Source organism: Muscardinus avellanarius, assembly GCF_963383645.1.
Source record: "Muscardinus avellanarius genome assembly, chromosome: 20".
NCBI lineage: Eukaryota > Metazoa > Chordata > Mammalia > Rodentia > Gliridae > Muscardinus > Muscardinus avellanarius.
The window spans coordinates 4,583,713-4,819,016 of record NC_137806.1 but is presented as its reverse complement, the minus strand read 5'-3'; the positions used below and the strand labels follow the sequence as shown (position 1 = coordinate 4,819,016).

At 42.5% G+C, this 235,304-nt stretch overlaps 1 protein-coding gene and 1 pseudogene across 2 annotated transcripts; both read left to right on the top strand.

The window, feature by feature from the left end:
* The first annotated feature begins 39,234 nt into the window (after window positions 1–39,234).
* LOC308277730 (ragulator complex protein LAMTOR3-like) lies at window positions 39,235–40,153 on the top strand (annotated as a pseudogene). Its single transcript has 3 exons — window positions 39,235–39,250; window positions 39,386–39,547; window positions 39,646–40,153. The product of its transcript is annotated as a ragulator complex protein LAMTOR3-like (transcript).
* A 72,182-nt stretch (window positions 40,154–112,335) lies between these two features.
* On the top strand, window positions 112,336–234,919 carry DNAJC1 (DnaJ heat shock protein family (Hsp40) member C1; the record flags this gene model as incomplete). The annotated part of the gene is made up of 12 exons (XM_080717083.1): window positions 112,336–112,911; window positions 168,899–169,000; window positions 169,476–169,522; window positions 177,276–177,441; window positions 178,206–178,303; window positions 179,244–179,337; window positions 194,209–194,299; window positions 199,543–199,706; window positions 209,728–209,847; window positions 224,031–224,079; window positions 228,302–228,723; window positions 234,851–234,919. 12 exons carry the CDS (start codon window positions 112,336–112,338, stop codon window positions 234,917–234,919), a joined length of 1,998 nt encoding a protein of 665 aa, XP_080573209.1.
* Between the last annotated feature and the right edge of the window lie 385 nt (window positions 234,920–235,304).

Below are 235,304 nucleotides of genomic sequence, written 5' to 3'. Positions count from 1 at the left end.
CTCTGCTTTGGCAAATCCAGCTGCCGTGTTATGAAGGAGCTCCGGAAGTCACAGGGAGAGGCTGACCTCTGAGAGAGAAAGGAGGCCCTAGCCAACAGCCTCAGCTGAGCTCCCCAAGGGAGGCCACTGGACCTGTCGGGGGATCCCAGAGCTCCCAAGAACAGCCCAGCCAACTGTGGAATCACAGGCAGTCATTAATTACTCTTCGAGATGGTCCATTTCATTGCAAAAGAGAACATGTTATAGAATATTTGTTATAAAAGGGTATTAAATCTCACAGTGTTGAAAACTACTGCCACAGACAGTAAACACTTCATAATTGAAAAGATTCAGCAAGCCAGGCTACACGCCTGCAATCCCAGCGCTTGGGAGGCCGAGTCAGGGGAATCACAGGTTTGAAAGCCAGATTCAGCAACCTAGTGAGACTCTATTTTCAAATAAAATAGGACGAGGGTATAGCTCAGAGGAAGAATGTTCCTGGATTTAATCCCCTGTACTGGGGGGGAAATTTTTAACAAGTTGCAGGTTTTCAATTACTCTGTTCTAATGCAATCACATCATTTGGATTCAAAACTATTCAATTCCTAGATTTAAAAATGCATCAATTTCCGCATTTTTCTTATTTCCTCCCATTTTGTTTAAGTAAGAAACTATGTTCTACTGGAAGAGAAAAACATGGCTAGAATTGGCTAGCCGGTGTTCTCCCCCGTGGCCCAAAGCTGGTGCGGTCCCTTGACCTCTCACCAATGGTTAGTGTGCACTGACTCTCAGATGCCGTTCTGGCTTAGGAAGTACAAATGCAACCAAAAGCATTACAAATTCACAATGAAGGCTTTTTGGGTGGTGGTTTTGTCATTATATGCATTTTGGCTGTGGAGGTATTTTGACATTTAAACAACAGTTCTCAGGCCGGAGATGTTGGAGAACCAGTGGCAGAGGCCCCTAAGTCTTGCTGCTGCTGCTGCTGCTGCTGCTGGCAGTTGCTACTATTTCTTCAAATGAGCCACTGTCATCTGTTCTCTGGACCTTGAATCCTTTGACTTTTTCCTGTAAACTCAACAATGAATTAGGAAAATACATTCCAAAGTTTAGATATTTCAGTGGCCTTCATAGGACAATGTATCCCTTAATTAACAATCATAAGGAAATTACTTTCTATAGCCATTTTTTATGAGGCACAGACTTGTATAAAGCCCAGTGGGTTGGTAGACACAGTAAAGGATATGGAAGGCATATTCCTTAAATGAGTAATTAGGAATTTGTGTTGATTTATGGCATTTGATTAGATGTGTACACAGATAAAGCTGATTCTGAAAGTCCCACCAGTAAACGATGTTTATTGAATGTGAGTCTGTACTATTTTAGAGTTGTAAAGGGACTTTCCTGACTGCCATCTCTCTTACGAGAGCGTCTTGAGGATCTAGTAAGATACGGTTCTCCTCACTTACAGACCAGGACACCGAGGGCATAAAAAAGGTGAGATTATTTGTCCAGGTCCCAAAGTGCGTCACGGAGCCAGGCAAGGCGCTCAGCTCTTTCAATCCTTATCTAATACTTATGGGATAAAGTGATCTTTAAGATTAAAAATGATATGATAAAACATCTGTTCTTGTCCAGTATTGACACTGTGACACTGGATTTTCCAGCCCTGTTGGAGATTAGTTTGATGTCATTAGCCAAGGAGGACTTCCTGGAGTATACATGTAATGTGTGTATCTACACACACACACACACACACACACACACACACACACGCACACAGTCAGCCCTCCACATTTAAGAATTCTAGGTAGATAGGCCTACTACAGTTGCATCTATCCTGATCATATACAGGCTTCTTTTGTTATAGTTCCCTAACTCATACAAGAACAATAAATATTTCCACAGAATTTACATTGTATTAGGCATTAAAAGTAATCTAGAAATGACTTCTGAGTATGTGGGAAGATATATGTAGATTGTATGTAAATATATATATTTCCCGTAAGGAGCTTGAGCCCCTGAGGATTTGGGTATCCGAGGCGGATGTTGGAGCCAGGTCCCGGCAGAGAGCGGGGAAGACGATGTAACGCAGCCTGAACAAAGCCAAGGTGCGCGTCGCTGTTTTGAAGACTTGTATGTTGACGCGACCTTATGTACAATTCTTTGATACGGACAACTGACACTTTCTTAATCTAATGAGGAAAGTGAAAAGCATTTTTAGAGACCTATTAATACTAGTTTAATTACTCTCTAACACACAGCCTAAGCAAACTGCATATGCTCACCGTGTCATTGCATTTGCAAGACTAGTCCCTCTTAGGTGGCCATCACCAACGCACCTGGGTGGGTCCTAGAGCCGCCACTGCTGACCTTCAGCTAAGCACTTGCTGCATTTTAAATAATTTACTTTTTCCTCCACAACTTAAACATAGATAACCAGAGGTATAACAATGTAAGCAAAAGACTGAGGTTTAAACAAATTGTATTGCAGTTGGGTATAGTGGTGCATGCCTGTGATCCCATACTCAGGAGGCTGAGATTGGAGGGTCGCAGGTTAGAGGACAGCCTCGGCAATTTAGTGAACACATCAGCAATTTAGTGAGACCTTGTTTTAAAAAATTAAAATAGAGCTGGGGGTGTAGCTCAGAGGCAGAATGCCGCTGGGCCCAGGCATGTTGAGGCTCTCTGGTGCAAGAAACACCAGAGGACTGTTTTGAATTAGTTTGCATTAACCTTGAAGAGACTCTAGACATCACCCATCTGTGGGTGTTTTACATTTTTACAATGTCGGTGACCGCTAGAAATTCATCAGCTTTTTAATTTTGTTAAGTAGGAATGATTCAAAGAAGTAGGAGAAGGGAGGGGAGATGAGGAAGAAAAGAAAAGCTGCTGGCCATCGCCCTCCCTGTTTCATAAAGACACAGGCATGATTTTAGAATGAAGGACCATCGTTTAAACTGAAAATTGCCTTAAAGAACAGTTCACGACTTGGTCCTTATTTTCTTGCTATTATGCTGTGGACCGGTAGAAATTTAATGACAGAAGGGGACAGGTTCACAGCCTGCATTTGGAACCACAGATCTAGGACAATCTGTTCATTTATAGAGAAGCAAATTAAAGTTCCTCTTGAAATAAAATTAAACATACTTTAAGAAGTATATTTGCGGTTCACGGACAGCCTCAGTTAGTTAGTGAGATACTTTGCAACTCAGAGACCCTGTTTCAAAAAATAAAAAAAGACTAAATAATAGGGCTGGGGGTGTAGCTCGAAGGTAGCATGCCCCTGAGTTCCATTTCCAGTACTGAAAAAAAAAAAGTATATTAAAGCCAGATGTGGTAGAGTGCTTGTAATCCCAGTACTAAGGAGGCTGATACAAGAGGATCAGAGGTTCGAGGCCAGCCTCACAACTTAGTAAGAACCTGTTCCAAAATAATTTTTAAAAAGGGCTGCGGGTGTGGTTCGGAGGTAGAATGCCCCTGTGTTCAACCCCCTAGTAATCTGCTCCCCCAAAAAGAAAGAAGCATATTAAGGTTGATTTTTAAAAATGAGGACTTTCCTCTTCTTCTCTTAAGAACACATTACTTCAATTCTCTGCTTGCGTTGCCAGAGCAGCTCAGATCATATTCCTGGAGAGATCCAGGAGTCATTTCTGGGACTCACTAGAGTTCCCTCCTGGTCACCTCTAAAACAGTGTTCTTTCCAGGAAACAAAAGCTTTTTTTTTTTCTTTATAATTATGCTGGACTACTCCATAAAAATTTCCCTATCCCAAACCTCAGTGTTTCAGCTGCTAATTCCATTAATCAGAAAAGTCAGGCCAGCTATTAACCCCAGCTCAGCAGGAATGGAAATGGAACTGGAGACACTTTTTTATTTTATGATTTGTTCACAAGACACAAGAATTTTCATGAGATCCGCACCTGTAAATCAAGAGCTGTTATTCTTGTCATAGCTGAATACATAGGATTTGGTTTTCTTAATGTCTTTACCCGGGCATTTTTGAGATTTGAAAGTATAGGAAAATAATGATGAGTTATCTCTTTAAATTGGACATTATAACCAATCTATCTTCTCTGTGGCCCCTTTACATTTTATTTTTTGCCCCCAGAAAGTTTCCAAAATATATCTTTAGAAGTTCCAGATTACATTCATTTCAGGTTAGAAGTTCTCATTATACTAATAGAGAAAAGCAAAAAGCACTTTATAATGATGCCAGTCACTCACATTCTAGCGTGAATATGTTTTCAGGTTTGTGCCCCACCCCCAGACCTAATTTTCTGGGAAGAACAGGAAGATAAGGCTCACAGAGAAGGGTGCTATTAATGGGGACCAGAACAGAATAGGGAGGTTAGCCGGGCGTGGTGGCGCATGCTTGTAATCCCCGCTCTTGAGAGGCTGAGACAGGAGGATGGCACAGGTTTGAAGCCAGCCTCAGCTACTTAGTGAGGTTCTCGGCAACTTAGTGAGAGCCTGTTTCCAAATACATTATAAAATAGGGCTGGGAGTATAGCCCAGAGATAGAAGGCCCCTGAGTTCCAACCCCAGTGCCACACACACCAAAAAAAAAAAGAGGATAAAGTGCTGAACATGAGACATGAGACCCATTGATTTTACAGTTTTGCTTAGGTCTGAGTGTCATTCCCACTTTATAAAGTTTTGTTTCAATTAGCTAATCAGACTTATCTCCAGACAAATTTAAGCAGACAAAAGAGAAATGGGTGTGATTATGTTAAAAAAAACAACAACAACAACAACAGAAAATCAAGCTTAACAAATAATCACCAAGACTTCTAGTTAACATGGTGGATTAAGCCCTTTATAAAGCACTCTAAAACAATATTAAAGGGTTAAAAAGAGACAACCCACAGAACAAAGAGAACGTGGGAGGAAACAACAAGAAACAAAAGATGGAGATTGGGAAAGCCAAGGAGTGGGGTGACGTGTGAATGGGGTCATGGTGTGAATGAGGCTGCAAGCCAGGGCTGGGGGCAGAGCCAGCCCAAAGCCCGTCGCCCCTCTGCAGCCTCCACGAAGACACAGAACACTGAGAAGCAGAGCCCGTGAGGAGGGCGTGTGCCAAGTGGGAGACATGCCGGCTCACCTGACAGCAGAGCAGAGCGGCTGCTTCTCCTGACTGAAGGCTTGTTCTAGAGAGGGAGTGGGTGACTGAGACGGAGCAGAAGGAAACCGAGAAAAGAAGCATACCTGGGGCAAAGTTATCATAGAAACTTGGAGGGCTTAGCTCTGCAGATCTGAAGTCATAATAACGAATCATAGAAAGTCATAGAATAAATAGAAATAAATCATAGAATAAATAGAAATAAAACATTTTGCTGTAATAATATCGAGAGAGAAAATGGTTTGTTTCCTGGGTGGAGTGGGTAAGGAAGAAATATCAATGTTGCAGAAGGAGCGAGACTGGGGGGTGTAGCTCAGCAGTAGAGATTTGTCTAGCGTGTGCAAGTCCCTGGGGTCAGCCCAGCACCGCAGGAAAGAAAAGTCAAAAGATTATATAAGAATAGAAAAAAAAATGTAAGACATAGTAGATTGAAGGAATTATTTTGAGTTAAGGTAATTTCAACAAGAAAACACAACCAAAGAGATTAGGAGTGGGACTTCCATGGATTGAAATCCCAGACCAGAAAAATGGACTCCTCATGTAATCCCTGCACTTGGGAGGCTGAGACAGGAGGATCGCACAGGTCTGAAGCCAGCCTCAGCTACTTAGTGAGGCTCTCGGCAACTTAGTGAGACCCTGTTTCCAAATAAAATATAAAATAGGTCTTGGAGTACAGCCCGGAGGTAGAAAGCCTCTGGGTTCCATCCCCAGTACCACCAAAACAATAAATAAATAGAAATAAAACATAAAAAAATAATAAAATGGACTCCTTATGAAGTTTTAGCTATAAATGAAAGTGTGTGTGTGTGTGTGTGTGTGTGTGTGTGTGTGTGTGTGTGTGTGTGTGTGTGTGTGTGATAGGCAGGCAGGCAGATGCAGTGTTTTGCTTTACTGCCTGGTGGGTCCTGAACTCATGGCGCAGGTGAAGCTTCTGCCTCAGGCTCCAGGCAGCTGGGCCCACAGGTGTGCACCACCACCGGGCTAAGATGGACAGCCCAGCATGACCACATCTTTAGAAAAGCCCACCTTGTTCGCGCTGGATGTGGTGGCGCACGCTTGTAATCCCTGCGTTTGGGAGGCAGAGACAGGAGGATCGTGCAGGTTCGAAGCCAGCCTCTCTAGCTTAAGAGACCCTGTTTCCAAATAAAATATAAAAAATAGGTGTCTGGGAGTGTAGCCCAGAGGTAGAAGGGTTTCCAGGAACCCCAGTACTGCACCAGGAGGAGGAGGAGGAGGAGGAGGGGAGGAGGAGGAGGAGGAGGAGGAGGAGGAGGAGGAGGAGGAGGAGGAGGAGGAAGAGGAGGAGGAGGAGGAACTAAAAATACTTGAGAATGAATTTTCTTTAGAGATTTGGGGCTTTGTTGCTTTTCTTTTGTCCTTTCTTGATTTTATTGGTTTCTTTTGATTTTTTGTTTTGTTTTGTTTTGTTTTGTTTTGTTTTACAACCTGCTTGGTTCTGTTTCCTTTGTGATAATAAGATTCAAATTAGTAACTTTAGTGTCTTTCTAGAATTTGTTCTTTTTTTTTTTCCAGTGCTAGGAATTGAACTCAGGGCTACTCTACTTCTGAGTTACACCCCCAAGTTTCTAGTTTTTATTTTGAAACACGGCCTTGTTGTGTTGCCAGTCTGACCTCAACCTTGCAATCTTCCTGCCTCAGCCTCCCAAGTAGCTGAGATTACAAGTGTATATATACCACGGAGCCCAGCAATTTTGTGTTTCCTAAAAAAAAAAAAAAAAAGACACAAAAGTTTAGAAAATCTGAAGTTTATTCATTTTTATACTTTCACTGGTGCATGTTAGTTATATGCACCATCACAGTAAAGTGAGAGTAAAGAGTCCCCGCCCCACCCGGGCCCTCCCCGGCCCCAGACACTTTATGGAGGTTGGTGCTGATGAGCTCACACGTGGACATGCATTGGCGGAACCATCTCCTGCAACAAGTCTCCTCCTCCCCCTTCTCCTCCTTCCACTGCTTTATGGGAATTTTCCCTTATTTATCTAAAGTCTTTTCCAATTCCTCTCTAGCTTCCTATATGAGAGAAAAACATACCACCCTTCGCTTTCGGAGACTGGCTAATCTCATTTAACATCGTATTTTCTAGTTCCATGTATTTTCCTGCAAGTGACATAATTTTGTTGTTCTTTATGGCCGAGTAAACGTCCATGTGTGAATATACCACACTGTCCTTATCCACGTCGGGTCACATTTATTTATTCTTGAACCTGGCAGCTGAAGACGTTTAGAGAACAGTCATGGTTATGATACAGGTTTTATTCCTGGCTATTCTTTTCTTTTACTCTTGGATAAATTCACTGATGTTTTCCATGGAAAACAGGTTTTAAAGAGGGAACCCAAGAAACAAACAAGACAGATGCAAACACCACAGAGCCTGCTGGGAGCTGGGTACATGGTGAGGCCACCGAGCAGACGAGGCTGTGTGGCAGATAGGCTCCTCCACGAGGGCTGACCCCACAGGGGATGCTTCTCAGGCCCGTAGGAAGAGGAGCGTAAGGAGACACCCGTCACCCCAGTACTTGGGAGGCTGAGACAGGAGAATTGCAGGATGCTGGCCAGTCTCAGCAACTTAGTGAGATCCTGTTTCCAAAAAAAATGGGGCTAGGGGGTAGATCAGAGATAGAATGCCCCTAGGTTTAATTTCTGGCAAAAGAGAAAGAGAGAGAGAGAAAGATAAAGAGAGAGAGAGAGAGAGAGGGAGAGAAAACTGACTGTATTGGTATTTATATTGTCCCTAGGATAACAGTGACTTTTATATTCAATTTGTGAAACTCAAGTTTGAATTTTTATCAAACTGTATTTTTATGCTGTAGCTATATTAGGAAGAGAAAAAATGGTTTGTTTTGTGAGTGGGTTGTGTAGGCAAAAAAAAAAATATAAGCATATCAATTGATAAGCTGAAAAAAAATATTCTCAAATTCCTTTCCCCAAATGCACATTGCCATCAGGGAAAGGAGGGCCGGGCCCCGGAACACGAGCGTGTCAGTGACCCTCGTGGGGGAGCATCGCAACATGTATTTAATTTCTTTCTCAATGAATTAAACAAATTAGGTCATTCGTTGAAAAAGAAGATAATTATGTCCCATAACTATCCTTTGGCAATCTGAACCAGAGTTGGTTTACTACTCATGGTCATTAAAGTAAATATTTACTTGAGTACACATGATCATTTAGGTAAACAGTGCTATACAGTGTGTATGTTCATACACTTCTGCGTGATGAGGGACTTGGTAGTGTTTACACAGAAAACACATTTCCGTTCAGTTCATTTATTCGTTCATTCTGGTCCTGGGATCGAACCCAAGGCCTGGAGCCTGCTGGGAAGTGCTCCGTCACTCAGCCATATTGGTAGCCCTCTCTGTGCTCGTGTGTGTGTGTGTGTGTGTGTGTGTGTGTGTGTGTGTGTGTGTGTGTGTTGGGGAGGGTTCTGGGGATGGGACCCAGGGGCATCTACCTCTGAGCCACACCCCCAACACTATTTTACTTTTTATTTTGAAGCAAGGTCTCACTAAGCTGCAGAGGGCCTCACTAGGCTGCTGAGGCTGGCTGTGAACCTGCACTCCTGTCTCAGCCTCCCAGGTATTGGGATTACAAGTGAACACTACCATGCTCGGCTTCCTTTCCAACTTTTTTATTTTTATTTGTTTATTTATTTATTTATTTATTTATTTATTGCTGTACTGGGGATAGAACCCAGGGGCATTCTACCTCTGAGCTACACCCCCAGCACGATTTTTTATTCTTTATTTTGAAACAGGGTCTCACTGAGTTGCAAAGGGCCTCACTAGGTAGTAGCTGAGGCTGTCTGCGAACCATAATCCTCCTGTCTCAGCCTCCCAAATGCTGGGATTACAAGTGTGTGCCACCATGCTCAGCTTTTTTTCAACTTTTTTGTTATATAAAATATTATTTGAATTGAAATACCCTAGTTACTTTTTTTTTTTTTTTTGGTACTAGGGATGGAACCTAGGGGCATTTCTACCTCCATGCTACATCTCCAGTCCTATTTTTTAGTCTTTTTTTTTTTTGAAACAGGGTCTCACTGAGTTGTGAAGGGCCTCAATAAGTAGCTGAGGCTGTCTGCAAACTGCGATCCTCTGATCTCCGCCTCCCGAATGCTGGGATGACAAGTGTGCGCCACCACACCCGGCCCGAGTTACCATTATTAATCACTTTGAATAGTTCAGAGAGACAGAGCACAAGCTTCAGAACCAGCACAAGATGTTGAAAGTATCAGGTGGATAATTTAAAATACAGTTGTAATTAGTATGCAAAGGACTTTTTATTTTTTTTTTGGTGGTGGTACTGGGGTTCCTGGAAGCCCTTCTACCTCCGGGCTACACTCCCAGACCTATTTTTACATTTTTTTTTTATTTTGGAAACAGGGTCTCCTAAGCCAGCGCCCGCGGCTGGCTTCGAACCTGCGCGATCCTCCTGTCTCTGCCTCCCAAGCGCGTGGATTACAAGTGTGCGCCACCACGCCCGGCTTGCAAAGGACTTTAATAGATAAAATAGCCAGTATGCAAAAGCAGATGAACAACGTAAGCAGCAGAAATCCTGGGAAAGACCCAAAGAGAAATGCTAGCGATAAGAACAGCGCCGAAAAGCAAGGGAACAAAGGACGACAGCAGAGAGCTCAGGAGCTCAGGGCAGCTGCGGGAAGTCACGGGAAGCCAGGAGGAGAGAGGAAGAGGAGGACACGGAACTGTTAAAACAGCAGGTGAGAGCCTCCCCAGAGTGATGTCAGGCGCCAGACCGCAGACCCAGGACTCAGCTGCAAATGCACATTGTGAACTTTAGTGCCACGGCTACAAAAGTAAGAGAGAAAGAGTATAACTGGCAAACTAAGAAAAGAGAGAAGATGCAGTTGTATAAAATACTCAGTCAAAACCATGAAAGCTAAAAAAAATAAAATAGGAACAAAACCCAAAGTTAACAGCAACAACAAAAACAATAATGAGCATGGCAGGTATTAATGCCACAGCATCAATTATCATCTTGAATGATGGTCAAAAACAATAATTAGCGATTATCTGAGTGGATTAAAAAAAGATCAAATATTGTCTGTAAGCAACCTGCTTACAGTAGGAGGACAGACAGATGCACCATGCTAACATGACTCCGAAGAAAGCACCGTAGCTATTTTGATTTTAGACAGAGCAGACATCAGAGCAGGGGGTTATTAGGGATAAAGAGGGACATAACATGATGATAAAGGGGTCGATTATCCACGAAGACATAACAGTCCTTAATGTGGATGCACCTAGCAACAGATCAGCAAAGTACCTGAGCCAGCTGCAGAGAAGCAGACGAGCCCGGCGGCAGCCTGGGAGGCTTTAACGCCGCGTCACAGCAGACAGGTCCAGCGGGCAGAAAATCAGAAGGACCACGGTGGGCCCCAACACCATCCATCACCTGGGCGTAATTGCCATCTACAGCCAGCAACCTCACACGTTCTAATCAAGGCCACACAGAACACTGCCCAAAGAGACCACGTTCCAGGCCATAAGATCTACTTTAATCAATTTTTTTTTTTTTTTTTTTTTGGTGGTACTGGGGTTCCTGGAAGCCCTTCTACCTCCGGGCTACACTCCCAGACCTATTTTATATATTTTTTTAAAATTTGGAAACAGAGTCTCTTAAGCCAGCGAGGCTGGCTCCAAACCAGCGCGATCCTCCTGTCTCTGCCTCCCAAGCGCGGGGATTACAAGCGTGCACCACCACGCCCGGCTACTTTAATTAATTTTTAAAATAATGAAATTTGGTATACATGTATACCAACTGAGAATTTTTTTGGTAGTTTATTCCAGGTTTTTGTTTTTAACAAGGAAGAAAACATTATTTCTGTTATAGTTAGGCAACACATCTTCATTAACTCCTGTAGCTCCGTATTCTTTCTGGGGAATCCTTGGGATTTTGTAAGAGAAAGAATAGGAAATCCCGCCTCTCCTGTTCCAACACTTTGTTCATCAGATTCCTAGAACGATCACGGTGTCTTGCCTCCCTTTGCTCACTGGGACGGGTCTTCGCCCCTCTCAGAGAGGAGACACTTCTCTATGTGATTGGATGTGCTATTAATTTCTTAATTTTCAGTGACTCGAAGCCTGTGCTTGGAACGTTTGCTCACATGCCTGTGGCACTGGGAAAGGTCTGCTGCAACGTAGCCCAATTCATTTTCCACACACAGGTTTAATTACAATATTTTTGTTTAATTAGTTGTTCATAGCATCGGGAGACCTCTCAACTTGCCGTGTATGAAGCAGGGAAAAGATCAGGCCGTATCCTCCTGGAGGAAGCCAGGCGGGGTCCCGTAAGGAATGCATCCGCGTAGCCTGGGCAGAGGTTCCAAAGGGCTTCTAGCCCAGTGCTGGGGTGTGTAAAGAGTACTTAGAACTTAAAACTTGGTGTGCTTCTGGCATGGTTGACTTAATTGATATATTATACATGTACTAGAAAAATTGTAGGGTTGCAGAATTTTTATGAACAGATTTTAAAGTGCATGGAATTACATTTGGGGAAGGGTACTGGGAATTGAATTTAGGATTATTCTACCTCTGGGGTACACCCTAGCTCTTTTTATTTTTTATTTAGAAACAGTCTTGCTAAATTGCTGAGGGCCTCACAAATTTACTGAGACTGGCTTAAAACCTGTGATCTAAGCTCAGCCTCCCAAGTACCGAGATTCCAGGAGTGTGCCACTGCGCCTGGCTGAAAATACTTTTTTTTTAAACAACAGCAAAGGTGTTTCTTTTTTGCAAGGTGGAGTAATCACAGATGCTTCTCTACTTGCCATAGTGTCATGTTCCAATAACCCATGATGAGTTCAAATCATTATAAATAAAGGTACAGTTATTACTGCACCTAACCTACTGAACATCGCAGCTCACCGGCACAGCGAACCAGTGTCAGTGCCCGCTCTGGTCATCCCAGGGCTGACCGGGAGCTGGAGCTGGTGCGCGGCCCAGCGTGGACAGGGCGTTCTAAGCATGTGATACCCAGGAAAGATCCAAATTCAAAAACCGAATTGTGGTTTCAATGAAATGCATTCTGCTTTTACACCGTCATAAAGTGGACAAATCATAAGTTGAACCATCATAAGTCAGAATCATTTCTAATGGTTTTTTAATTATATATATATATATATTTTTTTTTTTTCGGTTCTGGGGATTGAACCCAGAGGCATTCTAACCTCTGAGCTACACCCCCAGTCCTATTTTTTTTTAATTCTTTATTTTGAAATAGGATCTCTTTAAGCTTCGGAGGACCTCACTAAACAGCTGAGGCTGGCTGCGAACCTGTGATACTCCTGTCTCAGCCTCCCAAGTACTGGGCTTACAAACATGCACCCCCACACTCAGCTTAATTTCCTGTATTTTTTTTTGTGGTCCTATATTTTTTAAATAATTAAATATCAGACACTCTTAAAAAGAGGCAATATAATCTGGGTGCAATGGCGCACATCTGTAATCCTAGTGCTTGGGAGACTGAAACAGGAGTATCACAGGTTTAAGGCTAAAGGCTAGCTTCAAGAACTTAGGGAGGCCTTCAATAACTGAGCAAGACTCTATTTCAAAATAAAATAAAGATGAAGCATAGCTCAGAGGTAAAATGCCCTTGAGTTCAATCTGCAGTCTCTCTCTCTCTCTCTCTCTCTCTCTCTCTCTCTCTCACATACCCTGTGAGATATATTCAAAGGTACAAAAATTTTCAAACGAAAGTCTAATACAAGTCATATTTTTATTTACCATGGAATTTTAGTCATACTAACTGAAAACTTATTTATGATAGCACAGACCCCATGAAACCCTCAGAAACTTAAACCTATCATACATATAAAATATTCCAAGATCAAAGTTCAGCTCATTCAAACTTGAGCAATTAAAATGTATTGCTAACTTCTTGAGTTAGTAGCTAGAAATGGTATGCTATTACTGGCTTCAATTTGTTCTGAAATGAAAGAAAATAGCTCTTAGAAAATTGCAAGGAAATTGAGGGTAGCTCTCAAGCCTGTCTGCGCTTTTCAACAGGGAGGTTTTCTCTTGCTGGACGGCTCTTGAACATCAAAGGTCAGAATGCATCCTGGTCACCTGGTCAGAGAGCGCAGCCCCAGGCCTTCCTGCAGATGGATCCTGTGGCCCTGCGAGGGAGCCTACCATGGGAATTTCAAACAGGTTCCCAGGTGATGTTGCCTGAGAGCATGCTTCGGGACCGCTGCTCTGCAGAACTCATAAGCACATTTCCTTCTACTCCGGCCAAGAGTGACTTCATCGCTGGCTTGCTTAGCTGGAAATCTCCCTGGTTCTATACATTATCTGCAAGAGCAGTTCTACCTACTGTGAGCCTTCAGCTCAAGGAATTCAGTGTTAACAGCCTCATCATTTTCCGTGACCCTGTTTTGATTCTCGAGCGGTGATGAGCTAGCCCTGCTCACCAGCACTGTCATACGCTAGTGCCTGTAACTGTGGAGAAAACGGGGTTAGGAACCCGAGTAATGGCAAGTGGATGGCTCTTCAGTTCATCCGAGCGTTGGGCCCTGTTTTCATGCTTGCGGATGGCAATGTTTGCTTTTCAAAGTGTTTGTTTACATGTATGCACGGTGTCGGTATCTGGCCTGTAAAACTTACTTTGGCCACCTAACACAGAAACACTTACGGGATTCACCATGAGTAACCAATAAATTAATGTAGGTGAAAGGATTAGTTAATTAGCTCTAATCTTGGCAGTAAAGATAATTAGCATTTAATGGGAATGAATAGTTTTATAAGACATGGAAATATATTTCCTTGAGGCAGTTTATAACCATAGTATTGCAAATTGCCATTTGAAATTAATGAGTGACATTCTCGCATATCGTTAGCTGATCTGTAATGTTTCATGATGTACCTCTAGGTCCAGTAGGGCGTAGACAAGGGTCACGCCATTTTGTAAATTAATACAGTTAACCAGACTTGAAATTTGGTTTTACCGTAAATTTCTGCTTCTGGCTAACTTTGGCTTCAGTTTAGATACTCATTTTTCAGAGAAGGCTTCTCTGTTCCCCTTCATCTCGAATATCTAAGCATCTCATGTTGGAGGGAGTGTACTAGGGACTGAACCCAGGACATTCTAACTCTGAGCTACATTCCAGGACCTTTAATTTTTTTTTTTTTTATTTGAAACAGGGTCTCACTAGGTTGCTGAGCGTCTCATTAGGCTGTTGATGCTGATTTTGAACCCGTGATCCTCCTATCTCAGCCTCCCAAGTATTAGGATTACGGGTATGCACCACCGTGCCCAGTTCCAGCTACCGTTCTTCTGAACAGAATGATAAAGGTTAAAAATAAATCCTAATGTCCCCGTCGTTATGTCATTGGATCAAGAGAATCTCTGAAGGCAACAGTTCCTTCTGGGAGTTTTCCTTGGTGCTCTATGTTTTAGCAGAGTTATTTCATGATGATTTTTTATATATAATAACTTTTACAAAATACCTTAGTCTCCATCCATAATGAGACGGCAAGCATTGCCTATCGTCCTCGTTTGAAAACATCACCACTTTACATAGGGCACGGGGGCATTAGGAACTGGAGCCATGGATATCCTAGTGACTGTAACCCCACACTCGCCTTCAGTAGCCCTGGATTTCCATCAGGGTGGGGTGCTGGGACTGAACCCAGGGTCTTGCACATGCCAAGCTTACCCTCTGGCACCCAGCTCCAGCCCCAGCCCTGGAGGAGCTGTCTTCTTGTCAAGCTCCCCTTCACCCCCTTTACCCTCAGGTGCCGGCTTCAGCATCACGCCCAAACTCCTTAGGGCAGGTGAAGACCTCAGCCAGCATTTTCAGCCTTAAAACACTGGGTCTCAGTGAGTCCTGCCTTGGTCACCCTAGGCACACGCTCTCCCTGCCCACCAGCCGCTTTTCCCCAAGCATGAGCTGTCGATTTTCTGTGGGGTTATCTCTCTCTCCCTTACTTCTATGCCCCAAAACCTTCAAGGACCTGTTTCGTCCCTTGCAGAGACTTCCTAAGCACCCCAACTCGAAGAGCACTGGAGTCAGGGTCGCAGGACTTGACCTCTCCCCTGTCTTATGTGTATTTATGTCAGTTAGTTACATCTATATCCACTTTCCATTACTTTGAAGAAGTAGTCTTTGGAAGTGTGATTTCTGTTTTATTTTATTTTCTTCCAAAATGCTGTGTGTTTTGAGATGCTGCAATCCCCCCAAAATTAACTGAAATATATACTGCCATATTGTATTGGAACACTCCTTGTTTCAATATATATCTGTTTGTTTTCTTTCATATTCTAATTTTTTTCGGTACTAGAGATGGAACCCAGAGGCATTCTACCTCTGAGTTGTACCCCCAGCCCTATTTTTATTCTTTATTTTGAAACAGGGTCTCACTGAGTTGCAGAGGGCCTCACTAAGTAGCTGAGGCTGTTCCTGAACCGCGATCCTCCTGTCTCAGTCTCTCAAATGCTGGGATTACAAGTGTGTACCACCACACCCGACATTCTAATTATTAAAACTTGGCTATGCCGGATATGGTGGCGCATGCTTGTAATCCCATTACTTGGGAGACTGAGACAGGAGGATCGCAGAGGTTCGAAGCCTGCCTAAACTACTTAGTGAGGCTCTCAGCAACTTAGTGAGACCTTGTTTCCAAATAAAATACAAAATAGGTCTGGGAGTGTAGCCCAAAGTTAGAAAGCCTCTGGGTTCCATCCCCAGCACCACACACACACACAAAAATGGCTATATTTAGGATTATGAATATAGGCAAATATCTATATTTGTTTTCTCTAGTCAAAAAGAGATTACTTTGTGATTTATATTAGATATGAATAAATTATCTTAGGAATTAAATACTAAAGTAGATATAAATGTTTACTTGTAGGGTAGTACTCTAGGGTGATGCATATTCCCCATTTTATATAAAATGTGTATAAATTAGAAGTAAAAAGGGATTTCTTTTTTTTCTTTCTTTTTTTTTTTGGTGGTACTAGGGGCAAGACGCATAGCAACCTAGGGAGACCCTGTTTCAAAAATAAAAGATAAAAAATGGCTGGGGGTGTGGCTCCTCACTGTGATGTATGATTACAACGCACCAATAAAATATACAAAATGTTCTTTTATATTGATTAATGGTCAAACTTCCAGCCTCAACTTCTGGGTCCTCCACAAAAGAACCCCTATGACGTGTGTGTGTGTGTGTGTGTGTGTGTGTGTGTGTGTGTGTGTGTGTGTTTTACTGGGGATTGAACCAGGAGCATTCTACCTCTGAGCCACACCCCCAGCACTATTTTATTTTTATTTTGAAACAGGGGATCTCGCTAGGTTGATGAGAGTTTCACTACTTGCTGAGGCTGTCCTCGAACCTGGGATCCTCCTGTCTCAGCCTCCCAAATACTGGGATTACAGGGACTCACCATCACGCCCGGCTCTAAGTAGATTCTTTATTTGAGAGGACTAGAGCAGAAGTAGATAGATAGCATCCCTAAGGGGACACCTAGAATTTATTATGATGAGATCATCCAGAGAAGAGAGAAGAATGATAAAAAGAGAAGAATCTGCTGATTATAGTGAGAATTGTGAAGAGCACTAGGTCAAAGCCAATACCTAGTAGATGTCCAGTAAATACTGATTAATAAATTAACCCAGTACTGATGAGCTCAGTTGATAAGCATGATTTGTCTTGAGCCCATGCCCCGACCCCATTCGGATGAGGCTATTTGATTGGAGGTGACTTGGCTTTGTTTGCTTTATTATTATTTGGGTGAGGGGAGGACTGCGGATTGGACCCTGGGGTGTTCTATCTTCAAACCACACCCCATCCCTATTTTTAATTTTGAAACAGGTTCTCACTCAATTGCTGAGACTATAGTGTTGAACTTGCAATCCTCTGTCTCAGGCTTCCAATACTGGATAACAGGCATGTGCCACCCTCAGCTTGCTTGCTTAAAACAGAACAAAACAAAACAACAACAAAAAACTCCATTCAAGCATCATAAAGATCCTCAACTCTTGATTCTAAAAACCACTGCCATTGGGCATGGTGACACATGCCTATGATTCCAGTAATTGGGAGGCTGAGACAGAAGGATCATAGGTTGAGGCCAGTTTCCGCAATTTGGTGAGATTGTTTCAAAATTAAAAAAAAATGGCTAGAGGTGTAGTAGAGAGATAGAATGCCCCTGGGTTTTATCCCCAGTACCACAAAAATAAAAAACAAACAACAACAACAACAACAAAAAATCCTTCTCGGAGTTCTTTGCTCTGATAAACAGTAAAGGGCCTGTAGGCAAAAAGGATAAATGTCCTGAGCATTATCTTATTATTATTCTAGTTATGGAGTTTGCCTTAGTCTGTTTTCTGCTGCTATAATGGAATACCACAGACTAGGTGGCTTATAAAGAGGAAAGGTATTTCTACGGTTCTGGAGCCTAGAAAGTTCGAGATCAGGGTGTGAGCCCCTGGTGAGTGCCCTCTTGCTGTGCCACAGCACGGGCGGGCATTGATGGTGAGGGGCGCAGTGTGCCAACTCAGGTCTCCCCTCATCCCACAAAGCCACCAGTCCCATCATGAGGGTCCCACGTATGACCCCTTCTAACCCTGAAGAGGCTCCACCTCCCAAATGCCCCAACTCCAAATCCCACCAGAGTTGGCTCCAGGGACGACGTGTGCAACATGTGCACACGGGCAAGACACGCTGCAAGCAGTAGCAGAGCGCACGCAGATGTTCACGTTTCTGCCAAACCGAAGTGCCGAGTGCCTTCAAACAGCTTCTCATCGTGTAAGTCTCCAGACTTGTGTGTTTCTTCTTTTTACTTTCCTCTATTGGCACCCTGAAATGTTCTTTTTTATACATATTTTAAAAGTTGTATCCTCTCACTTTACAGTATTTGGCATCAGAAGTCCTCTACAATAGCTATAAATATTTATGTCGCTCAACGTGGTGTATTTTCCTAAGGAGAAATTTCACCGTTACCCACTGAGGTTAATGAATCTTGGTTTTATCCTGGGTACCATCTCATTAAATGAATCGTGATTTTTTGAAAAATAAAGATCTAGATTACATTATACCTTAAAGAGAACCTTTGAAATTCCAAATAAAAATTTAAAAACCACATATTGCCTTGACCCTCTATTTCTTAAACAAAAGCGCCCATTATTTCAAATGGAAGCATTTATAACTTTTTTTTTTTTTTGGTGGTGCTGGGGTTCCTGGAAGCCCTTCTACCTTAGGGCTATGCTCCCAGACCTATTTTATATTTTTATTTGGAAACAGGGTCTCTTAAAGCCAGCGCGCGCAGCTGGCTTCGAACCTGTGCAATCCTCCTGTCTCCGCCTCCCAAGCACGGGCAGTACAAGCGTGCGCCACCACGGCAGGCCATTTATAACTTTTTAACAGCTTTACTGATATATAAGTGACATACAATAAACTCTACATAATGTAATTATAAAGATAGTCACCCAAGGTCCTATCACCATAACGTAGCAATCACTTCCAAAAGCTTCTTCCTGCTTCCAATTTGTTCTTTCTACCCTTCCTCCACAGTCAGGAAACCACAGATCTGTTTCGTATTACTATACATTAGTTCCCTGCCCCTTCCTCTCTCTCTTTGCTCTCTTCCCCCTCTCTCCCTCTCTCTCTCTTTCTCTCCTTCCCATTGCTCCCCCCCTTCCACCATGATGATCTGCTCTCCCGCGGTCCAGGGCAGTGGAGTGAGCCAACCATGGACTGAACCTCAGACACGTGACACAAAACAACTCTTTCCTCCTTTAATTTCTGCATGTCGGATGTTTTGGTCACAGTAACCAAAACGGTTTGTCACAGTGACGAAAAAGTTGATCAACACACTTATTATGAGGCCTTCATAGCTGTCAAGCTCTTAGTCTAGAAAAATGCACCCTGGATATTTGCATGTATTTTGTCATTTCATTGCCCAGTCTCTCTTCCAATATAACCTCAGGGAAATTCCCTCTGACCACAGTGTCTAAAATTGCACCCCACCTCCCTGCGTTCCCCCCTCACCTCTATCTTATTTCCTGGCTTTTTGTTTTTATGGCATTTATCATAGTCTGAAATTATATGACTTATTTGATTCTTGATTCATTTATTCTATCTCTCCCGGTAGAACATAAGTTCAACGGGAAAAGAGACAGTCTTACTCACAGCCAGAGCTTAGTAAATATATGATGAATATTTATTTGTAACATTTGTTAAATGTCACCTTGCTCTTCAAAATAGCACATTGTTTTTTACTCATATAAATTTATTTTTTATGCGGGGAGACTTGAGAGGCGGTTCTCATACTCTGTGGACCTTTCCTAAGCATTTTCCCTTCCCTGAAGTCACTTTTAATTTAATCAAAACGCTCCTTGTTCTTTACTGTGTTTGGAGTTGAAAATAGTGTTATCTCAATCAGTCGGGCTATCTCCACTATAATTTTGTATGTTTCAATAAAAACCTTACTAACACTTTTTACGTTGGCATCTCAGATTTTTAGAGTTCCACAAAACTTCCTCTTCACGGGCAATCCTTCAAGCAGCGTTGCCACTCATTTCTGAATACTTATGCTAACTACATTTTGGTGCAGTATGGATTTTCTATCATAATCATTCATTAAAATAAGTTTTAAAACTGAATGAAAAGGAGATGTAATTAAGGGCAGCACTATGCAAAATTGCTTTAGTTTGAAAGAGATTTTGTTTTTCAAATGAGTACCTTGTCACAAACAGTCATTTGAAAAGCTGTAATTTGAGTGAAGAGGCTTTTTAGTATACTGTAAAAGGAGCTCGCTTTTGGTCAACAAATTCTGGTGGCTAGTGTGCAATCTGATATTCTCTAGGAAAATGTGCAAAAATTTATACCTGCTTTATCCTGCTAGTATATTAAATTGTAGACGAGAACACACACACGTACACACACTCACGCGTGCACACATACACTTTCCCCCTGTAATTCTACACTGTATAGAAATAAAAAGTTAAAGACAGAGACTTTACTAATCAGTACAGCCTTAGAAAAGAATCCTATAGAAAGGGGGACATGGTACAATCCCAGTACTGAGACGGGAGAGCATAGGTTTGAGGTCAGCCTCAGCAATATAGTAAGACTCTAGGCAACCTAGCAAGACCCCGTTTCAAAACATAAATAAATAAATAAATAAATAAATAAATAAATAAGTAAATAAAAGGGCGGGGAGTGTAGCTTGGAGATAAAATGCCTCTGGGCTCAATACCAATACCACCTAAAACAAAACAAAACAAACAAACAAACAAACATACATTCCCATGTGTGTCCAGAAACCTGAGAATATCCGCAGAACTGAAAGTGCATGAATTGGACATCACATGGGTCTGTCCTCAGATGAGTGTTTCCCTTTTGGACTTAATGGAGAAGCATGTGCTACGTGAGACTAGAGACCCTGAGGACGGATCGATCATTCACAGCCTTGGACCGGGGTATCGAAGGTCTGAGATGAATACGGAAGTTGTTACTATAACACAGGGAAGAAAAGACCTACATTATTCATGCGAAGCGTGGGAAACATTAAGGTCAGGATATTACACTCTCGGGTCCTTAACTTCACGGTGACTGCTGGGATCCACATCGTTCACATAAATAATTCACTGAACTGATTTTCGGCCTCCTAAGAGAGATAATGTTACCAAAATAAATCATGTTAACAACTTATCCGAGATGTTTAACCTCATTCCCAGTTGCAACTAGGTGTTTTTTTTTTTATGTTTTGTTTTTGCCTAAGCAACTTGATCACATTAAATACTTAAAAAATATATGAAAAATTGCCCAAAATTCTGGCTCAAACTTTCTATTTGTGTAGTTTACCATATCGAGGCCAGAAGGTGGCCACGTGCTGTATTTAATACTGATTTGGTTAACGCGGTTTTGGAAAAGCCTGAGCATTGACAGATATTATTGTTTTTCTTTCTGCAGTGATGCAAATCCACACATTTCTCCCCGGATTCCAGTTTCCTGAATTAACTGCTTATGGGGTTCAAATGCCCAGTTTGTTCAAATTTCTTTGTGTTATTTTTGTCCCTGAAATACGTGGATAGAGAGAGTAGGAGTTCTTTGGCTTTCGAACGGAAAGACTCTCGCTGAGCCAGTAAGATTCCAGTCCAGCACGGAGCAGATCACCAACCAAGCACCTAACACACATCCTTCCCGTCCTGTGCTGACCCAGTTCCAGAAGAAACAGACCATTTCAAGTCCTCCAGTATAAGTGCCTTTTTAAGGCAGTTTCCTCTTCTGAACAATGTAACATTATCATTTCTTCTAGGATGGTACAAAACAGTGTTGTAGACACTTAAAAGAGAAGCTTTATGTTATTTACGGCTGAGGCCTTATGTCTTTAAGAACTAATTCTCCCTCTGAGTCTCAGATAAGAAAGACCGGTGAATCTCAATATGAGGTAGACGGATAAATATTAAAGATATAAACAGGTAGTAAGTTGAAATTGTCAAATGAAATTGTGAGAGATTTTCCCACTGGGAGATCCTTGGTCAAATTTGTGATAGATTCATGGAAGTGTGCTGGTTAACACCTTTATTTTAAAATTGGTATTATTTATCATCATTATTTTCTGGTTATAAAGACAATGTGTTTTGGAGAAAATTGGGAAAAAACTTAAAAATGTGAAAAAGAATAAATATCACCCTTAATATACAGAGGAAAAGACCCCTGCAGTCTGTTTTCTACAAATACACATGTTTAATTCGGTTAAGCTCAATTCTGCCATTGATTCGCTCTTTCTGCCTTTGCCTTTTTCTTTTGAGATGACTTTTCTCTTCTACTGTCTCCCAGATCATATGAAAAGTACTCAAGTCTTTCCCAATTTCTTTTGATTTTTCCCTGTTTTAAATATTTAATTCAACCAATTCCATTTTTTTTTTGCGATGGGTATCAAATTGTTCCAACCCTATTTATCAGTAAATTTGAAATTTTTCTTTTATGCTATAATACTTACACATGCATGCGTGCGCGCACACACACACACACACACACACACACACACACACACAGTCTGTTCCAGATACTCACTCTTTTTGTTTGTTTGTTTGTTTGTTTGTTTGTCTGTTTGGTTAGTTTGTTGTTTTTTATGGTACTAGAGATGGATCCCAGGGGCATTCTACCTCTGCGCTATACTCCCGGCCCTATTTTATTTTTTATTTTGAAACAGGGTCTCACTAAGTTGCTGAGGCTGTCCTTGACCCTGTGAGTCTTCTGTCTCAGCCTTCCAAGTACTAGGATTACAGGCCTGCACCACCTTGCCCAGCCAGACACTTTTTTTTAACACATTGAAAAATTCTCTACTATCATACTGTTTGCTTTTCGATAACTGATTATACTTAGCCATAATGATTCCAGCTATTTACTTTTCCAGTTAACTTTAGAATCAGCCAAATAGAAAATTCCAGGGGAAATTGACTGTGATTATATATTAAATTTATATGTTAATATGGAGAACCCTGGCATCCTCACAATTTTAAATTTTTTTCTGATGCAGAAACTTGGCTTATTTGGTCACACATAGTATTCTAGTATTTCTTATATTGTTCAAAGAGTCTTATAGTTTTTCTCACATAGGTTTTACACACTTATTGTTAAGCTTATCCTCAGGGTATTTTAAAACCTTTAAAAAATTTTAACTGATAGATGAAAACATAAAAGTCGTGGATCTTAACGGGACCCAAGGTAATGTTTCAATTCATGTGTGCATCGTGGGGTAGTTATCATGTTTTGAGAGACCTCTATACTGTCCATAGCAGTTCTGCCGACTTACATTCCCTGGTTATGTGCGACCTGCCTTTTTCTTCATGTCCTTGCCAGCACGTGTTGTTTTTTATGTATTTACTTTTTAGATTTTGAAACAGGGTCTCACTAAGTTGCTGAGGTTGTCCTCAAATCACGATCCTCCTGTCTCAGCCTCTAAAATGCTGTGATTACAGATCTGCGCCCCATCCCCGGCCACTTGATATTTTTAAAAATCTTTTTCTTACTTGACATTCTTACTGGATTGAGGCGATTTCTTGATGTGGTTTGGATTTGCATTTCCCTGATGGTTGGTGATGTTGAGCATTTTTTCATGTACCTGTTGGCCATCCGTATGACTTCATTTGAGAAATAGATCTGTTGCCCCTTTTAAAATCAGGTTATTTGGTTTTTTACTAAGAGTTTGGAGTTACTTCTATATTCTGGAGATCAACCCCTTGCCAGATGCGTTGTTCATAAATATTTCCTCCTATTTCGTAGGTTCTTTCCCCTCCATGGTGCAGAAGCTTCTTAACTTTATATAATCCCATTTGTCTACATTTGGGTTTGTTTCTTGTACTTTGGGATCTTGCCCCAAAAATTCTTGCCCGTTTCAATGTCCTAAAGCATTCTACCTGTGTTTTCTTCTAGTCGTTTTATAGTTTCCAGTCTTACATATAAGCCTTTCATCCATTTTGAGTTGATTTTTGTTACTGGTGAGAGAGAGAGGAATCTAGTTTCATTCTTTTGCATGTGGCTAGCCAATCTCCCTGGCACCATTTATTGAAAATAATGTAAAAATATCAGGCCACTCTTTCCTGGCCTGTAAGGATTCTGCGAAGAAGTCTGCTCTCGGGTGAAATGAAACCTGTATGTATGGTTTCTTTTCTCTTGCACCCTTGAGAATCTTATTTTTATCTTTCTTTTTTTTTTTTTCTTTTATCTTGGAGTAGACACTGAGTTAAATTTGACTGGTGACCTTTGACCTTCTTATATCTGAGTATTTGCGTCCCTCTTTAGGTTTAGGATGTTTGCTGTTATTATACCTTTGAATAAGCCTTTTACCCCTTTGACATTCTCAAGTCCTTCTTGAACACCAATAACCTGAAAATTTGCCCTTTTAAAACTGTTCCAAAGTTCCCATAAACTCCGCATTTCTCTTCCTTCTTCTTCTCCTCCAACTATGTATTTTCACACAGCCTGGCTTTGAGCTCACTGACTGCTCATTCTGCTCCATCTATCCTGCGATCGCTGCCTCCTATCACGTTTTTTATTCTGCCAAGTGTAATTTTCAGCCCAAGAATTGATGCTTGGTTTTAATTGCTTCCATCTCTTGGTCATAGAGTATTAAAACGTTTCTTTGTGTTTTCTTTAAGCTTTCTGGATTTCCTTAAAACAGCTGTTTTAGATTTTCTGAGAATTCTTCCACGCTGATTACTCTCTGGTCGGTTCCTGGCACCTTACTAGGTGAAGGCTCATTTCTAGAAGATTCTTGGTGCTCGTTGTATACAGCTTTGCCTGGGCACTAGGCTCTTATTGCAGTCTTCCCGGGCTGGCTCTGTTTGTGTCTATCTCTCCAGAAATTCTAAGCAGGCTACTTATTTATTTTCTCAGAGCCTGTAGTCACTTTCACCATTCCGACACCGGATGGCGCCTAGGTTAGACTTCCTGGGCATCAGCGATTGGCGTGGGGTCTCTGTGTCAGTCTTAAAGGGCAATCCAAGCCCAGGTTTGTCACGACTGTTCTAGTGTTCAGAAAGAACCAGGAAAGTACTAGAAAAAACCCATCTGCCCTACACGCTTCTCCGTACCTCCAATTGTTGGCTTGTGCTCGGACCCTACAGGATTCTCCTCAACTCTGGGAAGAGTCACTACGAAGGACCCTAGGTTTGTATGTCACACGTGTGGCCGTCGGTGCTGCCAAGCGGTCACACCCTGAGTCCACAGCCATGAAGATCAGCCCAAGAGTGGGTGACACCCCCGCCCGCATGCCGCGGTCTGCCCAGTGCTGAAGTGGACCGCTGCCCAGAGCGCCGTGGGCAGCCACAGGTGCTGTGAGACCCAGTGGACTGGGGCCACACGTCTTCCTTGGTGCTGGGAGTGCTCCAGAGGCTCCGTCTGTAGGCAGCTTCAGGATGAGGACCGTCGGGACATGCAGTGTTAGGTGGGCTTCACCAGCCCAGTCTTGTGCTTACTACTCTGCCCACCCCCACAAATGGGTCCTGCACCAGGCTGTGCTGTCCAAGATTGGGGTAATGTTGGTGAAGGCAGACCCTTGGCCACCTAGGCTAAGCCTGGTCACCCCTGAGTCTCAGAGACACAGCCACAGTGACCTACACAGTTTTGAGAGAAGAGAGGCTGTGCCCCAGGTCCACTCCAGGGCTAGAATCGATACAGCGGACGCCTAGATCTGTCCTACCGGTGTACTGTCCCCCACGGGATGCCAGCCAGGCTCGAGGCTGTGTCTGTGAGCTCAGGCCTGCATAGCAGCCCTCAGTGTCTATCAGATGCTGAGTCTCGCGTGGAGGGCCTTGTGCTAGCCGCCATGCCCTGCCCCCAGCAGCCCCACTCGAGAGTAGAGCTCATGGTTGGCGTCAGCTGTCTGGCCTAACAGAGTTTTAGCGACTCATTCCATAGGTCTTGGCCAGGCAGTAGGGGGCATGGGGCCCTGCCCAGCACTGGGGTTTGTTGTTGTTGTTGTTTTTGTGGTACTGGGATGGAATCCAGGGACATTCTACCTCCCAGCCACACCTCCAGCCCTATTTTTTATTCTTTATTTTGAAACAAAATCTCATTGAGTTGCAAAGTAGCTAAGTAGCTGAGGCTGTCCACAAACCCAGATCCTCCTGTCTCAGCCTCCCAAATTCTGGGATTACAAGTGTGCGCCACCACGCAGGCTCAGCACTGTTTTTATAGCAGCACTGGTACTGGGTTTCACGTCTAAGAGGAGGAGGGCATGGGGCTCCTCCCAAAACTGGCTTTTACAGCAACGCTGGCGCTGGGTCTCACGTCTAGGCCTGGGCTCTATTCCCCATCTCCAAGAGGAAGTGTCTCTCTCCACGCCGGGCTCTTGGAGGTGACTAGGCGACTCTTTCCTGCAGCCTTCGATATCTTTTTATTTTGTTCTGCTAAAGGCAAGCTCTCTGGCTTCTCACCTGGTTTCCTTAGCATCTGTGAAGGTGCTGGCGCTGAGATAAACACAGCTTGGTGTGTCTGAGGACCGTTGCTGGAGGATCTTAGCACCTGCGATGGCTAAGATTCTACTGATCTCTTTGGGTATTTCTGATAGTCCTTTTTACTATTGCTTTGGAAGGCTCTATTTCTAATTACATAATCACTGGTTATCTGGGGGTTTTGTGCATTCTTCTAATGTTTCGCTGAACTTTCATGTTTAGTTCAAATTACTTTTCAGTGGATGGCTTTAGATTTTCTAGGCTGGTCTTGGTCTATCCCTGCACTCGCCCCTCTGTTCTGTCGATCCATCTGTCCTTTGATCAGTACCGTCCTAGCTTGACAACTGAAGTTGTGTACGGGTCTTCAAGTCAGATATTTTCAGTCCTCTAACTTTGTTCTTTTCCATTGTGTTGGCCATTCTGGGTCTTTTGCCTCTTCCTATAAACTTTACAATCAGTTTTTGTCAATGTCTACAAAATAAGTTGCTGGGATTTTTATTGAGATTGCATTGAATCTATAGGTCAAGTTAGAAAAAACTGACTTTTTTTTTTGTACTGAGGACTGAACCCAGGGATTTTCTACCTCTGAGCTCCACCTCCAGCCCTATTTTATTTTTTTATTTTGAGACAGGCATTCATTAAGCCACTGAGAATGCGCCTCACTAAGTTGCTGAGGCTGTCTGCAGCCTATGTGTCTTAGCTTCCCAGGTACTGGGATTCCAAGCGTATGTTACCATGCTCGGCTAGCACTGACATCGTGACAATATTGGGGGTTTTTATCCATGAAAACCACTTACTTTTATCTCCTCTGATTTCTCTCATCAAAGTTTTGTAGCTCTCACAGATAGACCTTGTGTATATTATGTTAGATTTATACCAAAATATTTTTCTTTTATGTTGCTAATGTAAGTTTAGCAATAATACATCAACAAGCTAAAGAAGAAAAACCAATTAATCATACTGATAGAGTCAGAAAAAACATTTTATAAAAACCCAACACCCACTCATATCAAATTATATCATGGTAACCTTTGTGAAAAAAGAAAACTCTCAGTGAACTATGACTGGAGAAGAACGTCCTCAACTTGAGAAATAATATCTATAAAGAAATACAGCTAATGTAATACCCAATGGCGAGAAACTAAAAGCTTTTGTTGTTTGTTTGTTTACTGATACTGCAGATTGAACCCAGGCATTCCACCTCTGAGCTACACCCCCAGCCCAATTTTGTTTTTATTTTAAAAAAGGGTATCACTAGGTTGTGGAGAGTTTCACTAAGTCACTGAGGCTGACCTCAAATCTGCTATCCTCCTATTTTGGCCTCCCAAGTACTGGGATTACAGGCAAGCGCCACCACACCTGGCTGACTAAAAGCTTTTTTCACTTAGATCAAGTAAATGGTAAGTCTATTCCCCTTTGACATTTCTTTCCAGAAAATTATATTGGAAGATCTACCTAATAAGACAAGAAAAAGAAATAAAAGTTTTATATATTAAAAAAAAATTGCTGTCTTTGGTAAGAATGATAGGATTGTGTATGTAGAAAACCACAAAGATTCTAAAACAAAAGTGTCTTAGAATGATTATATTGGACGGGAGGACACAAGTCATAAGCAACTGGAATTTGAATTAAAAAGACAATACTATCTGAATTAAATTAATTATTGAATTAAAAAGACAATAATGATAAACGTGGTTCGTGGATAAATTCTACCAAATATTTATGGAAAAAAATGTACCAGTCTCTATGACCTCTTCCATATTATAAAGGAAAAAGATAATGATAATAGTATTATTGAATAAAGTATTTTTTTTTTGGTGGAACCCAGGAACTTTTCTACCTCCAGGCTATACTCCCAGGCCTATTTTATATTTTTTATTTGGAAACAGGGTCTCACTAAGTTGCTGAGAGCCTCACTAAGTAGCTGAGGCTGGCTTCGAACCTGTGCCATCCTCCTGTCTCAGCCTCCCAAGCGCTGAGATTACAAGTGTGTGCCACCACGCCCAGCTGAATGAAGTATTCTATAGATATCAATTAGATTTAGTGAATCGATGATTCATTTCAACTCTGTTCCTCTAGTTTTCTGCCTGCTGGATTTATCTAATAGAGGGTGCTGATGTCCCTAGCCATGATGGTGAAGTCATCTATTTCTCTTTGTAGTTTGGGCCTCAGATATTTTAATGCTGTTTGTGAGATGTGTGCATGTTAAAGATGATGTGTGTGTGTGTGTGTGTGTGTGTGTGTGTGTGTGTGTGTGTCACTGGGGATAGAACCCAGAGGCATTCTACCTTCGAGCTACAACCCCAACCCTATATTTTTTATTTTGAAACAGGGTCTCACTAAGTCGCAAAGGGCCTCACTAAGTAGCTGAGGCTGTCCAGAACCGAGACCCTCTTGTCTCAGCCTCCCAAGTACTGCGATTACAGGTGTGCGGCACCACACCTGGCTTGATTTTCCTTTTGTTCAGGTTATTTTTGTTGTTGCTGTTATGAATTCAGAAATGCTGGCTTCTGAGCTTCTTAAATGTTGCATTATAAACCCCGAGTCCCTCCCTTTTATCTTTCCATGATTTTATTTCAACGGTGTTGTCTGATCCATATTTTAGAGAACTTGGGGTGGCCTGCAGAACCGATTGTGAGCGTGTTACTGAAATGGAAATTAGAAATTAAAGCCATGAAAATGAGGACACGGATGCTGTTCATGCCGGCCTTACAGTCAGCATGCCACCAGACCATGAGATTGTTTTGAGAGTGAAGTCAAAAGAGAGAAATGGTAGGTTACATAGTTCTCTTTATCTTGCTATGTAAACAGACCAGATTTCAAGATGACAACAATCTCCTGCTTCTCAGTTCTTAAAGAGACTTACCAGGTAGAATAATAATATTAAGACAATGATAATAAGAAAATAATACTAAGAGAAGTCTTGAGTGACGGCCACATATCCACAGTGTTGTCCTCAACAGTCTCTACACTGAAGCTCGTTTTATAGTGATGTCCAGTAAAAAGTCAACATTCATGTTTAGCTTGGTGAGACAATGTGGGGTACTAGAGATTGAATTCAAAGCTATTTTACCTATTTACCTCCAAGCTACACTCCCAGCCCTTTATTTATATTTATTTATTTATTTATTTATTTATTTATTTATTTGTTTGGTTTTGGCTAGGTTGCTGCAAGTCTTGCTACATTGCTGAGGCTGGCCTTGAACTTGTGATCTTCTTGTCTCAGCCTCCCAAGTGCCGAGTTAAAGGCATGCGCCACCACACCTGATCAGTGAAGACAATTCTGAGAGGACCTTTGTTCATATTCTCTAGGTTTATCTTCAAGTGAAAGTTTTACAGCCCTAAGACGTGTCTGGCGTGGGATTTGCCTTCATTACCTATCAGCTTTGCTCAGTCAGGCTGTAGGAGCTTTTGGGTGTTACAGAGGGTCCCATAAATGACACCCCTTTCTACCAACCACATTCATAATTGACTGAAAAATAAAACGCCCCGGCCAGCAGACTGAGGACACGAATCTCCCCTTCCCTACGCATGAGGCTGATTTTGGTCGTGTGGACCGGTGGGCGCCCGCGACGGAATCTCAGGGTGTGCCATGTGCAGGCAGCCTTGGGCAGGGAGCGCCCCACAAAGGGCCCAGGAGGCTGGGGGCAGGACTTCTTCCATGCCCATGCCCATGCCCAGATTCTCCTTCCCAGTTCCCCAGTCAGATTAGCTCCTGACGGCAGCGAAACGCCAGAATGCAGTCGCGAGTACTGCTTCAAGGTTCTGCTTTGCAGCAATGGCTGCTTCTTCAAGACATAATCTCACAAAATGTGTGGCTGTCATTTCTGCTTCTCTGTCAGGAAAGTGGCAAGGCTTAAGCCATTGTTTACGTAGACGAGGGAGCCCTGGCTTACTCTGAATGGGAACAGGGACACCTTCAGGCAAAACCGAAATCCTCCTCCAGGCCCAGCCTTGCGCTTGAACAAGACAACCCTCGTGGTGTCCACACCACGGCCTCTCAACAATGGGACCCGGGCCTGGAAAACACAGCTCTGCCCACGGTCAGGACTGTGGCAAACGGTCGGTCATTCCTGGGGAAAGCCCGGTTCGAAGCCTACAGTTCTTTTCTTTTTTTCTTTTTCTTTCTTTTTTTTTTAGGTACTGGGGATGGAACCCACCGATATTGTACCTCCGAGCTACACCTCCAGCCCTATATTTTAGTCTTTTTAGTTTTATTTATTTATTTTTTTGGTGGTACGGGGGTTCCTGGAAGCCCTTCTACCTCCGGGCTACACTCCCAGACTATTTTTATTTGGAAACAGGGTCTCCTAAGCCAGCGCACGCGGCTGGCTTTGAACCTGCGCGATCCTCCTGTCTCCGCCTCCCAAGCGCAGGGATTACAAGCGTGCGCCACCACGCCCGGCTGTCTTTTTAGTTTTAAAACAGGGTCTCACTGAGTTGAAGTGCCTCGCTAAGACGGACTGATTCTCAGTCTCCGCCTCCTACGCCTGGCAAAGCCTAAACTCTTGGTATGAACACTTGGTTTAATTCACTCAAAAATGTCCCCCGAAGGTAAAGAACACAGTGTCTTCCTGAGTGGAGAGGAATAAAGAGTTCTGAAATAAAACTCATATTTGGAATAGTTGAAGATTTTGTGGGGGAAATACATTACATTTTAAAGGGAAAGATGAGAAATTGAGATAGAGGCTATATAAGGCGTTCTTTTTGATGTGCTGCCAAATTATTAACCAATCTGTGTCTTACTACACAACTCGGTAATTTAATGGGTTAGACTAATTAACCACAGGCAGTCAAGGGTTACTGGCATGGTTTTACCACAAACAAGGGTTGGAAACGCAGCACAGGTAGTGGTCTTTGCCCCAGCAGGGAGGGTCCCTGCTCCTGGGCGGGTGGCCTTCGGGGTTCCAGCAGGAGCCCGTGGGAACAACTAATACGCTGGGCAGCGGTGAGCGCTTCCTTTCTCCCAGCCAAGGTATTTCGTTAGATTCGATTCATACACCTAATCCACACATCTCCAGTTGTTCGACTTACACTTTTATTGGTGCATTACTGTCTCGCGCATAACATAGTTCGCAGCGATGGTGACGTATATGCACACACTTGCCGGGCTTCCCTGGCTGAAGGTTCTTGGTAGGCACACTTTTTAAGAGTGAGGAAGTTTCCTTTTCTTGTATTTGCTGGGAGATTTTAAAAATCATATAAGCATATGGAAGATGAATGAAATCAGTCTTACCCTGACAGATATTGATATATTACAAAATTAGATAATAAAAAGTGAGATGAACCAGGCACGGGAGGCACACGCCTGTATCTGTGCATTTGGGAGGCTGAGGCCAAAGGATTGCATAGTTGAGGTTCTCAGAAACTTAGTGAGATTCTGTTTCAAAATAAAAAATAATAAGGGGGGAGGTGTAGTTAGGCGGTAGAATGCCCCTGAATAAAACCCCCAGGACTTAAAAAAAAGTGAGATGGCGGCATTAGGACAGACTGTAGATTACTAATCTAAAACTGAATGCAAGCGGGGTTGGGGATGCACGCTTATAATCCTAATACTTGGGAGGCTGACACAGGAGGGTCGCAGGTTCGTGGACAACCTCAGCAACTTGAGAGGCCCTCCGTAACTTAGTGAGACCCTGATTCAAAATAGAGAATAAAAAATAGGGCTGGGGGTGTAGCTCAGAGGTAGAAGGGTGTAATTAATAGCCAGAACAGTATTGATGGGAGATTAGAAATACTTCCATTGCCAGGCGTGGTGGCACACACTTGTAATCCCCGCTCTTGGGAGGCTGAGACAGGAGGCTCACACAGGTTCAAAGCCAGCCTCAGCTACTGAGTGAGGCTCTCAGCAGCTTAGTGAGACCTTGTTTCCAAATAAAATATAAAATAGGTCTGGGAGTGTAGCCTGGAGGTAGAAAAGCCCCTGGATTCCACCCCCAGTACCACCAAAAAAAAAAAAGAAAGAAAGAAAGAAAGAAAGAAAGAAAGAAAGAAAGAAAGAAAGAAAGAAAGAAAAGAAAAACACTTCCATTGACATTGTATGTATATGTGGGACACCAATGCCAATCTCAATATCTGGAATGGGAGGAGGGATGGGGAGGGAGCCAGGGAAGCCCGGCAAGTGTGTGCATATACGTCACCATCGCTGCGAACTATGTTATGCGCGAGACAGTAATGCACCAATAAAAGTGTAAGTCGAACAACTGGAGATGTGTGGATTAGGTGTATGAATCGAATCTAACGAAATACCTTGGCTGGGAGAAAGGAAGCGCTCACCGCTGCCCAGCGTATTAGTTGTTCCCACGGGCTCCTGCTGGAACCCCGAAGGCCACCCGCCCAGGAGCAGGGACCCTCCCTGCTGGGGCAAAGACCACTACCTGTGCTGCGTTTCCAACCCTTGTTTGTGGTAAAACCATGCCAGGTGCCCTTGATGACTGCCTGTGGTTAATTAGCCTAACAGATTGGTTAATAATCTGGCAGCACAGAAGTTCAAAGTGTGCCCTTTAAAGTCAGGAACAAGACAACAGGCATCACTGCCGCTGCTCCACGTTCTTCCACCCAGTACGACGAGTAATAGAAATGAAAGATGAAAATTCGCAAAGGAAACAAGCCCGGCTTAACTCAGGTGGCAGGACTGAAAGCACAGGCACTGGGAGGAAATCCACACAGGGACTATTAGAAGGCTGTGGGGTTCACCCTCCTCCCTGGACACACACCACCGAGGTGCTTAGGAATGATAACTATTTTATGCTTTTATTAATGCATTATAGTCTCACGTCCTAATGTGAGTATGCTGATAATGACATGCGTGCACATAGTACTTGCCCCCCGCCTCCCCCTCCCTCCCAGTACCAAGTACCCAGAATGCCATTGGTATATTCACATGTACACACGTAGTCGGTGGTAGTATTTCCATTAATGAACCCCGGTCTTCCCTCTCCCCTACCAGAAAGGATACGTATTTTGCTGTTGTTGTTGTTGTTGTTGTTGTTGTTGTTGTTGTTTTGTGGGTCTGGGGATGGAACCCAGGGGCATTTGACCTCCGAGCTACACCCCCTGCCCTAGTTTTTTTATTCTTTATTTTGAAACTGGGTCTAAGTTGCGGAGGGCCTCACTAAGTAGCTGACTCTGTCTGCGAACCGCAATCCTCCGGTCTCAGCCTCCTGAATGCTGGGATTACAAGTGTGGGCTACCACGTCCAGCTCAGAAAGAATAGGTTTTAAAAGCTTCTCCTAGGACTTGGAAGGACCGGGTAAGTAACACCTCCCCCCCCACACCCAGGCTTGAAACAACGGAAAGGTGGACAAATGAGACAGAAATAGGGACAGAGACAACTTATGGAGCCATCCTAGGTGTCCAGCACCCGATGAATGATATGTGTGTATGCGCACAGTGGAGCTGACTCGGCCCTAAAGAACATAATTATGCCATTTGCAGGAAAAGAGACAGAACTAGAAAACACGGTACTGAGACCGCCAGTCCCAGAAACCCAAGGGTCCTATGTTTTCTCCCCTGAAAGCAAAAGGGACTGAGTCAAATGAGGGGGAGCAGAACAGTGGAGGGACTGACAGAGGGAGGCCGGAGGGGACAGGACGGGGCCAAGGATCAGCTTAGGGTTCCGTCCATACACGAAGGTTCCGCCCAATCTCACCACCAGGCACGGGTCGGCAGAGGGGCGCCGGCGTGTGGGTGTGGAGGGGACGCCAAGCGCGGTGCCTGTGTCTTCCCCTCACTTTGGAAATCACCACAATGTGTCGCTACACAGCACCAATAAAAGTGCAAAACAAACAGCAGAGACCTAGGGGAAGCCAGGGGTTTGGGTGGGGATAGTGATGAAACCAACAGGATGAGACCAATTCCTGGGCGGGAGATGTCTAGCCTGGGGGAGGAGGCGGGAACAGCAAGTCATCTACCCAGGGAGGACAGCAGAGGCGGAGAGGGAGCCCAGGGCCTGCTGTGGGAGAGGGGATCCTCACACATCTTCGAGGAAAGTAGTCATGTTTTTATAGGAACAGGCTCTTCTGGGGGTTGTGAGAAGGGCCCATAAGGGGCAGGAGGGAGAGCGGGGAGCCCAGGTGAGGAAGCAGCTGATAGGTGTGGATGATGGGTGTGGAAACTTGTCAATCAAACCTTGAACAATGATTTGCAATTGCAACTCATTGAAATTGACAAGAGTATGAGAAACTTCAGTTGTTAAAAATTGGATATAAGTCAAGCGTGGTGGCGCACGCTTGTAATCCCCGCGCTTGGGAGGCTGAGACAGGAGGATCGCGCAGGTTCGAAGCCAGCCTCGGCTATTTAGTGAGGCTCTCAGCAACTTAGTGAGACCCTGTTTCCAAAAAATATATATAAAATAGGTCTGGGAGTGTAGCCCGGAGGTAGAAGGCCCCTGGGTTTCATCCCCAGTCCCACAAAAATAAATAAATACACAAATGGCACACTTCAATGTAAGCAGGATTATATAAACTGGCTCTTACCTCTAGTTTTTATTTATTTATTGCAGCACTGGGGATGATACCCAGGGGCATTCTACCTCCTAGCCACACCCCCAGCCCTATTTTTTATTCTTTATTTTAAAAACGGGGTTTCAAGCCGGGCGTGGTGGCGCATGCTTGTAATCCCCGCGCTTGGGAGGCTGAGACGGGAGGATCGCGCAGGTTCGAAGCCAGCCTCGGCTATTTAGTGAGGCTTTCAGCAACTTAGTGAGACCCTGTTTCCAAATAAAATATAAAATAGGGCTGGGAGTATAGCCCAGAGGTAGAAAGTCTCTTGGTTCCACCCCCAGTACCACACACACAGACACACACATACACACACACACACACACACACACACACACACAAACAGGGTTTCACTGAGTTGCAGAGGGCCTCACTAAGTAGCTGAGGCTGTCCTTGAACCACGATCCTCCTGTCTCAGCCTCCCAAATGCTGGGATTACAAGCGTGCCATCACACCTGGTTCTATTGTTTTCACTTTTAATCATTCCAAATATTTGTGTATTTATTGATTGCAGTGCCAGAGATCAAATCCAGGGCCCGGGCAAGTGCTCCCCACTGAGCCACATCCCCAGCCCTCAGGTGCAATATTCATATGCATGGAGTCCAGGAGTCGAGGGGCCACTTCACAGCGGCGGCTTGCAGCAGTGGTGACTGAGGGGCAGGACTGGTGGGCAGAAGACGGCTGGAGAGGAAGATGAGCCAGGCGAGGCCGTGAGCTAGTTAGGTGGATGCGGTCGCCAGCTCTCAGAAAACACTCCTGGGCTCTTGCAGAAGTCCTTTTCAAGAGGATTTCCGCAGGGGAACACTGTTACCTTGATACATTTCCCACTTGAAGAATTATTATTTTGAAAATAAAGGTCATGTTTAGAAGAGCCTGAGCGTGGACACCAAACAAAGCAGGTGCTTGTTCCACTCTGCGGACAGCCCAGGGTGCAGCTCTCGCGGGCTGACTCGCGTCCAAGCGCAGCACTGCGCTCGCAGGGAGCCGCAGGCACATGCGCGGTGCCAATCCTCCCCTCTCTGGTGGGTGGCGAGGGCTGCTGGTCCCTGACCCCTCTGTTCTCAGCTGTTGAGAACGATCCATTTTTAAGTAAAATGAGTAAGATATAGCTTTGGAAAGTCCTCGTTATAATTAAAATGGAGAGAAAAGGTAGCAGCTTGCAGAGTTGAAACAGAAAACCAGAGAAGGATAGTGCACACCTGTGATCCCAGCGCTTGGGAGGCTGAGATAGGAGGCTCACAGATTAAAGATCAGACTCAGCTATGTAGCCACATTCTCAGCAACCTAGTGAGATCCTTATTTCAAAACAAAACAAAAAACAATTTAAAGGATTGTGGGTATGGCTCAGAGATAGAAGGTCTCTGGATTCTAAAAAAAATTAAAAACAGCGATCATACATATATATATAATTTCAGCTGTAGTGGCACGTGCCTGTAATCTCACTACTTGGGAGGCTGAGACATGAGGATTGTAGGTTCAATCACAGCCTCAGCAATTTAGATTCTCAGCAACCTAGAGAGACCCTGTTTCAAAATAAAATAGATCTGGCTGTGTAGCTTGAAGGTAGAAGGCCCCTGGGTTCAGTCCCTAGTACCACAAAAAATAAAAGTAAAGAATAAATATATCACGGATAGTATATATGTATATACACTATATAAGTGCACACATATGTGCATGTGTCTGTATACTTTATAAGACAGTACATTTGTAAACTACTACATCTATATTGGAAAGAGAGTCAGGAAATGGAATCGACAATATTCACATTTTATTTAATCTGCTAGCAGCACTACTTGCTAAGTATTGCCTCTGTGTGACCCAGTCCACAGAGAGCGCACAAAGCGAGACAGTGTCTACACAACAGCACTGAGGTAAAGAGGACTAAGCGTAGCTCACGCAGATTAGAATGGGAGAGGAAAGTGGAGATCTAGACAGGAGCAGGTTTGACGCTGCGCACGGCAAATCGTTTACGATATCTGGCATTCCGCTCCCGTGGCAGGATCGAGCCTAGGGCGCTGGCTGTAGAGGGCTTCTTCCTTTTTGTTTTGGTTTTCAGTGAAAGTGCACATCTGGCAACTCCCCATCAGTGTGGAAGCAGCCCAGGCCTGCCTCCACGGGCGGCCGCTGCTCTGTATTCAAGAGTCACGGGCTCCTCCTTTAGGGCAGAACCTCAGCCCCCAGCGCTCCAGGTGGGCAGCGTCCTCTCCTCGCAGCCACTGCACCAGGGTGGAGATGTGGCCTGCAGGGGGAAGATCGTTTGATGCTGGCACGACAGTTAGTGTGTTGAACTCCCGAGCGCCAGAGAAGCCAGAGAAGAGTTAACTTTTGGGAAGAGATAGTGTCACAGTATTTTAGAGGAAAAATTATGTCTCTCTATATAAATATATGGTATATATTTTATAGTAAAATATATGGTGTATATTTTATAGTAAGATATATAGTACAGTATATATATATATTAATGCACATGTATGTGTATATATACACATATATAGTATATATACTCTCTATATACCCACATATATATACACACATACATACATACATACATACATACATATTGGCCTTCACAAAAACCATGTCTTCAAAAAGAGGAAATATGGCTGAGCATAGTGGTGCACACCTATAATCCCAGTCCTTGGGAAGCTGAAACAGGAGGATCACAGGTTCACAGCCAGCCTCAGCAACTTAGCAAGACTCTGTTTCCAAATAAAAAATAAAATAAGGCTGAGGGTATAGCCTGGAAGTAGAAGGCCCCTAAGTTCCATCCCCAGTAACACACACACACACACACACACACACACACACACACACACACAAAGAGGAAATATGCTTTTCTGGAGCCCGGCAGTTGGGAGATAAAACTAGACTAATTCATTTTAGCCACTTAGGCCTGAGGTTCCTCAACAGATGTGATAACGGAACATAAATACTGGTATCCAGCTGTCAGCCTCTTGGCCTTCCTCGCTGAGGTCAGGAGAACTTGGCCGTTCGTGCTGAGAGCTGGCTAAGGGGCAGGCAGGAAATTCAAAAGAGAATATATTTATTAGATTTTTTTTCTTCAAGTTTGAGTCTTTAAAAGAAAAACAACCCAGAGGAAACGCAGGGCTTCCTCCTGCTGGGCCTGACCTCCGCGGCACCTCTCACTGCTGTGGCAGTGTCCAGGGACCTAAGCAGCGGGCTCCCGCCGACCTCTAGGGGCTGGAGCCCTCAGATTCAGCTGCGAAGCACCAAGGGGGGCTGAGAGCTGCAGGCCCCCACTGGCCTCCCCTGTCCCCTACTTTTGCCCCCTCCCATCTGCAGCCCTTTTACACCAGTGAGGCTTCCAAAGCACCAGTCCCACCACAGTAGCCCAGTTACAGCTCTCTGGTGCCACCTAATAGAGACTAGACACCGGCTGGCCTCAGAATGCACACTCATGTGGCTCAGAATGACATTTTCATCAGTGATGGACCACACAGAGGATGGCGCGGGCTGTTATCTGCACCATGGCATCAGGGCAGCTGTAGGACCTCGCTGAAAAATCCCTTGTCACGTTACAGCCTTACAACATCATAGTATGACGTTAATCACGTGTATGTGCTGATGCTGGCATAACAATGCTGTGTGTGTGTGTGTGTGTGTGTGTGTGTGTGTGTGTGTGTGTGTGTACGTGCGCACGAGCATACACATGCTTTTGGGGACTGAACCCAGGGGCATTCTACCCCTACACTTCACCCCCAGCGCTATTTTATTTTTTATTTTGAAACAGGGTCTCAATAAGTTGCAGAGGGCCTTGCTAACTTGCTAAGGCTGACTGCGAACCTGTGACCTCCTGTCTCAGCTTCCCAAGTACCAGAAAGACAGGTGTGCACCACCACACCCGGCTGAACAGTGCTGCTACCCTACAAAGTATAGTGTGTATAAATATGTACATTACGTGATACCTGATGATCATGAGAACTAACTCTATTACTGATTTATGTGTTTACTATACTTTTTACTATTATAGAGTTTGTATTTGTTTGTACACACACACACACACACACACACACACACACACACACACACACACATATATATATTTTGGTGCGGTACCAGAGATGGAACCCAGGGACATTGTACTTCTGAGCTACACCCCAACCCTATTTTTTAGTTTTTTTATTTTATTTATTTTTTTGTGTGGTACTGGGAGTGGAACCCAGGGGCTTTCTACCTCCGGGCTACACCCCAGCCCTGTTTTATACTTTATTTGGAAACAGGGTCTCACTAAGTTGCTGAGAGCCTCACTAAGTAGCTGAGGCTGGCTTAGAACCTGTGCGATCCTCCTGTCTCAGCCTCCCAGGTGCTGGGATTACAAGTATGCGCCACCACGCCTGGCTAGTCCTTTTATTTTTAAAACAGGGTCTCACTGAATAGCAAAGGGCCTCGCTAAGTAGCTGAGGCTGTCTGCAAACCGCGATCCTCCAATCTCCACCTCCCGAATGCTGGGATGACAAGTGTGCTCCACCACGCCCAGCTTCATACTTATATTTTTTTAAGTTTACGTTAGTAGAGCATACCGCCTTACGCTGGCAGCGGCATCTCATGTTTATCGCATCTCTTGGTGGTACCAAGAGTGATTGTACACTGAGCCACTGGCCCGCACCACCTGGCTCGCGTAGTACATATACCCTAATATGTTGACTCAACATGACAGTCGACTCATGACGCGTTTCTCAGGTGTGTCCCCACCATTAGGAAATACGTGACTCTAAAAATAAAGAAAATGCTGAGCCTGGACAAGTGCTGTCACTGAATCCCAGGAGGAGCAAAGCCCACGGCTTCTCTAGAGTCAGGGCAGGGACTTCTCCCCAGGGAGGAGACATTCTCACAGACCTGAAGGGAAGGTCCGCAAGGAGGAGACTGCGCAGAAGCAGCCGGAGCTGAAGAAGCTCTTTGCAGAAGATGGAGCCAGGGGAAGGGGCTGGGCCCAGAGGCCTTGCTTGCAGGAGAGACCCTGCAGAGACTTGGCGTCTGGTGAGGACTGTAGATTGTATTCCATCAGTGATGGGAGGGATAAAAGCAGGAGAATTACATAATTTGGGGGTTCGGTTTTTAAGGATCATGAATTCTAGGGAGAGAGCGAGTAGCAGCCGCAGCTCCAAGGGCCGCGTCGACAGCGGGCACCTGGAAGGCTGGGGATGTGTGTTGGAGTGGAGCTAAAAGGGCGGTCCAGAAACCCAGGCGTGGAGACGCATCCTGTGGGAGAAAGGTTTTCCTCGTGGCGGAGGACCTAAAGCGATTCCTGTATAAGAAGTTACTAAGTGTCCATGCTGTTGTTGTGCCAGATAGAGATGGGGTACCTGTTATTAAAGTCGCCAGTGATAATGCTCCAGGGCTTGCTTGGAGACCTGGCTTCTTGTCTACTTTTGCCCTTGCAACAGACCAAGGGAGCAAACTTGGGCTTTCAAAGCACAAAAGCATCATCTGTTACTAGAACACCTACCAGGTGGTTCGGTTCAATCGTTTACCTTTGGTGGTGAGTCTCATAGCTAGCAGCGGTGCTAATGCTGGACTGTCAGCCTGGAAAAGGAACTTGCTCCATCATTTGAAGAATTGATCAAAGTTGTGGGAGTTTCTTAATCTGACAGTGGCTTCATGGTGTACCTTGTCTTCATTATGACAATTATCAACCCAGCAATCTTGAGACCACAATGATACTTTTATCCATGTACTCAAGAAAGGGCCAGCCGGGCGTGGTGGCGCACACTTGTAATGCCCGCGCTTGGGAGGCGGAGACAGGAGGATCGCGCTGGTTCGGAGCCAGCCTTGCTGGCTTAAGAGACCCTGTTTCCACACAAAAAAGTTTAAAAATAGGTCTGGGAGTGTAGCCTGTGGGAGTGTATCCCGGATGTAAAAGGGCTTCCAGGAACCCCAGTACCACCAAAAAACAAAAGGGCCACTTTTTCACCTTATCCTAAAGAAAGTGTCTATAATTTACAGATGGGTTGTTATATTTACTTATATAAGGACTTTTTAAAATTTGGTGAGATCTTGCAATACCACAGAAATGGTTCTGCGTCTTAGCTCCCGTGGAGTTATTACTCCCAGTACCAGACATGAACGAGACTCTATTCAGTGGATCCGAATCAAAAAGGTACATTGGTCCACTTACACCATTAAGTATTCCCTGTTGTACAGTAGTCCCAGGCCTGAAAGAATGCAGCAGACCCTTTTTATTATGAATAATAATGACATATATTTCTTTAGATTATGTTTTATTTATTTGCATTAAGTGTGAGGAAGACAAATGGCTTAGTAAAAGAAATAAAATCAGTACAATCACTAAAAAAAAAAAAAAAAACGAAATGGAGCCAGGCATGGTGGTGCATGCTTGTATTCCCAGTGCTTGGGAAGCTGAGACAAAAGGATCGCAGGTTCAAAGCCAGCCTCGGCAACTTAGGGAGGCCCTCCGCAACTTAGTGAGACCCTGTTTCCAAATAAGAAATAAACGAGCTGAGGGTTTATCTCACAGGTAAAAATGCCTCTGGGTTCAATTCCCGGTGCCAAAAAAATAAATTAATTAATAAAATAAAGTAAAAATGAAGTGGAAGCCAGGCATGGTGAAACGCGCCTGTAATCCCAGTACTAAGGAGGCTGACACAGGAGGATCGCGGGTTTGAGGCCAGCCTCAGCAGCTTAGTGAGACCCTCCACAAATTAGTGAGGCCCTAAAACATAAAAATAAACTATGGCTAGGAATGTGGCTCAGAGGTGGAATGTCCTTGAGTTCAATCCCCAGTACCAAAATAAATACATGATGAATAAATAAAAGTGAAGTGGAAAAGTTCTGAGTAACTATTATAAAATATTACTATAATTTGGAGTATTACAAAAATATTTCTATAATTTCAAATCATAAAGAAAATGACAGAGGCCGGGCGTGGTGGCACACACTTGTAATCCCAGCGCTTGGGAGGCTGAGACAGGAGGATCGCACAGGTTCGAAGCCAGCCTCAGCTACTTAGTGAGGCTCTCAACAACTTAGTGAGACCCTGTTTCCAAATAAAGTATAAAATAAGTCTGAGAGCATATCCCGGAGGTAGAAAAGCTCCTGGATTCCACCCCCAGTACCAAAAGAGAGAGAGAGAGGGAGAGAGAGAGAGAGAGAAAGACATATTTGCATAATTTTTAAAATATGCTATAAAGAGTATAAGAACTACACCCCTGGCATATTTTTAGCCTTTTTTATGTTTGAAACAGGGTTTCACTAAGTTGTGATGGCCTCACTAAGTAGCGGAGGTTATGCACGAACCGTGATCCTCCAGTCTCAGCCTCCCCAGTACTGGGATTACAAGCGTGCACCACCACGCCCGGCCACAGTGTCATTTATATTATCTGCAGGTTGAATACTATATACCCCAAGTAATGTCCATTATCAGTATAACATGTGCTATGTTAATTTGCATTAGTATGGGACTAACTAAATGCTTATGGCTCATGAAATTAACAGAGACCTATAGAGCCATTAAACATGGCATCAGCCAGGCGTGGTGGCGCACCTGTAACCCCAGTACCTGGGAAGCTGAGGCAGGAGGGTCACAGTGTCCAGAATTGCCTCAGCAATTTAACGAGGCCCTGAGCAACTTAGCGGGACCTTGTTTCAAAATAAAATAAAAATAATTAATGGGTCTGGGGTTGTAGTGAAGAGGCAGAAGGCCTAAATTTAAAAATTCAAGCCCCAGTGTCTGTCTGTCTGTCTCTCTCTGTCTCTCTCTCTGTCTCTCTCTCTGTCTCTCTCTCTGTCTCTCTCTCTGTCTCTCTCTCACACACACACACACACACACACACACACACACACACACACTAAAAATGTCTATGAAAGCAGGGCGTGGTGGCGCACGCTTGTAATCCCCGCGCTTGGGAGGCTGAGACAGGAGGATCGCACAGGTTCAAAGCCAGCCTCAGCTACTTTGTGAGGCTCTCAGCAACTTAGTGAGACCCTGTTTCCACATAAAATATAAAAAATAGGGCCGGGCGTGGTGGCGCACGCTTGTAATCCCCGCGCTTGGGAGGCGGAGACAGGAGGATCGCGCAGATTCAAAGTCAGCCTCGCTGGCTTAAGAGACCCTGTTTCCAAAATAAAAAAAAAAAAAGGTCTGGGAGTGTAGCCCGGAGGTAGAAGGGTTTCCAGGAACCCCAGTACCACCACCAAAAAGTAAAACTTTAAAAAATTAAAAAAGAATATACATATATATATATATATATATATATATATATATATATATATATATATAGGTCGGGGACTATAGCCTGGAGGTAGAAAAGCCCCTGGCTTCCACCCCCAGTACCACACAAAGAAAGTTGTCTATGTCTATCAATAAACAATGTTAAATGAAAAAGAATATCACAAAAAGAATGCATAGAATGTTCCATTTGTTATAAAAATTATATATAAATATGTACAGAGAGGTTTTTATGTGTAGAAGATGTTAAGAATACTTTTGGGTAATAAAGTTTGGGGTAATTTACACTTTCTTTTTCATCTTCCTATAACTGCTCTGCAGTGTTTTTACAACAGCAGTTAATCGTTTTACAGTCTAAAAAGATGTTTGTGTTTGGAAAATAAATTCCAACTCTGTATCAGCCAGTGTCTTGGCAGAAAACAGATGGCACACTCCAACTGAGTATTTGCAGAGTTTAATAAAGGGACCACTACACATGGGTAAGCAAGGTTTAGAGAAATCACAACAGATAATGTAATAATCCAGGGCTAGAAAGAGGAGGGCAGCGTTATCACCCGAGGCCTCAAGTGGTGAGCAGAGGCAAGTTTATCAGCACCTTGAGACAGACAGCGCCTGGCAGAGCAAGACAGCGTCACTGTCCAGCCTCTCCCCGCTCCCAGCGAGTCGCACTGGCCGTCACCTCTGGCCCTCACGCAGGACAGCCTCAGGGATCTCTGGCGGGGAGGGAAGGGCAGACCTGTCCTCCCCTCTTCTTCCTGCTATGCAAGCCTAAGGATGAGGGACCACCTAACAACGAGGGCAAGCAGATAAACTTCAGAACCACTCTTCCTGATCCCGACAGATCCAAGTGGCAAGAGAATCAAGAAGCCTAAATTCCAGGGTGGGGCAGGCTTCTCCCAGGAAAGTTCACACCGACTGGTTCACCTGTGGTCAAGTGCAAGGGACAGGGGCAAAGAGGAAGCACTTAACCATCAGGGCAGAGGAAATCGGTAAAAGCTGAGGCCAGATGTAAGCCGGCGTGGCAGTCCGGAATAGCCAGAGGCCCAAGATAAAGAGGAAACTCACAGCTGATCGCAGACCCTTTTCTGACATATGAGAGAGTGAAGGGTCAGGGCAGGACACAGGAGGGAAAGCTTTGCCTGGACTCTTCTCTTACATAGGACAAAGGCATCAAGTTGCTGGGGGAGCGCACGGAGGCTGTCCTGGGCCCAAGATCCGACAGCACTGCCGTCGGACATCTGTCCTTTTGGGGGTGTAGCTCAGGGGCAGAGCACATGCCTCGCACGTCAAAGGCCCCACATTTCATCACCAGCACCCTACACACACACACACACACACACACACACACACACACACACAGAAGCACCAAGAGAAACAGAGAGCTCATAGCCCTTGGAGGATAAGAAATCCCCACCAAGACCGGCCACAGATATGAAGCAGTACTGTCACGAGGACATGGTAGACGCCCCAACCCAAGGCGCAGGAATGCTAAGAGGCAGACTGGGCCAGAGCAACAGAGATCATCCCCTGCCCCGCCCGCGCTGGGCACTGAGTAAACAAGCACTAACAATCTCCGGGGGAAGGAAGGACTGAGCACAGACAGTCACTCCCGCCCCTCTGGACACAGTATAACAGGAATAACCCAGCGCTGCCCTCTGTACCCCAGCCCACCTTGAAGACAGGTGATCTTAGAGGAATTTGGGGCTGGTGGGACACCAACGTTAGCCGTGGAAACACCAAGACCCATCTTAACTTCTCACCGCATGGCCGCAAGCCCTCACACCAACAGCCCGACAGAAGAAGCGTGCTCACGTCCAGCCTGGCATACGATTCACCAGACCAGTGTCAGCTTTCATTAAAAAATTACAAGTCACAGCCAGGCGTGGTGGCGCATACCTGTAACCCCAGGACTTGGGAAGGTAGGACAGGAGAATCCCACGTGAAAGGCTAGCCTCAGCGGCGCAGCGAGACCTCAGCAACCTAGGGAGAGCCTGTTTCAAAATAAAAAACACAGCCGGGCGTGGTGGCGCACGCTTGTAATCCCCGCACTTGGGAGGTGGAGACAGGAGGATCGCACAGGTTCGAAGCCAGCCTCTCTGGCTTAAGAGACCCTGTTTCCAAATAAAATATAAAAATAGGTCTGGGAGTGTAGCCCGGAGGTAGAAGGGTTCCATCCCCAGTACCACAAAAAATTAAAAATTAAAAATTAAAAAAATTAAAAACATAAATGGCTGGAGGAAGAATTCCCTGGGTTTGACCCCCAGTACCACACACACACAAAATCACAAGTCACATAAAAAAGAAAAGCAACCATTATCAAAAGATAAAACAACCTGACATTCAAAGGCAATACAGATGTTGAAAAAAAAATCAGAGATTTAAAAATAATTGTTAAAGGACCAAGTGGAAAGAGTGGACAAGATGCGTGAGCAGATGGAGAATTTCAGCTGAGACCTAAATGATAAAAGAGACAAAAGAAAATGTTAGAAATAAAGATGTAAGCTGTGAGCTCGGAGATGAAGAATTCCTTTGATGGAATTTTATTCCTCTGACAGAGCTGAGCAAAGCATCGGTTGGCTTGAAGACAGGACAACAGAAATTACCCGAACTGAAACACAAAGGGTAACAAAGAGTGCGAACTCAGAGCCGAGTGCTCAAGTCTTATGCACCCGCCAGTGAGCGCGCATGCGCGTAGTGGAGTTCCGGAAGAAGATGAGACAGAGATGCAAGAAATATTTAGAGAGACAATGCCCGAGGATTTGTACAAAAGGACGAAAGACGTCAAGTTACTCATTCAGAATCTCAGAGCTCATGCACATCATAACCAAGCTCAATAAAAGGGAAAGAGAAAATCTGGAGGGCAACCAGGATGCGGGAACATGAGAAACAAAGACAGCAGTTGAAGAAGACTTTATGTCAGAAATCACGCAAACCAGAAGGCAACAGACTGACATCTGCAAGATATTAACAGGAAAAAAAACACTATTATTCCATAGACCTGTACTGTAAAAATAGTTTAAAAATCAAAGCAAAATTTAATAATCCAGAAAACTAAGATAAATCATTGCTAGCAGACCTGTGCTATAAAACATGTTAAGGAAAATTGGATCAAAATTGAAAATACCAGCCGGGCGTGGTGGCGCACGCTTGTAATCCTAGCATTTGGGAGGCAGAGACAGGAGGATCATGGTTTGCGGACAGCCTCAGCTACGTAGGGAGGGCCTTTGCAACTCAGTGAGACCCTGTTTCAAAATAAAAAATAAAAAATAGGGCTGGAGGTATAGCTCAAAGGTAGAATCCCCCATCCCCAGTACTGGGAAAAAAAAAAAAAGCTGGAAATACCAGCAAGGTGTAGTGGTGCACACCTGTTATCCCAGTACAACAGAGGCTAAGACAGAATGATCACAGGTTCACAACCAGCCTCAGCAACTTAGTGAGACCCTCGGCAATTTAGCAATACCTGTTTCTAAATAAAAAAATAAAAATAAAAAGGGCTGCAGGTATAGCTTAGAGGTAGATTAAACCCTGGGTTTAGTCCCTCAACCTAAAAACCAAAAAAGTTGGAAATACCAATAAACAACTTCCAATATGAAAGTGACTAAATAAAATATGTATTTTATAAAATAAAATATTATGCATGCCAATATTGTTTATATATAAATATATGTTACCTATTTGCATTGACATACAAATATATATCAATAAAGTCTTGATAGATCAGTAACTCTCATCTCTGGGTGGAGAGGATTATGATTGATCTATTTTTCTCCTGTAGACTTTTCTGCTTTTATTGGATTGCTTGCAATAACCATGTATGATGTTTATATATTAAGCAAAACAAACCCCCCAAGAGCTTTTTTTTTTGGTGGTACTGGGGTTCCTGGAAGCCCTTCTACCTCCGGGCTACACTCCCAGACCTATTTTATATTTTTTTATTTGGAAACAGGGTCTCTTAAGCCAGCGAGGCTGGCTCCGAGCCAGCAAGATCCTCCTGTCTCCGCCTCCCAAGCTCGGGGATTACAATCGTGCGCCACCACACCGGGCCCAAGAGCTATTTTTAAAGCTCATTTCAAACATTCGAATCTATCATTACTTTCCAACAGCCTACCAAGAGGATGCTCTGCGCTGGCTCTGCTCCAGCGGCTGAGTCTGGGCTCTGTCCTGGGGAGGCCCCTCCTCTGGGGGCTCGGCGCCTGGCTTGGCTGGGTCTTGGTCGGGTTTTCCCTCTCCCTGTGCTGCCCGGTGGCTCGGGCTGCCTGTTTTGTGATCGCCTAGGCTTACCTCCGCAGACTAAAGCTTCCAAAAGGAGAGCTCCAACCTTTACTCCGGACCACTGTCGTGCCAAGCCACCCCAAGGAAACACGTGAGGACTGGTTGTGCTCTGCGCTGATTGGCTGGTTGCGTTAGGCCAAAGGCTCTCCCACTCTTACAGCTGGAGTCAGTCCCACCCAAACCAGCGAGTGGGGATGTCAGTGTCTGCCCCGGGGATGGGGCACCTGGGAAGCGGGACCCGATGGAGGGAGAATTTCCACTACGTCGCGTAGAGACTTAGGATTGTTACCACATATATGCAACTCCCATTTTTAATTTTTTTATTTTTATGTGGATCATACTGAAAATGGCACACATCCAGACTGCACTTGGTACCCTTCCCCACCTCCCCTTCTCCCCTCCCCAGGTTGATCACGCTACAGTCACACTTATACACATATCTGAATGTAGCTCCTCCATTAATCACCCTCAGCCTTCTTCGTCTCCCATCCTTCCATTCTAGCTTTGCTGAGGTTTCCCCTCCATTACCTGGAGTCCCTCTGGTATTCCTAACACTCCCTAATTTAAGCACATTAGAGAAAACATAAGTCCCTTCTCTTTCTGTGCTCGGCTGATCTCACTTTACATAATGTTCTCCAGGTCTTTCCATCTCATTGCCAATGACATGATTTTGTTCTTCTTTATACCTGAGTAGAATTCCATTGTGTGTATTTTTTATAATTTTGTAATCCATTCATTTGTTGATGGAGATCTAGGTTGGTTCCATATTTTGTCTATTATGAATTGTGCTGCTGTGAACATGGGTATGCATATGTTACTGGAGTTCTCTGATTTAAACCCTTTTGGACAAATACCCAGGAGTGGTATGGCCGGATCATATGGCGGATCCATTCCCAGTTTTCTAAGGAATCTCCACGCTGACCTCCATAGCGGCTGAACTAGTTTGCACTCCCACCCACAGTGTAGAAGAGTTCCTCTTTCCCCACATCCTCGCCAGCATTTGTTGTTATTGGATATGCAACTCCCACTTAAAAACTTAAGCTAAACGTTTAAAAAACCAACTCCGTCTGGAACTTATTTTGATATAAAAGTAAGAATGACACCCAGATTTCATTTTTCCCCCAATTTGGCCAAACAACATTTATTAGAGAATATCTTCCCCCCCCCCATTCACATGGTTCCTTTATTATATCCTAAGATCCCAAGTGAATGTAAATAGATTTTTGAACTTATATTCTGTTCCACATTCTTTCTGTTCATATACCAGTTAGTGAAGCCTTAAACACTGTAATTTTTAAGTATGTTTTAGTTGGGCACAGTGGTGCATGCCTATAATCCTAATGCTTGGGAGGCTGAGACAGGAGATCAAAGGTATGAGGCCAACTTCAGCAGCTTAGTGAGACCCTGTTTCAAAACAAAATTTTTAAAAAGTTTTTTTAAAGATCTGGAGGAGCCAGGTGTGGTGGAGCACACTTGTAATCCTAGTCCTTGGGAGGCTGAGACAGGAGCATCACAGGTTCGAGGCCAGCCTCAGCTACTTAATGAGTCTCTCTACAACTTAGTAAGACCCTGTTTCAAAATAAAGAATAAAAAATAGAGCTGGGGTGTAGCTCGTAGGTAGAATGCCCCTGGGTTCAATCTCCAGTACAGAAAAAAAAAAATCTGGAGGTATAGCTTGGAGGTAAAATGCCCCCAGTACCAATAAATAAATAATAGATAGATGGTTCTAATTTCTGGTTGGGCAACCCTTCTTCATTGCCCTTTATTTCTATAACTCTGTTGGCCACCAGCCATGTTTATGCCTCCAGACAAACTTTAGAATTATTTACCAGGTTCTCCAAAAAGATATAGTAGGATTAGAATTGAATATATAGATATTTTTAGAAAATAGTAACATCTTTACAATATTAACTCATCCTATCCATTGATTAAGTGTAGAATTGTACCTCTGGATCACAGGAAAATTGGTTCCAGGACCCTTAATAGATACCCAAATCTATAAATTTTCAAGGCCTGTATGTAAAATGGTACAGTATCTACAGATAGCTCATGCATATCTCCCATAGATTCTAAATTGTTTCTGGATTACTTATAATACCTATGAAGTAGTTATTCTATTATATTGTTTAGGTAATAATGACAAGAGAGAGGTCTGTACATGTTCAGTACAAGTGTCATTTTCTTCAAATATTTTCAATAAGTAGTTAGTGGAATTCACAGACATGAAACACACAGATCTGACGAGAACTGTATTATTTATTCAAGTCTACTTTTAAGACCTTTTCCAGTGGTAGTTTAAAGTTTTCGTTGTTTCTTATTAAGTTTATACTTAGACTTGGTTTCTTGTGCTTATGTTGCTATTATGAATAAAATAGTTTCATTATTTCTAACTTTTTTTTTTGTGGGTCTGGGGATGGAACCCAGGGCATTGGACCTCCAGGCTACTCCCCCAGCCCTATTTTTTATTCTTTATTTTGAAACAGGGTCTCACTAAGTTGCGAAGGGCCTCACTAAGTAGCTGAGGCTGTCCGCGAAACTTGATCCTCCGGTCTCAGCCTCCCAAGTACTGGGATTACAAGTGTGCGCCACCACGCCTGGCCTCCGTGTCATTTCTTTTTGCCTCTCCCTGGTTGCTAACGACGTTGGCCATTCCTTCATATATTTTTTGGCCAGGTATATTTCTTTTAGAAATCTCTGTTTAATTCACTTGCCTATTTATTGACAGTTATTTGTTGTTTTAGTGGTACACTTTTTATTTATTTATACATTCTGGATATTAATCCTCTATCAGAAAAGTAGCTGGCAAAGATTTTCTCCCATTTTTGGGGCTCTCTCTTTACTCTCGTTTCCTTTGCTGTGCAGAAGGATTTTAATTTAATGCCATCCCACTATTGCTTCTTGGCGCTATTTCCTGAGCTGTAGGAATTCTACTGAGTACGCTTCTGCCTGTGCCAATATATTGGAGTCTTGACCCGACATTTTATTTTAGCAGTTGTGGTTTCTGATCTAATTCCTAGGTCTTTGGTCCATTTTCAGTTGCGAGGTGAGAAATAGGGATCTTGTTTTATTCTAACTAGTTTTCTTGATCTATTAAAAAGGTATGCGAACACCTGTAATCACAGACTGAGACAGGAGGATCACAAGTTTGAGGACAGCCTCAGCAACTTGGTAAAACCAGCGTCGGCAACTTAAATAAGTCCTGCTTCAAATTAACAGTAAAACGGAGCTGGAGAGGGTAGCTCAGAGGTAGGATGCCTCTGGATTCTAACTTCTAGTGCCAAAAATAGATACGTATACATATTATTAGGTACCACTTCACGCCAATTAGGAAGGCTTGTATAAGAATAAAAACAAAACAAAACAAAAGGATTGGCAAGGATATGAAGAAATGGAAACGCTTGTTCATCCCGGTGTAAATGTGAAATGGTTTTGCTGCTACTGGAAGCCCTACGGTGGCTCCTCAAAAATTAAATATACAATCACCAGCATTCCACCTGTAAGTAAATGCCCAAAGGGTTGGAAGCAGGACTTAAACAAAGGCTTGAATATCAATGCCTAGCATCTTTATTTAAAATAATAGCGCTGTTATATAACTTTATTATGTAATATTATAAACATTATTTATAATAGCAACATTATTATGACAACATTACTAATATCCATACTACCGCTGAATTGTACACTTGACATGATTAATAGCAACATGGTGTGTGTGTGTGTGTGTGTGTGTGTGTGTGTGTGTGTGTGTGTGTGTTTCTGGAAACTCAGGGGCATTCTACCTACAAGCTACACACCCAGTCCTTTTTATTTTTTGTTTTTTGAAACAGAATCTTGCTACATTTTGAGAGTCTTGCTGTATTCTGAGGCTGGCCTCGAATCTGCGATTCTCCTGTCTCAGCTTCACAAGTACTGGGATTACAGGTATGTACCATCATATCCAGATTAATAGCAACATTATTATAACAACATTATTAATGTACCTAATGCCACTGAATTTTTACATGAGGCATAATATGTCCATGAGGAAGTCAAAGTCAACTTAAGGGTCATAAGCAAAGAAAAAAATTGACCTAAAAACAGTCATTTGAAAAGGTTTACAGCCACGAGTACATGAAGGAAGCAAGTTGGATTTATCCTGAAGGTGATGAGAAACACTAGTAGTTTCTGAACAAGTATCAAAGTAAAATAAAAATAATGATAATTTTAATTTTATTTTTTAATATTTAATTGCCTTTGTCAAAGTGTTATCTATTTTTGTTGTTGTTGTTTTGTTTTGTTTTGGATTTTTTTTTTCAGTCCTGGAGATGGAACCCAGGGGCATTCGACCTCCGAGCTACACCCTCTGCCCTATCTTTTATTCTTTATTTTGAAACCGGGTCTCACTGAGTTGCAGAGGGCCTCACTAAATAGCTGAGGCTGTCTATGAACCGTCATCCTACTGTCTCAGCCTCCCAAATGCTGAGATTATAAACATGCGCCACTACACATGGCTGGCTTTTAGATTTTTGAAAAACTGTTCATGTCTGTGAATAATATGTTTATATGTAGCCGGGCGTGGTGGCGCACGCTTGTCATCCCAGCATTCGGGAGGCTGAGACAGGAGGATGGCAGTTCACGAACAGCCTCAGCTACTTAGTGAGGGCCTCTGCAACTCACTGAGACCCATTTTCCAAATAAAGAATAAAAAATAGGGCAGGGGGTGTAGGTCGGAGGTCGAATGCCTCTGGGTTCCATTCCCAGACCCACACACAAAAAATGGCATATATATGTATATGTTTATATGTTCCTTTTTGACATTTTCAGTTTTCAGCATCTTCTCTGTTGGAGGAAGACTCGGCTTCTCTGTACCACCGTGTATTCCCTGCCCACCAAGCGCTGTCAGTGCCCATGTGGGTCTTAGCACCTTCCCATCAGACCTCTTGAGCATTATTCATTTAGAATCCTTTTAGCTATCTTCCAGGCTAGAATCAGAATTAAAATTTCTTTTTTTTTTCTTTTATTGTACTGGGGATAGAATACAGGGGTTTTCTACCTCTAAGCTACACCCCCAGCCCGGTTTACTTTTTATTTTGAAACAGGGTTTCACTGCTTAGTGAGGCCCTCCACGACTCAGTGAGACCCTGTTTCCAAATAAAGAATAAAAAATAGGGCTGGGGGTGTAGCTCGAAGGTAGAATGCCCCTGGGTTACATCCCCAGTACTGGGGGAAAAAAAAAAAAAAAACAGGGTCTCACTAAGTTGCAGAGGGCCTCACTAAGTAGCCCAGGCTAGCCTCGAACCTGTGCGATCCTCCTGTCTCAGCCTCCCAAGCGTGGGGATTACAAGCGTGCGCCATCACGCCCGGCTTTTATTGTGCTAATTTTACTTATCTTTCTTGTCTATTTGTTACATTTACTAGGTTCTGACCTTATAAAAACTCTAAACGATCCTCTTTGCTCCCCTGTTGAGTGGGTCTGGATGCCCCCAAAGGCAGCAATGTTTAGAGGTGAAAAGATTGAACTCCGAGGGCAAGGACCTCATCTGTGGGCTAAGCCACTTATGAATGAGTCGTTGTAATGGACTTGCTGGGGCGTGGTGAAAACAGTAAGTAGGTGGGACCCACTGGAGAAAGTCACTCATGGCACCATAGCTTTCAGCACTGCATCTGTCCTCGTTCTTTCCTCCTCTCTCTCTCTCTCTCTCTCTCTCTCTCTCTCTCTCTCTCTCTCTCTCTCTCTCTCTCTCACCTCTCTCCTCCTCTCTCCTGCTGTCCTCTCTCTATCATCTCTCTCCTCCTCTCTCTATCCCTCTCCCTCTCCATCTCTCTCCTCTCTCCTTCTCTCTCCTCTCTCCCCTCTCTTCTCTCTCTCCTCTCTCCCTCCCCTCTCCTCTCCTCCTCCTCTCTCTCTCCCTCTCTCCTCTCTCCTTTCTCTCTCTCCTCTCTCTCCCTCCCCCCTTCTCTCCCTCCCTCTCTCTCTCCTTCCCAGCCATATGAGCTGAGCAGCTTTCTCCATCAAGCCCTTTGGCCAAGAGGTTCTGCTTCACTCGGGGCCCAGAGCCATGGCGTTGACCAGTCATGGACTGAGACCCTGAAGCCACGGCCCAAGCAAGCTTTCCCTCCTCTAGGTTGTGCTATCAGGTATTGTGGTCACATTGCAAGAAGCTGAGCGACACATCCCTTCTGGACCCTTCTATCCATTTCCTGAAGCCTGGACTAATCCTCGTACCGCTGCTGCCTGGCGCTCATTCTCGGATTTCCCCTCATTTCTCTCCAGAGTTGTGTTCGCTGTTATGGAAGTTATGTGTTGTCAAACTTGGTTTGATCAAATTTGTTTACTTTTTTATTTCTGGAACATATCTCAAACATAACCTTGGGAGAAGAAGCCATTTGGAGGGCTCGTAAGTGCTTTGCAGTGCTTTTTATTCTCTCTTGATAATTTATTTAGATGGTTACAAAGGTCCAGATTGAAACTATATTCTCCTTCAGAACTTTGAAGACATTTGTCCATTTTTTCTAAATTGATGAGCAGAAGAGGCCCGTTTGATGTTTTATTTGGGATGAGATCTTCTAGGGTTTTTCCCTGCTCCAGAAATTTTAGTATCTTCTTTTTATCACTGATGCTCTGAAACTTTTTAATTAAGTGTCTCAGTAGGAGTCTTTTTCCTTTTTCCATTCCTTATGCTAGGATCTTTTTAATCTTTCTATGACCTTCTTCTCTGGGAAATTTATGTTTGTTAAGCCTCCTCTTTCATCTCCTCTATTACATCCTCCTGGAATTCTTGTTAGTTTGATGCTAGCCTCTTGGATGTACTCCTGCCTGATATTTCCCCCCTTTGTTCTTTGTTCAGCATTTGGAAAGCGGTTTATACATTTCCCTTACTATTATTACTACTTTGGGCAATTATATTTTCAGTTTCCAATAGCTCTTTATTCTGTGAAGATTATTTTTCCAAAGCAACTTCCTCCTCCTCCTCCTCCTCCTCCTCCTCCTCCTCCTCCTCCTCCTCCTCCGGATGGAACCCAGGGGCACATTCTACCTCTGAGCTATACCCCCAGCCCTATATTTTATTCTTTATTTTTTAAACAGAGTCTCACTGAGTTGCAAGGGGCCTCACTAAGTAGCTGTGGCTGGCCAGGAACCACAATCCTCCTGTCTCAGCCTCCCAAATGCCAGGATTACAAGCGTGCGTGACCTCGCTCAGCTGTATTCTTCTTTTAAAGATGAAATATTTTCCCAACTATTTCTAAAAATATTATTAGAGGCATTGTGTTTTGTTACTGTTAGTTTTGCTCTTTTCCTGGAATTATTTCTGTAATATGAGAAATATATAAACAAATGCACATAGAATAATGTGAGAGGGGTACTGGCACACAAATAACCATGTAGAATATGTGTATATGTGAGTGGGGGATAACTAGGGATTGAACCCAGAGACATTCTGCTTCTGAGCTATACCCCAGGCCTATTTGTATTTATTTTTTATTTTGAAAGAGGGTCTCACTCATTTGCTGAGGCTGGCCTTGAACCTGTGATCCTCCTGTCCCAGCCTCCCAAGTACTGGGATTACAGGCCTGTGTCACCATGCCCATGGGAGGGTCTTTATGTCTCTCCTCTGTTGGTTGTACATTTTCCTTTGTCTTAGGGCTCTATTTGATCTTTTTGAAATTTTAGTAATAACAGGAAAAGCAGAAGTCTCCAGAGGGAGAGAACATCTACTTAAGGGCTCGGTCAACTGATTAGATTTGGAAATGACAATAAAATTTGAAGAAACGATTCAGATGTGGCGTGCAGCTTTGGAAGAAAGGTAGACAGACACAAGGAGACTCCTGGGGGGGAACTCTTGTATCCGAGCAGGTGACCACGGTGGTCTAATTTTACATATTTTCAACGGTAGCAGGAAGGAAAGGGTAGATACAAAATCCTTCCAAGTGAAAAATTAAAAGTATTTCATCTTGCCGGGTGTGGTGGGCACGCTTGTAATCCCCGCGCTTGGGAGGCGGAGATAGGAGGATCGCGCAGGTTCAAAGCCAGCCGCGCTGGCTTTTTAAGAGACCCTGTTTCCAAATAAAAAGTATAAAATAGGTCTGGGAGTGTCGCCCGGCAGTAGAAGGGCTTCCAGGAACCCCAGTACCACCAAAAAAAAAAAAAAAAAAAGTATTTCATCTTAATTTTATGTGACAGGTAAGACAGGCAGGACATCCTTTAAGGTTCAAGCCTGAGAAACTAAGAAAAAAATGATGCTAATCAGAGCAGTAACAAAACGAAACAAAAATTGGAAAGGTGGGAGGGTTACTGACCTGGGGACAGAGAGGAGCTTGGTTTGGAACAGGTTAGGTGTCTGATGGTATCAGTGTATGCAAATGCCACCGGGCTCCCAGGAGGTGGAAATGTGCAGCTGAGCCTAGAGACGGTCGCACAGCTGGACACGACCACAGAGAAACGAGCCCGGGCTGAGCCGACTCGTCCACGCTTCCAGCCCGAAGGAGAAGGGGAAGCCAGGCACAGAAGAGCAAAGAAACATTCAAAAAAACTGAAAGGGAGCCTGACACGGTGGCCATGCCTGTAATCCCAGCGCTGGGAGGCTAAGACACGAGGATTACAGGTTCGCAGCCAGCATCAGCAACTTAGCGAGACCTTGCTTCAAAATAAAAAATAGGGCTGAAGGTGGAGATGTAGCTCAGAGGTGAAATGCCTCTGGATTCAATCCCTAGCAACACACACACACACACAAGCACACACACACACACTCGTGCACATGTGCACACACACATTTTCATATTTTGGTGTAAGGATAAATAACCAAGATGAATACTTCAGAAGCCATGAATACTGAATACTGAGGACTGAGGGGTCCTGACATGAGGCTAAAATAAGCGGAAGAGCAGAACAGACGGATTTTTAAAAATCATGTGGTTCATGCCTTCATTTTTTTTTTTTTTTTTTTGTGATACTGGCTTCGAACTTGTGCGATCTCCTCTCTCAGCCTCCTAAGCACGGGGATTACAAGCGTGCACCACCACGCCTGGCTCATGCCTTCATTTTATAAAGAAGGCCATTGGGTCTCAAAAGAAAAAGCCAATTGATTTTTTAAAGTTAATTAAATCGCCTAGATGATGCAAATACTGAAGGGCCTTGGTGGGACGGGATCCTGCCTCCTGCCCGTGCCTTACCCGCTGAACCACACCAGCAGCCTGTGACGTGTGGCATCATGCAGAGCCCACCTCAGCAAAATCTTAAAGGCAGGGGCCATGTGAGCAGATTATTAAACTGTGGTCTATACACACATTGGGTTTCTGTGTGTGTGTGGTACTGGGGATGGACCCCAGGGACATTCTCCCTTCAAGCTACACCCCAGCCCCATTTTTTATTCTTTATTTGGAAACAGGGTCTCACTGAGTTGCTGAGAGCCTCAGTAAGTAGCTGAGGCTGGCTTCGGACCTACGTAATTCTCCTGTCTCAGTCTCCCAAGTACTGAGATAACAAGTGTGTGCCACCATGCCCGGCTCTCCACACAATGGAATTTTACTGCCTCTAAAGAAGAACAAAATTGTGTCCTTTGCAGGAAAATAGACGGAGCTAGAGAAAATCAGGCTAAGAAAGAGTAGCCAGTCCTAGAAAGCTAACAGTTGAATGTTCTCTGTCATGTGGGAGTTAGAAGTTCGTAACAAAAAGGGCTTCAGATAAAGGAGGAAAGATGGCTGACCCTCAATACCTACCTTCTAACCATTCTTACCTTCCTTTTTTTTTTTTTTTTTTTCAGTACTGGGGATGGAACCCAGGGGCATTCTACCTCCGAGCGACACCCCCAGCCTTATTTTTTATTCTTTATTTTGAAACAGAGTCTCCCTGAGTTGCAAAGGGCCTCACTAAGCAACTGAGGCTGTCCACGAACCACGATCCTCCTGCCTCAGTCTCCCAAATGCTGGGATTATAAGCGTGCGCCACCACGCCCAGTTCCATTCTTACCTTCTAAATTATTGACAGAACCATGCATTTCTTTAAGAAGCAATGTGTCCAAGTAAAATATTCATCTTCCTAAATTCCTTGGCAGCTAGAAATGTGTGTGTGTCCCAGTTCTAGCAGGTGACATAGAAGAGGTGGCTGGGGGTGGGGTGAGGGGCTTCTGAGAAAGCTTCTAGACCAAACAGATCCAGCCGCCACTCGACTTGGAACCTTTCCATCTTTCTTTCCTGTTCTTCCTGTCTGGTATGCAAAAAAGATGCTTATGGCTGAGGTGTGAGCAGCTAGTGGCCTTTGACCACAAAGGCGAAAGCCCCACATATAGATGGTACAGTCAAAGGATTGAAAGACCCTGGGAAGTCAGGCATGGTCGCGGACACCTTCATCCCAGTACTTGGGAGGCTGAGCCCCGGGGATCGCAGGCTCAAAGTCGGCCTACGACAACCATTTAGCCAGATTCTTGGCAACCTAGTGAGACCCTGCTTCCAAATGAAAAAGTAAAATAGAGTTGGGGGTGTATCTTGGAGGCAAAATGTCCCTGGGTTCAACTCCCAGTACCACAAAAAAAAAAAAAAAAAAAAAAGCCCAGCGTGGTGACGCACGCATATAATCCCAGCATTCAGGAGGCAGACAGCCTCAGCTACTTATTGAGGCCCTTTGCAACTCAGTAAGACCCTGTTTCAAAATAAAGAATAAAGAATAGGGCTGGGGGTGTAGCTCGGAGGTAGAATGCCCCTGGGTTCCAGCCCTTGTAAGTACCCAGCCCTGGAATAGCTTTTTCTGCACTCCTTATTTATAAAACAAACTCTTGAAGTTAATATTGTATCAGGTTTTGTGTTACTTCCAGTCGAAACTAATACTAACACACTTAGTGGAATATTAAATGCATCATAAAATATTATCACACTTTTAATTTTCAATTCCTGGCTCCCCTTCTTTGGAAAAATGTTCTGATGTAGCATAGAAAAACATGACAAATAATATAGGACCATTCAAACAGGGCATCAGAATCAGCACTAAATAAGAAAAGAAAAAGAGAGTTATTCTGAAAAAAAAAAAAGCTAGGTGAAAGGAATTCAGATGTTAAATCTAAAATTGATCTCGGTGTGTCTGGAACTAAATTCCTGTTATCTAATAGTAGTTTATCAATTTCTGCCTAACACGTAGTTCTAAGAAAAAATGTGCCATGTGAATCTAATAAAAGGATATTAAAAAAACTATGCCCTGAAAAGAAGTTTAAAAACCATACAGCAACTTTATCATATATTATCCACTACCAAGCCCCAATAAAAGACAAATTTCAAAATAATAAACTACAATCCGATCTAACCCCTTCCAAAATATATCATCTCCAATAACTGCTGGCTGACTTCTTTTGTTGTTGCTGGGCTTTGACAACACAGTTGAGAGACCGTGTGAACTGTAAGACTGAGGGACAGGCATCACAGCCTGTGTGTCCCCCTCAGGAAGCCAGCTCAGAAGAGGGGCTCAGCCTGGACACCCGGCCTAAAGCTCCCCGCTCACCGGCCGCCTCATGCCCTTGGATGCGGCCAAGGATGCTCTGAGACTCTAGTACTGAGCCAGCTACCACATCACTATCCAGATGTGGTGGGCGCATCAAATCCAGGGTGGCAGTCGCTAGAATTGCCACAGCCATCTCAGTGTTTTATGTGGGGGGGAAAAAAAAACAACAACAGGCAAAATGCTTTTAAAAAAACTATGTGTTAGGAGAAGTTTGCATGTACATGCTGGTTGGTTTGCTATTGGTTCATTTGATGTTGCTGCTGCCGCTGCTTAGTCCTGAGGATTGAACCCCGGGGTGTCCTACCTCGGAGGCACACCCCCAACCCATCTTACCTTTACTTGAAACAGGGTCTTGCCAAGTTGCTGAGACTTGCCTCGCGTGAACCTGCAATCCTCCTCTCTCGGTCTCCCAGGCCTAGATTACAGGTGTGCACCACCATGGCTGGCTGGTGAGCTTTGTTCTCGGTTACAAACAGACATAGCTAATCATGTTTCTTTTGTTCCTTTGGTTTCCAAGAAACTTGAAGCAAACCTGCGTCATCACAACTCTATGTCCATCATTTCCATTTACTACTCACTTTTTTTTTTTTTTTTTTTTTTTTTTTGCAGATCTGGGGATGGACCCCAGGGGCATTCTACCTCAGAGCTACACCTCCTGCCCTATTTTTTATTCTTTATTTTGAAACAGGGTCTCACTAAGTTGCGGAGGGTCTAAGTAGCTGAGGTTGTCCACTTACAGCAATCCTCCGGCTCTGCCTCCCAAATGCTGGAATTACCACACCCGACCTTACCTTTCACTTCTGAACTCAATTTTACTTGTAATTTAAGTAACTTATACAGTTTATGTTAGAAATAAAATTATATTATTAAAATGATTTACATTATAAATAAAATAATTTATATTAGAAATTATAAATTATTCACATGACACATTTTTCTTAGAACTACATGCTAAGCAGAAATTGGCAAGCTGGTATTAGGTAATAAGAGTTTAATTCCAGAAACACCAATATTTATAATCACATAACGGTCTTATCTCTCCCTCTGTCTATATTTTCCCTGGATATGAATCTTAAAAATTTACATTTCATTAGACATATGGGTTTCAAATCATTGGTAGCATATAATTAAATATAAAAAGTCAAAATAATTAGTCCAAGTGTGTGGTCTTCTGGTAATCTGGTAATTAATTACCAGGTAGAACTAGAGAAACAACATATCTTAACATGTGCTTCTCAGATAGCGATAGAGCTGTAAGATTACAGGGCCGGGCGTGGTGGCACACGCTTGTAATCCCCAGCTTGGGAAGCTGAGACAGGAAGATCACACAGGTTCAAAGCCAGCCTCAGCTACTAAGTGAGGCACTCAGCAACTTTGTGAGACCCGAACTTTTGGCTGGATGTAGACAGCACATACCTTAGACCACTGCTGTTTGTAAAGGCTGAGTAAGAGAAGGATAATAAATCCTGAAGGCACCAACAGTGTCACAAAATCCCACGTGCCTTTCGTACTGATCGACTCCCCTCTGAGTCAGCTTTATTATTATCTCCTTTTACAGATTTGCAAACTGGGCTCAGGGAGGCCCTCTGGCCATCTGGAAAGAAAGGTGAGTGACTAGTGAGCAGGGAGGGAGAAGGTGAGGTCGATTCCTGTGAGATCAGGAAAGCCAGCAGGCTTCTCGAGAAGCATGCTCAAGTCGCTCCGATGCCCGCTGATCCTTGGTTGGAAACTCCGACCTCTGCACCGAAGAGCCCACCTAGGCCTGGAAAATCTTTACATACAAGTGCTATCAGTTATTTTTATCAAGGCCTGTGGGATGTTTGGCTTTGAGCAGGGCTAGTGTCAGATCAGTCCTGGTGAGTTAATTCCTAAACTCACCCGCAAAACCACTGTAAGAGCCGGGCGTGATGGCGCACGCTTGTAATCCCAGCATTCGGGAGGCTGAGACTGGAGGATCTGGGTTGTTGAACAGTCTCATCTATTTAGTGAGGCCCTTCGCAACTCAGTGAGACCCTGTTTCAAAATAAAGAATAAAAAATAATAAGGCTGGGGTGCAGCTCAGAGGTAGGATGTCCTGGGGTTCCACCCTCAGTACCAAAAAAAAAAAAATCACTGTAAACCAGAAGATCCGAGGGCACACACACGCTGTGAGACACGATATCATCAACCCTCCACTCCCCACCAGATACGTATACACTATGTCCACAAAGGGAAAAAAAAGTGAATAGTAAATGGAAATGATGGACATAAAAATAGAATTGTGATGACGCAGGTTTGCTTCAAGTTTCTTGGAAACCAAAGGAACAAAAGAAACATGATTAGCTATGTCTGTTTGTAACCGAGAACAAAGCTCACCAGCCAGCCATGGTGGCGCACACCTGTAATCTAGACTTGGGAGACCGAGAGAGGAGGATTGCAGGTTCACGCGAGGCAAGTCTCAGCAACTTGGCAAGACCCTGTTTCAAGTAAAGGTAAGATGGGTTGGGGGTGTGCCTCCGAGGTAGGACACCCCGGGGTTCAATCCTCAGGACTAAGCAGCGGCAGCAGCAACATCAAATGAACCAACAGCAAACCAACCAGCACGTACATGCAAACTTCTCCTAACACATAACTATTTTTTTTTTTTTTTGGTGGTACTGGGGTTCCTGGAAGCCCTTCTACCTCCGGGCTACACTCCCAGACCTATTTTTACATTTTTATTTGGAAACAGGGTCTCCTAAGCCAGCACGCATGGCTGGCTTTGAACCTGCGCCATCCTCCTGTCTCTGCCTCCAAGCGCGGGGATTACAAGCGTGTGCCACCACGCCTGGCCATAACTATTTTTTAAAGCATTTTGCCTGTTGTCCCCCCCCCCCACATGAAACACTGAGATGGCTGTGGCAATTCTAGCGACTGCCACCCTGGATTTGATGCGCCCACCACATCTGGACAGTGATGTGGTAGCTGGCTCAGTACTAGAGTCTCAGAGCACCCTTGGCCGCATCCAAGGGCATGAGGCGGCCGGTGAGCGGGGAGCGTTAGGCCGGGTGTCCAGGCTGAGCCCCTCTTCTGAGCTGGCTTCCTGAGGGGGACACACAGGCTGTGATGCCTGTCCCTCAGTCTTACAGTTCACACAGTCTCTCAACTGTGTTGTCAAAGCCCAGCAACAACAAAAGAAGTCAGCCAGCAGTTATTGGAGATGATATATTTTGGAAGTGAGACCCTAAATAAATATAAATATATGTTCCAAATAAATATATGTTCCAAAATAAAGAATAGGGTTGCTCAGAGGCACCTTTATTAGGAAAAAGTCACAGAGTCTCTGATCTGTGCAGTGCTGGCGTTTGGTTTCTGTCTCTGCACATACACACTGGCCTGGTTCACTACAGGAGCAGTGTGGAAAAGCAAGGTTTGTGCATTCCTGTGCAGAGGGGCTGGAGGCCCCCTCCCAGCGCCTTGCCCCCCCCCCCCCACCGGTCTCTAGTTCATAGACGCTAGCCGGGACAGGATGTGGGCCCTATCCTGGTCTTTCCCCCGAGGATATCATTGAGTGAATCTCCCTTTTGTCATTGCACGACAGGTGAATCTTTTTACTTTCCAATAAGAAGATAAAACCCACGGGCAACTAAGCTGGTTGAACAGGAAATAGCGCCATTTCCCCACCTCATTCGTGGCCAAGTTCTGTATGTTAACGGTGCCCAGTGTACTAACGAATATGTAACCCCAGAGCACTGGATCGGTAGCTGTGGCGAATCCTGCTCCCTAGAGCTGAGAGGGGCGGGCAGAGTCGGACCTCTTCCTTCGCGCCCTGGCTCCCAATCCTGCATCAGGATTGTTTTGGTGGTACTGGGGATGGAACCCTTCTACCTTCGGGCTACACTCCCAGACCTATTTTTACATTTTTTTTAAATTTGGAAACAGGGTCTCCTAAGCCAGCGCGCATGGCTGGCTTGGAACCTGCGCGATCCTCCTGTCTCCGCCTCCCGAGCGCAGGGATTACAAGCGCGTGTATGAAGAATAAAAAAATAGGACTGGGGGTGTAGTGCACACCTGTAATCTCAGTAATCGGGAGGCTGAGACAGGAGGATTTCAGGTTTAAAGCCAGCCTCGGTGATTTCACGAGGCTCTTAGCACCTTAGTGAGAACCTGTTTCCCAATTTAAAAAAAATTAAAAATATGACTGGGGTTGTAGCTCCAAAGTAGAATGCCCCTGGGGATCTTTAACACTACAGGAAGGAAGGAGGGAGGGAGGGAGGGAGGGAGGGAAGGCAGGCAGGCAGGCCAAAGAAAAAGTCACGTGATCTTTACACTGAAACTTCAAAATTTGCTGAAATAAAGGAAAGATCATGTTTTTAAATTGACTGATATTGTATCTGTCAGCTTTCTTGCAGCTATAATCTAAAGATTGACCACTTAGAGCAAGATTTATTTTCTTAAGGTTTCGGGTTCAGTCCACATGAGGCCAGAGACCTGGCTCTCAGGCCCAGGGGCAGGAAGATGAGATGGAAAGCCCTGGGCGGGGCTCACATCTCAGGGGGGAGGGGCCATAGAGCATCCCCCAAGCCACGCCCCCAGGCCGCCTCCTCCAGATGCACCCAACGGCCTGCAGGGCACAAGGGGTCCATCCACTTCTGGGATTACAGGCCTTATGATGCCACTTTATCGACCCTGAATATTCATAAATGCGCTCTTTAGGGAATATTTTATATCTAGCTATAACAGGTATCATGTGACAGATTAAGATATCAATTCTGCTAAAACGGGTCAGTAAATTCTATTCAGCTTCAACCACCGTTCCAGCCAAGGTGATTCTAAAATTTATATGGAAATGCAAAAGACCTAAATAGCTAAGGAAATCTTGAACTCGGCGGGAAATTTTTAAATTCTCAGATGTCAAGCGATATAAATAGAGTGGGATTAGGAGATGGTGGTAATTGAATAAACCAGCCATGATGGCACGTGCTTGTAATCCTCGTACTTGGGAGGCTGAGAGAGGAGGATTGCAGGTTCAAGGACAGCCTCAGTAACCTACCAGGATTCTGTTTCAAAAGACTAAAAATAAAATAAAATGGGGTTGTAGTGTAGCTCACAGAATACCCCTGAGTTCCATCTCCAGGAACATACATGCATGCTTGTGCACACGCGCATGCACGCACACCCTTGAAGAGATACATGGAGTGTCACTGAGAAACTGAAATCCCCACGACAGGAATATGGTTATCTGGTTACTGATTTATGGCAAATGGCATAACTCACTGGGAAACTCACTTAGTAAATGATGCTGAGCCAAGTGGATATCCATTTGGAGGGGAAAATAAGAGACCTGGATCTCACTAACGTGTGAGGAGGGCAGGAGCGAGGACAGGTCTGAGGTACGGAGGGTAATGCACCAAGGGATGTGTTCACGTACTCACGTATCACTTTAAACCTCACTATGATGTATGCACTAGTAAATGTATAAAAGGTTAATGTTCCCCCCCAAAAAAATGAAAAGTCTAGACCAATTTTTAAAGAAAATTATCTCGAATTTTCAAAAGAATGGTGGTAGTCGTTTTGTCTACAGTACTAGGGGTTGAATCTAAGACCACTTTGTCACTGAGCTACACCCCCAGCCCTTTTTGTTTGATTTTGAGACAGGGTCCAGCTAAGCTGCCCAAGCTGGCCTGGAACTTGTAACCATCCTTCCTCAGCCTTCTGAGCTGCTGCGGTCACACGCATGCACCACGACACCTGGCAGTAATGGTAAATTAGATGGTCCCCTAGAACCTAAGAAGTTGATCATTTATTTAAACTTTAAATTTAAAGTTTTGGATTAAGGTTAGCGTAATTTGATTTAATTAAGTGACTTCTTCCTTATTACGAAGCGGAGAGAACTTTGTTTTGTTAAAGAAAACATTCGGGAGGCCGAGACCAGAGGATCGCGGTTCGAGGACAGCCTCAGCTGCTTAGCAAGGCCCTTCGCAACTCAGCGAGACCCTGTTTCAAAAATAAAAAGACTAAAAAATAGGACTGGGGATGTAGCTCAGAGGTACAATGTCCCTGGATTCCATCCCCGGCACCAAAACACACACACACACACACACACACACACACACACATCTTGGTGTTAGGGGTCTAGCTCAGTGGTAGAGCACTTGCCTAGCATGTGTGAGGCCCTGGGTTCAATCCCAGCACTACAAAATATAAAAAATTCTCTATAACTAAAATGTTTTTCTATCACATACATTTTTAGAAAATTAGACTGAAAACAACATATACTTTAATGGGAGACTGAAAATCAAATCATTTTCAAATTTGTTAGCATTACTGCTCCTATTTTATGTACCCATGATGGGTTGTTTGTTTGTTTGTTTGTTTGTTGTGGTACTAGAGACTGAACCCAGGGGCATTCTACCTCTGAGCTCTAGACCCAGCCCTATTTTTTTATTTTTATATTTGTTTTGGGTTTTTTATTCTGTTTTGTTTTGTTTGTGGTACTGGGGATGGAACCCAGGGGCCTTCTACCTCCGGGCTACACTCCCAGACCTATTTTATATATTTTTTAAATTTGGAAACAGGGTCTCTCTAAGTTGCTGAGAGCCTTACTAAGTAGCTGAGGCTGGCTTTGAACCTGCACGATCCTCCTGTCTCAGCCTCCCAAGCGTGGGGATTACAATCGTGCGCCACCACGCCCGGCTTTTATTTTTATATTTGAAGCAGGATCTCACTAAATTACTAAGGCCCTCCCCAAGTTGCTGAGGCTTTCCTCAAACCTTCAGTCCTCCTGTCTCAGCCTCCCAAGTACTGGGAGTACAGGTGTGCACTATCTCACCTACCTATCAGTTATCCTCTTAAATCATTGGCCGTCCAAGCTTGTCAATTATTACTGACAGATGGATTCTCCTACTCACACATTTGCCATTAATTGGTATGAATTAAATACCCTTTATTAATATAATAAAAATCAAAATACAGAAAAAAGGTAATGGAAATAAAAAGATTGCGGAGACTAAAGAAAATTTATTTTTTAAAAAACAAACAAGAAGCCTCGTTACTGATCAAAACCAAATTGGAGCTGCCCTCTGAAGGTTTTGGCTCCTTCTAAGTAAAAACAGTGTATTTTGCTTTTATACAGAAATCCAGAGAAGACTGTTATAAAAACTGAAAATAGTAAGCCCGGAGAAGGGCCCAGATGTTTGTTTAGCTTGTCTGGCCTCCCCGGAGCCGGCTCAGATTTCAGCTGGAGAGCACAGAGCGTTCTTGGCCACTGGCCACTGCTGGCCTCACGCGAGACGAGACCGGATCAGGGTTTAGCCTGACAAACATTGTGTTAACTTATAATTTATTTAGACATTAATTGAACCAGGATGATTAAACCTCTTAGAATTAACAGAGTCTAGGATGCATAACTCAACAACTCTGTGGTTTTCTCATCCGTAATTAACTCTTTGTCTTGGAGTTTAAAAATCTGGCCTGTTAAATTTTCACCTTCTACGTTAACTTATTGATGAACTTAGGAAATTTTGGGTAAAAATTATTCAAAAGCCAACATACATGTTCTCTCACGTGGTGACTTTAAACTACAAACCCTGTCCTAGATTAAAAATAACACTTTAATCTCTAAAGGGCATTTGAAATATACATAATCCTGACTTTGCCACAAAAACTCTTTTTTTAGCAAAAGAATGTATTTAGGATTCAATTTATTTAAAAAAGTAATTTTTTTCAGTACTGGGAGTTAAAGCCAGGGGCATTCTACCTCTGAGCTACACCCCCAGCCCTATTTTTTATTCTTTATTTTGAAATAGGGCCTCACTAAGTAGCTGAGGCTGGCCGTGAACTTGGGATCCTCCTGTCTCAGCCTCCCAAGTACTGGGATTACAAGTGTGCACCACCATGCCCAGCCCCTCCCCCCAAAAAACTAATTTTTAAGCAAAAGAATTTGTTTAGGATTCGATTTATTAAAAACAGTAATGGTGGCGCACACTTGTAATCCCAGCATTTGGGAGGATGAAACAGGAGGATAGCATTTTGTGGACAGCCTCAGCTACTTAGTGAGACACTTTGTAACTCAGTGAGACACTGTTTTAAAAGAAAAAATAAATAAAAATAGGGCTGGGGGTGTAGCTAGGAGGTAGAATGCCCCTGAGTTCCATCCCCAGTTATTTAAAAAAAAAAAACAGTAATTTTCTTTCATCATGATTCTTTAACTAATAATATACTTCAATTAATTACACATATTTAACAGCTATGCCTGTTGGGGAATTTGGGGGATAAAAAAAAACACAGCTCAACAGACCAGAACAGGCTTTATATGGGGTAAAGCCTGGGAGGGGGCACTGACCAGGAAAGAGAGTCTAGGAAAGTCAGCCCCTTCCTAATGGCAGAAGGGATTTTATGGGCTGGGTGGTTACAGCAGTATCACGTATGCCGCTGGTAGGTGAGCTAGTGATCAAGTTATCTCGGGGCAGGGTAGTGGTCAGCTGGTGTTTCCTTTTCATTTGCGCCTTTCTTGGGTCCCTTTGTTATCTGTCTCTGGCCAGACTTCACAGTGCCCACAGTCTAGAGGTTTTATAACACTTACATTGGGAAGTGGGGCAGCAAATTCTTTCGAGCTGCTCCCAGGATGTATCGGCCTCTCTGGTCTATAAGAGAAGAAGCTTGCTGCCAGAACAGTTAGTGATTTTTCATATTTGACGTAATCGGGTTGATTACGGATGGCCCCAAGAGCAGGATGAGGAGGAAACCAAGAAGTTAGAAAGGGCAGGACCCATGGATTTGGGGGGCACAAAGCCTGGAGGGGGGGCATGTTGTTTATAACTGACCTTAAACAGGTTTTTGTCTGTGGGGTTTCGGATAGAACTCAGGTCCTCCAGGAAAGTACAGGAATAGGAATTTCCACTTTTGTAATATCTGATGGCCCTGGACTTTACTTGAAGCATAGAGGACATTTTCTCCTCTGATGACGCTCCTTTTTTGCAGATTATGTACTGGTGGCTGCCGGTGTCTGGGACCTTTGTAATCTCGCGGTTTGGGGAGTCAGGTGACTCACCAGAATTGCAGGAGCTTTTCTCAAGGTCCTTTCCTAGGTCTTATTTGACCTTGGAGGGATAGGGTCAACATATTGGTTGATTCTCCGTAATCCTTTTTTTTTTTAAAGATATTTTTATGAAAGTTTTTTGTTTGTTTGTTTTAATTTTTTATTTTATATCTTGAACTTAATTGCACATATATATGATGTAAAATACTTTTCTGAGCTTTTAAACATAGCTGTAACTAACGCATTTAAGAAATTAAACTAAATGTTATATTAGTCCTAACGCTAACTGTAATCCTAATTCTAAACGTATGTGAGACTCTTACAATACACTGAAATTGAACATAATTGCAGATATATATGATATGTAAAACAGTTTTCCGAGCTTTTAAACATAGCTGTAACTAACACATTTAAGAAATTAAACTAAATGTTATTTTAGTCCTAACGCTAATTGTAATCCTAATTCTGAACCTGTGTGAAACTCTTACAATACACTGAAATTGAACACAATTGCACATCTATATGACATGTAAAACACTTTTCCGCTCCGTAGTCCTTTTAACTCTTGGCCATTCTCTGGGTCTTGTTAAGCACCCAAAAGGTCAGTTTCATCAATCCTTTTAAGCTCTCTTGCAGGCGATGGCTGTTATCTCAAAACACGGTGTGGGTGTTACACTTTTGTTAAACACTAACAAACTCCAGTTACGTGGTTTTCTAGGAAAAACATAAAACAGTTATCAGGACTAAAACAAATCCCATTTGTATCCTTGCATAAAAAAGATGGTCATAATGCAACAAGAAAATGTGGAAGGCTATCACTATTCTGTTTTGTTTAGATGCCATTAGAAGGTCCCCAGCTGGAGGGGTCAGGAGCCCTAAAGCCTGACTCTTTTATGCTATGTAAATACAGACAGCATGGATTATGCCGTCTTGCTGGGTTGACTACAGAACAGCAAATCAGTACTGAAGAACAGTGCTAGGATTAAGCTTAAGCTTTTCTGAGTCTAATTGGAGGGCCTGACTAAAGACGTGGGAGCTATCATGGAAACTTTGAGGTACAACTGTCCAGGCAAGTTGCTGGGCGTATCCGAGGTCGAGATCCATCCAGGTAAAGGCAAATAATTGTTGTGAGGACAGGTGTGAATGAAAGGTTGGGCAGATAGAAGGCAGGAAATAATAGGCCTCTGAGGACTAGGTGGGCTTAATGGCAACTGAGGCACACTGATAGAGTAAGAAGGATCTCTCCGTGAGATTCCTATCAGTGTGGGGTGGATGGCTATTTTGGGAGATTTTATGTTCCATATTTCGGGGGGGGGTGTTGTTTGTTTGTTTGTTTTTTGTGGTACTGGGGATGGAACCCAGGAGCATTTGACCTCCAAGCTATACCCCTAGCCCTATCTTTTTATTTTTTATTTTGAAATAGAGTCTCACTGAGTTGCAAAGGGCCTCATTAAGTAGCAGAGGCTGTCCGGGAACCACGACCCGCCTGCCTCAGCCTCCCAAATGCTGGGATTATAATCGTGCACCACCGGAATATCTCTCTCTCTCTCTCTCTCTCTCTCTCTCTCTCTCTCTCTCTCTCTCTCTCTCTCTCCTCCCTCCCTCCCTCTCTCCTCTCTCCTCTCTCTTTCTCTCTCTCTTCCCCCCCTCTCTTTGGTGGTACTGGGGTTCCTGGAAACCCTTCTACCTCCAGGCAACACTCCCAGACACCTACTTTTTATATTTTTATTGGGAAACAGGGTCTCTTAAGCCAGCCTTGCTGGCTACAAACCTGCGCAATCCTCCTGTCTCTGCCTCCCAAGCGCAGGGATTACAAGCATGCGCCACCATGCCCAGCGCCCGGACATCTCTTAAGGGCAAAATAGCACAGGAGCCTGTGAAGGATGGAGAGAAGGAGGGAGGGGCGGTGGTAGCTGGGGATATGGGGCGATAGGGAGAAGAAAGGGGCAGGGGCGGCTCAGGAGTGCAGACATAGGGGTGCAGGTGGTTGGCCCCGTAACAGCCGAGATGGAGCGGGGAAAGTTAGTCCACGGGGAGCGAACCTAGCAGCTGAGCTGTGGAGCCGCCTCAGCCTGGCCCAGGAAGGCAGTGGGCAGCAGGTCAGGCTGACAGCATCCACCTTAGGGGAATATGGATGCTCATGTGGAGAGCGCAGGGTGGGAGAGGATTCCCCTCCCCTTTTGAAGTTTTGCATCAAGGAAAAGGACTCAGCAGAGAAAGTGATTTTCACAGAGTGAAAACAGAGTGGAGAGAAGAGAAAGCTTGAATATAAAGCTTGAAGATCAAGACCTTCCTTCGGTCATTAGGCCTTCCTGGGCAATGTCTAAGCCTTTAGGATTTGATGGTCAAATGTGAACCATGGAGCGGTAAGCCAAAGTGCCCACAGGCGTGAGTCCAGACAGCCCATCCACTGCATGGTGGCGGGGACAAAACAGAGCCAAGCCTTCAGAACCTCTGTTTTGGTGGAGGGGGGTCCCAGAGCTGAGGATGGTGCAGGAACCTGGCAGGAGTCCTCGGAGCCAAGGGTGGGGCAGGAACCCAGAAGGCTTTTGCTACCTACAAGAGGCAGATGGAGTCAAGACTTACCCAAAATGAATCTGGTTGGAGTTGGCCATTTGGATTCAGAACCAGCAAAACGACCTTATAGTCTTGGGCTCTGTGGAAGAAGGAAAGGGGGAGGGGGAGGGGAAATGGCGCTGGTCCACTGAAATCTCCCAGGCTAGAGAGACCCGACCACCAACTCCCTCCCAGATTTCCACACCATAATATCGGGACTTTGGGGGTAAAGGAAGCTTGGCTGGACAGACCAGAACAGGCTATATTTGGGGTAAAGCCTTGGTGGGGAGGGGGGCTAGCTGGGAAAGAGAGTTCTTGAATGTCAGGAGCCCCCTCCCTTACAGACAGGGGTTTTATGGGGCAAGGAGCGGGAGTGGGTACAGGAGTGATGTGTGCTGCTGGTTGGTGAGCTAGTGACCAGGTCATCGCAGGGCGGGGTGGTGGCCAGGGGCCTTCCTCTTTCCTCCATGCCTTTCATGGGCTCCTTTGTTCTTGGCTTCCTCCAGCAAGACGTCACGGCCAAAGCTCACAATCAGGCCTCACAGTGTTGGCAACCGCATATTCTATAGCCTTAAGTACAACACAATTCTGTATAATGGTGACAGTTTGTGCTTGTGCTCTAGGGTGTAATGAAAGTTAAAGACTTGGCTGGGCCTGGTGGTGCACGGAAGTAATCCCAGCACTTGAGAGGCTGAGATAGGAGGATCACAGTCTTTTTTTTTTTTTTTTTTTTTTTTTTTGGTGGTACGGGCTACACTCCCAGACCTATTTTATATTCTTATTTGGAAACAGGGTCTCTTAAGCCAGCAAGGCTGGCTCCGAACCAGCGATCCTCCTGTCTCTACCTCCCAAATGCGGGGATTACAAGCATGCGCCACCACGCCTGGCTTTTTTTCTTTTTTTCTTTTTTTCTTTTTCTTTTTTTTTTTTTTTTGAGGATGACAGTCTTGAGACCAGCCCTGTAACTTAGACTCTCAACAACTTGGACTCTTGTCTCAAAATGAGAAAAAAAATAGGGCTGGGGGTATAGCTTAGTAGTAGAATGCTCAATCCCTAGTACCACACACACACACACACACACACACACACATACACACACACACCACAATCACAGTAAAAAAGCTAAAGGCTTAAAAATAAAATTAAACTGAGCGTGGTGGCGCACAGCTGTAATTCCTGGAACTCGAGAGACTGATGCAGGATAACCACAGGTTCGAGGCCGGCCTAAACAACTTACAAGATGCTGTTTCAAAATAAAAAGGGTTGGAGATGTAGCACAGTGGTGGAGGACTACCGACTACAATCCCTAGTACCGCAAAGATAAATAAATAAATAAATAAATAAATAAATAAAGGGATTTTGAGCTCAAATTTCTGACTCCTTTTGCTTCTGATCTCAAGGCCACTCGGACAATTGTGCCCTAGAGCTGAAGCCCAGAGCCGTGTCACGTACCTCTGAACTTGAGTTCCGGAGCAGAAGTCACGGGTTCAGAACAGCATTGTTCGCAAGGTCGGTGCTCAAAAGCTGCTCTTGGAAAAGGCTTCGTGGCGAGCCAGGGCGCCGACACTAGACCACATGGTGCCAGGTGAGGAGCCTCAGTTCCCCACCAATGGAGGGAATTTGAGGCTATGGAAATGAACTCAGCACGTAGGAGGAGCCGCGACTGGACAGGCACATCTGCTCATGTATCCAAAGCAGCTGAACTTCAGAAAAGAACTCACCTGAAGGAACAACTGGTCCTTGATAACACTGGAGCGGTGCTGATGGATGCCCGGGGCGCAGAGAAGTCTTCTAAAGGGGTGGAACTTACCTGTGCGTTTTAAAATTCAACAGATAAATTGAAAAATAAAAGTATCACTGCAGAACTCTCTGTTGGGGTTTTAGTACATTGGATGGAGGATATATCCCACTACACAGAGTAGATTCCTAAGATTCGTAAGCCATGGAGAAGAGTTGTTACACATTTTAGGGATCCTAGGAGGGGACAAGTGAAGAAAGACTTGGACCTTTGCATTGATAGAGCTCACAGAGTTATAAGCAGGACAATAAAAAAGGATGCATGGTCCCATTATGGTTAAATTCCTGTATAGCAAAGATGAAGTGTCACGAGCTTCAGTCACGAAGGACTTGTCATAGTTGAGCGTGCTGGTGCACACTTGTTATCTCAGTACTTGGGAGGCCGAGACAGGAGGATCTCAGGTTCATCAACTTAATAAGAGCCTCAACAACGTAGTGAGACCATGTCTCAAAAAAAAAAATTTAAAGGGGAGGGGGTTGGAGCATAACTCTGTGGTAGAATGCTCCTGGGTTCAATCCCCAGTACCAAGAAGGAAGGAAGGGTGGTTCCTTGACAAGGGAAGAGAATCAAACAAGCACAAGTCTTGCCATCTACACCACCAAAAGTTAGAAAATCATAAACCCCCGTTTAGAGGGTAGTGCAGGGTCTAACAATTCACTGACCCCCCAAGCATTGGTGAGAGGAAAAGCACTTGGGCAGCCAGTGTACTCAGGAAGGCACAGGATTATGCCCTCTCTCGGGGGGGCACCCAAAGAGCAGCCAACAGTTGAAATCAAAGAACTACTCAAGTTGGACATGCCTGTGATCCCAGCTTCTGGGGAGCCTGAGGTGGGATCACAAGTTTGAGGCCAACCTCGGCCACCTAGCGTGTCCCTGTCTCAAGATTAAAAAATCACAAGGGCTGGAGGTGCGGCTCCATGGTCGAGAGCTTGCCTAGAACGTGCAAGGCCCTGGGTTCCACCCTGAGTCCTGCCACACACACAAAAACATCTCAAGAGCAACTTGGGAGGCTGAGACAGGAGGGTCGCAGGTTCAAAACCAGCCTCAGCAATCTAGAAAGACTCTCATCAACCTAGCAAGGCCCTGATTCAAAGCAAAAGAAACCAAAAAATAATTGTAATGATAAAAAGGGCTGCGGGCATAGCTCAGAGGTAGAATGTCTCTGGGTTCAATCCTCAGTATCACAAAAATAAATAAATAAAGCGTATAAAGACAAGGTTGGCCTGGACTTGTTAACACGCCTGGTCAAATCTCAGTGGACGAGGCTAGCGTGTCTGAGAGGTGCGGCGGAGCTGTCCTGCAAGGGTGTCTCACAAGCGCTTCTAGTGTGAACCCACCTTGTATTCCCGTGGCCCACTCCCCAATCTCTTCGTCCCCCTTCCCTCAGCCAGAGTTTCTCTTGTGAAAGTCATGAGCAAGGCCAGGAGGGACTTCAACTTTCCCCCTCCTCCCTTTCCTCCTCCCCCTCCTTTTCCCCTTCCTCCTTCCCCTCCTCTTTCCAGTGCTGGAGATGAACCCAGAGGCATTCTACTTCCACGCTACACCCCTAACCCTCTTTTTTGTTTTGTTTTGAAAGTGGTGGCACACGCTTGTGATCCCAGTACTTGGGAGGCTGAGACAGAAGGATCTCAGGTTCATGGCTTGTCTCAGCTACTTAATGAGGCCCTCTGCAACTTAGTGAGACCCTGTTTCAAAGTAAAGAATAAAAAAAAAAAAAATAGGTCTGGGGTGTAGCTCAGAGGTAGAATGGCCCTGGATTCAATCCCTAGTACCACCAAAAAAAAAAAAAAAAAAGTTATATAATGTATGTTCCCATTTACACAACTTCCTTGAAAAGACAGAATCATAGTAACAAGAAACATAAGTGATTGCCAGAGGTTTGGGGTTAGAGCAGAGATGCAAAAGAAAAGTTTTTTAGCAGATGGGAGATTTCTGCCACCCAAACGTAGTGGTGTTATGTGAATCTGACCATACAGTTATAACCCCCAATCAGCTGGATGTGGTGGCGCGCGCTTGTAATCCCCGCGCTTGGGAGGCTGAGACAGGAGGATCATGCAGGTTCCAAGCCAGCCTCAGCTACTTAGTGAGGCTCTCAGCAACTTAGTGAGACCCTGTTTCCAAATAAATGTAAAACAATAGGTCTGGGAGTATAGCCCAGAGGTAGAAAGCCTCTGGGTTCCACCCCCAGTACCACTAATAATAATAATAATAATAATCCCCAATCAGTCTTTCCACATGTTAATTTTTAAGATAAAATAAGTAAAAATTAAATATAAAAATAAATGAATTTGTGTAATCATTTTAGGACTAGTATAAAAATATTAATGACCCCAAGTCATACTGGCATTAAGTGAGCGATTCATGTGTTTCCCACAAGAGAATTCACACAGTCATTTCATGAGAACTCTATAGAAGGACCATTTTAATGCCAGGTGACAAACTGGTTTCTCCTTCAATGTTGCTCTTCCTTTATTGATTTTCTTTCCTTTTAATAACCTGACATTGTTCGCATGCTACCATTTTATACTTTCCCTGATTGATGAAAAAGTGTCCATCCGTCTTTCCATTCACCCCTTCCGGTCCTTCTCCTCAGATCCTGTTTTACGCCTCCCAGCTTGAAGTCACTTAAATACGTGCTTACAGGGCTTCCTAACATCTGTCTTCTGGATTATTTATGAAGATGCTAAACAAAGCTGCATCTGACCTTCAACCTTACCAGGTCCACTAATCTAAACCCGGAGCATTCCTGTGCACGCCGCTTCCTTTTAGACCCCGCTGTTTACAGTCCTAGCTAAGACCTGCCTCAGGGTATCAATAACCAAAAGGGCTTCGTTCCCATTTCCCTAATGCATACGCCACCAAATGCTATGGAAGGTCCCGCCGTTTTGCACCTTTTGTCCGTTCACGTGATAATTGTATGAAAAATTTGCTCTTACATCCTCTTAGTGACAAGGAGGTGGGTGGCCCCGAGTCCATTAGAAGCAGTTTGTTCTTGGGAGTCAAATAGTAAGTCAGGGAGTAAACAGAAGTGAATAATCAAGACAGATTCCACGCAGAGAAGCGGTTCTTCAGCTTGGAGTAGCAACATGGGAAGGAAGGAGAGAAAGAAAGAAGGAGGGGGGGGAAAGAGAAATAGAGGAGGGGGGGAGAGAAAGAGACAAGAGCAGAGCAGAGCGTTTTCAGTTTGGAAATGGCTCCCGGGCACAATCAGAGTTGAGCACAAAAGCTCCGATGAAAACTCAGAATAAGTTCTGTGATGGATAATACAGTGTGGCATCTGGATACAGAGACAGAGAAACAACAGGAAAGCAGAATCAGAGCTGCACTGTAAAAAGAAATGTGGAATGTTAAGGCTTTCAACAAGATTCGTGCAACGATATAGAAAAATCACGAGACGGAAAAGGCTTTTGGCCAGCCACAATGTCGTGCACCTTTAAACCAAGTACTTGGGAGGCTGAGGCAGGGGGACCACAAGTTTGAGGCCAGCCTTGGCAACTTGGTGAGGGAGGCCCTCAGTAGTTTAGCAAGACCCTGCCTCCAAATAAAAAATAAAATAGGGCCAGGGGTGTAGCTGGAAGGTACAATGCCCCTGAATTCAATCCCTAGTACCATAAGAAAGAAAGAAAGAAAGAAAGAAAGAAAGAAAGAAAGAAAGAAAGAGAGAGAGAAAGAAAGAGAAAGAAAAGAAAGAGCAAGCAAGTATTGGATTCCTTTGACCCAGACAAATTAAATGGAATCCTAAATAAAACAAAAGACCTAAAAAATGTACAGCTCAAGCTGGGCATCGTGGCTCACGCTTGTAATCCCAGTACTTGGGAAGTTGAGACAGGAGGATCACAGGTTCTCGAACAGCCTCTGCTACTTAGTGAGGCCCTCTGCAACTTAATGAGACCCTGTTTTAAGATAAAGAATAAAAAATAGGGCTGGTGGTGTAGCTCAGAGGTAGAATGCCCCTGGGTTTAATTCCCAGTACCGCAAAAAAAAAAAAAAAAAAAAAAAAGTAAAGTTCCAAAAGTAAGAAAATGCTTTCACAGCAAAATTTTAAAAGAAGTCTAATCTATAGGATGGTTAGAAGTCTAGAACACAGGCGAACACTGAATATTACCAAAGGTATCTTCAATGGGAAAAAAAACTGCAGTAGCACAGGCCCAGGTTTCTGGATGTGTAACAGCAGCGGCTTAGTTCGTGGGAGGAGACGGGCGAGCGTGCAGGTGTGCCGTGAATGGAGGGTCGCACCGCTCGGATAGGACGTTCCTCTGCCTAAAACCTTCAACCCTGGCTTCCAGGCCCTTTCCCAAGGGGGCTCACTCGGCTAGTATCCCATCATCTGTTACTAAGAACCGCCTTACTCACTGAAGTAAGGCGTTCCATTACAAGCAGGAATTACAGGAGAGAGAACGTTACAAAATATAATTCCCAGCACATAACTGGAGCTTCAGAAATGCTACTAATGTCCTTGACTTTTTTTTTTTGTGGTACTGGGGATGGAACCCAGGGGCATTCTACCTCCAAGCTACACCCCCAGCCCTATTTTTTTATTCTTCACTTTGAAACCGGGTCTCACTGAGTTGCAGAGGGCCTCACTAAGTAGCTGAGGCTGTCCGCGAACCGTGATCCTCCTGTCTCAGCCTCCCGAGTGCTGGGATTCCAAGTGTGCGCCACCGCGCCCGGCTGGGTCCTTGCTTTTTGTCTCCTTTTCAGAAGCCCTTTTATTCTGTACACATCAGGCTAAGGACAAGGTGTGCCCATAACTGTGTTCTGTATATTTTCATATCCACTCTCTTGCCTGTGTGTGTGAGTGCGTGTGTGTGTGTGTGTATGTGTGTCTGTCTGTCTGTCTGTCTATCTCTCTGTCTGTCTGTCTGTCACTGGCGACTGAACCCAGAGGCATTCTACTTCTGAGAATTTCAGTTAGCCCTATTTTATTCTTTATTTTGAAACAGGGTCTCACTGAGTTGCAGAGGGCCTCACTAAGTTGCCAAGGCTGGCCATGAACTTGCAATCCTCCTGTCTCAGCCTCCTAAGTGCTGGGATTACAAACATGTCTAGCTCTAAAAAAAAATTTCCAAATAATGACATAAATATTTTTGGATATGATGGGAAAGAAATTCCAGTAAATAATAAAATTTGCTATATTAATATCTCTTTTATGTGAGCTTTCAACATAAATTTTGCATGCTTTGATATTAAAGTAATATGTTGTGAAGCTTTATCACTTTTATGAGGTTTGTAGTATTGTAGACTTGTATGCTTAACACTGCATTTTTACTCTCCTATTTGTTTTGAAATATGGCCATATTTTTAAAAAATATAAACCAGTACCAACTTTTAATTTTTAAATTATGAGTAATAATTTTATTTTGCATGTTGGTACACATGTACAATTTTTTTAGATCTTATACAAGACAGAAGGCTACCAAGTGTTGTGTGCATGTAGGTCACTATCAACATGAGTTACATAATGATGTAAGACTATAATACACCAATAAAAGCATATTAAAGATATAACTCCCAATAAAACTACAAAAAGGTCTTATACTCCCAGTAAAACTAAAAAAAAATTATACAATAAGGTTCTCTCAATTGATTGCCTACGGTCGTCAACTTACTGAAACTTTTTCTTTTCTTTGTGGTGCTGAGGATTGAAGCCAGTGGCATTATACCTCTGAGTTACACCCTGAATCCTAATTATTTATCTATTTATCTATTTATTTATTTATTTATTTTGAAATAGGGTCTAAGTTACTAAAGACCTCACTCAATTGCTGAGGCTGGTCTCAAATCTGTAATCCTTCTATTTCAGCCTCCCAAGTGCTGGAATTGCAAGCATGTGCCACCATACCAGTAACTATTTGTACTTCCTGGGTAACTTTTTATTTTTGTGTGGTACTGGGATGGAACCCAGGGGCATTCTACCCCTGAGCTACACCCTCTGCCCTATGTCTTATTCTTTATTTTGAAACAGGGTCTCACTGATTTATGAAGGGCCTAAGTAGCTGAGGCTGTCCTTGAACCTCGATCCTCCTGACTCCGCCTCCCAAATGCTGGGATTACGAGCGTGTGCACCACGCCCAGCTTGGATAACTTTTTCATTGCACAGTTCTCCTTATGTAAAAACTTCCAATGAGCCCGTCAACTGTAATGAGCAGGAAGGCTAGCTAGTCTACAAACCAGCCTGCCCCCGGCAAAGCACAACCGAGACAGTGACGCTCGGTCCCCAAGGAGAAACAGTCGGTCATGCCAGCCAAGATCTGCCCACCGTGGTGGCAGAGCCACTGCCCCGGCCAGGCAGATGGTGGCTGGTGAAAGAGCGTAGGAAAGAAGACCGGGAGTACTATTCAGCCTTAGGAAGGAAGGAGCCCTGTCCTTTGACAACAAATGAACCTGGAGAACATGATGTTCAATGAAATTAACCAGGCCCCGAAAGACAAATGTCACAGGGTCTCACCTATAGGTGGGATCTAAAAAGATCTACGACGGCAGCGCACAGTGATGGGGACAAGACGTGGGGTGGAGGGAAGGGGATCGTCCACATGTCAGACAAAGGGTAGAAGCTTCAGCTAGGCTAGAGGAATAAATTCAGCAGTACACTGTAGCAACTACGGCTTAATAACAATATATCGCACAGTTGAAAATGACTAAGAGTAGATTTTAACAAGTGTGCTAAGCACAAAAATTATGTAGTATTATGTTAAATAGCTTGATCCCGTCACTCCACAGTGTGTAAATATGTCAAAATATACTGCATACCGTAAATATATATAATTATTAGTTGATTTTTAAAAAAGAATAATGTAGAAGGGATTGGTGTTAGATTTCGGTCCCTTCCGCCTAACATTAACTAGTTGTGATCTGGGTGAGATGCTGGACTAATGAGTGCCAGCTTCCTTATTTGTAAAGTATTAGGGCTGCACTAAAAGTTTGGTTCTCAAGGTATTCTGCAAAGGGGGCCCTCAGTGTAAAAGAGGGAATCGAGTGCCTACCTGGGCTCGTACGCCACGCCTACTTTGTTTGTATCTTTGTTTTTTCTTTTCTTTTTTCGGTGCTGAGGATTGAACTGTGGACATTCTACCTCTAAGCTACACCCCCCAGCCCTCTCGTTTTTATGTTGAAACAGGGTCTCCCTAAGTTACTGAGGCTGGCCTTGAACAAGTGGCCCTCCTGACTCAATCTCCCTAGTGCTGGGGTTGCAGCATGCTCAGCTCCACTCCTGCGTCATGACCACAGCAGTCTGCTTTTATTTTCTGTTTCTTTTCCACTTAAACTGTTTGTTTGTTTGTTTGTTTGTGTGTGTGTATGGGGGTTACTGGGGATCAGACTCAGGTATATTCTACCTCCAAGCTACACTCCCAGACCCTTTTATTTATTTTTATTTTTTGAAATAAGAACACACATAATCCCAGCACTTGGGAGGCTTGAACAGAGGATCACAGGTTCACAGCCAGCTTCAGCTACTCAGTGAGGCTCTCAGCAACTTAAAAAATAGCACAATAATAAAAAAGGCTGGGGAGGTAGCTTGGAGGTAGAATGCCCTGGGTTCAATACCCAGTACCAAAAAAAAAAAAGTATTAAAACGGAAAGATATACCCACCTACGTACTATAAAAGAAAATATCCAGCTGGTCATGGTGGCACACGCTTGTAATCCCAGCATTCAGGAGGCTGAGACCAGAGGATAGCAGTTGGTGGACAGCCTCAGCTACTTAGTGAGGCCCTCCGCTACTTAGTGAGACCCTGTTTCAAAATAAAGACCAAGCCGGGCGTGGTGGCGCACACTTATAATCCCCATGCTTGGGAGACTGAGACAGGGGGATCACACGGGTTCGAAGCTAGCCTCAGCTACTGAGTGAGACCCTGTTTCCAAATAAAAGATAAAACAGGTCTGGGAGTGTAGCCTGGAGGTAGACAGCCCCTGGGCTCTACCCCCAGTACCACACACACACACACACACACACACACACACACACACACACACACACAAAATTAAAAAATAAAGAATAAGAAAAAAAAATAGGGCAGGGGGTGTAGCTCGAAGGCCAAATGCCCCTGGGTTCCATCCCCAGACCCTCAAAAGAAAAAAAAAAAAAAAAAGAATATCCATAATCTAAACTTTTGTAAAAGTAAAAGTACTTTATAATATTAAATGTAAATACTTGCTTAAACGTCTAACCTCTACAAGTGGGTGAAGGTATTATTTCTCACCAGAGAGGAAACCTTAATGAAATCACAAACACAAAGGCTAAATTAAGCCCCAAACAGCTGGTGCTTTTAGCATCCCATCTCCTGGCAGAACTTTAAGGTCACGTCCAAGGAGCCACATTTGGTAAATCTCTTTCCTGTCTTTGTTCCCTCGTGGGTTTTTGTTTGTTGGTTGGTTGGTTGGTTGTTGTTGGTGGTGGTATTTTATTTTGGGATTTTTGGTTGGTTGGGTTTTTGTTTTGTTTTTGTTTTATTTTATTATCTTACTGGGAACCCAACCCAGGGGCTTTTACCTCTAAGCTACACCCCAGCCCTTTTACTTTGAGAAAGGCTCTTACAAATTTGTCTAGGCTGGCCTTGAACTTGCCATCCTCCTGCCTCAGTCTCCCTAAGAGCTGGGACTACAGGTATGCACCAGGACACCCGGCTCCCTCGGCATTTCCCCCCCATCCTGGGGGAGGAAGGGGAAGGGAAGGGAGGAAGCCACAGGGAAGCTGCCCTGCCATGCAATCTCTGCTCAAAAGTGGGCCGAGAACAGAATCTGCGAGCCCTGTCATTACAAGTCTGCCTTTCACGTTAATTAGCCTCCTCTCCGCCAGTACACGGGCAATTTCTCTTAAAGTCAACTGGGTTCAAAGAGGAAAGGGTGGGTGGAGTGTCATGTTAGCCTTATGTCCACAAGCGGCACAAGAGTATGGCAAACGCAAAAGCAAGTCCCGCTGTAGTGTGTGGAAACTGGTATAACTTTAAGTCAACATGGTTACCATTGCCTTCCCTTGGTGAGTTTTATGTTTAATGAAATGTGGATGATGCCAGGGATGGTGGTGCATGCCTATAACCTCAGTACTTAGGAGGCTGAGACAGAACGAGTGTGGGTTCAAGACCAGCCTCCGCAACTTAGTGAGAATCTCGGCAACCTAGTGAGACCCTGTTCCAAAACAAAAAATGAAAAAAAGGCTGCAGTTGTTACTTGGAGGTAGAAGGTCTCTGGGTTCAATCCCTAGTTCCAACAAAAAGTTTATGTTCAAAGGGGGGGCAAAAATTACACAAAACTAAATGGGAAAAGTATAATCCTAAAATTCATATTTTCAAAAACTATCACTGACCAAAAAATTAATGTTGATATTAATTCGAGTTTTACATTTTAAAAAATTTTAGAAAAAAAGAGATCAAGATCAATTTGGCCAAGATACATTGTCTTTTTAAGAGATGTGACTCCAAACCGTATACAAAGCCAAAGTCATTTTTCTGAAATAATGCCTCAATATAGTTATTGATCTTTCTACTATGAAGATTTATGTGTACTAATTAGACAATATAATTTCACTGTTAGCTTTAATTGTATAGCTAATTACATTTCATTATTACCATCTTTGACCACAAATCCAATCCAGATTTCTTATTATCAACTCATCACAGAGTCCTGTCAATTCAACTCCAGAGTAACTTCCTTTACCCCACCACCATCTCCTGCCTGGATGACTGGCAGAGCCTCCTGATTGGCTAGGCTGTCCTCCTCGGTCTCCTCCCATCTGTCTGCCACACTGCAGACAGGAGGAGGCTTCTCAAATGCTCACACACGATGGGCCCTCAAGATCCTTGGCCGGCCTGGCCCTTACCCGCCTCCTGGACTCAGCACAGGCAAGCTCCCACCCTGACATCCAAAACCTCAGCCCGCCTCCAGCCGCAGGACTTGGCCATGAATGTGGGACCTGCGGGGCACAACCTTTCCCACCATACCTAAGTAACATCCAGCACCCTTCAGGTTCAGCCCAGACTGCCTCCCCCAAGAAGCCAGTCCTGGCCTGCTTCCCTGACTAGATCAAAGCCCCATCTTTTGTATACATGTTTATTTACATAAATATAAATATATATATAATATATATATATGTATATATAATGTGGGGCTACTGTGGATTGAATCCAGGGGCATTCTACCTCTGAGCTACACACCCAGTCCTTTTTCAGTTCTTGTTTTGAAACAGTATCTCACCTAGGTTGCTGAGAGTCTGTTACTGAGGCTGGCCTCCAATCTCTTCCTCCTTGTCTCCGTTCCCCAAGTACTGGGATTTCAGGCGCACACCACCACGCCCTCTTTAGTTAGCACATGTGAATCCCATGTTGGCACAGACACACTGCTTATTGGTTTGGTAATTATTTGGTGTTTCTGTCTCCTGGTAAACAAGGAGAGACAGCGTGACTGCCTGTGCTTACACAGGGCCTTTGAGCGGTACCTGGCACATAACTGGCACCTACTAGGTGTATGTTGTATGAATCTCATATGAAAAAAGCCAGGCAGAAATGTAGGTATATTTAGTATATGGGTTAAAATACCTATGTGCAAAATGACTGTTATGCCATGGATCCCACAATTTTAAAAATTAAAAGAAAAAATTACAAAACTTAATCTGAATTCTTGCTGGTTGGAAGATAAACTGTTCAAAGGGTTGTTTTTCCTAAAATGTTCAGTTTTTCACGCTGTTCATGAATATTAAATAATCAAACTATATATGTCAGTCTAATACTCCTGTGACTTCCTTTCTACTCACCAATGTTTAAAAATGCAATGGCTCGAGCCGGGCGTGGTGGCGCACACTTGTCATCCCAGCGCTTCGGGGGCTGAGACAGGAGGATCGCACAGGTTCGAAGCCAGCCTCAGCTACTTAGTGAGGCTCTCAGCAACTTAGTGAGACCCTGTTTCCAAATAAAATATAAAATAGGTCTGGGAGTATCGCCCGGAGGTAGAAAGCCTCTGGGTTCCACCCCCAGTACCACAAACACAAAAAAAATTAAAATTAAAATTAAAATTAAAATGTAATGGCTCTTGATTTTGAAATTTTAAAATGATTCCAAATTTTAGCTTTAATTAAGTTTTATGGCTTTTAAAATAAGCAAAATACGGTAAAACAAGTTTAAGTGGAAAATATTACTGATGGTGACTATAGTCAGGAAAATAGCAAGAATTTAAGAAAACTGGGAGTATTATGCTGTGTTATAAGATGTCTAGGTGGTTTTCTCGTAATTATATATTTCTACCTCAATAAATATTGCTATGTGTGAATATTTCCCTGCCTGAACCTCAAGCAGATTTAAATGTGGTTAAAGATCTGGATAGTTAACTTCTTTGCTCAGAAACATTTGATTCTAAATTCGTAATCCTTGGTGTATTTAGGGAAAGAGACATGTGCGAACAGTCTGGAAGAAAAAAGTTCCATTACAACATTGAACACAAACAGAATTAACTCTTTCATTTTCTGTGTAATCTCTGAGGAGATTTCACACACACACACACACACGCACACACACACACACACACACGTACTGTGGAGCCACCAATAGTGTGACTATTTAAACAGAAATATTTTGCCTGACACATTAGCGATAAGAAATTTTGATGATGTAAAAAAGTACTCTTAAAATAAGTGAAGATGACTTAAGAGCGCTTTGTGTTTCTTGCTCATAACTTAACCAGACCATCTGAAATGGTGGCCTGACATCAAACAGGCACTCCATGTTTGTGACTGACAAAATATATCTGCACAGCTCACGTCAGAAGCTTGATTAATAGGCCGGGCATGGTGACGCACGCTTAATCTCCGCGCTTGGGAGGCTGAGACAGGAGGATCGCACAGGTTCGAAGCCAGGCTCGGCTGCTTAGTGAGGCTCTCAGACCCTGTTTCCAAAGAAAGTATAAAAATAGGTCTGGGAGTGTAGCCCAGAGGTAGAAAAGCCCCCGGATTCCACCTCCAGTACCAAAAAAAAAAAAAAAAAAAAAAGCTCGATTACTATACGCAATTTAAGTCTTTTAGTTTTGAAAATTAACTCTTGATAAACTCAGTTAATCTTAGTGGCTGCGCTCTAAGTAGACCTGTAGGTCTCATGCTTTAGAGACAATAAAGGCCAATTTTATTTAAATAGAGAGGGTGTGTGCGTGTGTGCGTGTGTGTGTGTGCATGTGTGTGGTTTTGCTGGGAATTGAACCCAGGGGATTTCTACCCCCAGCCCTATTTTATTTTTTGTTTTGAAAGTTCTCACTAGGTTGCTGAGAGCCTCACTACGTTTCTGAGGTAGTCCTTGAATCTGTGGTCCTCCTCTCTCTGCCTCCCAAGCACTGGGATTACAGGCGTGCACCACCACTCTCAGTTTACAGTTAAGATTTAAAGAGTAGCTATAAAACACCTGTATCGCCTGCCAGGCCAAGAGACAGAAGAGGTACTGTGCCGAGAAGCTCCTGTGAGCCTTTCACCCACCAGGTTGGCCACATACTTCCATAAGCAACACCATCCAGGCAGATGTCACCGCCAGGTCCTCCCTCTTTAGGACTGCCTTCTGTGTTTGCATCCATAAGCAATAGTCTTTAGCTTTGCTCATGTCTGTTATTTTTTAATCCATGATATTTGCATGAGAGTTAAGTTTGTTCATTTTTATTTCTTTTAAGGATGTTTTCTACCATTCTTCCTTTTTTCTTTTGTTATCGTGTGTGTGTGTGTGTGTGTGTGTGTGTGTGTGTGTGTGTGTGTGTGTGTTACTGGGAATGAAACCCAAGCGTAGTGGTCGAGTACCACTGAGCTGCACCCCCAGCCCTTTTTAAAGTTGCTGAGGCTGACCTTGAACTTGCAATCCTCTTGCCTCAACCTCCCAAGTCACTGCGATAACAGACATGTCCCACCATGCATGGCTTGCTAAACGTCTTTAAAACTTATTGCTGTTTTGAGCCAGGCATGGTGGTACACATCCCTAATCCCAGTACTTGGGAGGCTGAGACAGGAGGATTGTAGGTTTAAAGCCAGTCTGGGCAACTTAGCAAAGACCCTCAACAACTAAGTGAGACTCTGTTTCAAAATAAATAAATGCAACTAAAAAGGGATGAAGGTGTACCTTGTAGGTACAATGCCCTGGGTTCAATCCCTAGGACCAAGGAAAAAAAGAAAGAAAAGAAAAAAAAAAAATCGTCACTGCATGTTGAATTTCACCCAACCCTTTTTTCTTCCTTTCTTTCTTTGTTCAAAAGTTAAATTTGGGTACTGTTGCAGTATTTGGTTAGCAGTGGGTCAGTGAGCACAAACCACACTCAAGAGGGGATGGCACTGACGCCCAGCGGTGGGAATCACGTAGCGCCACTCCAGCGGCTCCCCACCCATCCACTGAAATGACCTGCAAGGGTGAAGTCCAAACGTTGGCTAACAACAAATAACAATGATAGGGCTGTGAGTGCAGCTCGGTAGCCAGCATGTGCGTAGCACATAGGCCCGGGCTCAACTCCCAGCACTGCAAAAAGAAATAAACAGATAAATAAAACACGCCACTTGGATGACTACGAGCTAGACATTGCTCTTTATGTGAATTTTCACATTTACTCTTTGCAACGAAACTTTGAAGTAGGTAATATTTTATTCCGTTTTTTCTGAAAGGGAAGATGTGATTCAAAAATGTCCATGTGCATGGTATACAACTGTAATTACTATATAAATGTAACTTTGTTATAATTGCATGTAACATTACAAAGTCTTTTCCCTCATGGTTCTTTCCTGTGTATAGTAATTATAATTTAATGGATGTGTAGTGCCATTTTTACTAATGTATTACTTCAATATTGTGTAACTCAATTTTCCATATATTTTTCTTTAAATAATTAATGATGCGCTCGTGAACATTTCAGAGCATGGAATTTTCTGCTTCTGTTGAGCTGTAACTATTGAATAAACTCCCTGGGGACAGAGTATGAAGTAATTACAACTGTTGCTGCATATTACCATCTTGTGTTTTTCAAAAAGTCTATACCATTTTTGTATAATGTGTGAGTATAAAAAAGCCTCGCTAGATCTTTCTGCACATCTCCTTGATCTTCGCATTGCTGTTGCTCTCGAGGTGAACGTTTTATCTCTTGGATTTGTACTTCTTCCTTTTTTATGTTAACTGACCATTTTGCATTCATTTAACTTTTCAAATGTTAGAACTAAATACGGTAAAACGCTGGGTATTTTCTCCCCATCTTTGATAATTATGAACTTCTAGTAAGAGTTAAAAATAAAACGGTACACTTGGTATTTTCATTTGCAGCATTTGAAGGGATGACATACTGTCAGGTATTTGAAAGATCTCTGGGAATGTCAGAGTAAAAATTCCCGAGGCTTGTTAACTATTTCTGTGATTCTAAGAGTCCTTTTGATAAACCCTTCAATGAGTCAGTTTAAAATATTTAAAAGGCAGACGAGAATTGAAAGGACAGTTTAAAAACCAGCATTCAAAAAGCAAAGCCGAAGAACAAAATGCTTTCATTTTTCCATGAATTACCATTTTCAAAGACAGACTACAAGTCTCCTGAGTACATAATTCAAATAAAATAGACAGTGGATGTAAAATGTAATTGATTGCAACATTTGCAGGAAAACATAAATCAGGAGACTGGCAAAAAAGGTTGGTGAGTATAAAGAGAGAGAGAAAGGGACTTTGGCATAAGCATGATGAAGTAAGATTCTGATTTGTTAAAGAAATTATAGATCCTTTATTTAAATTATCCCATTATCTTGTTAGCTGCAGTGCCTAGGAAATATAAATAACATACCTGAGTGAGAAATGCACACAGATGAACCCACAGTATAATTTTGTTTTTTTTCAAAATTAAATACACTTCTTTCTCACTTGTCATATAAAACAAAAAGCAAGAACTGAAAGCATGAGTATAAAATCTGCCTTAGAATTCCAGTTCCTGCTCTGGCTGAGAAAACCTCTTCACGGTTTGATTCCTCCTCTAAAACTCTCATACTCTTTAGAAATATGGAGTAGATATACCAAACACATTTTCTATGTCTGTCGGGATAAATGAATATTTTTTCCTTTAATGTGATTGTTATGGCTAGATACAGTATGTCCCCTGAAGAGCTCAGGGTTGATATAGTTAATTCGTGGGGGGGTTAATTCTCATCAGTAGATAAATTCATTGTAATAGATTGACTGGGTGGTAACCTAGGCTGGTAGGGCATGGCTGAAGACAGTGGGTCCCTGGGGGTGTGGCCTTAGGATTTGTGTCTGTGTCTTTGAATCCCCTTACCCACTTGTCCTCGCTGTCCCTGGTCTGTGCGATGTGAGGAGCTGAGCCCCTGAGCTCTCTCTTCTCTGTCTTGATGCCTACCCTGAGACCCAAAGACCCCGGGTTCCCATGGACTGAACCTGGAATCAATCTCCAAGGAACTGTGAGCGAATAACTCTTTCTTCCTCTCAGCTGTGTGGTCAGGTCTTTTGGATTATAGCAGTGAGAATGTTGACCCAGACAGTGATGATATTCACTAATTGATTTTTCTAATGTTAAATCAGCTTTTTATTCTTAGATTAATCCCAAACCAATGTATTAGCTGTCTGTCGCTGTATAGAAATTTACCCCCAAAACATAGCAGCTTAAATACATTTTTTTTAAATCTCACACAAAATCTTTGGGCCAGGAGTCCAGGAATTGTTTGGCGGGGAGTTCTAGCTCAGTATCTCATACGCAGTTTTAGTCAAGATGTCGGCCAAGGCTGCAGTCATTTCGAAGCCAGAGGATTCACTTCCAAGTCTCTCAGTAGTCGGGCGTGGTGGCACACGCTTGTAATCCCAGCCTTCGCGAGGTTGAGCCTGGAGGATCACAGTTCGTGGACAGCCTCAGCTATTTAGTGAGGCCCTTTGCAACTCAGTGAGACCATGTTTCAAAAATAAAAAGACTAAAATATAGGCTGGGGGTGGTTCAAAAGCTAACACAAAAACAAGTCCCTCAGCAGCAGTTGGTGGGAGGCTCAAGTCCTTCTCATGGGGCGCTTCCTTTAGGGAAGCTCACAACATGGCAGCTGGCTTCCTTCAAGGAGAGAGAAGTCAAGCAGTCTAGAAGCCACTGTGTCCTGTCTCCATGACTGAATCCGAGAAGTGACGCGCTCTGCTGTTTACTGTCTTCCATGGGCCTCAGCAGCAATTCTCATATGGTGTGAGAGTCGCTGCCCAGGGGGTGACCACTAGGACGACTGCCTGGCGCTAGAGTCATGGCGTTTTATACGCTTTGCACATTACTAATGCATAGTACAGTTTTGTCTCTACATTTTTGAGAGAAAATAGACCGTGTGATTTTCTTCTTGTAATCAGGCCTCCTTGGAGGAGATGAGTAGTGGCCTCTTTTCTATTATCTTAGAGTTTGTACATGAATCCAGATGAGAATTATTAATTCCTTGACTGTTAGAATTCAATGTGAGGCCACCTAGGCCTGAAATTGGCCTTAATTCAATTTGAAGTGTATTGACAGGTCATTCAGATTTTAAGATCATCTGGTTTTCTTCTGCTGTTACTTCTTTAGACAGTTTATATAAACTGTAGTTTCCTAAATGTGTTCATTTCATCTACATTTTCAAATTCAGTGATGTAAACTGTTCATCATGGTCTTACATGTAAGACCACACCTTTAATTATGGCTTTGGCTGAGTCGCTTGTTTTGATAGGTAGTATTTCTATTTTATTCAACTCAAATTTTTTTTTATTCCACAGTGGTTTGTTCTTTGACAAAATTTGTGACTTGTTTTTGAGTCATTAAATGCACATCTATGAATAGTTTTCAACATGTAAAGGTTTCATTGATGTCACCTGATGGTGATTTCTACCTCACCATTGTTAGGAAAATATGCCTGTTAGGACGCCAATCCTGTAACGTTTGCTGAGGCTTTCTTTACGATCCTGTGCATGACCCATTGGGTGAATGTGCCTCTTACACGCAGTGTTCAATATGCCCTTATTAATCAAGCTTATTAATGATATTTAAGTCATCTGTATTTCAAAGAACCTGAGGTGCTTTTTCATTTTCCATATTAATTTCTGAGCAATTGTGTTAAAGTTTGACATTAGGACTGTGAATTTGTCTATTTCTCTTCACTTGTCAAGTCTAACTTATTAGGTGCATAAAAACTTTAAATTGCTAAAACTACATTGAAATTAATCTTATCTGGGAGTGGTGGTGTACACTTGTAATCCCGGTACTTGGGAAGCCAAGACAGAAGGATCATAGGTTTGAGGCCAGCCTCAGCAATTTAGCAAGCCCCTCCCCGACTTAGTGGGACCTTGTTTCAAAATAAAAAATAAAATAGGACTGTGGGTGTAACTCAGAGGTAAAGTGCCCTGGATTCAATCCCCCATACAGCACACACACAAAAAAAAGAGATTAATCTTTCATTATTATAAATTATCCCTGTCCATTTTGAGTAATGCAGCTACTCAAAGGCTACTTAGTCTGAAAGGAACTTGGCTAGCGATCTGGGCCTTCTGATTCTCCGATCATGCCACAGGCAAATTCTCCTTCACATCTTTGCTTCCTATCAAGCCCTAGCTTGTATATTTCGTTTATAATTAATTTCATTTTATTTCATGGTTATTTAGTAAAATCATGTCCGTCTCTTTCTGCATTTCCCCAAATAAAATGAAGCCTCGCAGACCTCTTTGGCTTTCAGTTACAGATAAAATTCCACAATAACACTTACCCAAAGAATCATGTCCTATAATTAACAAAAGGAGCCTACTGGGTAGATGAAGGAAGTGCCCTTCCCTGTGACCGCACGAAAACATGTCCCCAAATCTGATTTGATGTGGCACTGAAAGCCACATGAATATTTATAACTACTAACTTGTTTGGTCCTTTATTCTTACAAATTTATCCTTGGAAGGGTAAGATGAGCAGACTCTGGAAGTCATTGTCATCTCTCTAAAGTAATCTCCAAGAGCCTGTAATTCTGATGCGTCGTGTTACCCAGTAATCCGATGATCTCTTAATGTCATGTTTCACATTTCTCTATTTTTACGTCATATAAATACCTGAAAGAGTGTTCTGTCGAGTCAGTAGATTGCTAGCATTTTTTTCCATCCCTCGCCTGCATAATAAAAAGAATAAGTAACCAGAATTCTACTCGATTTTTAGTGTTTTACTAAAGAGATCGACGGCATCATTGACGGCCTAGTGGCTGGGTGTTGAGAGTTCTGTGTTCTTGGCGGGGTTGCCAGTGCTGGATTCTTAGTAGCGCTGGTGAATTTGGTGGACCTGGGAGCTATGTTTAGAGAACCAACACAGTGTACTCCTCCTCGTAGTAGAGGTGGTGCTGAGGGAGGGGCGCCTCCACCTGCTGTTCTGCCTCTGAGGGAGGGGGCATCAAGCCCTTGCGCTGTGAAAAGCAGTTAGCCCTGCAGCGTTCACTGCTACCCACTCTTCACCCACCACCCGCATCCTGAGTGTTCTCCCGGTCAAATGGGGGGAAGGGGCCAATTGTAAGGGTTAGTCGGGTGTGAGGCACACATTAGAATCCCAGTGCTTGGGAGGCTGAGACAGGAGGGTGGCAGGTTCCAGGCCGGCCTTAACGACTTAAAGAGGCCCTTAGCAACTTAGTGAGGGCCTGTCTCCAAATAAAAAATAAAATAGGAGTGGGGGTCTAATTCAGAGGTAAAATGCCCATGAGTTCAACCTCCAGTACCAAAAGAAAGGGGTGTGTGTGTGTGTGTGTGTGTGTGTGTGTGTGTATGTGTGTGTATTCTTCCAGTTTAGGCTAAGGCAGTTTATACATGAACAACAGAGAATGGTTTTGTGTGGAACTTTCTGCACAGTATCTATCTCTCCAGCAGTTGTTGATTCTTTTTTTTTTTTTCTTTCTTTCTTTCTTTTTGCGGTACCGGGGATGAAACCCAGGATCACTGAACCTCCAAACTATACCCCCAGACCGATTTTTTTATTCCTTATTTTGAAACAGGGTCTCACTGAGTTGCAAAGGGCCTCACTAAGTTGTATCGCAAAACATGTCCCCAATTCTACTTAATTTTCAGTTCTATTGCCTTTTTCCCCCAGCTTATTTTTTTTATTGTTTGTTGCTTTGTTTTTGAAGGATAAAAAAGGAAAGAGAAAGAATACATAAAGGATATCTTTTGGTTTCTAAATATAAGATTGTGCTGGCAGCCCATTTTAAAACTGAATTCTGGGTGATATTTTCACATACGCCAAAAATACTCTTCAATTGTGATATAAAGCAAACAAAAAATCAACCCAAAGTTATCTCTTCCTGCCATCAGGTAAATAAAATAGGTTTCTCACTGATACACAAAAACACACTAAAATGCCAGGGAGACTTCTCTGTCTCATCTTTCCAAAGGAGACTCGATCAGTTTTCCTGGGAGACACACTTAGGATGGAGGTTTGTGTAAGGTGTAACTTGCTGGAGGGCCCGGGGCTCAGCCCCGGAGGCAAGGCAGGAAAAATGGGAATGGGCCGAGGGAGGTGCTGGGTGTGGGGCAGTCGCCTAGGCAGCTGTGGGACCGGGAAGCCCTGGCATTGCCCTGTCTGCCACTGTGGCTCCATATTGTCCAGCCAACTGTAGGCTGTTCCAGGAAGAAGGTGGTTGACTTTTCTTTCTTTCTTTCTTTTCTTTTTTTTTTTTTTTTTTTTTTTTTGGTGGTACTGGGGTTCCTGGAAGCCCTTCTACCTCCGGGCCACACTTCCAGACCTATTTTATACTTTTTATTTGGAAACAGGGTCTCTTAAGCCAGCGCGACTGACTTTGAACCTGCGTGATCCTCCTGTCTCCGCCTCCCAAACTCGGGGATTACAAGCGTGCCACGCCCGGCCTTGACTTTTCTACTAAGGGCAATTCCCAGGAAGTAGCCAAGCGGGTCGTGGTTCCCGTGATGCCTGAGATGTTGGCCACAGCATCTACCATATGAAGGCTGATGGCCCCTGAGTTCCATCTCCAGTACCACACGAAAAAACTCATCAGCTGGGCATAGTGGCTCACGCTTGTAATCCCCGTACTTGAGGGGCTGAGACGGTACAGCAGGCTTGAGGCCAGCCTCCACCACTTAGTAGGCCCTCAGCAACGTAGTGAGACCCTGTTTCAAAATAAAAAATAAAATAGGGCTGAGGGTGTAGCTCAGAGGTAGAATGCCCCTGGGTTTAATCCCCAGTAACACACACACACACACACACACACGCACGCACGCACGCACGCACGCACGCACACACACTCATACACACACATACCATCAGTGAATGTTAACACAAACTATTGGTTGGTGCTTAATAGGATTTTTACACAGTCTCAAAGGATTTCCTAAGAGATTGTTAATTACGGAAAGGAAGATGGCAAATACAGGGAAGAAATTGGGTAGTTTATACCTTAACTAACTCCATTCAACTGCTAATAATGGGAACCTGAAGTGACATCTTGAAGGCAAAAGTCCTGCACCCATAAGCACCATCTTGAATCTATTCATGAGAAAACAATCAAGCAGATTCAAGTTGAGACACATGCTACAAAAAAAGAAAAAAGGAAAGAAAAGAAAGAGAGGAAGGAAGGAAGAAAGAAACGACAGGAAAAGACCTGACTTGTTATTCTTCAAAAATGCCAACGGCAGCGGGGCGTGGTGGCGCACGCTTGTAATCCCCGCACTTGGGAGGCGGAGACAGGAGGATCGCGCAGGTTCGAAGCCAGCCGCGCTGGCTTAAGAGACCCTGTTTCCCAATATAAAAAAGTATAAAATAGGTCTGGGAGTGTAGCCCGGAGGTAGAAGGGCTTCCAAGAACGCCAGTACCACCACAAACACACACACACACACACACACACACACACACACACACACACCACAAAAAATTGCCAACTGCATAAAAACAAAGAGAAGTTCATGAATTGGACTAGAATCTCCAGGTGCAGTGTCTCACACCTGTAATCCCAGGACTTGGGAAGCTGAGAAGGAGGTTCATAGGTCTGAGGCCAGCCTCAGCAATTTAGGAGAGCCTCTTAGAAACTTACTGTTTCAAATAAAAAATAAAATAAGGCTGGAGGTGTAGCTTGGAGGTAGAATGCCCCTAGGCTAAATCCCCACTCCAAAGTAAATAAACAAAGATGAATCAATAAGCCCACTATAAGTTTCAGAGTGTGGATACTGATGTGAAGAACAGGAAAGCTTTGTGGCACTTCTCAAGACAGTGACCGTCGCAGTGACCACGCTCATGACCACCTTCTGTGCTAAACATACATGGACTATTTTATTTAATTCCCACAGCAACCCTATGGAAATGCTATACCATGCTCCATTTACAGATAAAGACACCGAGTCTTAAACAGGCTGTATAACTTGGCCCACACCATATAGTAACGAGTGGCAAAGCCACTGTTCCCAAGCGTGGGGAACAGACCCCTCCGCTCCCTAGACTTTGACATTTCTACTCTTTCTTCTGTTCAGAGCAGAGCCTGAGAAACTAAGCCCCAAAGCCAAATCCGTATCCATGCCTGTTTTTATATAGCACATGAACTTAGAAGATTTGGGGGAAAAATCAAAACAAGAACATTTTATGACAGTTGAAAATGACATGAAATTCAAATTTGTGCCATAAATAAAGTTTTATTGGAACATCGTCATGCCTGTTCATGTACATATTGTGTGCAGCTATTTTTGAGCTACAGTGGCAGAGTAGATTAGTTTCAACAGAGACCACATGGCCCACAAAACCTAAATCTGTCCCTTTACAGAAAAAGTTTGCCCACCCTGACTTAAAAAGAAAATTCTATCCAGGCCAGGTGGCACATGCCTATAATCCCAGAACTTGGGAGGCCGAGACAGGAGAATCACAGATTCAAGGCTGGTGTGCAGTAATTTAGCATAATCCTGTTTCAAAATAAAAAAAAGGGCTGGAGATTTAGCTAAGAGATAAAACACTCCTGAGTTCAATCCCCAGTTCCACAAAAAGAAAAGAAAAGAAAATTTTGTTTTAACATTTATGAAATGCTAAATATGTGAAATATTTCTATTATAGTTAATATTTCCGAGATCAGAGAAGGTAACCCTCCGTGAGAGTTTGTCCAATCAGGTAAGAATTAATTATTTATGCTTGATATTGTGACAGATGCCTGTAATCCCATTACTTGGGAGATTGAGATAGGAGGATTGCAGGTTCAAGGCCAGCCTCAGCCACTTAGTAAGCCTCTCAGAAACCTAGCAAAACCCTGTTTCAAAAGAAAAATTAAAAAGTGCTGGAGTTATATCTTGAAGGTAGACTGTCCCTGGGTTCAATCCTGAGTACTACAAGAAAGAAGAAGAAGGAGAAGAAGGAGAAGGAGAAAGAGAAGAAGAAGGAGGAGGAGGAGGAGGAGGAGGAGGAGGAGGAGGAGGAGGAGGAGGAAGAGGAGGAGGAGCTGTTTTGTTCTACTGTGAAAACATAACACACAGTGGATAGGAATCTAGGGTTAGAATAATGGAAAATAATTTTGACAGCTCTCGTGTGTGAGGGTTGTTCACTATTAGCGTTTCTTCTCTCTCCACTCAGATAAGCTGTGTAGTTCAGGAAATTACACGTTCTTTTTGTTTTGACATTATTAAAGAATTTTTCCCTTTTGCTTTTGAAGAATTTAAGTTCTCAAATGTCTAGCTTCGTCACTATATCACACACTGATCTACAGGCCCTAATTGCAATTAAGCTTACTTCTACAAAAGGCCGGTGGCAGATAATCATGAGAGTATTGATCAAAGGACAGCATTTTATAATTGAAAAGGTGAAAAAATTCATGTAAAGTTGGCAAACATTGCTCCCCCTAGTAGAAAGTCTGGTGATAGTCCAGTGTGGAGAGAAACAGAACAGAGAAAACCCCGAGCCACACGTGACAGGAGGGATTCCATCCCGGCACCGAGTCCAGAAGGCTCTCTGAGCCACAGTCCATCTAGAAGCAGGTGAGGCTGTGTGTGTGTGTGTGTGTGTGTGTGTGTGTGTGTGTGTGTGTGAGACGATCACTGCTGCTGGTTTCCTATTCTAATAAAATTTTATCTTATCTGAACTGAGTTGAAACATCTCCTTCTTATCTATCCATTTGGGGCCAGCCCCAGAAAGAGTTGAGAAATCTCACCCGTGGAGAAGACGGGAAAGAGACCCAGGGGAACCGCATGTGCACGTCAATGGCGGCGCTGGCCACGCTGCTCACAGGGCCAGGAGAGGCTTCCTCCTCCCCTTTGGTCATCCATAGTGGCCTCTTGTCACACTCAATGATATTATTTTATATATAAACTTTTCTGCGCATATCTCCTACATCTGGTAACAGATATTTTCTTTGGAACCAAACTCATGTTTTAAAATTCTGTACTATTTCATTTACATACCAATAAAATAACATAATTGAGATGCAATTCATAAGTCATATAATTCGCCCAGTTAGAGTAAATCATTATAATGGTTTTTAGTATATTCATGGAACAGTCCAGTTATCACCATGGTCAATTTCATAACATTTTTATTGTCCCCCAAAGAAACCTTATATCTCTTAGCCATCATCCATTATCCCTCCACATCCCATTGGCCCTGGAGAATCACAATCTCCTTTATGTTTATTTATTTATTTATTTATTTATTTATTGTGGTACTGGGGGTGGAACCCGGAGGCTTTCTACCTTTGGGCTATACTCCCAGACCTTTTTTGTATTTTATTTTGAAACAGGGTCTCACTAAGTTGCTGACAGCCTCACTAAGTAGCTGAGGCTGGCTTTGAACTCGTGCGATCCTCCTGTCTCAGCCTCCCAAAGCGCAGGGATTACAAGCGTGCGCCACCACGCCCGGCTCCTTTATGTTCTTAAAGTTTTATCTGTTCTAGACAGTTTACATAAATGGAATCATCCGATGTGTGGTCCTTTGTGGCTGGCTTCTTTCATCGACTATGTTTTCAAAGTTCACCTATATTATAATATGTATTAGTCCTTTGTTTCTCTTTATTGGTAAATGATATTTCATTAAATACACTGTGACGCTCTTGAAATGACAGAATTACAGGCATGGAGAAGAGGTTGGAGGTTTCAGGTGCCGGGGCGGTGGCTTTGGGGTGGGTTCAATGTGGCTGTGGCTATAAAAGGGGACTTGGAGGGGCATGCTATCTATAGACCTTAACTGAGGGGGTCCTCACACAGACCTACCTGTCAGAAAACTGCACGGAGCTAAACACACACAGACATGTGAATGTATGCAAATCTGATACAAGTCATCCAGTAAGGCCAGTGGACGGTGGCAATATCAATTTTCTGGTTAGTTTTCTATACTCCTATTATGCAAGCTATTATTGAAACTATCTGTGTGAAATACATATTGGATCTCTTTGTATTACCACCAAGATTACATGGGAATCCACACTTATTTCAAAATAAAAAGTTAGCCCGGCTGGGCATGGTGGCGCACGCTTGTAATCCCAGTACTTGGGAGGCTGAGACAGGAGGACCGCAGGTTCAAGGCCAGCCTCAGCAACTTGTGAGGCCCTCCAAAACTTAGTGAGATCCTGTTTCAAAATAAAGAATAAGCCGGGCATGGTGGCGCACACTTGTAATCCCCGTGCTTGGGAGGCTGATACAGGAGGATCGTGCAGGTTCGAAGCCAGCCTTAGCTACTTAGTGAGGCTCTCAGCAACTTAGTGAGACCCTGTTTCCAAATATTATATAAAATAGGTCTGGGAGTATAGCCCGAGATAGAAAGCCTCTGGGTTCCACCCCCAGTACCACCAAAAAGATATAAAAATAAAAAAATAAAGAATAAGCAGGTTCAAGGCCAGCCTCAGCTACTTAGTGAGGCCCTTTGCAACTCAGTGAGACTCTGTTTCAAAATAAAGAATAAAAATTAGGGCTGAGGGTATAGCTCAAATGTAGAATGCCCCTGGGTTCCATCCCCAGTGCCACACACACAAAGAAAGAATAAAATAGGGCTGAGGGTGTAGCTAGGAAGTAGAATGTCCCTGGGTTCGACCCCAGGTACAAAAAAAAAAAAAAAAAAAAAAAAAAAAAGCCTGGCGTGGTGGCACACATTTGTAATCTCACTACTTGGGAGACCGTGGCAAGAGAGTCAGAGTTTCTCAGCCAGCCTCAGCTACTTAGTGAGGCCCTCCACAACTTAGTGAGACCCTGTTTCAAAATAATGAATAAAAAAATAGGGCTGGGGGTGTAACTCAAAGGTAGAATGCCCCTGGGTTCTAGGTTATATCCCCAGTACCGCAGAAATAAGAAGTAAAAAGACAGTAACAAGAGCCAGGCGTGATGGTGCATGCCTGTAATCCCAGTACTCAAGAGACTGAGACAGGAGGATCACAGGTTTGAAGCCATCCTAAGCAACTTAGCAAAGCCCTCAAAACCCAAATATAGATGGTTCCTGAATTACGGTGGTTTCACCTACAATTTTCTTTTTTGCTTTACAATGTTAAGAAAGCTGTATGTGTTCAATAGAAACTGTACTTTGGATTTGGAATTTTGACCTTTCCTTGGGCTAGCTTTTGTGATTTATGAGAGGGAATGCTCTCATAATTCTGGGCAGCAGCAGTCATCTGCAGCACCCACTTAGCTGCATAATCATGAAAGGAAACAACCAACACTCAGCAGTGTTTCTAAGTGATAGTGTTGAGTAGTTAGATGTATTAAATGCATTTTGACTTGTTATTTTTAACTTATAATGGGCTTATTGGGATGTAAGCCCATCCTAAGTCAAGAAGCATCTATATTGGAAGAAATAATGCCCAGGATTCCAAACTTTTATGAAAATCATTAAGCTGCACATTCAGAAGTTCAACAAATATTAAGGAGAATAAACTCGGAGAGACGCACACCTTGGCACATCACAACTGAAGGTTCTTAAGGCAAAGACAAAGACAATCATGAATGCCACAAGAGAGAAGAGATACGTGGAGTACAGAGTGCCCAATGGGATTAACAGCCGATTACGTATCAGAAACCATGGAGGCCGGAAGATAGTGGAATCATATATACATACTGAGAGAAAAGACTGTCGGTCGAGAACTCTTCATCCCAAAATACTATCCTTCAAAAACGAAGAAAAATGTAAGACATTTTCAGGTAAATAAAAATCAAGAGACCATTCATATTCTTTGTAACATCCAAACAAATAGAAATAACTAAACGTCCCACAACTGGTGAATGCCTAGACAAAAGTGATACATCCATACCATGGAATTTTATTTGGCCATAAAATAGAATGGAAGTCCAGATAGAAGCTACAACATGGTTGAACTCTGAAAGCAGTATACTAACCCAAAGAGCCAGTCACAAGAGACCACACACTGTATAATTCCATTTATAGGCAGATCTGTAGAGACTGAAAGTAGACTAGTGGTTGCCTATGGCAGGGGGTCAGTTTGGGAAAAATAAAACACTATAGTTAAATGGTACAGATTTTTTTTCAAGGTCTAATGAAAATGTTCCAAAATTGGTTGTGGCAACGTTTCTCCAAAGACGCACCTGGACCTGATCTCCCGAGCCTCGAGTTTACACTTCTTTCTCAGCATCTATCATCCTCGGCCTTCTATGATTTATTGCCTTTTTATGTGTACCCAGGTTGCTTTCCCTACCGCATTATGAATTTTACATCTGTGAACTTGTCTTTTTTATATATGTGGTATGTTGCATTACAATGCCTTCCTTATACATGGTAGATATTTCTTAGTCAATAATTGCTTTCTAATAATTTAATATAAGAAAATTCTTTATTGGCTGATTTCTACTGTCTTGAGAAATGATGTTTCATTTATTTTATTTGTTTGTGTTTTAAGTTGTTTCAGACCCTTGGTATTCCATATTGGTCAGAAGTAGAAGTTCCCTACTCTGACTTTGTAACAGCCGACCATATTTAAAGATAACTAAAAAGAAAATTATGAAGACATCACTATTTTCATGAGTAAAATATTTCTATGTCAAACGAATACAGTTTGCCGGGCATGGTGGTGCATGCTTGTAATCCCAGTACTTGGGAGGCTGGGACAGGAGGATTGTTGATTACAGAGAAGACAGCCTCAGCTATTTCGTGAGGCCCTCTGCAACTTAGTGAGGAACCTTGTTTCAAAATAAAGAATAAAAAATAGGGCTAGGGGTATAGCTCAGAGGTAGAATGTTCCTGGGTTCTGGGTTCCATCCTTAGTACTACAAAAAAAAAAAAAAGAATAGAGTTTGAGACATCATTATGAAACAAACCTTAACCATGACTATGATCTTATATGAAGATGTAATGATAAAACTAATGAAAGATAACAGTAATTGAAAACCAATATGCATTTTTTATATAAATGAATACAATGATGTTTCTATGAAACATAATTCTGTATTAAATGGAAGAATTGGTTGAGCTTCAAAATATTTTATTGGGAATGTATAAAATTATTGTAGCCTTTGTATATCTATGCCTGCTATGATACCACTTATAATCTAACTTTTTTTTTTTTTGAGGTCCTGGATATGGAACCAGGGATTCTCCCTCCAAGCTACACCCCTGGCTCTATTTTTTATTTTTTATTTTGAAACAGGGTTCAAAGCCAGCCTCAGCTACTTAGTTGAGGCTCTCAGCAACTTAGTGAGATCCTGTTTCCAAATAAAGTATAAAACAGGTCTGGGAGTATAGCCCGGAGGTAGAAAAAGGCCCTGGGTTCCACCCCAGTACCACCTATATATGTATGTATGTATGTATGTATACACACACACACACACACACACACACACACACACACACCTCATGTAGTTCAATTCATGCATCTTTCACCATGAAGGTTTGAATGTGGTGAAACATGAAATCCGTGTGGAAGTAGCAACGTGCTCTGAGCCCTGGATACCCCTTCTGGTTTCAGCATGAACAATTCCCTAGTTAACTCGTTTTCTCTCGGGAATTGACTCGCCATATGGTAGATTACGGCCCTCAGAGAGAAAAACGTTTTGGTGTTTTGTTGTTGTTCTTGTTGTTGTTTTGTAGTATTGGGGATTGAATCCAGGGCCTCACTAAGTTGCTGAGGGCCTTGCTAAATTGCTAAAGCTGGCCTTGAACCTATAACCCTTCTATCTAGGAGCGCAGGTGTACACTCCCAGCTAGTTTTTGTTTTTAAATTCAACAATATTATTGGAAGCTTAAGAAGGGCTTGAAGGCTGGGCATGGTGGCGCACGCTTGTAATCCCAGTACTTGGGAGGCCGAGAAAGGAGGCTCCGGGTTCGCTGCCAGCCTCGGTTACTTAGTGAGGCCCTCTGCAATTTAGTGAGACCTTGTTTCAAAAAATAAAGAAGGAAAAATTGGGCTGGAGGTGTAGCTTGGAGGTAGAATGCTCCTGGGTTCAATCCCCAGCACCACGAAAAAGAAAGAAGGAAAGAAGCAAAGAAAGAAGCCAGGTCCTCATCATTGTGGAGTAAGTTAGACAACATACAGGTCATGAAGAAAGATGAAAACCACCCAAGGCGTAAGTCTCGTGCAGAGAAGGGAAAGAGGCCGTGAAGTGCGTCTGGGCGGCCTTTTCGGGGAGGTGGTGGACAAGCCTGTCCAAGGTGGTGGAACTTGAGTGCTGACCTTCATGAAAGGAGGAAGCAGCCATCAAAGGCCTGGAAGGCGGGCACTGGAGCCGAGGGCGCACAGGCGCCGAGATGAAAGCGCCGGTGCCGCCAGTGTGGGTGGCACAAGAGGAGGCCGCGGCCTCGAGGACCAAGAGGAGCTTCCAGGTGTGGCCAGGCGCCACTGGCTTTCCATCAAAAGCTAAGTACATAAAATTCTTCATGTATCCCTTCAAAGTGACGTTGGTGGTCTAACAATGAGGAAAAGGTAAATGTTTTGGAAGTATTTTTGAAATTAAGCAATGGATAAAGTGCTTTCTTTTGTTTTAAGATAAAACTTAAATCACCCCCTTTTTTTGCGGTACTGGGGCTGTAACTCCAGGGCATTCTACTTCCAAGTGACACCTTTAGCCTGATTTCTTAGTGTTTATTTTGAAACAGGGATTCACTGAGTTGCGAAGGGCCTTACTAAGTAGCTGAGGCTGTCCACGAACCACGATCCTCCTGCCTCAGCCTCCCGAATGCTGGGATTATAAGCGTGCGCCACCACGCCTGCAGTTAAATCCCGCTTTAAATATTGTCAAAAAGTATTTTTTAAACTAATATTTCCCCCAAAGTGAAGACTATAACTATTTTTTATTAAAACTGAATATGGTAGCCGGGCGTGGTGCGTACATGTATAGCCCCAGAGCTTGGGAGGTTAAGACAGGCTCGCAGCCAGCCTCAGCCCTGTTAGCTTAGTAATTTCCCATCCTTCTTGACATCCCATATATATTTTTTAACAAATGAATTCAAAAGTGAGGCTTTAAAAATACTTTTAACAAATGGATTTTAGATCTACTTCAATTGGAAGTATTTGCACAATTTTTTAAGGGTCCAGAAAAGAGTTTTTATTAGCAACACATATCAATGTTGGCAAAAAAAAAATGTAAATCGTAGAATTACTGAATTATTTCCAAACATCCATTTCCAATGGATGGCTCTGTCTACAAGTTTGTTTTTCATGCACCGTTAAAATAATATCTTTATCTTAGAAAGACTCTGTTTAATTTTTTATTTATTTTTTATTTATTTATTTATTTATTTTTTGCTGGTCTGGGGATGGAACCCAGGGGCATTTGACCTCCGAGCTACACCCCCTGCCCTATTTTTTTTTATTCTTTATTTTGATACCGGCTCTCACTAAGTTACAGAGGGCCTCACTATTAAATTTTTAAGAAAATGTAAAAGTTTTCTCTTTAAAGAGGAAGCAGTTTACTGACAACCACCTGCCATCACCAAAACAGATCAGCAAATTGGCCCAGGTCTGGCCTGTCAGTGCAGCTGGGGAGGGAGGGCTGGGTGGAGCCGGCCAGGCAGGTGGCCTGGCTGAGACCGGTGTGTGCGAGCTTTGAAGGTGGACAGCGATGCACTGAAGTGTCTAACAGGCCATCACGCAGCGCAATGAAAAGGTTAGCAATCGGTGGCTGCGCAGCGGGTCAGTCATTCTGCCTATTTGCACCAAAACAAAATTTTTTTTTTTTTTTTTTTTTTTTTTTTTTTTTTGGTGGCACTGGGGTTCCTGGAAGCCCTTCTACCTCCGGGCTACACTCCCAGACCTGTTTTTATATTTTTATTTGGAAACAGGGTCTCTTAAACCAGCGAGGCTGGCTCCGAACCAGCGCGATCCTCCTGTCTCCGCCTCCCAAGCGCGGGGATTACAAGCGTGTCCACCACGCCCGGCTCGGACAAAAATATTTTTAGACGAACCTGTAGTGGTATCTGTCTCAATGCTGCAGCCCCCGGTGACAGCCCTGGTCTTAGGACTGCTGGTGGGCAGACGGCCAGGCTGGGCGTGGGCAGGAAGCGAGGAGCGAGCGGCAGGTCTCGCTGGACCACTGCAGCCGCTTCACACTCAAGAGCGGCATCTCCATAATCGAGCCCGGGAAACGGGGTCTTAGCAGGTACTTTGGAGCAGGAAGAGAGGAAAGAAAGTAAGCGAAGGCGAATAAAATGTGCTTGCTTTCTGATACCACAGATGCCTTGATGTCAAAACTCTCAGTTTCGGGAATGGTGGTGCACGCTTGTGACCCCAGTGCTTAGGAGCTGAGACAGGAGGATCGGGTTCGCTGACAGCCTCAGCTACTTAGTGACGCCCTTTGCAACTCAGTGAGACTGTTTCAAAGAATAGAAAGTATGGCTGGGGTGTGTAGCTCGCAGGTAGAATGCCCCTGGGTTCCATTCCCAGCACCGCAAAACAAAACAAAACAAAACAAAAAACTCTCCATTTGGCTTCAACGATTAGTTTCTTTTTTTTTTTTTTAACCAAGTCATAGATCAGACATAATCAAATTTTCTGAAACTTCTCAGGAAAGTACTTACACGTGTTGGGCCAATTTTTTTTTTTTCCAAAGTAATTCCAAACACTGCCCCTTACCAATATAGCTTACTATGCTGTGAGTTTTGCTTACCATGTATTAGTTATTCACAAATCTGGTTCTTTACAAAGAAAGTTCAGTGGTATCAAGGTCTGAAGACGGAAAACTTATAATTTGACATGCCTATCACTTATTTTTATTTGATTTATAAAATTAACAAATGGCAAAGCATTAATAAAAAAAAGATTCGGTGAGTTTTAGAAAGAGGTTAAGAACTGAGCGCATGACTTAATTTTGCTAAAAAGGCAAAAAAAAAAAAAAAAAAACTGAGCTGAAATACATAGGAATCCATTGCTCAGAAGGTTCTCTGTGAGCCCGCATTCTGGCGCTCTTGGAATTCCAGCACTCGGGAGGCTGAGACCGGAGGATGGCGGTTTGCGGACAGCCTCAGCAACTCAGTGAAGCCCTTTGCAATGCAGTGAGACCCGAGACCCTGTTTCAAAGTAAAGAGTAAAAGTAGGCCGGGCGTGGTGGCGCACGCCTGTAATCCCCGCGCTTGGGAGGCAGAGACAGGAGGATCACGCAGGTTCGAAGCCAGCCATGCACGCTGGCTTAGGAGACCCTGTTTCCAAATAAAAATATAAAATAGGTCTGGGAGTGTAGCCTGGAGGTAGAAGGGCTTCCAAGAACCCCAGTACCACCAAAAAAAAAAAAAGAGTAAAAGTAGGGCTGAAAAGTAGGGCTGGGCGTGTAGCTCGGAGGTAGAATGCCCCTGGGTTCCATCCCCAGTACTGCAAAAAGTGAATGAATAAATAAATAAATAAATAAATAAATAAATAAATATAAAGTAAACATGTCATATACTAAAAACAGTATAAAGGCCATCATAGAATGAGATCAGATTAGCATTTCAAAAGTTCAATTCTGTTTTCTTCCTCCTGAGGAAATTTATGTAAAAAAGGGTAAAAGGACAGCCGGCCATGGAGATGCACGCCTATAATCCCAGTACTGGGGAGGCTGAGACCAGAGGTTTGCCGGTTTCCAAGCTAGCCTCAGCAAGTTAACCAGGCCCTCAGCAACTTAGTGAGACTCTGGTTCAGAATAAAAAATAAAATAGGTCTGGGGTATAGTTCAGAGGTAGAACACCCTGGGATCAACCCCTGGTACAACAAAAAAACAAATAAATAAATTTTTAGAAAAGGTAAAAGGAGAGGAATATTTTTATTTTATTTATTTATTTATTTTTGGTGGTACTGGGGTTCCTGAAAGCCCTTCTACCTTAGGGCTACACTCCCAGACCTATTTTAAATTTTTTTTTATTTGGAAACAGGTCTCTTAAACCAGCGCAGCTGGCTTCGAATCTGCGTGATCCTTCTGTCTCCTCCTCCCAAGCGCGGGGATTACAAGCGTGCGCCACCACGCCCGGCGATATTTTTCTTTTATACATCTAAAAGCTATTATGGATAAAGGGCTTCTGGTTTATTTACAATTTTCCCTTTTATAAGCATGATTTTCCTTAAATTTTAATATTTAGGTACAGATCCATGTGTCTATGTTCACACAACGCAATTCCTTTCAAATGTTAAAAATGTCCTTTGCCTATAAAAATGTTGTTTGCCCCCTGGTGGCGAAATTATTATTTTTTATGTTAAAAGACTAATTATGGAGTCTTGACGCTAAATCCTTTCGGTGATAAGCAAAAATAGAGCATTATCTGTTGAAGTTTGAGAGAGATGAAGCCGAGCTGGATGGCCTGTAAAACAGGCGTAACACAACAGTCATATTTGGGACAGCAAATTTAAGCTTCCTATGTCTTACTGTTTTGGACTAAGTTTTTCTTGGTCTACTTTTATTTTCAAATTGGTCATATTGCAATTCAGTACTGTAAGGAATGCTGCCAGCCAGGTGTGGTGATGCACACTTGTAACCCCAGCTTTCAGGAGGGTAAGATCGGAGGATCGCAGTTCGAGGACAGCCTCAGCCACTTAGTGAGGCCCTCTGCAATCCAGTGAGACCCTGTTTCAAAATAAAAAATAAAGCCGGGAGTGGTGGCGCACGCTTGTAATCCCCGCGCTTGGGAGGCAGAGACAGGAGGATCGTGCAGGTTCGAAGCCAGCCGCGCGTGCCGGCTTAGGAGACCCTGTTTCCAAATAAAAATGTAAAAATAGGTCTGGGAGTGTAGCCCGGAGGTAGAAGGGCTTCCAGGAACCCCACTACCACTAAAATAATAATAATAATAATAATAATAATAATAATAATAATAATAAAATAATAATAATAATAATAATAATAATAATAATAGGGCTGGGGGTATAGCTCAGAGGTAGAAGGCCCTGGGTTCCATCCCCAGTACAAAAAAAATAAAATAAATAAAAAGAATGCTGCCAAAGGAGGTAATTAACAATAAGAACTTATGAGACATGGGATTTCTATACGTTACTGTTGTAGCTGAGGCTTGTTGATTGAGGTGACCAGCAACTGTGTACTGGTTTCTTTTGTGTTGCAGTTTGGCATCACCAACAATATTCGGGCTGATGGCGGAAGCCCAAACCAAGCTGTTCAGCTGAGAGAACAGACGATGAAGAGGTCTGCTAAGTTTTTCTTCTGCAGCCAGGCGTGGTGGTGTACGCTTGTAATCTCAGTAGTTAGGAGGCTGAGACAGGAAGACCAGAGGTTCTGGGCCAGCCTCAGCTACTTAGTGAGGCCCTCCACAACTTGATGAGATTCAGTTTCAGAAATAAAGAATATAAAATAGGGTTAGAGCCGGGTGTGGTGGCACACACTTGTAATCCCCACGCTTGGGAGGTGGAGACAGGAGGATCGCGCAAGTTTGAGGTTTAAGAGACCCTGTTTTCAAATATAAAATAGGTCTGGGAGTGTAGCCTGGAGGTAGAAGGATTCCATCCCCAGTACCACCAATAAATAAATAAATTAGTTAATTAATTAATTTATTTATTTAATAGGGTTAAGAGCCGGGCGTGGTGGTGCACGCTTGTGATCCCAGCCTTTGGGAGGCTGAGACCGGAGGATCGCGTTTCGTGGACAGCCTCAGCTACTTAGTAAGACCCTGTTTCAACATAAAGAATAAAAAAAACATAGGGCAAGGGGGTGTAGTTCGTGCTCGAATGCCCCTGGGTTCCATCCTCAGACCTGCAAAAAAAAAAAAAAAAAAAAATAGGGTTAGGACTGTAACTAGGAGATAGAATGCCTCTGCATTTAATCTCCAGTATAAAAAAAAATTTTCTTTTGCAGACTAATTGGAGCTTTTGTATATGAGGAAATACAATTGCTATGCTCAGGCTGAATTGAGGTGTTAATAAGATAAAATATCCAGGTAAAAGAGAAAAACTAAAGTCCAAACTTACAAAGGGATTCAGGTGAGCTACTACAAACCCTTGAAAAATTCATGGTAATCCTGCAACTGTGGAACGGGTTAGAAGGAAGAGGTTTTAACCTGGATTTTATTGTGCTACTTATAAGATCGGCGAGGAGAAAGCAGCATTGTCTGAAACCACAGAGCTATTTTAGAGTAAGAAGACAATTGTGGCGTCTTCCGTGACTGAAGAGGTCGAATGTGAAATTTTTCCCTTCCTTTTTATTCAGTTAGGTACTTGCTCTTAATTCAGATCTACCGTTTAACCTTAAGCTGAATTTAGCATGAAAAATCATAAATAATATGTTTCGATGACATTGGAACAAAAATATTAAACTGGCTCTTTGAACCAGTCTTTATTTTGTAATGACAGTCATTATTTTGTCTATCATTCCACGCAAGCAAGGAGCTGGATACAATGATGGTGAGGTGGGCGATCACAGCCTATTATTTGATAACAAATGCCTTTACAGACAGCAGTGAACCGGTCATGGTGTTGCACGCTTGTAATCCCAGCATTCGGGAGGCTGAGACAGGAGGATCGTGGTTTGCAGACAGCCTCAGCTACTTAGTGAGGCCCTTTGCAACTCACTGAAACCCAGTTTCAAAAAAAGAATAAAAAATAGGGCTGGGGTGTAGCTCAGAGGTAGAATGGCCCTGGGTTCAATTCCCAGTACTGGAAGAAAAAAAAAAAGATAGCACTGAAGCCAGGGTGGTGGTGCATACCTGTCATCCTAGTATGTGGGGGGTTGAGACAGGAGGATCATAGGCTCAAAGCCAGCCTCAGCAACTTGGCAAGAACCTGTTTCAAAATAAATATGCACGCGCGCGCACACACACACACACACACACACACACACACACACACACCAGCATTGAAACATTATAAATTGAAAATATTTTTTTTTGGAAACTTTAATACAATGTAGATGGAGATTTCTCATAATATGATAGCAACATTTAAATGCAATGTCTATATACTAGACACTAATTATCTCACTCAATTCCCCAGACAACCTTAAGATTTTGGAAACCTTATAGTATTATCCTAAGCTTAGGAATATGGACGCTAACACAGTGATCACCCAGCTGGTAGGTGGTGGAGCCAGGATCCAAATTTAGTCTCCCTCCAGAATCTGGGCTTTTTTTCACTGTGAGGCTATTTGAGTAAGTGGTACATTCAGAGAAGTGAAAAACATATTGTCAACATGTTAGAGACACATTTATGATTTATAACAGAAAGAACATCTGTATTTGTTTACGAGGACCTTCAGAATGATTAAAATTCAATACTGCAATACAAAAGGGATTATTTTCTAAGAAGGCGCTTACCCCAAAACAATGTTTTTCTAACCTTTGTCAACTCACTGTAAGTTTGTGAATGGTGTTTAGATAAATAAATGGCTGCGTGAAGATAATGTTCCATTCAAGAACAATGATGTCTTTAGATCTATGACTCCATAGATTTGAAAAACAGCCATATAGAGACTGAGAACATTACAAGATTAAATGAGAGGCAGATCACTTTAAACAGGCCACTAATCGTTATTAAGAGAAGTTCACACTTTAGCTACAACAGGTACTATATTTGACTCTGATTAATACAGTTAAAATTGCCTGCTTTGTTTTGTTTTTGTTTTTGTTCTTTGCTTCTGGTACTAGGGATTGAGCCCAGGGTATTCTCCCTCTGAGCTACCCCCAGCCCTTTATAAATTTCTTAATTTTGAACCGGGTCTTGCTAAGTTGCCAAGTCTGGCCTTGAACCTGTGATCTTCCTGTCTCAGCCTCCCAAGTACTGGGATTACAACCATTGCACTACCATGCCTGGCTTATGATTCTTTTATTTTAGGTATGTTGTGTGTATGTATGTATGTATGCATGTATGTATGTGTTTATTGTGGTACTGGGGATGAAACCCAGGGGCATTCGACCTCCGAGCTACAGCCCTAGCCCTAGTTTTCATTCTTTATTTTGAAACAGGGTCTCACTGAGTTGCAAAGGCCTCACTAAGTAGCGGAGGCTGCCCGTGAACCGCGATCCTCCTGCCTCAGTCTCCCTAATGCTGGGGTTACAAGTGTGCGCCACCGTGCCCGGCTATTTCAGCATTCTTCCAAGATTCTTGGCTATTCTCTCTTTAAATATTGCTTCTGCCTCCTTCTCTCTTTTCCTCTCACTTCTCTCGTTTTTTCTTTGTGGAACTGGGGATCAAACCAAGTGAAATTCTACCTCCAAATTATACTCCAGCCCTATTTTATTTTTTATTTTGAAAGAGGGTCTCACTAAGTTGCTGAGGCCGGCCTCCACCTGCAATCCCTGTCTCAGCCTTCCAACCTCCTGCAACACCCCAGAACTCGGCAGATGTCCCGTGGGAGAGCTGTCTGTGTGGGGTTCTCTGTTCCCACCCATCATACAGGCACGCTCTATGGATGTTCCAGTGGCTTCTCTTTTCCAGTGTAAAGTCTCTCTGCCCAGGCCAAGCTTAATAGTCTGATGGCCAGAATCAGTAAATGTCACCGGGGCAGGAAACAATTGATGATTATCAGCTCACTTAATCTTAATCCAGGCCTCAGCCAAAAAGTATTCATTCAATGGCTTTGCCCTTTCCAGCATGGCGACTAAATGTGAAGATGCTGACGTAGAAACCAGAGTATTCATATTGCTGTGGTCTTGGCAGGACCAGGGTCAACAAGCACATCCTCTCAGAGGTCAGCACTGTTAGTAGAACTGGGCAGAATGCATCTTCAAGAGCAAAACCACGCCAGGGAGACGTAGACTGTAACCCTAAGCCTAACCCTCTACTGAGTAGACTGTCTATTTGACCTCAGAAAGAGGTGGGCTGCCCTAGACAGAGTAAGTCTCTGGTGGTCCTGGACAACACACAGGTAGGGCTCAGGAGGGGAATGCCTGACTGCTAAAAGATCAGGGAGCAGGAAATAACCGACTGCTAAAAAGTCCTGGATTTGTGACAATATGTCACCAACTTCAAATGTGACGTTGCCCTTACTTTAATGGCCAGAAAAGGAAGAAAAAAGATGGATGCTAGGATGTTACATAAAAGTAACATGTATGAAAGTATTTCATATTATTTTGACGGTTTACACAATGAATAATAAACCTAATTTAGGGGTTTAGTGAAGAAGACTTTAAGAAAACTGATACATCAAAAACTAAAGAAAAACAGCAGCGAGTGTGGTAGGGAGGTATCATAGGATCCAGTTCAACTAAGCGTGGGCTTCCGTGGGCTGCATGTACTACAGTGGTACTCAGCACCGGAGAGTACTACAGTGGTACTCAGCACCAGAGAGTACTACAGTCGTACTCAGCACCGGAGAGACACAGGAAATAGAGTATCTCTTGCTATGGACTAAATGTTCATATCCTTTCGAAATCCCTCTGTTGAAGCTGTGATCTCCAGTGTCATGGTATCTGGGGCGTGGGGTCTTTGGGTGGTGTAGGTGGATTCATGAGGCTCCCCCATGATGGGGTTGGTGCCTTTGTGAGAAGAGACACAAGCTACCTCTTCCTGTACCCTCACTCTGGGCTGGGAGAGCGTAACAAGAGGCGGGCAGGTCCTCACCACCCAAGCACGCTGGCACCTTGATCTTGATCTTCAACCCCCATAGCTGTGGGACAGAGCTGACCTTTAACACCCAATCTGGGGTATTTTGTTATAGCAGCCATGGCAGACTCAGACTCCAGCTCTGGCATCTTCAAAAGACTAACTTGATGTTAGATTAGAAGATGATTCACTCAGACATATATTATTTTAAAGCAAGATACACTTGCATTCATTTGTGATATTATTTTAAAGTATTTTTAAAACTCCACGATAAGACCCAAGACTTGCTTCCTTTTTAGCGTTTTTCTAATCTTTAGCAAATACAATATATTCGTACTATAAAAGCAAACGTAGCTCTATCATTTACATTAACCTGCTGAGGTCTACTGAAACGGCCACATCCAAGAAGGGAAAAGCAGAAGACCAAATCCTTAAAAAACTTGTCTGACTTGCACTAGCACTTCCAGGTGACACGAGCTTTCATTGTCCCGTTTTACTTTGTCAGTAAGAGTAGAGAACGAAGAGAGGGCCTGTGAGAAGGCTCAAGCTAAATAAGTTTACACCGGAGAAGAGTGGTAAAAGGAACACTCGGGAGGCTGAGATGGGAGGACCGCGGTTCGCGGACAGCCTCGGCTACTTAGTGAGGCCCTCTGCAACTCAGTGAGACCCGGTTTCAAAATAAAGAATAAAAAATAGGGCAGGGGGTGTAGCTCGGAGGTAGAATGCCCCTGGGTTCCATCCCCAGACCCGCAAAAAAAAAAAAAAAAAAAACCATGAAAAATAGGAATCCAAACTACCAAACTAATGCATGTGTATCTATGTTCATAGCTGCACAATTCACCATCGCCAAACTATAGAACCAGCCAAGATGTCCATCAACAGATGAATAGATTACAAAACTGTGGGATGTGTACACAATGGAATTTTACTCAGCCATCAAAAAAAACTCAGTTACATCATTTTCAGAGAATTGGATGGAACTGGAGGACATAATGCTAAGCGAGATTAGTCAGTCACAAAAAAATAAGAAATCAGATGCTTTCCCTAATATGTGAAAGCTAAGGAGACATGGGTCATAGGAGGAACTCTAGATGAAAAAGGAAATCCTATAGAGGAGTGAACAAGACAACCTAAATGATGAGAAAGGAGGGGGGAAGAAGGAAAATCTCTAAAACACACAATGTACTTAAACATATCGAAGTCAACCACTAAGCCAAGCAAGGGAGGGAGGGATGGGGTGGAAATTGGGTAGGGGCTAAATGGGTGATGTGCACATGTATGTCCATACAAGTTTTTTTTACCCCAATATGATGTGTGAATATAATGCACCAATAAAAAATTTAAAATAAAAAAATAAAAACCATGAACAAAAGCAGTGTACGACTAAGAGGTGAGACACTGCAGTGAAGAGGGAGGTTTTCAGCTCCTATGTCTTTAGAAGCAGATCTCAATTAGGGAAAAAATCTCACAGTGGATAAACTATACTTGTAAGACTATGAATGAGTCCCCATTATGAACTCCACCAAGTTGCCTGTTTTGTGGTATTAGAGTGTGTGTGTGTGTGTGTGTGTGTGTGTGTGTGTGTGTGTGTGTGTGAATGAGGACTGAGCTCAGGGCTGTTCTACCTCTGAACTCCCAACCCAACCCTAATTTATTTATTTAGTAGAACTGGGGATTAAACCCAGGGGCATTCTACCTTCAAGCTGCACCCTCAGCCCTATTTTTAAAATTATTTTGAAACAGGATCTTGCTGCGTGGCTGCGGGACTCTGTAAATTGCTAAGGCCTGGAACCTCTGATCTTCCTGCTCGGCCTCCCTGGTCCCGGGATTATAGGCATGTGCCACTACACCCGGTTTGTAACTCTTACTTTCTACTCCTTTTTGCCTCGGTTTGAATTCCTTTGTTTCCTCTCTGAAAAAGATACCCTACTCAGTAGATTTGCCTCTTTTATTAATTTTTGTGGCATCAGGAATAGAATTCAGGGTCATTCTACCTCTGAGCTCCACCCCAGCCTGAATCTTTATTCTTTATTTGAAACAAGGCCTCATAAGTTGCAGAAGGCCTCACTAAGTAGCTGAGGCTGGCTGTGAACTTGCCATCCTCCTGTCTCAGCCTCCCAAGTACTAGAATGACAAGTGTGCGCCACCACCCCCGGCTAGCTTGCCTCTTTTAGGTATTGGTACAACCCCTGCTATCATTGCGGATGGGGCAACGAAATGTAAAGAACAGAAGCCATAACATATCAGGCTTCAGCCAGGGGTGACGGCCCACGCCTGTAATCCCAGCATTCAGGAGGCTGAGACAGGAGGATTGCGGTTCAGACAGGCTCAGCTTCTTGGTGAGGTCCTCTGCAACTCACTGCGACCTTGTTTCAAAATAAAAAATAAATAATAGGGCTGGGGGTGGGGCTCAGAGGTAGAATGCCCCTGGGTTCTATCCGAGACCCGCAAAAAAAAAAAAAAAAAAAAAAAAAAATATATATATATATATATATATATATACTTGTAAGTCTACGAATGAGTCACCATTATGAATTCGACCAAGTTGCCTATTTTATGGCATTAGAGTGTGTGTGTATTTTATATATACATATATACATATATATGCATATATACATATATATAAAATCAGGTTTATATATACATATATACATATATATAAAATCAAGTTCAAGTAGGCTTTTAGTGTTGGGGATGTGGGGGGCCAAGACTAGGGCTGTTTGGAGGGAAACTCTCCTCCAGGTGGGCTGTCCTAGGGGGCGGCGCGGTGGCCCCCCCACCGCCCCCGGGTTGAACCTGCGCAAACACTCGCACTGCTCCTCCGGCGCACAGCCACGCGGCACCGCCGCCCGCCCAGCTCCCCCGCGCGCGCACTTCCGGCTCCGCCCCGCGGTTGCTAGGAGACGTGACGTCACCGGAAGCGAGGCCTGGGATAGGCTGAGGCGAGGGGAAGCCGCTCCCCTCCGCAGCCCGGCGCCCGGCGCTGGCTCTCCAGCTGTCTGTAGGCCTGGGCGAGGGTCCGCGGAGGGCCGCCCGCCCGCCACGTCCCTGCGGCCGGCCCGGCGCTGCGCGGCGGTGACCTCCGGGGGCCGCGCGATGTGGGCCCCGCGCTCGGGGCCGGCGCCGCGGCCGCTGTCGCTGCTGCTGCTGCTGCTGCTGCTGCTGGCGGCCGCGGGCCCGGCGCGCGGCTGGGAGAGCGGGGACCTGGAGTTGTTTGACTTGGTGGAGGAGGTGCAGCTCAACTTCTACCAGTTCCTCGGGGTGCAGCAGGTAAGCGCGGCCCGCCCGGCCGCACCCCCTCCCCGGCCAGCCGAGCCCCGGCCAGCGGTGCCCTGCCCGGCCTCCCCGGCCAGCTGTGCCCCGAGCTCCCCGGCCAGCGGTGCCCTGCCCGGCCTCCCCGGCCAGCTGTGCCCCGAGCTCCCCGGCCAGCGGTGCCCTGCCCGGCCTCCCCGGCCAGCTATGCCCTGCCCGGCCTCCCCGGCCAGCTGTGCCCTGCCCGGCCTCTCCGGCCAGCTGTGCCCGGCCCCGGCCTCCCCGGCCAGCTATGCCCTTCCCGGCTTCTCCGGCCAGCTATGCCCCGTCCTCTCCGGCCAGCTATGCCCCGTCCTCCCCGGCCAGCTGTGCCCGGCCTCCCCGGCCAGCTGTGCCCTGCCCCGGCCTCCCCGGCCAGCTGTGCCCGGCCTCCCCGGCCAGCTGTGCCCTGCCCGGTCTCCCCGGCCAGCCTGCAGAGCGAGGAGGAGCGGCGGTGGCCCGGGCTCCACGCCCCAGTCCTCTCCTGGCCCCTCTGACGGCGAGAAAGCAGGCTGTCCAACCCCAACGAGTCGCCGGTCCACTTGGCACTCTGGTTTCACCTGCCCCCTTCCCTTTTCCTTTTTGGGAAAGACGGGCGTGCCTTGGGCCAGTGCGCGTGGCAGAGTGTTTCTTGCACTGTACTTGGTGATCCTTTTAGCCGGTGAGGGGTTCCAGTCACAATGTAGCAGTCTGGGGGAATTGGAAGGTTGTACCAAGTTGGTCCTAGGACTCATAGGAGAAGCTTAGTAAGCTTTGGGGCACGGAGGGTGCTTGGGGCGCTGTTGGAAGACAAGGTCGATCAGTAGCGGAGGCTTTTCTTTCTTTCCTCTGCCTTTCTTCCGTTGACTTTCCTATTTTAGCTTGAACATTAACTTGTGAAATCCGTTATTATTTCTCCCATTGAGGGTGGTTGAATGAAAGTGTTTATCCAGGCTCCATCCCAAACCTATTGCCCAAGAGAAGGGAACAGTTCACCCACTGGAGGATTATGAAGAGTCTGGAAGACTTAGAATTTCACCGATGTGATTGAACCCATCGCACAATGCTTTGAAATAGTCATGGGAGGGGAAAAAAAAGTTTACCAACAGTTGTCATTCGAGGTGAATATAAAATGCACATCGCCCCCATAGATAGTAAAAACGTGTGTAAACTATTGAACTTTTAAATGGAAACTTAATTTTCCATTTAAATCAAACAAAGGAAAATTTAATCTTCAGGCATTGCATTTTCGTTCTCTTAATGAATGTAAAATTGCTAGGTTGCCCTGGCACCATGGATTTAACAATTTTCATTTTTGTAAGAGTTATAAAGTATGCATATTTTATACATCAAATTCTTATGTGCAGATAATTTTGTAATAACTATGAATTGTCACCAGATGCCACTTCCCGCTCATACAAAATATTCCTCATTTCAAAGTAAATGATGATGTGATATGTGTAACAATAGTGAACCTGTAAGTCTGAAGACTGATTTCTGAGATTGCCTTTAGTATAGAGGATAATTGTTTAGAGTTTATCGTGATTGATTAAATTCTGTAGCTGGAGAGTCATAAAGATAACCCAATCACAAAATTAGTCATTTGTGGAAATGAAGCTCCTTTAAGAGAATACAGAAATTTAGTAGTAGTAGCTTAAAGTTTAGATATGTAATCTAGTTTTACAGGTGCATGCAGCTTAATTTGCAGTTAACTAGGCACTGTGAAGGACCAGGGCAGTTAACCATATGAGCAAAGATGAGAAAATACAGAAGCACAGATAATCGAGAAGCTTCTTTCCTTCCTTCTTTCTTTCTTTTTCTGTTTCTTCTCTTTCTTTTGTTTTCTTTTTCTTTTGTGGTACTGGGGATGGAACCCAGGGGCACCCCTGGACTACACTCCCAAACCTGTTTATATTTTGTTTGGAAACAGGGTCTCACAAAGTTGCTAAGAGCCTCACTCAGTAGCTGAGGCTGCCTTAGAACCTGCGTGATCATCCTGTCTCAGCCTCCCAAGCGCTGGGATTACAAGCGTGCAAACACACCTGCTGTAAGAAGATTCTTTGTTGCGACAGAACTTGAAGAGGCAGAAAATTATTCTAATCTGTTTCTCCATCCAGCTGTGTCAAAATTGGAAGGAAAGCCAGAGGAACTTTTAAGCAGAGAAGTTGATTGAAACAAGTTCTTTACTATGAATCCTAACTTTCTTGGAAGGCTTTCAGGGGACCGGGCATTTGGTAGAGACAAATGAAACCTGTTCAGGTCTTTAATGTGTAATTTTCAGGCTGGAGCCAAGTAATCTCTTGGTGACTAGCCAGACATTTGGGAACAGAACAAAGAAGACAGGCTACTAAGAGTGGTAATCACTAATCAGTTTTTTTGCTGTTCATTCAACAGAATATTTATTCAGTATTGGTGCCTACAGGATTTTTTTTAGCATTGGGTGTTGGCCTTTATACTAAACAAAAGCCCTCACCTTATGAAACTTGTGGGGTTTTTTTGTTGTTGTTGTTTTTGGCATGGTAAAACAAAATCCCATAAGCTGGATAGCTTTTCAACAACAAAATTTTATTTCTCATAGTTCGGGAAGCTGGAACGTCCAAGATGAAGATCCTAGCAAATTCTGTGTCTGATGAAGGCCTTCTCCTTTATAGAGGGCACCTTCTTGCTGTATTCTATCTACTACTACCAAGGGATGAGGCAGCTCTTGGGGGCTTTATGAGAGCACGAGGCCAAATCATAAAGGGCTCCACCTTTATAACCTAACCATCTCCCTGAGTATGGTCACATTGGGAGTTAGGCTTCAACTTAGGAATCTTGGAGGGATTCAGATATTCAGAACATAGCAGGTAGAGCGCATTCAAGGAAGAATAAAGCGCAAAGGCCTTGAGGCAGGAGCTGCTTAGCGTTTGAAGAATAGCAAGACAGCCAGTGTGGCTGGAGCGAAGTGATGGAAGAGGACAGCAGGGAGATGTCAGAGTCATAGCGGGAAGACCTGACATGCATTGAAAGGACTTGGCCTTTAGTAATAAGTAAGTTGGGGATTCATTGTGGGAGGGTATTGAACAGAAGTGATTCATCATTTGGCTTAAGTTTCAAAATGATTCATTTATTGCATTAAGGATAGTCTATATAATATTAGCTACTTAGACGGTGTAGCTTGAAGATAAAATGCCCCTAGGTTTAGTCCCCAGTTAAAAAAAAAGGAGAAGGAGGAGGAGGAGGAGGAAGAGGAGGAAAGAAAACAAAACAGGATTGTAGTGACTGGTATCTTTTTTATCCCCTAATCCACCAAATCTAATAGTGATCTCAGGCATTCTGTGACTTTTAAAACTTACACTAGGCCACCTCCTGGCTTCCTGACCTTGGGCAAGTTAGTTGCCTATTTTTTGAACAGATGGTATTTTCCTCACGCATTTACTTTGTAGTTAGGCAGTAACTACACATGCACCCAATCAGACATAGACATTGTAAGTAAACAGCAGTTCCTCAAATAAGTAGTTTCTTGATTTTTTTTTTTTTTTTTTTTGGTGGTACTGGGGTTCCTGGAAACCCTTCTACTTCTGGGCTACACTCCCAGACCTATTTTATATATTTTTTTGAAAACAGGGTCTCTTAATCTTAAGCCAGTGAGGCTGGCTTCGAACCTGCATGATCCTCCTGTCTCTGCCTCCCAAGCGCAGGGATTACAAGCGTGCGCCACCACTCCTGGCTAGTTTCTTGATCATTTTTAATTCATTTTTATGTTTACATGTGGTCTTTCCAACTGCAAAGGAATTGCTGTACATGTATTTCCAGTTGGTTCTATAAGTCTAGGAATAGGTTCCAGAAGTCTGTAGGAGAGGGATGGATGCAGATGGCACCTAGTGGCCCAGCCTGTGTTTAGAATGTCTTTTAATTGTTCCTAGGGCATGCTCATTTGGATAGCCCATCTTTTCAGAGGAGATGCTGGTGTGAGGAGATGTGAGGAATGTAGAAAAATGGTGAACTATTTGAAGATTTTTTTATTAGTAATTTAAATTACAGGTTCCTACATAACATTTGTATTTTGTATTTTGTCTGACATTCCTGCTTCTTGGACGCTTTGTTTTTTATGATTTCAACTTTTAATAAATGAAGACTTTTTTTTTTTGCAGTACTGAGGATGGAGCCAAGGGGCATTCTACCTCCGAGCTACATCCCCAGCCCTACTTTTTATTCTTTATTTTGAAACAGGGTCTCACTGAGTTGCCAGGGGTCTCACTAAATAGTAGCTGAGGCTGTCCTTGACCCTCAATCCTCCTGTTCCAGCCTCCCAAATGCTGGGATTACATCTCTGCCACCGCTCCTGGTGAAGACTTAATATTTTTAGCATTACAAACTAAATTTCCCTTTCTGAAAGGGAAGGTCTTAATGCTTGACGATAAAATTGAAGCATTGTTTTGATTAAGAATTTAAAAGGGGAAATCCACAGTTTGTTAACAAGATTCACAACTTCTTTTCACAGTAGTAATGGGAGGAAAACAATACATGTCATGACCTAAAGTGGTCCAAACTAAGCAGGTCTACAGCAGATTTAAAAATCTGGGAAAGCCGGGCGTGGTGGCGCACGCTTGTAATCCCCGCGCTTGGGAGGCTGAGACAGGAGGATCGCACAGATTCAAAGCCAGCCTCAACTACTTAGTGAGGCTCTCAGCAACTTAGTGAGACCCTGTTTCCAATTAAAAATATAAAATAGGTCTGGGAGTATAGCCCAGAGGTAGAAAGCCTCTGGGTTCCACCCCCAATACCACAAAAAAAAAAAAAAAAATCTGGGAAAGATAACATGAACTGGACAATTGTGAAAATTGCATATGACAGTTTTGGCTCTATAGAACAAATTCTTGCTTTGCATTGCTCCTAAGAAGGCTTCTTTATGAAAGTACATGAGTACACAGGCAGCTTCTCCTCCGGGCATAAATGATCAAGAGTACGTCTATAAAGGACCAGTAAGGCACCTGTTACAGCTGAGAGTCCAGGCAGCTTCCTGTGGTCTGAGAGCATTTACAGCCAGAATCAGTGCCTCGAACCTGGTTTTGTTGTTGGTTTTTTTTCCTTGCTACCTCAGCAAAGAGCGAGGCAAGCACTCCACCACTGAACTACATTCCCAGACCTGGTCACCTTTATTTCCTTTGAAATCAGTAGCAAGTGTGTTCTCTTTTGTTTTGCTTTTGTAATTATATTTTAAGGCCATGACTTTCCTTGCATGGTGATTTGTACAGTATTCTGGACATTCCTGACTTCATTTTTATTTTCAAAATCTGTGAACTGAAATCATGATATGCTACACTGTCGTCAGTTTTGCGGCAGTCACCTCATGAGGAGATCAGGACTGTCTTAATGGTGCCGTCGGTCCTTACAGACTCGTGCTGTTTACACAGCTAGGAAATGTGCTGCATTTTATTTTTTATGCCTTCATCCTTACATTAAAAATGTTAAAACTTGACTAAGAGAAGAAAAGGTTCTTTTAAAATTTTTTTTTTTTATGGTACTGGGGTTTGCACCCAGGGGCGTTCTGCCTCTGAGCTACACCCCCGGCCCTGTTTTATTATTTTATTTTGAAACAAGGTCTCACTAAGATGCGCAGGGCCTCATAAGGTTGCTGAGACTGGATGCCGACTTGGATCCTCTGTCTCCGCCTCCCAAGTACTGGGATTACAAGTGTGCGCCGCCACGCCCGACGCTCAGTGTTTTAGATAGTAAAAGCAGTCATCAGTGGGGCTTTCTCAAACCCCCTCTAGAAATGAGAAGGACGATCTCTTTCATAAATGAATGGCGAATCTGTGCTGTGGTTATCAGTTATCTCCAATGATTCTTGTCATGGAATTCACTGAGTTTGTATAAAAATAGCCTCCCCACTTTTACTGTAGAATCCAAAGTTATTTTTTAATTTGGATGGATGGAGATAGTACAAAATCTGGAGTGGTCGGAAACTTTCAGTCATATATATTTTTCATATAGGCATATCATACATGGAGGTAGAGCTAAATACTAATTGTATGCATCTTTGCATTAGATTGGGTTATTGTGAAATTAATTTACTTTTTTAGGTAGTATAGTTTAGCGGAGGTTGCTTGAGCACATTTTGTAGGAAAAGCAAATCTATTGTGAAACTTTTGCACATGTAATCTAGAGATTACAGGATACAAATCTTTTAGCTGTAAGGTTCACTTTTATGCTACTCTGAGTTTTTTTTACACTAATTATGAGAACACTCTTAGGATATTTTATCTTCTGCTATTTATAGATAATAGCCCAAGTTGAACTGGGAAAGTAGAATTGGCTTCTGTTACTAGTTATTCTTTGAGATAGTCTAAAAATCTTACTATGTAGGTCACTCTTTTACCTAGAGATTGTTTTAATATGGTGAATTTAAAGAGCATGTTTTATTTAATGTCCAGAATGAAACAGAGCGTTGATTGGAGGTGAGAGTAGATACTGGATGTGATGATTACTGAAAGGAGAATTTTTGTGGCAGTTATAAGTAACACCAAAATTGATAACATTGATAAAATGTCTAGTCTCTTCTCAGCTTTGCTATATTTTCTATCAGTGAACTACTTATTCTACAAACTGCAGCTATATTATTTTATAAATGTTTTTCTAAGTTTGGCATTTTGGGTCTATTAGGATGATAATGATACCAGTTAGCTCCACCTGCAATTAGAAACAGTTCCAAAGTCTTCCTTGTACAGAGTTGTGAAGAGATAAAGGAATTGCGCTGAAAACAGAGCGACTTCTCTTTGGGAGAAGCAGGACCCTAGACAGCCATTTTATAGTGAAGCTGCAGGCATATATAGATCTTCAAAAGCCTTTTTTTTTTTTTTAATACTGGGGATTGACCCAGGGGCATTTTACTCTCAAGCTGTACCCCCGCCCCTATTTTAGTCTTTATTTTGAAACAGGGTCTCATTAAGTTGTGGAGGGCCTCACTAAGAACCTGCGATACCCCCGTCTTAGCCTCCTAAATGCTGGGATAACAAGCATGCACCACCATGCCTGGCTCAAAAAACTTTATTTTCATCAAAACACTTCATTGTGAAAGATGGGTCTTATACTAATGAATGTGGAAGTATTACTATGTTTTAGATAATATATCATGCACTACCACGCCTGGCTTATCATAGCATTTTTAAGAGCTAAATATTTGAGTTTAGAGAGATTATACTTACTGATTTTTTTTTGTCTTAGTGTCATTAGGACTTAATTAGGAATTTAATCTAGCCAGGTGTGGTGGCACACGCTTATAATCCCAGCATTTGGGAGGCTGAGATGGGAGGATCACAGTTTGCGGCCAGCCTCAGCTATTTAGTCAGGCCCCCTGCAACTCATTGAAACCCTGTTTCAATATAATGAATAAAAAATAGGGTTGAGGACATATCTCAGAGGTAGAATGACCCTGGATTTCATCTTCAGTATCACACACACAAAAAAAGAAATCTAGAATTTGTTTTATTCCCCATCCTACTGAATACTAAGGCTAGGAGCCACTCACTTATTCAGTGTTTCTAATTATTATCATCTAGCAATTGGAATTTCACATGCAATCAGGCTACTGAGTGAGGCTGTCAGCACCTTAGTGAGACCCTGCTTCCAAATAAAGTATAAAATAGGTCTGGGAGTGTAGCCTGGAAGTAAAAAGCCCCTGGGTTCCACCTCAGTACCACAAAAATAAATAAATAAATAAATAAATAAATATAAACAGTATGCTTCATTATTAGATGAATGCCTATTTTATTGCTAGTGGGGCAGTAGGCATTAGCTGTGTGCAGGTTACAGGCAGCTAATAGTATTTGAATTGCTTAATATTAAAGCTAAGAGTTTAAGATCAAGAATTAAAGAACATGTCATAGTATAAGCAGCAGTATTAAAATGCCACAGAGAGCAAGGACTAGAGTTCTAAAAGGGATTAATTTTCTTAGTTAAACGAATTCTAGAATAGTACAACTCTAGTTCAGCCACAAGAATTTTATTTATTTACTTAGTTGGGGATTGAACCGAGAGGCATTCTACCCGCGAGCTTGAACCCAGAGGCATTCTACCTGCAAGCTAAACTCCCAGCCCTATTTGTGATTATTTTGAAACAGGGTCTCACTAAGTTGCAGAGGGCCTCTCTAGCTGAGGCTGGCTGCAAACCTGCAATCCTCTTGTTTCAGCCTCCCAAGTACTAGTGTTAAGTGTGCGCCACCACGCCCAGTGGCACAAGAATTTTTAAAAACTACGTGAGACTGTACTGTGGCATGTATCTTGAGCAGTATTAAAAAATAAGACCAGAGCCGGGCGTGGTGCGCACGCTTGTAATCCCCGCGCTTGTGAGGCGAAGACAGGAGGATCGTGCAGGTTCGAAGCCAGCCGTGCTGGCTTAAGAGACCCTGTTTCCAAATAAAAAATATATAAAATAGGTCTGGAAGTGTAGCCCAAGGTAGAAGGGCTTCCAGGAACCCCAGTACCACCACCACCAAAATAATAATAATAATAATAATAATAATAATAATAATAATAATACCAGAAGGAAGAGATCTTGGTGTCATTGACTGGGAAAGTCTTGAGTATACCATGAGAAATCTTAGGGTCCATCTCCGTGCCTGCTGAGGAAGGTAGAAATGTTTTATTTCTAGCCAATACTTAAGAATTTTATTCAAACATGAAAATATGTCAAGGAAGCTATTCTTGATTAACTGAATTTATACATTGCCAAAAGAACCTCTGTCTTTTGGAATTGTTTTAAAAAATGCGAGTCTTTATTAGCAATTATTTTCAGTTATCACACTTTTAGTAAACAGATAAAAGATTGGTTTTTAGGCTGTTTTCTGACTTTAAGTAGTGTTTTGTGTTAATAGTTGGTGATTAAATTTCATTTACAGGCCAGGTGTGGTTGCGCACCACTTTCGAAGTCCTAGTGCTTGGGAGGCTGAGACAGGAAGATCACAGGTTCACTGTCAGCTTCAGCAGCTTGGTGAGGTCATCCACAACTTAGTGAGACCCTGTTTCAAAAATAAAAAATAAAATGGGGCTGGGGGTGTATCCCAGAATGCCTCTGGGTTTAATCCTAAGTGAAACACATCAAAAATTCATTTACAGAAGTTAATGTATATGTATATCTTTTATTTTATTTTATTTATTTATTTTGCAGTACTGGGGATGGAACCCAGGGGCATTCTACCTGGAGCTACAATCCCAGCCCTATTTTTTTTTTTTTTTTTGGCGGTACTAGGAATGGAACCCAAGGGCATTCTACCTCCAAACTACACACCCCCAGCCCTACTTTTTTAGTCTTTTTGTTTTTGAAACAGGGTCTCACTGAGTTGCAAAGGGCCTCCTTGCTAAGTAGCTGAAGCTGTCCAATGGACTACCATCTTCCAGTCTCAGTCTCCTGAATGCTGGGATTGCAAGCGTGCAACACGCCTGGCTGTTTTTATATGCAGTAGGAAATCAATTTCCTGCCTTTAAATAAAACATTAATTTAGACATTTGATAGTTTAAATTACTGCCATCTTGTGCATTTCTTCTCATGGAAGTAGTTACACAGAATTGATATGTGACTTTTTTTTCAGCGTTGGGATTGGAACCCAGGGCATTCTACCTCCAAGTTACAGCCCCAGCCCAATTTTTTATTTTTTATTTTGAAGCAGGGCCTCACTGAGTTGCAAAGGGTCTCACCAAGATCCTCCTGTCTCAGCCTCCCAAATACTAGTATTACAAGTGTGCACCACCATGCCTGGCTTGTATCACACCTTTTAAAGTATTTGAAATTTAGATTGAATTGAAAGTAGTTATTGTGGAAAGCATCACAATTTTCAACAATTCTGCCATCTCTCAAAATATCACTAGAACTTACTATTTTGAATTGCCTTTAAAGCCTGTGGAATATTCTTCACATTATCTTCATTTTAGTAAATCTTTATGTCAGATTGAATTTTGACTATAGTTAATAGTCATTTAGAACTATACTGGGTGACTAAATTAGGTTAGCAAGTTTGGGTAAATGCAGTTTGTATTGATAAAGAGATCAGAATATAAATTTTATGCCAGGCGTGGTGGCACACACTTGTAATCCCAGCACTTGGGAGGCTGAGACAGGAGGATCACGCAGGTTCGAAGCCAGCCTCAGCTACTTAGCGAGGCTCTCAGCAACTTAGTGAGACCCTGTTTCCAAATAAAATATAAAATAGGTCTGAAAGTGTAGCTCGGAGCTAGAAAGCCCCTGGGTTCCATCCCTAGTACCACACACACAAAAAGAATATAAATTTCATGTAAAGTTCAAAACCATCTTGAGGACTGTTTCGAAAAAACTGTCACAGAGAAGTTTTGAGTGATATTAACATGAAGTAAATAGTCTTTCAGGGCAAAAGGGTACAAGAAGTAAATGACCTCTGGGGAAAGTTGAGAAAAATGCATAAAAACAAGTGAAAAAGGTAACAGAGTACTACCTCCATCTTGTGGCCTTCTTTGGATATTGCCATGAAAAATGTTGAGGGGTTGTATTTTAACAACTGTAGGCATACGTAAGAATAAAATATGAGACACTTGAAAATAAAATATGGGCCAGCGATTCCTGCAGTGCTTTGGAGGACTCTCTAAGACTGAGGTTCCCAAGGAGCATACTGCACGCAAGCGGGTCAGGGGTGCTGTCCCCACCCTTAAACAGCCTTAGAATTTACCCCGTGTGCCTTCCACATGCAGCTGCTGCTCAAGAGCCATCCTGTGAAAGACAGTGGAAAAGTACGGCCAAGACATGCGGTTCTGACATTTTTATTCCGGGAAGAGGAAAAAAAAAAAAAAAAAAAAAAAATATATATATATATATATATATATATATATATATATATAGTTTGTTTATAAGTAATATACAAAATAAATACACATGAAGTAAATTTATATGTACAAATACATATATAATATTGGTCTATAAAGTTCATCTTATCATAATCTTATAAATTGAAGAGCCCTATTTGGCTCTCCTCAAAGCAAACGCATTATTTAACATAGGGCTTAGGAACTTTAGAAAAGAAATAAAGGTTCTGATTACTTGGCATGTCCATTACTTGGGTACATCCTGTGGATGCTAGAGTGATGATTACACATCTCCTTAGTGTGCAGTGACTGAGACGACTACAGCTGGCCCTCATGTATGCGGTTCTGCATCAGTGGGAACATTGCAGCTGTACCAAACACCTGCACACGCTTCTTGTTTCCCTGCACAGTGCAGCATGATAATGCCTTCCATAGCATTACGTTGTATTAGATAGTAGAAGCAATGCAGAGATTGTTTAGGTATATACAGGATCTGCACTGAATGCAAATACTACTTCACTTCTAAAAGGGACTTGAGCATCCACACAGATTTCAAACTCTGTGGAGCTCCTGGAAGCAATAGGATCATATTTTAATGGTCTGTAACCATCCTCTGTGTGAGGAAGATAGAAATGACTCTGGGATATATAAATATGCAGATTCTGGGCAGCTTAAAGACTAGTTTGCTTAAAGTAGGCGACACACGATGTTTCATGCACCCATCCTGGTCAACAGATACCTTGAGATTTCTGACAGATGGCTGTTCTTTTCAGGTCACCGATGTTGCTTAGAGCAGGATTACGTGGTAGATAATGTGTGCTGCAGATGTACTTTTAAATTTTCTGGAAGACACATTTAAAGACTTAAAGAGGCAGGTAAAATTAATTTAATAATATATTTAACTTAGCCCAGTATGTAAAAAATATTGTCTCAACTTGTATCCACATTCGTGAAAAGGCTTAACGAGAGGGGCTGGGGCTAGAGCTTAGTGGTAGAGGGCTTGCGTAGCAGGCTCGAGTCCCTGAGTTCAGGCTTTAGCAACACACACACGTTATAAACGAAATACTTAACATTCTAGCTTTTGTACTAAGTCTTCAAAATTTGGTGTGTATTTTACATTTTTCCTTCCACACAGCTCATTTCAGGTTCTAAGTTTTATTGAAAATACTTAATCTGAATTGAGATTTCATAGAATGTGCTTCTAATAAGTGGATTCATGTGCCCAAATTGCTTCATTCATACTTAAAAGTTTGAGCTGAATCAAATATGTGTGGTACTGGGGTTTCTGGAAACCCTTCTACCTCCAGGCTATACTCCCAGACCCATTTTATATTTTTATTTGGAAACAGGATCTCTTAAGCCAGAGAGGCTGGCTTCGAACCTATGCAATCCTCCTGTCTCCGCCTCCCAAGCACGGGGATTACAAGCGTGTGCCACCACGCCCAGCCCAAATATCAGTTTTTAAATTTAAATTTATTTATTTATTTATTTATTTATTTATTTATTTATTGTGGTACTAGGGGTGGAACCCAGGGCTTTTCTACTTCCAGGCTATACTCCCAGACCTATTTTATTTTTTATTTTTTTGGTGGTACTGGGGTTCCTGGAAGCCCTTCTACTTCCGGGCTACACTCCCAGACCTATTTTTACATTTTTTATTTGGAAACAGGGTCTCCTAAGCCAGCGCGTGCGGCTGGCTTCAAACCTGCGCGATCCTCCTGTCTCTGCCTCCCAAGTGCGGGGATTACAAGCGTGCGCCACCACGCCCAGCGACCTATTTTATATTTTATTTGGAAACAGGGTCTCACTAAGTTGCTGAGAGCCTCACTAAGCAGTGGAGGCTGGCTTCAAACCTGTGCGATCCTCCTGTCTCAGCCTCCCAAGCATGGAGATTACAAGCGTGCGCCACCACGCCCAGCTTTGTATTTAAATTAGTTAAAATTGAAAAATTTGTTTCTCAGTTGTGCTGGCACATTTCAAGTGTTCAAATTTGGTTTATAGACAGTGGATAATACATAGTGGACACCATAGAATCAGAGAATTGTTATTTCTGTGATGTGTAAATATAGTTAACTATTTTAGGGTAAAATCAGATTACTTTCCGTTCTATCAGAGACACACTTGGTAGCGCTCATATTCTGAGGTGTTTTGATCCAGTGTGCATTTGGTCGTTGGTTTGTTTTTGGGTGGTAATACCTGTGCTGGATACCACGTTTCCAGTTAGTTATCTATATATTTTGTCCATGCTTGCTTTGGTCGGTAAAGGCTATTGGCGTAAAGTTCACCATAGCCTCTGTTGTCATGTGATTGTTATGCTGTCCTTTATTAAACGACCTTAAAAAGGTCTCCAGACGCAGTGCTATTTCTGTGCTGGTTTGTTGGCGCTTTGTAACGCCAGTCAGGGCCCCAAAGTCTTCTGTTGAATTAGCTGCCTTTGCTACCTCGTCATAGCGTCTCCTTTGGATTGAATGAATGATTACTAGTCTTGTGACCTTGTTTGAGATCCATGCTGGATACCACGTTTCCAGTTAGTTATCTGTATATTTTGTCCATGCTTTCTTTGGTCAGTAAAGGCTACTGGCATAAAGTTCATGTTTTATTATTCATAAGCAGCTGAGGAAAAGAAGTAGGTCTTAGTACTCAGTCTCTATACCTGCCTATCTCGTATTCCAAATAGATCTGATACAAGAAGGGAATTGCACGAGAACCCAAGGTGTTAAAATTTCCATGTTGAGGGAAAAACAAGAAAAAACAAAAATCAAAGCACTGATCATAGAATCTTTTTTTGTGTTTGTGTGTGGTACTAAGGATGGAACCCAGGGGCATTCTACCTCCAAGTTACACTCCCAGCCCAATTTTTTATTCTTTATTTTGAAACAGGGTCTCACTGAGTCGCACAGGGCCTCACTCAGTAGCTGAGGCTGCTGTGAACCTCGATCCTCCTGGCTCAGCCTCCCGAATGCTGGGATTTCAAGTGTGCGCCACCACGCCCGGCTTTGATAATAGAATCTTGAAGTCAGAGAAATTTTACTAATTTCTACTTCCTCATAAATGAACCTATAGCATTCCCATCCAGCCTGCTCGATTATGCTTAAAAATAGGGATTATGAAACAACCTTTTACGTTTTGGATACATAGGTGGTTAAACTGTCAATTTCTTATTGATCATTAAAATAGAATCTCTCCATAGATGGAGTTTTAATTCCCAGACTCCTCTTGGGAGGAGATTCTCTTGGCTGCCTATATCCACCTCTCTTGTGGCTTCAGAGTTGATTTGACTTTTCCCTGAGACTCGCACAGGCAGCTTAGGGCTCCCTCCTGAGGTTACGTGGGGGCCACTGCAGACTCAGACACTGCCTGCAGGCCCCTTGGCCTGGTCTCATCTATAGGGCTACAAACATTACCTCTGGACATCTCAGATACATAATATTTTATAGGCTATGCCTTGAGACAGTGGCCTCACTTTTTGGGTCTTTTTCCCTTTGCAGGGGATGGAGTTCCACTGAAACGTCCATCTTTAAGCATCAAGACTGGCTCCGATCCCAAGCCTTTGTAGAACCTTCTTAATCCTCCTCACTCTGTGAAAGTCAGATTGTTGCTTTCTTCTGCCTGCTTATAGGTGTGGAGCCCAGGAGGCCTGTAGCTTAGACCCTAGTTATGGCTACCTTTCAGTTTTTATCTAAAGAAATGCTTAGCTAGTTTTTGATCATGGATATATTTCGTAATTTTCTCTCTTTAAATTTTAGCATTGGTGCATATTTCGAATGGGATTTGGGAAGCAGGTTCTCACATTCCTGAAGGCCTGACAGTGGCATATTTTGAAAAGATTTATTTCTTTTATAATTACTTTTTTTGTGTGGTACTGGGGATGGAACCCAGGACATTCTACTTCCGGGCTCTACCCCCAGTTCTATTTTTCATTCTTTATTTTGAAACATGGTCTCACTGACTTGCAGAGGACCTCACTAAGTAGTAGCTGAGGCCGGCTGAGAACCACGATTCTCCTGTCTCAGCCTCCTGAATGCTGGGATTACAGGAATGCACCACCACACCTGGCTTTATAATCACTATTTTTAATGTTGATTTTCCTGTTTTCTAAGAACCTTTTACCACTTCTCATCCCAAAATATAGTCTTTTACTTGTAGCAGTATAAGAGGCTGTTAGTAGGGATTGTAAACTACAATCCTGTAGTTTACTTCCTGTTCACCTGTTCCTGTATCACTTCCTGTTCCTTTCTGGCTGCTCTTCCCAGACTACCCAAAGCTAGTTGGTAAAACTGGCAAGTAGCATCTCCCAAACAATCAGATCCCACACAGCTTTAAATATAGTTAAATTAAGTTTATTATCTCAGAGTGACGTGTATGGCCTTGTCATTGGAGATGCACAGAACAGAACCCTGTGAGGTCTTAAAACTAGTTAGAAAAATATTCCAGTAGAAAGATGTTGAAACTTAGGTCAGTGTCAGAAAAAACATGGGCTACAGGAGAGTAATGCTCCTAAAATTAAATTATATGCAAGTAATTTTCTGTTGACCCTTTATAAATAAATGCTACTCATAAACTTCTTTATAAGGCTTATTATTCCTTCTGGGCGTAATATTTTGTTCTTTTGATCAGTCATCAAAGATTCACCAAATAAAACATAGGACAATGAGAATTAGTCTCAATAAAAATTGTCTTAATAATCATCGCTTGATGGACAATACTAAACAGAATTTCAGTGGCTATTAGCTTCATACAATTAATAGTGCTGTTCATAGAATGCACATTTAGAACATACTTAAAATTATTTTAAGGAAGAAAATAGCTTAGATTTTCAAAAGAAGATAAAGAATCTTTTCATTCAACCTATTCAAATATCTGTTCACATTCCATTTTAAAATTATAAAATAATTTTATAATTATTACATACCTTCGTGTTGACTTGTTAACCTGAGAGAAGTCCCTTGAGACAGTCAGAAGAGGACAGTGATGTAACGATGTTCACTTGTGGGTGCTCACTGTTGCCTTTCTAACGTGGGAATGATACTCAGGCTCCATGCCAGGCGTTTTCATTAACATTTCCAACCTTTGTTTTCATTATAGGATAGAATATGTACAGTTATTGAAATTATGTTATAAAATCTTAATGTCTGCTTTTTATATTTGTTAATTTATTAGTCCTTTTTATAGCATTACTAACAATAGTAAGAAGGGAAGTTAAAAAAATTATGAGTAGAATACTTGATTAAATTATGACATGCTTAGGCCGGGCGTGGTGGCGCACGCTTGTAATCCCCGCGCTTGGGAGGCAGAGACAGGAGGATCGCGCAGGTTCGAAGCCAGCCACGCGCGCTGGCTTAGGAGACCCTGTTTCCAAATAAAAATGTAAAAAATAGGTCTGGGAGTGTAGCCCGGAGGTAGAAGGGCTTCCAGGAACCCCAGTACCACCAAAAAAATAAAAAATATAAAAAAAAATTATGACATGCTTGTGTGGTATATAATTACTAATAACTATATGTGAAAACTACATAGCAGTATGAAAAATATTTATAATGTAAGTAAAAAGCTAGATATCAAATTATATTCACATTTGATTATAATTTTGTAGGAGTTATAAAGGATAAAAGGGAAATGTGAGCCAATGAGAACAGTTTGTGGGAATGGTAAAAATTTATTTAGGCATGAATATTTTGTTTAGAGCTATGTGACTATTATTGACATATATCCATGTAAATTGAATTACTCATAACTCACCTTTAGTTAATTCACGGTACAGTGATATGTGTTTATATTGTTATTTTGAAATATTCCAAAATAAAAAACATGGTTGGGGTATAGCTCAGAGATAGAATGCCCCTGGGTTCAATCCTAAATACTACCCCCCCAAAAAAATCTCTTTTTATATTTCCTATTTACCTAATCATTGTCATTATATTTTTCTTTAAATATGATTCCTTTTTTGTTGTTTGAAAATACCTATAATAGCAACTTTGAAGATTTTTTTTTCTCCCTGTGGTACTGTAGTTGGAACCCAGTGGCATTTTACCTCTAAGCTACACCCCCAACCCTATTTTTTTATTGTTTATTTTGAAACAGGGTCTCACTGAGTTGCAAAGGGCTTCCCAAGGTAGCTGAGGCTGGCCGTGAACCGCGCTCCTCCTTTCTCAGCCTCCAGAACGCTGGGATTACAAGCGTGTGCCACCACGCCCCACTTAATTCTTTATTTTGAAACAGGGTCTCATTAAATTGCAGAGGCCCGCACAAGTTGCTGAGGTTGGCCGTGAACCTGTGAGCCTCTTGTCTCAGCCTCCCAAGTACTGGGATTATAAACTGTGTCTCATGCCTGGTGAGGTGAACATTTTAAAAATAAAACCAAATGGAAACTCTAGAGTTAAAAAATATAATAACTGAAATGAAAAATTTACTAGATGGATCAACAGAAGATTTGAGATGAAAAAAACCAGCGGCCTTCAAGATAGACAGTAGAAATTGCTCAATTTGTGTTGCAGAAAGGAAGAAGAAAAAGAAGGAGTGGAAAATTAGAAACGGAGCCAGGTGTGTTGGCGCACACTTGTAATCCTGGTACTTAGGCCGAGACCGGAGGATCACAGTTTCTCAGCCAGCCTCAGCAAATTAGTGAGGCCCTGTTTCAAATGAAGAATAAGTCAGGCATGGTGGCACATGCTGGTAATCCCAGAAGTCAGGAGGCTGAGGCAGGAGGATCAGTTTGCAGACAGACTCAGCTACTTGGTGAGGCCCTTTGCAACTCAGTGAGACCGTGTTTCAAAATAAAGAATAAAAACTGTGGCTGGGCATGTCGCTCGGAGGTAGAGTGCCCCTGGGTCCCATCTCTAGTACCACAAAGAAAAAAATGAAGAATAAAAAAATTGAGCTGGGGATGTAGCTCAGCGGTAGAATGCCCCTGGGTTCAACCCCTAGTACCACAAAAAAAGAAAAAAGAAAAGAGACTGAAAGCCCCTGTAAGAGATCATCAAGTTTAAATATTTATATTAGAAGAGTAGAAAGATTTCAAATCAATAACCCAATTTTTGCCTTCAGTCACGAGGTTAAAAGAGTAAACTAACCCCAAAGCAAGAAAAAGGAAAGAAAGGAAGAGTAGGGCAGAAATGAATGAAATACAGAATGAGAAAACAGTGGAACAGAAAGTTTGCCCTTGGAAGAGATTAACAAAATGAGAGCCTCAGGTTGATGAGGAAAAAAGAAAAAAATTGTCAATGCCAGGAATGAAGGAGGCTATTTCATAGCCAGCTATACAACAGTTAAAAACATGTCTATGAAGGCAAGAAAATGATACTATGAAGAATGTTGCCAGTAAATTAGATAACTTAGATTAAATGGGCAAACTCAATTTACCAGAACTGTCTTATTACAAAATCTGAATAGACCTATAATGAATAAATTGAATTAGTAATTAAAAATCTTTCCACAAAGAAAAGCCCACACCCAGACAGCTTCATTGGTGTTGGTCTAGCATATAAAGAAAAAATAATTACAATCTTTCACAAGCTTACAGAAAACAAAAGAGGAAGAATGCATCCAATACATTCTGTAAGGTAAATATTATCCTGATACCAAAGCTAGACAAAGATGTCATAAGAAAACCACCTTGCATGGTAATGTGTGCCTGTAATCCCAGCTTCTCAGGAAACACCCTCCAGCAACTTAGTAAGACTCCGAAATACCTTTGTAGCTTAGCACCACTCATGGATTTATCAGACAGCTTTACATCATGGAAACCACAAAGGTTCTTAAAGCAACAGAACCAGCTACATTAATTGAAAGCACTTCTGTAGACTTTCAGCTGTTTTTTTTTTTTAAAAAAAAACATGTTCATGGATTGGTTTAATTTTCAGAGAGCTTGTCTCTGATCATCTAAGAAAATGAGTCAGGTTGAATTCACACAACTGTATTATAAGGACATCACTGCACTGTTTACTATTTGTATATAAAATAAGTTAAAGAAGCACAGAAGTATAAAAAGGACTATGCGATTCTTATTCTTTACTGACATAATTTGGAAACATTGTAAGACAAAATGTAGTTAATCAGAAGAAGGCAGTGTGTCGTCTGTAGTACTGGCCTCTGTGCTGTCCCTAGCACTGCATGTGTTTACAGAAAACATTCCAGTTGATTATGCTGCTGACCCCTTGTCTTACCAGGTTACTTCTAGTACTTAAATATTGCATTGTTTACTAAAATATTAAAAATCTGCTTGCATATATATTTAGTTGATGAAGAATGGAAAAGGTGGAAGAAATTTGGAAGAGAAATTTTTGGGAAGAAACTATTGAACTAGATAATAAACCAAATGTTTCTGTATTGAAAGTAAACATCTCCATTTAAGTTTTAAAAAATCCTTTTGCAGTCAAATATCTAAATGTTTGATAAACAGAATGTAGGAAACTGTCTTGGGCATGGGTATTTTTGTTTTTACTTGTTACTTTGAAAAAAGTACTATTTTTCTTTAGATTTTTTAAATAATTTTTTTATTAGACAGTCACAGTATCTTTCAAGAGAGAAGAGCCTATTCTGAACCTCGTCCAGGGGCAGAAGTGGAAGTTGTGCTGTAACGATGCCATCTAAAGTTACAGTGAATACAAACCTCCTGGCTCAGTGTCAGTGTTACATCCAGTATATCAGGATGTTTGGACTTTATTTAGTGGAAAAAATCGTAGTAATTGGCTGTTGGCTCCTGGGTACGTGTATTTTGGTTCCTGCTCTAGGAATCAATTCTGTACTCGTCCAAAATCAGCTCCAGCAATTAGAGTACTCAGAAGAAACGTAGAGATTATACCTCTTTGAGACACACTAGTCCTTACTTCGGTTTAAGTAAAAAAAAAAAAAAAAAAAAAAAAAAATCTACTACTTTGGGAAATTATTTCTCAACTTTTATTTTGACGTATTTTAATTTATGTGGATCTCTTCAAAACAAGGAAATTAATTCCGGAAATTAGTAATATTTGCTCTACAGAAACTGAGCTTTGTAAGTGTATTAGACTATTTAGATTACAACTTGTAGCTAAATAGTATGTTTACTTGGCATAGTCTATCCTTTTGTTCTTCTTTTCATTTTTAAGTTTGGCAGTTTTCTTTTTTAAAAAAACTAGCCAGTCATGGTAGTGGCGCATGCACCCAGTACTTGGAGGCTGAGTCAGGAGGATCGCAGGTTTGTGGCCAGGCTTAGCTATACTTAGTGAGGCTCTCCACAACTTAGTGAGACTCTGTTTCAAAATAAAGTATAAAAAATAGGGCTTGGGGTGTAGCTAAGAAGTAGAATGCCCCTGGGTTCAATCCCCAGTACTGAGAAAGAAGAAAAAAAGCGAGGATGCAAGGTGTGGTGGCAGGTTTGCAGCCAGCCTCTGCTACTTCCTGAGACCCTGTTTTAAAATAAAGAATAAAAAATGAATGTCCTCAGGTTCAACCCCCAGTACTGGGGGGAAAAAAACACCTGTCAAAATAAACTCTTTTTATCTTAAGTCTTTGCCTGGCATTTAAGTACTAAGTACTAGGATTCTGGTTTGGTGCTGTGAGAATTAATTCAAGCGAGCAGGAGGCCAGCAGTGTGGGGAGTGCCCGCGATGCTCTCTAATCTACCTGCAAGAAGTATGGCTATGCTCCGGCTCTCGAGAGAGCAGATGCGGGGCTGTGCTCTTCTGCTGCCTCACTCCTGGCCCCGCGGCCCCTTTACTGATGCCGATTGTTTTGATCCGTTGTTTTGCAGTGGTCCTGCTGTGGTTATGGAAGAAAAGAGAACGGGGGTCTAGAGGGTGGCCCGCATTCACAAAGTGACTGAGAGGAAGGCTCCTCCGCTGATTTTAACATGGCCATTGAGGCCAGCGCACATCACCTGTCCCAGGAAGCGGCTGACTCCCCAGCTCTGTTGCCTTGTCACTGGGTAGGAGCTGAGAGCAGCCAGAGCAGGGAAGATCCCTTGCCCCTAAAATGCAAGAGTAGTATCTTCAGACTGTTACTGATCTCTGCTGAGAGGAAACACAGCGTACGTTCTCTTACACCCTCCCCAATTAATCCGTTGACATTTTCACATTATTTGGCGAGCATTTTAAAAATTATCAGTGATAAGATTCAGCGATGACATGACCAGAAGGAAACGTGGCAGACTTTTAGCTGATATGGGGCGCTCGTGGTGCCACGGGGACTGTGACGAGCGGGGGTTAGTGAGTGGAGTTCATGCGATTTGCCCCTGAGCACTTACACGCTCTTGTATTGGCCTGCTTCACAGAAGCAAGGCCTTTCACGCCTGTCAACATTGCATACCATGTTTTAACAATTATTTGCACACCTAGCTGGTGCATGGACTTCTAGGTTTTATAGAATATGTGGAGAATATGACCCTTGCTCTGGAGTGTGAATAGTTAAAAAAGACATTTGACCGTATGTAGGAAGCAGGAATATGAATTAGCAGTAAACCTGTCATTGTCTTACAAAATACATCAGCCCTTCCAGATGCAAGGTTTCCCATATACGTGACAATTTGTAATCATAGCTACTACTGCTTATGCAGCAGTTAAGATGAGTTGATGTGCAGACCTTTTCAGTGCAGAGTGCAATTTCTCTATTGTATTTCCCCATCGAAATATGTGATGCTTCCGCCGGGTGTGGTGGCGCACGCTTGTCATCCCCGCGCTTGGGAGGCGGAGACGGGAGGATCGCGCAGGTTCGAAGCCAGCCGCGCTGGCATTAACAGACCATGTTTCAAAACTATAAAATAGGCCTGGGAGTGGAGCCCGGAGGTAGCAGGGCTTACAGGAACCCCAGTGCCACCAAAAAAATAAATAAGTAAAAAATAAATTAAATAAATAAATATGTGATGCTTTCTTTAATTTCTTTCTAATTTATCTAAAAGAAATTTGAGGTGAATATTACATTTTAAAACACCTTTAAGCCCAAAAACTTGAATAGTATAATATCAGTTCATAGTTTAATAAAGGACACGTGTAGTTTGAGTTTCTGGATAGCCGCTCTTCCTTTGAAAGTGTTTCTTAATTAAAACCAGATGAGAGTAGCAGGGGAAGTATTCAGAACATTAAATAAAATGGCTGCGCTTGGTGGAATTTGCAGAATTCATCAATACCTGTAACAGTGATTTATCATTGCTTTTGGTCCGAACACATATCGGTGCAGATGTAACAGGCGCAGTGAGTGAGAGCGAGCACAGAACACCAGGGTGAAAGGGTTAATTGGCCTTGCTCAGTTCCACTTGCCACTCTAGTGGCACTTTCTGTTGTCTGTGTAAACAGAGTTGCTAAGTACTTTCCCACCAAGCTGCCACTCTTGTATTTACACAGTTGAACCACCAGCGCAGGCGGGTCAGGTTTCCAGGGGCTAGACCTTTTCTTCCTGCCTGGAGCACACTCCGGCTCCTTCTCCAGCTGTTGCTACATACGCCGTCCTAGTCTTCCCTCGGTCCTTAGGGTTGTTTTTAACAGCCTTTCTCTTCTTCTCTCTTATTCTTTGAGTTATGCAGATGGATGTTACTCGGTTCTGCCGACGTGCACTTCATGCCTTCCCACCTCTGTTTCCACTTCATCAGTTCAAACCTTGAAACTTACAACGCTTTCAAAAAACTCTTTAAAAACTCAAACATTGCATATATAGCTGCAGTTTCCTTTGACCTGCCTTTTTACCTGTGAGTTACCCCCACCCATGAGATGGGTATTCAAACACACACTTCTCCATCGTTTTCATATTGTTTCTCCACATCATGATGTTATTGCTAGAAATCTGCATAAACTGTATCTTCTGGAAATATTGTTCTGCTGCTATTTTTTACCCTACATTGTTATTTTTAAGATGTATACATATTACATAGATGTATAGTTATTATTACACAGATATAATTTAAACTGTTACTTACTTTAACATTTTAGCTGTCCCTGCATTAATCGACATTTAAGTTATAGCTAGTTTTTTTCTGTATTCTAAGTAATACCGTAGTGAATTTCTTTGTAGCTACTATCTTGTACATATTGCTAGCTTTTTAGGGCAGTGATTTCCAAACTGCAGGCAGTGAAATCAGTTTAGTAGGTTGGAATTTGCATTTTAAAAAATAATAGAATGCAGTAGAGAGTGTCAGAGTAAAAGATTACTTAAATTTTCATGAAAAATTTTCAAGTTTTGAGTTGTGATATTAAATGTATCTGCGACTGTCGGTCTCAATTTTGTATTATATATCTTAATTGGCTCTGGGTTACATGTCCAAAAGTGGCCAGGCGCGGTGGCTCATGCTTGTAATCCCAGCGCTTGGGAGGCTGAGACAGGAGGATCGCGCAGGTTCAAAGCCAGCCTCAGCTACTTAGGCTCTCAGCAACTTAGACCCTGTTTCCAAATAAAGTATAAAATAGGTCTGGGAGTTTAGCCAGGAGGTAGAAAAGCCCCTGGGTTCCACTCCCAGTACCACACACACACACACACAAAAAAAAAAAAAATTTTAATTTAAAAATATGTCCAAAAGTAGGTTATCTGGGTCATAGGCTACACGATATTTTGAATCTTGTTAGACACGGCAACTTTCCAAAATGTCTACACTGATTGACACTCAGCATGCTAATTGCTGTTTTATATCTTGTCAAACTTTTATATTTAACATATATGTGTGTGTATATGTATCATAGAAGAGAGGTGGGGTCTAGCCAAGTGCTAGGAAATATTTGATCACTTTTTGAAGGACCACTATGTGATAGAATCTCAACATTGAACAGAATGTTAGAAGGCAATGTTGGCCTAGTTGCTGGCTATCTAGCTTTGGCTTGATTTTCTGATTAGAAATACGGTCACTTGGTTTGAGGTAGTCATTCTCATTGTAAGTGATTGTATTAAACTGAATCTATTACCAGTTCGCTTCATTCATTGGTTCTCTCTTTGCCTTTAAAAAAGCGCACAGGAAAGACTGTTTTCATTATGACAGTTCAGATATTGGAAGCAACAAGAGACCTTGTGGCTTGTTTTAAGAATTTTGGTTTTTACAAAACTGAGAAACCAGAACACATGTCCAATAATAAGTAGCCTGTTATTTAGGTGATGAGCATTTACGGACGTACTCTGCTTGCTAGCTTCATTTCTCAATACGCCCTGAGGCTTATTTCACAGATTGCTAGTTTTTAATGTAGTTAGCTGTGTTGTCTAAAGTTGGAAACAGATTTGGGGTAGGGGGTCTGGGGATGCAACCCAGGGCTGCTCCGAGCTACACCCCAAGCCCTATTTTTTATTCTTTATTTTGAAACAGTTTCACTGAGTTGCAAAGGGCCTCACTAAGTAGCAGAGGCTGTCCACAAACGGTGATCCTCCTGTCTCAGCCTCCGGAATGCTGGGATTCCAAGCGTGCGCCACCACGCCCAGCAACTTTGTGGTTTTAATGACAGTTTTTTCTTCTCTCTTCCTGCTTTGCAATGCTGGGGATGGAACCCCAAGGCCTGTGCGTGCTAGGCAGGTGCTCTGCTATCGAGCCACATCCCCAGCTCTGTTGACAATTTCTGTGGAAGTAATTTGAATTATGACATCAAATTATCTTTTAGGATATTTTTTGAAATGAAATTTGGAAGCCTTTCTAACAGGAGCAGAAATCAGTTATGACAGATGATTTTAGGAGTCTGTCTTATCTACTGGACATTGTGGCACACTCCTGGTACGTGGGAGGCTGAGACAGGAGCATCACAAGTTCCAGGGTAGCCTACGCAACATGGTGATGCAGTCAGGAACCTAGCAAGACTGTTTCAAAACAAAAAATAAAATAGGACTAGGGGTATAGTTCAGAGGTAGAATGCCCTGGCTTCTACCCTCAGTACCCCCAACATACACTCACATAAACTGCATCATAGCTAATAATTCTACAAGAGCTTTAAAATTGTGGTGTTTTTTATGTCAGTTGTTCTCCACTAGTATTATTTAAAAGATTCTTCAAAATTCTTTTTTCAGATGTCCTTTCCTTTTGATTTCTCATAGGACTTAAAATCTCCTAAGGAGGCCGGTAATTATAAGTATATAGCAGAGAGAAGGATAAGGTGTGACTTTTTGAAGTGACTTTAGTTTTCAAAGGTGAATTATATTGTTAAGATAAACAGTTCATTGCTTGACATAAATAAGAGACTCAAGTATATTTTTTATTCCTAGTTGCTGTTGATATTTTGATGAGCGAAACCTTGTTTAAAGGAAACATTCACCAGAGTCCTTTGAGTTTTAAATATCTTTAAATGAATTATAAATTCAAAGTCATTATGTCACATGTATAATTAGACAGCTGTTATTTATACTTCTGAGACCAAACTTTATCCATATAAACTAAAATACCCTATTCACCATGGAATAAAAGTTCGGAAACTTTATTTCAGAAGGTAACTATAGCCGGGTGTGGTGGCGCACACCTCTCATCCCACTTCTTGAGAGGCTGAGGTAGGAGGATCATAGATTCCAAGTCAGCCTCGGCAGTTTAGTGAGGCTCTCAGCAATTTAGCGAGACCTTGTTTCCAAATAAAAAATAAAATAGAGCTGGGGATGCAGCCCAGAAGTAGAAGGCCCATGAGTTTCACCCCCACATAATAATAAATAAATAAGTCACTGTGTGAGATGGTAAGTACGTTAATTAGCTTGATTATGAGTGTTTTACAGTGCATACGTGGATCAAAATGACCAAGTTTTGCAACTTAAATACTACAGTATTACATTTTTTCATGTTTTTATTTCAGTATTAAAACTTTGTTTGATTTTGCAGTCCTGAGGATTGAACCCAGGAACATTTTACCATCAAACTACACCCCTAGCCCTATTTTTTATTCTTTATTTTGAAAAAGGATCTCACTAAGTAGCTGAGGCTGGCTGTGGACTTGTGATCCTCCTGACTCAGCCTCCCAGGTACTGGGATTACAAGCGTGCGCCACCACACCTGGCTTAGTATTACAATTTTAAAGTATCAACTATAACCTCAGTTAAAATTGAGAAAAGTTCAGAAGTTATATATTTAAACTTTATGATATAAAATGTAGAAAAGAGATCAGAAATATAGACAGTATGTTCACTATAACCAGTGAACGAACTTATTATGTCTGAAAGTAATTTCAGAAATATTTGTGGGAATAGCAGAGCTGAAGTGAACTCAGCTTCATATTCCATTGTGATCCATGTTTAAAAATAAATCTTTGGTCTGTCAACTTTAGATAAAGATGCAGACAAGTGAGGAAGTTTGTCGAGATCTACAAAGGAAAACATTCATTCCAGAAGAACAGAAACAAATATTTGAACAGGGTCGCAAGTATTTTCTCCCTGCTTGATAAATTTCAGATCCTTTATTTTAAAGTGTATTTTTATTAGTCTACCTTGTAACAGAATTTCCTGGGTTTTTTTTTGCTCTCTGCTTATAGTGTTATTTCTTTATTTCTGCTTTTTAAATATTTCATAGTTTAATACTTATTAAGAAATATGAATTTTTTTCTTTTGTTGACCTTTAAACAGCTTAGTAAAGGAGGAAAATGAGGGTGATACTGTATTAGGTAACTTAGCTTTCAGAAGGATAAAATTTGAATGACCACAAGAAGGAGAGAATTTGTCTAATTCATGGTATTTTTCTTTTCATTCAATTTATTTAATAAAATTATATTAATATTGCTTTTAATTACATTTTTACTTTGTGTTGATAATAAATTCACATAATCAAGAAGTCTTAGGTTATATGCTATGACACATGCCTCTGATCTCAGCTACTTGGAAGGCTAAGACAGGAGGATCACAAGTTCAAGGTCAACCTGGTCAATTTAGTGAGACCCTGTCTCACAATATAAAATAAAAAGGGATGGTGTGGGGCATGGTGGCGCACACTTGTAATCCCAGCATTTGGGTGGCTGGCTAAGGCGGGAGGATTGCAGTTCGAGGACAGCCTTGGCTACTTAGTGAGACCCTTTACAACTCAGTGAGACCCTGTTTCAAAATAAGGAATAAAAAATATAAAATAGGACTGGGGTGTAGCTCAGAGGTATAATGCCTCTGGGTTCCATCCCCAGAACAGGAAAATAAAAAAGTAACATAACTCAGGGTTCTGGGTTCCATCCTCAGCCTCACATACATATACACATAAATAAATAGAAAAATAAAACTTAGAAACACCAAAATTTTTTCTGTGTGTATGCATCATAGTGTAAATCATGTTGACAATGACATACGTGCACATGCCCTTGATGTCCCCTCCCCATTTCCCTTCCTCCCTATATGGAGTATATCCATGTTGATATTGTATATATTCTCATGTACTCACACAGTCTATGGTAGTATTTCCATTCATGAACCTCAGTCTCCCTCCACCCCTCCCCTCTTATCTCCTCCTGGCTCTCCTGAGGCTTCTCCTCATCATCTGGAGTCTCTCTTGTATCCCAGTTACTCCCTGTCCTCACATATTAAAGAAAACATATGACCCTTCGCTCTCTGTGATTGGCTAATCTCATGTCCTTCAGGTCCTTCCATCTACTTGCAAATGGTGGAATTTTTCTTTATTGCGGAGTAGAATTCTATTTTGTGTATTTTCCACAGTTTTGTAATCCATCTGTTGGTGGACACCTAGGTTGGTTTCATAGTTTGGCTTTTGTGAACTGTGCTGCTTTGAACATGGGTATGCATATATTACTGTAGTGCTCTGGTTTCAGCCCTTTGGAAAGATACCCAGGAGTGGTAGAGCTGGATCAAATGGTGGATCCATTCCCAGTTTTGTAAGGAATCTCCACACTGATCTCCGTAGTGGCCAGATTCGTTTGCGGTCCCACCAGCAGTGCAGAAGAGTGCCTGTTTCTCCACAGCCTCACCGACGTTTATTGATACTTCTTTATGATTACCACTCTGGTTGTGGTTAGATGGAATCCCAGTGTAGCTTTGATTTGCATCTCCCTGATTGCTAATGATGTTCAACATTTTTTTATGTATCTATTGGCCATTTGTATCTCTTTTATCAAGTGTTTATTCAATTCAATTGCCCATTTCCTAATTGGGTTATTTGTTTTTCTGAAACACCAAAATTCTGAGTAGTGAGAAATGCTTACATAAATAAAATTGTTAAAAATATTTGTGGTAGCCGGGCGTGGTGGCGCATGCTTGTAATCCCAGCATTCAGGAGGCTGAGACCGGAGGATTGCAGTTCACGGACAGCCTCAGCTACTTAGTGAGGCTCTCTGCAACTTAGTGAGACCCTGTTTCAAAATAAGGAATAAAAAAATAGGGCAGGGATGTAGCTTGGAGGTCAAGTGCCCCTGGGTTCCATCCCCATACCTGCAAAAAAAAAAAAAATGTGGTAATAATAATCATTCAAGCAAGTAACTTAAACGCCTAAAATATTTTTACTTGCTCTTTCAGCCTCGCAAGTTGTATATAGGTTCAGCTATAAAGTAAGTCAGGGGGCTTGAGGCATAGCTCTGTGGTGGACTGCTTGCCTAGAAAGCACAAGGCCCTGTGTTCGATCCCCAGCAGCAGACATACACACAAGAAAAAAAAAAAATTAAGGAAAAGAAAATCAGGAACTGAGTATATTGGAAACACAGAACATTACATTTTATGAATCTGAACAAAAAAAAGATTGGGAAAATGCCAATTCAGTGATATGAGTTAGTCATCCAAACACATTAAGCTCTGGTCAGAAGATGGGCTGGGGAGAGGGGCCTGATTTTGTTGATGTTATAGCTAAGCTCTGTGATGAGGTGTCTTATAGTGAATTGTATATAGTAAATAACGCTTTGTTATTAGGATATAATAACGGTGCATACTGCACCTTTCTTTCATGTGCTACTTCAAAGGAAAACACTGCTAAGGCTTTTTACCATTTGGAATTTTTATATTTATCAGAAGAACTCTTAATACAATGAATAAGATATATATTGTATTATTTACAGTTCTTGTATATACCTGAAAATGAGAATATATATGACATAAATTGGTTACTTACTCCTTGATGTCGGCTTTTCCATGGGGAGTCTTTCTCTGTGCAGTTTCTAAGAACTAAGAACATGAACGCTGAGTTGGTAAACCAGGTTTGCAGTGGCAGCTGTTCCTCTGCTTGCTATGAGGTTACTCCGGATCCACCCCCTTATATGTTGAAGATGTAAGTCCAAAATGTATTTAGTACACTGCCCTCCCAGACTTCATAGCTTGGCAGTGAGATCAATGTGGAGTCGGGCGGTTCACCCGTGTGATCCTGCGGCTGCCTGGGAGTGTGGTTGGCCATCACTGCCCAGCATCTCACGAGAGTAACTTACCCATAATCACCAGCCTTGAAGTATGTGTCATACCGATGGTAAATCACTTTCCCACCATTGTAAAGCCAAAACAATATTAAGTCAGACCAGCTTAGCTGGGAACCGTTTGTATATTGCATTGACCCACTTTTGATACACATTTTGAAAACGTTGCTAAATATCCCCCCCCCCCAGAAGTTAAGAGTGCTCCAGTATTCTCTTTAGGATTTTCTCCCAACTCACATTTTGCAAGTTTCATGCACATACAGGAGTGACAGGTGTGGTTATTGTCACTTAGTGTTGCTCAGCAGGGACTGTAGTAGCCAGTGGTTGAAAGGTGCACCCAGAATGAGAGAACCAAATGCCGAGTGTTCTTTTTTACTCATAGGGCTAAGAGCTCAAAGTTGGGGCGCTTCACTTACTAGTTCCATGATTATGGGAAAGTAACAGAAGCGCTTTAAACCTGAGTTTTCTCACCTATCAGTTACGTAGGTCTTATAAGCCTGTACTGTTCTGAGATTCCAGTGATAGTACATACATAGGTTGTAGGTATACATGTGTAATAGGTAAAGTGCGCTTTTAATAAATGCTATTACTTTTATAATAATTACTTTAATTGGGCTTTTATATTCTTTTGTTTGTCCTTTTACATTGAAGAAAGTAGATACTGATAAAATTAGGTAGCAAATGACTGCAAATTGTTGGCATTATTCCTAACTCCATGTGGTTGATGTAACAGTTTTCAGATATCATACTCTTATCAGGAAAGGATGGTATTGTTCGTGATGGATCACTTTGAAAACTTGATACTGAATTTTTCTTAACCTTTCTATTAGAAGTTAACAAACTTTAGAGTTACATGGACATATGGCTGTCGAATGGAAACTATGGTTACTAACTTCCCTGGAAGGCTCTCTGAGCCCTGTTGAGGTTTTGAGCAGCGGTCATATGTGACTCTGTTGGCCTTGAGAGGAAATGCTGGCGTGCCCCCCTGCCTGTTTCTCCTTCTTATTCACTGATAGTTGGTAAGAAGTTGAGACCGCAGAATTTGAACCCAGTGCTGCGTTGTCTAGCTCTTTGCTGCTTATTTCTCCATTATTACATGAGAAGGAAACAAATCTATCTTATCTTATTTAAGTTACTGTATTTTGATCTGTTATGAGGGCTTAGCTAATTATCTTAACTAAAACTTTAATGAACAGCCAAGCAGGTTTGAAAAGGGACCAAGTAATACTACTAGATATACTACTAGATACGAAAAAGAGAATTGAAGTGAGAATTCAATGAACCAGTAGAACCAGGACTCCTCTGAGAAATGGTCGATTCCAGGGCTGGAACAAGGAAAGCAGAAGATAAACTTGAAATACTAGGGTGCAAGAAAATAGGACTTATATATGGTAAAGACACAGTACTGATGAGCAATTAAAACAGAGAGATCTGGGCGTGGTGCTGCACACTTGTGATCCCGGCACTCGGAGGCTAAGACCGGAGCATCATGGTTCGCGGACAGCCTCAGCTACTTACTTAGTGAGGCCTTTGCAACTCAGTGAGGCCCTGTTTCAAAAGAAAAGAATAAGAAAACAGGACTGGGGGTGTAGCTTGCAGGTAGAACGCCCTGGGTTCCATCCCCAGTACTGCAACAAAACACCAGAGAGAGAGAATGAATGAATGAATAGCAATGTGGATAACCTCAAAAATGTTATGTTGAGTAAAAAATCCAGACCCATAAGACCATTTCATATACATGTAGAGTGTATAATGTATATGAAATTCCCATGGAAAGTAAAAAGTATACAAAGTAAATCCATCAAGGAATTGTGGCGCATGCCTGTAATCCCAGTACTTGTGAGGCCGAGACAGGAGGCTTGTAGGTTCAAGGCCAGCTTCAGCAGCTTAGTGAGACCCAGTTTCAAAATAAAAAGGGCTTGGAATATACCTCAGAAGTGGAATGTTCCAGAGTTCGGTGCCCAGTACCAAAGACAAACAGAAAAAGTAACTGGGTATTAGCTAGGGTTGAGTGTTGGGCCAAGGATTGACTGCAGTGGACATCAGGGAACTTTCAGAATGAAGGAAAGCGTCCAAAACTGGATGATGGTGAACTTGTACAGCTGGAGACACTTACTAAAAATGGGCGAACTGTAGGATATGTAATTTACATTTCAATAAAGCTGTAAGAATATTTGAGAGATAATACTAAAAAATAAAAGGAGCATGGCAAAGTAACTCAGGAGCCAGTTCGAAGGGTTTCCCAGCGGCCAGATCTGAAACAAGTCACTATACACTTAAAAAAGGTGGCTGTTACTGTTTATAAATTGTCCTTCAGTAAAGCTATAAGTAGGCATTAATTACATGCTCTGTTTTAATAAAAGAAAAGTTCTTTGCTTAATGATGTTATAATAGAAAGTGAAAATATGATACAAGTGAGTCGGGCGCAGTAGCACACACCTGTAATCCCAAGTACTCAGGAGATTACATGTTTGAACTGGCCTCAGCAACTTATTTCAATATAAAATATTTTAAAAGGGGAGTATACCGTGAAGGTAGAATGTCCCAGAGTTCAACTCCCTATAGCAACAAAAAAAAAAAAAGTAAATAAAAAAATTTTTAGTCTATAAGAAAGCTGGGCACAATGGCACATACCTGTGATCCCAGTACTTGGGAGGCTGACATGGGAGGATTATCCTCAGCACTTGGGGACTTAGTAAGACCCTGTTTCAAAATAAAATAAAAAAAGAGCTAGATATGTAACTCAGAGGCGAGAATGCCCATGGTTCAATCCCTCGGACCAAACAAAAACAAACAAAAGAATTGTCTATATGTATCAAACTGATAGGTACTTCTGTTGGAGGGATAGGCTTTGAGAAAGAAAACATTTCTTCATATATTATTAAATAATTGACAGCAAGTATGAAGAGACTAAACAACTGAAAAAAATAAAATAAAGGTGGTGACAGCAACAACCAAACATGGATTTAGTTGCCAAGGTGATGTAACACAAAACTATTGCAGGGATTTAAAACACAAAGCAGGATTAAGTAGATTACACCAAATTAACGAAATGCAACTGTGAACATTACTTGAACATAAATAATATAAGCATTAAAATTATGAAGCAATGGGACTAAAAGAAGAATGCACAGTTTATGTACAAACAAACTTACAGCACTAAAAACAAGTCGGAAAATAGAGGAAAGAAATGAAGACAACAGTGAGAATATTAGTGACAATTAATAGGCCGAGCGTGGTGGTGCCCGCTTGTAATCCCCGCATTTGGGGGCTGAGGATCCAGATTCACGGACAGCCTCAGCTACTTAGGCGCTCTGCAATTCAGACCCTGTTTCAAAATAAAGAATTAAAAAAAAAAAGAATAGGGCCAGGGGTGTGTCTTGGAGGTAGAATGTCCCTGAGTTTCATCCCAGTACTGCAAAAAAGAAAGTTAAATTAGCCGGGCGTGGTGGCGCACGCTTGTAATCCCCGCACTTGGGAGGCTGAGACAGGAGGATCTTCTAGGTTCGAAGCCAGCCTCAGCTACTGAGTGAGGCTCTCAGCAACTTAGTGAGACCCTGTTTCCAAAATAAAGTATAAAATAGGTCTGGGAGTATAGCCTGGAGGTAGGAAAACCCCTGGGCTCTACCCCCTCCCCGTAACACACACACACACACACACACACACACACACACACACACACACACACAATGTAATTGTAAAAAACTGTAGCTCAGGAGTAGGGTGCTTTTCACACATATGCAAGGTCCTGGGTCGTTTGATCTTCATAAACACACACACGCACACGCATGCACACCCACGCAACACAAATAAAAGGTAATACTCTTACTTTATCCCTTACTTTTTGCCAGTGGTAGCTTTTTTAAAGAGGTAATTAATTTGGACAAAATTCATATATCATATATCCATTATTTTAATATTTGTTTACATAAACCTTGCATTATCTACTTTATTCTTTATATTGCAGGTTGTTTTTTGGTTTTTTGCGGGCCTGAGGCTGGAACCCAGTGTCATTCAACCTCTAAGCTACACCCCTGCCCTATTTTTTTTATTCTTTATTTTGAAACAGGGTCTCACTGAGTTGCGGGAGGGCCTCACTAAGTAACTAAGGCTGTCTGTAACTGTGATCCTCCGGTCTCACCATGCCCGGTTTATATTGTGGGTTTTTAATTATATAACACATTATCAATGCTACACCATCCACATGAATAGAGATTTCTATATTGCAGTAAATAATTTAAAATTGGAGAAAACTAAGCCAGTCGTGGTGGTACATTCTTGTAATCCCAGTACTTGGGAAGCTGAGACAAGAGGATCACAGTTTCTTGGCTAGCCGTAGCTACTTAGGCCCTCCACAACTTATTGAGATCTTGTTTCAAAATAAAGAATAAAAAAAAGGCTGGGGGTGCAGCTTGGAGGTAGAACGCCCCTGAGTTTAATCCCCAGTACCACAACAAATTAATTAACTAATGTCATGAAAATTTTTTTATCATTTGTTTCTGCAGTGTTATAAAATTGTTATTCTCAGCTAGGGGCACTTTCTCCTCTCCAGGGATATTTCACAGTGGAGATACTTGTCTGGAGCCATGTTTGTTACCCCGCAGTTCTGGGTAGCAATGAGGCCATGCTCCTGGCTTCTGGAGTTGGAGTTCCACATCCTACAGTGCACAGAACAGGTCCCCACAACCAAGAACCTGCAGGTCCAAAATGTCCCTTCTGCAGAACTGAGAAGACTTGCCGTGTTCACAGGGGTCAGGATGAGGGCTCTCCAGGCCTACGGGGTGTCAAAGCACAACACGTGCCTTGCGACTAGGTCCCCATTCAACCTCTCTGTACTTGAGTTCTCTTACCTGTATAGCAGGAGTACCTGTCTTACAGTTGTTGGCTTATTAAAAAAAAATACACGTGAAACACTTAGAAAAGTAATAGGGATTTTATTGTCATTATTTAACTTAGAAATCCATACCTACAAGAAAGCTTATTTTTCTTTTTTTTTTTCTTTTTTTTTTTTTTTGGTGGTACTGGGGTTCCTGGAAGCCCTTCTTCCTCCGGGCTACACTCCCAGACCTATTTTATATTTTTGAAACAGGGTCTCTTACGCCAGCACGGCTGGCTTCGAACCTGCACGATCCTCCTGTCTCCGCCTCCCAAGCGCGGGGATTACAAGCGTGCGCCACCACGCCCGGCTGAAAGCTTATTTTTCAACTCTGACTTGTAAACAAATTTTTAAGTTTCTCAGTAAAAATCAAAATGTAATCAAAAGGATTTAAAAATTTTTATGTTACAAATAAAAGTAATGGCCTATTAATAAATGTGTCTTAGCAATTTGGGGGGGGTTTCTAAACATTATTATAATAGGACTTACTAAACAACTATATCCCTACATGTATTTTATATACAAAGTACTTTTTAAAATATTTAAAAAATATCTTGTGAATTAAGGTGCATCTTGCAGAGCTGTGTATCCCTTGAGCTAAGACATTATTTCACTAGTCTTTTTCTCCTAAGTTATATAATTGTAGTTTGTTTCTTTGAAAGTCCTAACTTTTGTAACGTAATTCAGGAGGTATGTGTTCATAGAAGAGCTTTCCCAAGTTTGATTTGAATTGCATCTCTACCTCCTTATTGCTGCTTTTGCTTTCCTTGGTGTCAAATGCTTATTCTGATCTTTTGCATTCGTAGGGCATTCGTAGGGCTTTCAAAACATTTTTTTGGAGCCACTGTTATGACTTCATGACAAGGGTACAGTGAGAGAGTCCAATTTCTAAACTCTAAGTTAAAATATGTAAGTAATAGAAAAATGCTTGTATTAGTTGTTTCATACGTATTTTCCCTCTTAGCAGTTATAGTGTGTATAAAATTCATTAATCCTAAGTAATTCTTTGTGTTTCTTACTACTGTCTGTGAAATAATTAATAAAAATGTACCATTTAATTAGGTAGAATTAACTCAAAATATTTCACATATCTTACAAATACAAGTTTACAAATATAAAGATACCCCGTATCAGTTTTAAGGCAATATATAATATTATTTTCTAAAAACAAACACAAATTTATTTTTTCCAAAATTTGAGTAAAGCAATAAATGGCCCAGGAGAAAAAGACAAACCCATTTCTTAGACTAAAAAAAGAGGAGGAATAAGTGGATAAATTCCTATTTCTGTCTTTCTCTGCCTGCTTTTCTCTTTTTCAGTTCAGTTTAGTTTTTTACCACTTGATGGCAGTGATGGAGCTGGAGCACCCTAAGGTTAGGGCAAGCATCACTATGAATAACAAAGGCTGGGCACAAGCAGATCTGGCATTTAATAGTGCGCACGTTCTTAGGTGGCGGCACTGACAGGACAGTGTGCCTGGCAGTGAGGGGCAAGGCCTCCAGAGGCAGCTTCAGTGCTGCCCAAGGGAGAGCATTTGTTCTCGTCCCAGATTCATACTTCATATTATTTTACATAATATATTGAATCTGAATGGACGTCTTCCAAAATAATATTTAAGGGTGAACTTATGTCAGTAATAATTAGGGAAATTAATTCACTAAATCCACTAACAATATGGAAAAATGGTTATTAAATGTCTTAAATTTCTATTTCATTATTATTAACATTTGTTGAAAAAAGTATGTTCAAGTGTTAGTCAAATGTATTCTATCCAGTATTAAAATGAGCTTACATATAAGTTAGTAAAATTAATTAGAAATCAGGTGCTTAAAATTGATATTAGTTCATAATTAAACAAAATTGTTTTGCATTTCTTATTGATGTGCCCATTATTTTTTCACATTTTAGCTCTTACTAGACCATTATACTTCAACTTCTGGTAGATTCCTAGAATTATATATATAATTGATATTACCCCGTAATTAAAACCATCTGGTGAATCAAAAGCAATTAAAAATATAGTGGTTTGGTTTAATTATGGGGCAATATCTTTTTTTTTTTTTTGGTGGTGGTACTGGGGTTCCTGGAAGCCCTTCCACCTCCAGGCTACACTCCCAGACCTATTTTTACATTTTTATTTGGAAACAGGGTCTCCTAAGCCAGTGCGCATGGCTGGCTTCGAACCTGCGCAATCCTCCTGTCTCTGCCTCCCAAGCGCGGGGATTACAAGCATGCGCCACCACGCCCAGCCCGGGGCAATATCATTTTTAAGTACTTGATTTCTTAGTAATTTTTGTGTTGACTTCATACCCAAGCTCATTTTATATGGGCTAGAGTTGTGTTTGTAGTTTGCCTATATGTGTGTGCATATTTATGTGTATGTGTGTATGTATAGGCACTTATTTTTTTAACGAATTCTAATTTAAAAAGACAAATCTATTGTATCAAGTTCTTTATCAGCAAGGCAGCTGACAGGAGAAGAACATATTAACGCTAGCCTAGTACAGAGGAGCGTTGATTTAGCTTTAATTTAGGGTTGGCTTTAATTTAGTGTGGTGGTTTTTTGTTTTGTTTTTAGTGGTACTGGGAGTGGAACCCAGAGGCTTCCTACCCCTGGGCTACACTCTCAGACCTATTTTGTATTTTATTTGGAAACAGGGTCTCACTAAGTTGCTGAGAGCCTCACTAAGTAGCTGAGGCTGGCTTCGAACCTGTGCGATCCTCCTGTCTCAGCCTCCCAAGCGCGGGGATTACAAGCATGCACCACCATGCCCGGCTGAAATGATAGTTTTAACTATAACAATTAGTCTGAATATTTATGGCTAAAATAAAAAATGTGGCATTTTCACATTTCCACTGTGTGTATATACGTATATATAAAATGTGTGTATGTATACATGTATATATGGGCATATGTAAAATAAGTTTTGGAAGTGTAAATGCAGTGTTCTTCATTAATCTCTCTGTCCTAGCTAGGCAGAGTGGCACATGTCTATATCCCAGTATCTGAGAGCCTGAGACAGGAGGAGCTCAGGTTCAAGGCCAGCCTCAGCAACCTAGCAAGACCCTGTTTCAAAATAAAAGTAAAATAGGGCTGGAGATACAGCGCAGAAATAGAATACCCCTGGGTCCAATCCCTAGTACCACAAAAAGAGAGAGAAAAAGAAAAAAACAGGTCATGATCATCTCAGTAAAATTTGTTAGTAGATATTTCTTTGTACGTAAGAGAGTTTTAAATTTCAGAATTTGTGTAAACAACTAACAAACTCCCTCTTTATTAGCCACTACTCTCTTGTGTTGCCGCCTTTTGATTGGAAAACAATATTAGTACATTTAGAATTAGTTTACATATCTAAAAAGTTAGTAAAAGGCATTTTATTAGTAGAAAATCAAGTGTCTAAAAAGAGTATTGTACCCTAATAAAATATGACCATCCACATTGTTGTTAGGCCTGTTTTCAACATTTGATTTCTTAAAACAAATATTTTTCCAATTCAGTTTCCTAATTTAAAAATTCAACCAACAGCTTAGGAGTTTTTATGTAAAATACTCCTTTAAAGACTATTTTAAAGAACACGTGTTCTTTAAGTAGCAAATACTACCACTCTCATCAGAAGTGTTTTCCTTTTATAGTCAGAGTTTATCACTGTATATTGGAGGGAAATTGTCATTTTTATTAGAAAATGATGTTAATGTTCTCAGTACACTGTGGATTTTTGTCTCTTTCTTCTAGGATAACACTCTTGAAACAATATTAAGCTTTCTTGTCTTTTTCCTAGTGTTTCATTATCTTGGTTAATTTTTCCTTTTTTTTTTTTTTTTTTTTTTTTTGCAGTACCAGGGATGGAACCCAGGGGCATTGTACCCCCAGCTATACCCCCAGCCCTATTTTTTAGTCTTTTGAGTCTCACTGAGTAGTGAAGGGCCTCGCTAAGTAGCTGAGGCTGTCTGCAAACCACAATCCTCTGGTCTCAGCCTCCCTAATGCTGGGATTACAAGTGTGCGCCACCACGCCCAGCTATCGTGGTTACTTTTGATGTCTCATAAAGCATTTAAGTGAATATTTTTAAGGACTCACAATACTTGAGGGAAATTTTGTATAATATTTGGTATGGAACTTATATTAGATAATTTTTATGTTAAAAGAGAAATCATATGAAAAGCATAAAAATTGGTTTACACTAGTTTTACTTTAGTTTCTTTAATAAAATTCTTACTCTTTTTAAAACAAAAAGCTCACCGAAACAGTAGTTGCCAGTAACTGTTTATAGTTGCATGTAGTAATAATAGTGTTAGCGACAGTTGATTTTCTCTTTTGGCCTAGGCAGATATGGTGCAGATTCATTTCAGAACATGGGGAGTCAGCTAAATTTGCAGCTTAATTTGGTGGTTATCAGCTCAGCAGCAACAATCTCCCAGAATGCCATGTGCTGCTATATTTGTTCCTTACTAATTAAGTTATTGGGACTCCAGTAAGAAGGGAGCACAATTCAGAAACATCTCAAATGATCAGATGTTCTTTTTTTATTATTAATATGTTCTAAATAAAATAATTACATTAAGTTAGTTTTCAATTGTGTAATGAAGTACACTTAAGGTCTGTTTCTCTGAAGTAGGAAACTAAAAAAATCAAGAGACTGTTAGGCTACTAAAAAGATCTATACCGGTGCCCTTGTAGTATAGCTTCTGATGAAATAAATACCTGTAAGTAGTTATGGCTAAGTTTCGACTTAAATTGTAACTTGAGGAATCTCTCTTGACACAAAGAAACAGACATTTTTCCAATTCTCCCAAGCACTTGCTCTATGAAGTAATGGTATATATACCAACTTAATTTTTCATGTTATACTTTGATTTTTGAGGGAAAAAGATAAAACATCAAATTGTCATTTGCTGTAGTCATTCAAGTTTAAAATTGTCTTTACTTTGGTGGAGGAAAAACTTGTCTATTTTACTGTCATTTAGGTTGCTAGGTTACATGTTCCGCCTTTGAACTGGTTTGTCAGTGGTATGTAGTATCTCCAGTAATGTAAAGATTGTTTATTTCGTTAAATTTTGCTAAGGACACTGCCAGAACCTGCAGTGAAACATTTCTACTGAGTAGACATCATTAGCACCAAGCTCTGTCAGTGTTCCTAAGACAAGATAGCCAAGTAGAAAAGGACTATCAAACTCTTCATTTATTTTGGTTAGCTAGTCTCTAAGTAAATTTTCCTGAAACGTAAGCAAACAGATTTTTATTAAACTATATATTGAAAGTATAATAAACATAAGAAAATTCATAGCAGTTCTTAACAAAAATCTGTTTTGTCAAAACAAAAAACACACACCAAAGCAGCTTCTGCTCTTATACAGATTTTAAGCAATACAGACTCTGCTTGTCAGTTCTTTTCTTCTTCTTCTTCTTCTTTTTTTTTTTTTTTTTTTTTTTTTGCGGGTCTGGGGATGGAACCCAGGGGCATCTGACCTCTGAGCTACACCCCCTGCCCTATTTTTTTATTCTTTATTTTGAAACCGGGTCTCACTGAATTGCAGAGAGCCTCACTCACTAAGTAGCTGAGGCTGTCCACGAATTCGATCCTCAGGTCTCAGCCTCCCAAATGCTGAGATGACAAGCGGGCGCCACCACACCCGGCTGCTTGTCAGTTCTTAAAGTGTGTCTAGATAGCTCTATTCTCCGTTAGTTGTATATGTGTTCAAATATCATTTTCAGTCTTTTCAAGTTTGATTTTACATTACTGGGAAGTGTTCGGTAATATCTACGACATACTCATACAGCAGGTAGAAAAACAACTTGATTAGTTATTGTGTTTTTCAGTATGTTTTATTTTTATCCTTTTTATTCTAGCATTAAAGAATTCCCATTTGATTTTACTTTTTAAAATATCACATATGTAAATGAAAATAGTTTGTTAACTTTATCTCTACCTAAATAGTTACTGATATGCTTTCCCAAAGCTTGCTTTCTTTTGGTGGTGGTGGTGGGGCTAATTTTATGGAGTTATAAATAGCAGTGATTTCTTGAGGTTGTCTCTTAGCCAAATCTATCCCCATTTCCTAAAATATTAATTATTAAGTGCAAATTAAAAGTATGATTATATTTCTAATAGCACCATAACTTTTTAAATTAAGAACAAGATATATCAATGAATAAAATGTATGAATTTAGTCTTCTGTATCCATTTAATTTTTATGAAGGTCAGTAACACTGAAAACTGTTAAGGTATTATAAATGTACATATAATTTTTATAGCTTAAGGCATTATTTTTTACTTTTAAATATAAATTTTATGTTAGTACTCTTTTAAGTGAAGTAGCCCTAATTTATTAAACAAATTGATTTGAAGCCAAATGTAGGTGAGGTGGTCTTTAAAAGTTATAGTTGTATATGTCTAAATCCAAATTAATTAATTAATTAATTTATTTATTTATTTATTTATTTATTGCAGTACCCGGGATGGAACTCAGGGGTATTCTACCTCTGAGCTACACCCCCAGCCCTATTTTTTATTCTTTATTTTGGAACAGGGTCTCACTGAGTTGCAGAGGGCCTCACTAAGCAGCTGAGGTTGGCCGCGAATCGCGATTCCCCGGTCTCAGCCTCCCGGATGCTGGGATTACAAGTGTGCACCACCACACCTGACCTCATTGATATTTTTAAAAGCTAATATCTAAAAGAAAAACTTCAATATGAATGAATACTTTGTTAATGAAAGTTAACTAAACACTAAAATCATGTCGTATGAGACAAGTACATATAAAGTACATAGATTATATATTATATGAATATAACTGTTATGTCTATATCATTTTGAAACACTGAAAAATAGAGTTGTATTATCAGTAAGAAATAATAGTTTTAAACATCAAAAACTATATAGAAATTTTTTATTCTATAAATGTTAGCTAGATAAATTGTATTATTATTTTATGTTTTCATTAACCTTAAAGATATCTGTGTTGACTTAGTCTACTTGCCATTATATTAGTTGAACTATATCCTAAAAACACAAATAAATTCATGAAACTCAGGATGTTTTGTGAACTGAAAATGTCGTTAGATACAATGATATATGTGTGTTAAACTACTGTATTTTTAAAATGCAAACATATAAGCCAGGTGGGTGGCACACACTTGTAATCCCAGTACTTGGGAGGCTGAGACAGGAAGATTGCAGGTTCACAGCCACCCTCAGGTACTTTGTGAGGCCCTCTGCAACTCAGTGAGACCCTATTTCAAAAAATAAAAAGACTAAAACATAGGGATGGTGTGTAGCTCGGAGGTTCAATGCCCCCTGGGTTTCAACTCCAGTATCGCCACACACACACACACACACACACACACACACACACATATGTAAAGAATACAAAAATAGGAGGTGTAGCTCAGAGGTAAAATGCCCCTGGATTAAATCCTCAGTACTGCAAAAATAATCATAATCATAATAATTAAAATAAAAATTGAGCCAGATGTGGTGGCACATGCTTGTAAACCCAGCATTTGGGAAGCTGAGACAGGAGGATTGCAGTTCGCGGACAGCCTCAGCTACTTAGTGAGGCCCTGTTTCAAAATAAAGAATAAAAAAAATAGAGCAAGGGGTGTAGCTCGGAGGTCGAATGCCCCTGGGTTTCACCCCAGATGCCAAAAGGGAAGAATTGATTTTGCTTCTAAATTTTTAGAACAGTTAGCTTCCTGCAAGTCATAGAGACTCACAGAACGGTACATATTACAATTAGCAAAGTAAGCTTAAATTATTCAGGTAAAGAACCGTAAATGTAATTATGATTCCTTTCTTTTTTTTTTTTTTTCTTTTGGTACTGGGGGTGGAACCCAGAGGCTTTCTACCTCCGGGCTATCCTCCCAGACCTTTTTAATATTTTATTTGGAAACAGGGTCTCACTAAGTTGCTGAGAGCCTTGCTACGTAGCTTTGAACCTGTGCGATTCTCCTGTCCCAGCCTCCCAAGCACGGGTATTACAAGTGTGCACAACCATGTCAGGCTTAATTACAATTTCTTTATTGATACCTTTATTAGCTAATCAGTTGGTTTCCAAATAATTGTGGTTTTAATCAATAATACCCAATGGTCTATTTTGTTTTCATTATAAGCACAAATTTAAGAATAGGTTTATTCTGGATTGGGGTGGAAGTGTTTTAACTTTTGAAAAATCATTTGATTTCTGAGATGTCCCAATGTCATGATTTATGGAAATAGGATATAATAAAACACTTGCCCTAGCCAGTCCTTATTTTCTGGCCAACTTGTAGTCAAGGTGTCTGCCAAATATAAACATTCAGACTTGTGCGTATTTACTGCCTGCATGCATGTCAGAAATCATTGTGCCGCACAGTTCTAGGAAGAGAGCAAATGGCCAGACGCTGAGTCCAACAAGCATTTGGGTGTGTTATCACGATAATCTTCAAGTCAAATCGACAGAATCAAATCATACAGTTTCTAATTTCAGACAGATTGTGTTTGGTGACCTGTATACTATACATATACATACCACGGTACTTAAAAGTTTTTATATTTGGGTACATAGTTTAATTAAATCATTTTTACTGCAAAATCAAACAAAAACAGGAGATTCCAGAAAAGGAAGTGCAGCGACCCCAACCAGTGTAAGAACGAAGGCTCAGCTTCTTCCTCCTTCAGGCTGCGTGTGTATCTGAGCCAGGAAGAGATGGTTGAAAGCATTTCCAGATGTATTGGGGCATAGTTTCTTTTTTTTCTTTGCATTTAATTGATTTATTAAAGGATTTAAACCCATTTTCAGATTTAAAGTACTATGTTCTATTCTATTTTGAAAACTTTATGTCTCGGTTAAGGGATTGTTTTCTAATGCCAAACTAGGTAAACTAGTCCTCTACCCTTTGGAGTACCTTGGAAATTGGGAGAGTTAAAGAGAAATGCAATTTATGGAACACACACATAGCATACTTTTAATTTAGTTGCCTATTTGCACGCTACTTCTCATGATGAACTGTTTTAGAACAAGGTTAATTTTATCCAAATTTGCTTTCAGTTTTTGCTTAGATAAGTGTTCTGTACTACAGATGTTCTAAGCCCAACTTAACGTGCTTAATTTTATCTTGTGCTAGTCTACAGAGGTCCAAGGACACACTGATCCACAGGCATTACGTTTTAACTTTTCCTTGGTGCACTGAGTCCCTCTTAGCGGGGGGCACAGGATGGTGCAGGCCGCGGAGCACCTCCCAGCCCTGCCAGCTGGCCGCGCCCCTCCCTCCTCACTTGGCCTGGTGATTGGCCGATGTTTGTGACGGTCCCTCCCACTTGTTAGCTTGTATGACCTGCTTTCTATGCGAAGTAATTTTTACTTCCGACCACTGAGTGTAGTTGGCTGCTCATTCTTCAGGTAGGACGATTCGTAAAATCATACACAGTTAACGTTTTTGCTCATTGTCGTGTTGTATGTGATCATATAGTAACCTGACTATAAGTACTTTCATGCCATCTTCAGATTTTTCCTTACTCCAGCTATATTTTAGTGCTGTCGTACTAGATTTATTACTGTACACTCCTCATTGACGCATGCTCCACAGGATTGGGGGACACGGGCACTTTGTGAAGGTAGAGAGTACTCCCTTCCCTACTGTTCACTGCAGTAACTTGTTAGCACCTTAGCTCCTCCCAGCACCCAGCATTGCCGCAGGCTTCACCTTGCTTTTCCGTGTGTGTTAAACTCTTCACACACACACGTTTTCCTTTCGCGTTCCACGACCATTCTGCTCCAGCTATTGCTGTAACCGCCGCAATCCAGGCCGTATATACTCATCCTTTAAAACACAGAGTAAAATTTAAAAAAAAAACTGATGGCGGGCCTGGTGGCGCACGCTTGTAATCCCCGCCCTTCGGAGGCAGAGACAGGAGGATCGCGCAGGTTCGAAGTCAGCCTTGCTGGCTTAAGAGACCCTGTTTCCAAAATTATATATATATATATATATATATATATATATATATATATATATATATAGTTTATATTTTTATATACAATATATATTTATTTATATTTATTATATACAATATTTATATTTATTATATATATATATATATATATATATATATATATATATATATGTCTGGGAGTGTAGCTCAGAGGTAGAAGGGTTTCCAGAAACCCCAGGACTACCCCCCAAAATTTTTTAATTTAATTTAAAAAAATATTTCTCTACTAATGGATGATTTTTATTTTTATTTTTATTTTTATTTTTTGCGGTACTAGGCATGAAACCCAGGGACATTCTACCTTCAAGCTACATCCCCAGCCCTATTTTGTGTTTTTTATTTGGAAACAGGGTCTCACTAAGCTGCAGAGGGCCTCACTAAGTAGCTGAGGTTGGTTGTGAACCTGTGCGCTCCTCCTGTGTCAGCCTCCCAAATGCTGGGATTACAAGCATGCGCTACCACGCCCGGCTGCTGGCTGAAAATTTAAAAACAGATTTTGCTTCACCACTTAACCTTCTTTGCTTTCTTCTTTCTCTTTTTAAAAAGTTTTAGGTTATTACAAGAATGTCTCTTATGGCTTCTCTCTGGTTTCCAGAACACTTACCAAACACATGCATTACAATTACCAGGCATACTACATTTGTATTTAACTGCATATTGTATAATTTAGTGCCAATTGCTGTTTATTCTTTTTTGGCTTTTAATTATGAAAATTTAAAGGATATGCAACAGTAGAAAGGGTCGTTTAATGGACCCTACATGCTCACCACTCGGGTTTACCAGTATCGACACTCGCCACGCTGTCCTTTTCTTCCAAGTATTAAAAATGAATATCAGGCATTATGACATTTCACTCTTGTGCTTCACCGTGCATCTACTTAAAGACATTTTCTTAGCCAGGCGTGGTGGCGCACGCTGGTAATCCCAGTACTTGAGAGGCCAAGACAGGAGGATCACAGGTTCGCAGCCAGCCTCAGCTACTTAGTAAGGCCCTCTGCAACTCAGCGAGACTCAGTTTCAAAATAAAGAATAAAAAACAGAACTGGGAGTTTTTGCTCGGACGTAGAATGCCCCTGGGTTTTATCCGCAGTACAGAAAATAAATAAATGAATAAACAAACAAATAAATAAAAGTTAAAAAAGAAAGACATTTTCTTAAGTAATAATGATACTATTAGCTCATTCAGTGTAATTAATGATTCCTTTATGGAATCTAGTTTGCAGTTCTTACTCAAATGTTCCCAGTGGTCTCAAAATATTTTATTTTACCTTGGTTTTGTTTGAGCCAGGGACCAAACAAGCCTCGTGCTACGTTTGTCCTGACTGTTAACTCTTTAACATAGAGCCGGGTGTCCCTCCCCCCGTTCTCTCTCCTGTGCTATGGACTTATTAAGGAGACTTCCCTTTCAAGATAAACCATTTGCAAAATATGTTCTAAACAGCTCATCTAGTAGCCAGACCACAGAAATGATGGTTTTGTTTTGTGAATAGTTGATCGCATGTTCCTGCCAACTCAGCCCCCAGTGATTAGATACCAGAAGCAGCTGCCTCTTGAGGCTGCAGTCTTTTGTCTACCTTTTGAGGAAGCTTACCTTTTAAATCTTTTAGGGAGGACAACCGACCTCCAACTCGAATAAATGTTCTTCACATTTATTGAGGTTCAGGTTTAAAATAAGATGGCAGAATACATTCCTCTTCGACTGCACTGGAAACTATCTGATTTGTAAAGAAATCATTTTTACTGACCTAAACTCTCAAATAATAATAAATGTTCCATGTTTTATATCAATAACTGGGATTTAACTATATATAGTTTAAAGCTAAGAAAGTCAGTTAAAGCCATAATAGCACATAAGCTTCAGTGAGTTTCTCCAAAGGCAGTTGGTTTCAACAATAATCCTGATGTGGAAGAACCCAAAGCTTCACCTTCCTCCTCCTCCTCCTCCTCCTCCTCCTCCTCTCCCTCTTCCTTTGCCTCCTTTTCTTCCTCTCCCTCCTCTTCTCCCTCCTCCTTCTCTACCTCCTCCTCTCCTTCCTCTGCCTCCTTCTCCTCTTCTCACTCATCTTCCTCTGCCTCCTCCCTCTCCTCTCCCTCCTCCTCTCCCGCCTCCCTCTCTTCCTCTCCCTCCTTCTCTCCCTCCTCCTCCTCTGCTTCTTCCCTTCTCCTCCCTCCCTCCTCTTCATTCTCCTTCTCTTCCTCCTCTTCCTCTACCTCTCCCTCCTCCTCCCTAACTTCTTCTCTTCCTCTCCCTCCTCCTCTCCCTCCTCCTCTGCCTCCTTCTCCTCCTCTCCCTTTTCTTCTGCCTCCTCCTCTTCCTATCCCTCCTCCTCCTCTTTCTCCTCTTTGTCCTCCTCCTCTGCCTCCCTCCTCCTCTCCCTCCTCCCTGCCTTCTCTTCCTCTCCCTCTCCTCTCCCTCCTCCTCCTCTGCCTCTTCCCTCCTCCTCCTCTGCCTCTTCCTCCTCTACCACCTCCCTCTCTTCCTCTCCCTCCTTCTTCTCTCTCTCCTCCTCCTCTGTCTCTTCCCTCCTCCTCTTCCCCCTCCTCCTCCTCCTTCCTCCCTCTCCCCTCTTCCTCTGCCTCCTCCCTAACTTCTCCTCTCCCTCCTCTCCCTCCTCCTCCTCTGCCTCATCTTCTCCCTTTTCTTCTGCCTCCTCCCTCTCTTCCTCTCCTTCCTCCTCCTCTTCCTCCTTCTCTTCCTTCTCCTCCTCTGCCTCTCCCTCCTCCTCTCCCTCCTCCCTGCCTTCTTCTCTTCCTCTCCCTCTCCTCTCCCTCCTCTTCCTCTGCCTCCTTCTCTCCCTCTTCCTCTGCCTCCTCCCTTTCCTCCTCGCCCTCCTCTCTGCTCTTTCTCCTCCTCTCCCTCCTCCTCTCCCTACTTCTCCTCTCCTTTCTCCTCTCCCTACTTCTCTCCCTCCTTTCTCTCCTCTTCTCCCTCCTTCTCTCCCTCCTCCTCTGCCTTCTCCTCCTCTCCCTCCTCCTCTCCCCTTCTCTGCCTCCTCTCCCTCTCCCTTCCCCTCTCCCTCCTCCTCCTCTCCTTCCTCTTTCTCTACTTCCCTCTCCTCCTCCCCTCCTCTCCCCCTCCTCCTCTGCCTCCTCCCTCTCCTCTCCCTCCTCCTTCTCTGCCTCCTCCCTCTTCCTCTGCCTCCTCTGCCTCCTCCTTCTTCTCTCCCTCTGCCTCCTCCTCTTCCTCCTCTCCCTCCTCCTCCTCTCCTTCCTCTTTCTCTACTTCCCTCTCCTCCTCTCCCTCCTCTCCCCCTCCTCCTCTGCCTCCTCCCTCTTCCTCTGCCTCCTCTGCCTCCTCCTCTGCCTCCTCTCCCTCCTCCTCTGCCTTCTCCCTCTTTCTCTTCCCCCTCTCTCTCCTCCTCCTTTCCCTTCTCTTTCAGTGGTGGTACTAGAAATTGAACCCAGGAGTGTTCTGCCTCTGAGTCATACCCCCAACCCTATTTTATTTTTTATTTTAAAACAGGGCCCCACTTAATTGCTGAGGGCCTCACTAAGTTTGTTTCATGATTGGTTTCTGTAGTCATAAAGCTACAAAAGAAGCAGGGAAGCTGTGTGTGCTGGTGTGCACCTGTGCTCCCAGTACTTGGGAGGGTGAGACAGGAGGGTACCAGGTTCAAGGCCAGCCTCAGCAATGTAGTGAAGCCCTTAGCAATTCAGCAGGAGCCTGTTTCAAAATAAAAAAATAAAATAGGGCTGGTAGTGCCTCAGATGTAGAATACCTCTGGGTTTAATACCCAGTACACATTTGTGTGTGTGTGTGTGTGTGTGTGTGTGTGTGTGTGTGTGTGTGTATGGTACTGGAGGTGGAACCCAGAGACTTTCTATCCCAGACCTATTTTATACTTTATTTGGAAACAGGGTCTCACTAATTTGCTTAGAGCCTCACTAAGTAGCTGAGGCTGGCTTCGAACCTGTGTAATCCTCCTGTTTCAGCCTCCCAAGCGCTGAGATTACAAACGTGTGCCACCATGCCTGGCCCTGCCCTCCAATAAACTTTAAAAAAACCCATTATAGTCCTGAGGGTAATGTTTTGATAAATACAAGTTTCCTGCCCAGTACGACTGGTCTACTGACCAGAGACAACTTTCTTTTCATTAAAATTATTAATTCATAGCCGGGCGTGGTGGGCACGCTTGTAATCCCAGCATTTGGGAGGCTGAGACCAGAGGATCGCGGTTCGCGGACAGCCTCAGCTACTTAGTGAGGCCCTTTGCAACTCAGTGAGACCCTGTTTCAAAATAAAGAATAAAACATTGGCAGGGAGTGTAGCTCGGAGGTCAGGTGCCTCTGGGTTCCATCCCCAGACCCGCAAAAAAATAAAAATAAAAAATAGGGCAGGGGGTGTAGCTCGGAGGTAGAACGCCCCTTGATTTCATCCCCAGACCCACAAAAAAAAAGTATTCACTCATGAACTGTACAGGTTAGTGGGTTTCTCTGTGGTGTTCGATGCATGCACACGTGCCTTGTTATACTCTGCCCCTTCATTCCTCTTTCCTCTACCCGACACCTCCTTCCCCTTCCCCTTCTCACAGAAAACTTTATTTAAATGTCTGCTTTGCTTTAGTACTGGGAATTGAACCCAGGAGCATTCTGCCTTTGCGTTACATCCTTGGCCCTTTTTAATTTTTTATTTTGAGACAGAATCTTGCTAATTTAGCCAGATTGGCCTTGGACTTGTGATCCTTCTGCCTCGGTGTCCGGAGTCACTGCGAGCCCAGCTTAGTTTTGCTAGTGGCAATTGCTTTTGTGTCTAGACATACACTTTTCTTTTGCTTTGGGGCGTGGGTGCGGGGCAGGAGATGCGTTGATTTACATGTGAAGGCCAGAGGAAAGTCATTAGTAAGAATTTAGATTACTCTATAAATCAGATGTAAAAATGGCCAAAAACCTTGTTTAAAATTACATGAAATTACCAACTTTGAAGTAATTGGTCTTAGTTTGTATAAGTTCTCTGAACTAGAAGTTCCTCAATTATGTGCTTAAATGTATGTAATTGAGAACACTGAAAGATTATGCTTTCCTTCCACACCAGATCTGATAGCTAAGCAGGTGATGTCCTTTTGCATGCCACATCCCTGATGGTCTCCGCTCCCTCGCGGCAATAGAAAGCTTTATTAAGAGGAATTTACTTTGGTCAGGTCCTAGATTAAGTCTTTTGATATATACATATTTTTGGTTGACTGCCACATTGTTTTCTGTCACCCCGTGGGCTTAAAAAGATGAATGTCACCTTTGTGGAGATGCTGTGTTAGTAGAATGCATTTTAGATGATTGGCAATCCATTGATAGAAATCAGGGATTAACAAGCTTCACTGCATGGAGCTGGGTGTGCCGGCACATGCCTGTGATCCTGGTACACGAGAGGCAGACGGGATTGTGTCTGCGGTTCAAGTACAGCCTCAGCTATTTACCAAGGCCCTCAACAACCTAGTGACACCCTATCTTACGAAATAAAAAAGACCTGAGTGTATCTCAGAAGGACCCTAGATTCACAAAACCTAATGCCTGGGCCAAACTCAGGTGCTCCTGGTTTTATAATAAGGTTGTCTGGACGCCACCACACCCGTTTGTATTAATATTGTCTGCTGCCGCTTTCTCGCTGCTTGGCAGAGTTGGGTAATTGCAGCCGGACTCTTTGGCTACAAAACCTAAAATGTTTACTATGCTGTCCTTCGTAGAAAGTTTGTCAGTACTTGATGTAAAGAAAAATCAGAAATCTCCCCATGTTAGAATGTACAGTCTTCCTGTCAGCCTCTCAGTTGCTGGGATTGCAGGTATGCACCACTGTATGTGGCTTCAAAATTTCTTTTTTTTTTTTCTTTAACTTTTTTTTTGTGTGTGTGTTACTGGGGGTGGAACCCAGGGGCTTTTCTACCTCCAGGCTATACTCCCAGACCTATTTTATACTTTATTGGGAAACAGGGTCTCACTAAGTTGCTGAGAGCCTCACTAAGTAGCTAAGGCTGGCTTTGAACCTGTGCGATCCTCCTGTCTCAGCCTCCCAAGCGCTGGGATTACAAGCGTGCGCCACCACGCCCGGCCAGTACTGGGGATTTACCTCTGAAGTACAACCCCAGCCCTGTTTTTTATTTTTTATTTTAAAACAAGGTCTCAGAACTTGCAGAGGACCTCACTAAGCAGCAAGCCTGTGATCCTCCTGTCTCAGCCTCCCGAGCGCTGGGATGACAAGCGTGCCCACCGCGCCCGGCTTCTGTTCTCTTTTGAGCTCCATGATGTGTGAGAAAGATACCATTCTCTTGATGGTGTCTTATGGGCTTCTTAGTTCTGTACAGTGTTTTTTAGTCTTTTTTCTCTGTGCCCTCCAGACCAGATAATCTCACTGAACAAAGATTCCACCAAGGATAATTTCTCTTTCCTTTTTCTCTGAGTGGGAACCACACTTTATGGTTCTTTGCATGTTACATGATTTGAGGGGGAACGCTAGACTGTGTGTGTGTGTGTGTGTGTGTGTGTGTGTGTGTGTGTGTGTGTGACTTACAGTGAAACCCAAGGACCTTCAGCCTCCAGTATACACCCCCAGACCTGTTTTATTTTTTATTTAGAAACAGGTTTTTGCTGAGTTGTTGAAAGCCTCACTAAGTTGCTGAGGCTGGCTTTGAACCTATGATCTGGTTTCAACATTCCAAGTATTGGGATTTGAAGTGTGTGCTACCATACCTAACACTAGACATTTTAAGTATTTTTCTCCTCAGTTTGTTTATTGCTGCTTGTTATGGTTAATATGCCAGTATTGGGAAGAGGCATCAAAATGTATAAAGGTGCTCGTATTGGAAAATTGCTTTGATAATTTCCAAAGTGTAAAACATAGTCAGAGCCTGGGTGCTGCGCAGGCGCTCAGGCAGGGAGGGGCTGCGGCGATTACAATGCAGAGCGCCTCTCTGTCTTTGCCCTTCATTCTAATCATTAACCTATAGTAAAGGCCTTAGAGTCAACTGAAGCCTTTAGCCCTAAAACTACAACAGAGGCAACTGGTGCCTCTGTTTACCTCCTCTGCTCTGGGATCCGGCCTGGGCATAGGGAAGGTAAGCTTTGTGTGCGGCTTCAAAGCACCCTAGTTGATGAGCAACCAATACTGCCCAATGCAATAGAGCCGAGGGCCAGGTAGATTCTTGACCCTTGCACTTAGTACGTGCCTGTTAGTTTTAATTTTTCTATTCAACCAACCTTAGTTGAATAAGAAAAAGAACCCCCACCATTTCAAACCGTAACAGTTAATGCTATGTGTCTAGTGAGTCTTAGGACCTAATTCTGTAAGTATGTGTATGGCTAGATACATAGACTGGTCCCATGAAGAGTTCATAAATTAGTGTTTGAGGTTGATATAATTGAGTGTTGAGTGTTGTAATCCCAGCAGTGGATAAGTCCATTGTAATGGAGTGACCTGGGTGTAATGGCTGATAGTGTGGCTGGAAGTGGCCCCTGGGGTGGGCTTTGGGGACTAGATACGGTTCCTGCTCCCCTGCTCTCTTTCTTACCTCTTGCCTCCCTGGTGTGAGCACAGCCATGGCCTCCCTCTCTCTCTCTCTGCTTCCCATGCCCTGAGATCCTCAGTCCTGTCCTCACTTGGACTGAGCCCAAAACCATAAGAAATAAATGTTCTTTCCTCTAAATTACACGGTCAGTCTTTTAGGCTCTAGCTACAAGATTGCTGAGCAGAACAGTATGTACTCCTCATGTTGTGCGGCCACTGGGATCTCTGCTTGCGTGTTTCAGCAAAGATGCCTTGAGTGCTTGGAATGGGGTGGCGTGTGTTTCCCAGCCTTTGTCAGTGGCTCTGTGTGCATGTTGGAGCACGCCTTCAGTTTGCAGCTGGATAGTGTACAGCCGTTTTAAGCCTTACTGCTACCTGTTGGGAGCGTAAGGGTCCGCCGCAGGGGAGAGCGAGTGAGGCCTGCGCGAGGTGTCCTGGTGTCCAGGGCCTGACAGCGCTTCCCGGAGCTCCTCTTCCCGCCTCTTGCTCCTCAGTCTTTCTCCCCAAGTTTTTGATGTATTCATTGTTTGCTTCATTTGTTACTCGTTTCCCAATTTAGAACCAACTAATAAATATGCCTTTAATTAATTAAGTAATTAATTAACTTTGTGGCACTGAGGATGGAACCCAGGGGCATTCTACCTCTGAGCTATACTTCCCCCAGCCCTATTTTTTATTCTTTACTTTGAAACAAGAGCTCACTAAGTTGTAGAGGCCTCACTAAGCAGCTGAGGCTGGCTGCGAACCACAGCCCTCCTGTCTCAGCCTCCCAGGTAATCGTGCACCACCACGCCCAGTTTAGGTGCTAATTCTTTTTCTTACCCTCTCTCCTTCCTTTTTCTCCTTCCATTTGGTACTGGGAATTGTACCCAGTGGCATACTCTTGAGCTAAACCCAAGCCCTTTTTTTTTTTTTTTTTTTGAAGCAAAGTTTTACTAAGTTGCTGAAGCTGGCCCTGAACCTGCAGGCCTTCTGTCACTGCCTCCCAAATACTTTTTATTTTTTATTTTAAACAGGATCTCACTAAGTTGCTGAGGGTCTTGATAAATTTCTGAATCTGGCCTTGAACCTAGGATCATCTTGCCTCAGACTCCCAAGTACTGCTATGTATAGGAGCATTCTATCATACCTGGCTTCAGTGCTAATTTTTAAGTGCTTGGCGGATTGCTAAAAACTTAGGTTTTCAGAGTTGAGACACTGTTGATCGTGACCGTTTCGCAGTCGCTCGCTGTTTCTGGGGAGGCTCCGGCCTAGAGTTTTCTATCCTGCCATTTTCACCTAGGTTTCATCACATTGTTTCAATTTTGATGAGCACATATTGCATTCATTTTTCTTTAAAGAGTGACAATTTGTCTCTTCTTTACAGAGGTTATCCAAGTGTTAAGAGATTTCATATTTAGCTTGCCAAAGAACTTTATTACCCTTAGAACAAAAACAATCCTGGCAAATCAGTTCAGTAGATCTCCTGATAGCAACAGTGTTAATAATGGCCAACTCACCATAACTGTCAAAAAACTTATCTACAAACCAGAGATAAAAGTTTTATTCCACTGAAAGTGGGAGTTGAATGTTCCAAGATTTGAGTCTTTAGTAGAAATGTGGTTTAAAATGTGTTAGAAAAGCCAACACATATCAGAGTCTTTATCTTTAAACCTTCAGCTGGAGCTGGATGTGGTGGCCCTCATCTGTAATCCCCGTCCTTGGGAGGCTGAGACAGGAGGCTGGCAGGTTAACAGCCAGCTTCAGCTACTTAGTGAGGCCCTCCATAGCTTAGTGAGACCCTGTTTCCAAATAAAAAGAATAAAAATAGGGCTGGGGATGTAGCTCAGAGGTAGAATAAATGCCCCTGGGTTCAATCCCCAGTACCGCAAAATTAAATAAAAAATAAAAATAGGGCTGGTAGTATTGCTCAGAGACAGAATGCCCCTGAAATCAATCCCCAGTACAGAGAGAGGGAGAGGGCGAGAAAGAGGGGAAGGGAGAAGGGAGAGCTTCAACTGGAAACTATGTTCAGTGTGTATCCGTGTAGTCCTGGCTACTCAGGAGGCTGAAGTAAGAAGGCGGCCTGAGCCCAGGAGTGTGAGGACAACCTAGGCAGCCTAGTGAGACCGTTATAATAAGCAAAAACAAACCGAACTTCAGAGGACACGCCCGTATGGTTCATCAGATCAGCAAGATTGTTAGCAGTTCTCACTGCCGTCCCAAAGCAGGCCCTTGGTGAAATTATTCAGCCAGATCTGCCGCTCAACAGCCAGCATAGATCTCATTCTGAAGCAGCGTTTTCTGTACTTGAATTCTGTTCTCGTCTATGCATGCGCACGCAGCGTGAACTTGAAGAGTTGCTCAAACCCTCTCTCCCTAACAGTAGATGGGTCTGATAGTAAATGTATTTACAGTGCATCATAGTTTTGTTCTGTGGATAAATTAAGATCATTAAGTACTTAAAATTAAATAAACACATATGCTCATTTGAGATACAACTTTGAGCATGTCTTTTTAATTAACAAAGCCCCAAGCTTTTAGCTCTCCTTGCTTAGAATCTATTCTTTTTGACTGAAATAAGGCTACTGGGTGGATCCTGGAGAGGAAAGCAGCCAGGCTGTGGGGGTCTGAGAGGCCAGTTCCGTAGGAGAAAGTTGTCTGCTGAGTCAGCATGGTGGAGATAAGGCCCACACATGGGAGAACTCAATTTGTGGCTGTTTGAAGCAGGAGAGCTGTCTGTCCACTTTATATTTGGGTTGCGTATTGTAGCAGAGAAATAGGGGATTGAGGTCAGGATGGCAAGACTGGCAGCCAGAAAGCGCCGTGGTGACTACTGTTCATGTTCATTTTTAAGTAAGCCATTGATCTTGCATGATGAACATATATTAATTTTGTAATGCAAAAAGATATTTAAGCTCTTTGTATGAAGTCTACTTTTGGAATAATTTTGTCTATAATACAATTCCATCTTAATATATATATATATTTATATATATATATATCTTTTTTTTTTTTTTTTTTTTTAGTGGTACTGGGGTGGAACCCAAGGGCTCTTCTACCTTTGGACTACACTCCCAGACCTCTTTTTTATATTTTATTTGGAAACAGGGTCTCACTAAGTTGCTGAGAGCCTCACTAAGCAGCCGAGGCTGGCTTTGAACCTGTGCAATCCTGTCTCAGCCTCACAAGCTCTGGGATTACAAGCGTGCGCCACCATGCCCAGTCATTTTAATAAAATTTGAAACTAAAATCCCAACTAGAAAATGGTTATTCACTTGACACTTGGCCTTTCTGCTCAACAAAAAGATTCATCACACATTTCTATGAAATAATTATCCCTTTTTACCACATATTATCTAAAATGTAATATAAGGAACACATCGTTTTTATTAAGTAAATTAGAATAAATATACAATTATGTTACCTGCAAATCTTACTCTGCTAATTTTATAACTCCTCAGGCTCCCATAAGTCACAAAAATATTAATGCCTAGGGTGGCATCTGGGCTGAAGCAACAACCCCCCAAAAATTGGTAATGAAGAAAATGGTTTATTTATAAACATACTGAATATAGTCTCCTTTTATCTTTCTCCAGCTATTTCTTTAGCATCTGTGTAGTCCCAGGTTCGATCTTTGTGTTAGTTTGGTTTCTTGTCATTTGAACTGTTTAGTAGTTTTGAGGATGAACTGGGCAAATAGCTATGAAACAGATAAAATCTAATAAGCAACTTTACTATCATTTTGCCTCATGCGTTTGTTACTGAAACATCACAGCAACTTAGTGGAGACTGAATGTTCAGCTCCGCTGTGACTCTGCATTCATTTCCAGTTGTTGTGCATTTTATACTAGACAGGTAGGACATTCTCTGGTTTTACCTGTGCACATTAGATGATGTAAATTGTCATTTTAACATGCACTTAACCTGAAGTACTGGACTGCGGTGACCTTTTAAACATATTTAAACCATCTTAGTAATATATGAATAGTGGGCACATTTATTTCTGTAAACTGGACAACATTGTAAGTGCCCCATAAGGTACTAAGTTTATTTTCTTAAGTATTTCTAACTATAATTATTTTTGATAAGTGCAAATTTTACTGCTGTCATGCTTTTTTTTTTTTTTTTTTTTTTTTTTTTTACTAGGCATGCTTTTTCACATGCGATATTGAGATTCCGTAAGTTGTTGCTGGGTGTTAAATTCAATATAAATAACAATAAAGAAACCACCTATGGTAAGCCTGGGATTCAGAAATTGGCTTTAGTAGTCTCAGATAAATAAAGAACTTCTTTGAAGGCACACAGATGTATTAATTTGTAATTTGTTTCTTTTTGATCTCTTAATTACCGAACAAGATTTATTGGTTAATTTTAGGAAGGCAAGTGTTTGAAAAGTTTTGCCAAACACTGTCTTCTTTACATGGCTGTACGGTAAAGAAAAGTTAAGAGGACCGCCAAGTACACTGAATAACTGTTCAGTGCCGGGTCGGGCGAGCGGCACAGCCTGCTGCTGAGACTCCGCGCTCAGATTGCATGGCCTGGGGGGGCCGGCTTCTCAGGTCTTAACAAGGTTCTGGGAATTTCTTCTTCTGACAAAGTTTGCTTTGTATTTCCCCTCCCCCACCGCCTCCAGGATGCTTCGTCCGCAGACATCAGAAAAGCATATCGCAAGCTCTCACTGACTTTACATCCAGACAAGAACAAGGATGAGGACGCGGAGACTCAGTTTAGACAAGTAAGTGAAAGACGCCGTGCTGGATATTCTGTGGGAATGGTACTCGTCAATCTGTGTGGCCGAAAGATGACTTCACATGTAGACTGTCCGCGTAAAAATAAATAGTCTAAAAACGGAACAGATTTGTATTCCACTCCCAAGGAAATACGTCTTTACCAACATAACTGTAATGTTAAGATCTCTAAGTTCTTAGGGGGTCAGAATTGTCATAAATTACGGCATTTGCTTTTACAAAGCAAATGTTAAGACAAACGGTTACTTTTGCATCTTTCACGCAATTAATTTTGATAGTAGGCATTTTTAACCTCTTAAGGTGCTACCCTAAACATAAGAAGGTACTTGTAATTAAGATTTAATCTCTTTATTGTGCATATGGACACAGAGGCTTTTCTGCATGTCCTTTTTAAAGCCGTCGCCCTCCTTTGTGATTGCTTACAGTTGAGGATTTTGTTTTAAAGTGATGCTTTCATTGTAGTTGGTGGCTATTTATGAAGTGCTGAAGGACGATGAACGAAGGCAGAGGTGAGTGTCCGTCTGTGTGTCTGAATCAAGACTTTAATTATAGTTTCATAGCACAGCTTTTAAAAGGAAAGAATTGTCTCCTTAAGCATTTCAGTTATTATAAGTTAGTATTTTATTTTCATTCTTTTCAAAAAATGCAGGGTTACAATGTATGTTTGGTTTTGTTTGTTTGTTTGTTTGTTTGTTTTTGGTGGTACTGCGGTTCCTGGAAACCCTTCTACCTCTGGGCCACACTCCCAGACCCACTTTTTATACTTTTTGATTTGGAAACAGGGTCTCTTAAGCCAGCGCGATCCTCCTGTCTCCGCCTCCCAAGTGCGGGGAATGAGATGATATTTTTAACATGAGTATTATGCCCTGGGAAATATAAATACCACTTGACTTCAAACAAATGTCCATTTTTTTGGTATATCAGTAATAGTTCCTATCTATGATTGGTGGTCTTCCTTCCCCCACCCCCTTTTAAATCTTTAAAATTAGCCTGTTAGCATTAGTCAAGTTAATACACCGTCTGATGTTTCCTCATTCTCCAAATAGCCCCGTTTGTGAGTGAGAGAATAGACTTGGATAAGCCTGTAGCTGATACAGTGGAAGAAAGCCAGGCGTGGTGGCGCACGCTTGTAATCCCGGCATTTGGGAGGCTGAGACAGGAGGATCGTGGTTTGCGGACAGCCTCGGCTACTTAGTGAGGCCCTGTGCGACTCAGTGAGACCCTGTTTCAACATAAAGAATAAAAAATCGGGCTGGAGACATTGCTCGGAGGTAGAATGCCCCTGGGCTCCCCAGTACCACACACACAGAAAAAGAAGATGCAGTGGGAGAAAGGCGTTCGCTTCTTCACTTCTTTGGCCTCCTTTCCCCTTCTCACTCTGCTCTGTGTTAGAGTCAAGCAGGGCAGCCCCTCACTGTGGGGCTTCTCTGTGCCCCTTCAGAAGAGTGATAATGTCCTTATATACTGGCTTATAGTGCCCGTGACTTCAGAGGAGATGGCGCAGGCGTCCCTTTCCTCTACACGATGTGCAGGACGTAGTTACAGTTGTGGAAGCTTCAGATCTTTCTAAGCCAGACCCACAGTAAGAAATGCATTTGAGTCCTCGGGAGACAGACTGACAGACAGACACACACACACACCTCTACAATAAAACATCCCACAGAACACTCACTGCATGTGAAATAGTCTGGGCTATCTCCCCCCACACACACCCCAGTGAGGGTTATTTGTAGTGCACAGAATTATTTCATGGGACATTAGTGGACCACAATTCAAATTTGAAAGTGTTTCTCCACAGTAAGAGTATTTGAAAATCAAATGAAAACTCAAGTATTGGGGATTTAATCTAAAGTCAGCCTAGATATCTGCATATTATGGGTCTAATACATCTTAAAGACAAAAAGAAAAAGATCCGTAGTGTCACATTCTCAGCCTCACGTGCATTGTCTAGAATAGCTTTGTATGCTAAGTGTGAGCTGCCTTCGTGGTTCTGTCTTCACTGTTCAATGTGAAAACCTCAGTTTGTCAGATCGCAAAGCAAAGATTCAAAATGTCCTCTTGAAGTGGTGTTGGCTTCATAACACGAGCTGGGCAGGCCCAGGCGCCATAGCAGACATTCCTCTAGTTGAGATAATCTATAGTGCTGAAAGGTCTGGTGAAAGAAGTATTGGTCATTCTGTGCATATTCCTAGTTGGTTTCTTTCAATGACCCGTAGTTCCGTGTCACATACCAAGAATGTGTCTGTAAAGATAGCTTTACTTAGTCTTCCGACAACTTTGGCATCAGATTTTGTCTTTTTGTTTGTTGTTATCTTAGAAGTCAGCAAACTTGTAGCAATTTAATTACTGAAATTAATTCTATCTTTTCAGAGTGAATCGCTTCTTAGATATAAGTTGTTGGATTTTTCATTAACATAAACTCATCTAACAGTATCTCTGTAGGATTAGTTCCTCTGCATTTATTTTCGAATGTTGGTAGAAAAAAAACGAATCTGACAGTTAGACAAACAGCTGTCGTATTTATACCCCTCGAGGCACAAGGAACTGGTAACCGCTTCTCCTTGAGGCTCAAGCCTTAACTAACCAAGCTGAGAATCATTTCTCTAGAGCTCGCCTGAGGCCAGGTGACCTGCGAGTGCTTAAATATATGGGAAGAGGGCTTCTCTGCAGACAGCTACCTAATGTTCAGGATTCCTTTAAAAACAGAGCACGGGCACATATCTTCTAGAACAGATCATCTCATATTGGGATTAGAAATGTTTCATATTATCACAATTGTTTATCTTATCTATTGAATTGGTAATTTTAACAGTCAACCTTACAGAGCTTGGATGGAGGTCAGGAGCAGAACACTTGCCTTACATTTGCAAGGCCTTGGGTTCAGTTCCTAGCACTGGAGGAAAGATGTGACCTTCCAGGAATTTGCAATTTGAAAATTGTAGTAGACATGATTCCTGTTTATTCCCCTTATATACAATAGTGTTTTCACTAAAATCAGGATCACTATTTACATTTTGGTAGAAAGGGGAGTAACAGTGAAATAAATTAACAAACAATTTTGTCTAGAAAAAGCCAAGTGAACTTTTATAACAGCCTTATTTAGGTACAAGTTGCATCCCTTGGTAGCACCTACCTTGGGTACCGTCCTTTAGTAAACGGCGCTGCACGGAGCGTGAGTCACCACGGTTCAGTTCTGATCATTTTGTCACTTGAGAAACGCCCCGCAAGCTCATCTGCAGAGTTTCCTCTCTTCTCCCCCGCTGTTGCAATGTGCCTGTAAATTGTCTTTTCTGCTCACTTCATATAAACGGAATCGTGTAATATGCAGTTCTTTGCATCTGGCTTCTATTAGGACGTTCTTGCCGGAGCATGATGACACATGCTTTTGATACTTAGTAGGAGACAGGAGGTTCCTGGGTTCGTGGTCAGCCTCAGCTACGTAGGCCCTCTGCAACTTAATGAGACCCTGTTTCAAAAATAAGGCTGGGAGTGTAGCTCAGAGGTAGAAGGCCCCTGGATTCAATCTCGAATACCACACGAAAAAATAGATTTTGAGTTTTATGCATACTGTAGCATAATTTAGTCGTTCATTCTTTTTCATTGCTGGTTAGTATTCCATAGTTTGGATATACCACTTTTGTTTGTCCATTCACCAATCGATGAACCTGAGGTTTGTTTTTACTTTTGGGGGAGGTTAAATAATTCACATATAAGTCTTTACATATACATAATATTTTGGGGGGTGTTTTTTGTGGTGGTACTGGGGTTCTTGGAGACCCTTCTATATCCGGGCTACACTCCCAGACCTATTTTATATTTTTATTTGGAAACAGAGTCTCTTAAGCCAGAACCTGTGCAGTCCTCCTGTCTCCGCCTCCCAAGTATGGGGATTACAAGCATTGCGCCACCACGACTGGCTGTTTTCATTTTTTTAAGGGAATGTAATTGCAAATAAACTTTTAAGCCCCAAAAGGCATAGGCTATAGCATGAAAAATAATAGGTTTTCCTGATTAGTGTACAGAAGTCTAGCATAGTAGCCTTCCCTAAAATCCTGAGCTTTGGGGGGGACTGGAGATCGCCCATGGCCATACTGCTTCTGAGATACACCCCTGCCCTATTTTATTTATTTATTTATTTATTTATTTATTTATTTATTTATTGGTGGTACTGGGGGTGGAACCCAGGGGCTTTCAACCTCCAGTCTATACTCCCAGACCTATTTTATATTTTATTTGGAAACAGGTCTCACTAAGTTGCTGAGAGCCTCACTAAGTTCCTGAGGCTCGCTTCGAACCTGGGCCATCCTCCTGTCTCAGCCTCCCAAGCGCTGGGATTCCAAGCGTGCGCCACCACGCCCAGCCAACATTTACTTTCATTTAAAGTCTGTTATATATGTGATTTTGTTTGAAGCACCCCCTCAGGTTACCCTTGGGTAAAATGAGGCTCTGTCTTCTGTATTTCTTTTTAATAAACTTCTTTAAATCTTCCCCCCAAAAAATAAAGTCTATTATAAATTTTAGCTGTATTTGCAACTAATCCAGTTGTGTAACTTAGAATTTCATTAGCCTATTTATGTTACTGTATTTCTACAAGTTGATTATATTTTAGTTTATTAAATATGCTTTATTTATAAGTACAGTTGAAAGTATAGTTATTAGCCTCAATTTGCTAAAACTTTTATAAATTCATTACCCAGTTGTAAATTGATTTACAGGTATGTTGAAATTAAACTAAAAATTAATCTGAGAATAAGAAATCTTATTTTAGTACCTTCTCTAATTTGGAGATATAAGATACCTATTTTCTGCAATGTGTTAAGTGCTAAGTGCCACAGTTTTTGACATACGACACACACAGGTATATATTTAAAGGAATTTGAGATTCACTAAGTTATTCTTATTAGTCCTGTTTATGCTCTTTGTGTAATTATTACTGGAAGGTACTCGTTAATTGTAAATTTTGTTATTTTAAGCAAAAGTTGAATTCTTGTATGATGGGAAATACATAATTTAGGGAATTGCTAGAATTAAATAATCATTAAATTGTTCATTTTTATAATATACAGAGTTTCTATTTTAGTTACATAATTATTGTTTTATGTTCCAAAATATACTAATATTTTAAATTTATATAAATCCACAGGTAGTTAAAATTGTTTTAAATTTACTTGTTTTCCATTATTTATATTAGGCAACATATGTTTGATGAATTGCAGATTCCAGCATGGAGCTCACTAAATGATTTTGCAACTCTTTATGTTTATTTTGTACATTTTAAGAGAATCAAAGCAAACATCTTAGGCCATATGTTAAGTGTGGTATTAGTCAGCTAATGCTTTAATTTCTAAGAAAATGGCTTTATAGCTCTGATGATTTATCACATTAGTGATATTTTTGTCATAGATTTACTTCTCTATATCTTATAACACATTTGTACGTTTGCACATTCTTAATCTGATTTTAACAGGTAATTAAGAACAGTTTGTGTCCATCTCAATTCCAGAGCTTTCTAATAGTGTTATATGCTTAAATGTAAAAACATAATAAAGTACTATTTCAGTTTTTGTGTTGTCAACACTTAGGAAGATAGTGTCTGTGTGTATTTTAAGAATATTTTTCTGCCGGGTGTGGTGGCGCACGCTTGTAATCCCCGCGCTTGGGAGGCAGAGACAGGAGGATCGTGCAGGTTCGAAGCCAGCCACGCGCGCTGGCTTAGGAGACCCTGTTTCCAAATAAACATGTAAAAAATAGGTCTGGGAGTGTAGCCCCGGAGGTGGAAGGGCTTCCAGGAACCCCAGTACCACAAAAAAATATATTTTTTTTTTCTTTTCAGGAAAGCTGTAATTTATCTTTTAACATCATATATTTTAAAAAGAAAATTATAGTAGAAACTATCTTCCCTTAAAACGGCCAGTTGTGTGAGCCATAGTGTTCATTGATGGTAAAATCAATAGAACATTGATTCTAAGCTTAATCTTGGACATTGTTGTCTAGAGTGGCAGACATAGCTCGTAAATATGAGTGTTTAATGTGTTCAGTGCATGGGATTTTGCTATATTGAATTTGGTTGTGCATTCCATGCAGTTTATAGGATAGATAGAAAAGCAGTAGATATTTTTAGTAATGATGATAATAAAGTATTTGAAAAGAGATTCCAGGCTACAAGTTCAACTGTGTTTTCTTCCCATATAGTTCAGATCTAAAAGAAATGTACTTTGTAATACTGTTAGAAAATAGTGTCTACTTTCTTAGCTGTTATTTACTAATGATAATACTTTTTTACACGAGATTATTTCACAGGAGAGATTTGCTAAAAATAATAATTTTTATATTCATCTTTTTTCTTCTCTCAACAAATCTGAAATGGAATAAGGGTTTAGAATAAATGTTACTGAATCCTCATTGGGCTTCCTTCAGATGTTGTAATCTTGTGTTACACTAATTGAAACCTTTTACCTATCCACATCTAATTTAAAATGAGCCAGTTTTTTAAAGATAGATTTTAACATAAATTTTTGAGGACAGAAATGACTATTTTTATTAAGTGACATTATTACATCTTGATATCAAGAATTGCTGTAAAGATTAAGAATATTTGGCCTATAATGCCAAATTTGTCTAGCCTCGCTGCTATGCAACCATAACTTTACCTTTTGAGTTTAGTATTTATTAACATTCTTTGCTTTCAATATTTGTTTATTCTGATCTAATAGTATTATTAATAACCTGTTAATTTAGTAGTCAAGTTTTTTTGATTTGCTAATAAAATACATTTTGCACTAATAGCCAGTGTTTTTCTACTGAAAAAGAAGTTGTCTGTAATAAACAGTCTGCTTTTTTTTTTTTTTTAGTATATCTCCAAGGTATCAATTTAATAACTATCAAAGTAGCTACTGCAGTTGTTGCATTTAAATTGATTTACATGTCAAGACTGGCAGTTTAGCAGCTGCGCTATTATTCCTAGGTCGGTCAATTTACTTGAGAAAAACCTTCTACTGAGTTCTGCTGACCTGCCTGACAATATAGGCCCTATTTCTATTCCTGTAATTAGGCCTGCGACTAACTCAGAATATTTTTAATTAAAATATTTTGGTCAGTGTGTTGCACCAAATTAGGCCTTTCAGTGCAGGTTTAGTTCTGGAAATGGTGTGATTAGAATATTTAATGGGTTGTGTTAGATTAACAGGTTGTGTGTGTTGTATTTACAGTGTTTGTGTGTGAACATTTTGAGTTTCGCAATCAGAGATGCTGCTCCTAATTTTTAACCTTAAAATATTTGCTTTAGTAACTGTCTGACAGGTAAATTTAAATTCAGCTGAAATTGTATTTTAAAGCATCTTTTTAAAACTGATAGTAGCAACGAGGATGATTTTAAACGCATTACAAGGAAATATTTTTTACTTTATTAAAGTTTTTCTTTTCCAGCAAGATGTAAAATTGAGGAAGCTGCCACTTACGTCTCTACACAGAAACATTTTGTTAATTTGCTGTAATAGTTATTTCCATGTCCCTCTCTGATCTGGGGGCTTTTGTGTGTTTTCTAAAGGAATATGAGCAATACAAAAATCAGAAGGTGTTCATTTCACGGGTTTTTACTTCATTCGAAAGCGTTGACAAAATGTATTTAAATGTTTTAACCACCATAGTCTAAGGGTAGAAATGAAAGCACTGACTAATTTATCCTGAACTTGATTCAGTTTATATGTCACTCACGGTAACACGTGACTTTGATCTTGATTTCTTCCGGTTGAGATTTTTCCTCCTTTGTTGCGTCTGTGTCAGGTGTCCCTCCTGGCTGTGATAGACAGGTGGCCATTTATACCTCCTTTAGTTAGGGGTCTTCCAGGAAAGAGCCAGACCTGGCCTCTGCAGCGGAGCCACATAGGTGCTTTGGATTCACTAGACATTATAAATATTATCTATTTGGGAGAAATTCTTTTCTCTTTCCTCTTTTTATTTTTTTATTTTTATTATTTTTACTTTTTGGTGGTACTGGGGTTCCTGGAAGCCCTTCCTCCGGGCTACACTCCCAGACCTATTTGTTTTTACAGTTTTTTATTTGGAAACAGGGTCTCCTAAACCAGCGCATGCAGCTGGCTTCGAACCTGCGCGATCCTCCTGTCTCTGCCTCCCAAGCGCGGGGATTACAAGCGTGCGCCACCACGCCTGGCCCCCTTTCCTCTTTTTAAATATAGGTATGAATAAAGTGTTCCGTTTTAATTTTAAACTACCCACAAAAAACCATTATATTTGTGGCTGTAGGTACGATGATATTCTGCTCAATGGACTTCCGGATTGGCGACAGCCTGTGTTCTACTACAGGCGGGTGAGAAGAATGAGCAATGCTGAGCTGGCCATGCTCTTGTTCATCATTCTCACTGTGGGCCACTATGCTGTGGTGTGGTCCATCTACCTGGAGAAACAGCTGGTAAGTAGGTGAGCAAGCAGTCACGTGGCCTCCTTCGATTCATATGGAATCTCAGGCATTTTATTTCTTAAGTGATAACATTTCCTATTTTTCAACATCTTTTTATGCTTACAGTTTCATATTCGATAGTGTTTGATTTATTTCTAAGAAGAACCAATGAGATAAGAAAATGTCCTTTTTTAAAAAAAACACTTGAGTTTGTTATAAAACTTTGTGAAGGCCCAAATACCTAGCTGAAAATTAGAAATTATAGTCATGTTTTCTCAATTATCGCCTTTTAGATATGGTTATTTTTTAATGTAAGATTGACTTTCGAAATTTTTTGTCACCAACCTTTATATAATGAATGTTTTCTTGTTCTAATATGTTACTAAATAGTTTATCCTGCTATGGATCTTTATTTATATTCTAAAGATAAACATATTTGTCAGTATTCATGAATTAGCTTCTATTTACTCATTCGGTGTGAAGTGACGTGATTAAAGTTGCATGAGTGAGAAAAAGTAAGTTGAATGCTGTTTCTTCTTACAAAACTTTGATTGCTGTGGAGAGGCGCATGACTGAGTGCCAAACTCCGTGTGTTTAAGGCCCGGGTGCCATGGCAACAGTGCTTGTGAAGAGTGATGGTTTCACTTAATCATGCTGGATCCTACACACATTTGCATAAATGCTCCTCTAAAGTGTTTACCCTTCACAGAAGTGTCTTGATAACATTTGAAGAGTACATGTTAGCGATAACCTATAACCATAATTCTTTCCACAAGGATGAACTGCTTAGTAGAAAAAAGAGAGAAAAGAAAAAGAAGACAGGTGGCAAGAGTGTGGATGTATCAAAACTTGGTGCTGCTGAAAAAAATGAAAGGTGGGAGCAAAAAAACATTTTTAAATGTGAAATGTTTTAAATATATCTTTAATTCGATTTCACATGTGTATCTGTCTCAAATGTGTTCTCATTTACATCTATAAATGTATAAAGACTAATGTCCCCGGGTTTATACAACAAATTCTCATCTTTAAACAAAATTCCTGTGCATTTTCTCCTTATAAAGCACCCATATAAATTTAAATAATATAAACTCAAATTCTGTAGTTTGAAAATTTTGTACTGGGTTGAGAAACCAAATGTTACGAGAAGAATCTCGGAGTGACAGTGCGTAGAGAGGGCGTGATGGCGCTGTGCACTCAAAAGATGCCACCACTTCTTCTCTTGATTCATAGGGAGAAATAAAGGGTTTAGACAGTTCACACAGCAGGGCACACACTGGGTCAACGTGGGTGGAGGTCAGAGACTGTTCTCCCGCCTTCTGTTTGGTGGCATCAGTGAATACTGCTTCAGTGAACTGCAGATGGAATTGATTTTTATGTATTGGTTTGTTTATGCTCTTATCTATCTAGTCTGCACTTGGGAACATGCTGGTGATGGTTAGTCTTTTATAGCTAAAAGTAAGCATAAGGTTTAAGAATTCATTTTGTAGAAGTGATGAAACGCTCAGGGTAGAAGCAGGGCTTTGTTTCTTTAGCTTAAATTTTTTTTTATCTTTAAACTTGATTAGGAGCATCCCTCCCCATAATATTAACCTAGATTCTCTTGTTATGCATGTCGCATTTGTTATCACTATGTTTCATGATAGAGTAAATCTGTCAGATTAATAATACTTATTGTCATAAGTATTTCATTGAATACTTTCTTCATGTTTTGTCAAAATAGGAATTTAGAAAAGAATGCATGATTATTAAAAGGGTGTGTTGTCTTCCACCTTTCTCTCGTTTGCTGGTTTTTATTTGGTTTCCTTCCCTCTTAGGTTGCTGATAAAACCACAGTGGCACGATTTGCTTCCGTGCAAGCTGGGGATCTGGTTTTGCCTTACACTGAAAGCATTGCCACATCTAATCCAGGTGAAATGTGCTTCTTTCATATAACGTTAGATGCTTCGATTCGTAATTATTCCCTAAATAATGTGTGTTTATGTGTGTAATATCAATGCTAACATACAGTCGGTATGATTAAACTCAATAGTATTTTTATAAGCTAAACCTAATTTAGAATAGTTCTAAGATTATTTATCTATTCCTATACTTATCTCTTATTTTTCTCTTAGAACACCTTAGAATTCTAGACACTGGAAAAAGGAAAAGGAAATACTATCATTAGGACAGACATAAAAGCAGTAAAAGTTTAGGGAAAGCCAATAAAAGGGGCAGAACTCAAGCAGCGCCTCACTCATTATTTTAATAGTTTTTAAGCGCATAATACTAAAAACACATTTACATTTGTGTAATTATACAAACATATATCTTGCTTTCAGTTTTATTTTCAACTTTAAGAGGCTTTGAGGACATTTTGCCTTCTATTGGTAATCACAGTTTGTTTCAAGCAAGTCTTGATCAGTAGTAAAATGTGGATACATGTGTTAATATGGCAGTTTCTCTTTTTAAGAAATCTGGCATGTCAAGTGTATTTTATTAAATTATTGCTTTGCTAATTAGAAAACTCCCAACACATGAACAGAATATTTAAAAGTAACTATCATACTTTTTCTATATGGATTTTGAGGTTCTTTGAGATTGTAATTTTGTGGGAGAAATCTTTCATTTCAGAAAATAAGTGATTATAAGTAAGAGAGAGCCAATCCTACCTACTTATATTCAGTTATCAGAAGTGTTTTTCCTAATAATTTACTTTTGCATTCTATTTTCCTTTTTCCTCACAAAAATAAAAATTTGAAAGGAAGATGAAAAAACTACTAATGTGTGTCATTTTAGTCTTTGAGAAATTATTTACCAGCTCTTTCATCAAATTCATTCATGTTAATAGTTATTACTGCTGGACATAGTGGTGGCATACCTGTAATCTACTGTAAAATAATGTATTTGGGAGGCTGAGACAAGAGGATCGCAGGTTCAAGGACAGCCTCAGCAACATAGTGAGGCCCTTAGCAATCTAGGGAGGCCCTGCTTCAAAAGAGATATAGAAAGGGCTGAGTATGTGCATCCAAGATAGAATGCCCCTGGATTCATTCCCCAGTAACTAAAACACACACACACGCACACACACACGAACACACGCACACACACGCACGCGCACGGGCGCGCACGCACACGCACACACACAGTTATTACTTATGGAATCTTATATTTTAACACTTAATAAACAGAAACTAAAGTGTTTTTGTAATTTTAAAGCTTTTGGAGGAAAAACCCAAAAATACTCTTATATGATGTCAAAAGACTCAAATAAGAGAAAAAGTATATTTATCATATTAAGTGTTTAAAAGAAGATATGACAAGAAAATTTATGGCAAATCTTTCTATTTTTTAATCTGTTTTTGTTGTTGTTATTGCCAGCTTTACAATCTAGACAAGAGGTAAACTAGAGTATAGATGAATTAAAAACCTTAATCATAGCATAATATAAATAGAATGCCACATAACAAATCAGTCTTAAATGCTTTTGTGATTTTAATCTAAATAATTTGAAATCCTTTATTTGGTAAAATTGGCATATTTCTTTGCATGCAAGATAATTCGTCAAACTAAAACCAATATGTTAGGATGGTTTATCTTTACAGTTCATTTTTAAATCATCTGACTGTGGTATCTAGACTCAACAGAGTTAAATAACTTTTGCCTCATTATAAATTTTACAAAATTTATAAAACTAAGAAATTTTACCAAAAGTTTTATTCCTTCTAGACAGTTTCTTAAACTGTTTGATCAATTTGAATTTTTTAACTTTTTGCTTACATTATAGTACCTGTTTTTTTTTTTACAGATTTTAGATACTTAGGCATTAGCCTTCTAAGATCTTTATAAATCTAATTTTTAAATTTTGTTCAAATAATTTCCTCCTTGCAAATATATTTTAGGAAAAAAATACGATAAATTTTTTTCCTTTTTTTTTTTTTTTGTGGTACTGAGGATGGAACCCAGAGACATTCGACCTCCGAGCTACATCCTTAGCCCCATTTTTTATTCTTTATTTTGAAACAGGGTCTCACTGAGCTGCGGAGGGCCTCACTAAGTAGCTGAGGCTGACCGCAAACCACGATCCTCCAGTCTCAGCTTCACAAATGCTGGGATTACAAGCCTGCGACACCACGCCCGGCTTAATTTTTTTCCTTTTCCTTAGGCAAATAGTTGATATTTAGTTGATTCTTTTAGTTTATGAAAGACATCAGCAAAATAATACTGAATAGTTGCTATCAGGATTAGATTTTTGTCTGCTTTCTTCTCAGTCTGTTGTGACCTTTGTTTTAGTTTATCATTCATAAAATTATATTATGTGAGCGCATGTGCTTGTCGACAGCACCAGTTTTATGTGATACCTCTTTGAGATCTTCTTAAAGAAGATACTTATGAAATTTAGAAGCATCTATTCTAATTGGTAATTGGTACAGTATTCAAAAAATACTACCAAAGACTTGAGTGCTAAAATGATACATATAAATTTTTAAGCGTGTACTTTCATTCATTCACCTTTCTTGTAATGTAGTAGAGTCTGCTCATTAGAGTTTTGTCCTCTTTCTTGTATGAACCGTACATATAATCGTGGTACACATTTCAGGCCTTGATTTCTTTAAAGAAGACTCAAACTCGATTCTCGTGAAGCAACGTGACTGTGTAATATTTGATGCCCCTCTAATCTTTGATGTCTCATTAACAGCATTTTTGGCAACTCTTATATTGAGCTTCCCAAAGTGGTAAACTTGGTTTTCATAGAAACAGTGCTCATTTCCTACCCCAAATTTAATTTTTAAATAATATTTAATTGAATCATATAATTGCAAGTATGATTTACACAAACAGGTTTGTTTGTTTTTGGGGGGCATACTAGGGCCTGAACTCAGGCTTTGCATATGCTAGGCAGGCACTTTATCCCCGAGCTGTATCACCAGTCCTTTTCATTTTTTATTTTGAGACAAGGTCTTTCAAAATTGCTGAGGCTGAGCTTGAATTTGAGATCCTCCTGCCTCAGACTCACAGGTAGCTGAGATTATACAAACAAGTTTAAGGACTAGCACAACTCTTATCAATATACAATAAATAAGTAGATATCAGTTAACAAAACTTAATTTCTGGTGTGAACCACTTGAATTTCATGAAAAGTAAAGTAAAACCAAGCTGCAGATATTTTGTTGAAGCACATAAATGTGGGAGATTCAGAGGCTTCCAGTCAATAAAATCCACACTGGCAGAATCAGTATCCACATCTTGTCAGAGCAACAGCCCCTGCCTCTTTCCTTCCCATGAGGACTCTGAAGACCACTCCTTACGGCATGTCATATACGCTGTTGCCTAGCAGCATTGGTAAGGTGGCAGCTTGGTCCAGTGCACGCGCCCAAGGTCTCACGCTCTCACCACTCAGAGCTCCTTGTCAGCTTCATTTAGAGAATTTTTTTCATCCCCCCCCAAAAAAATTACACATTAGAATAGTTACATATTTATTTGATGTGGAAAGCTTCATTTAGTAATGTTTAAAAAATAATCCAGCCAGCTGAATAAAAATATATTAAACACAAGTTACTATAAGGGGCTCTAAAAATGAATGTGCCTTCTAGGATTCTATAGTCAGGTAACAGTTATAACACATGAATTAAAATAATCATGGTGAAGCTGGGTGTGGTGGCTCACACTTGTAATCCCCATGCTTAGGAGGCTGAGACAGGAGGATTGCACGGGTCCAAAGCCAGCCTCAGCTACTTAGTGAGGCTCTCAGCAACTTAGTGAGACCCTGTTTCCAAATAAAATATAAAAATAGGTCTGGGAGTATAGCCCAGATGTAGAAGGCCCCTGGAGTCCACCCCCAGTACTACCAAAAAATAAAAATTAAAAATAAATTAAAAATAAAAAGACTAAAAAATAGGGCTGTGGATGTAGCTCGGAGGCACAGTGGCACAATGCTCCCGGGTTCCATCCCCAGTACCTCAAAAATAAATAAATAAATAAATATATATATATATATATATATATATATACATACACACACATATACATACATACATACATACACACACACACACACACACACACATATATATATATATAATCATGGTGCAAGCTGGGCATGGTGTCACACACCTATAATCTCAGTACATGGGAGACTGAGACAGAAGATCACAGGTTTGAGGTCAGCCTCAGCAACTTAGTGAGATTCTCAGCAGCCTAGTAAGAACCTGTTTCAAAACAAAAAAATAAAAAAGAGGTAAGGGTATAGCTTGGAGGTAGAATGTCCTTGTATTCAATTTCCAGTAACGCGTGCGTGCATGCGTGCACACACACACACACATGTGCGCGCACACACACACACACACACACAGAGTGATTCAGTAGTATATATGCTTCACATGGATAGTATAAGCAATGACCTCCATAAACATGCAAAGACATAAGACTGCCTCTGGCATGACCAAGGACTGAAAAGAGGAACCACTTGCACTGAGTCTTGAGAGATGGGTAGACCCTTAGCAGTGAAGTGCCCACTTTGTCTGCCAGGTAGTACACAAAGGTAATTTCACAGACGCAGTGCTTCCGTACACTCAGGCCATATAAAGGCTGAGGAAACCCGAGGAGACATTATACAGCAGTTTTCTTTGATTGAGAGGACAACACATAGCTCATTCTGTCATCTAAGATTATATCCTTTGTCTCTAGTTTCTGAATATATCATCTATTTAGAAACTTACGTTCTATTAGATAAATCTGATAAAAAATAAAAAAAAATTAGAATAAAGTTAATTGATAAGCAGAAGAGTACTCTCATCATGTACCTGTCAAAGATTTGTGTGCCGTGTTAGAAGTGATGGATGTAAAGTACACAGTGGAGCCGGGTACGGTGGCTCACACCTGTAGCCCTAGTATCTGGGAGGCTCGAGGAAGAGCGTGGTAACTAACAAGAATAAGAAGGCTCCGTGGTAGAATGCCCTTGAATTCAATCCCCAGTAACTAACACACACACACTAATAATAATAATAATGCCACCAAATGTGTAGAAAATACATTAAATGGCTCCATAATCAGGCAGGGTAGAAGTGTATCTTTGAGAACAACCTTTGCTTTGTTGTTGTGCTGGGAATCCAACCCCGGCACATGCTAGCCAAAGCTCTTCCACTGCGCTATATCTTCAGCCCGTAACACTTGCTTTCTTAGAAGATCCTTATTACTTGCAGCACTGGGTTTTGTTTTGTTGATTTCTTTTGCTTTAGAAAAAATATTGGGAGAATTATGAGAATTGGTTGATCAGAACAAAACTAGTGTACATGTAAAATATTTGAAAATGTTAATATCAAATATTTCCCAGATATGTCAGTATTCAAGGAAAAGACGCATGGAGATTGCTGTTTAGAAAAATGTCCCATATAATTAATTGATGTATCAGCCCATATAGGCAGAAAAATAAAAGAAGTCAAATGAGAAAGTAATGGAAAAGAATGTGGAGAGTAGATAGAAGATGAGTGTGTGCTTAGAGAAGAGGCATAAGTGCATTTCTGTGTATAGGAAACTTGGGGAACTTGAGGAAGTGTTCAGACAGCCAAGAAAGGAAGTAGAATGATCAGCAAAAGACATGGAATATGAATCAGATCATATCAAGAAACGTGGGCTCTATCAAGATCTCGCTGATGTGTTTTGAGGCTAGAATTTTAACATTAATAGGATAGGGCTGGGTGTGGTGGCACACGCTTGTAATCCCAGCATTTAAGAGGCTGAAACAGGAGGGTTGCGGTTCAAGCACAGCCTCAGCTACTGAGCCCTCTGCAGCTCGGTGAGATCCTGTTTCCAAATAAAAAAATAAAAATAGGCCTGGGTGTATAGCTCAGAGGCAGAATGCCCCTGGGTTCTGTCCCCAGTACCATAAAAAAAAAAAAAAAAAAGAAGTGCCTGATAGCTCAAGTGATTACCAATTTAAATCATAGTCTTAGTGTTCTGAGATGAAAACTATGTTTTAAGTGCTTAGAATTTATTTGCTTAATAGTTTGATTTTCAGTTTCTTTCTACCTGCTATGCTCTATTTCTTAGTAATGTAACATATATAACTCATTTAGCTGTATCGCTTAAAGTTATAAAATTTTCACATTGTTAAATCCTAGTCCCATCTTTTCTCATTAAAAAGCTAATAGGTGCACATTTAAAATAAAAATTCTTGGGAGGCGGAGACAGGAGGATCACGCAGGTTGAAAGCCAGCCGCGCTGGCTTAAGAGACCCTGTTTCCAAATAAAATATAAACTAGGTCTGGGAGTGCAGCCCAGAGGTACAAGGGTTTCCAGGAACCCCAGTAACACCAAAAATAAAAAATAAAAAATTATTGCAGGAAGTTTCCAGTCTGCATGTCCTTACTCCCGCCAGGATTTATGGGTTCCATACGAGCAGTGGTAGAGGGGGGATCTTCTCTATTGCTCTTTTAACTTTCAAAACAAAGAAGTGGCCAGGAGAGTACGTAAAAGGAGTACCAGAGTGCTTCCTACAACTCTCCAAGCCCAAACGTCCTCCCTCGGGCAGCTTCTCCCGCGGAGACTACCACCGTGGACAGCCCGAGTCACGGGGACTCTGTAGGGACCAAACCAACAAAACAGTCCTGCTAATTAGCAGGGGAAAAGCTCTAAAGGCCGGACGCACGCTTGTCATCCCTGCGCCTGGGAGGCCGAGCCAGGAGGATCGCGCAGGTTCGAAGCCAGCCTCAGCTGGCTCAAGAGACCCTGTTTCTAAATAAAATATAAAATAGGTCTGGGAGTGTAGCCCGGAGGTAGAAGGCCCCCGGGTTCCATCCCCAGACACACACACACACACACACACACACACACACACACACACACACACACACAGCTCTGAAGGACGGGGAGGCGCTGTTGGACGATGAGGTCCCCGCTTTTCTACCCAGCGTTAAATACAGATTTCCCGGTGGGTGAGGCAGCTTCTTTTAATGCTCTAAAGTGTTGTTGTTTTAAACTTTTCATTAAACATTTTATATAGGAAATACATAACTAATGACAAAGGTTGGAGGAGCTCATTTGAATAAATTTTGAATAAGAGTAAAACTACTAATACAAAAGGACAAAGAATGTGGGAAGGTCTGGCCAATGAGACGGCGCGCAGCCACGTTCACCCCTCAGGAAGGTCTGGCCAATGAGACGGCGCGCAGCCACGTTCACCCCTCAGGAAGGTCTGGCCAATGAGATAGCCCGCAGCCACGTTCACACCCACAGGAAGGTCTGGCCAATGAGACGGCGCGCAGCCACGTTCACCCCTCAGGAAGGTCTGGCCAATGAGATAGCCCGCAGCCACGTTCACCCCCTCAGGAAGGTCTGGCCAATGAGATAGCCCGCAGCCACGTTCACCCCTCAGGAAGGTCTGGCCAATGAGATAGCCCGCAGCCACGTTCACCCCTCAGGAAGGTCTGGCCAATGAGACGGCGCGCAGCCACGTTCACACCTCGGGAAGGAGGGTGTGAGAGGCAAATACTAGGAAATCCAGAGACAGCACAGAGCTTTCTAGTGTCCTTGCTAGATGCAGAAAAGGCAAAAACAAAGTGCTAATTACTGAGCAGGATTTTAGAGATACATGCATGCTCTTACTGAGTCTACATTTTGTAAATGAAAAATACTTAAGGCTCAGATTGTGAAGCAATTTGCTCAAAGCCACACAACCAGTTAAACTTAAGGCAGACAAGATAAATACTGACATTGAAGAAATATAGCTTAAAAACTCTCAATAGCTGGGTACCTAGAGTCTTCCTGGTGAATATAGTAAGCTGTCTAGCCATAAGCTCCTTACCAGAGTATTGAGGCGGATTACAATTACTATACAAATCGTAGAAGGATTCTTGCATTGGATGGGACTGAATAGAAGGCTTCCTTGGTTTCTCCTGTCTCTTAGCCCAAATGGAACAGTAACTTTTAGATTTTTCTTCTCCTTGAAGTAAAATTGTCTCAGGAGAGGAAGGCATACCTTTTGAGTTTCTGTTCCATTTTATTATCTCTTGGAATTCATTGTTATAATTCTCTGTAGGCATGTTGACTCTTACTCAAAGTACATATTTTTAATTTTTTCAGTACTTTATATTATATGTAATTCTGAAATTGTATTAATCAGTAGAACAACACAATTTAATATATCTCATTTAACATTGTAGGCAGATTTCAGAAGCGTACTTACGGTTATTTTCCTGTGTTCAAGGTTACTTGTTAGCTTCAAGCAGAAGAGGAGGCTAGTGCTGGCGCAGCAGTGGCGCAGCGCCCCCTTCCCGGCTCTCTCCCCAGCACCTTCTCATTTCCTTGCTCTGGTTCCCTGGCTCCTCCCACTTTAGGTCAGGGCTCTTCTTTCAAACTTTCCTTGGATTACTTAATATTTTGAAGTTTGTGTGGAGAGGTCAAAGTAACCCAAAACACGACACAGGGCTGTCTTTGCAGGTTATCACTTAAGTGAACTATGTCAAGAATGTTAAAGAAACATTTATGTATAAATTCTCTACATTTCACAGAATACTAGCCATGGAAATATTACATTTTTCATGCTTTAGCTAAGTTGGCATCATTATTATGAAGTCATTTTGGGGCCAAATAAAAATTCCCATTGTTTTTCATACTGACTTTATAGTACTTACCATTTGTCCCTGATTCAAAACTCTGAAAACCAAAACTTTTTAAATTGCTGCCTCTGATGCCACAAGTCTGATGGTTTAGCATACACAGAATTTGTTTCATGCTCAAAATTAAGGATATTATATAAAGTTACTTTCAAGCTATGTATATAAGGTATATATGAAACATAAAAAAAATTTGTGTTTATACTTGGGTCCCACCCCCAAGTTAACTTATCATATATATGCAAATGTTCAAAAATTGGGAAAAAAAATCAGCAATCTGAAACAGTTCTTGGCCCTACCATTTGTATAAGAATGCTCAAACTATGATCACAGTAGGTTGGTAGATTCCAGTAGCTTAAAATTATCTCCTGGTGATGCCACTTGCTCGGTACCGGTTGCTAGAAAGGGACAGTCAGCCCTCATCCACTCTGGCTGGCCGTGAAGTCCTCGCCAGCTGCTCGCTGCGCAGTCTGCAGCAGGTCATCCTTGTTCGCCACGGCAAGTGTGGGAGCTGGAGAATCGCACGAGCTTCCCCATGGCTTGGTCTGACAGTGACACCTTGATGCTTCCTCTCCAGCCCGTGGAGAGCTGGTCCTGAACCCACCCAAGCTTAAGAGGACATGGAGATGCAGGGAACTGAACAGTAGGGCCCACATGATCTCCTCAGCAGACACTTACTAAGCACCTACTGTGTACCAGGTACTCTTCTAGGCCCTGGGAGTTAAAAGGGAGAGAGCAAAGAAAACCGTGTGTTCTCAAGATTATATTCTGTATATTCCACATTTAACATTTATAGTCATTTTTACAAATTTATTTTTTTAATACCTATGCTTAAACCCTGGGGCCCAAATATGTTAGGCAGGTGCTCTAGCACTGAGCTACATCCCTAACCCTATTTTTACATATTCTTTTTTTTTTTTTTTTTTTTTTTTGCGGGTCTGGGGATGGAACCCAGGGGCATTCTACCTCTGAGCTATACCCTCTGCCCTTTTTAAATTCTTTATTTTGAAACAGGGTCTCACTAAGTTGCAGAGGGCCTCACTAAGTAGCTGAGGCTGTCCGCAAACTGCAATCCTCCTGTCTCAGTCTCCCGAATGCTGGGATTACAAGATGCACCACTACTCCTGGCTCTATTTTTACATATTCTTTAAGGACAACTGTAATGTCATATAATCCCCACATATCCTAACAAAGCTTAATATATACTGGTTCAGTAGATAAGGACAAAAAAATATAAAGATTTAATAGTTTCTTGTATAGATACTCATGCTTTACAATCACATACAAAAATACTCATAAATTATTTAAATTTGCCATAATTTTAAATGTGAAATAGGTCCTCTGCTTCTCATTTATGGAGGCAGACATTGAAAAGTGTTAAGTATTAAGAGAACTGCCAGCCAGTCGTAGTAGCACATGCCTGTCGTCTCAGGATTTGGGAGGTTAAGACAGGAGGCTTACAGGCTGACCTCAGTGATGGAGCAAGATCCTCACCCACTTAGCAAAACCCTGTTTCAAAAATAAAAAGGAGTAAGCCCAGCATGGTGGTGCACGCTTGTTATCCCAGTGCTTGGGAGGCCGAGACAGGAGGTTCACGGCCATTTCAACTACTTAATGAGACCCTCCAGAACTTACTGAAACCCTGTTTCAAAATACAGAATAAAATAGGGCTGAGGGTGGAACTCAGAGGTAGAATGCCTCTGGGTTCAATCCCCAGTACCAATAAATAAATAATAAATAAATAAATAAATAAGAAAGAGTGGAAGTATAGCTTGGAAGTAAAATGTCCCTGAGTTTGATCCCAGTATCAAAAAATAAAAAGATAATAATAGAAAATTGCCTCTAGAGTAAAAGCTTTTGTTCATGGGTCTATCCATAAGGATCATAAACTCAAGAATAGGAGCTCTTCCTGTTTAGAAGAATGTGAATTTCATAGTTGTTTGTTTGTTTGTTTGTTTGTTTGTTTGTAGTATTGGGGATGGAACCCAGAAGCATTCTACCTCCAAGCTACACCCCCAGCCTTATTTTTTTTGTCTTTATTTTGAAACAGGGTCTCACTGACTTAAAAGGGCCTCACTAGTAGCTGAAGCTGTCTGCGAACCCGGATCCTATCTTAGCCTCCCAAATGCTGGGATTACAAGCACGTGCCACCACTCTGCTAAATTCCATAGTTTTAGTACAGTGTTATGGGACTAAATCTAGGCAGTTCGGAGCACTAATGAATTAAAGTAAGCATCTATTCATTATTTATTAAACTTTATGATATGACAGGCAGTAAACAAAAGCTATTAGGATGCAGATTTTATATCTACAGGAAATCTGTAACCTGTGTAGATAAACGAGTTCATTCTGGACTCAAAGAATTTTGTTTCCATCTATTTATTTTCTCTACTAAACAATTTTCTTCACTTGAATTAGCCCCTAAGGGAGAATGGGAGAGACAAAAGGTTGAAAACAACTGATGTTGTGTAACCCTTTTTAAATCTATGAATCCCCATTAGAATATACTTTAAAGAGCAACTACCTGGTCTTCTTGTACACTCTTCCAAATTCATTCTATTTTTATTTATCACCTAATTTAACTGTTAAGAAACACTTCCTTATATTTTTCCAAAATTAAAATATTCATCTCTGGAGCCATATGTAGTATTTTATATTATTCTTTCCTGTAATGAACCTTAAAATATTCTATGGTTGAGTTATATAAATATAAATTTATATTATTTATAAATATAATTTATAAATTATAATAATGATATAGCTATATAAATTATAATAATGATATAAATATATTTATATCAATCTAGTTGAGTTATATAAATATAAATTTTATATTATTCTTTCCTGTAATGAACCTTAAAATATTCTAAGGTTAAAATAACCTTAAAATATCAGATTAACCTTAGTCATCTCATCTCCAATTCCTTATAAGATACAGTTTCAGACTGCCTTTCCATTTGATCACTTTCCTTCTGGAATCTTCCTGCTTGTCAGTGATCTTAGCGTGTGTTATCCCACGCTGAACATAAGCATGATTGGAATGAAACAGAGTTATTTAGTACAGTAGAATTATTGGAGGTCATTAGGAAATTCATGCTTTATGGAAAGGTCATATTACAATGATGATTTGGAAATACACAGAAGATAAGTAGAAAAAAGCACAGGGAATATTTAAGTAAATACATAAAAATGAAGCAGATTCTTTGCCTTGAACAAGCAGTGAGTGAGAGCTGAGAATACATGGCAGCTCCCGAAGGAGCCGGGACCGGCCAGGGCGCCCTGCAGCCTCAGGTCAGTGTGGTCTTACCTCGCGTGGTGCTTCCAAGGAGGGGTTCTAGTGGAATGGTGTGCTGTTGCAGGAAGTAAAAACATTAGTAGAGAAATGATGAAATTCGGCAGGACCACAAGGAAGAAAGTGCTGTTGCCCAGCAATAGGTCTTTACATCGAGGCAAGAAAGATGCAAATAAAGAGTCCAATAAGCAAGAAAATGCATGGCTTAACAGGAGGTGTATTGGCGAAAAAGGAGGCATAAAAACGTACCCTTTGTGGTACAGAATAAGAACCTAGTAAAAGTGGTGAAGTGATACTAAAAATGGCTAGCGTAAAAGCCAGGCGTGGTGGTGCACACCTACAATCCCAGCACTGGGGCCGAGACAGGAGGATCGCAGATTTGTGGCCAGACTCAGCAACTCAGTGAGGCCCTCCGCAACTTAGTGAGACCCTGTTTCCCAATCAAAAATAAAATAGGTCTGGAGGTATAGCTCAGAGGTAGAAGGCCTCTGACTTTAATCCCCAGTGTCCTCCCCACACTATACACACAAAAATAAAAGCTGTGTACAAAACATTATTCTGAGTGTTTTCCAAATATTTTTAACACATTTAGTCTTCAGAACAGCCCTTCTCTGTCACCATTGATGGATGAGAAAACTGGCCCTTAGAGAACTGAAGTCTTGTGCTGAAGGCCACTTGGGAGACGCAGAGCTGGCTCTTCATCTAGGGGTCCTGCTTCAGGGTCTGTCCTCTAACCTCTGTATCTCACTGTGCTGTGTGCTGTGATGCTGACTTCAACCTGCCTCCTTCACCTCACAAGTAACTAACCTGTGCCCTTCTTTTTTTTGCATGTACCACATTTCCTACTCCCCTCAAGGAGCCAATGCCTTCCCGGCCTTTTCTTCTTCCCTACTATTAAAACCTCCTCTGTGGAAAGAAGCTAATAAGCTCATTCATTCATTCACACCAAGGTATAAATGACTGATGTGGCTTAATATAAATAATGCTCCTCCAGGGTCGAGTCGTCTTTAAAGGGGGGTGGGGAATGCTAAGGGGTTGTAAACCCTCATCCCAAATCCTGTTGAAATTTAACGTCTGTATGGGCGCGGGAGGGTGAGTAAGTTGGGTGCATGCCCGTCTGTCTGTTCTTCAGTTGAACCACTGTTTGGCCTGGGACTTGTGGGAGCCCTTCTCGTAGAAGTGAGGCAGGACCCTAACAGTGGGAAAAGAAGGAAGAAAGAGAAACGTCTTTACTGATAGGATTTGGGGAATAGCCTGCAATTTTCCTAACTCATTATCAGATGGGAAAATTATGATAATAATCCCAGACACAGATCCCAGGAAAAAGTTTTGGCTTGTATGTAGTCATAGCTGAAGAGAGACAGCTCCCTCCTGGGGTTGAAGTGCTCATGTGTTTTTATCTCATCTGGGTGGTGTCGAGAATTGATTTAGCTCCTCTTATTTCCTACAGAAATAGCCCTCTCGGATTCTGTGGTATGCTCCTCCCTAGATATCTTAGTTTGGGAATGCAACCATAAAGGCTTTTTTTCTTGATGCTCTTTTCTTATTCCACACCAGTTGGTCACCAAGCCTTTTCATTTCTTTCTTTATAAGGTTTCTCGTACATTTCAATCTAGTTGAGTTCAGTTAACACTTATTAAGTACCTGCCGTGTGGCAGATACTTGTTCTGGGCATACATGTATCCCTATGTCAAATGTCCCATCTTCTAGGGGAGAATACAGTGTTATAAAACCATAGCATTTAGCCAGGCGTGGTGACGACTGCCTGTAATCCCCGTACTTGGGAGGCTGAGGCAGGAGGGTTGCAGGTTCGAGGACAGCTTCAACAAATATCAAGACTCTCAGCCACCTAGCGAGACTCAGTTTTAAAACAAAAAAGTAAAACAGGCCTGGGGTTATAGCTCAGAGATAGAACACCCTCGGGTTCAATCTCCAGTTCCAAAAACAAACAAAAAACCCGGAAGTGTTTAAATACAGAAGCAATATAGCATTACAGAAGGGAAAGGAGATACTGCTTGAACAGGGTTTTCAAAGGTGCAAAGGCGTTTACCGTAATGGTTGGGGAGAAAACTGCTCCTGCGGAGGGCAAGACAAACGCAGAAGTGCAGTCGCGGGAGCAGCGTCCGTGACGACGAGCGGCGGTGCCGGAGAACGTGCAGCTTGAGTCAGAGAATGGGAAAGGGTTGGTTTGGTTTGTTTTCCATGTGTCAGGCTCGTGGTACGCCTAGAGCGTCAGATTGTTTGTTTCTGTCTGTGATTATGTGAGGCCTGGTCTTTTTTGGAAGCTCGCTGAAGTCTGACTTAGATGTCACTCGTTCAGACTCCAGCCACTCTATCGGCCTGAGTGTGTGTGCAGCGCGTGTGCTCAGCCCCAGCCTCTGTGATAACCTCTGTCCTGCTGGCCGGAGACGTGAAACTTGTCTCCTGTATCTACATGGTCAGATAAGTCTCGCCATCTCAAATTCTATATAATACTTTGAAAATCTATTGGAGCTAAGGAACTAATATGAAAACAACACTAGCACTCTTAGTCACAATGATATAACTTACTGCCAAATAATTCATTCCAGGGAGTGATTTTTTCCTGCTGTCTTTCTATGGATTGGTGCACTTAAAAAAATATCATACAACGGAAGAAAATGGGAAGTGGAGAAGGTTTTGCCATATGAGAGAGAAGAGCTACTTAAATTTATACTCACGTAGCTTCTGGCCTTAGCTCTCGAGAAGATCATAGAGAAGTGTTTATTCCATTTCTTCTGTTCATTCTAAAATTTGAAACATAAGCCAAAAGGAAGGCTACTTGTAAAATAAATGTACTGCTTTAAAAGGAAGTTGTAGATAAAATACTGCCAATAAAACTGATTTTTATGTTAACTGACTTATCATTTCTTTTTTAAGGATGCCAGGCAGTTTTATGAGAAATATAAAGAAATGAGATTGAAGGAGAAGGAAGACGCGCTGACTAGAACCGAACTTGAAACACTTCAAAGTGAGTTTTCAGTGTCATCTTCTGTGTTGACAATGTCTAAAAACTAATGGTCTAAACTAGGATTGTCCGTAAACTCGTGCTTGTTCGATTTTCTATGCCTTCCGTGCCGTAATAGAGTCCTTGTGCTTAATGTATTAAATACGGGCAATTTTTCCGTTTACATCTGGTTTCCCGCGGCAGTGTCCCTCCGAGTGGGCAAGGGTCTCGTCACTCGCTCGCTGCGCTGCCCGGGTAGGGTGCAGTCTTCCTCAGGGAGCACTGGTACCGTCTACCGTAACCCTTCATGTGCCGGGGCAGTTTAGGGACTGTTTCTTTTTCATACTGTTTCTGCAGCACCAAACGGTATCCTGGCACATAGTAAATGTTCAGTAAACGGATGAATGGTAGATATATGAATTAACGTAATTTCACAAATAGTAATGAATTCCCCTGAGCACCCGTCTGTATAGAACTCCAGCTCAAAGAACACAGCTTAAAAGCTTCAACAATTATAAAATCATATTCAGATCAACCATATAATTGGTTAAAGCAGACTTGTATTAGAGGGAAGAGTTAGGATGAGAGAAGATATTAAGGTTGGTAGATGTGTGTGTGTTGGGAATCGTTGGTTTTTTTGTTTTTTGTTTTTTGTTTTTTTGGTGGTACTGGGGTTCCTGGAAGCCCTTCTACCTCCGGGCTACACCCCCAGACCTATTTTATATTTTTGAAACAGGCTTCGAACCAGCGCGGGGATGACAAGCGTGCGCCACCACGCCCGGCTATTAGTTGTTTATTTTTAAGTAAAAATAGGACATAACACTTTTAGGCATTCTGGATGAATCAAAAGGGGAAAAAATCCATTTATGAGAAAAGAGAAGCCAGGTGCCTCGGCCTGTAACCCCAGGACTTGGGAGGCTGAGCTAGGAGGGTCACAGGTTGGAGGGCACTCTCAGCAAGTAGCAAGGCTCTTGTCAACCTAGCAAGGCCCTGTTTCCAAATAAGCACTTAAAAAATAGGCTGAGGATATAGCTCAGAGGTAGGATGTCTATGGTAGAATGCCCAGTACCACAAATAAAAGAGGGGAAAAAAGTATCAAACTAACCAAAAACTTACGTGTAGAGCCGAGTGTGGTGGCGCATGCGCTTGGGAGGCCGAGACAGGAGGATCGCACGGGTTCGAAGCCAGCCTCAACTACTTAGTGAGGCTCTCAGCAACTTAGTGAGACCCTGTTTCCAAATAAAATAGAAAATAGGTCCGGGAGTATAGCCCAGAGGTAGAAAGCCTCTGGGTTCCACCCACAGTAACACCAAAAGAAAAAAAATATTTACCTGTAGAATACATAGTACATTTTATTGCTTTCATGGCCGGTTTATAATTTAAGTATATTTTTGTAATAAAGCACTTATTTGTTATAGTGTTCATGTATGTGCTATTATTGTTTAATAATACAGGATTAAGTGTGTATAGGGGCTAAGCATGAAGTATTTATCACAATGCAGAAGTACCTTTATTTTTGGCCCTGGGGGCATTCTACCTCTGGGCTACACCCCAGCCCTTTTACTTTTTTATGTTGAAACAGGGTCTCCCCAAGTTGCTGAGGCTAACCTCAAAGCTGTGATCCTTCCGCCTCAGCCTCCTGTGTACTAGGATTACAGGCGTGTGCCGCCGTATCTGGCTCAAAGCTTCTTGTGGAGTGTGTGAGATTTTTCCAAAATTGCTCAAGTTATTCTGCCTCAGACTTTGATTAAAATTCCAAGATGTATTTTGTTGTTTTACTGATAAAAATATGTAAAAAATTAAAAGCATTTAAATAAACAAGTATCTGAAAATTATCTCTGTCCTTCAGCAAAGATATGTTATTGTAAAGCATTTGAAAATTCATCACTAGCTTATTAGTTATTGAAATTCAGAATGGAGTAAGTAAATGTGAGAGCATATTTAAAGCAGTACTCGTAGTGGGTTTAAGTACTGAACTCATCTCTGTTTGGGGAAGGTGATGGCGGCAGCATTAAGAACGTAGAGAACAGTCACGCTGGCTGCAGCGGTGGCAGAAAACGCTGCCGTGTATCTTTAAGTGTGCTCTCTATGCTGCGGGCAAAGAGCCTTTCAGTGAGGTCTGCTGACTCAGTACCCAAAGGCCCCAAGTCCCCCAGTGTGCGTTTCATTGGCCCCTATCTGTCTTAATTGGAAAGACCATTATTGGAATACTGCGTTCATAGTAACGTTTCTCTACTTAATCGAGTCGCTTCGTCCCATGTCGACTAACAGTAGCTACTTTATGCCGCCTGCTTCTCACCACCTGAGCCCTCGTGTCTTTGTGCTTTATGACTTAGGTCATACAGTATTCTCAGAGGGCTAGACCAGAATTACCTTGAGCAGTATTTTAGAGCTGGGCATGGTGGCGCATGCTTATAATCCCAGCATTTGGGAGGCTGAGACAGAAGGATCGCAGATCGTGGACAGCCTCAGCTACTTAGTGAGGCCCTTTGCAACTCAGTGAGACCCTGTTTCAAGTTAAAGAATAAAATTGGGGCTGGGGGTGTCGCTTGGAGGTAGAATGCCCCTGGGTTCCATCTCCAGTACTGCAAAAAAGAGAAAGAGAGAGAGAGAGAGAGAGAGAGAGAGAGAGAGAGGAGAGACAGAATTTTAGAGAACTGAAGAGTTAAAGTGTAGTTATCTTAAGAATAAATATTCTTCTGAGAAATCTTTGTGCAAAAACTTTATTGATCTCTCTATTTGGGACACTATTATAGATCTAACCAATTTAATTTATATTGTAGGCTTATTCTATATCAACTCCCTCCCTCCCTCCCTCCCTCCCTCCCTTCCTTCCTTCCTAATTTGCCATACTGAGGATCAAATCCGGGCAGGCACTCCACCCCTGAGCTCCCAGCCCCATCCAAGTCAGTAGAAGTACATTTAAGTACTTATAATGAAACAGCCCATATCATGAATAGAAAATCCATTATCCTTTTTAAAGTCCCCCCCCCCCCGCGGTACTGGGGATGGAACCCAGGGGCTTTCTACCTCTGGGCTGCACTCCCAGACCAATTTTATATCTTATTTGGAAACAGGGTCTCACTAAGTTGCTGAGAGCCTCACTAAGTAGCTGAGGCTGGCTTCAAGCCTGCACGATCCTCGGGGATTGCAAGCGTGCGCCATCATGCCCGCTTGGCCTTTTTAAAGTTTTTACTGACACATAAAGATTGTACATATCTATGAGGGACCAGGTTGATGTTTTGATACATGTGTATAGTAAGTGATGGATAGATAGATAGTGATGGATAGTGAAAGCAGGGCAAACATTTTTCTTCTCAAATATTTATCATTTCTTGGGGCAAAACGTTCAAATCTTTTCCTTCCCCTTTTCTCCATACCTTATATGATTTTAAAACAAACAAACAAACAAACAAAACCCACTAAGCAGCCAGATCCCTCTTCGTATGGGCAGAAACGTAGCCAGTGACCATACTGCTCTGTCTTGGGGTCCCCCGCGTGGGCCAGTGATGGGCCGGAGTCGGGGCACCAGGAGACAGCGGGAGCGCAACCGTGTGTGTCAGTAAGAGAGCATTTGCCTTCCTGAGAACAAGAAGGTCACTCGCTGTCTAGGAAACTCAGGCTCCTGAAGAAAGGATCTGCTGCTGCTGGTGCTCTGCCAGTTCATTCAGGAGTCGATAGAAAAGAGGGAAAAGAAGGTCGCGGAAGGCTCGCCCCACTTCAGACTCGAACATTTTGCTTTTACCCAGTGATAGAGCGCGCACGGATCGGCATTGCAGGTTTGCTGTCTTCCGAGGACGGTCTCTGTTTCTAGGACACTACCTTGTTGCTGTGGCCTTTGGAGGGGCTAGATGTTCTTCTAAAGGCTTGGTCCTGCCCGTGACCCCACCTTGTGCGACTGTCTCAGGGTGAATTGTGGAGGGGCATAAACATCCGCAGCACTGGTTTTCTCTTCTACTGCCTTTGACTTCAGCATCCAGTGATCCAAGCTTTCTATGATGAGTTGCGTAGTGCTCTGAAGACTTTCTCAAAGAGATTTTATTTTTCAAAAAAACATTAAAAATGTATTCGTCTATGTTGATTTTCTTACATTGGCATTGTAGTACATACATACCAACACTGTACGAGGTGCATGAGTTTGACAGTAGTGACTAAGAACAGGGCTGCTTCTCAGTGAGTCTTGATCAGAATGAGACATGGCAAAGAGCCCATCCAACAGCCACCACAGTCGTGCATTGCCTCATAACAGGAATACTTATTTGGGGGGTGGGGGGACTGGGAATAGAACCCAGGGGCCTTTTACCTCTGGGGTATGCCCCCAGCTCAATTTTTTTAAGCCAGGTCTTGCTAAGTTGCTGAGTTTTTCACTAAGTTACCGAGGCTGGCTTTGAAACTGCAGTCCTCCTGTCTCCGTCTCAAGCGCTAGGATTATAGGTGTGCACCACCCTGCCCGGTGACAGAAGTACTTTCTGTATCACTAGGTAATCGTGTCACTGTGAGAACATCATCGGATCTCTTGACTGAGGTGGTCCTGGCAGCACGAGGCAGCGTACTCTGTGGACCACTCTTATGTATACATCGTTATACAACACATGGTTGTATATTCCTGATGCTGCCGGGTTAAATTTTGCCTTTGTAAAATATTGAAAAGATAAATTTATACCATTTATTGAGAGCTATTTTTTTCAGAGATGAGACAGTGTATACTTATCTACATGTTAAGTTTCTTGCCCATTATTACACACATGGAAAATGCAGGAGTAAGGCACTAAAGTTCTTTCCATTATACCTAAATGAAATGTTTGAAGAAAATACTTTAAGAACTCAAGGTGGGCTGGGTGTGGTGGAGCACACCTATAATCCTAGTACTTGGGAAGCTGAGACAGGAAGATCACAGGTTTGAGGACAGCCTCAGCGAGTAGTGAGATTCTCATCAACCTTATTTCAAAATAAAAATTAAAAAATAGGGCTGGGGGTGTAAATTGGAGGTAGAATGCCCTTGGGTTCAATCCCAGTAACACAAAGCAAAAAAAAACCCCTATGTATGCAAATTGATACAATGATTATGTGATAATTCGCATCTCTCCGTTTTATTTTAAAATAATATAACGTAGAAGAATGTACAATAAAATTTACAGCTAGTTATTTATAACAAAGCAATTCTATTTCAAGGTATGCTCTGTGAATAAAATACTGGCATATTAAACCCTTTTTATTCTTAAAAAAATATCAATAATTGGTTTTTTCAAACTTTTTTTTTTTTTTAGAACAGAAGAAAGTTAAAGTTAAAAAACCAAAACCTGAATTTCCTATATACACACCTTTGGAAAATACATATATTCAGTCTTATGATCATGGGACTTCTATTGAAGAAATCGAGGAGCAAATGGATGATTGGCTGGAAAACAGGAGCAGAACACAGAAAAAACAAGTAAATACATCTTTAAAACTTACTGAGTAAAACACTTACAGAAAAGTACACAAAATAACTATACAGTGAGCCACCATGAGGTGGGCCAGTTCACCGTGGCTGAGATCAAGGACCAGAACGCTGGCCCTGGGCAGCCCCGTCCTGTCTCCTCCCGGCCCCTCCGCAGCACGCTGGCGTGGCTGTGTGCGCGTAGTGCCTGCTCTTTGGCGAGTGCGTGGAGGTCCTGCTTGTATCCTGCGCATCTGCTCCCTGTCGTCCATATTGTGGGATTTGCCCGTAACTGTGTATGCAAGTAGTTGGTTCATTTTCATTTCTATATATAATAGTTCATTTACAGGTATAGCACATTTTATTTTTGTTGGAGAAATGTAATATTTCCAGTTTTTTTCAGTATAATGAACAATTTTCCTGCATACATTTTGTACATGTCTTTGAGTTCATGTACATGTAAATTTCTATTTTTAAAGTTAAATTGCAGGTCATAGCTCAACTTGAGTAAATATTTCTAAATCGTTTTTAAAAATGTTTGTATCAGCCAGGCGTGGTGGCACACACTTGTAATCCCCACCCTTGGAAGGCTGAGACAGGAGGATCGCACAGGTTCGAAGCCAGCCTCAGCTACTTAGTGAGACCCTGTTTCCAAATAAAATATAAAAAAGGTGTGGGAATATAGCCTGGAGGTAGAAAGCCTCTGGGTTCCACCCCCAGTACCATAAAAAAAAAAAAGTTTTTATCAATGATTTTGTTTTTGTTTTTGTTTGCAGTATTGGGGATTGAACCCAGGGGAATTCTGCCTTTGAGACACAACCCCAGCCTTTTTTTTTTTTTTTTTTTTTTTTGGTACTAAGGATTGAACCTAGAGGCATTCTACCTCTCCAAGCTATACCCCTAGCCAGATTTTATTTCTTTATTTGGAAACAGGGTGTCTCATTGAGTTGCAAAAGCCCTCACTAAGTAGCTGAGGTTATCTGTGAACAGTGATCCTCCTGTCTCAGCCTCCTGCATGCTGGGATTCCAAGCCTGTGCCACCACACCCAGCCCCAGCCCTTTTTTATTCTTTATTTTGAAACAGAGTCTCACTAAGTTATGGAGGGCCTCGCTAAGTTTCTGAGACTGTCTGTGAACCTGCGATCCTTCTGTCTCAGCCTCCCAAGTACTGGGGTTACAAGTACGTGCCACTACGCCCAATGTGTATCAGTGTGTTCTTAAGTGGCAGACTGTGAAAATTCCTTTACATCCTTGCCAACACTTGGTCAAGTCTTCTATATTTTAACCATTTTGGTGCATATATAGTGATTCTCTTTATGGCTTAATTTGGACATCTTTTTTGGGTAGTATATAGTGATTCTCATTATGGTATAATTTGCATACCTTGTTTGTTTGTTTGTTCTGGTACTGGGGATGGAACCCAGAGGCATTCTACCACACACATTAAAAAAAAAACTAACGGAATTATGGTAAATTGGTATTTATCAGCACATTTTCTTCTACTGACCAATACCCTATTCCATCATCACAGTGAATGACATCTCACAATGTCATTCAAAGACTTTCACAAAGAAAACAGGTTTTTATAACTCTGTTGTAACAGCTACTGACTTTAAGTTTTTAGTTATGAATTTCTGTTCCTTTCAGAAACTTCGTACAATGGAAACAGTTTACAATCAATGTCAAGAATGCCAAAATAATCTTGATAATTGAGTCCTTAGATTGAGCCTTTAGTTAAGCCTGCGTGTCTTGTAATTAGTAGCTTCTTCCACACCACCTGCTCTCTCCTGCCTTGAATCTTAGCACATCTGTGTTGTTTGAAATTGGAGAATGCTTTCTACTCCTAACAACTAATATGCTATTGTTCTCATTAGACATCACATTACTGACTCGCTGAAGACTACTTTCTGTCTTTTTGTTTGTTTGTTTGCCTGTGTCTCTAAATGAACCCACTTCTATCTTAGTAGGATTATGATGTTACATAAAACAGATACTTTAACAAATTAAATTTTATTTTTAAGCCGGGCGTGGTGGCGCACGCTTGTAATCCCCGCACTTGGGAGGCAGAGACAGGAGGATCGCGCAGGTTCAAAGCCAGCCGTGCTGGCTTAAGAGACCCTGTTTCCAAAGAAAAATGTAAAAATAGGTCTAGGAGTGTAGCCCAGAGGTAGAAGGGCTTCCAGAAACCCCAGTACCACCAAAAAAAAAAAAAATTCATAACTGGTCAAGGTGGCACTCACTTGTAATCCCAGTACTTGGGAGGCTGAGACCGGAGGATCGTCGTTAATGGACAGCCTCAGCTACTTAGTGAGGCCCTCTGCAACTCAGTGAGACCCTGTTTCATAATAAAGAATAAAAAGTGCTAGGGTAGAATCCCTGGGTTCAATCCCTAGTCCTGAAGTAAAAACAATTTTTATTTTATTATCTGAAAAGCAAACTGTTAAGCAGTTACCCTCCGTTCTCCCCCTCTTCCCCACGCAGCACCATTCTGAAAGCGACCTATGAATTTACTCAGCCGGATGTTTCACATACGTGGAGTCATGCAGCATATAGCTTGGTTTTGCCTTCTCTCATCGCAGGCTTTGATCTCTATCCGCACTGTAGGCAGTACCCATCCCTTTGATGACTAAGTAGCACTCCATCATCCGCGAATGCCATAATTTCTTTATTCATTCATCCATTTATACACATTTGGGCTGTTTCTACCTTTTAGATATTGTGAATGGGATTGCTATTAACATGTATGTACATGTATTTGAGTTCCTGTTTTCAGTTCCCTTAAATACATAACTGAGTAGAATTACTGGGTCACTGATCGTTCTGTTTAGCTTTTTAGAGAACCCTGAACCCGTTTCCGCAGCAGCGGATCCGCTCTCGGTTCTCACTGGCGGTCCCCGAGGATCCTGTTTTCTCCGAATCTTTGCCACCCTCGCTGTGTTCCACTTTCGTTGATCTCGTGTGGTTGTCATCGTAGCCATCCTAGAGCATGAGTGATCTCTCCTGTGGTTTCAATTTTCATCCCCCTTATGACTAACGATGTTGAGAATCTTTTCGTGGATACAGCAGGGGGTGCACATCTGTAATCCCAGATTTATCAGCAAACCCTCCTGGGCTCCCGATCGGCGACCTCCGCAGTCAGGGCTGTTGAGACTGAGGCTTCTGTTTTGCCCCCAAAGGGACGTGGTCTCCACAGTGGCAGCTTTGGCTTCTAGAGAGGAGGCTCTGAGACCTCGGCCTGCCTGCCCTGTGGCTCATGGCAGGGGGGTTTACAGGTAGCCTGAGCATCTCGGCAAACGTATGTCAGGTTTTACACATGGATGAGAACTGATCTCGATCCTAGGAGCCAGCAGTGTGACAAAGCCGACTTTAGCAGCACCCAGGACGGTTCACCAAATTCCATCAGTCTGTGTAATGGGTCTTATCTCCACATCCAGTACACTCGAGACCTTAGGACCAGTGATGGAGACCCTGTTTCAAAATAAAGCTAAGCCAGGCGTGGTGGTGCACGCTTGTAATCCCCACGCTTGGGAGGCAGAGACAGGAGGATCAATCAGGGTCGAAGCCAGCCGTGCTGGCTTAAGAGACCCTGTTTCCAAATAAAAGATATAAAATAGGTCTGGGAGTATAGCCCGGAGGTAGAAGGGCTTCCAGAAACACCAGTACCACCAAAAAAATAAATAAAAATAAAAATAAAACATTTAAGGTTCAAGGTGGGCATGATGGACCACGAAAGAGGTTGGGCTGTAAGGCATTCCTGCTGATTCTCAGAAGTAGAGTGCCCCTGGGGTTCAGTCCACAGTACCACACACACACACACACACACACACACACACACACACACACACATCTAAACATCTAAAGGCACATTGAATTTATGGGGAAATTTAAGTCTTTGCTATCAGTAATCTTTTAAGTATTTTAGATCTGTAAGGTGTATTTAAAGTAAATTTAAGGCCGGGCGCGGTGGCGCAGGCTCGTAATCCCAGCATTTGTGAAGCTGAGACTGGAGAATCGCGGTTCGCGGACAGCCTCACCTACTTAGTGAGGCCCTCCGTAACTTGGTGAGACCCTGTTTCAAAATAAAGAATTAAAAATAGGGGGTGGGTGTAGCTCAGAGGCCGAGTGCTCTTGGGTTCCCAGACCCGCAAAAAAAATAATATAAAGTAAATTTAGTAAGGAATATTTGCTATCCTTAGAAAATATGGATTGCATGGGTTGGAGCACTGATAAAGGCAAAGATTGCCAAAGGTGGCAGTGGGGGAGTCTCGCCATTACAGGAGCATTGGTTGGTTGTAATTTGGAGATTCCGAAGGCTTTCGGGCTTTTGTTACATCGAGCCCCGTTTGTGCTAAGTAGGGTTGCAAATAACAGTATAAATGGGCAGTTTGTAAAGTGCAGTTTGTGAGTAACATATCTTCTCCAAAACCCAGAGACTAGAAGAGTCACTAGGTGCTCCTTTGCAGTGCTGTGCACGAAGTGGTCTTCAGTTTGCCAAATAATTTTCAGAAATTCAGCCACGGTGGCTGCCCCTCCCCACACCGTGTGAGTTGGTGGCCACGCCCTTTTTGCACCTACTTTGCACTTTATGTCCCGCGTGTGGGTATCAGATGAATCTCCTCTGAGGACGGAGTTGCCAGTGGAATGTCAGACCTGTGCTCCCAGGAAAGTGAGGTGGACTTGAGCTCCTAGAGGCTATGACGGCAGAGCTGTCTCAGGGCCGTGGTCGCTGGGCACAACGCCTTGGTCCCTGTAGAGTTACAGGCAAACTGCACAAGAGGCTATTGAAATAGTCAGCAGAATATATTCACAAATCTGTGAGAGCAAAATATCGACTGGCTGCCAGCGAGGTGAAGTCGGTAATCTCAGCAGTGCTGGCTGTGGGTTCTTAATGAAGCTCAGAGTTGAGGTGAGGTACTCTGCCAGGAGGCGCCGCTCACACTCCCAGTGTAGGAGCCGGCCAGATTGGGCTGTTAAGTGGACTAGGGACAATCACTCCTCCTCATAGGTCTTGTATAATGGGTTTCAATCATTAACGGCCCCGTTTTAAGTTACATTGGGGCATATTAACTGCTTTAATGGGGGAGGGGCAGGTTCATAGGTTCCATTTGATCAAGGCAATTTGTAAGTGCCAAGGCCTAATTTTAATTCACTGAGTCAGAGAATCCATGACCACTTTGGGATGTTTTAGGACAGTGGGTGGTAGCGTGGGGAATTTCGGCAAGACAGCAGTCCTGTGGTTGTGGGAGGCACACCTGTGTGCCGCGTTATGCTCTGTAACTCCCCCATGATTCTCAGGGGCGCTTTGTTTAAACATAGAATGTACAGTGTTGTCTAAGGGCATGAGGCTTGCCAATCTGTTTATTTTAACAGATGTTCAGTTAACTCAGAGCCAGTACTGTAAGAGACAAAAAGCTAATCCCTGACCTTGTATTTATCTGTTACATAAATTCTTTTGGCAAATTTTGGATTACCAGTTGGGTCAAATTACAAATTTGTTTCTGCTTTTCTCAGTGTGCTTCCTCCCCGTTAGAGACTAAATTGTGGACCCTAGGTTCATATGTCAAAGCTCTAACCCTCATGTGAGTGCATTTAGAGATGGGGTCTTCAGGGAGGTAATTAAGATTAAATGAATGAAGTCATAATGGTAGGGCCTAATGTAATAGGATTGGTTTCCTTATAAAAAGAGGGAGCGGGAGTGGTGGCCCACTTTTGTAATCCCAATACTTGGGAGGCTGAGACAGGAGAATTGCAGGTCACAGCCAGCCTCAGCAACTCAGTGAGGCCCTCTGCAACTTAATATCACCCTGTTTCTAAATAAAGAAAAAAATATAGGGCTGGGGGTATAGATCAGAGATAGAATGCCCCTGGGTTCCACCCCCAGTAATGAAAAGAAAGGAAGGGAGGGGGAGATTCCCCTACACACGCGTGCCCATACACGCATACGCACACGCACGGAGGAAGGGCCATGTGAGACCATGACAGGAAGGAAGCGGGCCTCAAGGAAGAGGTTCTCTTCTAAGAGTGCAGACATTTGAGGTGATTTGTGTTTAATTTGCTTTGTTAACATACCGTTTGTTTACATAAATGTTTGTCAAGGGCTTTTAACTATTCAGTTTTTACATTAGGAAAATTGTGTAACTGAAATCTAAATGCACATTCAGAAAGAGAAATGTATATATATAGACTGTAGAATTACACGGTAGCAAATAATTAATATTATACCATCGGCATTATTAAGCTATATATCTGCTATTTTAATTACTGGCTAAAATTTCTGAGAACTTATAGTTGAGCTAAACCTAAAAATAATTTAATCTAAAATTTTAACTTATGTGATTATATAATTAATGATCATGAATAGTCATTTCAATAGAAATATTTCTCAAAATTTCTGTATCTATTTTTTAAATAGAAAAGGACCCTTTGTCATTAAAATATGAAAATAAAATAAGTAATAAGTACATTTTCTTTTAGTTTGGCATAATTTTTCAATACCAAAGGAACTGTATGATACTTTGTAATTAGCATTTCATGGGCTCACACTGTCAGGGAGCTGTGCAAGTAGTGTGCTTTCCTTACAGCCTCCAGCTCTGATAACCCAGGAATATTGAAAATTTTCAAGGACACCAAATTTTTTAATATAGCAGGTTTTATGACCAAAATTCCTCCCCAAAGGGACATTATTTGGTAATACAATTTGAACTTCCCCATCCATTCTTTAATAGATATATTTTGGGTCATTATATAAAATTATTAAATAATTTGAAAACTTACTCTTGCATTTTGTATTCGGTGTGGAGATTTATTCCCAGAGTTGGGCTTTTCCGAGCCACACTGGAATGCTTGTGTAGTCCCAGAGTGTCCCCACCATGTGGCACCTCCCGTTACTTACTGGAGAGGTGGAGTTCTGGCCCAGTGTTGCAGTGATGCTGGATGCACATGGTTTTAAGTGGCAGAGCAGCGCTCACGCGTTCATCTGACTTTCACAACCGCAGCGCGCTCCAGACCAGGACAGGGAGAACGCACTCACGCGGGGCCGCCCCGGCTGCCGTGGCCCTGTTGCCTCTGGCACACAACTGACTTGCTGAGGGATGAGACACCCACCCAGGTGCCTTGCAGCCGGAGGAGGATGACTGTGAAAGGCTTCTCTCCGATCTCACGTCATAATCCTCCTGAGTACAGAGCTCTGTAATATTAATAATAAAAATCATGACCATGAAATAACCACAAAACTATAAAAGGAGAGTTTGTCACACATAACAGAAGGTGATTTTTTTTAGGATATCAACCCAAATATTTTATTTAAAATTTTCCCTTTCTGGAATAAAAGCGTTACCATACATTTAGATTCTCATTAACAAAAAAATGAAAATCAGATAGTTTTTGACGCCTATTATTCACATATGCAGTATATTTGGAAAGCCACTTTATTAAAAATAGAAATTACTAGCCAGGCGTGGTGGCAGTACTTGGGAGGCTGAGACAGGAGGATCGCACAGGTTCGAAGCCAGCCTCAGCTACTTAGTGAGACCCTGTTTCCAAATAAAATAAAAAAAAAAAATGGGTCTGGGAGTATAGCGCGGAGGTAGAAAAGCCCCTGGGTTCCACCCAGTGCCACCAAAAAAATAATATATATATATATATATATATAGAAATTACTTTTAAAAATTGGTTCACTCTGAAACAATGATTTATATTTTTTACATTTACATTACATCATTTTGTTTGTCTCAAAATGCTATTAAAGTTAATGCTGAAATTGGGTGACGTGACTTAACCTGAGACTGCATCTTTAGGCTGTGTGGTTTATGTATTCCACCAGTGCGCGTTTCATGCAGTAACACACTGGTGCTCGTGGTATGGCTTTGTATTAGAAACCTGTGTTTAAATTCTACTTAAAGACTTGGCCTCTTGCATTGCTGAAGCAAATCTGTGCAGTGGTTAAAGCTTCAGCTTTTAGCAATAAAAATATTATTTCCTTAAAAATCCAATTATGTTTCTCTAAATGATACTTGAATTAGAATAATGCCTTTCCTTGAATAAGGCAAAAATCAAGACGCAGAAAAACCCCTTCATGTGAACTTGTAAATCATCTGATATGGAGAATGAGATTTCCGATTTTCATTAAATATCAAAGAAATTCCAACCAGACCCAATGGAGGCTACCTTTTTCTATAAGTGAATTTATGCATGTATTGTGGGGGCTGCACTGATGAATATGTTTGAGGCTTTCAGCTCTTAGTGGATACAAAATAGAATGATTGATAAAATCCTGCCTGCTATTGGCTATTATTTACTGACTCTTAAGTGGCAGGTTGTATTTATGCCAATTTATCTGCTTCAGGGAACATTCTTGATAGTGAATAAAAGTAGTTTGCTTTGCAGATGAATGCAAATGGAGAGTCTTTGGGAGAGCCCTCCACCAGGGGCGGTGCGCTTTGATTATGAGCGAAGCTGCCATTGGACGTGGTGAAAAGAACAGGCTTGAACCATTGATTGGGGAGACAGTAAGAAGTCAGGGAGGGCCGCCGAGCTTGCAGGGAGGCAGGGTGTCAGTGTGGTCAGAGCACAGTGGGAGGATGACAGGCAGGATTAGTGTCAGGCAGAAGCTTTCGTGGCGGTGGAGACAGTCCCTGGGGTCGCTCACCTCTGACTGTCGTTCTCTGCTGATGGTTCTGTAATGCAGACTGCCTGTGTGCGCCCTTCATTATCGGAAACGGTGACTAGAAAAGGTATTGGCTGCAAAGATTTCCTCCCATCTCTCTCTTCCTCTTCTTTCTCCCTCCTTTTCTTCTTTTTAATTAATTAATTAAAGGGCAATAAGGTAAGCTTTCTCCATCTCTCTGACTGCTTGAGTACTGTTTAGTTAGAGTGAGTGGCCCCTGCCTCTGATGGGGATAACTCAGTGTTATCCTGTGATATGAAATCCTTGTCACCTGGTTTTTGTTATTTGATAATAATTTTTTCCTCTGCCCAGTTCCGGGTTTGATCACTGATAGCGCTGAGCAAAGTGCAAAGACCATGTCTGCTGTTGGGATTTTTGTAGTTTTGTCATCTTTACACTGTTTAACTTACTTAGTTCAATAATTTGTCCAACTTTTAGAAGCTCATTGCTTTCTCAAATATGAAATGGACAACCCGGCGTGGTGGGCACGCTTGTCATCCCAGCATTCGGGAGGCTGAGACCAGAGGATCGCGGTTCGCGCACAGCCTCAGCTACTTAGGCCCTCTGCAATTCAGTGAGACCCGGTTTCAAAATAAATAATTAAAAATAGGGCAGGAGATGTACCTTGGAGGTCAAATGCCCCTGGTTTCCATCCCCAGACCCGCAAAAAAAAAAGAAAGAAGAAGAAGAAGAAGAAGAAAAGAAATGCACTAGATGGTTTGGCTTGGTCATAAAGGTACCTTTTTTTTTTTTTTTTTTTTCTTTTTGGTGGTACTGGGGTTCCTGGAAACCCTTCTACTTCCAGGCTACACTCCCGAACACCTATTTTTTATATTTTATTTGGAAAGAGGGTCTCTTAAGCCAGCGAGGCTGGCTTCAAACCTGTGCAATCCTCCTGTCTCCACCTCCCAAGTGCGGAGATTACAAGCGTGCGCCACCATGCCCGTCTATTTTTGCTTTTTTAAAGTATACATTTTTAAACTTCCAGATCTTAAATTGTTATGGAGACCTTTATGAGTAGCACTGCATTTTGTAGCAATGATGTGATTCATAGGTTTTATTAATATTTTCTCACTTTAATGCAAAACTCAATGGTTTTTTTTTTTCCTTTTCAATGTCTTCCAAGGCCTGATTTTGCAGTATTTTTGTTTTCTTCTTTGGTACACATAAGAAAATCTTAAGACTGCTGGAGCTTTTTGCATTCTCATATTAAATATACAACTTAGACCTTTATCTAAACTTTTAAGTACATTTTAGTATTGTTTGTTGCAGAAAGTATATTACCAGTAGTTTGTATCATAGGCTTGTTTAATGTCTTAGCAAGCATTCTCTCAGTTATCTTTTTTTATTTTCTTTAATGTTTTGTAGGCACCTGAATGGACAGATGAGGACCTCAGCCAGCTGACAAGAAGTATGGTTAAGTTCCCAGGAGGGACCCCGGGTCGATGGGAAAAGATTGCCCATGAATTGGGTCGATCTGTGACAGATGTGAGTTCACTCAGATTTGCATTGTATGGAGTGACAGACCAGACCAAGCCAGCTGTGTAGGAGGCAGACATAGATGGGTCCTACATTATCTTTGGAGAAAGGCTGCAGTTCTTTGAGGACCCAGAAGTGAACCATTAATGAAATAAGCAAGAAGCAGATGTGAGTGAGCCCTCGTTGACAGCTGTGGGAGGAAGGCAAGTGTTTGGAGCTTCAGCTACTGAAACCTAGGTCAGCAAAACATTGCCAAGCTTGTGTTCAAGTGGCCGTCCATTGTGGGAATAGAGTTCTCAAGCTGATCAGAACTACAGGCTGTATTTCAGCTGGGTCTTTGTAACATTGTACAAATTGCTGGTAGATTTAGACAGGTGGTTTAGATTAATTAAATGAGCAACATTCTGATATTGCGAACAGAATGTTTGCCTTCTTATTTGAAGGATGATACCAACCATTCATTTATCGGGTGTGTGTGTGCGCGCGTGTGTGTGTGTGTTTACTGGGGATTGATTGAACTCAGGTGCATTCTACATCTGAGGGACATCCCTAGCCCTATTTTAGTTTAATTTTGAAAGTCTTGCAGGTTGATGAGAGTCTCACTACTTGCTGAATTTGCATTTTTTCAGTGCCAGCCTCCTAAGTACTGGGATTACAGGTACGCACCACCATGCCTAGCTCCTATGCCTAACATTCACAAGACAGCGTATTTACTGGAAAAGTTTTGACTTAAACTTTTTGGGGTATAGAGGGGTACTAGGGTTCAAAGCCAGGGGCGTTCCACCTCTGGGCTATACCCCCAGACCTATTTTTTATTCTTTATTTTGAAACATGATCTCACTAAGTTGTGGAGGGCCTAAGCAGCTGAGGCTCAGTCTCCCAAATCCTGGGAGTACAAGTGTGTGCCACCATGCCCAGTTAGAGTAGAGAATGTTTTTAAAAGCTTCTACATAAGTGTCTGGCATGGACTCAGTAAATGATTAATTAAAATTGAGAAGAAAAACTTCTATCAGTTGTCATTGATATTTTCATAAAGGAGAGCAAATATTCTTTACCAAATTTACTTTAATACATCCTACAAGCAGGGCTAGGATATAAAATGCCCCTAGGAGCCGCGCGTGGTGGCACACACTTGTAATCCCAGCACTTGGGAGGCCGAGACCAGAGGATCATGGTTCACGGACAGCCTCAGCTACTTAGTGAGGCCCTCTGCAACTCCATGAGACCCTGTTTCAAAATAAAGAATACAAAATAGGGAAGCCAGGTGTGGTGGCGCATGCTTGTAATCCCCGCACTTGGGAGGCAGAGACAGGAGGATCGCGTGGGTTCGAAGCCAGCCGTGCACGCTGGCTTAGGAGACCTTGTTTCCAAATAAAAATGTAAAAATAGGTCTGGGAGTGTAGCCCGGAGGTAGAAGGGCTTCCAGGAACCCCAGTACCGCCAAAAAAAAAAAAAAGTATACAAAGTAGGGCAGGGAATGTAGCTCGGAGGTCAAATGCCCCTGGGTTCAACCCTCAGTACTGCCAAAAAAAAAAAAAAAAAAAAAAAACTCACTTTAAAGACTTTTTTTGAGCCAGGTGCAGTGGTACACACCTGTAATCCCAGTACTTGGGAGGCTGAGACAGGAAGAGAGCAGTTGGGGGCCAGTGTGCAGTAATTTAGTGAGACCCTGTTTCAGAATGAAATAGGGATAGGAGTATAGCCCAGAGGTAGAATGCCCCTGGGTCCAATCTCCAGTACTACAGAATAAATTAATTAGTTAATTAAAGACTACTATTTGAATTTTTAAGATTATTTTCACTTCAGGATTAAATTGTACTAGGAGAAATAGTTGTTCTATCTAGTAATATTTTATTTTATTTTTTGCTTTGTTTCATGAGACCTACTACTACCATAGTGACTGGGGAACCTAAGAATATCTTTTCTTCTGTTAAGAGTATTGCTGGAATATGCATTTTATTTTTCATTTTAAGGTTGTATATAAAAGACAAGTCAGTAATGACTTATCGGTGTCTGACCACATTAAACACATTAGATAGTTATTGATGTTTTAAGTCTTATGACATTCCAGTTATACAACTAATAATACAATGATTAGCAAAAATTATTAAAATAATTTCTAGAAAGTTATAAAACCTTGATTTAAAAGGGCCCAAATTTTTAGTTCGGTTACCTAATGGAAAAAAGTACACTAATTTAGTGCCTCCTTTGCAGATTCCACTACTTTTAACTTCTGTAAAGGTAGAGGGTTCTGGGGGTTGAACCCAGGGGCATTCTGTCTTCGAGCTATACCCACCCCAGTCTTTTTTTTATTTTTTATTTTGAACAGGGTCTCACTAAGTTGCTGAGGCTGGCCTCAAACTTGCAATCCTTCTGTCTCAGCCTCCCAAGTACTGGAATTACATAAGTTCTTATATAATATTTCTAAGGCTCTATAGTTAATGCTCAAGGGTGATAAGAAATTGAGCAGAACAATATATATTGGGATGGAGCCCAGGGGCATTCTAGATCCGAGCTACACCCTCAGCCCTATTTTTTATTCTTTATTTTGAAACAGGGTGTCACTGAGTTGCAAAGGGCCTCGCTAAGTAGCTGAGGCTGGCCACAAACCTCGATCCTCGGGTCTCAGCCTCCCAAATGCTGGGATTACAAGCGTGAGCCACCACCCCAGGCAGAACGATATTTTAAATTAATTTGCTGTCATTAAAATCTGGTTAAACTTTTCTTTTTATTTTTAGAGGAAAGAGATGAAAGTTTTAATTTTGTTTCTGTGTGAGTGTGTGTGTGTGTGTCTGTCTCTCTCTCTGTCTGTCTGTCTGTGTGGGAATTGAACCCAGGAGCATTCTACCTCTGAGGTACACCCATCAGCACTTTGTATTTTTTAATTTGAAACAGTCTTGCTAGGTTGCTAGGAGCCTCGCTAAATTGCTAAGGCTGATCTTGAACCTGCAATCCTCCCATCTCATCCTCCCAAGTACTGGGATTACAGGTGTGCGCCACCTTGGGATGAAAGTTTTTTAAAAGGCTAAGAATATACACAATAAAACCAACAGAGAAGCCAGGCGTGGTGGCGCACGCTTGTAATCCCAGCATTCGGGAGGCTGGAACAGGAGGATCGCGGTTCGCGGACAGCCTCAGCTACTTAGTGAGGCCCTCTGCAACTCAGTGAGACCCTGTTTCAAAATAAAGAATAAAAAATAGGGCAGGGGGTGCAGCTCAGAGGTAGAATGCCCCTGGGTTTCATCCCCAGCACCACAAACACACACACAGAAACACACAAACAGCCTCATAAACTAAAATATCTTTGTTGTGGGGGGGTACTGGGGGTGGAACCCAGGGGCTTTTCTACCTCTGGGCTATACTCCCATGCCGGAGCCAGCTGGCAAAAGTACGGGTTCCAAAAGAGAAGCGAGAGGATGAAAGAATTTTTAATTCTAACGTGGGGGGACCGCCATCCCACTATCTCTACTGGCCGACCCCTGCTCCTGGGTCAGTATTGTCTATTGGGCCGACCTACTGGCCGACCTTCTGGCCGACGCCTACTTCTGGGTCAGTATCATCTCTCTCTCTCCTCTGCCTCTCCACTCCTGGGGTGTTTATACAGTTACAGGTCACTATCCTCGTGCTGTCACCAGCAGAATACAATACAGACCAATCCAAAGCACATACATTACAGGTAGGTTAATCAGCACCCTCGTGCCATCACCACCTGATCTTCTCCCAGAACTTTTACTTTGAACTTTTCATGACCCCAAACCTTGTTGACTCTGGGCGAAGGATAGTCAGCTGAGTCAGAAATATTCTTTTAGGGGAAAACCTTAATGGCTTCCCACACTCCCAGACCTATTTTATACTTTATTTGGAAACAGGGTCTCACTAAGTTGCTGAGAGCCTCACTAAGTAGCTGAGGCTGCCTCTGAACCTGTGCGATCCTCCTGTCTCAGCCTCCCAAGCGCGAGGATTCTACAGGTATGGGCCACCATGCCCAGCTTTAAAATATCCATTTTTAATGTACAAGAGTAGTCTCGGTGCCAAGGAATCCTTTTAAATTTGTGTGAATTCATCCCACAGCTCAGTTTTCCCCCCTAGATCCCCTCAAGGAGACTGATTTTATGTCTGCCATACATATAGCTTCATCTTATCACGGAAGTGGCAAATGTGACTTTGAGGTTCGTGGTGCATGCCAGGTATTAGTTCTGTTTTCTAATCTTCAAAAGGACCTCGGAAACAGTTAATAAACCTAAGCTTTTGTAGCACCAGAAGTCAGCTGTTGTAACTTCTCTTCCACGTCAGTCTATCTCACATTGCATTTTTCTCCTGTAACATCATCACCGTAGCTGAACCACACATGCACACACACGCATGCGCGCGTGCACGCACAGCAAATCACTCTGTAAGCGCCAACAGGTGTCCAAAGACGCAGCCACCTCTTGAGTAGCACACAGGAATGGCTCACGAATCGCACTGAAGCGGCCAAAGTCGGTTCAGCTTGTCCCGCAGCTTCTGAGATGTTAAGTGGAAGCTAACCGCATTTTACAGATCACTTATGCTGCTTCTTGGCTGCTGGTGTCAGTTAGATTTGTTTTTAAGTATTTGATTCTGAAAAAGAAGCCAGGTTTGGTTGGCCTTCGTCATGCCTCTGCTGCACGCTGACCTGGCCCTGCCCACTTGCCTGGCTCACGGCTGTTCCTTGACCTTGTGTCCTGCTAAATGTGTAGCCCAGGCCTGCTTCTCTTCCTTCAAGAAGCACTTGGCAGCCAGGCGTGGTGCGCACGCTTGTCATCCCCGCGCTTGGGAGGCGGAGACAGGAGGATCGCGCAGGTTCGAAGCCAGTCACCCTGGCTTAGGAGACCCTGTTTCCAAATAAAAATGTAAAAATAGGTCTGGGAGTGTAGCCCGGAGGTAGAAGGGCTTCCAGGAACCCCAGTACCACCAAAAAAAAGAAGCAGTTGGCCTGGGGAGAGAGGTGAAAGTGGCGGTGGTGGGGTCTATGCCCTTCTTTATTTGGATTGACATACGAAAGACCTATTTTATTCTTTAATCAAGAAAAGACTTAAGTATATTAACTCAATTATCAGAGTAAGATTACTAAATTCAACTCTGGAGAAATAGAAGCAATGCTTTTCACTTTAGAAAATTGACAAAGTATATTTTAACTCATATACCTAAAAAATAAGCCCACTTTATTATGGATTAAACACTTTAAATATTAATTCATGCCTTTTAGCCAATAATTTCAGTAACCACAAAGGACATCAGAGGAAACAAACTGGCATGTAAAAACCAACTTTAATGTGATTATTAACTGCAGGTTTTCTAAATTAAGGTCAGGGAGCCTCAAATCTCTCGCCTGTGAAGTAATATTACTCTCTTGCCTGAAGGGATGTCAACTGATGCTGCTTCGCGCTGTGGTCACTAATCTCTTGCATTCTGGTTGTGATAACAGACTGATGGGAGATTTTCTGCTTCTTAGAAAGTGCCCAGGTGGGCAGCAAAGACAGGGGCTAGATTGAAACAGTCCTGTAATTAGCCTGGTGCCCTCGTTGAGGGAAGAGGTGTGTTAGCGAGGCAGTTCATCTTGCCAGTGAAGAGGAGGAGAAAGATCCAGTTCCCAGTCTTATCTTACGAAGCTGCAGCTGGGGTAGAGATGGAAGCTGACGGCCAGGCACCATGGTGCACACCTGCGGTCCCAGCACGTAGGACACTGACACAGGAGGATTGTCAACATAGCGAGACTCTCGGCAACCTAGTAGTTTCAAAAAATTTTCTTTGTAAAAAGAGCTGGGGGCTGGGCATGGTGGCTTGTAATCCCAGCCTTCAGGAGGCAGAGACTGGAGGGTCACAGTGCGTGGCCAGCCTCAGCTACTTAGTGAGGCCCTTCACAACTCAGTGAGACCTTATTTCAAAATTAAAAAGACTAAAAAATAGGGCCAGGGGTGTAGCTCAGAGGTACTTTTTATTTCTAGCTTAGAGATGAAGTAAGACAATACACTGGTGACCCTTGAGCAGGGTCTTTTATGTTTTCTTGTTTGTTTTTTTGCGGGTCTGGGGATGGAACCCAGGGGCATTCGACCTCCGAGCTACACCCCCTGCCCTATTTTTTATTCTTTATTTTGAAACCGGGTCTCACTGAGTTGCAGAGGGCCTCACTAAGTAGCTGAGGCTGTCCGTGAACCGCGATCCTCCGGTCTCAGCCTCCCAAATGCTGGGATGACAAGCGTGCGCCACCACTCCGGCTGTCTTTTATGTTAATACAGTTTAAAATTGCTTACTTAGAAGGCCAGGCATAGTAGCGCACACTTATAATCCCAGCATTTGAGAAGCGGAGACCGAAGGATCGCGGTTTGTTTGCAGACAGCCTCAGCTACTTAGTGAGGCTCCTTGCAACTTAGTGAGACCCTGTTTCAAAAATAAAGAATAAAAAATTAGGGCTGGAGGTGTCTCTCAGAGGTAGAATGCCCCTAGGTTCCATCCCCAGTACCACAAAAAAATAAAATAAATCGCTTCCTTGGAGCCGGGTATGGTGGTGCACGTTTGTAATCCCAGTACTTGGGAGGCTGACGTAGGAATATCTGTGTTTCAGAGCCAGCCTCATCAACTTAGAGAAGCTCTCAGCAATCTAGTGAGACCCTGTTTCCAAGTAAGAAATAGAAGCAGGTTGGGGATTTGGGTTAGAGGTAGATGCCCCTGAGTTTAATTCCTAGTACAAAAAAAAAAAAAAATTAAATTGCTTACTTGTAGCTGGGTGGGTATGGTGGAAGACACCTGTAATCCCAGTACTTGGGAGGCTGAGACAGAAGGACCCCAGGTTCGAAGCTGGCCTCAGCAACTTAGTGAGACCTTGTTTCCAAATAAAAAATAAAAATAGGGCTGGAAGCATAGCTCAGAGGTAAATGCCCCTGGGTTCAGCCCCCCCGTACTACCAAAAAATGCTTATTCGTCCTCAAAATTGATTGAATCATTAAGAAGAGAGAAAGGCATATTTAGATGAACTAATAATATCTATTAAATTATACTAATATCTGTTGAAGGAATTATTTTCTCCCAGTAAATGATTATCTACATTATTTATAAAGGTAATCATTTAATAAAAGGTCCCTCCCCCCCCCTTTTTTTTTTTTTTTTTTGGTGGTACTGGAGATGGAACCTTTCTCCCTCCGGGCTGCACTCCCAGACCTGTTTTATATTTTATTTGGAAACAGGGTCTCTTAAGCCAGTGCGGCTGGCTTCGAGCCTGCGCGATCCTCCTGTCTCCGCCTCCCAAGCGCGGGGATTACAAGCGTGCGCCACCACGCCCGGCTAAAAAGTCCCCTTTTTTAATGGTTAAGGAGAACACATTATTATCTCTTGTGTTTTTCTATCCAGAAAGAGAATCCAGAGAAAAATTAAAGACATTGGAGAAATAATGAGAATGGACAGCACTGCTTTCTACCAGTTGGAAACATTTTTCAAGTGTTTATTTAATGTTCAGGTAATAGAGTTCACTTTGTATTTGAAAGCTACAGTTGTTCTCAGTTATAAGTTCTATATTCAAATGGAAAGTTAACCAGAAGGAAATGCAGCAATAAAAATAATGAACCTCTCAGTTACATATTTTTATTAGACTAATACTATTAAGACATTAAGTTAGCTGAAATTTGAAAAATAGGACCTAAAGTTAGTACAAATGATCAGCTTTTTTCTGACTTATCCAAGGAGGCAAGGAATATGAGCATATACTTAATATAGCTCAGAAAACTGGAAAGCTCGTGTTTTTTTTTACATTGAGCAGAAATAGGTAACTTGTCAGCTAACTATCTACACCCCATGGACTTGGATGTTCACTTTGCTAATTTAATTTTCTGTGACTCTCATCAATGTTTTCACCAGAGGGAATGAGACCTATTTTAGATTTTTTTCATTGACTCTACTCTAACCCATATGTCCCAAACTAGATCATAGAGCTCCTGTTTCTTGAGATTTTTTTTTACTTTTTTATTTTTGGCGGTACTGGGGATTAAGCCCAGGGACATTCTACCTCCAAGCCACACCCCCAGCCCTAATTTTTATTCTTTATTTGGAAACAGGGTCTCACTAAGTGGCTGAGGCTGGCCTCCAATCTGTGATCCTCTGTCTCAGCCTCCCAAGTACTGGGGTTGCAAGTATGCACCACCATGCCAAGCTTTTATTGAGAATTTAAAGATAAATTTGGGTATTAGGAAAAGTGGTTATATAGTGTGTTCTGCTTGATATCAGAACATGGTGAAACATATTTACCCACAATTCTGTAATCCATGTGACTGTTAATACACATATTGGTGCAGTGTTTTATGCAAAAGTCCGCCCAAGCCAGTAGCCCACAATATTAGCTTCTCAGATACTAAAGAAGGGGACCTCATCTGTGACCTAGGTAGGCGTCATGTCTTCTCCCAAGAGGTGAGACTGGAAAGAAACGTTCTGAATATAGCTGGCTACAGACCTACAGTAAGTCAAGGACCATCTGCAATTGCGCATGATAGAAAGCAGAGCAAGTAGTGAAAAACTCATCGTGGTCAGGTGAGGAAAGAGCAGTGAGCGTTTGCAGAGGCAACAGCGCTGGCGCTGTGTCGAGGCGAGAGGCTTGGCTGTGGCCGTGCCCTCTGCCGGCAGCGTGGCCTTGCTCACACTCTGGGCGTTGAGCTTTATACTAGACCATTGTTTATTTAGAAACTTCTAGAAACTTCTCTCTCTCTTTTTTTTTTTTTGGGGGGGGGGATACTAGAATTGAACCCAGGGACATTCCACCTCCAAGCTACACCCCCAGAACTATTTTTTATTCTTTATTTTGAAACCGTTCTCATTAAGTTGCAGAGGGCCTCACTAAGTAGCTCAGGCTGGACTCGAATCTGGGATCCTTTTTTTTCTTTTTTTCTTTTCTTTTCTTTTTTTTTTTTTTTTTTTGTGGTACTGGGCGTGGAACCCAGAGGCTTTCTACCTCCGGGCGATACTCCCAGACCTATTTTATATTTTATTTGGAAACAGGGTCTCACTAAGTTGCTGAGAGCCTCACTAAGTAGCTGAGGCTGGCTTCGAACCTGCACGATCCTCCTGTCTCAGCCTCCCAAGCACGGGGATTACAAGCGTGCGCCACCACACCCAGTAATCCTCCTGTTAACCCAGTAAGTACTGGGATTCTTTATCTGCCTACAATCATACATGATCAGCTGAAGCCAGATGTGGTAGTGCACACCTATTATCCCTTACTTGGGAGGATGAGACAGGAGGATCACAGGTTCAAGGTCAGCTTCAAGCAACTTACTCAGACTCTTTTAAAATTTAAAAAGGGCTGGAGGTGTAGCTCAGAGGTAGAATGCCTCTGGGTTCGATCCCCAGTTTCTACAAAAAATAAACAGCTAAAAATGCCAAACTTGCCCCCAAACAAATTTTGTCATTATCTGCCATCTAAATATCTCCTCTTAAGACACAGAGAATGTTTTTTCTTTTTTCTTTTTCTTTCTTCTTTGCAGTACTGGGGATGAAAACCAGGGTCATTCTACCTCGAGCTAACCCCAGCCCTATTTTTTATTCTTTTTTTTTTCTTTTTTTGTGGTACTGGGGGTGGAATCCAGGGGCCTTCTACCTCCAAGATATATTCCTAGAACTATTTTATATTTTATTTGAAAACAGAGTCTCACTAAGTTGCTGAGAGCCTCACTAAGTAGCTGAGGCTGGCTTCGAACCTGCGCAATCCTCCTCTCTCCGCTTCCCAAGTACTGGGATTACAAGCGTGCGCCACCATGTCCGGCTTATTTTTTTATTCTTTATTTTGAAACAGGATCTCACTGAGTTACAAAGGACCTCACTAAGTAGTAGCTGAGGCTATCTAAAACCACCATCCTCCTGTCTCAGCCTCCCAAATGCTGGGATACAAGCATGCGCCACCACTCCTGGCACATCTCTCCAGAAGAGGGTGTGTGTGTGTGTGTGTGTGTGTGTGTGTGTGTGTGACTCCAATAAACAAACTCCAATGATATGTCAGGATGAAGCACCTTAGAGAATATTAGAAATTGTGTGTATGGTACCTGGGATGGAACCCAGGGGCATTCTACCTCTGAGCTACACCCCCAATCCAATATTTTTTATTAAAAATGTTTTATGCCAGGCATGATGGCATATACTTGTATTCCCAGGACTTGGGATGCTGAGACAAGAATATCACAGGTTCATGGCTAGCTTCAGCAACTTATTGAGGCCCCTGCAACTTGGTGAGGCCATGTTTTAAAATAAAAAATAAAAAAAATAGGGCTAGGGGTGTAGCTTGGATGTAGAGCCGGGCATGGTTTTGCACACTTGTAATCCCAGCATTCAGGAGGCTGAGACAGAATTGTAGTTTGTGTACAGCCTCAGCTACTTAGTGAGTGAGGTTCTTTGCAACTTAGTGAGACCCTGTTTCAAAATAAAGAATAAAAAATAGAGTTAGGGGTATACCTCGGAGGTAGAATGCCCCTGGGTTCCACCCCAAGAACCGCAAAAAATAAATAAGTAAGTAAATAAGTATAAGTAAATAAATAAGACTAGGGGGAAAAGATCTAGCTCGAAAGTAGAATGTCCCTGGATTCAATCCCCAGTACCACAAAAAAAAAAATTATATATATACATACATAGATAGACACATACATATATATAAATATTTGATATTAACATATGTCTTTACATAAATGTAAATGTATTAACATTTAACATATCAACCTTTTATATAGAAGGGGAAAGAAGACATATATGAAACTTGAATAATGGTGTTGAGATATCAGAGAATATATGTCCCTCAGGGTTACAAGATTGGGGCCAAATATATTTTTTACTTTGCCCACTGACTGCATATGAAAAATTTTCTGAGTTCCCTGTATACTATATACTGTAATTTATGTATCCAGGCAGGATTCAGAAAATTTTCAATTCTAGGACATAGACCATAAACTTGTCCTAGAATTGTGCTTGTGTGCTTTTTTTTGTTTTTGTTTTTCAGGTCTGGGGCTGGAACCCAGGGGCATTCTAACTCCAAGCTACACACCCCCTGCCCTTTTTGTGTGTGTGTGGTGGTACTGGGGTTTCTGGAAGCCCTTCTACCTCCAGGCTACACTCCCAGACCTATTTTATATTTTATTTGGAAATGGTCTCTTAAGCCAGCGCGGCTGGCTTCGAACCTGCACGATCCTCCTGTCCCGGCCTCCCAAGCGCGGGGATTACAAGGGTGCCCACCACGCCCGGCTTTTATTCTTTATTTTGAAACAGGATTTCATTAAGTTAAGAGGGCCTCACTAAGTAGCTGAGGCTGGCCGCGAACCGTGATGCTCCGGTCTCAGCCTCCCGAATGCTGGGATTACAAGCGTGCGCCACCACGCCCGGTTGTTATGTGCTTACTTTATTGTTTGCTGCTTACTTTATCGTTCTGTTTCTTTGCATGTCATCTGATAAACTTTACAATATTTAAAATTTACTAGCAGCTGGGTGTGGTGGCGCACGCTTGTAATCCCAGCATTTGGGAGGCTGAGACAGGAGGATCGCGGTTCGAAGACAGCCTCAGCTCCTTCTTAGTGAGGCCCTTTGCAACTCAGTGAGACCTGTTTCAAAATAAATAATAGAGCCGGGCATGGTGGCGCACGCTTGTAAGCTTGTAATCCCAGCATTCGGGAGGCTGAGACCTGAGGATTGCGGTTCACGGACAGCCTCAGCTACTTAGTGAGGCCCTCTGCAACTCAGTGAGACCTGGTTTCAAAATAAAGAATAAAAAATAGGGCAGGGGGTGTTGCTCGGAGGTTGAATGCCCCTGGGTTCCACCCCCAGACCTGCAAAAAATAAAAAATAATAAAAATAATAAATAGGTCTGGGGGTGTAGCTCGGAGGGAGAATGCCCCTGCTGGGTTCTGTTTCCAGTACCACAAAAAAATAAAAATAAAAAGACTAGCTGGGCACACTTGTAATCCCGGCACTTAGGAGGCTGAGACAGGAGGATCACACAGGTTCAAAGCCAGACTCAGCTACTTAGTGACGCTCTTAGCAACTTAGAGAGTCCCTATTTCCAAATAAAATATAAAATAGGTCTGGGAGTGTAGCCCAGAGGTAGAAAAGCCCCTGGGTTCCACCCCCAGTTCCACAAAAAATTTTTTTTTACTTTAAAAAAATTGAAAATAAAGTTTCCTAGGCAGACATGATGGCACACATCTGTAATCACAGTACTTGGAAGGCCAGGACAGGAGGATTGCAGGTTCAGGTCCAACTTCAGCAGTATAGCAAAACCCTGTTTCAAGTCCTGTGTGGTAGCACATGCTTGTAATCTCAGTACTTGGTACTAAGACAGAAGGATCCCCGGTTAGCAGCCAGCCTCAGCTATGTAGGCCCTTAGCAACTCAGTGAGACCCTTATAAAGAATAAAATATCAGGCTGGCGGTGGAGCTCAAAGGTAGAATGCCCTGGGCTCCATCCCCAGTACTGCAGAAAGAAACCATCAGGGCTGGGGGTGGAGCCTCGCATGCAATACTCTAGAATAATCTCTAAAATTGTTAAGAAAACAAGACATAGGGAGAACTTAGCTCATATTTTGTGTGTGGTTATAGTTAAAATTCATAGAGCTGTAAAACACAAGAGAAAACAGGCAGTTTTATTGCATGAAAATATTTTTTAAAATTAAAAATTTTCCAGGCGTGGTGGCACATACTTGTAGTCCCAGCATTCGGGAGGCTGAGACCAGAGGATCGCAGTTTGCAGAAAGCCTCAGCTGCTTACTGAGGCCCTCTGCAACTTAGACCCTATTTCAAAATAAAAAATACAGAATAGGGCAGGGGATGTAGCTCAGAGGTCGAATGCCACTGAGTTCCATTTCCAGACCCACACACACAAAAAAAAAAAATTAAAAATTTAAGCCAGGCGTGGTGGCTCACGCTTGTAATCCCAGTATTTGGGAGGCTGAGACAAGAGGATCGGGGTTCACTGCCAGCCTCAGCTACTTAGGCCCTTTGCAACTCAGTCACACCCTGTTTCAAAAATAAAAGACTAAGCTGGGCGTGGTGGCGCATGCTTGTAATCCCAGCACTTGGGAGGCGGAGACAGGAGGATCACACAGGTTCGAAGCCAGCCTCAGCTACTTAGTGAGGCTCTCAGCAACTTAGTGAGACCCTGTTTCAAAGTAAAATATAAAAAAATAAGTCTGGGAGTATAGCCCGGAAGTAAAAAGCCCCTGGGTTCCACCCCCAGTACCACAAATAAATAAATAAATAAATAAATAAATAAATAACAAAAATAAAAAGACTAAAAAAACAAGGGTGGGGGTGTAGCTCAGAGGTAGAATGTCCCTGGATTCCATCCCCAGTACTGCAGAAAAATAAAATAATAAAAAAATTAAAAATACACCACAAGTTGAGAGAGTAGAGTGTTAATTGTGATGAGAGTGGTCAAGAAGCGTGGAGCATTTGAGAGTACCTTTAAGGATGGCTTGTCTCTGGACACACAGGCATGAAGAGCCCGTGGAGGAAGGGAGGGTGCTCAGACAGAGCTAGCGCTCGCAGTGTACAGAGCAGGACCCCTGTGTGTGGAGCTCGGCCAGAGTCTACTTGTGCTGAATGCTTATGAGACAGAATGAAATGAGATTGCGCATTCCTTTGCATGTCAGGTTAAGAACTGGACATTTTATTATGTAACAAGTGACTCGGATAGGCCATCAGATACATCGAAGATTTTTCATCAGAGGTCTGTCCTGGGAATATTATTCTGTCAGAACAAGTAAATTGGTGGTGGCACATGCCTGTAACCCCAGAACGTGGGAGGCTGAGACAGAAGGATCGTAGGTTCGAGGACAGCCTCAGCAAGTAGTGAGACTCTCATCAACCTAGTGAGAGCCTATTTGAAAAATAAAATAAGGCTGGGAATATAGAATGTCCATGGATTCAATCCCAACAATGACCAAAAAAGTGTCTGGAGGCAACAGAGTACAATGGAGCTGCCACTCAACTGGAAGTCTCTTGTGATTGTGCTGCTGGTTTGATGGGAATTTGGAGCCAACCGTCTACCCCCTCTAGGCCCAGGCCGCCCTGTGGCCAGCTGGCCGGACGCGGCTGCTGACTGGGCAGCCCCCAGGCCTGAGGCTCAGGGAGCCCTGGTCATCACGTAGACCAAATGAGGCAGGTCCCTTGCAAGGCACGTGAAAATAAGGGTGTTTTGCTTTTCCTGTTCTGAAACAGGTGACGACCAAAGCCAAGCAACTGAGGGACGCGGTCAGCTGGTCCCCAGGTGAGTCCGCGCAGCCCCGCCCCAGAATGAGGCCCTTTTCTTAATAACTTCTCTTTCCTTCCCCTCCCTCCCTCCCTCCCTTCCTTCCTCTTTTTTTTTTTTTTTTTTTTTTTTTTTGTGTGTGTGTGTGTGTGTGTGTGGTACCGGGGGTAGAACCTAGGGGCGTTGTACCTCTGAACTACACCCCCAGCCCTATTTTTTAGTCTTTCATTTCTGAAACAGGGTCTCACTGAGTTGCAGGAGGCCTCACTAAGTAGCTGAGGCTGTCCGCGAACCACGATCCTCTGGTCTCCACCTCCCGAATGCTGGGATTACAAGCATGTGCCACCACGCCCGGCTTTACTCTTTATTTTGAAACAGGGTCTCACTGAGTTTTGGAGGGCCCCCCTAAATTGCCAAGGCCGGCTTTGAACCTGCAATCCTCCTGTCTCAGCCTCCCAAGTCCTGGGCTTTTAAGTGAGCACCACCACTCCTAGCTTCATAACGTTTTTCTTTTCTCTGTGGCACTGGGGATTGAACGCCCGTGGCTGGAAGAAGGGAGTGTGAGCGTCTTTCCTGGGAGTGGCGCCGGGGCATCTTGAGCAGAGAGCAGACCCGGTGTCCGACGCGCAGATGGATGGGGAATGCAGCGAAACAGCGTGCTGCTCGGCCCCATCCAGATACCCTGCCGCTCTCACAAACACGTCCGCTCAACTCTGTTTTACTTTATTTTCTAGTAGCCTTTAACACTCCAGCGGAGCCAGATCCCAGGACTTGGGAGACTGAGACAGGAGGACTGCAGGTTCAAGGCCAGCCGCAGCAAGTAGTGAGACTCATCAACCTACTGAGAACCTGTTTCCAAATAAGAAATAAAATCTGGCTAGGAATGTTGCTTCTGGATTCAATCCCCAGTACCACACACACACACAGAAAAGAAAGAAAATAAGTATCACATGTAACCTGCCCCCTTTTTTTTTTTTTTTTTTTTTTTGCATTATGGGGGGGAAAGAACCCAGGGGGTATTGTACCTTTGAGCTATACCCCCAGCCCTATTTTTTAGTCTTTTTATTTTGGAAACAGGGTCTCACTGAGTTTAGAAGGGCCTTGCTACTAAATAGCTGAGGCTGTCTGTGTCCTCCAGTCTCAGCCTCCCAAATGCTGGGATTACAAATGTGCACCACCACACCTGGCTTGTGGGGGGTTTTGATTTTTTTTTTTTTTTTTTTTTTTTTTTTGGTGGTACTGAGGTTCCTGGAAGCCCTTCTACCTCCAGGCTACACTCCCAGACCTATTTTTACATTTTTTAAAATTTGGAAACAGGGTCTCCTAAGCCAATGCATGCGGCTGGCTTCGAAGCTGCGCGATCCTCCTGTCTCTGCCTCCCAAGCGTGGGGATTACAAGCGTGTGCCACCACGCCCGGCTGATTTTTTTTTTTTTTTAATTGTTGTTTGGCACTGGGGATATAAGCCCCAGCGCTGTTTTTTTGTTTTTTGTTTTGTTTTCTTTTGTTTTGGTGGTACTGGGGATGGAACCCAGGGGCCTTCTACCTCTGGGCTACAATCCCAGACCTATTTTATATTTATTTGGAAGCAAGGTGTCTTAAGCCAGCTAAGGCTGGCTTCGAACCTGCGCAATCCTCCTGTCTCAGCCTCCCAAGTACGGCGGGGATTACAAAGGTGCACTGCCACTCTGGGCTCCCAGCACTGATTTATTTTAATTTTTGAAACAGGGTCTCACTAACTTGTGGAAACCCTCCTCACTAAGTAGCTGCGGCGGGCCACGAACCTGTGATCCTCTGTCTCAGCCTCCCAAGTACTAGGAGGACAGGCATGTGTAACCATGCTCAGCTATTGCCCACTGATTTAATTCTTCTGACTTTTCCTTGGTACCAGGGATTGAATCCAGGAGCATTCATTCTACCTCTGAGCTACGACCCCAGCCCTTTTTATTTTTGACACTTGGTCTCGCTAAATTGCTAAGGATTTTGTTAAATAATTTTTTTGTGTGTGTGGTACTGGGGATAGAACCCAGGGGCTTTCTACCTCTGGGCTACACTCTCAGCCCTATTTTATATTTTATTGGGAAACAGGGTCTCACTAAGTTGCTGAGAGCCTCACTAAGCAGTGGAGGCTGGCTTTGGACCTGTACAATCCTCCCGTCTCAACCTCCCAAGCGCGGGGATTACAAGCGTGCGCCACCACGCCCGGCTTGTTAAATTCTTGAGACTTACCTCGAAGCTGCCATCATTTCTATGTCAGCCTCTCAAGTACTGGGATTACAGGCACGCACCACTGTGTTTGGCTTCTTCGGATGTTTTTAGACATATATATGTATGTAACATTTTTATAAGAATAGTACGGCTGGGCAGCCCTGGACTGCAGGTCTTTTTCCCCCTGTATATAAACTGAAGGCACTCCAAGGTTGACCCCACAGACCGTCCTGGGCTGAAAACACCCTCAGAGAAACTCTGGGTAGAAACCTTCAGGAAGGCGTGTTGGGGTGTCGATCAGAGAATAAGAAGCTCAAATAGCATTTGTTGACGAGTAGTAAAGTTTACTTTAGCCGGGTGTGGTGGCGCATACTTGTAATCCCAGACCTTCAGAGGCTGAGACGGGAGGATCGCAGATTCAAAGCCAGCCCTGGACACTTAAGTTTACTTCAAAGAACATTTTTAAATTTTACCTGAGTATGGCTTTCCATCTTTAAATTTATTTTCTTAAGCTAGGCATGGTGGATGGCTGTGATCGTATACCTTAGGAAGCTGAGATGGGCATCACAGAGTCAGCCTCAGGCACTTAGGGAAACCATGTTTCAGAATAGAACATAAAAAGGGCTGGGGTGGCCGGGCGTGGTGGCGCACGCTTGTAATCCCCGCGCTTGGGAGGCGGAGACAGGAGGATCGCGCAGGTTCGAAGCCAGCCTCAGCTACTTAGTGAGGCTCTCAGTAACTAAGTGAGACCCTGTTTCCAAATAAAATATAAAATGGATCTGAGAGTATAGCCCAGAGGTAAAAAGCCTCTGGGTTCCACCCCCAGTACCGCCAAAAAAATAAATAAATAAAAATAAATAAATGTTTAAAAAACTATTATAAAATAAATAAAAAGCTCTTCATAGCTAAATCTTCACATACACCTATAATTATTTCCTTAGGAGAACCTCATCTCAATAAAAGAGAATCAAGTAAAAGTGTTTTAGGGTCTACTTCATTTGAAGATTGTCCTCTAGCTCTTTAGTGTCTGTCTGTCTGTCTGTCTGTTTGTTTTGTGGTACTGGGGGGGAGGGCTTTCTACCTCCAGGCTGTACCCCTAGGCCTATTTTGTGTTTTATTTGGAAACAGGGTCTCACTAAGTACCTGAGCCTGGCTGCTAACCTGCAAGCTCCTCCTGTCTCAGCCTCCCAAGTACTGGGATTCCAAGCGTGCGCCACCACGCCCGGCTGCTACTGAGTGTTTAAATGAATTAAAGGTAGCTCCTCAGAGGCATATAAACTGGTTGATCTCATCATAGAACATTTTATTACATAGCCCAGGCCTAAACCAATTTTACTCCCAATAATATTTAAACCTACCTATTTTCCTACATCTTTGCTAGGACTGAGTATTGTCATACTTTCTTGTCTACCAATTTAATAATTGTTTTGTTTGGCAGCGCTGGGGATGGAACCCAGGGGCATTCTACCTCCAAGCAACACCCTCAGCCCTATATTTTATTTTTTTATTTTGAAACAGTCTCACGGAGTACAAAGAGCCTCACAAAGTAGCTGAGGCTGTCTGTGACATGATCCTCCTGTCTCAGCCTCCCAAGTACTGGAATTACAAGTGTGTGCCACCACGCCTGGCAGTTTAAGTTTTAAATAAGTTTTTTCTTTCCATGTTTCAGAATTCTTCGGATAGCTACTAGAGTAATAATAGCTGCCAGTATACTTGCCTGACTTATTTTAGTTATGCTAATAAACTAGTGAAAACCGGATTGCAGTACATAGCAGGTTTACTTGGAGCATATGCAGAAACATGTCCTGGCCTGTGTCCAGTGCCCTCCACACGGCCCTGGGGGTCACAGACCTGGAGGGGGACAGTGGGGCCAGCCCCGCCCCGCTGCCTTCAGACCCTCCTCCCCTCGTCTGTAAACCTGGGTCGTGGCACCTATGTTCCAGAACACCTGAGTTGTGTAGGCCCTGCCTGGCACCCTGGTCACTGCCAGCGGGGCTCACTTGTTCCGTCCTGCGTTCTGGCCCTCTCCCTAGGGATGGTCAGACTCTCCGAGCTCAGGTCCACGGCTCACAGCCCCCGGCCCGCCGCCAGGGCCTCGCCAGACGACATGCTCACCCAGCGTGACCCCGAGAGGGCGGAGGAGGAGCGGGAGGAGGCCGGCGAGCTGGAGGCAGTGGCCGCGGAGGCCCGGCCTCGGAGGCGGAAGGCTGCCCAGCTGCTGGAGGCAAAGACGGAGCCGGAGGAGAAGAGCAGAGGGAAGAGGCAGAAGGACTTTGACCCGTCGGAGCAGAATGACTCCAGTGACACCGAGAGCCAGAGACCAGAGCGCGCGCGCGCCGCCGAGGAGTGGACCCAGAGCCAGCAGAAGCTCCTGGAACTGGCCTTGCAGCAGTACCCAAAGGGAGCCTCCGACCGCTGGGACAGAATTGCCAAGTGTGTGCCGTCTAAGAGCAAGGTGAGCGACGGGGCCCCGTGCTGGGGTCCTCCCAAGCGGGTGCCACCGTGCCCAACCCTGTTCTTTGTTTTTTGGTGGTGGTGGTGTTACTGGGGGTGGAACTCAGAGGCTTTCTACCTCCAGGCTATACTCCCAGACTTATTTTTTTTATATATTTTTATTTGGAAACAGGGTCTCACTAAGTTGCTGAGAGCCTCACTAAGCAGCTGAGGCTGGCTTTGAACCTGTGCGATCCTCCTGTCTCAGCCTCCCAAGCGCGGGGATTACAAGAGTGCGCCACCACGCCCGGCTCCGACCCTGTTCTGTTTTTTACTTTGAAGCAGTCTCGCTGAATTGCCGAGGCTAGCTGCCAACCCGCAGTCCTCTGCAGGACTTGTCTTCAGCTCTCCTGTGTCTCCTGCAAGGGAGAGATTCCTCTCTTAGCTTGGGAATCTGTGTGCCCACCCAGATTGTGGCTGTGAACAATATCCAGGCAGGCGTTGTGGCCGGCGCCTGTAATCCTAGAACTTGGGAGGCTAAAACAAGAGGATCAGAGGTTCGAAGCCAGTCTCAGCAACTTAGGTGCTCAGAAACTTGACAAGGCCTTGTTTCCAAATAAAAAAAATAAAATAGGGCAGGAGCTGTAGCTTGGGGGTAGAATACCCCTGGGTTCAGTTATTAGCACCTAAAAAAAAATTTCTTAATTAGATCAAGTTGCTAAGTTTAGTCATTCTGTGGACCGTCAGTTTTCTCAGAGAAAGTCCCCTTTGTGGAGCAGAAGCTTTACCTCTGCGGCCTGCCAGTCTCCGCACACCTTCCTCTCTCAGTTCAGGAGCTTGGGGCTGGTAGCCGCTGTCTGCTGCCCCAAAAGGACTGGCTGCCCGAGTCAGCAGGCTGGGCAGGGGTGTCACAAAATCCCACGGCCCGGAAGCAAGTCTATCACTAAGGGCACGTGGGCAACTTAGCAAGACCATGCTTCAAAACAGAAAATAAAAAGGGCAGAGGGTGGAGCCTGGAGCTAGTGGAGTGCTCCTGGCTTCTGCCATGAAAGTGGCGGCACCTGGCTGCCCCCGGCTCTGAGCAAGACTGTGGAGGGTCAGGCACCACTGCCATGCAGGTCTTCTGACCCCTGGGATCCTGGCTGTTTAAAATTGACATGTGAGCAGGGCGTGGTGGCGCACGCTTGTAATCCCCAAGCTTGGGAGGCAGAGACAGGAAGATGGTGCAGGTTCGAAGCCAGCCTGCTGGTTTAAGAGACCCTGTTTCCAAATATTAAAATAAGTATAAAATAGGTCTGGGAGTATAGCCCAGAGGTAGAAGGGCTTCCAGGAACCCCAGTACCACAAAATAATAATAATAATAATAATAATAATAATAATAATAATAATAATATAAAATAGACATCTGAGCCGGGCGTGGTGGCGCAGGCTTGTAATCCCAGCATTCGGGAGGCTGAGTCAGGAGGATTATGTGTTCAAGAACAGCCTCAGCAAGTAGTGAGATTCTCATCAACCTAGTGAGATCCTGCTTCAAAATAAAGTAGGCTGGGGCATGGTGGTGTATGCTTGTAATCCCAGAGTTTGGGAGACTGAGACAGGAGGGTCGTGGTTTGCAGAGAGCCTCATCTACTACTTAGGCCCGTTGCAACTCAGTGAGACCCTGTTTCAAAATAAAGAATAAGCACCAGGCTAGTGGCACAAACTTGTAACCCTAGCATTTGGGAGGCTGAGACAGAAGGATCGAGGTTCGCAGACAGACTCAGCTACTATCTAGGCCCTCCGCAACTTAGTGAGACCCTGTTTCAAAATAAAGAAAAAATAAGGCAGGGGGTGTAGCTCGGAGGTCAAATTCCCCTGGGTCCCATCCCCAGACCGCAAAAAAACAATAAGTAAATAAATAAATAAATAAATAAAATCGGGGTGGGGGGTGTAGCTCTGAGGTAGAATAACCCCTGGGTTCCACCCCCAGTACCACGCAAAAAAAAAAAAAATTAGGGCTGTGGGTGTGGCTCAGAGGTACAATGCCCCTGGGTTCCATCCCCAGTAGTGCAATAAATAAGTAAATAAATAAACTTGACATCTGTGGTTACCTGCTAACACACACAGAGAGGGGCGTGCAATCCGCTACCTGGGAAGCTGAGGAGGATCGCAGGTTTCCCACCAGCCTCACCTCAGCAAATTGTGTGGCCCTCTGCAACTCAGACCATTTCACAGCCAAAGAATGGAACAGAGCTGGGGTGTAGCTCGGAGGTCCAAAGCCCCTGGGCTCAGTCCCGTAGAGACAGAGACGCAGGCGGCGCCCTGGCATCCCAGCCTCGGCTCACTGAGGCTCACGGTTGGTTTTGTTAATTCTCTGTTGGCAAATCCAGCTTGTGGCCGTGTGTGTCCCTGAGTGCACAGGTCTGCTTAGCCGTCACCTACTTCTAAATGAGGAGGGCCAGAGCTCCTGGAAGGGGAAGAGGCCATTAGCTGCTGACCTGCTGCCCCCCGCCCCCAGGCTCCCTCCCAGTCTCCACTGGCGTCAGGCTAGATGTGAGCCCACATTGGCTGGAAATGGAGGGCGCGCTAGCTCCGGGGCTCCTGGCCTGCGCGATGGGCCCTGGGCAGCTTCCCTTTAGCCTTGGAGGGGAGGGGCTGCCCGGCCGCTGAGCCTGCGCAGAGGCTCCAGCCCCCCCCCCCCCCCACTGGGCGCACAGGGCCGGGTCCATTCCACCCCTGGGCCCTTAGGCTGCTGAGAAGTGGCTGCTTGGCTTTGGTTTTGGTGCTAGGGATTGTATCCAGGGGCATTTTACGTCAGAGCTACACTCTAGCCCTTTTTATTTTATTTTTTGTTGTTGTTTTGGTGGTACTAGAGATTGAGCCTAGGGGCATTCTACCTCCAATCTATGTTTTTTTTAATAAATTTTTATTGGTGCATTGTAGTCATACATCTTAATGGGGATAAGAAATTTGTGGAGATATACATGCACACGTCACCCAATCAGCCTGTACCCAATCCCTAACCCCCGCCCTCCCCTTCCCTCCTACCCATGCTTGGCTTCATGATTGACTTTGATGTGTTTAAGTCCATCATGTGCTTTAAAGAGTTTCCCTTATCCTCCCTCTTATCCCCTCAGATATGTCACCTTCATTGCTCCTCTATAGGGTCTCTTCTTTTTTTTTTTTTTTTTTTTCAGGTCTGGGGATGGAACCCAGAGGCATTCTACCTCCGTATTACACCCCTTGCCCTAATTTTTTATTCTTTACTTTGAAACAGGGTCTCACTAAGTTGCAGAGGACCTCACTAAACTGAGGCTGTTCTCAAACTGCGATCCTCCCATCTCAGCCTCCCAAGTGCTGGGATTACAAGTGTCAGCCACCATGCCCGGCTAGAGGGTCCCTTCTTCATCTAGAGTTCCTCCTGTCGCCCATTTCTCCCTAATATTTTGCACATTAAGAAAAGCATCTGGTTTCTGCCCTTTTTTGTGACATTTCACTGTAAATTCCACAATTTTATTCTCCCTTATGGGAGAGCAAAATTCCACTGTGTACACATCCCATAGTTTTGAAATCCACTCATTCTTTGAAGGACATCTTGGCTGGTTCCACAGTTTGGCAATGGTGAGCTGTGCAGCTGTGAACGTGCTTGCTCACGTATTAGTTTGGTATTTTGGTTTTCATTCTTTTTGGTAGATACCAGAGGTGGTAAGTTCGCTTTCCTTCTTCTGAGGATCTTCTATACTGTTCTCCAGAGTGGTTGCACCAACTTGCAATCCCACCAACAATGTATTAGAGCTTCTATTTCTCCACACTTATTCCCACTTACTGAAAACCTGAACTTTGACAGAGTGATCAACTCACAACCATTTTGTTTTTAAATAGAGGTCACTTGGGTCTGGAAATCTGCTGAGAGATTAGGTGAGGCAGCGGCAGCTTCTATTGCTTCCAGGCCTGCTGTGCAACAGGCTCCAGACCTGGCCTTGCTCCCAGCAGGCTCCAGGCCCGGCCTTGCTGGCTCCAGACTTGGCCTCACTCCGCAGTGGTCTCCAGGCCCAACCTCGCAGGCTCCAGAACCGGCCTCGCCACGTAGTAGGCTCTGGTTACTGTTGCTGTGGGCATGATGTTTACAGAGGTTCCTTTTTTCCTCCATATATATATATATGGAGGAAATATATACATATATATATATATATTATAAATATAAACATACATATTTTAGTAGGAGAAAACAGCACGTGTCATTTGCAGAAGCTGAGAGCCCAATTCCCTAGCAGCAATGGATTTTATCTCCCCACTGAAAGTAGAGGCTCACGGTCTCACCACGGAGAGTGGGATCCAGTGCTCCGAGCACACCCTGACCCCCAGTGCAGCTCAGAGGAGTGCAGCAGCCATGAGCTGAGGTCTACTGGGACCCCCAGAGCAGTGCAGCAGTGATGAGCTAAGGTCTCCTGGACCTCCGGCACAGCGAATCTGCCCAGCAGTACGTACGGGCGGGGCTCCCATCGACTTGCCCAGGACATTTTTCTTACCTAGTATGTTGTTCAGAATTCCTGCACATGTGCAGCAAGAGCAGTCGACTTTTGGGGAGATATTTTCAAAAATTCAAGGTGGATTGAATTGGGTCTGTCTGCCTCTCCCGAATACTGGCCGCCGCCACAACCACCATTTTGGTCCGTCTCCCCAAAACTTTCTTACATAGTATGTTGTTCCGAGTTCCTGAGCATGTGGGGCAGGAACAGTATACTTTTGAAGAGATTTCTTCAAAAATTCAAGGCGGATTTGATTGTATGTCTGCCTCTCCTGAATACTGGCCGCTGCCGCCTTCTTGGTCTCTCCGAGAGTATGTTGTTGTTAAGTATTCCTGTGCATGTATGGCAGGAGCAGTCTGCTTTCTGATCTCTTCTGGGCTGTCCCTCCAGAAATCACTTTTCTTGCAGTGTCGGGTGCCACGCTGCAGTCTTGCCTCTAATTCTGCCATTTTCCACTCTCTCTCCTATATTACAGATAGGAAGTCATGACTGGAAATGTTTCTGTGTGTTGTCCCAATCAGCTATTAAATTAAAATCTGTTGTCCAAGGTTTCCAGTCTACGTTGCCAGACCTATTTTATCTTTTATTTGGAAACAGGGTCTCACTAGGTTGATGAGCATCTACTTCCAAGTACTGGGATTACAAGCATGCACCACCACACCCACCCAGCTCGTGTGTGTGTGTGTGTGTGTGTGTGTGTGTGTGTGTGTGTGTGTTTTACTGGGGTTGGAACCCAGGGACATTCTACCTCCGAGATATACCCCCTGCCCTATTTTTTATTTTTTTATTTTTTTATATGAACAGGGTCTCACTGAGTTGCAGAGGGCCTCACTAAGTAGCTGAGGCTGTCTGTGAACCTGGATTCTCCTGTCTGTCTCCCAAATGCTGGGATGACAAAAGCACATACACCACCACACCAACATTGTTTTTTCGGGTTTGGGGATGGAACCCAGGGGCATTTGACCTCCAAGCCATACCCAGCCCTATTTTTTTACTCTTTATTTTGAAACCGGGTCTCACTGAGTTGCAGAGGGCCTCACTAAGTAGCTAAGGCTGTCCATGAACCGCAATCCTCCTGTCTCAGCCTCCCAAATGCTGGGATTACAAGCGTGCGCCACCACGCCTGGCAGTGCTGGTATTTTTAGAGACCATAGGCATGTGGTCTCTGGGGATGCAGAAAAGACAGTGGAAAGCATCCTTACAATGCCTCTGTCCTGAGATCCTTGGGAGGGAAGGAGCGCCCACGTCCTGTCCCGGGCACCTGATGAAGCCGCCTGTTCTGGAACAGAGCCCTTTGCCCCGTACTTACCCAAGGCCCGCAGCACCACAGCGCTAGCAGTTTGGACAGGAAGAGAATGGCCTTGGAAAGTACTTGGTGATCAAATGAGAATGACGGGCCCTTCCCACCTCCTCGCATGTGTGCGCACATGCATAGGTGTGTCTGTACACCCAGCATCACCACCCCTGAGGTGGCTGGCCAGATTTGCCTTGTGCTGTGACCAGCTGGACTTGCCCAGGAAATTCCAGAAGGTCGGAGGAGGAGGGAGTGGACACAGGACCTCCCCGCTAGCACTGACCGCCGCGGCCCACGGGCGCGCAGACCTGCCCACCTCCCCGTAACCTCTCTTGTCTCTCCTGCAGGAGGACTGCATCGCTAGGTACAAGTTGCTGGTTGAACTGGTCCAGAAGAAAAGACAAGCTAAAAGCTGAGTGTTGGAGAAGATGTTGCCCTCCTTCATTTTCCAAAATGAGTATTTCAAACATCTGATGCAGAAATTGCATTTTTGTATTTCCTCAGTATTTCTCTACGTCACGTGCCTTAGTAAGAAATAAATCATAGATGTTGCGCTACGTTCTTTAAACAGATGCTTGTGCCGGTGGGGGAGGAAATTGGGCAATTTGAAGATTATTCTATTTCTCCTCATTTGAAAGTTTGCTTCTGGGAGAGTTTCAAGTAGTGTGTTCTAGCAACCAGACAAATAGGTTTTTTTCTCTTTTGTGGTGCTGGAGATTGATCCCAGGAGCAGCCTACCTCCGAGCTAACCCCCAGCCCGGTTTTATTTTTATTTTGAAACCGTCTTCCCAGAACTGCTGT